The sequence below is a fragment of the Solanum verrucosum genome, unplaced genomic scaffold (genome assembly GCF_900185275.1).
Source record: "Solanum verrucosum unplaced genomic scaffold, falcon-dt-bn FXZP01000103.1, whole genome shotgun sequence".
Lineage (NCBI taxonomy): Eukaryota > Viridiplantae > Streptophyta > Magnoliopsida > Solanales > Solanaceae > Solanum > Solanum verrucosum.
In genome coordinates this window covers 6,421,150-6,704,723 of record NW_026020048.1, presented here as the reverse complement: position 1 = coordinate 6,704,723, position 283,574 = coordinate 6,421,150, and the positions used below count along the sequence as shown (strand labels likewise).

General features: G+C 32.8%; 35 protein-coding genes, 1 long non-coding RNA gene, 3 other non-coding genes and 1 pseudogene across 42 annotated transcripts; 26 read left to right on the top strand and 14 right to left on the bottom strand.

Moving 5' to 3' along the window:
• The first annotated feature begins 12,555 nt into the window (after positions 1–12,555).
• Positions 12,556–13,374, top strand: LOC125822225 (uncharacterized). Its single transcript, XM_049501605.1, has one exon. It carries the CDS (start codon positions 12,609–12,611, stop codon positions 13,356–13,358), a length of 750 nt encoding a protein of 249 aa, XP_049357562.1. The 5' UTR covers positions 12,556–12,608; the 3' UTR covers positions 13,359–13,374.
• A 6,418-nt stretch (positions 13,375–19,792) lies between these two features.
• On the bottom strand, positions 19,793–22,018 carry LOC125822608 (probable methyltransferase TCM_000336). The gene is made up of 4 exons (XM_049502023.1): positions 21,854–22,018; positions 21,254–21,670; positions 20,682–20,954; positions 19,793–20,221 (listed from the first exon to the last, which is right to left on the bottom strand). Exons 1-4 carry the CDS (start codon positions 21,926–21,928, stop codon positions 19,889–19,891), a joined length of 1,098 nt encoding a protein of 365 aa, XP_049357980.1. The 5' UTR covers positions 21,929–22,018; the 3' UTR covers positions 19,793–19,888.
• Positions 22,019–25,955: 3,937 nt separating this feature from the next.
• LOC125821941 (heavy metal-associated isoprenylated plant protein 43-like) lies at positions 25,956–27,486 on the top strand. Its single transcript, XM_049501294.1, has 2 exons — positions 25,956–26,059; positions 27,155–27,486. The coding sequence occupies exons 1-2, from the start codon at positions 25,975–25,977 to the stop codon at positions 27,484–27,486; spliced, it is 417 nt and encodes a 138-aa protein (XP_049357251.1). The 5' UTR covers positions 25,956–25,974.
• A 256-nt stretch (positions 27,487–27,742) lies between these two features.
• On the bottom strand, positions 27,743–30,641 carry LOC125822083 (abscisic acid 8'-hydroxylase 3-like). The gene is made up of 9 exons (XM_049501449.1): positions 30,400–30,641; positions 29,739–30,063; positions 29,361–29,510; positions 28,966–29,217; positions 28,613–28,699; positions 28,396–28,474; positions 28,157–28,263; positions 27,963–28,081; positions 27,743–27,883 (listed from the first exon to the last, which is right to left on the bottom strand). Exons 1-9 carry the CDS (start codon positions 30,636–30,638, stop codon positions 27,781–27,783), a joined length of 1,461 nt encoding a protein of 486 aa, XP_049357406.1. The 5' UTR covers positions 30,639–30,641; the 3' UTR covers positions 27,743–27,780.
• A 1,597-nt stretch (positions 30,642–32,238) lies between these two features.
• Positions 32,239–36,551, top strand: LOC125822485 (proteasome subunit beta type-1). Its single transcript, XM_049501885.1, has 7 exons — positions 32,239–32,387; positions 32,477–32,584; positions 33,647–33,728; positions 35,212–35,341; positions 35,429–35,571; positions 35,690–35,776; positions 36,368–36,551. The coding sequence occupies exons 1-7, from the start codon at positions 32,341–32,343 to the stop codon at positions 36,440–36,442; spliced, it is 672 nt and encodes a 223-aa protein (XP_049357842.1). The 5' UTR covers positions 32,239–32,340; the 3' UTR covers positions 36,443–36,551.
• A 3,851-nt stretch (positions 36,552–40,402) lies between these two features.
• Positions 40,403–41,953, top strand: LOC125822484 (AAA-ATPase At5g17760-like). Its single transcript, XM_049501884.1, has 2 exons — positions 40,403–41,398; positions 41,504–41,953. Exons 1-2 carry the CDS (start codon positions 40,403–40,405, stop codon positions 41,951–41,953), a joined length of 1,446 nt encoding a protein of 481 aa, XP_049357841.1.
• Positions 41,954–54,786: 12,833 nt separating this feature from the next.
• Positions 54,787–56,682, top strand: LOC125822494 (AAA-ATPase At2g18193-like). Its single transcript, XM_049501895.1, has 2 exons — positions 54,787–55,776; positions 55,885–56,682. Exons 1-2 carry the CDS (start codon positions 54,787–54,789, stop codon positions 56,437–56,439), a joined length of 1,545 nt encoding a protein of 514 aa, XP_049357852.1. The 3' UTR covers positions 56,440–56,682.
• Positions 56,683–57,274: 592 nt separating this feature from the next.
• Positions 57,275–61,139, top strand: LOC125822125 (disease resistance RPP13-like protein 4). Its single transcript, XM_049501496.1, has 2 exons — positions 57,275–57,458; positions 58,307–61,139. Exon 2 carries the CDS (start codon positions 58,355–58,357, stop codon positions 60,899–60,901), a length of 2,547 nt encoding a protein of 848 aa, XP_049357453.1. The 5' UTR covers positions 57,275–57,458; positions 58,307–58,354; the 3' UTR covers positions 60,902–61,139.
• A 531-nt stretch (positions 61,140–61,670) lies between these two features.
• Positions 61,671–64,192, bottom strand: LOC125822295 (transcription factor bHLH110-like). Its single transcript, XM_049501683.1, has 7 exons — positions 64,062–64,192; positions 63,231–63,777; positions 62,963–63,112; positions 62,711–62,776; positions 62,491–62,556; positions 62,319–62,378; positions 61,671–61,787 (listed from the first exon to the last, which is right to left on the bottom strand). Exons 1-7 carry the CDS (start codon positions 64,169–64,171, stop codon positions 61,692–61,694), a joined length of 1,095 nt encoding a protein of 364 aa, XP_049357640.1. The 5' UTR covers positions 64,172–64,192; the 3' UTR covers positions 61,671–61,691.
• Positions 64,193–67,063: 2,871 nt separating this feature from the next.
• Positions 67,064–67,135, top strand: TRNAH-GUG (transfer RNA histidin (anticodon GUG)). Its single transcript has one exon. It is a non-coding gene; the product is annotated as a tRNA-His (tRNA).
• A 6,699-nt stretch (positions 67,136–73,834) lies between these two features.
• On the top strand, positions 73,835–77,604 carry LOC125822276 (mitogen-activated protein kinase 7-like). Of its 2 annotated transcripts, none has more exons than XM_049501664.1 (3): positions 73,835–73,864; positions 74,610–75,036; positions 76,367–77,604. In XM_049501664.1, exons 2-3 carry the CDS (start codon positions 74,614–74,616, stop codon positions 77,054–77,056), a joined length of 1,113 nt encoding a protein of 370 aa, XP_049357621.1. In that variant the 5' UTR covers positions 73,835–73,864; positions 74,610–74,613; the 3' UTR covers positions 77,057–77,604. The 2 variants fall into 2 exon arrangements, with proteins under 2 accessions (XP_049357621.1, XP_049357620.1); XM_049501663.1 differs by lacking the exon at positions 73,835–73,864 and adding an exon at positions 73,963–74,424.
• Positions 77,605–78,535: 931 nt separating this feature from the next.
• On the top strand, positions 78,536–78,607 carry TRNAD-GUC (transfer RNA aspartic acid (anticodon GUC)). Its single transcript has one exon. It is a non-coding gene; the product is annotated as a tRNA-Asp (tRNA).
• A 2,182-nt stretch (positions 78,608–80,789) lies between these two features.
• LOC125822158 (bZIP transcription factor 11-like) lies at positions 80,790–81,729 on the top strand. The gene has a single exon (XM_049501537.1). It carries the CDS (start codon positions 81,140–81,142, stop codon positions 81,572–81,574), a length of 435 nt encoding a protein of 144 aa, XP_049357494.1. The 5' UTR covers positions 80,790–81,139; the 3' UTR covers positions 81,575–81,729.
• A 5,133-nt stretch (positions 81,730–86,862) lies between these two features.
• LOC125822373 (abscisic acid and environmental stress-inducible protein TAS14-like) lies at positions 86,863–87,860 on the top strand. The gene is made up of 2 exons (XM_049501768.1): positions 86,863–87,175; positions 87,338–87,860. The coding sequence occupies exons 1-2, from the start codon at positions 86,900–86,902 to the stop codon at positions 87,533–87,535; spliced, it is 474 nt and encodes a 157-aa protein (XP_049357725.1). The 5' UTR covers positions 86,863–86,899; the 3' UTR covers positions 87,536–87,860.
• A 4,018-nt stretch (positions 87,861–91,878) lies between these two features.
• LOC125822233 (late embryogenesis abundant protein-like) lies at positions 91,879–92,651 on the top strand. Its single transcript, XM_049501614.1, has 2 exons — positions 91,879–92,166; positions 92,261–92,651. The coding sequence occupies exons 1-2, from the start codon at positions 91,909–91,911 to the stop codon at positions 92,474–92,476; spliced, it is 474 nt and encodes a 157-aa protein (XP_049357571.1). The 5' UTR covers positions 91,879–91,908; the 3' UTR covers positions 92,477–92,651.
• A 1,397-nt stretch (positions 92,652–94,048) lies between these two features.
• On the bottom strand, positions 94,049–96,023 carry LOC125822657 (pentatricopeptide repeat-containing protein At5g44230). Its single transcript, XM_049502085.1, has one exon. The coding sequence runs from the start codon at positions 96,013–96,015 to the stop codon at positions 94,051–94,053; it is 1,965 nt and encodes a 654-aa protein (XP_049358042.1). The 5' UTR covers positions 96,016–96,023; the 3' UTR covers positions 94,049–94,050.
• Positions 96,024–96,554: 531 nt separating this feature from the next.
• LOC125822324 (uncharacterized) lies at positions 96,555–102,810 on the bottom strand. The gene is made up of 7 exons (XM_049501719.1): positions 102,126–102,810; positions 100,177–100,319; positions 99,668–99,939; positions 98,123–98,277; positions 97,387–97,649; positions 97,198–97,260; positions 96,555–97,059 (listed from the first exon to the last, which is right to left on the bottom strand). The coding sequence occupies exons 1-7, from the start codon at positions 102,403–102,405 to the stop codon at positions 96,802–96,804; spliced, it is 1,434 nt and encodes a 477-aa protein (XP_049357676.1). The 5' UTR covers positions 102,406–102,810; the 3' UTR covers positions 96,555–96,801.
• Positions 100,445–100,527, bottom strand: LOC125823013 (U6atac minor spliceosomal RNA; annotated as a pseudogene).
• A 4,120-nt stretch (positions 102,811–106,930) lies between the features above and the next one.
• LOC125822387 (uncharacterized) lies at positions 106,931–117,396 on the top strand. 2 transcript variants are annotated; one of them, XM_049501781.1, is made up of 18 exons: positions 106,931–107,172; positions 107,294–107,381; positions 107,488–107,579; positions 107,912–107,956; positions 108,046–108,099; positions 109,567–109,641; positions 110,402–110,467; positions 110,665–110,707; positions 111,959–112,004; positions 113,621–113,714; positions 113,803–113,855; positions 114,894–114,978; positions 115,084–115,186; positions 115,301–115,393; positions 116,150–116,216; positions 116,453–116,519; positions 116,639–116,692; positions 116,914–117,396. In XM_049501781.1, exons 2-18 carry the CDS (start codon positions 107,315–107,317, stop codon positions 117,049–117,051), a joined length of 1,242 nt encoding a protein of 413 aa, XP_049357738.1. In that variant the 5' UTR covers positions 106,931–107,172; positions 107,294–107,314; the 3' UTR covers positions 117,052–117,396. The 2 variants fall into 2 exon arrangements, with proteins under 2 accessions (XP_049357738.1, XP_049357739.1); XM_049501782.1 differs by having other exon boundaries at positions 107,291–107,381.
• A 5,549-nt stretch (positions 117,397–122,945) lies between these two features.
• LOC125822000 (peroxidase 72-like) lies at positions 122,946–124,443 on the top strand. Its single transcript, XM_049501374.1, has 4 exons — positions 122,946–123,173; positions 123,333–123,524; positions 123,620–123,785; positions 123,874–124,443. The coding sequence occupies exons 1-4, from the start codon at positions 122,949–122,951 to the stop codon at positions 124,287–124,289; spliced, it is 999 nt and encodes a 332-aa protein (XP_049357331.1). The 5' UTR covers positions 122,946–122,948; the 3' UTR covers positions 124,290–124,443.
• A 1,355-nt stretch (positions 124,444–125,798) lies between these two features.
• On the bottom strand, positions 125,799–126,431 carry LOC125821940 (secreted RxLR effector protein 161-like). The gene has a single exon (XM_049501293.1). It carries the CDS (start codon positions 126,429–126,431, stop codon positions 125,799–125,801), a length of 633 nt encoding a protein of 210 aa, XP_049357250.1.
• Positions 126,432–132,911: 6,480 nt separating this feature from the next.
• On the top strand, positions 132,912–134,653 carry LOC125822001 (peroxidase 72-like). The gene is made up of 4 exons (XM_049501375.1): positions 132,912–133,187; positions 133,494–133,685; positions 133,773–133,938; positions 134,065–134,653. The coding sequence occupies exons 1-4, from the start codon at positions 132,963–132,965 to the stop codon at positions 134,478–134,480; spliced, it is 999 nt and encodes a 332-aa protein (XP_049357332.1). The 5' UTR covers positions 132,912–132,962; the 3' UTR covers positions 134,481–134,653.
• A 2,755-nt stretch (positions 134,654–137,408) lies between these two features.
• LOC125821997 (peroxidase 72-like) lies at positions 137,409–139,018 on the top strand. The gene is made up of 4 exons (XM_049501371.1): positions 137,409–137,762; positions 137,922–138,113; positions 138,209–138,374; positions 138,463–139,018. Exons 1-4 carry the CDS (start codon positions 137,538–137,540, stop codon positions 138,876–138,878), a joined length of 999 nt encoding a protein of 332 aa, XP_049357328.1. The 5' UTR covers positions 137,409–137,537; the 3' UTR covers positions 138,879–139,018.
• An 8,179-nt stretch (positions 139,019–147,197) lies between these two features.
• Positions 147,198–148,913, top strand: LOC125821999 (peroxidase 49-like). Its single transcript, XM_049501373.1, has 4 exons — positions 147,198–147,479; positions 147,786–147,977; positions 148,065–148,230; positions 148,325–148,913. Exons 1-4 carry the CDS (start codon positions 147,255–147,257, stop codon positions 148,738–148,740), a joined length of 999 nt encoding a protein of 332 aa, XP_049357330.1. The 5' UTR covers positions 147,198–147,254; the 3' UTR covers positions 148,741–148,913.
• Positions 148,914–151,778: 2,865 nt separating this feature from the next.
• On the top strand, positions 151,779–153,549 carry LOC125821998 (peroxidase 49-like). Its single transcript, XM_049501372.1, has 4 exons — positions 151,779–152,073; positions 152,360–152,551; positions 152,640–152,805; positions 152,900–153,549. The coding sequence occupies exons 1-4, from the start codon at positions 151,849–151,851 to the stop codon at positions 153,313–153,315; spliced, it is 999 nt and encodes a 332-aa protein (XP_049357329.1). The 5' UTR covers positions 151,779–151,848; the 3' UTR covers positions 153,316–153,549.
• Positions 153,550–154,636: 1,087 nt separating this feature from the next.
• On the top strand, positions 154,637–161,449 carry LOC125822013 (folate transporter 1, chloroplastic-like). 2 transcript variants are annotated; one of them, XM_049501390.1, is made up of 11 exons: positions 154,637–154,912; positions 155,008–155,084; positions 156,081–156,157; positions 156,906–156,996; positions 157,612–157,702; positions 157,999–158,072; positions 158,278–158,388; positions 159,849–159,920; positions 160,397–160,417; positions 160,547–160,614; positions 161,051–161,449. In XM_049501390.1, exons 1-11 carry the CDS (start codon positions 154,786–154,788, stop codon positions 161,181–161,183), a joined length of 942 nt encoding a protein of 313 aa, XP_049357347.1. In that variant the 5' UTR covers positions 154,637–154,785; the 3' UTR covers positions 161,184–161,449. The 2 variants fall into 2 exon arrangements, with proteins under 2 accessions (XP_049357347.1, XP_049357346.1); XM_049501389.1 differs by having other exon boundaries at positions 158,275–158,388.
• A 1,085-nt stretch (positions 161,450–162,534) lies between these two features.
• LOC125822442 (probable ubiquitin-conjugating enzyme E2 18) lies at positions 162,535–168,534 on the bottom strand. The gene is made up of 6 exons (XM_049501839.1): positions 168,376–168,534; positions 168,105–168,208; positions 167,764–167,866; positions 167,415–167,478; positions 163,097–163,185; positions 162,535–162,900 (listed from the first exon to the last, which is right to left on the bottom strand). Exons 1-6 carry the CDS (start codon positions 168,403–168,405, stop codon positions 162,805–162,807), a joined length of 486 nt encoding a protein of 161 aa, XP_049357796.1. The 5' UTR covers positions 168,406–168,534; the 3' UTR covers positions 162,535–162,804.
• LOC125822443 (uncharacterized) lies at positions 163,983–165,224 on the bottom strand. The gene is made up of 2 exons (XR_007442647.1): positions 164,935–165,224; positions 163,983–164,884 (listed from the first exon to the last, which is right to left on the bottom strand). It is a non-coding gene; the product is annotated as an uncharacterized LOC125822443 (long non-coding RNA).
• A 2,881-nt stretch (positions 168,535–171,415) lies between the features above and the next one.
• On the top strand, positions 171,416–175,801 carry LOC125822224 (CDK5RAP1-like protein). Its single transcript, XM_049501604.1, is given in 4 exon segments — positions 171,416–171,846; positions 173,680–174,737; positions 175,135–175,431; positions 175,434–175,801. Coding segments are annotated over 4 exon segments (1,878 nt in total). The 5' UTR covers positions 171,416–171,532; the 3' UTR covers positions 175,643–175,801.
• A 2,674-nt stretch (positions 175,802–178,475) lies between these two features.
• Positions 178,476–184,905, top strand: LOC125822121 (3-epi-6-deoxocathasterone 23-monooxygenase CYP90C1). Its single transcript, XM_049501493.1, has 9 exons — positions 178,476–178,791; positions 181,110–181,440; positions 181,839–181,988; positions 182,108–182,377; positions 183,519–183,608; positions 183,842–183,920; positions 184,097–184,203; positions 184,279–184,406; positions 184,611–184,905. The coding sequence occupies exons 1-9, from the start codon at positions 178,547–178,549 to the stop codon at positions 184,726–184,728; spliced, it is 1,518 nt and encodes a 505-aa protein (XP_049357450.1). The 5' UTR covers positions 178,476–178,546; the 3' UTR covers positions 184,729–184,905.
• A 784-nt stretch (positions 184,906–185,689) lies between these two features.
• TRNAK-CUU (transfer RNA lysine (anticodon CUU)) lies at positions 185,690–185,762 on the top strand. Its single transcript has one exon. It is a non-coding gene; the product is annotated as a tRNA-Lys (tRNA).
• Positions 185,763–186,883: 1,121 nt separating this feature from the next.
• Positions 186,884–188,537, bottom strand: LOC125822238 (ribosomal RNA small subunit methyltransferase, mitochondrial). Its single transcript, XM_049501619.1, has 2 exons — positions 188,131–188,537; positions 186,884–187,675 (listed from the first exon to the last, which is right to left on the bottom strand). Exons 1-2 carry the CDS (start codon positions 188,533–188,535, stop codon positions 186,914–186,916), a joined length of 1,167 nt encoding a protein of 388 aa, XP_049357576.1. The 5' UTR covers positions 188,536–188,537; the 3' UTR covers positions 186,884–186,913.
• Positions 188,538–200,541: 12,004 nt separating this feature from the next.
• LOC125821926 (beta-galactosidase 3) lies at positions 200,542–207,059 on the top strand. The gene is made up of 19 exons (XM_049501280.1): positions 200,542–201,055; positions 201,146–201,241; positions 201,343–201,455; positions 201,539–201,605; positions 201,718–201,810; positions 201,938–202,081; positions 202,434–202,522; positions 202,607–202,712; positions 202,832–202,919; positions 203,209–203,327; positions 203,414–203,578; positions 203,726–203,904; positions 204,296–204,405; positions 204,497–204,606; positions 205,295–205,405; positions 205,491–205,604; positions 205,677–205,879; positions 205,993–206,329; positions 206,451–207,059. The coding sequence occupies exons 1-19, from the start codon at positions 200,885–200,887 to the stop codon at positions 206,571–206,573; spliced, it is 2,538 nt and encodes an 845-aa protein (XP_049357237.1). The 5' UTR covers positions 200,542–200,884; the 3' UTR covers positions 206,574–207,059.
• Positions 207,060–207,765: 706 nt separating this feature from the next.
• On the bottom strand, positions 207,766–209,278 carry LOC125822014 (thioredoxin H-type 2). Its single transcript, XM_049501391.1, has 3 exons — positions 209,082–209,278; positions 208,083–208,205; positions 207,766–207,939 (listed from the first exon to the last, which is right to left on the bottom strand). The coding sequence occupies exons 1-3, from the start codon at positions 209,166–209,168 to the stop codon at positions 207,793–207,795; spliced, it is 357 nt and encodes a 118-aa protein (XP_049357348.1). The 5' UTR covers positions 209,169–209,278; the 3' UTR covers positions 207,766–207,792.
• Positions 209,279–212,025: 2,747 nt separating this feature from the next.
• LOC125822097 (protein MICRORCHIDIA 2-like) lies at positions 212,026–227,130 on the top strand. Its single transcript, XM_049501464.1, has 18 exons — positions 212,026–212,403; positions 212,490–212,564; positions 213,091–213,125; positions 215,288–215,366; positions 215,462–215,551; positions 215,740–215,815; positions 217,971–218,049; positions 218,169–218,297; positions 219,533–219,631; positions 221,363–221,470; positions 221,561–221,710; positions 221,983–222,072; positions 222,408–222,459; positions 222,535–222,646; positions 223,653–223,905; positions 224,104–224,192; positions 226,545–226,587; positions 226,692–227,130. The coding sequence occupies exons 1-18, from the start codon at positions 212,145–212,147 to the stop codon at positions 226,806–226,808; spliced, it is 1,935 nt and encodes a 644-aa protein (XP_049357421.1). The 5' UTR covers positions 212,026–212,144; the 3' UTR covers positions 226,809–227,130.
• A 1,442-nt stretch (positions 227,131–228,572) lies between these two features.
• LOC125821993 (uncharacterized) lies at positions 228,573–236,484 on the top strand. Its single transcript, XM_049501367.1, has 13 exons — positions 228,573–228,850; positions 229,001–229,159; positions 229,656–229,907; positions 230,011–230,130; positions 230,369–230,449; positions 231,936–232,031; positions 232,517–232,612; positions 232,818–232,871; positions 232,964–233,167; positions 233,751–233,876; positions 234,205–234,270; positions 235,131–235,430; positions 235,630–236,484. Exons 1-13 carry the CDS (start codon positions 228,788–228,790, stop codon positions 236,104–236,106), a joined length of 2,094 nt encoding a protein of 697 aa, XP_049357324.1. The 5' UTR covers positions 228,573–228,787; the 3' UTR covers positions 236,107–236,484.
• An 8,723-nt stretch (positions 236,485–245,207) lies between these two features.
• Positions 245,208–247,071, bottom strand: LOC125822163 (protein EXPRESSION OF TERPENOIDS 1-like). The gene is made up of 2 exons (XM_049501543.1): positions 246,238–247,071; positions 245,208–245,731 (listed from the first exon to the last, which is right to left on the bottom strand). Exons 1-2 carry the CDS (start codon positions 246,905–246,907, stop codon positions 245,343–245,345), a joined length of 1,059 nt encoding a protein of 352 aa, XP_049357500.1. The 5' UTR covers positions 246,908–247,071; the 3' UTR covers positions 245,208–245,342.
• Positions 247,072–272,677: 25,606 nt separating this feature from the next.
• Positions 272,678–276,258, top strand: LOC125822386 (probable methyltransferase PMT27). Its single transcript, XM_049501780.1, has 8 exons — positions 272,678–274,003; positions 274,089–274,238; positions 274,390–274,660; positions 274,776–274,886; positions 274,978–275,152; positions 275,315–275,587; positions 275,667–275,861; positions 275,952–276,258. Exons 1-8 carry the CDS (start codon positions 272,735–272,737, stop codon positions 276,166–276,168), a joined length of 2,661 nt encoding a protein of 886 aa, XP_049357737.1. The 5' UTR covers positions 272,678–272,734; the 3' UTR covers positions 276,169–276,258.
• Positions 276,259–277,128: 870 nt separating this feature from the next.
• Positions 277,129–279,828, bottom strand: LOC125822385 (glutaredoxin-C3-like). Its single transcript, XM_049501779.1, has 4 exons — positions 279,326–279,828; positions 277,808–277,881; positions 277,486–277,584; positions 277,129–277,370 (listed from the first exon to the last, which is right to left on the bottom strand). The coding sequence occupies exons 1-4, from the start codon at positions 279,772–279,774 to the stop codon at positions 277,315–277,317; spliced, it is 678 nt and encodes a 225-aa protein (XP_049357736.1). The 5' UTR covers positions 279,775–279,828; the 3' UTR covers positions 277,129–277,314.
• Positions 279,829–282,741: 2,913 nt separating this feature from the next.
• Positions 282,742–283,339, bottom strand: LOC125822228 (uncharacterized). Its single transcript, XM_049501608.1, has one exon. It carries the CDS (start codon positions 283,314–283,316, stop codon positions 282,846–282,848), a length of 471 nt encoding a protein of 156 aa, XP_049357565.1. The 5' UTR covers positions 283,317–283,339; the 3' UTR covers positions 282,742–282,845.
• Positions 283,340–283,574: the final 235 nt, after the last annotated feature.

The following is a 283,574-nucleotide window of genomic DNA, read 5'->3' as shown; positions in this document are numbered from 1 at the left end:
TAACTCAACGGATATTTTGTTTAATTTCTGTTAATTAATTAATTTAAGAAAAATGCTAACATTGAAAATTGAGCAACTTTCACATATAGCAAACATAAAAATCAGATTTGTATGTTATAATTATAGCTTGCATAATTGCACTCCATAGCAAATTTTATGTTTGCTATGGAGCTTTTGATTTGTATAATTCGCTAGATACATTTAATTTTATACAAATTGTTCAGTTTTGTATAAACTCATTTATACATTGTAATTTGTATAATAAGATTTGTATTTGTATAATAATAAGTGTATAGGACGAAAATATATGTATTTGTATTTGTATATACACTTTTCTCTCGTTTTATACAAACACAAACGCATTTTATACATTTTATACCGAAATATATAAAATGGCTAATTGTATATTGAATCTGATGACAAAAAAAGGGGATGTTTGCTGCGAATTACAAATAAAATAAACTATGGCTATAGCATTTATTTGTAATTAATAATTTGATATTTCATACAATTTTCCCGTGAAAAATTAGTTCTAATAGACTTTACTGAACGCAAATTTGGGCCAAGATTATTTAGATTGGTGTATGGACTTTTTAAGGCTTTACGTCCAACTCAGGTTTATAGGCTTCCAAACTATAGCCCTTCTAACGGGCTTCACAGATGTGCAGGCCCAATACGGTCTCTGCATCTTCAATATTGGGCCTAAACGAAAGAAAAACTTCTTTTTTGAAAAAAAAAAATAAAAAAAATTATCACTGACGAAATGCAGGGCAGAGCGAAGCAACGAGAGTTGAAAACAGTAAATCATGCTATATGGGGAAAGACATGACGGGTAAAAGTTTTACTGCACCAAAGTTAATAAATTATTATTTTTAATAACACAAAACTCGTCCAACTTTACATAAGTATACTAAAAAATGTCTCATTTGTTTTCATCCAGTAATATTTTGATACGAAAAATAATTGAACGACTCTAACAATATATACAAGCAACTTTCAGTAAATTTTGTTGCTACTTGAAATAGTTTAGTAACTATAGTACAATAAAGTAAAAGTTCAATCCATGATTGTATCCCCAAAACACTATATTTCAAGACAAGAAAAATAGAAATAGCTACTATATTTCGTTCCGTCCCATATATAAAATACTTTTTAGTACTTTCTTTATTTGAATTCTAAACATGTCATGTGAAGAATTGAAGTTAAAAAATTATCCAAATTAATAATAATTTATTTAAATAGATTAATAAAAAAAATATAGTAATACAAAGAAGTGGGGGATTAAGTGAGTAGTGACATACACGAGTTCGACGCGGAAACGACGGCATATTCGCATGCAAAATATCTTAATCTACTACATATACAATCACCATAGAACAAGTTTGATGCTTGATTCTCTTTGAGTTGATGGAACAAAATTTCGAATACACAAATATAACAATTTAAAATAAATGGTGACACACACGCAAATCAGTTCCATATTCTCCTTTTATTAATTAGCTAGAAAACTCGACAACACCACACATGCATGCATGCAATGACAAAATTCAAAAGCATAAAACAATTGTCTCAGCATCGCGATTCCACTACTAAAGAGTTTAAATTCTATACACTAATCGATAACCACTAAATATATTCATGAAGTCAAATCACTAATAATTCATACTTTTTAGTGATAAATACTTTTAGTTAGTAATGTAAAAAATGGTATATAATCCTAGCTAGACTATTACACAAAAACAATTTTATATATGGATATAAGATAAATCCATAAATAAAGTTGGATATAAGTCATTTCGAATTAAAAAAAGAAAGCAAAGGGGAGGTTGTCGTATTTAATCTTTTTGAAGGGATGAGTTCGACCGCATAAGTTGTCTCATAAAAGAAGCAAAATAAGATATAGTATTGTGGGTTTATCTGAAAGATGACTAGCCTAATTGACCTTTACAAATATTCTTCAACCTCTTTACACGCAAGCTGCTTCTATTGTGGATTCTTATAAGTTATATTCTTCTACTATATATATATAATTATCTAAAATACAAATTCAAATTCTCTTGGGAAATTATATGTTGAAAATCAGTTGCCTTTTGTCAATTTTCATCAGAACCATAAGCTTTCACTGGCAGCAGATTCTCCACCACGAGGGTAACAGCCACTTTTTAGGATAATCTTGTTAAGGACATGGAGCCCATATTTTTCAACATATCCGATACTCTTTAACTAATAATTTTCTTTATTTCTTGCAACCTCTCTTTTTTGGGACATGACTATAATTAAGTTGGATATTTTAACTATTATTAAGTCTCTAAAGTCGCAAAACTAATTTCTCCTGGTCAAGATTAAATATATATAAGTTAATCAGATATTTAATCAATAAGTTATGTTTTTGAAGATTCCCACATCAGTTGGTAAAAATATGACCTTTTGTTTTATGATTTGGTTTAATTAGAATCGAGTAAAAAAACACTATGATAGGAAGCGCTTCAAATGGTTTTTAGATGAAGCAAATCCAAATCAATTAAACTTCAATATCGATTCCCAACACGGGGTAGAAGACAAAAAAAAAAAAAAAAAGTATAGAATATTACTAATCCAAATCAGAAATCACTCATTAATTACTAAGTTGATTAAGTGAAAATTACTTATAATGGTCCCATGAAAAAGTTTTCAGGTGGTGTGACATGATTTTTGTTAGTCCATTTATTTTTAGAAAAAGTTACATACACTTCTAAATTTAAATATAATTAACTTTACGTACACTTCTTCTATTTCACCCTTAACATGAAATGTACTTTATATATATCCATACAGAAGTTATGTCATGTTAAAACAATATCACGTAGCAGCTAGGTAGCTAGAGCTTTGAGTTGAAAATTTGCAAACGTTTCTGAGGTACAAATGTAACACAATCGTCGAGACCATGAACAGTACGCATTATTTCCCTTTTGATTCATCGAAGAAAAAACATGGTAAACAGAGTTATTGCAGAAAATTGTGCAAGTAACAGTAGATAGAAGCCAGATCTTCAAAACAGCCTTTGTTGTTTTATTTCATTTTCATTTTTGTCATGTATCCGATCAGTGGCAGAGCTAGAATTTTTAATAAAGGGTTCAAAATCTGAGAAGTAAACACATGAACTAGTGGAAAGGGGTTCGACATCTATTATACATACCTAAAAAAATAATTTAACATTGAATAAATAGTAATATTTTCCGCCGAGGGGGTTCTGATGCCTCCACCCCCTGTATCCGATACAGCTACACGATAGAAAAAAGGAGGGTATATAAACAGTGTCGTTGAAGAAAATTGTGAAGATCGTGTCAGTAATGTTAGTAAATTTAGTTTTGGTTTATTTTTTTACGAATCATTTGGATTTATATGCCAATAAAATATATAGATAGTTATATAAGTACGATGTATTTATTCTATACTATTACATTATCCTTCGATTAGGATGGTTGTGAATTTGTGATAGTGACTGAAATTTCAAGGCATTCACTAATACACAAGGTTTGTATTTAATAATACTAGTAGAGCAATTTAGTGCCCTGCGCCAGGTTTGGATTGAATATTTTTTAGATATTAAAATTAATTTTATGAGTAAGTAATTGTCTGTTTGCGTATGGGATAATTAATTTATTCGGTAAAAGTGTTTGTAATCGTTTTAATCGAAATGTGAAAAGTTATTGGCAAGAAAATTACACTTGCCAACTATTATATCATTTTCAGTGCCTGCTATTACTACTGCAACTATTATATTAACGGGGCGAATTGAGGAGTGTTCACTCAAGACCCTCAATAAAAATTACACTATATATAAGATATGTTTTTTTGTGTTTAGTGTATGTAAATAAATATTGAATTCCTTAAACATGGTGTAGAGGTTAGGCCACTGATTATATAATCAGACTCTTAAGGTGGGGTCTCATCTATTTGTCAAGTAATTTATTCTAGCTTTGCCTCAAAGAGTTACGTATTAAAAAAAAAATATAAGTGGTCTCTGAATTCTTGCATAAATATCTTTGAAACACGAAATGAGTGAAGCAAGCACATGTTGAGAACAATTATATTTGACTACTTTAGCGCATTGTTGGTGAGAGGGGAGGAAAGAAGAGAGTAGAATATGGGAGAAATTAAACAATCAACAAAAATGTTTTAATTTCTTTTCCTTTTACATGAAAATAAGGCGAAGGGAAAAATATATTTACCTGCATTGTAGGTCTAAAAATAAGAATACAAACAATATACTTCACGCTCAAAGAACATATGCCCTCAATTGTGGCCATTGTAAAAAAATTCCACGTTCAATTTTTCGTCCTTTGTTTTACTATATTTTTTTTTTAAGTAGGAGTAGCATCTACCAACCATGTTGTTCCACCTTCTTTGCTACTCCGTGATAGCAAGCTACTTGGGATTAGACCAACCAAAAATACAAAGACATTGATTCCAAGTGCAGGACGAAAACGACAGGTTAAAAAAACTACTTCTATGGTGGATAGAGTTACCTATGTATATATTATTGGTGGGAGGTTACAGGTATTTCACGAAATTAATCGAGGTAAGCGAATGAACACACGGTTCATATGAGTGATTTATGATTCAGATCAATATTCAATAAGATTCTCTTTCTTACTTTTGATATCCCGCAAGAACTTATTTCAACGATAATCTAGTTTTAAAAATGAAATTTTTTCAAATCATATTAAAGAGTCCATAGATGCTTGTGGTTAGGGGTATACAAAATCGAATCAAAAATCGAACCAAACTGTTGGGCTATTGCCCGTGTTCCAGCCAAAGGCCCATGGCCTAATCCTACTTGAAAAAGGATTGGAATTATTCTCTTTATTTGATTTCCAATTCTATTAGGAAAAGGATTGGAATAGTAATCCTACTTGGAGTTGGTTTTGGCTTTGTAAGGAAAAGCACAACTCTATAAATAGAGGATGGTCTTGAGAGAATAATAGAGATTGCTCATTAATATTGTCTTTGAAAGACATTAGGACATAAGAGAGGTTTTTGAGAAAGCTTTCAACAAGAGATAAGAGAGAAGAAAAAAGGTTCTTTTGCTGCAGTCTTTTATTCCGACCAGCAACCTTCAGATCGTGTTTTCCGATTAACTAACCGTTGGATCGGGCTGAAATTTGTACTGAGTGTTCCTGACATCTTGGTGGTTGATTTGAACGGTGGAGATCGGATTCGGAAGTCAGCAAGATCCTGTTTTAGGTCCCGAACAGCAGCTGGGTTTGGGTGGTGTTTCTTTCTATTTATCTTTTGTTAGTGTAGCTATTGTTTGTTCTCTTTTGGCACTTGTTGTGTAGCCATTAGAAGAATAATTGTAACTCTCTTATTGTTATAGTGAAGCAATTCGGATCTTGTCGATCCCGTGGTGGTTACCTTCGTTTTGAAGGATTTTTCCACGTTAAACTTGGTGTTCTTTATTTTAGATTTTCGTTTTCATCTTTTACGTCATAACACAAACTGCAAATCGAGTCAAATAAAAAAAAAACTGACTAATGGTTTGGTTTGACTTGGTTTGGTATTGAAAAAAAAAAACCCAACTATATTTGGGTTGATTTGGTTTTAACTAAAAAAAAAACAACCCGAAACCAAACCAACCTGACATTATATATATAATTTTAAAATTTTTATTTTATACATAAAAATATTTACTTTGATATAAATTTTAAATATTTCTTATACTTTTTCATAGTTTTTATCTTTTAATATGTTATTTCAAGTTTGAAACTTAGAATTCTAAATGGTCCAATAAAGATTATAGTCCACAGATCTTGGTAATTATAATAAAGCTTAAATCAAAATCAAATTAATACTAATGCAAAAAGAAAATCAATTCAACACTAAGAATGACAATAATATTGAATATTTGTTCTTTAGTTTTACATTAGTTTAAACAATTAAAATACATAATCTAACTTTAATTTCCTTTAATATCTAGTCATATAACTAATACTTATTAAACTTATTTTAGCATGATTTAGTACTTTTAAATTATGATCATTTTCATTATGACTTGTTAATTTGCAATATTTGTTTTATGCGATTTCATTATTATTCTTACTATTATTATTATTATTTTTGGATATTTTAGTGTCATTAATCGTATCATATTTTTTTTTATTTTTTTTTAAGAAACACCTTAAATAGTTATATTTTGGTAGGATTAAAGAAATATTTGAAGTACAAGTAAATTATATGTTTATATGAATATTGAATACTTTACCGAAAAAATCCGGGAAAACCCGAGGTTGCAAAACCCGAGTTTTATTGATTTGGTTTGGTTTATAAATTTAAAAACTTAATTTGATATTTGAAAAACTCAAACCAACTCGGCCATGTACACCCTAACTTGGGGTGGAACTTTTCACAGCAACCTTATGTATCCCATGTAGTTATCAGACATTAATTAATTTTAACCATAAGCGAATAAAGGTAAGTAGAATAAGTTGAAAAATATAAAAGGATAATGTTACGAGACGACATGCAATTTAAGATATAGTAATATCTCTATCAAAGTTGTAAAGCGTGCATGAGACATACTAAATATTCTCCATCTTTCAATTTATGTCATTCATTTTAACCAATTACATTATCTCAGTAATAGAAAAAAAGTTTTAAATCAACCAATAGAATATAAATATTTGTGTTGCTATAAATTATTTCATTTAAGATAAATTAAAAATTAAATTTTTTTTCACTAACCAAAAGAATAAAAAAATACACCACATAAATCGGAATAAATTATAGAGTATATCCTTTTAGACCTGTGAATGGGGCAAATCAAAACGCACCTACGAGGCTTAGCCTAAAAGGTTGAGTGTTCAGAAATAAGGAGCATTGCATGGTGTGGAATTAGATTCGAGACAAGTCCCATTCCATTATTGCTTTTGTAAACATGGATAAAGAGTCACATACAGGGAATGGTAGTGTAGTAAACAGGACAGAAAAAAAAAGGCCAAACCCATCGATAGCTTCCTAAATTTGGTATAAAATTTCACTTAGACACCTCAACTAGCTAATGTTCATTTTAGACACCTCAGATAGGATATCTCACTGTGTCATTTTGAAATAGTTAGTTTTTTGAAAGTAAAATTATTTATTTGTTTGATTTTTGAAATTCAAAGCATTTCATATTACTAATTGAAACATAGAAAATACGAGGTGGACTGGTCAAATGGGCTATAGAATTGAGAATTAGATTCATGGATGGGAAAGTGATGGACGTACCAGTTAACGCGAAAATGGTGCTGCCATTTTGCCGTACGCCTCCTTCCTCCCTATCTAGTCTCTTCGCCTTGCACTTAATGGTGGTCCCATTTTCCCAACTCCTACATTTTGCCTCTTTTGAAAAATCATGAGACATTGAAGTAATTAAATTCCTAGTTTGGACGGGGTGGTTATCTACATTATGGTTCGGGATTGAACCCTTTCAATGTTTTCTGAATCTAGTATGTCGCATAAAGCTTAACTAATGCGGTTTATCTTTTCTGTGTGATTTGCAATCTATTACAGAATGAAATATTTTCCCAATGTTCACCTGAAGGTAAATATTATAGCAATTGCTAGTTATCCGCAATTCCTAAATTTACCCTTTTAGGCCTATTTTATGTGGTAAAACAAAAAAAAGTTATACTAGTGAATAGATTATTTTTTCATCAATCATTTGATTCTTTCATAGAGTAAGTTTTTTACCCTTTTAAGAGTCTAAGTTTAATATACCGAAGAGTAGGGGTGTACAAACTCGAATCAAACCGCAAATTGAGTCAAGTCGGAAAAAAAAATTCGACTAATAGTTTAGTTTGATTTGGTTTGGTATTGGAAAAAAAACCTGACTATACTTAGGTTGGTTTGATTTTAACTAAAAAAAGTCAACCTGAGACCAAACCAATCCGATATTATAAATATAAACATAAAAGAATTTACTTTGATGTAATTTCTAAATTTTACTTGTACGTTTTCATAATTGTTATCTTTTAACATATTTTTAAAAGTTTTTTTGAGACTTAAAAATTTGAATGGTACAATAAATGTTATAGTTCATTGATATTAGTAACTCTAATAAGCTCAATTCGAATCAAATCAATACTAATACTAACAGAATAAATTAATTCAACACTAAGAATGACAATAATGTTGAATATTTGTTCTTTAATGTTTAATCATGTAATTAATACTTATTAGACTTATTTTAGCATGATTAATACTTTTAAATTATGATTATTTTCATTATGACTTATCAATTTGCAATATTTATTTTATATGATTTCATTATTATTTTTATTAAATATTTTAGTTTCATCACTCATCTCATATTTTGTGTTATTTTCTTAAAAAACACCGTAGATAGTTGTATTTGGTTAGACTAAAGAAATATTTGAAGTACAAGTTAATTATATGTTTGTATGAATAACCGGAAAAATCCAAAAACCCAAAGAAAAAAAAATTCAAGGTTTATTAGTTTGGTTTGATTTAAAAAATCAAAAATTCAACACAAATAATTTGGTTTGGTATTTGAAAAATTCGAACCAATCCGAGGTTGAAAAACTCGAAAACCCCCCGAATTTTATTAGTTTGATTTGGTTTATAAATTTAATTTTTTTATACAAATAATTTGATTTAATATTTGAAAAATTCAAACTAACCCGGTCATGTACACCCTACCGAAGAGGTTCCCCTCATGTAATCAATCTCTAAGTTGGGTTTAATGTCATATACTTTATCTCCTAAAAAATCCAATGGACTAGATTGGTTTTAAATTAAATAACATAGGAGTATTTGCTAATTTGAAAGTAATAAATAAAATAAAGAGAAGAGCGCAATAATGTAGTAAGTCAAAGATGGTCATATGTGTCATAAATAGAGACTTGTCTTTTAATTAATAAAATGTCACTGTTACATGTACCCTCCCGAGGTTCCCATCAGAATCTGGTTAGGTTTCTTTCTTCAGTATCTAACCTCTGTAAAAAAAATATTTTAAAAAAATGATGTACCTAACTTATAAAAATAGTAAAAAAACATTGAATTGTAGTAAGATTAGGTGAAACAAGATTTAGCCATGAGACATAAACCTATAAAGTTCAAATCATGGCAAAGTTTTATTGCTTTCTTCCATATCGTCCTTCAATATAAACACCAAAACAGGAAAGTGGAGGTTAGGGAACAATTGCCAAAATAGATTTTCCATAAAATAAATTAAATTATTGCAGATTTAAACTATAAAACAGAGTACAAGAATTGCAATAATGCAACCCGACCATATATATAACAAGGGAATTCGGAAAAAAAAATACTAGTTAAATTTTAGCTATTTGTTGTTAGATGTAAATTTAACTAGTTAAAAGAGGATGAGGTAAATTTAAATGAGCAACTTTCACATATAACAAACATAAAAATCATATTTGTATGTTATAATTATAGTTTGCATAATTGTACTTCATAGCAAATTTTATATTTGCTACGGAGCTTTTGATTTGTATAATTCGCTAGATCTATACTTCCAATTTTATACAAATTGTTCTGTTTTATATAAATTCATTTATATATTGTAATTTGTATAATAAGATCTGTATTTATATAATTATAAATGTATAGGACGAAAATATATGTATTTATATATACACTTTTCTCTCGCTTTATACAAACATAAACACATTTTATACATTTGTATACCAAAAATGGCTAATTGTATATCGAACCAGATGACAAAAAAATTGAATGTTTGCTGCGAATAATAAAATAAACTATGGTTATAACATTTAATTTGAATTAATAATTTTCTATTTCATTCAATTTTCCCAATTTAAAATCACATGAAGTAAGTGATCTTAAAAGTCCTATTATCTTTTTGAACTGTATCATCTTCAATTACCATACATGATACAATCATCATTATTTATCAAATGTCTGTAAGATGTTTTAATTTTAATAAAAACATAACGAGGCCTAATTAATTTATGACCATCCTCCTATCAACACGAGGAGTCGGGGATAATAGAAACTTGTATCTATCTAGTCTAGTCAAAGAATTAAAAGTTACAGTTTAGATTCTCTTTTTTTTTTGTTTTTAATCTTTGTTTTGATTTGAAACGTTGACCAGATGAAATTCAGTACGCCACAACTTGTAGAGAACACAATAGCAAATTGTCTAATTTCTATGACTATCTTTAAACGAGTAAATGATCAAATGATCTTTTATGTATGGATAATGCTTATTTTAGTCTTTAATATATTTCATTTTATTGAAATGGTCCTTAATATATATTAAAAAGTGTTTAATTTGGTGCTTTATTTTAACTATAGCAGATTTTTAAAAAATACAAGTGTTGAATTTGACTGTGGATCCATATGACTAATAAATTTCATCATTATTGTCTTCTTTATTAACGCCAAAGAAAATTCAATGAAATCTAACATTATTGTCTCTACTTTCTCTAGTAAAATTTACTATTTTCTCTTGCTTAAAATAGAAATTGGGATTAGGTCAATGGAATAATATTTTAACAAGGAAAAAATAGTATATTTTGTTGGAGAAAGTAGAGAAAATGGGGTTAGAATTTATGTAATTCTTTCTTTGGATAGCATAAAGAAGACAACAATAGTAAATTTTGTTATCAACATAGGGTCAATAGTTAAATTGAACACTTTTTAAATTTATAAATTTTTTAGGTTTAGGGCAAAAGACCAAAATGAACACTTTTTGTTTTTGGTTAAGGACCATTTCAATTAAGTGATATATATTAAGGACCATAATAAACTCTTTTGTCAAACATTAAGGACTATTTTAATCAAATGAAATATATTAAAGATCAAAATAAAGTATTACTCATACATTAGAGACCATTTTAGTCATCTTCTCATCTTTAAACACGCAACTTTTAGAGTTTTTTTTTATATTAGAACAAAATAATACTAATAAACATAACAGAAGTAAGTATAATAATTCAACAAATTTAACGAGCTGGAAGCGTCTGAAGAATCAGTGATTGTTTTCTTCAATTTTGCAGTCTAGAAATCAATACTTAATTGACTAATTTTAAACAAAAAGATGAATCTATTCCTATTAGATCCAGAGTAAAACTCAAAGATACTCCCCAGTATTTCAAAGATACCGCTTATATTTTAATGGTGCATATATATTAATTTATATATAATTCGATCTCTCTATAATATTCATCTTCTATGATAATATTTTACCACAACAGTTAAGTTTTATTTGGAATAGATTTTCTCTTAATATAAGTTCAAATTATTCAACCAAATATTATGTAAAACAACTATAACATATAACAACATATTTGACATAGAGAAAATTGATTAAGTGACATATTAAAATTTAAAGAGTACTTATTATTTGATATAATTTCATAAGTGGGAGGTAGTTATTATACAAGGGATCTAATTATTTAATTTCATAATATACGTTACAGTTGTACTATATTTTTGAAGAATTTTCACAATATATGGGGTTTGATATTTTAAACAGAAGGGGTGCATTCGAAACTTACTCAATATTATAAGGGTGTGGCAAGTAATTTATCATGTTTTTCCAAGTATAGCAAAAAGCGGGAACCTAAGCTGTTAAATTGGAAGTTGTGATTATAGTAGTTAAAAATCAAAATCATTAGCTCCCTTTTCAATTTATGTGAAATAGTTTAATTGTAGGAAGTGTAAGAAAAAAAAAAAAAAAATTTGTTATTAAAAATAAATTATAAATATTTATGTGATTCTAAATCATTTTAAAATAAAATGAATATTTTAGAATTAAATTATTTCTATTAAATCTAAAAATATATCAAAATTTTCAGAACAGACTAAAAATAATTGAGTCATATAAATTGAATCAAAGAGTATAAATTTTCACCTTTTTTTTTAAATATTTGTGAGAGAATAGAAATAAGAAAGAAAGCTTTTTACGAGATTTGAACATAAGTGAAATTGAAACTATATTTTTTATCATTGTTAAGGAAGAAATCATGAATAAGTGATTAAACAAGTTTTTTTTCTAAACACGATCATAAAAATAATCTCTTATTATAATTTATAAATTATTATTTTAAAAAAAACACTTTTTCGATGGCATAAAAGATGAAAGACATAAAATTTTAAAAAGATTTATACAAAACTACTAAATCAAATCTTTATTGGAACCTAAAATTAAAATAGATTTATACAAAACTACAAAATCAAATCTTTATTGGAACCTCTGTTAGAACTCTTTGAATATCAACTTATGAGTCTTCTGTCAAATATTTTTTTATTTTATTATTGACCAAACACAACAGAAATTTTTTCTTTTTTCAATTATTCGCCGTCTGATTAAAACATACTAAATAGCTTTTGCAAAATCGTATTGTTTATTCCACGCAACAATATTAATACTCTATAAAATGGCAGGACCTATTCATTTAAAACGCTTCTATTGCTTCCAATAAATCTAAATTCCTCACTCCTTTTCTCTTCTCTCAGTAAATAATAGTAAGTAATAAGCAAAACCGTCACTACATATCTACTCAAATTTCCTTTAGATTTTTCTGTGAAAAAACAACTTTTTCAATCGATCAGCATAGCTTGTTTTCATTGCTCTACAAATGGATGCTTTCGATTTCGGTACTGAAAAAATGGAAAACAGAGTAATTCTGATATTCCACAGTTTCAAAAGCGTTGCCAAGCTTTTTCGAATTGTTGAGCTTTGCGTTGGAGTTTTTGTGCTCTTATGGAGTTCTACTCGGTTACCTTTTGTCGTCAAAATATCCGGCGAGTATTTCCGGCAACTTATCTCCATAATACTTAGCCCTCTCTTCATTTTCCTTATTAGCAACATCATCGTTCTCACTCTCTTCTTCAAATCTGGCCGATTCAACGGCGATTCATCAACGATCTCAAATAACACCGAAACTGAACTCTACGATTCATTCATCGAAAAGGAAGAATGCTCCGGGAATTTCACCGCCGGAAACTCCTCTTCCGCACCGGCATGTGAACAAACTGTCTACCAAGACAAACAGACTATACTTGAAGTGAATGCTCAGACGATCTCGGAATCAGACGGTTCCGAAGAAACAGAGACGGAAACTGAAAAGGATTTTTATTCTCAAATTCCACGGAGAACTAAATCGGCGAAGTTTGAAAGGGGAAGTAACAAGGAAATATACGGTAAGCTTCGTAGATCGGAGACAGAGATGTACCGGAAAATCGATAATTCCGTTGATCCATCGGAAACGGTTTATCCAGTGGATGAATTAAGCAATGAGGAGTTTCAGAAAGCCATTGAGGATTTCATTGCTAGGCAAATCAAATTTCATCAGGAAGAGAAGTTGGCTATTGTTCTTCATAGCTAAACTTAATAAAGTGTATTTCTTACTCAATATTTACTGTATTGCCCATTAAAAGATAAAAATAAATTAGATAACATAAAATTAGGGGTTAATGTACAGATCAGTTAATGAATAATAGGAAGGAGGCGTAAATCTGATGTGGAAAATAGGGGGAGAGCTCGTAGTTAATCTGAGCCGTTGATCTTTGCAGCGGATAAGAAGATTCAGTAATTCCATGAATGCGTTGCGCTCGCTGTTTTACAAGAGTACTTGAGCTATGATTGTTAGGCTCAGAAAGCTAAAAGTGTGGTTTGGTTTTCTATCTTTGTATAAAATTAATTAATCAAGATGGAAAAAGGGAGAGAATGTATTCTAAAATTCCCACTTATGTTATTCTTCGTCTACTATATTTTAATTTTTTTCTTTTCAGGTAATATTCCTCAAGAAAAAAATAATCGGAACTATTTTAATGTAAATCTATGTGTAATAAACAATCGTGAGTCTTATGTTCGATATCAGAAAAGATACTTGAACATACTTGATCTAAAAAGATAAACTAATTAACTAAGCATGCAAGTTTAGTGAAGTTGCAGATTTGTAAAAGATAATTAAAAATGTCCCTTTTCACTCTTTATTCTTTAGCTTACACATATCAATAAATATGAGATGGTCATTATAAATATATAAAAACTTGAAAAATTAAGCAAATACAAATGATGTTCCTTTGCTTCGACGAGATGGGTTGATCAAGTGGCAAGCACTCTATACCTCTTGTTTTAAGATTGTGATCCTTAAACAAGTTATGCATGGATATTTTGTATTGCTGAATAGACCACCCATGCTACATAGATTAGGCATATAAACAAATTTGAGTCACTAAAAAAGCAAAAAATAGTAACTCATGAATAGGGGTATATAATGTCTCTTAATCTCTTGATTAATTAATTGTAGCACCATATATAAGTTGCTATAACGCCTCTATGGAACAGGTATTAACATGAAATAATAATATCATGAGACCAAGAAGTGAATGGTCATTCACGTGAAAAGTTGGGCATGCCAAAATATTTGGAGAGGCACAATGCAAGTTGATCTCTCTTCAAACTGGTCTGAATAATTATTAGTATTACTATTACCTGCTATTTAGGATAAATAAGGGATTAATGAAAAGATTTTGACTAGAAATGATGTGGGTTCATTTTGGAACTTTGAAAAGACTAATTATGGATCATATATGAAACAAAAAGCCCAGACACTAAATCATAGGCAAGGGACTTAACCATCATTAGGTTAGCAAATATTGTACTACTAATTAGGAGTCCCTTTTCACCGCCATCATTAATATCCATTTCCCCCCAAAAAAACAATGATGAAGGTCTAGTAATTGATGACATAGAATTTACAATTTCGTGTGAAATTGAGTTATAAATCTTTTGTTTTAAAAAATAAGAACAATTGGTGAAATTAATATGTTTTAAGAAGAAAGATTGAAATATCAAACTCATACCTAGTTGATCCTAAACCGATTCTCTCCTATTCATTTTACTTGTCAATTTTTCTTTTACAATCTCTTTTGACAAAAATTCTAAATAAAAATTTCGATTAGTTTACTTTTATTTATTTATTTTAATTATGTCTTGCTTTTGCTATATTAATTAATCTCTTCCACATTAGTCTGAGTAACAATAAAATATAAAGAATCCAATCTCCATTCTTTTTTGTTTTAATTAAATGACAAGTATTCTGAAATAGCTATTTTTAATAAATATGACAAGTAAAAAAAAGAAAAAGAGTTATTTTTACCCTATAAAGATTCATCATTGCTAAATTTCTTTCACAAATAATTTATTATTTTTGCAATCATTTAGGTAATCAAATTTGGCTACTAATACCGAATTTTCAGCCCATAGACTACCCCCACTTTAAGATGGCTGTGCTTTGAACTTTTTGGTAAAGAGAATTTCCAATGTATTAATTAAAATTTAAAAATAAAAAGAAATAAAGGAAATGAAGAAGAAGAAGAAGCTTTTAGATTATTCTAGTGTGAAAAAAGGTACAAAGCAGTATTTAGTGATCCACGCGTTAATATAATCTTTTTCACTTTAATTATCTCCGTAATCTCTGTTCCAAAAGAGCCACTTTTACACATTTTTTTAGTACAATTAGTGATTAAAGAATCTTTAATTACCGACACATTTGGATTTCTTCTGCTCAGACTTTGTTATAAAAAATGGGAATTAAATCTCTGTTTTTCCTAATTGTTTTGGGAGACAACATGATTACAATTTCCACCAAAAATTGCATGTGTGGAATTTCTTTTGTAGTAGTTATAAGATGGATATCTCGTTGGTTAACTGAAAGAGTGATATATATATATATACACTTTATTAATATTTGTTAATTGCAAATGGGTAATATAATGATACTGTCTTTGTGGTCGTATGCCAAACACATTAAAGTCCTATTCTTTCAAGTTTGCCCATTTTTTCTCTTTTCATTCTTTTTAAATCCATGTGCTTTGGAGGGAAAAGAGAAAGTATACATACTTATATCTATGTTCTTTAATTTGTAGGGAAAATATGAAGTGTATATATATATATATTGATGGCCAAAAGGGTGCAAAGAGATATTGCCACTAGCTGTTTTTTTAACTTGAAGATTGAGTTGTCTATTCAATTGTGATCTTTAGAAATTGAAGTTAAGTTTGAATATACATTTACTTTGATTTTTTTTTTTGAAGTTTTGTGAAAAAAAGTTTCAAAGATCTGGTTTTAAAAACTTGAAAATATTTGAATATTGAAGTATAAATATGAAAGGTGTAAATCTTTCTAGACTTTTTAGGAATTAGGAGATGCATGTGTTTCGGGACTTTGGGTATTCTTTGGTAAATCTTAGTAGGCATTTGGCCATGCGATACCATATCACGATATGGTGTCGTGAGATGGAATCAGCGTTTGGACATGCGATTTTACGCTGATTCCATCTCATGATTCCATATCATGAGAGGTGATACCATATTCTCCAAAAACCATGATATGGAATCACCATGTGATTCCATATCATGATTTAAGATATTTTAATACAATAATTGATTCATGAGTTTGTATTTTGTTAAAACAACCCCACATTAATTTATATCTACTAACCATTTGTTTCATATGTAAATAAAATTTATAATCACATCATTACTTTTTAAAATTTGTTATTCTCACCAATATAAAATTTATTATTACTTTAAATTTGGTGAATATAAATGATAAAGTAGAAATTCATTTGGTGAATATAAATGAGAACGAAGGGAGAAATACTTTTTTGATTTTTCATAATAAAAAAAAACGTCTTAATCTTATGACTAAGCATAATATTGATAAAAGACAATTTTCATTGGTGGTGCCGCACTTTCTTAAATCTTAGTATTTGCAAAATGTTCGTTCACATGACTGAAGGATATCAAGTCCAATTGATTGAGGACTTGGGAAAATTTGATCAATTAGTTATTAATATTTAGTCAAGTGGACTAGTTATAATTTTTTTGATTAAATTTTATTAGAAGTGTTTTTGACTCAAACTTGTGGTAACTTTTTAAAATTTCGTTATTCAATAATATTTAACTATTGATTTTTCTTGTAAATAGTTAGAAGTTAGTGATGTTTGTTAATTTTTATCCTAGTGCATTTAACTTCTAAGTTAATATTTACTCACTAATGTATGTTTTTTTTCTACTTTATAGGTTATTTGTAAGAGTAGTTGAGAGATATGAGCATATCAAGTACAATTTATGTTCAATTTTTTAAATTAAATTAAAGTTAGATGAAACAATTATTTAACTGAAGAACAAATAACTTTGTAATAATTTATTATGCGATTTTATAATTTTTGTTTATTTGATAAGATTGAATAAACAATTGGGGCTATTTTAATAGTTTTACAACTTATGGGATTTTTATGTTTATGAGAAAATATACAACACAAAAATTTCATATCGCATGTCCAAACAAACCTTCAATTTCATCTCATAATTCCATATCATGATACCATATCATGATTCCATATCATGATACTATATCGCATGGCCAAACGGTCCCTTAATATACCTGTAAAATTCGAAATTTCAAATATTATTTGTATAGTCGATTTGACTTATCAGTTATTTTTTAACTTAAAAGTATGAATGTTAATTAGGGATTTGGCTCCTCTCTATTTCTCTTTTCTCCATTTTTCCCAAGTTCCTATTTAGATTAGTGACACATGACATAAGTTAAATTGAATGGCTAAGATTTAATTCCCGAAGTAAATTTCTAACCATGATTTAAATAATAAATATATTATATATTTAATTTTAAAAATTACTATAACCCCACAATCTTAGCAACCTATTATCTTCTTCATAAATTTAGGGGAAAAAGAGTTTTCTTCCTATTTTTTCAAAGGCAGGATGTTACTTTTTTTTTCTTTTTAAGTTATCTTTTTATTGCATTTTTTCCTTGAATTTTTCTTTTTAACCATTAGCTATTGAAGTTTCTTATTTTTCCTAATTTATTTCCCCTGTTTTTTTCTATAATCGGTAACATCTTCTTCTTTTTTTAAAAAAAATATATAAGCTTAAAAGTTTTTCTTCTTATTGAGTTATCGATTTAAGTTATATTCTTAACGGTTGAATCGATAATTTAGTAGTAATTTATTTAATTACAATTCTACCTTTAGTTGACTAGTTAGCTTAGGCTTCGGTTCATTTCTCAATTCTGATTTCTCGTAGAGAAAGTTTCAAACAAGATTATGATAAAAAGATTATTTAAAAGAAGATTAAAAAAAGATTCTACCAAAAAAAATTTGGAAGAAAACTTTTTTTCCTATATTTATGGACAAGATAATATGTTGCTAAGATTGTGAGATTATAATAATTTTTAATAGTAAATATATATTGTATTTATTAGTTAAATCATGGTTAGAGATTTACTTTGGGAAATTAAATCTTAGCCATTTATTTTAACTTATGTTATGTGTCACTAATCCAAATAGGAACTTGGAGAAATAGAGAGAAGAAAAATGGAGAGAAGCCGGATCCGAATGTTGATACATTCATACTTTTTGATTTAATAAATCCATCGAGTAACTAATTTCTCAGATGCCTATTCGCAGTTCGCACCATCTTGCCAAATCTATGTAAGATCAATACTTTTTCACTTTTCTACCTTCTCGATACTATATAACAATTTCTTTTAACCTACCTTTTGGGAATTTCTACTTTTGAAAATATTCTTACTGGATTCTGTTAATTTTTTTGTTAGAGGAGAGTCTATTTAAAAAGCCCGATTCTAACCTCATAAAAATAATCTTTCTGGATAATTTTCACATGAGTGGACACAGTGTGAATTGAAGTAATATGCATTAACAGGTTAAATTATAATATTAATGTGATACAGCGTGTTAATTACTATTGTTATAAATTAATGTTCAACATAAGTAATCCAAGTGAAAAATTTTATTCTATTTTTGTTAGTAAGTAAAACTTGAGTTCCTACATGAAAGTAATAAATATATTTTTAATATTTAGATCCGATCAGTTTGCATTTGGTTGGGTTCATAATATGTGGGCTGACTTGTTTAATCCTGAAACCTAACAATTTTTCATGATCGTGGTACTTCACAATAAACCAAAGACCACCAATTATAACCCACAAAATAATACAATAGCTAACTTTATTTATCTATTAAAATTCTAAGTAGTATTTCAAAATAAACACTCTGTACTTTTCTTGGGCTTTAGCCTGTGTTGACAATTGGGCTGCAGGGGAGCCCAGCAGGCTATTTTTGAAAAAATCGGTTATCAGATTAACCGAAAAGTTCTGCTACTGCTGTTATGTTGAATGATACTACTTGTCCTTCCATTAAAACACTACTACCAAGATTTCACTTCATTTTCGATGGGCAATTTTGGTACTGGAAATTGCAAAATTCCATAGATAGCTTGCCCACGCGCTACGGAATTGGCCTCATGATAGATGTGGTGTATGGTAATGGGAGGATGATCCGTTGTCGCGACTGTGGATAATAGAGCAGCTAATTAATACCAATGAATTTCGATTCTAAGTACAATTAACAACGGATAGAGATTCGTAGTGAAAGCCAATTTCAATTCCTTATATGTGATATAACTAGCGACTATGTGAACTACGTACCCTAATAACTTGGCCTTGTAACTAATAGGACTGTGTGTATCAAATGCCTACTACTATCATAAATGATTAATATTGTGATCACAAAACCTTAAAAGATATAATTGGTTCATGGAGAAATTCACTATAAGTCCTCTAATATTGTTAATCTTAATTAGTATTTTTTAACACATTATATTAAACTTGGTAGTTTAAGATCTACAATAATTTTAGATTACCCAATCTTTTAAACATACACTACTAATAATAAAATACGGATCAACTTTCTTTGTGCACTTGATCGGAGGGTAAATCAATTAATTGCAGAGATATACTAGCTAGATGTACAAATTAAACAATTATCACAACGATTTAGCTAGATCATATACACATATTTTATTATGGTTTTCGAAGAACGAGAAGGAAAGTGATAGGCCTAATTTCCTCTTTGGCCATTTCTTCATCCACTAACCTACCATATTCCTTAAACAACCCTTCTATAATATTTTCTCCAAAATGGTGAGCCAACATTGATTCTTGTATTGATCTAACTGTCATAGCCACCATTGTCCCATAGCTAATGCCTTTTCCAATTGTTTTCTCTATTTCAAACATTTCAAGCCTCTCCACTTCAAAACACCCGTTTTCCCTTGCTACCTCTTCTATTTCTTCCTTGCAAGGTGCATAAAAGTGTACTTCGTAAGAATCAAGCTTTTCCTTTTCCACTTCTCCCTGCAACAATAATGAAAAATTAATACAATCTTCCTAAAAAGCTAGTATTGATGACTATGAAATTTGTTGCTAATCAGTTTCTAAAGAGGTCTTCTGTTGTTTAATAAGATTACTAGACTTTTTTCATTCTTTCACACCTCACGCCCATGACTTGAACATGAAATGGATTTTGCTATGATATCATATAAATTAGGGCATGAGCCTAATTCACACCTAAAAAAGATCAAAAAGAGGAGTATTGCTCAAAGCCTAATGTGGAACTTTTTCCATTCCTGAACTAACTTAAATTTTACTCGTCACACTATAAGTGCTCGATCGACATTAAAGTGAGCGACGCATAATGTGTATTACTATTTAATAAGATTAAGTATGTGCATTTAAATTTATTGGCATATCCGGTTAATTCTTCATTTATCAAAACTTTAATACTATAAATTAATTACTAATGAGTGAGGATTACCTTGCTAATTAAATTTGTTAACGCCTGATAGAGGATTTTCCAGAAGAAAGCATTTCCTCTGTCAACATGATTAAAACCTTGTCTTCCTAATAAAATCAGAACCATCTTTCCTCCACTAACCAGCTCATCCGACCGTGATTGGAGAAACAATGACAAGTCTTCCTTAAACTGATCAAAGTAAACTTTCGAAACCTCACAAGGACTATTTTCAGATATGTATATGCTATTTTTGTTCAAGGAATTCCCCTGTTCATCGTACAGTCCTCGTGGAACCTAATTAACACAAAAAATATGTAACTGAATAAGCATAAAGAAATAGTTATATATATATTCATTTAATTACAGTAATTGCTAACCTAGAATAATACTTAGTATGTTGAGTTACCTTGTAATAATTGTTTTGGTTTAAGTTACTTCGAATAGACATATTTGTTCGTGAAAGAATAAGAATGACCAATTTCTTTGCATAAAGTGATTATATATGATGAATGATCTTGTCCCCAAATAATATTTATTTTAGGAAAGTCATTTTCAATGTATAATATTGAAATTGAAGAGAGTAATATAATTACCTTAGAAAGCCAGTGCAAACTATAAGAGGAATAGATAAAGTGCAAGCAATGATCTGGAAAAAGTCTTCCATAAAATGAGCCTGGATAAGCAGCCACATATATATTTGAATTAGTTCCTTTATTTTCATGACCACTTCCATCTTTCTGCTTTAACCATTGATGAAATTCTGGCAAGGCCTGGAATATTGCGTTGAAGTCGTTAGTGGGAAGGTCGTTTAGAAACACTCGAAACTCCGGTGTTGATTGCTTCAGCTTATTGCTGCTGATTTTATCCAGGATGTCTTTAATGTTTGACAAAGTATTAGGTCCTGAGGAACAACCTAAGTCAGCTATGCCTATGCTTTTAGGCTTTGTTGCTAAATAAACTTCTTCCACTGTCTCTAGAGTTATATGCTTCACCATTTCAGATGCCTTCTTCTGCATTTCATGTGATAAGTCCATATGAAAATATTTAATTTACAATACTAGTAAGACGCGTGTCACGCCATAACAATTCATTTACAGTATATTGGACCAGAGTAAGTAATATATGACATTTTTATTTATTATTATGTGAATGTATTGTGTGGGATGAGTAAAGGAAAGAAAAAAGAGAGAGACCTGAAGTGAAGAATTCCTGGAATAGCTAGTTTCTCCAACTCCTCCTGTCATGTGGAAGACTTTCTCAACATCCATGGTGATGATGATTGATGAGTTTAATTTCTTCAAGCTTTGCACTCAATTGTGTGTTTGCCATCCCTTTTAAAGGAGAATAAAGGGGTTTTCACTTATTTTGGTGTCATCTCATTATCTCAAGTCTTATCAAAAGTAATTGTCAAAATTATTATCTTGAGTGGGAAAAAAAACTATTCCTATCTATCACTTTTTCCTGTATCATAAATTTCAAAAGCTTTTTTTTTTTTTGTGTTACTAAAATTTTTGTGTTAAATCAAATACTGTTATGTAAATTATCAAAATTTGAGACGGAGGGAGTACTTAAAATTAGTAATAATTTTTTCTTTCTTGGAAAACTTTTGAATGACATACCCATGAGCAACGAGATTACTAAGAGGGTATTCGTCTACTCTTAAGCTAAAATCAATCAAACATTACAATTTGACATTCAGCCAATAAATATGTTCTATTTGATCAAAATATCTACAGTATTATTTTATCCTGGCTATTTTTAATATGTCTATAAAAAACTGCTGACTCTCTCCCTATTCTATTCAACCATAGTCAATCTTTTTCATTATATTATATGAGTTGATATTTTCATTGTAAGGAATTGAAGAGACTAACACTTGATATTTTTTAATTACTTTTAATCAGTTGAAGCCAGATAAATTCTAAATACATTTCAACAATTAAAATTTTAGTATTATTCGATCGCATTGATAAGGCTTAAATTTTTAACAACAGAATTCAGCGAAAGCTCACCGAAACCCTTAAAATTGAAGTGCATTTCTTTTCCCATTAGACTATTTTATGTGTTGCGCTGTTGTTACATCACATTTTTTTACCATTATCAAAGAATGTGATGTAGTGAAGTGGATGAAATTACTCTTTCTTTTATCAGAGATCTCGAGTTCGAGTTTTGAATATGAAAAAAATTCCAGAAGTGTTTTTCCCTAAATAAACCTTATGCGGCGCAAATCCAAAATAGTCGAGATCCAATGCAGGTACCTGACAACAGATGAAAAAACAAAAAAAAAAATACTTCCTCTATTCCAATTTTTGTAACACATTTCGGATTTCAGAATTCAAATAATTTTATCTTTGACCGTAATTTTTTTATATATCTTTTAAATATTTTAAATTTTGAAAGTATCACTTTTTCCTTTATTACATCATATCCAAAACACTTGTCAGAAGGGGTTACAAATTCGAATTCCAAGTACTCTATGAAGGACCAATCAGGATTAAAGCCTTTTTTGTCGCACTTCACTTTTCATATGGATGAATTGAGGACCACGAATTACATCATTGGCGCTGGCCAAACGAATCGTCTGTTTTTTTCTTTAAATAATATAATAATGAAAATAGGCTAAGGGAAAGAGAAATGGAGAACGTAATTGGAAAATAAAATTTAAATAACTAACCAATTATGCTTTTAAGATTTTTTTTAGGTACTCAAATTATTTTGTGTTTCTTTGCGTGAAGTAACCAAATACAGATCATAATCGAACTGTCTACCACTTTGCCATATATACTCTCTTCCCCTCCCCCCTATCTTTAGGTTCCAGTTCCACTAAGTACTCTTTTGGCTCGTATTGCATGAACAAACTTAGTTTCAAGTTCAATCACTACTTTTGCTTTTTTGCCAGTTCACTACTCATCTAATGATGCGACAAAAGAAAAAGAAAAGTAATACTTTTCCGTTCATTTTTATTTGTTTACTTTAGACTTGGCATGTTTCTTTCTTTAGATAATAATGAGTAATATGAGTATTTCACTAAAATACTCATATTAATTCATATATGATATTACTCTTCGAAAAATAAAATTTTAATATTGTAGACAAGTAAACATCACTTGTTAAGAGGAAGGAACCTCACTTGTTAACCCCAAAAATGATGTATCGATAAACATGTCTTAATTAGTGCAAGATTAAGCAAGCAATCATTCATCATTGATGTGGCCCGACCCTTGCCTTATTTGCGCATATATATGTCCTTGTGTTTTGACTCCGAGCAAATTAAATGGGCAATAAAGCCTAGTGTTGTGGCTGTCAAGTGGGTTTCTCATCATGCTGCGCGCTTTATAGTGTTTTCTGTCCTGGACATTTGATTAGACACTCAACTCACCACAAACTCTTATTTTGCTTGTCAATGTATTTAGTGGAGGGGTAGTAAACTAAACAATGTTCTACCAAGTTCAGCAATCCCTGGGTGTCTACACGTGTCATTTGAGGGATTATAAATAACAAAAAAATTGCATCTTTGAATTGGGGTGGGGGTGATAGAGATTCTAATATTGCTTCTGGCCTTTTTGCTAGGCTCATTAATTAATTATCTTTGATAAAAAGATAATCGTAATTAGAGATGTCTTTTTTTTTTTTTGTTATCTACAAGCACGCACTTGATAATGCGGTGGCTATGATTAGTCCTAATTCAGGTGCAGAGTACTATGTCCTTTCTGTAGCAATTGATGTGAATGGAAGGACAAAATTAGTGAAGTTTGAGAAATTGTTATTTGAGTTGTGAGTTATGGACAAACCAATTAAGTAGTACCCCGTCCCTTCTTATATTTTTATTTGTTCAGTATTGACTTGACACCCTTTTAAAAAAGTAATAAATAAAATGATAATTTTATATAACCCTTTCATTATAATAAATCCAATAAATTATCTCTTGTTTTTCTTAATTGAACGTGTAAAAATGAATAGCTATTTTTTTCAAGTATATAAACAAATAAAGTGATGGCGTAGTGATTAGTAAAAGAATTTTTAGACCGCACAAAGAGGAAGGATGAAATTAAATAACCTAATACATAGAAGTGATCCACCAAAGAGCTACGAAAAGAGAGTGTTTCATTTTATTTATTTTTTAATCAGGCCTTGGAGGGAATGCCCGGCCCCCTTCCTTTTCAGGCTTTTGCTTATCCCCACATAATGCTTGAGCAATCATGTTGTTTGTTTCTTGCCATAGAATGCGCTTGAGCCGTCCGTGCCACCCATTCTACGTACTACTATTAAAACAACGAGTTGTGATTGGGGTGTGGACCAATTAGAATGAGGTTTATGAGGATGCAATGTGCATGGCTCTTTACAATCAAACTCAAACGCATGTGGGCGGCAAGTTAATATGATATCTACCACGCTAAGATTGTCCATTTTCAGAAATTCCACAAAGTGGATTTGGAAGGGTACGGTGTATATGCAGATCTTACCATTACTTTCACGAGGTAGAGAAGTTGTTTTTTCCGAAAGACCTCATCTATCACTTCACATAATTTATTATTTAAATCAGTCTATATATATTCGTAGCTACCCGGCCTGGGTTCACAGTTTCACAAGATGTTGGTATTATTCATACTATAGAGGAGACCTCTATCAGACTATCACTCAGTGTCTATACCAACAGTATCTCCTCAAATTGTGGCCCAAGTGAAGTACTCACTCACAATTCACAACGGATGAACTGACCTTGATGGTGAAATATGTAGGAGAAAATGTTTTGGGAGTATTAAAGTTGCACTATACTCGAATAGTTAGTAATTTGAACTCTATCTCGTATTACCGTGTGAATTTGAGGATTTTAATTTTTTGCCGTAAGCTTGGTCATCTTAATTCTTTAGTTTTTCTCACTTTTCATTTTCCTCCGCCCAAAAAATGTAACAAATAGTTTTGATTGTTGAGTTCAACATATGACGACACTTGACTAATTGGATTCGAGCTAGTGTTACATAGATGATATAACATTCGAGAAGAAATTAACATCTAGTCAATATATAAAGAGGGGGCGGGGGTGTAGAAAAAATCAAACGTTGAAAATAATTAAAATAATAGCATTGTTTTCTAAGACGGAAAATGACAATTGGAATTTGGAAGGAAGCATTTATTGGAGAACAAAATCAGGAGAGGCAGGTGAACAACCAAAAGCATTTATTGGAGAACATAAATGAGAAGACAATTGAGTTTTAGTGCTTTCTTTGAAGTTACATAAATCATTGTCGAGTTTTTTTTTTCTATTTAGAGATATATTCTGAAATAGATAAAAAGAAAATAGACCTTCTTGCTGATGGTGCAAAAGACTGTATTGAAGGTTGATGTTTCTTGTGATAAATGCAAGAGGAAGATCCTCAAAGCTGTTTCAGGTCTGCCAGGTACTACAACTTTCTTTGTTTTTTTTTTCCTTTCAAAAATTGGGGTAGGGAAAGGAGAAATAGGGAAAGTGCTACAATGTGGAAATCAAACCCTCATCAATAAGGTACGAGTTAAAATAGCCAACCAACCAGTTGAGCTACTGAGATTCCCTGCAACTTTGTTTTGTAATCAGGATTGCTATTCAAAAAATCTATACTAACTAATTAAAGTATGTTCTTCCATATGTCTATGTGTGTAGTATATGAATAGTTTGTTAGAGTGTGTAAAAGTCTCACATTGGTTGAAGACGGATGGTCTTTTTATATGGACTAGGACAATCCTCCACTCATGAGCCAGTTTTTGGGTTGAGTTAGACTCATGTGTCATATCTTTACATACCTCATAGGTATCATTGAGTATAATCTTCTTTGGTTCAGGAATAGAATTTGATATAACATCATTGTTGTCCAAAATTGTTACTAATTTACACTGCTGTTACCTAAGATATGGAAACTACTAAGCATAGCCGCTAAATCACATTTTAGTTAGGTATTTAGATATGCAATAACACTTTTTTAGCTCGAAAGAAAGTTATGATGATCTGTTTTGGTTTCTTATCTAGTTCATGGTATTCATTTTGAAACTTGATTAATTTGGATTCGTATTAGAAAGTTTTATTTTTGGGTAACACACTCACTACTAAAAACAAGTTCATTCTAGCTAGTGATTGAATCTAAAACTTATGATTAAAAAAAAGTACTAATTACACTACAACCTTGTGTGGTAACCGTGCCAATAGGCAAAGCCTAAGACGAGTGCCGGTCATTAGGGTAAATCTAATGACTTAGATGTCTACATCAGATCCAATACTCTTTCTGAGTTTCCTATTGATTTCATCTTACATGTCAGTGTTATTATTTTGGGGAATCCAACAAATTTTTATTTGATTAGAATTTTCAAACATTTTTATAGTATTCGTTACTACAAAATTAGGATTTAAAGCTATTTATGACAAGATTAATTTAAATTTAACCAATTCTCATCCTACTCCTCCTTGGTTATAAATTGAAAACGTGTAATTCATGAAACTGAAACTCTAAAATTTGATATTGAAGGTGTGGAAAAAATAGAAATTGATGGAGCAAAGGGGACTTTAAGCGTAACGGGGAACGCTGACCCATACGAGGTCATTGTAAGATCAAGGAAAGCTGGGAAATTTGCGGAGGTGATCAGTATTGGGCCTCCACCAGCTCCTCCAAAACCAGATGGACCGAAAAAACCCGAACAAAAAGGGCCCAAACCCGAACCCGACCCCCAGACCATGGCCCATATGTTTGGGCCTCCCCCTCCGTTAGTGCCCTCAGTCTGTCCTTGCTGTCAGAGATCACCACATGTCGTTCACGTGACACGTAGGGAAGAACCCACCCCACAATGCTCGATTTTGTAAGTGCGCAATTTCGATAAGGACCAATCAAGTTCGAATACTGATAGGGGCGGATCCATAGTATCAGTTAAAAATTCATGATTACTTTTTGCATTTATTCAAATTTTCCAATTCATTGTAGCTGTCATGCAGGACGAATACTTTTTATTTTCCCTTTCATATTCATACTTTAGAATTATCAACTAGGAAAAGTTGGATTACATCATCCATTCCTATCAATTACTATGACCCATTGTTCCACAATAAAATTTGTAACTTGTTATCTATCTTCTTAACGGGCCCATTTGGAGAAGTTTGCTATTCATCCTGCAAGGCTGTCAAAGTTATTGGACACCCACTTCTTAATCTGGGAATATGGGCTTTTCTTTCCAAGCTGCGATCTGGATCGTCAACTGTCCATCTATATAATAATCGTGATAGTAAATGTAAGTTAATTATCAAAGGAAAATTTGATAAATTACAATTAAGGATTTACTTACTTGTATCCAGTTGTTAATCTGTGCAAAAACACCAACATGGTCACTTTTGCCATGTTAATTCCCAAGCAAGTACGGGGTCCTGATCCAAAAGGAATGTAGCTATATGGTTTTTGAATTTCCTGAATATGAGAAAAATATGCATGGTTAAATAGTAATGTTCATAACATTTCCAAGCAATAGAACTTAATTAGTACATCGAATCTTGAAGGATTGAACTGCATAGGGTCTTTGTATAATGTTGGATCGTAGTGTATGCACGTTGCATCTATGTTCACATGCCATCCTTTCTTTATTTCAAAACCTGTCACGAGCATACAGAAAAAAATAGTTGTCAGATGATTCTTATTCCTGTGGAATTACAACCAACTAACAGAGGAATTGCAGTGTCACAAACTTTTCCACATATGGAGTAATGTGCGAAGAATAAACTTGCCTTCAATACTACAGTCATTAAGTGCAACCCGAGGGAACCATAGCAAGACATTCGACATCCTCAACGTCTCTTTCACAACCTAAATATAGAGGAAATAGAGTTACATCTTATCTGATTCTGGTGCAGATATAATATGGTGAAAAACACCGAATAATTTTGCTGTAGTAAGAGTTAAATAAATCAAGAAGAACGACTATAAGATGTAGTTTCTACAAACCTTTGACGCATAGGACATGATATTGAGATCATCCATAGTTAGTAAGGCTCCATTAGGCTTGCTTCTGAGTATTGAAAGCTGTTCTTCCTGTATTAAACTATTTGTCATACACCTGACTACATGTTTGTGTTTTATATGAATAAAATTTCTTGAGATATCAGTTTCCATACTCACACATGTAAGCCAAAGTTGGGTGAAAAAAATGTGCATAATGTCACCAGTTACATGTTATAGGCTAATAGAAAAATTATGCTTTTGAAATGCCACAAGTAGGATATATATTTAATCATTTTGTCAGCATAAAAGTGCATAATGTAACAGAATGTCTTTGTGATATATATATGGATACTCACTCTGAGCCTGTTCTGGGCTCCTCTGTGCTCATCCAAAAACTTGACACTCCACATCATTGCAGCAGCAGTTGTTGTCTGCCCTGCAATTATCAGCGTTAACAAATTATCCATGATCTCTTCATCATCAAGCTTTTGATTAGCTGGACATGAATCCTTCTCCAACATGGACTGCAGGAAGTCTTCATAATATTCCTTCCCATTGCGCCGAGCTGTTATCATTCCCTTAAAGGTCTCCATTACCCTCCCACGTGCCTGTACGGAATCTGAGGATGAGCATAATCTAATAGTAGTACAGATTAATTTCTCTTATATTAAGCGAAAAATCTTAGTTATCTAATGATCTGTTTACTCAAGTCAAATTTTGTTCACATGTCGCAAGTCATCAAGAACCCTACCTTGATGCCTTTAAAATATCTGGTGCCCGGAATCATGACTGGAAAGGACAGCATGGCATCAGAAATAGCAGTGCAGTCTTTTTCAATTTGTTCTAGCAGAGAAGAATCTTTGATGCTCATCAGCATATCGCACATTGCATCGAATGTTATCTGCAGCAAAATTTCACGTGGTCAGCATACGTACACTCACTGCAGCAGCACACAGCGGTACTATTTCTTTTGATACATCTTTTTTGTATCAAAAGGCCCAGGCCAATGCACTAAATCTTGTTCAAAACAAATCAAAAAAGATCAGGAAGGGACTAAATTTGTTCCAAGCCATAATGACCCTTGTGTTAGTACTAAAACTAGTGGAGTAATAGATTATAGACAAGTTACCTTCATGTTGAAGTCAAGCACAGTGAAACTCTTCCCTTCCTTTTGTACTTTCTTCAATCTTTCATATAGCATTTTATCAAATCTCTGGACAAACTTAGACAGTGAATTCATAGAGAAAGGATCAGATAGGAGGCGCCTAATCCTTTTGTGACTTTCTTCAGGAACACATAACAAACTTTTCTTTCCCACAGCATCTGCCATCGATTTCACGTAGCCCTTGTTGAATAGAGCAAAATCATTAGTAAAAATTGCTTTCGCACCCTCAACACTTGGAACAAACACATGTATCTTCCCGAAAATTCTGGTTTTGAACCATTTTCCATGCCTGTGTGTTAAACAACAATCAATCTACCAGAATTTGCTATATACACTATAGCTGATATGCTGGAGGAACAAATGAGGAGGGATTTTTATCATAAAATAGGAACTTATTATGCTGATTTATAAACATTTGGGAAAATATTGAATAGAAAGTCCATAGAATAGAATGCCTATGGACTTTCTCTGTTTTTTGTCATAGGAACAGTTGACCTAGTGTCTGTCATCTCAATATAAAATTAAAGCTAGTATATATATAGTAATCTCAATATAGAAAAAGCAAATTGCTGGATTTGATATTGCATTAAAACTTCATGGATTTAAAACAAAAAGAGTTTCTTACCATTCGCGTCGAAGTCTAACAAATTCATAACAACCTTTGACACTGTTGGTTGCTGATAGAAGTGCAAAGGTTTCGCCCACGAAAGGTATTCCCAAACTCCCAGGTATGCAGTTTTTTGCATTTTTAGCTCCCTTTGACAAGTAAAGTGCAGTAATACTTATGACAAGTATTGAAACCAGAAGAATATCATAGTATTTGCTTAGTAGGAGAAGAATGTCTTCCATTGACATGGTAAGCATATTCTGATTCGATTTTAATGTCAACTTGAAAGGATAAACTATCACTAATATATAGTAATGCACTCACTTTATAAGGCATAATTAAAAATGCATTAGGTAGAGATTAGAAAATTCAAATGTAAGTATAGGACAATATGCCATAAGCCTGGATCTTTTGTCTTCACTTGCTTTGCACAATGGATACGGATCTATCTTTTAAGATACTACTTAAAATAAAAGAACAGGCTGACAAATATATGTAAGTTGCTTTCAATTACTTTTCTTTGTGCTGATTGAGACTTTTGATATACTCCATCCATTTCAAAATAAGTGTCATCTCAGAAATTCATGATAAAAATTAGAATATATTTTCAAATATATCCTTATACTCTAATCTTCATAATAGTTTTTAATTGTCAAAAGACGTTTATTAAATCAGGATAGTTTAGTAAACTACACATTGTATTTATCGGTTTTTTTTTTAGTGAATGTGGGAGTACCTAGGTAAGATGCTAAATGTGATCTCCTTGCCGGCATGGTCTATTATTATTAGTGACCACATAAAAGATGATATTGACAGCTAATCATGAAAATTTGTGAACAATAATCAAACATATACGAGGTAGTAAGTGCAATCTTCAAAAAAGAAAAATCATAACATAAGCAAACTTCTTGGCCTTGGATGCTTTTTATTGCTTGAAATGGATAAACTGATAGTGGTCATTTGGCCATGTTTTAATATAAAAAAAAATAATTAAAAATAGATTTTATTTTCACACTGAAAAATGATACTATTTAAAAAGAAACTCAACTTCAATTTATTTTTTTTAAAAATATCATGGTCAATCGCCTCCTATATGTATCTAAGAGTGATTTGGTATGTTAATATGATTGAGACATTTTATTCAAAGAACTTAGATGAAATATAGGAAAAGTGATTTGGTAGGTACAGATTAGTTGATAAAATTGGACATCTCCATTCTCCAATTGATATCCCTTGGCATGCTCGAAAGGAGGGGCAGATTCTTGGCATGTGACAAATGAGATCGTGCACTTATTTCGGCTGTGGTCTAATGGACGTATGCTTATCCAGTTATCGGAATACTCTCTTTTCTTTTGTCAAAACTAGAGTTACCCCATTTTTTTAGAACTTCCCAACTTCTAACTTGTAATATTATTTTTTAGAATTTTGTACAATAGCCGAGGGTTTTTGAAAATAGTCTTTCTATAGTAGTAAGACATAAGGCTTGAGGTCTGCGTACACTACCTTTTCTAAGTCTACTTTGTGAGATTTCAGTGGATGTGTTATAGTTATTGATATAATATTAGACTTTGAAAAGCTTATTTGAGGAGTATTTAAATTGAAATGATGATTTTTTCTGATAAGACTTTAATTTTTCTTTTTCAAGTGAAATATGGCACACACGCACACACACAAAAAAAATATCTTTCTATATTAGTTAGTAGTTTTTTTAAAGTTTTGTAAAATAAGTTGGGCAGGGACCAATAAACCCATTTTTAAGTGGACCGCGAAGACTGCATAGACAAAAATATTGGGCCTAATGAGGAAGCAGTCGGGGGCCTTTTAATACTAAGCCCATCTACCGCTCAGAGTCAGATGACTTGCTGAAGACGAATCATCAGTCCTTCCCTCTTTCTTCAAATTGAATCTTCTTCTGCAACCCTAGATCGATATCCCTTTCTCTCTACCCATCAAATCACCATGACGAAGCAGCAAGCTAACTGGTCTCCTTATGACAACAATGGCGGGTAATGTTTCATAAATATTTACTTTTTTTTGCTTTCTTTCTTTCATTTTCAATGTCGGTGCTTATGTCCCTCCCGTTTCGACTTTGCAGAACCTGCGTGGCAGTAGCTGGAGCAGATTACTGTGTAATTGCAGCAGATACTCGCATGTCCACTGGCTACAACATTCTTACTCGCGATTACTCCAAGATCATTAAACTGTATGTTCCTTTTATTTGTTTCAAATAACTTGTTTTCTGTGCCATTTAGCTGGTTAATACTATGAAGTACGCTAATAACATCTTATACATAGATCTATATATTTGATGGATAAAGCTCTATGCATTGCAATCACTTTTTCGGTACAAAGTTAAAATTTCCCTTCTATACTGCACAAAGTAAAATTTATCCCATGCATAATGATTCGTAAGAGTAGTGTACTATGCAATTGGAGTGGCAGGGGTGGGAAAATTATTCAAACCGCCACTAGCCTTGCGGGATTTCTTGGTTATAAAAGAATATTGTTATCCAATTATTGTTTTCATATCAAGTGGATGAACTGACCTATTAGTACTTAATTTTAAAGACGCAGACTAACATAGAACCATCACAATTCAAGCATAATTATTGACTCAACATATTAAAAAGAGAAGAAGAGAACTAAATCTCATTGAGCTGCCGCCAGGAAATCAATGAAGAGAGAGGCTAGGCCAAGGGGTGGGAGTGGAGAGCAGGTTTGGAGGAGGAAAAAGAGGGAGCAGTCAAAGATCAGAATGCAAACCTAGGGTTTCATTTCTCTGTTTGGATGAATCACGAATGGAACTACTTTCAGTGCTGTTTTTGTTGTTTGCTTGACGAGGCACAGTCAGTAATTAAAAAGAAAATTTAGCCAAGAGGCAATATCAAGTTCCTCACGGCTCGTAATTGCATAAAATGTGTTTAACCTTTACTAAATAGACTCTGTATTTGCTAACTATAACTTTCCCATGCATATAGAAATTCTATTTGTGAAGCGGTTTTAAAACCAACTTGCCTTTAACTGCCTCTGCCTGGGAGGATGAGAGCATAGCAAGGTTTGCACTTCCAGGATTAACAATGAACCCACATATTATTATCTCCTTTAGTCCTCGTATACATTGTAGCATGAGAGAATGAATGAGATGGGTATGCATACCTGTAATCTTCACCTTCCGTCATGATACTAATTGGTTTCTCTTCTTTTATCTTTACCCAAACCTTTTCCTAATATATCAGTTTTGCATGTTAACTGTCTGATTATGTAGAGCGGATAAATGTGTGATGGCATCGTCAGGATTTCAGGCTGACGTGAGAGCTTTGCAAAAGGTTTTGGCATCAAGACATCTGGTAAAAATGCTAAAAGTTTTTGTTAATCCTTTATCTCTTCAGACAGTTTGGTATGGAGCATGTAGGATGTTTTTGTATCTTCGTTCAGTGTGCTTCACCTGTTTGTGCAATATGAACCTATTAGCTCGTTGAGAACCAAAATTTTGATTGTTAGCTTGCATTATGTGCGTGACTTTATGGAGAAAACTGAGTGTGCATTATGTGATAGAGAGACAGAACAGTGACCATGATCTGATCTATGAGCTTTAAAATTATTTAGCCAGAGGATATGATTATGGGCAGGATTGGGGTGGGGATGGGGGTTTCTAGGTGTTATAATTAATACATAAACTAGGTTCGTTTTCTTTTCTTCCAATTGAAGGGGTGCCTTGGAGTAACTGGTAAAGTTGCTGCAATGTGACCAGGAGTCACGCGTTCAAGCCTTGGAAATGGCCTCCGGCAGAAATGCAAGGTAAGGCTGCCTACAATAGGCCCTCGTGGTCGGGCTCTTCGCCAGACCCTACGCATAACGGGAGCAGCTTCAGTGCACTGGGTCCCCCGACTTCCCTTTTTTTCTTTTCTTCCAATTATGCATGACATGATCAGAACCTAGTTTTTGGTACATGCCTTGTGCGTGTCCCTTAATGATGAGTATAAATAGTCTAAAAAGTCACATAAATATTAGTTAAAAATATGTTTGAGTTGTAAAATAAAATTAAAGAAAAACAATTCAAGCCCCTGAAAATAGTTAAAGTCAGTGATATTTAAACTAAACTCAATATCAAGGAAGAAATTGTACCTCAAAAGGGTACACAAATGCTTACTGAGTCATTCACATATTGTTGAATTTTACTACGACGTATGAATGTCGCTTCTCCTCTTCACCCTCGAGAAAGCATGATCGCTCGTTTTGTATCACTTAGTCGCGTTAATCAACACAGATACACTGTCAATAACACTTGAAATCTTAGGTTCTTTTTTCAATAATCGAGAAATCTGTTGTTCTTTTGGCTTCAAAACTCAGTGGAAATGGTCTCACCCATCTATACTATATTCTAGGGCTCAATAGATGTTGGCAATTTAAAGCGGGCAGGGAAAAGTGTAAAACATGTATCATAAGCTCATTTTCACTTAAATGTACATCATATTTATTTGAAATAGTTCTTGCAATAAAAACTACAAATAGAGGAACTTCTCCTGACATTCTTGGGATATGGCATTAACTATTAAGGTACAACTGTTGCTTCCAAATCTAATTTCCATTCTTCTTGTTCCGTTGTATTTTCATTTCTTAAGAAACTAAATATTGATTTTCACCTTACATGTTATCTACTTCTGAAATAGTATGTTTATAGTATCCCTAATGGGACTAAAATATAGGATGATATCTGAAATGGTAATCTGTAATTCTTTTATCATGGATCATGTGCTGTCTAGAGTTTAGCATTTACATTCTTCTGAGATATTGGATAAGGATCTTTTAATGTTTATTATTTTGCAATAGATCTACCAGCACCAGCACAATAAGCAAATGAGCTGTCCAGCTATGGGCCAGCTTCTTTCGAACACACTATACTACAAACGTTTCTTCCCCTACTATTCGTTCAATGTTCTAGGTGGCCTTGACAATGAAGGTAATGGGTTAGCTATTGTCTAAAGTTATTTATTTGTAGTCTTTTCTGGTAAAGAAGCTTAAACAATTTAATCCATAAAATTTGTAGGGAAGGGGTGTGTCTTCACCTATGATGCTGTGGGATCATATGAGAGGGTTGGCTACAGCTCTCAAGGTTCTGGTTCAACTCTGATCATGCCTTTCTTGGACAACCAACTGAAGTCTCCTAGCCCTCTGTTGCTGCCTGCTGTGGTTTGCTCCATATTTTATCTGTTCAAATTTTCTCATATAGTCGAAGCATTTGAAATTGACCTAAAAATGAGGAGAAAAATATAGCCATTTGCTAACGGAGTTCCCATGACCTCTGCAGGATGCTGTTACTCCACTTTCTGAATCAGAAGCCATTGATTTAGTTAAGACATGCTTTGCTTCAGCAACAGAAAGGGATATATACACCGTAAGTCATTTGTATGATATCTTTTAGGCGATCTGTTTTAGAATTCAAACTCTTTGGCTTCTTGGACTTCGGTTTATCAAGCGCCAGAAAATTTCCAATTTCCTTCCCCTTTTTCTCTTATGATATACTTTTGCACGGACTCTTCCAAATCCCTGCCGCACCCGTGTCGACATGACATGGGTGCGGGATCCACAACAGATTTGATCAACTTACCTTGGGAACTTTGATCTCATTCTATGATCGAGAAGTATAGATTGATTGATATTTGTTTTTGATTTTTGGGTTTGTCACTTGTATGCCTTTATTTTACAGAGGTAAGAATAAAATGTTGGTGTTTATAAACAATGAAAATTTTACGAGGTTTAGTTCAGCAATTTCAACTAATCTGAATATATACTTTATATGTCGTAATATACATTTATTGGTTGTATCCACCACCTGTATCTGCACTTGGATCCATAATTCTGAATCCTAAAATTTATGTGATGAAGAATTGGACCTTTAGATCCACACCCGAGTCTGGGCATCATAGAGAAATAAATTCTTTCACTATCAGCCTGTATTTCTGAATGTTTTGCTTTCTTATTGCAGGGTGACAAACTGGAGATAGTTGTATTAAATGCTGATGGCATTCGTAGAGAAGAAATGGAACTGAGGAAAGACTGATTTCTTGTGTTTCTTATCAGATTATGAATGAATGTAATGAGATTAATTTACATTATGATAAGATTGGGAGTTAAACTAATTTGGTTTGAAAAAGGAGGTGTAAGTGGCTTTAGAGGGGTTATTGGGATTCATTGTCAGCTCCAGACTGTGGAGTGTCCTTGAGAATCTCTCTGTAGGGCTTTCTTCCAATGTGGATTTTATGTACTATTTGTTAAGCTTTGATCAAAAAGGAAACCTTTTGGTTCAAATTGGTGCGTTTAGTGGACAGCTTTCGAATCAAAACTGTGCTTATGTTCCTTTCTTTAAATTATGTAATGTTCTGAATGAAACCAGTAGCTTCTGACATTTGGCCAATGTCTCTTTCAAAATGATGATATCTCTGCAAGTGTATTGAAACGAGTAGAAGGACACAATCGAGTAAATCACATGCTTTAGGGGCTGATTGGTTGGGACAATCTTTCTCTTCTGTCCACTTGTCTTGGCTGGAAGAAAAAGTTGTACTTGATACTACTTTTTTCTTTTAAATGGAGTAAATTATTAATGTCCTTTCTTCAGATTAAACTAAAGTTATTGCCTCAGCAGCACTGAGAAAACTATAGTTTGGCCTTACATAATACTATTTCAGTATTTGCAAGTATCGGGTTAGCCACGTTAGGTGGAGTTTCCTTTAAGAACACATCTTATTTTATGCGTCATTTTTTCCTTTTTAAATCATTTATAAAAGATTGACACCTTCCTATAATGATTTTCAATCACACAAATATCTACTTTTCCATTTTCTCTCCCCTATTTCATCCACTTTAATATTAGTAATGCTGGCTAAGCGTAGACTTGTCATGCAACCACAAGGGAATATTTAAATATAACTTTTTAACTTTTATATAATTTATTTACTACTATTCTAACTTTAATACCTTTTTTTTCCAATTTGAGTCAAATATTATCCATAAAATGGAGGTTTTCTTGTAAAAGTAACCTTTCTACTGATGGCATAGTTTTGGCATATTGCATCTTGGTGATGTTGAAATTACACTTGTAGAAAAGATAGGTGACATGGAATTAGGCTTTGATTGCGACCTACATACATAATAAATCACAGTAATAGGCACTATGAAAGGCCAACGACTATCCTCATAAAAGCATTAAGCAGTGTAATTCTACACTTTGATGGAAAAAAATTGTAGTCGTATAACCTCATTTTTCCCGTCATACTATTGTATTGGCCCTAGATGCCATTATTTAAATCACCATTCGGATTTCTGTTTGTCGCCATTTGAACCACTTAAGGTTCCTTTTATACTCCCTCCGTCCCTATTTAGTTGTCCACTTTAGAAATGACACATATATTAAGGCAATAATGATTATCATAGTGAAGTTACAATTTTGCCCTTATTAATTATGATTTCAAAATAAATTTATTCAAGATAACTAATCAATGTTGAGGGAAATTTAAATTTTCAAAAAGTTTAAATGAGGGTATAATAGGAATTTTTTTTCTGTCCTCTCTTGATTTGTCAAAATGGACAAGTAAATAGGGACATCTAAAAGAGGAAATATGGACAAGTAAATAGGGACGGAGGGAGTAGAAACTTTAAGCTCATACATATCTATATGAGTTATAATAAAATGAAGTGAGGAGACATTTCTCATTGGGAAGCAACGCTACTTATCTCCTTTCCTTTCTTTTTTTTTAACTAAAAACTTATGAAAATATTTCTTTCCTCATTAATTATTGGGATTTAGTATATGATTGTATCTCTTTCTATTATTGCCACTTATTTTATTTCCTTAAAGGTATGTCTTCATTCTATCAATTACTATTTATGCTTTTCCATTTTTATTTTTTTTAATCTTTTCTCTATTTTCCGAAACTGCATACGACAAATAAATGAATTAACCACACATTTTCATCCCTTTATGATCACCGAACTTTTCAAGTTGTAAATGGAAACGAATAATTTACTTTCAGATTCACGCAAAAAAAACTTATAAAGAATCAAATTTACAAAGCTTATTTTTTCCCCTTAAAGAGTTGAAACTTTTATAAATTTGATATTTCCTTTTTGTTCTCAATGATTAATTGATTAATTCAATTAAGTGGATCTTCATTTTGATTCTCACCACGCTGCTCATAAAAGTTCCAATTTTCAGCTTTTATTACGTATGATCAATACTTACTTTAAGACATTCATTACAAACTATCACAACAATATAAACTTAGAGCTGTAGAAAAAAGATTCTCTTAAAAAAAAACTACCTATTACTTTCTTATCAATCCTGTTTTTCATTTTTTTTTTATGTCAGGTAATTAATTCTTTGAATTCCTTATTTTTATTTTCTTTTATTTTTGAAATATTTATATAATATTATATTGTTACTTGCGATATATGTTGGTGATTTTTTGCAAATTGAAAATAGGTGAATGAAATTATAAGTGGATGTAAATTTCCCCTATTTTGTTTGGTAAGTTATTAATGAGTTATTTTTGATGGATTGATACGATTTTTTTAAATGTATGTTACTATTTTCTTAGTTTCTTCTAATGTTCATAAACTTTCTTGAATTATTTTAGCAGGTACTATAGATTATTTGATGTTAATTGTTTTCTCTATATTTTTATAATAATATGTTTTCTCATTCCTCTATCTTATATTACTATAGTTGTTCGCGGTTAAAGCTAAATATAAATCAGTAATAATAAATGAATACGTTATTTTACAATAAGTTTTACCAATTAATATTACATGTTCTCAATTAAAGTAATAAGTATATAATAAAAATTAAGCTGTCGAGAGATGAATTGAAAGTTGAAAATTCAGTTGTTTTTTTAATTCTTTCTTTCTAACGAGTATGTTTTATTTTCTTCCCTTATTATTTTCGTAGTAATCATTGTCGAATACTTTTTAATGAATTATTTTTTTAAAAAAATAAAAATTTAAGTATAGCTCTTGAAAGTTGGAAATATACATCGATATATACTAATATATTAATAAACAAAGAAAAATTATATTTAAATTTTAAATACAAATCAAATTATCAATATAAAGATATAAACTTCTTTTTTAAAAGTTCATGATTCTTTTGAAGTAAATTATAGTTCCACTAATATAGATTATCATTTATTATATATATAATTCATAAATGAACCTTTTTCAATAGTTTGATCACATATTTGAGCATTTTTCTTAGTTTTAATATTCTAACTAATTCATCACTATTAAAATAAAAAACTTTTTCAATGGTGTATGCAATATACTTAATAGGACAAGTGTCGATCTAGTACACTATAAAGTACTTCAATTAAATATATTCAACGACACTAGGACAAGTGTTGGCCTGTCAGTCTATTACTCCCTCAGTCCCATTTGATCGGGCAACATTTGATCGGATACGGAGTTTAAGAAATAAATGAAGACTTTGAAATATTTATGAAATTGCCTTTTAAAAAGTAGACTCACTTTTCTCTATCCTCATAAATGTATTGGAGTATTATTTTAAGATTAAGTGGGACCAATAAAGGTAAAAGAGAAATTGTATCTTTAAATACTTACCATATAAGGAAATATGACATTCTTTGTGGAACTGACCAAAAAAGAAATGGTGCCACATAATAAAATGGGACGGAGGGAGTACCTTTTTTTTTTACCCTTTGAGTTTTGCTTATATTAAAGTTTTTCGTTTTTTTCATGTAAGTTTTACTGTCCTTTCCATTTACAACTTGACCTTTAGCATTATCTAAATTCTAATTTAAGTTGGTTTGGGAAACTAGTCTTTTGGCTTGTTTTTCAAAATTTATGATTTTTTTTTTTTTCTCAAAAGCCACACCAAGTTTGTAAAGGGATTTTGAATCCTTATTTTTGTAGGAATCGGAATTAAAAGAAAAAATTACAACTAGTATATTAATAGCAGCAGGGGTTGCAAAGTTATCTGCTTAATATTTTGTTTGTTGAAATAAAAGATATGATGAGTCTCTCAAGTCTGCCTTCAGCGGCTACAATGTTCCAGGCGTATGCCTCAGTATCTACTGCAATTACAATGTTTAAGACAATGATCCATCAACTCATCCCTCAGCAAGTTCAGTTGTATATCGAAACCAAAATCCGTAGCTATTTTCGCCCAAATTCATCAAATGTAACTCTGGTTATCGAAGAAAGAGATGGCATGGGCATCAACGATGTCTTCACTTGTGCTGAGATCTATTTGTCTGCACGATTCAGCCCCGAATTTCAACGTTTCAAAATTACCAAACGACCCAAAGACACAGGTGTCAATGTTAAATTTGGGAATTGTGGGAAAATTACTGATTCCTTTGAAGAGATTGAATTGGTTTGGAAGTTTGTTAATGAAGCTCAAAAGTCGATTTTGAGATTTCAAGCTGATAATGAAGGTGATTTTTCTGAGAAACGTTCTTTTGAGCTCAGCTTTAGCAAAGAACACAAGGACAGGATATTGAATTGTTACATCCCTTTTGTACTCAACACAGCCAAAACCATGCGCGATGAGAAAAAAATTATTCAATTGCATTCTCTATCTAGTAATTGTTACAGTTCTATAAATTGGGATTCGGTGAACCTTGAGCACCCTTCAACTTTTGAGACATTAGCTTTAGAACCCGCACTCAAAAAAACCATAATACAGGACCTTGATAGGTTTTTAAGGAGGAAGGAGTTTTACAGGAGAGTTGGAAAAGCTTGGAAAAGGGGATACTTATTGTATGGACCACCAGGGACTGGGAAATCAAGTTTGATTGCTGCAATTGCTAATTATTTGAAATTCGACATATATGATTTGGAATTCTCAAATATAAAGCGGGATGCTGACTTGAGAAGGCTCTTACTCAGCACCAAGAATAGATCAATACTTGTCATTGAAGATATTGACTGCAGTGTTACCATGCCTGAAAGAAGTGAAACTCGCACAAATTACAATGGACGTTCACGGGATCGGGATCAAGAGGTACGTGCCCCTTTTCACCATAAAATTTTTGAGCGAGCAAACTTGATATATATATATATATATATATATATTCAATCCATAATGTCTCACTTTTATTTTGTGCAGATTACACTTGGTGGCTTATTAAACTTCATAGACGGGCTATGGTCGAGTTGTGGTGATGAAAGGATTGTTATATTTACCACAAATAACAAAGAGAAGCTCGATCCAGCTCTATTGCGACCTGGACGAATGGACATGCATATTCACATGTCTTACTTAACCAGTGAAAGCTTTACAGTGTTGGCAAATAATTATCTGGAAATAAGCGATCCTCTTTACAACAATTTTAAAGAAGCACAAGAATTGATTGAAGGGGCACAAGTCAGTCCGGCAGAAGTTGCTGAGCAATTTATGAAGAGTGAAGATCCTCATGTTTGCCTTGAAAGTCTTGTCAAGTTTCTCAAGCGAAAAAGGATTACTAATATTGAGGAGCCCAATACTACTCATGATGACAAACAACTTCAATTAAAGAGGATCAAAGCTTTGACTATTCATAATTCACTTCACTCCTAAAGAAGAAAAGCTTTGTGCACTAATTTAACTTGTACTAGAGAGTTTTTAGTTACACAACTTTTTTCATTATTCTTCAAGAATTTTCATGTTGTTTGTTTTGAATTTTTAGCTTTATTAGATGTTCTTTTCTACACGAATATTACCACATGGTTTTATATGATGCATTAATCCTTCTTCAAAATATTTTGGGTTGATTGATATTTCAACTATCTCAATTTATGTGGCACAAATGAAATTTTGAGCATCAATCAAGTTATTTTTTACTAGATTTTTTTTATATGCCTTTTAAATATTTTAAGTTTTAAATTATTTAGTACGTTTTACATAGTTATCAAAAATATTAAAATTTAGAAATTTGAATCTCAGAGTAAGAAATAGTATTATTTATGAACTTCATATTATGTCACTGAAGTAATGTATGGACCTTTAATTGAGTGGCAAAAGCACCATTTTTGGTAGAAAAGTGCTCTCGATTAATTTTTTTGAATGAATAATAAAAAAAAAATCTGCAACAATGTTAGACTCTAATGAACACTTGTCGTTATATTGTTTTTTCAGTGCGTGTGTTAATATTTTTTTTATTTTAAAATAAGTTGATCTTTTTTTATTTTTTAATTAAAAGGTATTAAAGTTAAAAGGGTAAAAATGTTCAAAAAGGTAAAATGACATAGTGTGAAATATGTTATTTTACCATTCTGGCCAAAAGGATTTTTCCTAATTAATATAAGAAATAGTGCTTTCGGGTGTGTTTGGCAGGAAGGAAAATGTTTTCCTAGAAAATATTTTTTCGGAAAACAAGTAAATTTTTGACTTATTTTCTCATGTTTGGTTGGTGAGTAGAAAATATTTTCCGGAAAAGATTTTTTAGTGTTTGAAGTTAAAAATATTTTTAAAAAACAAGCTTTAATTTTTTTATTTTTTATTTTTTTGGGGTGGGGGGGTGGGGGGGTTTGAGGGTAGGGACAAAAAAAATTGTAATTTGAAGTTGGAAGAGAGTTTTGGAAAATGTTTTCCTTAATTTTGAAGGGAAGTCATTTTCCTTAAATTTGAGGAAAATGGGTTAATTTGGAAAACATTTTCCAAATCATTTAACCCAACCAAACATGGGAAAATTGGAAAATGTTTCCGTCATACCAAACACTCCCTTTATGTTCTTTGTTTTCCAAATAAATTGTCCTTTAAAATAGCAGGAGATTCTTTTTCTAACAAATTTGGAACAAACAAATTATCTTATTCATGATTTTATATTTTTCAAGTACTTTTCCTAGAAGATTTAAAAAGCTTTCTACAAAATATATTGTAACTGATACTCTACAGTCGTGATTTGTTCTTAAATTCATGTGTTTCAGCTATATTTCATATTTAGATACACATAATTAAATGTATATGATTATTATGTATTCGAGATACATGTTTTTGGACATAACATATGCAATTGATACTTGATACATCAAATCAATACTAGATACATATAAAAGGTACATGAAATTAATATTAGATATATATAAATAGATACATAAAATTAATACTAGATACGTATAACAAATACATGAAATTAATGCTAGATATTTCTATGATACATATGAATGTACTTGTACACTCATGTATCTAAGTATTTAGTTTGCTGGATACATCATATATTGATAATAGATACATCAAATTAATGAATTTATTATTTTAAGAGTAATAATTTGAAATTAATCAAATTACATTACCAAAATATACAAAATATACATGTTTTTATCATAATTAAGAAAATTTTCCACATATATTCTATCTTTATTAGATATTCTTTTGAACAATAATTATTACTACAACTGTTTGGAGATTGTGATCTTTGCTTTGCAGAAAAGTTCACATGTGTTTTTATGTTATTTTCATTCATTAGGTAAGAAATCGTCAGCTCATGTGCTTTGTTTTCCAAAGAAATGACTAACATGTAAAATAGCAGGAAATTCATTTTCTCATAAAGTATGGAACAAACAAACTGAACTCTTTCAAAGCTACTTAGACGTTTTCATATTTTAAAGGACCTTTTAACATTGTGAATATGGGAGGCTGGTCAGAGATATTGGCGAAGCTAGAAATTTATGAAGGGTGTCCAAATATATTATAAATATTTTTTTTCGATGAATGGATGCATTGAAAGAATTAAAATTGAACTACGCAATATTAATATTACCGTTTTTTACGAATAAATGTTCTAAAATTTTAAAAATCAAACTGCATAATATTTAGCTTTAATCTTTGTGTTTAATTTAATATAAAGTGAATGAACAAAGCAAAAAGAAAAAGGAAGGGGGGGGGGGGGGGGGGGGGGGGGGTTAAGCTTAAAATGAAATTATTTTTACGTTTCAAACATTCTCTAATCTATGGTGATGACAACAATAACGAGACAGGAATAATAAGCAAAATCAAACGAGATGTTCTTTTGTTCGCTTTTAGCAGCTTTATAGAAATAGTTTAGAATTTGTTTATTAACTTTAAATTAAATAATTACATTCAAGTTTTATTTCAAATTTTAATGAAAAAAAATAAAAAGTCAAATTCATTGAAAATTCAATTAGGATTGTTCTATTAAAAATGATTATAAAATGCAGCAGGGGATTCGAACCCACGCCTACAGTGTGAGCATGAGAGGCTCACATTGCTAGGCCGGAGCATCTTGATGTGTTCAAGAGGTTAATGGTATAATTTTCCGGCGAAGAGTGTCCAATTGGACAATGGACACCCTCAGGACACTGTAGCTTCGCCACTGGTGAGAGAGAAACAAATGCCAGATTAGATATACATAAAATTGGAAGGTGATACTCAACAAAAGGAAATACTTCAACATGAGTTATTGTACAGTGCTTTAAATTGCTCTACACTTAGGGTGTGTTTGGTATGGAGGAAAACATTATGTTTTCCAATTTTCTCATGTTTGGTTGGCTTAAATGATTGGAAAATGTTTTCCAAATTAACTCATTATCCTCCAATTTAAAGAAAATGACTTTCCTTCCAAAATTAAGAAAAACATTTCCCAAAACTCTACTTCATCATTCAATTTTTTTCTTACCCTACCCATATCCCGTACCCGACCCTCTCCATTCAAAAAAAAATTAAAATTTTAAATTTTCTTATTTTTTAAATTTCAAATACTCCATATACTTATCCCTACCACCAAACCAGCCCCCCCTTAACAAACAAATAAAAAAATGTTTCAAATTTTAAGATTTTTTTTACCTCACCCAACTCCTACCACCCCTACTCCCTACCCCCCAACCCAAGCCACTCCCCTCCCGCACCACCCCCGTCAATTTATTTTAAAAAAACAAATTATTTTTGCGTAATATTTAAAATTTAAAATAAATCATTTTTTACGTCACTCTACCCCTACCCCTCCCCCCTTAGGCCACCCCCACCCCTACCCCCCACCCAGGCCATCCCCATCAATTTTTATTTTTATTTTTAAAATCGTGTTTGAAAAATATATTATACTTAAATTTTTTTCATTTTTACGTCACCCTACCCCAATCCCCCACCCCCCCAAAGACCATTCCCGTCAAAAAAATTTTTTAACAAAACATTGTTTTTAGGAAATATTTCAATTTTTAATTTTTTTAATTTTTTACGCCAATCCCACCCCTACTCCCTACTACTCCCCTCCGCGTCATCCCATCAAATTATTATTATTTTTTTAAATGTTTTTGAAATACATTTCAAAATTTTAAAAATTTCATTTTTATGCCACCCCTACCCCCAACCCTCGTGACCCCGTCAATTTTTTTAAAAAAAAAATTTTAAAAAATTGATTTTGAAAAAAAAATTCCCGGGTCAGGTCCTTGGTCAAATCTCAAGTCAAATTTTGGAACGGTCATTGGGGTCTTGTCCTAGTTTGAGTGTCGGGGTCGGGTCCTATATCAATTATCGGAATTGATTTTCAGATCAGAAATTATATTCTATCTGAAAATTATTTTTCATTCATCAATCAATCATTAAAAAATATTTTCCACCCACTAACTAAAATGAGCAAATAAGTTAGAAATCTACTTGTTTTTCAAGAAAACATTTTCCTTCATACCAAACACACCCTTATTCTTAATTAGATGTTTCGAATGTGAGCCTGAATTAATAAGGAAAAAATCTTATTGAGAGTACCACCAAATAGACTCTGCAATGCGTTATATGAATTTAGTTGAAGCTTTAATATGGGTTTGTTACCTTCCTCCGCCCGAAAAAAAATATGAAAATACACCACGTGAAGGATTCCTCTGCATGATGCCCAAATTAGAGGTACATTGCCACTTTCTCATCATACGACACTTAAAACTTCAACCACACTTAAAACATGCAATGCCAGCAAGTTAGCCATAACCTGTGAGTTCTGAAATTTTGAACCAAATTGACAAACCTCTGATATTAAGTACGTCCCTACGGCCTTTTGACTAAGTTTCTATACATTTTCTAAATTATTTTTAATACTTCGATAATCTCTTAGTATATTTTATTTAGTCACACAAAAGTATAATATGTTCTAGTTGATCATTTGGATACATAATAAAATAAAATGTTCATATTAAATGTTTTCGGTTAAAATTTAATACTACAATAGTCCCAAGTATTTTTGTTAGAATAATATAAAGAGAGATTCTTAATAAATGAAGGATATGTAATTTTTGTTTTTCGTTTAAATTTCCTGTGACTAGAATTTTAACATATATTCCCGTTAACCAAGGAAAGTTGCTTTCTTGCGGTCTAGCTATTTTGATTGTGATTCCAAAATGTTTAAACCGTTTCACATTATTTACTTCTTATACAAAACTTAATATTTCCCTTTTGCTTATTTAGAAAAATTGGAGAAATTTATTACATTTTCTCCATAAAATAATAGTAATAATAAAGCTTAGCTTAGAGTTATAAAACATCAATAAATAGTTTAATTTTGTAAGATACAACCATGATAAAAACTTGCTTAAGAATCATGTTAAAGTCGACTTGGGTCAAGTATAATAAAATAAATTAGTAACATTTTAGAAAGTTAAAATACAACTAATTATTTTACTTTTTAATCCTTGTTCAATAGATGTGGTGAAAAGTAAATAGTACCAAACTGAAATTAAAAATTTAATAAAAACTATTATTTAAAATTATATTTTAATTACTAATATCTATCTATATATAATAGGAGAAGAAAAAGTGTCACGTGTCAGCACCACAAAAACAATTTTTAAAATAATAAAAAATTATTAATTACATATAATAGGGTTAAATAATAAATTTTTTTAAAAATAGTTTCTGAATTTGTTATGTTTGCCTTTAATTGATTCTTTTACCGTTTCAAAAAAAAAATGTGATATTTTATAATCATAGATAGTTATCTATTTAATTGAATTTTTAAATACGTTTTCTATATTATATTATTAAAAGAAATCAGCCATCAGCAAAAAACACATATGGTATATATAATGACAATAATAATAATAATAATAATAATAAGAATAATAATAATATTAATAATAATAATAATAATAATAGTAATAGTAATAATAATATATATATATTCTATATATATATATATATAAAAAGTAGATTTTTTAAATAGTTAAAATTAATCACATGTTATAGGATTACATATAAATTTCTAATTTATTTTAAATATAATTTTAAATTTTGAATATGTAAATTGTAACGTGTGTGTGCTTCCAATTTTTTTTGGAAAAATATTTTTAACCATCTTTCCACAACCTTCTTATTTAATAATAATAATATAACCAACTGTAGATACCAATAATAATAAAATCATTTTAATCTTTATTTTTTCTTATAAAATAAGAATTATTAATTACATGTAATTATATCAAATATTAAATTACAATTTAAAATACAAGATAGAATTTAAAGCAGTTTCAAATTTAATGTGACCGTTTTTAAAAACCATATAAAAAAAAACAAAATATATCTATAAAACCTACTAAGCCCACGTTAAACTTTTTTAAATAAAGGATAATAAAAAATATTTAATAAAATAAATTAAAATCTACACACAAAAAAACGTGAAAATAAAAAAATAAAGTAACTAAAAAACATGGTTTGTTCAAATATGTAACCACTTCTTACTTTTGAATTCCTATAAAAAAGGCAACCACCTACCCATTTATCCATTGATTCCTTCATTCTATAAATATGTTATTTTTTTTCAAGAATTTTTTTTATTGATTTTGCTAGAATTTTCTTTGACCCACGTTTTGTTGATTGGTGGAAGTCAAATTTTATTTGCTCTGAATATTTTCATTCAGTAAGTTTTTAAATTTTGTGTTGGTATGTTTTCAATAAATATTAAATTGTATATTTTTATTGATTCTATATTGATCTTTTAATGTGTTAATATTTTTTTCCTTTTGAGTTAATCAACGTGATTCTCTAAATCGCTATTTATCCTCTTTACTCAAACTGTATCTTAAGGCATTTTTAGTACATCGAGTTTTTATTGCTTAAGAATTTTTTTTTGAAAGAAACCTATAATCTATAATAATTATAATTATTATAATTATTATTATTATCTATCTATATATATTAGGAGAAGTAAAAAGTGTCACATGTCAGCACCACATAATTTCTCAAATTTCTATACTATTAAAATTAATTATATGTAGTTAATTTAAATAATCTATTACAATTAAAAAATAAATTATTTTTTTTTAGCAATTTTAAAAATTAACGTGATATATTTCATAATAGTATAAACGTTATATAATTTTAAAGCATTATTTAACAGACATGCAAAATTGTAAAAATAATTTCAATTTACCCTGAATAATATCAATTGAAAATAAAATATTATATAAATATTTTAAAAACTTTACAGAAGATTTATTATAGAAACTTCTACCGTTTATATTATTATTTTCAATCTTATAAAAAATAAACTACCAAGTACTATTCAAATTTAAATCGGATGTTTTTAAAATGCCCAACATATTATATCAAACTGTACGTGCATTTCGGGTGAAAATTTTATTTATATGAAATCACATTTTAAAAAATAAATAGCATAAGAAAAGGATAAAAATAGGTAAAAACAACACCTAAAAATTAATTAATCAAAACTAACTTAAATTTCTCGCCGCGTGAAATCTCCAGTCCCCATTTTTCTCAAGCATTATCATACAAAGAGAAAATATAATGTTTTTTTAAGGAGAAAATTTATTAAAATTAGATTTAAAAAATTTTGTTAAAGAGAAAGTTCAATCTCAAAGCTATCCACAACCAACGGCTTTTTACTACACTTATCCATAACCTAAGTAAATATTTAAAAGAGTTTCCTGCATAGATTTTAAATTACTTAATAAATGCATAAAATAGAAAACAGTTTGAAAACTGTTCATTAACCAATCACTACTAACATCGTGCTATTTCCAGAATAAACAAATTTATAATTAATTCTATGCATGATTAAAAATATAATTAATGTCTTAAAACCTGTATCTAAAATTAACACGAAAAAAAATCACCATTTAAATAATTTCATGTTTCTTTTTTCCTAAAATGAGTCACTATTTTTTAATTTAAATTTTTAAAACTTCATGTATTGAAATAAAAAAAAAATATATTAAATAAAGAAAACATTATTTAAGAAAAAAAGTAAAATCACAAAGATTATATGTGGGTGGTTAATTTTAAAAATACGGATCATATAAATACAATTTTGAAATTTGATTTGAGATTGACGAAAGGATTAGATGAGGCCTAACATTTGGATGACTTTTCAGAAACTCTATCCACTTTTTGAATTTGGATAGCTTCCCACATCTGATTCATATATAACTACATATTCACGTTTTCCTTTTGCTTTTCGAAAAATTCAAAGTAGGAGCAATTTCTTTTCATAGTTCTAAAAAATTTAATATAATTCAGTTTTCTTTCGCTCTTCTTTTCTCATTTAAAAAAAACAATTATTATTATTACGATTATGATCTGCTTAAAAATTCAAATATAAGACCAAATATATTAATATTCAATAAAAAATGGACTTGCTATTTCACAGTTTTCTTATTCATCTTGCAATGTTTGTTTTACAAATTTGATGTTCGTATTTAATTTCGAGTTCCAGTATATGTTACTTTTTTTATGTATTACTTTATTAATAGTCACGATCATATTTGAAAACATAGGGGAGAATACTTATAATTTTTGTTATAATATAATTATTATTTTTGTCAAATATTTGTTTATACATAGAAATGATTTTTCAGTTTTTGTATATATAACTGTAGGCTTTCTAATAATTAATTAACATTATTTTAGAAAATTTAACTTTGTAAACTATTTGTAGTTGATAAAATTCCTCCTTATTGTTTTATGAGGAGAAAACGAGGATTGTGTTTGAAAGAAAATGCGAGTGATGTTCAGTTGGAGACGAGACACGAAAAAAATATATAAAGTGATTAATTTTGTGCTCTTACTGGTGTTGTTTTTTTCATATCTATTACTTTACTAAAATTCACGGTCATCTGTGAAACACAACTATAAAGATTATTTTTTTTTACAAGTTAAATGTATTGCCTCAATGTTCTAGAGATTTTATTTATTGAATACCCTTTTATATTTTATCATTGTCTTTTTTCTCTCAAAGATTAAATAAAATTTATTTTTTTCGTACAATTTATTTAAAAATTATTAACTTCTTGAATTGTTTCATATTATTTAATATATTATCTGCAAATAAAATAAATTATTCTCAATTTAAAGAATAAATTTATAGATTAACATGATGGAATACTTTCAATGTGATACTTTTAATGGACAAAATATTATGATTTTAAGCTACGTTATAAGGTCACTAATTGATATTAAATAATAAAATATATTAATTTAAATTCATACATAGCTAATATCATTAATTAAAACTAAAATTAAATATATCATATTGAAAACAAAGATATAAATAGTTCAAAATCATGATTAGAATTTAGGTAAAACAGTAAAACACTACATAAATAAATAAATAAAAAGTATTATAGTAAACAAATGTCGACAAGAGAATAACAGGGATTGTGTGAACACATTTATGATTTTAATTAATTTGAAAAATAAATAAATAAGAGAATTCTTAAAATTATTAACAAATTTAAATAATGAACTAAGTTTATACTGATTTGTTTTTATAAAATATTTTATTAAATACATATCGGTGTGCTAAATATTTAACAATCTCTCATGTGAACTTTATAATATCATCGTATAATAAGTTAAATCTTGATATTAATCAAAAAGCAAGTAGTTATGATTAAATTTATCAACGGACCGTGCAACACGTGGGTACGTAAACTAGTTTTTAATAATATTATAAAAATATGAATAAGTAAAATGGATCGAATGAAATTTATATGACTTACTTTCGTTTTTAGTCAATCTAAAAAAGAATGAGATATTTCTATATTAAGTACTTCCTTTGTCCACTTTTATTTGTTATGTTGCGCTTTTCGAAAGTCAATTTGACTAATTTTCAAAGTTAAATTAGATTACATTAATTCAATATTTTAAACAAAAAAATAGATACTCAAAAACTATACGAAAAGTACTATAAATTTCAATATTTTGCATATCAATATGATGAAAAAATACGTCGTAAAATGTTAGTCAAAGTTTTTATAGTTTGACTCTAAAAAAAGAAACTATGATAATTAAAAGTGAACGGAGGTAGTAACAATTTAACTTTAAAATACTTACCTCCGTCTACTTTTAATTGTCATAAGAAAAATCTTAAATTTCGTGTCGAATCAAACAAACTCATATAAAATGGGATGGGACTGATGGAGTAATACTAAGTGAAATTTGGTGCAACTTTAGGAGAGTTTGGCCTAAATACTTATTATCGAAGTAATGAAACTTCTTCATTAATCATATGATTAGTCAAATACACCACGTGAAGGATTCCTCTGCGTGATGCCCAAGTAGAGCTATATTCCATTATAGACGTCCTCATTTCTTATCTTACAACTCGTCATTACAAGCACTCACAATATGACACGTCATCAAGTTAAGCACAACTTATGAGTTGTACACAACATTTGCACCAATTTGACCAATGCAACTTTAAGAGATCCGGCTCCTCTCCATTTTTCTTCCCTTTATTTTTTCTAAATTCTTGCTTAAATGTGAGACACATGACATAGGTAGAAATTAATGGTTAAGATTTAATTAAATTAAAATAAGATTCTAATTATGATTTAGATAATTAATATTTCATAAGGAAAATGATAATACCACAATCATAACAATATATTATCTTGTCCATAAATATATTATTAAAAAAATTCTCTTTTTTCTAATCTTTTTCTTACTATTATTCTTTGATTTTTTATTTTTTTTAAAAAACTCTTACTTGTATTATCTTCTGTTTTTGTCCATAAATATATTATAAAATAATTTCTCTTTTTTCTAATTTTTTTTTCATTGCGATTATTTTTGCTATTAATTATATGTAAACTAATTTTAAAGAGAAAGTTCAAAGTTGCTAACTAAGACTAACTTAATTTTAAAAAAACAAACAGAAGATAAATACTCGTAGGAAAAAAAATTTAGAAAAGAAAAAAGTTTTTATAATATATTTATGGACAAGATATTATATTGTTATGACTTATAATTATGATATTATTATTTTTCTTATGAAATATTAATTATCTAAATCATAATTAGAATCTTATTTTAATCAATTAAATCTTAGCCATTAATTTTTATCTATACCATGTGTCTCACATCCAAGCAATAACTTGGGGAAAATGGAGAGAAGGGAAATGGAGAGGAGCCTGATCCAACTTTAAGGTTTTGTGGAGGTGAAATAATTATACAAAGGGATTTTATAATTTATTCAAAAACTTCTTAGGTATAAAAATAGTTTCAAACAAAAATACATTAATTAAAAATAAATTTATAAAGAAATATTGTATATTTTCTATTTTTAAATATAAAATACCTTTCTTTTCATTTAAAATATCAAAATTTTATTTGCTACAAAATACAAAAAAGAAGAAGAATTTAAACACATTTCATAGGGCTCCACGTTCTCCAACCCCACTCTATTTTACTCTCCATTCTCTATATTTGGAGAGTAAAATAGAGAATTGGGTCTCCAACCACTCTAAAAAGCTCTCTATTCTCTATTTATAGAGAGGTGAATAGTAGTTCTCGGAGAACGGCTATTCACCTCTCAATTTCACTTTTTCATTATTTTAATAATATTTCTATTATTTATACCTAACACATTATTTTTCATATAAGGCTATTAAATAAATTTCTAATATTCGTAATTCTTTTTAAATATAGTACAATATTTTTAAAAAAATATTATTTAATATATACTACTTTCATCCCGAATTAACAATATTTTAAATATATTTTTTTCAATTTTCGTCACTTTAAGAGATAATTTGATATTATTATTGATTTTCACTATGAAGAATGCACAAAATTTAAATGATAAAATGAAAATTATAATTAAAAAATACAATACATGACATAATAATTTAAATACAAGATAACAATACAATACATAACATAATGATTTTTAAAATCACAACAATAATTTAGTAATCCGGTAGATCATTTTCAGTTTTAACAATATTCGAAAAAAAGATATTGTATGATCTAGAGAATTGTTGTATTTGTTATTGTGATTGTGCTTGTTGATTTTTTTTTTTCAATTTTTCGTAGTTGTTCTTTAAAATTTACAATAAAATATAATTTTATATTAAATAAAAAAATAAAAAATAATAATTTAATATTACATGAAAATTATATAGGGCGATTATTTTGAAAAAAGAAAGAACGGATTTATATTATGAAATAAGAAAATGAAATAGAAATGAAATAATAATATAATATTAAGGAGAGAAAAGAAGATTATCTTTTAAAGAGTAAAATAGAGAATTGGGTTGAAGTTAGTTATCTGAAAAATAGATAACTCTATATTTGAAGAGTAAAATAGAGTGTAGGGTTGGAGATGCCCTTAGCACTTGTAGTTTGAACATTTCATAACATTTTTACGTCGAAAACAATCAAACAAACATTCAAAGTTAGATTTTTTCAAATATTAAACAATGTCATAAGCTTTTAAGATTTTAAATTATTTTTTGATTTGGTAAAATATATAAATGTGATTAGCTTATTCAAGCCATCACTAAAGGATGTGATGCTTGGTTTGGGTTCTTTTTCCCTTAATCAATTATCTTGATTTTGTGTCGTGGTATAATTTTATATTTTATAAGAAATATTTTCTTTAAATGGGTCCTATGTAACAATTCTCCGAATTAGTCAATTCCAGCATAGATATCAGATACTCTAGATTAAGGAACAACAAATGTGAAAACCCAAAGAAGAAATTTAATTAATACTTCCTCCATTTCATATTAATTGAATTGTTGAGATATTTTTCATTTTTCAAATTAACTTAATTGTTCAATTTTTAAGACTATGTTTAGAATGTTCTTTCAATTTTACCCTTCATTAGTTAGTATTGAATTTAGTTATTAATTAATGTTTGGTTATTTTAATCATAGATTTGACTATAATCTTTTTCTCTTATTGAAGGGTGCAACAATTTAATTAACTTGAAATGTAAGGAGTAAATAATAATATTCCAGCTAACATCTACCCATATATTCGTGGCGACCAAGTTTGCTCGTTCATCGCCCAATTTAGTTGTTGAAATCCTCAAGCTTCCCGCGTATAAATAGTCTCCACCTATCCCTGTCCTTCAAAATCATCCTGTCCATAATCCATCGGCGACCGGATTTCACTGTATTCCGGCAACCCAATTAACATTTCAATTCCCCTAATAAAAAACGCCGAAAATGTACGACGTCTCAAAAATGCAGAACACAGCATCAACTTTATTCTCGGCGTACGCTTCTCTTGCGGCGTCGATGATGCTTGTTCGCACGATGGCTAACGATCTCATCCCAAAATCACTCCTGACATATATCCAATCAGCTATCAGTTATCTCTTCACTCCACTTTCTACCCAACTCACCATCATCGTCGATGAACAGTGTGGAATGACCCGAAATCAAGTTTATGAGGCCGCCGAAATTTACCTCCGTACCAAGATCGGTCCAAACGCCGACAAAGTCCGGGCCCACAAAACCCCTAAACAGAAAAACATCAACGTGAGCATAGAGAAGGATGAGGAGATCACTGATGTATACGGCGTCGTACAGATGAAATGGAGATTGGTTTCTGTTGAGCCTCAAGAAAGACATGGGTTTACCCCAGAAAAAAGATTTTTTGAGCTGAGTTTTAATAAGAAGTTTAAAGAAAGTGTTTTGAATGAGTATTTACCCTTTGTGTTGACAAAGGCTAAAGAAATTCAAGATAATGATAGGGCTGTGAAATTATATACAAGGGATTGTCCTTGTGGTAGTGATGATGATGGGTATGGGTATGGAGGTGGGGGTGGTGGGGTTTGGGGTTCCATAAATTTGGATCATCCTGCAACTTTTGATACTTTGGCTATGGAACCTGAAATGAAGAAGATGATAATTGAGGATCTTGATAGATTTGTAAAAAGGAGGGATTTTTACAAGAAAGTTGGTAAGGCTTGGAAAAGAGGGTATCTTTTGTATGGACCTCCTGGAACAGGGAAATCTAGCTTGATTGCTGCCATGGCCAATTACTTGAAGTTCGATATATATGATTTGGAACTCACCAGTTTGTATTCTAATTCGGAATTGAGAAGAATTTTGATTTCCACTTCGAATCGATCCATTATTGTGATTGAAGATATTGATTGTAGTGTGGAAATGCACGATCGAAATCTTGGGCATCAACCCACTGACACTAAGGTTTGACTTTATTCCTCTTCTGTTAGTTTTTTTTTTTTTTTTTTAAAAATGTTTAATGCTTTAATATTGAGTCAAAATCTCATTGTTATTTTTGTGTTTCTTGTGCAGATAACGTTATCGGGTTTGTTGAACTTCATTGATGGATTGTGGTCCAATTGTGGGGATGAAAGAATTATTGTATTTACAACCAACCATAAGGAGAAGTTGGACCCTGCTCTGTTGAGACCTGGTCGAATGGATATGCATATTCATATGTCCTATTGTACTAATCAGAGTTTCAAGATTCTGGCTTTTAACTACTTGGGTGTATCTGATCATAGACTATTCGGGGAGATTGAAGGCCTAATCAAGAATGTAGAGGTTACCCCTGCAGAAGTTGCAGAGGAACTGATGAGAAGTGAGGATGCTGAGGTTGTCCTTGAGGGAGTGCTTAATTTACTCAAGCGAAAAGCGGCTGAAGCCAATGAAATCAAGGAGGAGAAGAGTCCTAGCACACCAGAAGACAATGACAAGGACGATATTGAGGATGAAAAGGTTGATGGAGGTGAGATTCAAGAAGCTAAAAGACTGAGAACTGAAGTGTTGGTACATACTTTGAGAAACCAAAGGAGAGGAAGAATGAGAATAGGAAGACCGAATAGAGGACGAGGGGCGCGTTGGTAAGGGTAAAGGAAGATGGGCAAATGTAGGTATTATACTAGTGCAATTTCCCGATGCTTAATGTGTAAACGTATGCACTTTTCACTTGTTTTTTTGATCAAATATATAAGTGCACGGTAACGAGTAAAGAAATTTCTTAACTTTCGAGATCAGGGCAATTGGCAATGCAGATGTTTATTGTAACAAGTTCTCAGGAACTTGTCATGGTTCTAATGTTATCTTAGTACAGTATTACTAGCATTTTTCGAATCAATTGTAGTAGTCACTGCAGTAACGACTCTTAAAACATGGTCAATTTACTACTGCTGAGAAATGTAGTAATCCAGTAACTCTTAACCAAGACTATAATTTCAGTCCTCCAACTACCAAAATTCAGCTGCTTTCTTTGTCTCTTTTCACATTGGAGTATTGGACTAAAGATATTTTAAGAGAAAGGTTAACAGTTTCATTCTTGCTTCTTCTTTTTAAAATTATGTACTTGTCTAGATATGGTTAAGAATGAGTAATTAGAAAATTAAAAAAGATATGAGAAACAAAATACTAGTAATAAAAAAATCTTGTCAAACTAAAAGAGCTTATAAGATGAAATATTTGATTTTGAACCCATAAGATTTTTTGGCATTTAGTAAATACATAAATAAATCAAAAGTGCTTACTATAAGTTAATTAATGTAGGTGTTTAGCCACTAATATCGAATTCTATAATTAAATATGCGATTCATAAATATTACTCCAATATTGACTACTCTATGTCAATTGAAATTAGTATTTTAAAAAATCGAAAATTTTCAATATCCTATCACACTTACAATGTCGACCCGTTGGTGAGAGGACCCATTTGACTTGGAATGATTCTTGGAACCGTGTTGGCCCCCGTTTCACTCAATTTCTCATCTTCTTCCTTTACTCATTTTTCAGTCTCTCTGTTAATTTCCTCCTTTTCTTCCTCCTTTTAACACTGCAACTTTGAAAAGTTGAATTTCTCAAGCTCACAACTGTGGCAGCATCTTCCTCTTTCACAAGTAAGCGTCTCAATTTTCTTACCAGTCCTTTTTTCCTGAACAATTAATTTGGTCTTCTATTCTTGTTAACGTAGATTATCATCGAAAATTTGACTCTAAAAATTACTCGTTCTTAGGTGTTTTTTTTAGTATAGAACAGCATCAAGATTCGGTTGACTTGATTGGCAGAATTATAGTACATATATAGATTATGATTCGGTGAATAATAGTATATGGGTTGTTATGTGATAACCCATGGAGTAGTTTTTACTAAAAGATTGGGGATTAGAGTCCAAGTCTAAGAATAAGTTGTAGTATTAAATTTGTGTCTCCTTCATTACTAAAACAAGGCTGCTTACTTAAAAGGGTAATTTTTAGCACCATTTTAGGTTCTTTTATTCAGGTATTGCTAGTAGTACATTTATTTTTTCTTCATATACTATCCCAGATATTAAAAAAAAAACTAGATCCGGGTTATATATATTGTTAATGTGGAAAATAAATTGAACCAGAAATTGTATTACTAGTTCAATCTTGGGATTATATTATTCTTACAAGGTAAAACTAATAAGGCGTAAGTGTGTGTCAAGAAGATATCATAGTCCTTGACAGACTTAGATGTTTCGTTTTGTTGGAGGTAACACTTGATTGCAAAACAATATTCATGTTCACTACAACTACAACATATCCAGTGTAGTCCCACAAGTGGTGTCCAGGGAGGGTAGGATGTAGGCGGACATTATCACCACATTTGTGGGGTAGAGAGGCTTTTTGCTGTTTATGAAACTGGCAATGTGAAATCAACAGTATATCCTTGAGTTCCTCCGCACTTGCCCCCTAGCAATAATTTGTTTCTTTGGTTTTATCAGGTGAGCCAATTTCATTGGGCCGCATTTCAGAAATTTGAAGCAGAAGAAATGGTGGATGCAGTGGTAACTGTATTCTTGGAGAAACTTCTAAATGTTCTCACTGAGGAAAGCAGATTTCTAAGTCAACACAGACAACAGTTTGAAAAACTGAAGAATGAACTGTTATTCATGCAAAGCTTTCTCAAGGATGCAGAGAGGCTCAAGAGGAAACACACCACTCTTAAAACGGTCATGGCCTGTTTGAGAGACTTAATCTTTGAAGCTGAAGAGATACTGGAGGACTGCCAGAATCAATCAGCAGATAGTGATGGGTCTAATAGATTCTCAACGCGCTTACATCCCAAAAGGCTATCTCATCGCCATCAAACTGGGAAGCGACTTGCTGAAATCAATGACAAGATCTCGGAAATAAAGCAAAACATTTCGACATACCTTAAGGTGCCACTTATGAATGAAGGAAGTATGGAGGCACACGATAATCTAATGACAAGATGGACTTCTCCCCTTTATGACCACACTCAGGTAGTTGGTTTGGAAGGTGACACAGAGAAGATAAAGGATTGGCTATTTGAAGCAAGTGATGGTTTACTTGCCATTGCATTTGTGGGTATGGGAGGGCTCGGGAAAACCACTCTTGCTCAGAAAGTCTTCAATGAAAGAAGCATGGAGAATCACTTTGAGAGGAGAATTTGGGTGTCTGTTTCTCAAACATTTACTGAGGAACAAGTCATGAGAAGCATATTAAAGAGTTTGGGAGATGCATGCATTGGTGACGACCAGAGTGAATTGTTAAGAAAAATAAACCAGTACCTTTTAGGAAAGAGGTTTTTGATTGTCATGGATGATGTTTGGAGCTTGGACAATGCTTGGTGGCAGAAAATCTATTCTGGACTACCCAAAGGTAATGGGAGCAGTGTTATTGTAACTACGAGAAATGAGTTAGTCGCTCGCAAGATGGGAGTCACAGAAGCAAGGACACACTGGCCAAAGTTCCTCAATGAGCACTACAGTTGGTTACTGTTCCGGAAGATTGCATTTGCAGCAACTGCAGGTGAATGCAATTTTCCTGAATTGGAGGATGTGGGAAAGGAGATTGTGGAAAAATGCAAGGGTCTTCCATTAGCAATCAAAGCAGTAGGAGGAGTGATGCTTTGTAAACGACCTTACTATCATGAATGGATGCGTATTGCAAATCATTTCCGCGATGAATTGAAAGAAAATGATGACTCAGTGATGGCTTCATTACAGTTGAGCTATGATGAACTCCCTCCATACTTAAAATCCTGTTTCCTTTGTTTTTCACTCTTTCCTGAGGATTGTGTCATACTTAAAGACCAGCTGATCCGTTGGTGGATCGGAGAAAGTTTCATCCCTCTGAGAAGTGGTAGGTTATCAACTGAAGTTGGAGAAGATTGTTTCTCGCAACTATCCAATCGATGTTTGATAGAAGTTGTTGATAAGGCTTACAATGGTGTGATCCATACTTGCAAAATGCATGATATGGTTCGTGATTTGGTGATCAAAATTGCGGACGATGATTCATTTTCCACCCCATCTGATGTAAATTGTCGGCATTTGGGTATTAATAGTGCGATGAATGGGAAGCAACTACTGAGCAATCGAAAATTACGAGCACTGCTGACAACCACCAAGAGTGGTGAAGTAAACAAAATCTCTTCTGATATTGCCAAGAAGTTCTGCAATAGTCGACATCTTCAGGTACTGGATCTGTCGAAATCAATTTTCAATGTGCCTCTTTCAAGTTTGCTGGAAGGCATTGGATCTGCCAAACAGCTTACTTATCTCAGTCTAAGCAATACACACCCGTTGATTGGTGTTCCAGATTCCATATCCAATCTTGAAAAATTACAGATTTTGGACTTCAGCTATTGCCAGAATATGAAAATGCTCCCCTCTTGCGTTTTAACATTTGTGGAACTAGCTGTTTTAGATTTGAACCACTGTGGGTCACTTGAGTACCTGCCAAAAGGATTGAGTAGGCTTTCCAATCTTCAAGTACTGCTTGGATTTAAGCCTGCAAAATTAAGCCAGCCTGGAGGTTGTCGTATTTCTGAACTCAGAAGCCTTACTCGACTGAGAAGGCTCAGTTTAAGACTAACTCAGGATGAGGAGATTGGCGATGATGAGGGGAACGCACTCATAGGTCTCCAAGAACTTCAATTTTTGACAATAAGTTGCTTTGACAGTCAAGATGATGGACTAGTCACAAAACTTGGTAAACTTTATCCCCCTCGACAACTCCATGAGCTGATTCTCAAATTCTATCCAGGTAAAATAAGTCCTGAATGGCTTAACCCCACATCTCTCCCCATGTTGCGATATATGTCAATCATTTCAGGTGATATGAAAGAAATGCACGAGAACTTCTGGGGTGATCGCAGTACTGTTTGGAAAATTGAGGGGTTAATGTTGGAAGCTTTAACTGATTTGAGATTGGAGTGGTCAGCAGTGAATCGAGTGATGCCTTCGTTAAGAATACTCAAGGCTAGCTGGTGCCCCGAGTTAGAGGTATTTCCAATTGAAGATGCAGGATTCAGAGGGGGGTTATGGAAAAAGGAAGAACATAGGTGCTGACAAGAGACACTTCAACTCAATAATTACATCCTGTTTTATATCTTGTTTCCATTCTTTTGTGGATCTTAATACTTCGTATAAATATCTTGAGTTCATGATTATTTTTTTTCCTCCAGCTGTAAAAGTTTAATTATTTATCCAGAGATTGAAACATAAGCTTCTTGGATTTTTTTCCTGTCAATGCAATGACAGATCATTATTGTATAATCTCATACAAGTAATAACATTTTTCCACTTAGATTTCGTTCACTCTATTCCCGTCCTAAAGTTTTGGAAATTACAATAATAATACAAGAGTGTTTATTTCTCAGTACCCAGATTTTTCTACATTTCAGTTATTCCCTCCGTCCAGCTAATTTATGTGATGCTAGGTCTAAAATCCTCTTTGACAATTCGTATAGCTATGAATCATTTCATTAAGGATAGAAACGAAATTTTAAAGTCAAATTATTTCTAATTATAAAAGGATAGACGTTCTTTTTTGGACAGAATAAAATAGAAAGTGTGCTACATAAATTGGAACAGGCCGATGAAGAGAGTACAAAATAGAGCGGAGTGATAAGTACCTCCTCCAAATCTTAATTTAATAAAGAGCACAATGGACAACGCTCAGTATAGGGAAAACGCTATTAATCTCTAAGCGATTATTAATAGATATAGTATGTCGCGATAAACATTATCTGCATGACTTTAATTTGGGCATGAAAAGTCACAGTAACTGTACAATTTATCCTACCCACCATATGCTTCCACGAAAGTTATAATTAATGGAGTAGTTGTCCAACGTTTCTCAATCACAGGACGGAGAGATGTAAGAAGAAAAAGATGTTGGCACAAGACATAATCCTCTACTCTCTAGATCTAGCACTGCCTGTATGCTCGAATCCTGTTACACCAAACACCAAATGAAAATTTGCTTTCAGAAAATTATTCAACTATACAGTTGCTATGTAATTTAATGCACTAACATGTATAATTATTTATACAATTAAGTCACTCAGTTATAACGCTACTCCCTCTATCCCAAAATACATGTCAGGTTTCGTCCATTTAAAGTTATAATTATACAGTTTTGTTACCCTAGTTATGAAAAACAGAAGATTCAGAGAAAATTACAGCCCAATACCTTTGGATCATTTAGTTTACAAAATATATCCATAGTGTATACTTCGTACTAATATACATATACTATTCATATATGGACATATATCTATCTATATATATAATCAACAATACTTATACGCACCATATATACTTCAGTACTCATGTTTAGTAAACTAGATGGCCGGATAGTATATATTGGTAAATATACCTAATATTTAATACAAGGGAAGTATGCAATATATATAGCTCAAAACATGAGGTCCGGTCTTTGAAATTATTCCTGTATATTTTAACACATTAATTTCTCACTTACCTTTAGATTTATGTGATGGAGCTTCCTTTCAGTTGATTTCGTATAAGGCATGCTCAATGTCTGCATAATTATAAGGGATTTTTTTATATGAATTATCCTTTTCCAGGAAAACGAACATCAAGATGAATTCAATAGGAAATTAATAAAGCAGAATGAGTATGTTACCACTTACAAGTATTTGGTCCTGAAGGAACTGAATATAGCCAATGGCTTCTGTTAATACTGATGCAGTATCAGTCTGCATATATCGATCATTGTGAGAGAAAAGAAAGAAAAAATCAGCAAGGTACAAACATTAAAATAATACAACTGTTACTCTCCTTCAGCCAGTTTTTGCGTTTTAGTGGATATATTCTGATGATATGTACTATTTAATATAATGGAGTATATACCTTGCCGAAAGGTGCCACTAATCTGTGTAGAGCTGAAATCCTGTCTCCTAGTTTTTCCTTTCTAACCTGCTTCAAAACAACATCTAATTTATCTCGAGATCATGCAACTAACAACTTCCAACTTTTTAAATGAGACGGTTACACACTTCAACATATATCTATAACGACTTTGATAAGAATTTTTTGATTGTTATGTGGGAATTTTAATTATATATATAACTTCAATTTCTTTCCTCTAAATTCCTTTTTCACCTTAAGCATTAATGTGCTTGGAGATTGCGATGTAACTCGAGGCTTCTTTGATGCTTCTTGACATGGAGTAGCTTCATCTTCAGCAGAATAATTACATCTCTTTGCTTTTGAAGAGACTCCAATATTGTTCTTCCTAACATTTGATGTGATCTGGTGAAAGCAATTTAATTAATTAAGACCATTATATATTAGTGAAGGTAAATAATTAGCAGCAAAGTTACTGGAGAAATTGAAGTAAGAAAAAAGAATTAAGCAAGAAGGTCCTTACTTTGTTGGATGATGGAGTATGGGCTAATTGTTGTAGAAAACCCGAAGACATCCTGTCTGTAGAGAAGCAATTAGTATTACTATCATGGCCACTCATATTGTTCTTGAAAGTTAGTCCATTAAATGCTAACTTCAATCCCTGGAAATCTGAATTTTCCATATTATGAGTAGTTGAGAAATTTGCACCTAAACCGGAAAAAGCAATGCTAGTTTTATTAGCATTGTTCATGAACGAATCTTCGGACAGAAGATTCTCGTTCAGATCAAAAGCATGTTGTTGTTCGTTTTCAAAGTAACTTTCTTTGAACATGTTGTTACTGATCAAACCATTCATATCTTTCATTTTGAGGAAATAATCATTGGATATTATGTAGCCACTGGCCTTGTTATTTTTATCATCCAGCTGATCGTTGGATGATTCATGATGTCCGTCGTGGTGGAACATTGAGGTGTTCATTAATGGAGATGTATCGATGCCTCTTTTCCACATGAGCTCTTCTGACTGGATCCTTTTCATGTGTCCTAGCTTGTAGTAATATTCTTCTTCCCTGGAGTAATATTACAGATGAGACCAATAAACCCTAAAATTCAGGACCTCTAGAGTCCACTTCTTACGAGTGAAAGGCAACAAAAATAGTGAAGACTACTACCATTAAAGCAGTTCAAGTAAAACTTGTTACATGTGAATTATTTGACTTGCCTCCTGTAGGAATTGAACCTACAAATTATTCTGAGTAACCAAAATCTTTCGTTCATTGATTAATCAATAAGACTTGATCATACTCAAAGCAAAGAAGATGGAAAGACACATATTAATAAATTAACAACTTACGAGGTGATGCTCGAGTTCCAATCATGTATAGTTGAAACTCCAGAACTGAAAAAGGGATATCCAGCAAGCTGTTGAAGTTGATGATGATTATAAAGATTCGTAGAATCCATGGCCAAATCTAGAATATGATTCAATTAAGGGAAAGACAAAAAAAAAGTTGTTGAATGACTAGGTTTAATTTAGTTTTTTCTCAAGGCTAGTATAAACTTTGTAGAACGTATATTTGCACGCATGGTCGGTTTAGTTAGGAAGAGAGAGATTTGAAGGGAATTACATAATAAACACAAGAGAGACAAAGGAATAGAAGAGAATTAATGTGCACTGAGATGAGTGTATGTCCCTATTCATTTTTGCTAGCAGGCTATTCAATGATGGCAATCTCAGAAAACATGTGCAATTATAAGTTTAGAAGCTAAGCAAACTAACCTTTATATATATGGTGGAAAGTGATGTAAATATGATGTACATATATATACTCCATTTATATATATATATATATATATATATATATAGACATATTCCTTGTCCAAAAATTAAACGAAAAAAGGATCAAAACTGCCCTTAAATTATACGAAATTGAACAAAAATATCTTTGATTAACTAAGATATGTTCCTCTTTTTTTTTGTTTTCTCTAAGGAAAAGTTTTATAACAATCCCAACATTAAATGTTTGGAAAATGAATTTTCAGCATAACTCAAATCCAGAAGATATATAGCTCATAAGGATACCATGTTAAGAAAATAATTTTATGGGTTTAACTCAATTCAAATAAAGTGATGATTGTCCAATATAATTTAAGTAGATGAAAACCACTTCTAAGTACTCCATCTAATGAATTGAGTTTGAATGATGCATGTATTGATATGTAGTCGTCCTAATTATAATTATGTCACTAGAAAATTGTTACGGCTACCAATATTAATTAACAGTACTAGTTTATGCTTGCATATTATTGCAGTAATTAATTGCTTAGTTTTTTTTGGTTGTAATTGCTTAAAAATTAAGCAATGATAGTGTGCCTAGTTAAACTAGTACTGGATCAAGTCGTATTCCCCACATTTCATATAGATGGCAAATGTCTTTATTCGAAGTTAATGTATCCTTTTTCCTATCCACTCTCTATAATCTTAATGGCATGACATATTTTTTTACTCAATAACGGATAGGTTTGATGAAGTTTAGTAACAATGCAAGAATTTTTTTTGTCATTTTGTCTTTCGAACGGAAATCTGTATGTCTTCGTTTCTCGTAGTTCAATCGATCTCATACTGTTTTATTCGAGCTTGTTTTTCACATATAGGGCTTCTTAATTGTAATTTCTAAATACGAAGTCAACCTATGCTTCAACTTATTGAATTTTTTTTTTTAAAAAAAGAAAAACTTCTAGGAAAGGTGTTCTGCCGACCTAAAAGTTTGTTTCATGTTACACGAACATATGTACCAAGCCATTTTGATGGCATGATTCCTTGTCTAAACACATGTTTTATTGATAACACGTTACTAAACTGAAACAAACTCTTAAATAGTTTATGGATTTGAATCGATTAATAGACCCTTTATAGTGACATATAAGGTCTATTCATTAAAGTTGGAAATGATTAAAACCAACAAAAGGTGCATATCTCCCTAACGAAGATGGGAAAGAAGAGCAATATCATAACTATTGATTTGGCGGTACTTATCCCATTTTTCTTCAAGACATGAAACAAACATTAACTCACAATTAATCGAGGTTTCTATTGTATTTTAGATGGTGTATCTATCGAGGGCGTGAAATAAGAATTGATTTCACAATTCCATCAATAATATATAGTCCACCCCATCTACCCGGACTTTTTGATAGTTATATCTTATATGTATATGCATAGCAAGAAATTTATGATAGGATTATTTTAGGGAAAAAGTAAGGTATTATTGAAGGCGTGTTAACATAAAGAGCCAGAGTCCAAAATCAAGTACCCACCAAAGGCAAACGTTAGATAAAAAGGTATAGCGAATAATCAATTAACTAAATATGAAATTATGGCCCATTTTTTGTCCTCTATATTTTGGCTTCTTCTCAATTGGCCTCATTGTTGAACAACCCCCGGCCCTCTACTTTTTAAAAGTATTTTAAGAGATAAAAATAGGTGTATATTCAAATTAAGAAAAAGTACAAATTAAATCAAACACAATAAGGTGGATAGAATTATTGATTCAGATAGATATCCCGCATATTGTGCTGAAAAATTCTAGTGTAAACTAAAATAAATAGAATCAAGAAACATGTTCATGAGTTATTTGATGAAGTTCATAATATATTATAGCCCCACAACTTTCTAGCGGAAATACATAATGTACATGCTCCTAATTCCTATATTATAGAATCCAAAGAAAATATTCCTGCGATCGATAATGCAATATAGAATATATATATATATGTTTAAGCATCCAATCATATGAGGCATTGGGAATGACCAAGAATCTTTTCTACTTTTTTTAATCTTTTGTGAAAAGTTTATGCTTTGCTAAATAAGAAAGAAATCCCAGTAATATAGATATATAGTATATATTATATATAGTGTGTTCTAAATTCCCTTGGGGTTGTAGAGAAGAAATGGAATCCTAGTTGGACGCACTATGATTATTATTTTATTTAAATACAAAAAGGAGTAATATATTCAACAATCATTGGAGTGCTTGAATAATGCAAATACTGTAGCTATTACAATCATTATCCATTCACTTTTGTCACCCACGTCTAGTACTAGCAAATGTTTCAGAGCTACATCTCTTTAATTTTCATTTTCAGCTTCTTCTCATCAAACATAATAATGTCCTCGAATTTCTAATTTATTTAAACTTGTCTTAATCCTATAAGTAACTAATATATTTTTCTTACTTTATATGTTCCAAGTTGTAGAACTAATTTAAATGGTTTATTACGATATTCATTGTTTATTAAGTGACTGAATTTTTCGGATATTAAATTATAAATTAAATTCAGATTCATTATCACTAAGTGGCTGTAGTTTAGTGGTAAGAATTCCACGTTGTGGCCGTGGAGACCTGGGCTCGAATCCCAGCAGCCACAATCTCGATTTTTTTTTATCAATTAGTCACTTTTTCACTATTTATGATTTATAAGATATTAAATCCTCATAAAACCTTTTTATTATTTTCGACATGAAATTTACGTTCTAATTATTTTTTCAAGTCAAGTGTCATGGAAACAATATTACCATTTCATCCATTTTTACTTTTTTAAAAGGATTCTATATAATCGAGAATTTCTTGTTGTATTTGGGTCAAATTTGTTGAAAATGGTACTCCAATAATGAATTCATTAACAATTACAACTTGTTGATTACTTACAAATTTATTCAAAGATCAGACCGTCACGAGTATGAATTACTTGATCTCCTTATATAATCTTGAATAAATCCTTCCTTTGAACTAACTTAACTTTTGGATTGAGTTAGGCCCGAAGTTTATTTCTATATCAGATTAGTGTAGATATCCATTAAGCAGTGGTTGGCTGGTCTCTATGCTATCTCAATCTCAATAATAAAGAGTAATAGGCCGGCATCTAATTGAATAAGAAATTAGCTTAGTGTCAGTTGAACTACATTTTCCGTGGGAAAGTCATATAATAGCATTTTACCAAAATTGAATGAAGAATTAATTGTCCTACTTTTCTACATCTAGTTGTAAGGTAGAAATACACAATTGAGTAGAGTTACGTTACACATACTTTTCACTAGACCTACTTAATTCCTACTATATACGTTGTCATTTTTTTATTGGTCGAATAGATCATCAAAATCTCCATGAACTCGACGAGTTTTATTCAGTGCACACCTAAACTTTACATTGGTCTAATTACACCTCTTGAAAAGGTAATTAGATTAAAGTAAAATTTAGGTGTGCACCGAGTAAAACTTATCAAGACCAGATTTTTTTGTTTATATTATTTATACATTCATTATTTATTACAAAGTTGAATTGAAAGCTCAAAACAAATTACAGCAGTCCTAATCTTATCTCTGTTAAATGAATTTAGGCTGATTTTCTGGACTAGTTTTAATATTGGTTCGATTGTAGTCATTAGTCAACTCATGATGGAAAGCTATCAGCTGCCCAAAAAGAAAATCAATTTGCAAAATAAAATGAACCAACTCACACCAATATATTGATGATTATATATATTAATGAACTATACTCCAAATTAACTGCTGAAGTACCGCTAGAAATTTTAATCATGTGTCTCACGTAACCAATACTGGTACTAAAGTGAAGGAGTTCAAAAATTAGAACTAACTAATTAAGATGACTTACTTTTTATTTCTCTTCTTATAAAAACGATTTGAGTAAAATATAAAAGGATGGTTTTAGAGATTTCCTTATATTTTTTGCTTCGTAACTAATCTTTCTTGTGACTTATATTTACTACGCTTGTACTTTTCCATTTGATGAATAATAACATGATCCATCTTTGATAACACTAACACATGTATGTTATGTGGTTGTGAAAACAAAGATTACGTAAGATGTATATCTGTCCAATTAAGATATCAATAATGACTTTTAGATTAATTGTGAAAAGTCACAATTTTAATTTCTTGGTGAAGTTACAAACTACATGTGACTACTGTTTAATTAGATCTAATTGACAAGTTTCCATTTTGGGTGATGCTTCTTGAGACTTTTATGTACATTATATGACTACTCCTCTCATGTAAATAATTCCACTGAAATCTACAAAACAATTGATTATTCACACAAACTACTCAAGTGTTCAATCCTCACAAAAATGAAAAATATGATGGTCTACCTTACCTAACTATATGCCCTACACACTAGGGAATAGATACAGTGCCTTTTAAATCAACTTTAAAATAAAAATATCACATTTCTATGTTAAAATCAATTTTTAGTTTTAATATTCATATTTTGTCTTTAATAACATTATCTGATAGAAATGATATATTATGTTTAAAATTATAAAATCCATTTTTTATATTTAAAATTATAAAATTAAATTTTATTCTATATTTTACGTAAATATTCGACCAAATAAAAATACATAAAATGTGACAGAGTAAGTATAATATAATAACAAATAAACAAATGAGTTGGAGGCCACAGTAGGGACTGCAAGTAGAAGGCATCGGCCGCCTAAGGGCTAGTTGGATCACCAACATTGTGATGCAATGATTTAGATATTTCATTTTTAATTAAAGATTTCAAATTTGAGTTTCAAAATTAAAAAAGTACTCTATTATTTTAAAAGTGCTGCCTCTTAAATTGAGCATTATAATACCAAAATCTGAATTAATTATATTTAAATATAAATATCAAATATCAAAAAAAAAAAATTAAGCTGAACCCGCTTCCCCGAAACAAGGGTTGGTTGGGTCATATCGACGTAGAATGGCCCATTGCTTAAGGCACCGCTATTAGCACATTCTCCCATTATGGAATGTCTCCCCACTTTTTATTCAAACATCCACATTTATTTTCCACAAACCAAACGTTTTATTCAATTAAAGTTGGCATTTTCCGGCCAAAAGCATATCCTTCATTTCTTCAACAGTATGATAATTGATACTCTTTCCTTTCTTTTTTATATAATATGTCATCTTTACTATAAATAATTAGTTCATAATACTTGTCATTTTATAAAATTAATGTATAAATTATAATATTCTTTCTATTTTACCCTTGTGAGTTATTAGTCTTGAAAATATATATTTGACCAACATAGAAAAACTAAGTGAAAATTCATACTCTTTGGTCAAATTAAATAATCAAAATAAATGAATTCATATTCATTGATTGAAAAGTTGACCTTAAAAAATTAAATAAGGGTAGAATAATAAACTTACTTAATTTTCTAATGCACATGAAATCAAAATGGTGACATATAAATAGGAACGGAGGAAGTACTCCCTTGGTTCACTTTTATTCGTTAAATATTTCTTAATTTAATTTTTAGTTATTATTTTCAATAAATTAAGATTTTTTTTCCTTTTCAATTTATTTATACTGAGTTAATGTCTTTGGAAAATATAGTGAGTAAATAATTGATATCCTATCAATTAATATGGATAAAATAATAAACTGACTATATTAATTATTATTATTATTATTTTAATAAGTGTGAAGTTAAAATTTAAGAAGTAAATTCGAAAAAAAGTAGAAATAATAACTAACAGAAAGATTGACATTTCTCATTAGACTCCACGTAGATTTAGAGTTGCTTAACGGCTTAAAAGTCTCACCTAACTGATTTTATCCAAATTAAATAATGTAATAGTAAATAATGCAAATTAAACTTTAAAATTTCACAACACCGACTATTTAAATTATAATTGTAAATTTATCCAATAATGCACCCGTCCATCTAATCGTGTTTTATGTAGCAATATATTCAACCGAATATAAAGTTTTAAAATATTAAAATTGATTTGTTTAATATTAGTGATACTGAAACACAATATCAAAGACAATATTGATAAGTTAGTTAATGAAGAGAATATTACTACATCATAATTTAAAATCCAATAGTATATTAAAAATATATATATTAAAGTTTGACATTAATTATTATATAATATTAATGATAGTAAAACATATTAAAATACTTTAAAGAAGTAAATCTGAGAGAGCAATTACCGCATCAACAAATAAAATTTCAATATTATTATTTACTAGGAAATTTGGCCGCGCTTCGCGCAGTTATGAAATATGTAAGTTTATTTTAAAAAATAATTATGACACAAAAATAAAAAAATCAATTATAGAAATAAGAAAAATGATAAAATCACAATACAAAATTTTTTGTAGAATTAGAGCTTAAGTGAAATACATTTTTATTATCAAATGTTTTTCAAAAATAAAAGACTGATTTATTAAGATAAAAATTCATATATTATGATGTTAATACATAAAATTCGGATAAACTTATTTAAGGACTTGATTTTTTTTTCTTATTTTTGTCAAATGATAAATTTACTATCTGATGAATCTTCCTTTAGTTCGAAAAAATAAATGATGAACCTAAAAATAGGAGAAAATAGAAATAAATATTTCTATTTTATTTCTTCTTCGATATTTAATCCTTTCTTTGTCCTTGTTTTTTCTCTTATTATCATCATTTAAATAATTATCATTCTTTATTTTTCATTATCATCTAAATAAATCTCTATTGCTAATTTTTCGTAGATATCTTATATTATTATGGTGATTCATTAGAAGTAGAAGAAATGAACAAATTTAAATGGTTCTTCACCATAAGAAATATCTAATAATTTCGTATTTCAAAACTTAATATGTATTTTTTTGAGCCATGAGTAATTAAATTAAAACGTCTATTAGCATAGTTAGTTGTGTTCTAATAAAGTTACAAATAACTAATTTGAGCCTAAATAAAAATGTAATTTAGTAAAATTTAAAAATTTATAAGAACCTAAAATTTTAAAAATATATAGAGAGAGAGAGAACATATGAAAAAGTAAGTAAAAAGAGAAAAATAACAACACAATTTTGTCAAGTCCTTAATCACAAAAAAAAAAGATGATTAAAAATCATATAATCAATGCAATTATTTTTGAGTTTTTATTAGGCACCCCTTCTATCCATATCCAAGAGCCTTTTCATGGAGTCAAACTAAAGTATAACTCTGATACTATAACAATAATATAGAATATCACTAGTTCAAATATGGAATAAAAATAATAATCTTGAGTAAGAATCTAATGAAAAAAAAATTCAATTTATATAGACAAAATTGAAGAAATTAATATAATAAGGTATCTTAAATTTTGAAATTAAATAGTTGGAGGTTATGAATATAAAAATTTAAAGAAAAAGAGTTAATAATATTAGTTAAAGTAAAAGTTCAATTAGGTATAAGTTATGGAGATAAGAATTTTAAAATAAATAAAAGAAGGAAAAAATAAAATAATGAAGACCAGAAAAAACTCATGAACTATTCAACATTTGTTGGGTGTTTAAGTTTTATTAGGAAAGCAAGCAAATCAACTTCTTCTCTTTTTGTACTACTCCAATGTGTTTAACAAAAGTGAAAGAGGAAAAAAAATACAATAAAAAAATTAGACAAATATCTTGAAATATTAAAATAGTAAATATTGAGACTTTTAATTTTTTGTAACAAAGAATAATAATGAGTGTAAATAATTTTTCTGACATTTAAGTATAACAATAAATAGAGGAGTAGTAATTGATATATTTATTTTTTGTACAATAATAAGTAAATAAGAAAATATGAAAAATTGTGGAAAAAAAGATAAATAGAATCTTTGGCCAAATAGAGGTGCAACTTCATTTCTCTATGAGATTTTTAAGTACAACAATATGTAATAGCTATAAGAAATGTATCATAGATAATATACTTTCAAGCATGGAAAAATTTTAGAATATTGAAATCAAAACAATACATTAATGAATCTTTAAATAATTGGAAGCATTCAAACTTTATACTAATATGATCGTCTATCTTGATGAATCTTTCATTTTGATGATCTTGTACTAAATTAATGTGAACATCTCTTTATAATGAATCTTTGAAGAATATATCTTTGATCTTCATCAAAGTAAAGAACACATCATGTCACTATCTTTTCTATGATTTCTTATGAAAAAGATGAAGAATAATTTTTATTTTTTTAAAAGAGAAAAAAAAAACGACACTATTAGAAAGAAATAATGAGAAAAAAACTACACTAATAGAAAGAAAGAATGAGAAAAAAAACTACAATAATGGAAAGAAAGAATGAGAAAAATGAAAAATGAATATTCAACCTCTCCATGGATGATTGTAATTTATAGATTTGATAATCCACAAGAATAAGTTGAAGAGACATTTATTTAAGTAGAGAATATGAATAGATGGAGGTTTTTTGTAACTCAATAGATTAAATTAGAATAGTAAATATGATTGTTTTTTTTATTTAATAAATAAAATATTTAATGAAAAGAATTAAGAAAAAAAATCTTAAAAAAGGAGAAAAAAGAATGGAGGTCATAGAGAGGTGTCACATCACCTTGTCTATGTTTCTCTTTTATATTATATATAGATTAGTATCCTTCTATTTTAAAAAAATTATGTACTATATCGGTTTACTTTTACTTGTTCCTTGATGAAAAAATAATTTTTCATTTTTTGTAAAAAAAAAAAGTATTATTATTTTTTGGAATTTTTACACAAATCTCATATGATAAGAACTAATTATATGTAAAAAAAAAAGTATTATTATTTGTAATTTTTTAATTTTTTTTTTGTATATTTAGATAATTTTTCCATTTTTTTTTTTTTTATGTTTTACCGAGCATCTACTGTTTATTCCTCAAATCACCTTTTTAGACCTAAAACATCAATAAGCAAGGCAAGTTTAATAAAATAATGTCAATTACTCCTTCGTTTCATATTTAATGATCACTTTTCGTTTTATACGTTATTTAAGAAATCATAGATAAGAAGATAATTTTATTAATTTAGCTCTTAAAAACTTTTTGAGAATTTTACAAATAAATATGAACACTTTAAAAAAGAACTAATTATAAGAATAATATAAAAAATTGTAATTAATATTTTCTTGATTTAATAAGGTGAATAGCTAAGATAAAATAACTACTTTTATTACTATAATTTTCAACTAATATGAGATTGGTGGAGTATTATTTTGTAAACCAAATTCGACTGGGACAAGTAAAAGTGAGGAGAAAGTAATAGAAAAGTTGTTATAAAGGAAATAAACATGTTGGTCACTCTTGACCAAGAAAATCGTGTTAAGTAGAGGTGAGGGATGACGAAATAATGAAACCTATTCTTGAAAATTAAATAACAGTAAAATTAATTTGTCGATAAGTATTAAATTATACTAAGTATTGTGCATGAATCTGAACTAGTAGTTTATAGATATACGGTAGCTGTCGTGTTCTTGAGATAATCGTCCTTCCCTCAAATACCCCTTTTATTGTCCTTTCTGTTTTGTTTTTCTTTCTATTTTAATATCGCTTTGAGTTCACGCTTACCAATTACTTATAATCAATTACAGATGTGAAGAACTATATGGAATTCCTAAATTCTTGCTTAATTTTGATTGCGTGAACCCCATGTTTGGTTTCTTGATACAAAATTCGAAGCAACTTTTGTTATGTATTTCTCTACTTTGAGTGAAATTTGTTGAGGAATTTATGATACTTTCGGTTTACTTATGCTTTTACACTGAGAAAGTTGTTCTGAATTTGGTGCAAGATTGAAGGTAAAGAAAAGGGGAAATTTCTGAATTTAATAAGTTATAGTGAAAAAAAAAAGAACAAGCGGATCAGAAGAAGATCGAATCAACACAAAACAAAGTATATATTCTCTTCTTCCCCTTTTTCTGCTTATTAGTATACTGTTTTTATTCTTTGCTTTCTAAGTTATGAGTGCAAAACATGTTGCTTTATTGAAGTTAGGATTATATAATTCTGGATATTGAAAATTTGGGGTATTGAGAAATTGAATCTTTTTTTTTTTTTGGTTATATGCAAAATAACAGAGAAATGGCAACTCAAGTGGAGGCTCCGAATGGAATTAGGTCACGAGGGAAGCATTATTACACAATGTGGCAAACTGTATTTGAAGTGGATACGAAATACGTGCCGATCAAACCTATTGGGAGAGGAGCTTATGGTGTGGTTTGTTCCTCAGTGAATAGGGAGACAAATGAAAAAGTTGCTATCAAGAAAATTAATAACGTGTTTTCGAATAGAATTGATGCGCTCAGAACTCTAAGAGAATTGAAGTTATTGCGGCATATAAGGCATGAGAATGTGATTGCTTTGAAGGATGTGATGATGCCTATTCATAGAAATAGTTTCAAGGATATCTATTTGGTTTATGAGTTGATGGATACGGATCTTAATCATATCATTAAGTCGCCGCAGCCTTTATCTGATGATCATTGCAAGTATTTTCTTTTTCAGGTATTGGCTAGCTTGTGAACCCATTTCTGTTTGCTGTCCTTATTGCTCTTAATACACATAATGCATTTATGCTTTTCTAATTCTATCTTAATGGTTAGTTTTTGAGCACTTGATTGAGTTTTATCTTCTCGATGTTTAGCTGTCGGTTGCATTCAGGATTCTCAGTTTTATCTGATATCTAGATGGAGAAATGAAGAGAAGAAGAGAGGTAGAAGAAAAAACTACTTTCCTAAGCAAAAAGTTTACCCTTTTTGACAATTTTACTTGTAGCAAGCAGACCAAAGAGTAAAATTATATCAAATTGCTAAAATTGAACTAGCTATATCATTCTCTTTTTGGCTACCTTTTGTTATCAACTGTCAAGTAACTCGTATGTTCACCTCTATCTTGTTTTAGTGTGTTTCTCTTCATGAAACGTATAGTTCAAATAAGCTTGACCCGTTTGACATGTAACGGACATCATCAAGTGGCAATTACGGAGGTTGCTGGTTGAAAAATTGATGTAGTTTCTACTTGTTCTGCAATTTTTACTGTATACTGTATTAAAAAATTACTGTACACAAGCTGTTGGTAGAATTAAATGGTGCTCCAGTTGAAACCTTTCCACAGATTTTTTCCCTCATTTGGGTCCTTAGATTAATGGAGTATACTGGAAAGATTATAATATAAACGTTTTATCAGAAACATTCATGTAGTGCATTGTGTAGTAACCAAAGAAGTCTTATAGATGTTAACTTATGAGAAAACTATTCTCCTTCTGCACTAGTCTTGTAGAACTTTCAGAAGTTGTGAGAGAATTCATAAAACTTGGATTGCTAAGCTGGAAAGTACCCCAAAGGAGTTCTAATTTCCTGGTACAAGAAGAAAATCTAGGAAGACAAATAGTGTTGGAACTACGGCGTTTATTGTGATTTTTTCTGCTAAATGAACCTTGCTTTAATGCTAGATTGTTCTTGGGTGTGTTATCTTTTGAAGTTCACTTAATCTTGATTGTGCATCATACATCACAGCTATAGAATGGAACAGTTCCACTTTCCACAAAAGGAAGTTGGTAAATAATTGAATAGTATTGAAGGTAATAGAAATTGATTGAAAAATTCCTTTCTTAATCTGAGATACTTAACGACCATTTTCCCCTGCACCAGCTGATTTGCGTATACTATAATCTTTTAGAGACATTACTTTTTTCTTGCCAGCATTAATCATCAGTATATCAGAAGTCTGTTTCTACATTAAGCAAGCTTGATATCATTACTGCACCTCTTGATCTCCATCGTTCTAATGTGTTCTTTCTAACCAACCACTTTTCATGTGATGTGTACTTGTGTAGCTCCTTCGTGGCTTGAAATATCTCCATTCAGCTAATATTCTTCACCGGGACTTGAAACCTGGGAATCTCCTTGTGAACGCCAACTGTGAGTTAAAGATTTGTGACTTTGGACTGGCTAGGACTAGCAGAGACAATGGGCAGTTCATGACTGAATATGTTGTAACTCGTTGGTATCGTGCGCCTGAGCTACTTCTTTGCTGTGACAATTATGGAACATCCATTGATGTCTGGTCTGTTGGATGCATCTTTGCAGAAATTCTTGGCCGGAAGCCTCTATTCCCAGGAACTGAGTGCCTCAATCAGCTTAAACTTATTCTCAATATCCTTGGTAGCCAGCCTGAAGCTGATCTTCATTTCATTGATAACCCAAGGGCTAAAGGATTCATCCGATCTCTTCCTTTTACCCGAGGAGCTCACTTTTCTTCTCTTTTCCCTCATGCTGATCCTTTAGCAATAGACTTACTGCAGCGAATGCTCATTTTTGATCCCTCAAAGAGAATAACAGTTACAGAAGCTCTCTATCACCCTTACCTATCAAGTCTTTTTGATCCAACGTGCAATCTTCCCGCTCAATTTCCTCTTAATCTGAATATTGATGAGAATATGGCAGAACCATTGATTCGGGAGATGATGCTGAGAGAAATCTTTCATTACCATCCTGAAGCAGCTTATATCAACACATTTTACTAGTTTCCGTCTATGTAGTAGTACTATATTACTTCCGATTGGGACACAAGAAGAAGACCTAAGCAAAGAAAGGTAAGTGGGATTTTTTGCTCTGTACTACGATAAAAATACACAGTTAAGATGTTGTGGTCACTTGTGAGACATTTGGAGCAGGGAGGTGATCAATCTGAGGATAACTTAAGGTTATAATTGGAGACTTCATTTCATCTTCTTTACTTTTAGATTATTAGCGAGAGTAAGTTGTCTCCGTATGACCTATAGGTCACAGATTTGAGTTATGAAATCAAATTATTGATGCTTGTGTCAGGGTAAGCTACCTACCGGCTGCATCACACCCCCCTTATCCTGTCCCGGAATGCATACTTGGTACACCGAGCTTCCTTTTTTCTTGTACTTTTTAGATTGTTACTCCTTCGTATGAAATATTTTTGGTGTGTATTGAGCTGAGGACCGAATAAGGCAATCTATTTAGCCTGTCCATATGGACCCTTGGACTAGACTTCTTGTAAGCTGTACATAATTTATGGGCTAAGCTTCCCATTTTCCTTCCAGCTTGAGTGTTATTGGCTTCATTGATCCTTTTCTTAGTGCTATTCAATGGTATATGCAGCTAGTGGACTGCCATTATAACTTGGAGAATATCGGTAAGAATTTTATACTATAAATATTACTTAGAAGATAACATGTAACTGACCATAAAAATTGATATTGGTAGCATGAAAAGTAAGCTAATTTACCTGTTATAATGGGTTAAGAATTAAGATATACTATCAAAAAGAATTTACAGTCAATGTATAAAAGTTGTATCTTCGAACAAATATAAGTACGACTCTCTCTTTAGATGCTCATTAACATTCAGAATTACTAAAGCGAGCTGATAAGACTATATGCTTAATATGAAAGTTACGAGTCTCATGTATTAGAAGTTAAAATGATCACGAAATCTAAAAATCAGTTGCTCTAATTGATTTTATTATAAGATTTGTTAGCATTTGTTCTAATCTCCATTCATAAAGTTACATTAAGAAGGCTCTTTTTTCCCTTTTCTTAACTAAAATTTAAAAAAAAACTAAAAAAATAGCCCAAGACTTTCCTTTAAGGTTGATACAAGTTTTGTTAACCAAATATATTAATTGGGCTGACATAGCCAGACCAGTTAGCCTCTCTGGGCCATATGCAAATAGAGTTTGACAAATCTTCTACAATAAAGACTAGTCACCTGTGGCCCACTTGCAGAGTAGCCTGGAACAACAACAATAACATATTCCATACGTGGGGTACAATATATGCAAACCTTACAATTACCCTGTGGAGGTAGAAAGTTGGTTTCCGAAAAACAAGAGTAAGCAGGAAATATGTGACAATTATTTGAAATGTCCAACTTCCCACCAGTAGAGTAGGTGGTGATTAGTGCTGAATTGTGCACTCGAAAAGTCTGCAAAACTAAATAAATATGTTCAGCTACACTAGCATTTCAACCAAGTCGTTGTAGTATAGTGGTAAGTATTCCCGCCTGTCACGCGGGTGACCCGGGTTCGATCCCCGGCAGCGGCGTTCTGTTTTTTCTTTTCTTTTTGCTCCTTACCTAATTTTATTGGTAATTAGGGTGAAATTTCATTTCAACCAACAGTTAAAATAGTAAAGCGGTATATTTGCATCTTCTTTCTTGTCTTGTACTTTGATGTAACAAATGGTTTACATACCAAATAAAGGAAGAGAAATATTTACAATCCAAATAGTCAATATCACGTTATATGCTTATAGTGGAAATATGCAAAATTAAGAAATTTCAAGTTGTTGACTAGCTGGTAACGTCATAAAAAAGTAACTCTAAGTACTGAAAAGTCTTTAGTTAATCTTTATAATGAATGGACATGAGAGAAACTATACATGTAGAAATAGCTAGCTCTAAGCGTGTTTAATTGAGTAAGTAAAGAGAGGATTATATTAATCAATTAATTAGACGATCGAACACCTTGATTAACGAATATGCTTATTGTGATACTTTAGTTGTGGAGACTGACACAAATTAAAAATAAGATATGTACACAAAGGAAAACAGAAGGGAAGAAAATGATAGGTCACCAAACCTTTATTGTTTTGTGGTGGTGCACTAGTTGAACACTTTTCTTCCACCTAAGTTCAATTTATATGCTATATAAGGCAGTATATTATGCCTCTTATACATGAATCTCCAATCTCCAAAATAGTTAAGTCATATACTATTTTAGTTTATAATTGGCTACAAAGAAACTATTCAAATAAGGCTGCCAAGAAATTGTCAAAAGTTTAGGTTCATTCAGGTTCTGAATATTATGATACAAATATCTACTCCAATGAATCAGTACATTCTGTTAAGACACAAGAGCACCTAATTCCTGACGAGCAATTTAAATTACTATAGTCAAATGCTAGAGACTAGAGAGTGAATTGTTAACAAGGATAACTTATTCTAGATCTCAAGTCTAAACCAATGTCGAACATATTGGGTAATCTCAACATCCTGTCTATGGAAAGGTCCATGAGGGGTTGGATGGCTCGGGCGGAGTCATAATTGAACATTATGCTTGCTTATTGGATTTAGTTAAGAAATAAAGTTGCACATTTACTATCAGCTACAACTTTTGGCATGATAGTAAGCATTTTATCCTAACAAGTGATATTACATGCCCAAGACCGTGCACTAAGACTAAGACTGTTAACACAATAAATTTTGAAACTAACTCAACTTAAAAACTATAGTTCAAAGATAATTTCATTCTTAAACAATGGTGGAACACTTGAACATAACCATTTCGAATATAAAACTAAGACATGTTATTACATAGTACATATATACTTTATTTAGTTGCATGTCGTATTTGTCGAGTGCCTTGGCCAACACTCTCTGACTAAATAAACACTACAAAATTCGATAAAATGAAGAAGTCGGTGGGTTTTTGAGATGCAGATGCATGCGTGTTGAATCTTGACATATATATATATAAAGAGTACCTCTTCGCCATTCTTAAGGGGTCTGATATTATCGTACGGCAACGAAAATTTGTCGGTGACCTTAATTCTCTTTAATGTACTTAATTCATCTACATATATATTTTAAGCTCAACTTTTTGAAATGGTACGTGAGGTAAATTCTGAAGTGAGATTTTTCACTTTTCTTAAACAAGAGAACTCGAGTGCATAATAAAATATGTTTAGTACATAGTAAATTATTTTGTACATTACACACTTAACCCCATGTGCAATAGAATCTTCCAAATAGTAAAACCAAGTGGTTATGTAATATGTATGTATTCAAGTTTCTCTCACACCTACCTTAATAAAATAAAAGATTAACCAATAGGAAGCCACTCTTTTTCAACGCTTTACGTAATAAGTTTAGAAGTTGTTTGGCGTGAGGCATAATGTATAATAATTTTGGGATAAAATATAGAATTATTTTATCTTGTATTTGGTTGGAACTATTAGACATTTATTGAATTATTTATTTTATCAGTTATATTATAGTGATTGATTATATAACTTATTCCATATTAATTAATCATGAGATAACTTGTTTCCAAACAAACTAAATTTTATATTTGATTGATGGTCGCATTACTTTATTTCAATGACCATCAACATAGTCTATAAAATGAATCTTCATTACTATCAAAAGCCCCTTCCTCCTCCTCTTCTTCTTCAATATATGTTAGAGAAAAAAAACTTCTCTGCTCGTATAATATTTCTATCTCTGTTCTTCTCTCATACTCTGTTTTCAAAAAATTCAAAAATATTTATCTTTCTCTTCCTATTTCATTCATATATTTTGATGCATAACTATAGAGCCTTGATTTTTGATGTACTTTAAGATTCATGACTCCAGTAATCAGTGAAGTTCTTCTTTCTGGTTTTACAATTAACTCAACGCTTCGTCGTGGAACTCACTTAGTCCAATCCTTCTCTGTTGTCTTCCTCTACTGGTTCTACGTGTTCTCATGAAAATACTCTGTTTTCTCCTCGCTAACAAAAGTTAAACTTCTTGATTCTAATTTAGTTATTATTACTGATATTTATTTAGTTATAACGCGTTAAATTACTAGTATTATGGCTTCTCCTAGTGGAAATTCTTCATCAGGGTCAGAGGATCTGCAACAACTAATGGATCAAAGGAAACGTAAAAGAATGATATCGAACAGGGAATCAGCAAGAAGATCAAGAATGAAGAAGCAGACGCATTTGAATGAATTAATGGCTCAAGTGAATCAACTGAAGGAACAAAATAACCAAATTGTGAGTAACATAAATATGGTGAGTCAGGTTTATTTGAATGTGGAGGCAGAGAACTCTGTTCTCAGAGCACAAATGGCAGAGTTGAGTAATAGGCTACAGTCTTTAAATGAGATCATAAATTGCATCAACTCAGCAAATTCAACAATTGATGAAACAGAGATTAATTGTGAAGATGATTTCTTGAATCCTTGGAATTTGCTACATGTGAATCAGCCAATTATGGCTTCTGCTGATGCTTTCATGTACTGATTTAGTATCATTTTGGTCATTGAAAAGTCGATTTTTAAAAAAAAGACAATGTTGTTGTTGGGATTCTTGGATTGGTTCTAGATGAAGGCGTTTTGGTTAGGTTCACTAATAATAATTGGATTTGATAAAATAGTTGATGGCGCCTTCTCGATTTGTAAGAGCTTTGACTGTTACTCTATTGTATTGTAGCTTATGTTTTCGAATATGACATTTGGATAAATTGTATCAATTTTTTTCATTGTTACCTCAGTTTTCACAATTTGAAGTATAAATCTGTAATATTAAAAGGAAAAAAAAAAGTTATAAGATAGAATTATTATTTTAAAAAAAAAGGTAAAGTACAAAATACAATAACATAATCAGTAATTCTAATGAAATTTGGAGACAGTAAGATAGAGAAGTTTTTTCTGATAGACCTTTGAATAAGATAAAATATATCAAAGCAGTTTGAAAAGAGAAATACATAAATGAAAGTAATAATAACAACAAAATAATACGAAATATAGGGCTGTACACAATATAATGAAGAAAAATTATAACGAAACAAAATAATACAATAGTCAAACACAAATAAAAAGATAATAATCAGAATCGAAAAAACAAAATTCATTGATACTATAAAGTAAAATTTCACTAACAGTTTAACAAATATGTATTTAAAGTAACAGTAGAAAACCATCCAATATTACTAGATTAATTATTAAGTTTAATTATTGTTAGAGATTAATTATGAAGTGGCTAGTCTCTCTTGTTATTTTATTTTGGACAAATTACTTAACTACACTCCTTTACTTACCTTAATATCCATTTATCCCTACTTATTTCAAAAAATTCAAAAATCCCTTATTTACATATGTATCCCGCATGTATCCCGTGCACAACACTATGTATCCCGCTATGTGGAATGTATCAAACGCTATGTATCTCGTGTACAACGCTATGTATCCCGCTATGTAGAATGTATCAAACTTAATGTATCCCGTGCACAACGCTATGTATCCCGCTATATGGAATGTATCAAACCTAATGTATCCCGTGCACAACGCTATGTATCCCGCAAACATCATTTTTAAGGGATTTTTAGTAAATAAAAAACTAGAAGGGATAGAATGTTATTCAGTATTTATAATATGTGGTTCCTATAATTTATACTTTAATTTTATTAAAGATAATTCCATCGTTGGCTTGTGTGTAACACACTTCTATGCTCTTTGTTTTAAGTTAATCTCTCTTTTTATTTTTTTGTTTAATTACTTTTAGTGAGGAAATAATGAAAGGACCATGAGAACCAAACACAAATTCTCATAAGTGTGCGATAACTTCTATTTATTTATTTTCAACTTTTCGGCTTGTAGAGTATATTAGCAATATTTTTTTCCTTTAATTATATTTTCTAGTGAATGCTTTAAGATCAATTTTAGTTCCACTTTATGGCAAAGTAGTGACATAAGTTTATTTAACATATAATATAATCACTTGTTAATTTTTGCTCAATCGATCTTTAGACTTTGATAAATGGAAAATATATGTTATAGATGAATTTTCTGGTGGAGGTTTGTTATCATTTATCTAATCTAATAAAGGTTAGGCCGGACGTGCTGGAAAATAAAATATCTATAAATGGAAATATATATCAGGCTTGAATTATTGGGGAAGAAAAATACAATATATGAATATGATTAAGATAATACAACAAACTAAACCTAACTATGCCTAATAATTGTCTAGAAAATTACTTAAATCTGCGTCACTATAGCATAATCATATTTTCTATTTTTTCTCGTTTTGGCGCTTTCTCTATGATTGGATAAATGCATTGTGTTCAAACAATTTGCAAATTCTGGATCAGATTATTAAAACTTAAAAGGATGTCATGCTGTTTGCATACTTTAGTTCCTTCATATCGAATTTATTAAATTTGGTCTAAAAAGTAGTAAGTGGTTGAAATGAAAAAGAGAAACCAAATTGTTCCTCATTTGTAGATTTAAAAATTTCAGCTACTAACAAAATCGACTATACAATGTATAAAACTTCATTAATCTAATTTCATTGAGAGATTTTAACTAAAAAGTGAGTTTAATGGGTAATGAAAGCACCACAGACATACATCTGACCTAATTTGTACAATTAAAAAAAGTTTCTTGAGTTCTTGTAAAGGGTAGCCCTACATCTAAGCACTTCAAACATACTTATTTTACTTAAAATATTTTTTTTAATTTAAATAAAGGGCTATTGGAAACACACGTTCAAGAAGGTTTTGTCTACTGAAAAATAGGAGAAGAAGGTTTTGTCTACTTCAATAGAGATTAATAAGTGATATCTAAGTTATTGTAAATACATGTTTTACGCCTTCAAAAAGTAAATATAGTTAAATTTTCATAACTATTTGCTTTTCTGATTCACCCTTAAATATTTGCACGATGTTCTCGAGTAGGTTCAAGATTTTTGTTGAACTTTAACTTCGTTTATTTTTGTAAATTTTGAAGGAATATTGTAATTTAATTCAACTTATACAATTTTTAACGAACAAAGTTACTTGATAGTATTGATTTTCTTCTGTTGCAACACTTTCCTTGTGCCGTGTGTTCTTTCTGATTGGCATACCATAATCACAAAAGGAGGATTAACTGTAATGCTTTACATTGAAAAGGGGATTTCCATAATTAAGTTCACCATGGAGAAAGAAACTTGTTATAATTAGGTGAATTATAATACTAGCATTTGATTATTAATTTGCAAGTAGACTCTTTTATCAACAAATCATTAACCGTTCATTACCTTCCCAAATTAATTAGTTGCTCACACCAATTTCCATGTGATTGTTATGCATATGTAAGCAATCACGAGTACCTTCTTTAATTTTATTTTAAACTTTAAACAAACAAATTAACACTTAAACAAATTAGGATAGTCGTTTTTTGCGGAATAATAATACTGACAAAAGAAACAATGCAGATGGTAGTCCACTAGAATTTTCTCAAGAGTATAATTAAGCAATTGTACATGTCAAGTTTTTTTTTTTCCATTTGTTTATTCTTAATCTGATTGTCTTACACCCCTCAAAGTATAATTAGTGATTCCTAATCAAAATTAACTAAAGATCCATATCTGTCGGTGACGTGAGCTAGTCTTTTTCCAGAATAAAGTAAAAGAGCACCGATTTCAAAATTCAGACCAATTAAGGGCCGTTCATTTAATTAACTAGATAATTAATTAATTAATTTGTAAGAGAAGTGGCATGTAACGTGTACAGCCTGTCGATGGAGACTAATGGCCTCCCAAATCAAAAGTCATAACATCCAGTTAGTCCGTACTTAAGTGATTCTGGTACTTTGATTTGGTTTAATTAATTAGGTATTGCTGTCTCACTCTTTTTTTCCCTACAATTATAAGCATGTGATTAGCAATACAAGCATATCTTGGAGCATAATCTGCATAAAAATTAGGGTAAACTACTTTATTCCTTTAAAATCTGATTGCATGTTAGGTTAGACCATGATATTTACCAGTATTAAGTCATGAACACACTAGTATTAGATCATGTGGACAGCCATATATACCACATGCTTTTACTGGACATAAATGTCAAATAGTACGTTTGAGTTATTTGAAAATTAGTTTTAGATGTTGGGCTTGATAAAATTGTTTAAACTGATATACTAAAAATAAACCCTCTTCAAAACCAAAAAAAAAAATTATACTAATAAACAATGACAACGCTAGACATTTTCTACACAGCAGGATAGCACACGTGAATGAGAAATGCAAAAAAAATTGACGATGAATTTGTATGGGATCGTCTAAGAGCATATATTATGATGTATGGTAACATGTTTCATCAAAATCTCTAAGAACTGAACCGCAATCATCTTTCACAAATAAATATAGGTATTCGTCCCATTACTGGTAATTGTATCTTTTATTATATATATGCATGGAGGAGGTCCTTCTCATGGTGAATTTACTCTAGTAAGTTCTTCTATCAGACCCATATATGGTATTTGTGGCTTGTTTCCATCACTGAATAGGACATCTTTTTATGGTGAAAATAAGCAAAGGTTAGTTAGTGCCAACTGCCAAGACAAGGTGGAAAATTTGGTGGAATTAATTAAGGCTTGCGGGAACTGCATGTACGTCCAAACAGGCCTCGAAAAAAAGGTTATTATGTCTTGCTTTCCTTTTCCACTCAAATGTCAAATGTATGGTATGGCATCTATTGTGCTTAGCCCTTATTCCCTTACCTAGTCATGAAAATGTCCAATTCATTGGGCTCTTAAAAGTCCATTGGGCCGGAGACCCATTTCCCTAGATAGTGTATTAGTAACGACGTGATACTGGAGTAAATGTTGGGTCATCCAATAAGAAATACTGTCAAGCCCAAAATGGCTCAAATAAAGAAGGAATGAGAGTTTAAGTACAATATATATTAGAAAATATGTATATTTGAGACTTGGAGAAATAATAATATATTGTTACAATAAGTTAATTAAATTTTATATATTGATAGTTTAAATTTTGTCACATTATCATAAACTTTGTATATGATATACATGGATTCAATTCCGACTCTCCTCTTCCCTTCCACTAATGTAATAAAAAAATAAATAGGAATTAAATCACACAAAACAAAATGACAGTACGGAAGATGAACTCATATTTGTTAGTATCTGATCTGATAACATTCATGTGCCGGGTTTGCATATTTTATCCAGCAAATCATCCAAAAACTGTACATTCTTATCGTTATGGGCGGCCCAAAGGAAAATGAAGGTTATCCTTATACATTACTGGAATTATGAGTCATAGTTTTGTTGCCTCTCTTACTATGCCACGTTTACGGCTATTATAGACTGCAAAGAGTGTTGAAATGTCGGTACGTACAAAAATGAATTTTCCCGATCTTCCCTTCCTTGGATGTAGCGCCTAATTTGCGAAGTGTCCTCCTAATTATTTATTAATTTTACTTTCTTCAGTTATAAAATCTTTATGACCAGTCAATATATTACACTTGGCTTCCAGTCTATGCTCTTAAATGTCACTCAGTCCAGTTCCGTAAGTTTCAATGTTTGGGTTTTAGTTAAATATCTCCTTATCCATTCTTTATTTATGCCGACACTCTCACACTTGTCTCCAACTTTCTGCTGCCACGATCCCGCTAAATACTCAACTCCATTACTCGCTTAACACCTGTTGTGCCTCCAATTAGCCTTTACTACTTTTACTTTCCCTATATAAATCCCTACTCCCTGAACCTCAATTCCATAACAAAAACCATACCTGCAATAGTAAAAAAATCAAACAAGTGTTTTTTAATTTTGATCAAAGATGGCACAATACGGCAACCAAGACCAAATGCGCAAGACTGATGAATATGAAAACCATGTCCAAGAAACTGCAGGAGCCTATGGAACTCATCAAGATACCGGTATGGGAGGCATGCAGGCTGGTACTGGTGGTATGATGGGGGGCATGGGTACTGGTGGAGAATATGGAACTCAAGGTACCGGTACCGGTATGGGTATGGGTACTGGTGGAACTCAAGGCATGGCCCATCACCATGAGGGGCAACAGCAGCTTCGTCGATCCGACAGCTCTAGCTCGGTAAGTTTCGTTAATCCAGTATTTGCATTGAACACATATTTTAAAATATAAACGAGTGATCATATTACAAGTAGTCGTAAAACTTAATATTATATGAAATTAAACATATTTCATGACATTCTAATTATGGCATGTGATATATTCTTTTAAAATTATCATCAGTCGGAGGATGATGGAGAAGGTGGGAGGAGAAAGAAGGGGATGAAGGAGAAGATAATGGAGAAGATGCCAGGAGGAGGACATGGCAAGCAGGAAGGTGAGTATGGCGCTCAACATGGACAAACAACAGGTTATGGTACTACTCAAGAGAAGAAAGGAATGATGGACAAAATCAAGGACAAGATCCCTGGGATGCATTGAGAATACACCTTTGTTTTCATTTCCATCTTATAAATCATGAATAAGTATTAGTGCTTGATTTTATTTCATGCACTAATTAGTAGTAATCGTCATGTGAGTTATCTAATTACGTACGTTGTGTGTTTAAAGTCGTGTAAGGGCAGTGTGCTCACGCTATATATATGTGTGTATTGGCGGCCATGCCCTGCCCCTTCTGTATTTTTAAAGAAGAATATTGCTTCTATATGCTTGGAAAGCAATGATCGATGTCCATATGCATCATGTTAATGTGTGCATGTGATGTCCTGTACGTGTTTAATAATATGATAATGTAGTTTGAGTTTAAGTTGTGTTATACATATACATTTCTTTTGAGTTCAAGTTTCATGCTTTAATTAATTAAGAGAGTTGAAAATACGGTATAGAAAATGATTTCTTTATCATCACATACAAATCAAAGAAGTAGAGCATTTTGCTGCTATAGCAAATAATTTCTAAAATTGTTCCTCCCGAGGGCTCTGTTTATTTAGACCTTGGGCTACCAATCCTTATTATTGGACATGGTTCATGACGGATCCGGCTCCTCTCTATTTCCTTTCTCTTCATTTTGCTCAAGTTCTTGTTTGGATGTGAGACACATGGTATAAGTAAAAATTAATAGTTAAGATTTAATGGATTGAAATAAGATTCTAATTATGATTTAGATAATTAATATTTCATAAAAAAAATAGCAATGCCATAATCATAATTCATAAGTCATAACACTATAATATCTTATCCATAAATATATTATAAAAAACTTTTCTCTTTTCTAATTTTTTTTTTCTGCGAGTATTTATCTTCTGTTTTTTTTTAAAAAAAAAAATGAGTTAAGTCTTAGATAGCAACTTTGAACTTTCTCTTTAAAATTAGTTTATCACATATAATTAATAGCAAAAATACTCGGAGGGAATCTTTTTTAGAAAAAGAGAAATTATTTTAGAATATATTTATGGACAAAAATAGAAGATAATACTGGTAAGAAAAAAATTAGAAAAAGAGAATTTTTTTTAATAATATATTTATGAAAAAGATAATATATTGTTATGATTGTGGTATTGTTATTTTTCTTATGAAATATTAATTATCTAAATCATAATTAGAATCTTATTTTAATTTTAATTCAATTACAGTAAATCTTAACCATTAATTTTTATTTATGCCACGTGTCTCACATCCAAGCAAGAACTTGGGAAAAATGGAGAGAAGGGAAATGGAAAGGAGCCGGATCCGTCCATAACCCCTAATCTGTAATTTTTATTTTTATTTGTTTAGTATTAATTTAGCACACATGTTTAAAAACAATAAATAGAATGAAAATTCTATTATATTACTCTATAAATATAACCAATTGAATGTTTTGAAAAATGATTATAGATAATAATAATAAGGACAAATCATCTCTTAATTTGTGAAATCAGGCAAGTAAAATTAGACATTTATTTGAATAAATGCGAACAATTAAAATTAAAAGTAGACAGATTGAGAATATGTTCATGCATCAAAAGGTCAAAAGGTGGAAGGATTTTTAACTCCTAATCCTTAAAAAGATCAACTTTAAGGAAGATAATTATTTTGGTGGTAACAGTACGGGACAGTTATTTTTCAGTCCTATAATTATAAAAAAAAAATTCATTACCATGGAGTTTCATGCTTCACTATGTGAAATTTCAAATTAGGCCCCATCAACTGAAGAATGGAGAAGGCAATTTTGTCATTGATAGACTTGGCCAAACTGCAAAATAAAAAAGGATCAAAACATTGGAAGACCTCTGGATCAGCCCCATTTCGGTATTGGGAAAATTAGTAAACTAGTCAAACTTTCTAACATAATTATTAAAAACATTTACACTTTAAAATAATTATTGAAAATGTCAATATGTCAATATTTTAGCAAATAAAATGTATCCTAATATAATTGATTTTCTTTCCTTTTATTTCTCAAATCAATCCCCACATTCAACTAATTTTACTCCCCTATACGTGAAAAAGAAGAAAAAAAACTCCCATTACCCACTTTCCCCTCTTTCTAGGTTTTTACCCCAAATTCTTCCTTTCTCTCTAGAGTTTTTCACCATCGTTCTCTCCTTTTCTTGTGAAAATTACCTTTTCTACTTTCCTCCAATTTGTTCAAGAAATCTCACAATTCCTTCAAAATATTTTTCACCCACGAATAAAGGTAAATACATTGTCACCAAGTATATTTTGATTTCCAAAATTGAGTGCCGAAGAATTCGAAAAATTTGTTGAAGACCAAGTTGAGGAAGAACAATTTCCTATTAGTTTGTTTTGTATTTATAGTTTTTTTTAGAATTTTGTATCCTTTCTCAATTAATATTCAAATATGTATATGCTATTAATATTTGTATTCATTCAAAATCTCATGTTGCATAGTTTATGAATCTTGTATTTGTTCCTAAATTGAATTTATCACAAAGGTATGTCAACTAGATATGTATTTTATTTATAAGAAGAACAACTTCCTATTGGTTTGTTTATATAAATTTTTTAAAGAATTTTGTATCCTTTCTCAATTTGTATTCAAAATCGTATGTAAATTATTAATATTTGTATTCATTCAAAAATCATGTTGCATAGGTTATAAATATGGTATTGTTCCTAATTTGTATTCATTCTAAAGGTATGTCAACTAGTTATGTATTTTATTTAAAAATGATTGCAACAAATATTCACTTATTCCTTTTCAGTTTTATATTTCATTCTCACTTTTTCATCATACAGTTTTTTGTATTTTATATATTATTATACAAAATACTACATAAAAACTAGAATGAATACAAACACAAATAAAATACATATTGGAATGAATACGACTTAAGAAAGGATACAAGATTTTGAAGGAAAAAAAAATACACAGTGAAAAAATACATGAATACAAATACGTTTTTCAAAGAACTATAGATTCATTTGGCATAACTACTGGAATGAATACAAATTAATAAAAAAAAACAAGTTTCATTATACAAAATACAACGTGAAAACTATAATGAGTACAAATAATATACATATTGGAATGAATACGATTTTAAAAAGGTTACAAAATTCTGGAAAACAAAAATACATTGTGAAAAAGGCACACATTTGAGTTTTCTTTAAAAATGTAACTGATGAGAAAATTAAGTGATATTTTATTATTTTTTTTGAAATATTCTCCCTTAATTTTCTTCCTTATGTTATTAAATAATTGTATTCTTTCAAATTAAAAAAATTAAGAAATACATAAATCAGTATATAACAAACTAAAATATTGACACTTTTAATAAATATTGAAAATATGGCTAAAGGATCCTATTAAATGCTAAAATATTGACATTTTGAAAATTTTCCCATTGGTATTATCACGGGACCCAAAATTTCAAGAGTATTTAAAGCCCAAGTCCAGCAAGCCTAATAACCCTTTGAAGATCGTTGATCTCATTTAGGCCCTGTAAATGCAAGACTCACATTCCTAACATTTTCGTCCAATGGGCTACATTCTCACTCGAGAGAGCATTTCTACCTCTCCTAGAACTAGAACCTAGTGGACCATAGCTTCTCATATTTGTAAGTAAAAATTGAAACTAACAGTTCTTAATAAGCTTCTTATGAACTTGATAAATAAGCATATGCCTCCCTATGACTATTAGTTAGCTTCCATCAACCTGTTTATTGGTCAGTACGGCCTCCTCCAAAATTTGGATTCTTAAAAGTTAGACGTGATACCATAAGTTTTATTAATTCTCTGCGCAAAATTATTTAAATTTGCATGTATGAGCTTTATATAGGTATTATTTGGTGAGCTTTGCTGAAATTTATTTGGTAAGTCAGGTCTTAATGATAGCAAATAAGATGCTCCACTGATCACAATCAGTGGCGAACACATGATTTTTTTCCAGGCGATCTCTTATTAGGCGAATCTGGGGCACCTAACCACTAGGCCATTCATCCTTTTGGTATTTTTACCTTTTATTTTTGTTTAAATCCTCCAGACTGGTAAACATATAAGACATGATTTTATACCGCAGTTTCCGATCGAGTAACTTCGAAATTAAGTCTCTTAGCTTCCAGTAGCAGAATTTGACCGCAAATGCCGAATCTTATCTCAACGCCGACAGAGGAAAAAACGTGTCAGTCTGTGATGTTGCCACATTCATGCCGACTGTTTAATTCACGCAACACCTGTGATGCTCTGGTGCCATGCATGCACCTCCACTTCTTCCACACCCTTATCTTTTATTTTGTTTTTCCATCCCTATATCTATCCCGTTTTCGCACTCGAATTTTATAATATTTACACTTTATCGAATACTCTCAACAGAATTAGATACAATTGTGTATAAAAAAAAAACATAATCATGGCGCACTATGAGAACCAATATAGTGCAGGGCAGGCTCTGCAGACGGACGAATACGGCAACCCAGTCCGCCAAACTGACGAGTATGGCAACCCAATCCAGCAGACTGGAGGGACCATGGGAGGATATGGAACCACCGGTACCGGCTATGGAACTCAGGCTGGACACACCACTGGCGTACTTGGTGGGGATCAACGCCAGCATGGTACTCTCGGTGGCATGCTTCACCGTTCTGGCAGCTCTAGTTCCAGCAGCTCTGTAAGTTAATTATCTTTTGTTTCGACTAACCTCTTCTTAATCTGTATGTCGCTCACTCTTAATAATGTTTAACGTGTGTGTTTTGCTTTTGAAGTCTGAGGATGATGGACACGGCGGTAGAAGGAAGAAGAAAGGGATAAAGGACAAGGTTAAGGAGAAATTGCCAGGAGGTCACAGAGACGACCTAGCACATTCAACTGCAACAACTACCACTACTGGTTATGGTATGGAAGGCACTCATGAGAAGAAGGGAATTATGGAGAAGATTAAGGACAAGCTTCCAGGCCATCATGGCCCTGGACACCACTAGGAATTAAAGCTGTGGCTGAAAGAATAAATCCTTTTAAATATACACATGTAAAATGTTTGGTTAAATACTTGTGTTAGTAGTTGTTTCTGTTTGTCCTTGCTGTGTCTTGAAGCGTGGCCTTTTATGTGAATAATAAAGTCACGCTAGCCTCTTTTAAGTGCTAGTGGAAGCATAATCACACATGTAACAAGTCTTTTAAGTATGTTGAATCATGTACCTCATCATAAATTAATAATAATGCGTTGTGAATGTATCTAAGTTCATATGGCACCAACTGCTTTCTTTCCTGGGAATTCGACTTAAAATCAATGACGGTTGGATATGTGGATGATGAATGGTTTTTAACAATGACCAAATAGATAACATGAGACCGTAATGGAATGATTATTAGTATTCATCCTCTTTATTTATTAATCCGTGATGCAACTAATTGCGGGGTTAAAACTAGGTGAGGAACATGTGAGAACCAATACTCGGTACTGTTATAACGATGCCTTTCTTAAAAAATAAAATTAAACTACTCCTGGGAAGTATAAAGATTACAAGGGCGAGAATTGGAATCACCAAAGTGAAAGTAATAAATTCTATGCTCGGCCTCGTAAGTACGAAATTGCAATAAATTCTAGCCTATTCACAGATGCCTGAACTCGTTTTATAACGATCTCAAAATGCCCCTCTGCTTCCTGCGTTGTGTCATGCCTCTAGCCTTCGCTGGTTTCTACTAATAGCATATACTCTGCTGCTAGTTAACGTAGTTTTCCTTCATATTGAAGCCCACATGGCATCAAATTTGATTCATGCGTGCATCCACATATTCCAATTTCAATATCTATCTGATCTTAGCCTGTGCGACAGTCAGCGTTGGTCAACCAAACGGGATGGAGAATTAAACATGAGTAATCCTGAAAGTTGATGGAACATTTCATCTGCCACACAAACTGATTTTGAAATAAAGATTTCAGTCCAATAGTTACTGGATTCTTATCTCTTCTGAACCCACACAGGGTACCAACTTCAGAATTGTGCCTTTTTCAGTCTTTTGCTGCAACAAGCTTCCTGCTGAACTTTGGCCAACAAGTTGTAGTAAGCAAAATGCCTGTAATGTGCCAGATCTTGCCAGATTATATGATATCTCCCTGTTTAGAACCCAAAGATGCCTTGAGAAACACATACTAAGCAGCTTATCTGAAACATGTAAAATCATAACATTCAAAGTCACTTGAACTATGAAAAAGGGAATGAGTATCGACTGTCGTTAAAAGCTTTGCAAGAATGCCTGAAGGCTAGTAAAAACTGTATCAGGTGATCGTGCAATTTTGAACTGTCACTGAATGTTGAAAATTATTTATATGCAGTATAATTACATGTTATATAACTTGGCACCTGATATTATACACAATTCTGGAACTCAGATCTTCCCTTGAATGAATTAATCATATCCTTCAGTTGAACAAGAAGTCCAATTCCTCACAATTGTGTGGCACTTGTGACCGAGTAATGGCCATTTCCAAAGAAAAAGGATTCTTTAAACTAACATAGACTGGGACTTGAGAGATCTCAAGTAGTTCTATTAATTACCAAAAGTTACCACAAGAGCATACACCATTATGGAAATGGTGAAATCTCTTGTTATCCCTTACAATAATCTCCCTGCCAGTGATTTGAGATGCACCGCACATGAATGAGTGGCAATCTTCACAGATTCTTAGATTTTTCATGATCCTGATGGTAGACCCAGCAGAATCAGTGATGAGCAGCCCATATGCCAAAGCCAGCTTCTCACTATGTGTGAGAAGTATTCGCCTTTTATGTTCTTCATTCAGATCATAAGGCACAGAGCTTAAGTTTGGCTCGTAGCCATGTGACTTAAGCCGACCAATAAGGTCCTCAAGTGCTTCCTTAATCTCTTTCGAGTTTGGGTGGGTCATATCACCAGCATAGAACTCATGAATCACTCCCTCTGTGCCTTCAATCCAGCTGCGTGAAGGGTCCTTTCTCAGCAGTTTTTGTTTTATTGATTTCCTTACCCCTAAAACATCTTCCCACCTTCCAGCTGAAGCATATGTATTGGCAAGCAAGACATAGTTACCAATGCTATCAGGTTCAAGCTCAAATAAACGGTTGGCAGCAACTTCTGCAATATCAGGATTACCATGAATCCGACAAGCTCCTAGCAGGGCTCCCCAGACACCACTATTAGGCTCCATAGGCATAGCTTTGATAAGCTCAAGAGCCTCTTCTAGTTGCCCAGCCCTGCCAAGGAGATCAATCATGCAAGCATAGTGTTCTACTGATGGTTCAACACCATAATGTTTCTCCATTATATCAAACAGGTGTCGACCCCGTTCTACCAAACCTGCATGAGTACAAGCCATAAGAACACCAATGAATGTCACCTTATTAGGCTCTACGTCAGTTTTCACCATTTCTTCGAATAAATCTAGTGCAGCATTCGCGCATCCATGCATTGCAAAACCCATAATCATCGAACTATATGAGAACACATTCTTTTCCTTCATCTTCACAAAAACCTTGTATGCTTCCTCCACATTCCCACACTTGGAGTACATATCAATCAATGCAGAACCCACCATAACATGATTGGCAGGTCCAAAACCATATCCCTCAGCCATATCACAAACCCAATTTGCATACTTAGCAGCCCCTAACTGTGCACAAGCTGAAATAACCCCAACTAATGTCAACTCATCAGTCTCAATACCTTCAGACTGCATTCTATGGAAGAACGCCAATGCCTCCCTTGGTTTAGCATTCTGTGCAAAACCTGACACCATAGCCGTCCATGCAACCAAATCTTTCACAGGCAATCTCTCAAACAGCTCAGCAGCTGCCGCCATATCTCCAGACTTTGAATATGCAACAATTAACGAAGTCCACGAAATCACATCCCTCTCAGACATTTCATCGAACACCTTTCGACCACAATCCAACCAGCCACATTTTACATACATATCAATCAAAATATTATGAACAAACAAATCTTTACAGAACCCACCAAGCTTTATGTTCTGACAATGGATCTGCTTACCTAAATTCAACTCAAGCCCATCGCTAGAACCCTTGAGCAAAGCCGTCAAAGTAAAAGAAACAGGCGATATACTTTCCCCTCTCATAGCATTATACAAACACACTGCCTCTTTCAATGGTCCTTGAATTGAATAACCGCGAATTAACGCGGTCCATAGAAAAGGGTTGCGGTATTCCACTTGATGAAACACAAGACGGGGATATGGGTCCATTGGGACATTGATTTTTGTGAGCATACGGAGTAGCTTTGCGAGAACATAGCAACATTGGTCAAGACCTCTGCGAATAACGTGAGCATGTACTTGTTTGATCTGATTTAGGCTGCTACAGTTGTCAAGAAGTGAGACTAGATGAGATTCCAAGAGTTTTGTCTCTTGAAGCCGGGAAAATGGAACGAAGGGCTGCAAAGCTTCTGAGTTTCCGAGCTCGTAGCTTTTGGATATTGGAATAGGGTTCCTTGATGCGATCAGCTTCCGAGCAAGTGAAACCATTACATGCAAAGCTACTAAGGTCTTCAGTTGAAACAAAATGAAACCAGAAGGACTATGGAGAGCTAACTTCTCTTATATATCATGGTTCCAATAATCTAAATTTTTAACAGTTGTGGGAGTTGCAGGAACATAGAGATGTTAGATTGATCAACTAATACGATTTTTTATTTTTTTTATTGATCAACTAACATGAAGTTGGCTTGTGTCCATAATTTAGCTCATTTCAGCTCAAATAATTTTTGAATGGTCAAGCCTTTCACCAAATTTGCAACATTTTTGGTCATAGATGGTCGACCGATGTAATTACTTGAGATGCGTCCAAAATGACTCAAACATCAATTTTGAAGTACGTTTTTGTGTGTGCTAGTTGCTGATGGAAGAGATACTTTAGGCTTTCTCGACCCAAAAAGGAAACCCCCACTTTCTACTTGCAAGAAATACAGGTCAAACACAATGATGCAAAGGCCTTTAGCCACACGTCCATAAAATCATACTACATGTCTAGCTACTAACCGGCTAAAACCAAAAAGAAAAACTGCAAAATTATGGTGAATGATTAGCAGCATAAGTCCTTCATACACCACATTGACAACATCAAGGATGAAAAAATCGTTTCTTTTTTACATTTGGAAAGTATATAAGCGGACATTGAACTGTTTCCCTATGGTACTTCATTTCCAGTTGTTGACCACCTATTCATAGCTTATAAATTTCCACGTCACATCTACAAATGCAGCTCCAACTGACAACAGAGGCTGAACGCTAACCACCAACAGTGATAAATTATCATGTCCTTTGGTGTTCCATTGCTTTTTGCAACACGTCCTTTAGAACTCCTGCAATTCTTTCTTCCATGTGACGCTCCAGAAAAGTCTCTTTCACCTTCTCATACCCTTTTTTACCCATTGTAAGCCTCCTCTCAACGTGAGTGGCTAATCTAACAATGTTTTTTGCAAGAGGCATTATCCCTTCTTTCCCCACAGGATGTAGAAGACCAGTTGTTCCATTTGTTACAATTTCTTGGGTGCCACCAGCTGCAGTTCCCTGAAATGGAAAGGAAAGAAGATGAGATGGTAAGCTTTTCCAATCCAATGAAATATTTAAGATTATAAAAAGGAACTGCTGCCTGTAAAAGATAAACTATATAACAAGACAAGATGGAGGAAGAAAAATGGCAATTACCAACACAGGCAGCTGAAACGCCATCGCCTCAATAGTAATCCTACCAAAGCATTCACCTCGTGCCTACATCATTAACATAGAAGGGTGGAAATATATGGAGTTAGTTATTACCGCATTAGTAAAATTATCATACTTAAGTGAGAAAAGAAGAACAAAAAGTGACCTAGCATTCACCCCATGCCTACAAACCTGAGAATTCTGAACCAGAACATCAACTGCAGCAAGATATGGGGCTACCGTCAGTGTCTTATTGACAAAATGAACATAATTCTGGATCTTCTTTGATATAACGAAGTTCCTAAGCTCTGTCTCGAATTTGCTATGACTAGTCATGTCACTCCCTACAACAACAGCATGAATTGATGGCAATTGTAACTTCCGTTCTTGAATAATCTGCAAGCTCTCATAAAACGACCGTAAAAATAAGTCTTGACCCTTCCCACGAGTAACACCTGCAATATTGCAACTCCAGGTCATAGTGTAGTTAAAAAAAGGACCATTAGCGAGATTTGCTACCAAAATTTCAAATCCAAGTTGCACAGTAGTTTAAAAAAACTCTGTAACAGCATGATGATGAATACGAGTGAATCATAGTGATTGGATAAATTTAGAAAATAAATCAAGAGCAATCCACCCAAACAGGTATTCATGAAAGCAACGTTTATTGCAAGTTCAGGTCATAGTGTAGTTAAAAAAAGGACCTTTAGCGAGTTATGCTACCAAAATTTCAAATCCAAGTTGCACGGTAGTTAAAAAAAAAAATCTGCACATCATGATGTGAATACGAGTGAATCATAGTGATCGGATAAATTTAGAAAATAAATCAAGAGCAATCCACCCAAACAGGTATTCAAGAAAGCAACTTTTATCAGATCTGAAGCATGATAGACTGTAATGCATAATAGTATTACAGGAAAAGGCTTACTATTTATGAGGGAAAACATTATATCTTCGTTTCGAACTCCAAGAGATTCACGGACATGCTCCCTCAAAATCCTTTTTGCCACACTATCTTCAGCAATTTCCATTAGCTCATTGCTGTTGCCAAGATGAACAACATGGGTTTTGGGCATTTTGATCCTACAAAATATAAATAACAGTTAAGAAAGGTTTTACAATGCCTACAGACAATAGAAGGAATAATGAAGAATAAGCAATGTAATACATGGTAGATCTGGACATAACTGGGAAGTTCATCCAGGAGCTATCTTTCTTGGTTCAACCAAAGTTTGAGCATTCAGACCCAAGTATTAGAAACAACATTTACATCATATTCCCTTACCCAAGGAGAAATAAAGTCAGCCAAATATTAAGTCAAATAAATTCAACTAAATTTTATGCCTCAAAATAGATTGAGACACCCTTTGAGCTTAAATTACCTCAGCATTTAAAATTTTCAGAGAAACATACCAAATAATCACCATAATTAGGATCAGGGTACTTTCAGTATATGTTACACTACAATTTCTGTTAGCATTTTCTACTTCCCATGATAATACAAGTACTCATCTATGTAACACACTACAAACCAAATTAGTTGTCCTGGAGTGATGCTTTTTCACTTCCTGATTCCAACATAATCTCATTAGGAAAGATATCGATAAAGACATCAATGACAGATAAGAAACCCAAAGGTGAAAGGTTAACTAAAATGAGAAGCAATCTGATCTAAACATGCATAGTAGAAGATTTACCTTTATCAGTTGGATTTGTATGATGTACAAACTAACCTATCTCAGAGAGAAGGGTGGGAGAGGAAGAAGTAGAAAGAGAGTGAGAATAGGTTACAGCCTGTTCATTTACCAACTTTTTATGTGCTGAGAATTCAATTTCCATAACAAAAATGCTGCAGGTAAAATGTTGGGTCGATAGATGAAGGCCATTTTTAATTTTGTTATATGACATAATTCAATGAGATTATTTGTCTCCTTTGATAATACAGCTACTAAACTTTGAATAGCTACAGCAACTAGGAAGCTAAATCTTGCATACCCCATCTTGTCTCATTTTTTAAAAAGGGAGGAGAAGTAGATCTATCTGCAAGAATGTGCACACACACTTTAACTTATATCCTGCATAAGTCTTATGTCGTTCAATTTATGTATTAACATCCTTTTTCCTCCCCCTATCATATCTTATGGTGATTGTACAAGTCAACAGGAAAGAAAAGAAAAACTAGATGTATGCCAAAGGGAAATGAAGGCAGCTTGAGAGAGTAAACTGACATTCTAAGACAAACGATTTCATTTACTCAACTGAAATGATCAAAAACAAAAAGAAAAAAAAAAGATTTCATCTACTCAATTTATCATGTAAATTCATATTAGTGTGTATTAACAGAACTATCTGGCCTCACAACCAAATGATGTTCAAGCTATGGTTTATATCTAAAGATGCATGACCTCAAAAGACCACTAGAAGTAGATCCCTTGCCAACTTAGTAGCAACATCACAGAACTTCTAAACGTACCTTAGCCGTTCCTGTGTCCTATTCTTCCAGTATTCAGCTGTTACATGTGAATCAATCATTGCACCAGCAACATATGGAAGGTGCTTCACATAATCTAGACTGAAGTAATGACCGCGCATTTCATGGATCCACCACAAAACTTTGGGAAGGACTTGAGGAACATGTTCCTTAAGAACAGCATCAAACCATTTCCCAGCAACGGCAGTGTTTAAAACAACCAAGTCAGCTTTCAAAGCAGTATCTATTGCCTCCTGGCCCTTAGCAGAGACAACCTGAAAGCACACACGCACTCATAAGCACAACCATTCAAATCTTACTACTAAACTATAAGTTTCAGAATGTAGAGGTATAAATTCCAAGATCTCAGTGCAAATATGCCAGCTATTAATTGCCTAAGGCTGCTGGAGCAGAATGCCCGCGGAAAATACTTCTATTAGTAGAAAGATGAGATTGTGCAAATATGGAAAGGTATAAAAACTCAAACTGGAAGAAATATTGCTAAGTACAACCTGAACTCCTCGGTGTAACATTTTGTGCTCCAAACTGTATACGATGTTGTTCGTTTCAGATGGCCTTTGATTTGTGATCCAACAGACTTCAGCACCAACACCTCTCAACAAAAATGCCAGCTCCATCAACAACAGAGGTCCACCTATATGAAAAGAAAGAACAATCAGAGTGATTAAAAGTATTTGTTCCCATGATATGGCCCATCCTTTTTTTCATAAATCAAAGTACTCATTGACACTCAACCAAGATGGTGTTATAATTACAAAAACAAAATAGTAAACAGGTAAAGTCCGAAGGTTGCTCCCATCCCATCAGGAAAGATGCCAACCATCTCTCCTTTCTATGGACACAATTACAAAGGAGGTAATGATTCAAGCATTCTTTAAGCATCCAAAAGTCCTAAGTTCCTAACCAACAGCATGTTGAAGTTTCTTCCTTCCATCATAAATATAAAATAGACAGAAATGAACTCCTAATCAATGTATTTCAGACTCTTCAGAAGTTCTTTCTTTCACTTCTCTCGTAATTATCTAAAATATGTAAAAGGGCCCCATTCTCCATACTCTCTTTCTCCTAGCTCCCAAACCATTTATTTTCCAGCACTGAACTCAGGTTTCAAGTGTAAAGAGAACCACTAATAGGGTTTTTTTCTGATAAGAAAAAAAACAAATTAACAGAGTTCTAGAATATATGCAACAAAATGAAATGGTGCATCATATCAAAGGCAAACTTCACAGGTAACATGCTATATTTGCTGGGTCTCATTTCCATTATAAAAAAGATGCAGACTAAATTACTGAAATAATAAAGTTGTAATATAAGCGGTTCACCATTTGGCGGAAATGTGAGATCAAGTTATACAAGATCAAATTAAAATTAATTAAAACACAATGTACATCGATAAACTGTTGTTAGCACCAAGAAGGGCATTATCAACAGAGCATCAGGGAGCACAGTTTGCAATATGAGTTAACTGTTCATCGGTCAGAAAAGATTACACCCATTTTCAACATTTTAGCAATCAGGACAAGGATCAGCCGAAGAGGTTCTAGCAAAAGCTCAAATGTACTGGTTGAAAACTCTTGCTTATTTTACTCGACCAATATTGAAATATTGCCAGCTATAGAAGAGTGGAAAACTGGCTAGCTTAAGAATCCAAATTTACAGATCAACACTGCAACTTGCTCAAAATAAAACTATAGGATAACTCCGAAGATCCCACTATAGAACAAATTTATTTTGTCAAACTTCTATTAATTTTATACCGTCTTCTAAAGATACATGATAGCAACAAACGGATGTAGATCAAAAGAATGAAGAGCAGCAAGATAGGAGGACCCAGGAATTTCTCAATCTATTATAGATCTCAGGTAATCAACTGCCCCATAACATTTCCAGTTAATTTAAACTTCTACCGAAGTGGTACGGAAAGAGGATACATAAATGGCAGCACTAATTAGGGATGACATAAACATCCAGACCACCATTTTTCTTTTTGATAATTGTGGTGTCTAGGCCCGCTTGCGCACACCTCGACTAATTCCACAGGATGCCTGGTAACTTTGTCCATCAAGGCTAGAACAAATGGGAAATCACCTAGTGTTTTTGTCTCTGCTAGGAATTGAACCAACTTCTATTACAGCACCAAACTGAATGAGTGAATTGTCTAATAAAATGGTGTATCCAACCTTTGAGACACATAGAAAAATAAGAGGTTTTCACGTCACACTAAACAAAAAAAGGTGGCACACACACAACAACAGGATCGACAGTAAAACACTAGTGATTCACTAAAACAGCTAAATAGCACTCTTCAGTCCAGCTAGAGTAGCAACATTTCACTCTACAATGCTCCATAAGCAATGTTGAGGAACCGAACTCAACATAGTAGACTATATGTAGGTAAAAAAGGCAAAATTTAGACAAATCAAAATAAGTTTAAAGGTACCAGAAAGGGAAAGCTCATGGGAGACAAGAAGCACAAGCCTAGACTTCATGAAACTGAGTGGGTTCTGAGTGACAGCTACCCCAATCGGTTTAGCTGATTCCGGAGAAGAGTTATACCGCTTCTGATTAGTCGTATATAAGCGGCAATCACAGGAGGACTCAAGGCTAGCTCTGACGATAAAAGCAATGGCAGTGGTAACTGAAACCATCACAAGAAGCGCTACAACAGTCAGCCAGCGTTTCCGAAACAGAGCCATAGCCACAGAAGAATGCTTCGCCATGTCCAACGCTAGGGTTTGTGAGAGTGTAAAACTGGATCTGTGTCACCTTTCTCTGCATTTTAGAGTTGGGGTTTTTGATCCGGACTGGTAATTGGCATACATTTGGCTTTTAAATTGACACTTGGAGATAAACAGTTCGTCTTTATTTTTTAGATTGAAATATCTGGCGCTGTTGGAGTGGCGAAGATCTACTGCGCCGGATTCGACAACTGCCGCGGAGACTGACTTGAAGCGTTTTGGATTTGATGACTACGCTTCAATATTAATGGCAAATTGGCAATGGCGATGTTGTCAGTTCAGCCTCGAGAGAAAAATTGTCAATGCTTTTGTAGTCTAGTTAGTTTACTGGATTGTTCAGTTCAATTTGCTGCTAAGTTTTTCCAACCTTGGGAAATGTGGTACGTGTCTGGGAAATATTGCCTATTGTACAGGTATTTACACTTTCACCCCTCTAAATCGTGCTGAATTTTATTTTTTCTTTCATTTCCAACACAACTATTTTATTCTAAATTTTCTATATTTGAAGAGTAAAATAGAGAATGAGCTTTGTATCCAACCATATCCTCTATTTCACTCTCCTAATAGAGAGTTTTCTATTTTTTTCAAACAATCAACTCTAGCTCAATTTTCTATTTTATTCTCTAAAAAAAAAATCTTTTTTTTGAATATTATATTATTATTTTTATTTCATTCTTATTTTCTTATTTCGTAACATAGTTGTCTTTCTTTCTTTCAATAACCACTTTACACAATATCGCGAAGTGGCGACCAAGCACTCCCGCCCCCAAAAGCGGAGACCGAAGAACCGCCAGGTTGTCGAGGACACGTCTGAAGAGGAGGCGGGCGCCCTCTAAGTTGACCACCTCCCCCCATTATTGTTAACGCAATATTTCCCATCACACGGCTCACCAACTTGATCTAGCCCAGTGAACCGGGCGGGGCACTCGAAGGAGCTTGTTCCGGTTCCGGATACGAGAATAATACCAACTGGAGAATCTCCTTCAGGTGCAAAGCGTAAGTCCTTTCACTAAGCGCTTCTCCCATTGGGGAGGAGGAGATTTATCATCAATATGATGATTGGAATGGAAACCACGAAGCCCAGCGGAAGCGACTTCCTCCAGCGCCCTCACCTGATCGCTGGGGCACGAGTGCCCTTACTAGTTTTGGGGCTTTGGTTGGCAAAAGCGGTTTTCGCCCTCTAGCCATCAGTTGCGCGTAGCATTTCGCTAAGAACCAAGACTCACGATCTACTAAGCTTTATATTGATTCAAAGCCAATCGTGACTGACAGGAATGTTACGGGATTTTTGATTGGCGGAGACTATATGGCTCTCAATATGGTAGGCGGCATCCCCTCTTAGTTTTGAGTAGGGGAGTCTTCGCTTTTTTTTACAGGATTTGGATCAACGGGGTAAAGATTCCAGTGTTTACCAAGGAACTTGCTTTGCTTTTTTGCTTTAAAGACCTAATGCACCTTTCTTTTATCAAATCTCAGGGACATGGTCTAATCATGAGGGTAGTATTTTATCATGGTGTCGGATCCTAAGTTTTTATGGATTCCTTCTTTGTTACCGGGGTCGACCCCTAAGCCATAATGTCTCAAAATGAGGAGCTGAAAGCCACCTACTTCTAAAGATAGATAGAAAGGGTTGGAGACTGACGAATCTTTTGCTTCTCGTGTGGTGTCGAACAATGGTGCTTGCGTTGCGGGAGATGCCCTCCCGTAGGGTCCGGCCTGCTTCCCGCCCGAAAGAACCGCTCACTAGCTAGCCGGACGTCTCAAAAACCCAATTATCGTATTTAAGAAAAAGAGGTCTATAAAAGTCACCTATTGGATTTCTTACTCCAGAAAAAATAGACTAATCAACAATAATGCGCACACATGAAAAGGCTTACCCCGCAGGCTGACTCTTCCAATCCAACTCTATCGAAAGAGAGAAGATTTCGTCCACCAAGCGGGACAGAGTGCGACCCCTAAGCAATTGGGGGTTCTCGCTCATCTCCCGGGAGAACACAGGGTCAAGCCAAGCCCTGACCCGCATAAATGGAATTCATATCTCCTTCGTCTGGTCGTGTCTCCGAGGGACAGTTGAACTAGCGACTCATAAATGCTGCCGGGTTGGACGAGCCAATAACTCGAAGGCGTTCGGTCCACTTACCAAACTAGGTAAGCTAGTCATATAGCTTGCTTAGCACAAAGTTTAGCCTCTTATAGTATAACATTCTTCTTATGGTCAGGGGTAGCGAGACCTGAAAGAAGCGTTAAAGAATCGAAGGGAAAAAAGAACAAGAAGTGCAGCTATCTCCGCCTCACAGCATCAGTTTACCGCACAATATTTTCGGTTCACTTCGTCACACTCTCGATAGCTTCCGTCTGGGTATGCGACCTTGGATTGCTGTTGCATATTCAGCAACCAACTAAATCTATACTTTTTCACTACTCGTACTTGAAAGTTTAGTACTATTATTGTTTTATAATTTTCATTTCATATGTAAAAAAAAAGTCTTTTTTTATTTAATTTATAATTTTATTTTATTCTAAATTTCTAAATAACATAAATTGCAAATAAATATTATATAATATACAAATTAGTGGATATAAATTGCAATGAAAATTGTTGTTATTAATTTATTATGTTATGTATTATTTTGTATCTCGTATTTAAATTATTATGTTATGTATTGTATTTTAAAATTAAAATTTTCATCTTATCATTTTAATTTTGTGCATTCATCATAGTGACAATTAATAATAATATCAAATTATATTAGAGTGACGAAAATTAAAATATTATCAATTCGGAATGAAAATAGTATATATTAAATAATATACTTTTTAAAAATATTATAGTACATCTAAAAAGAATTGTGTATATTAAATATTTAATTAATGGTCTTATATGAAAAATAATGTGTTAATTATAAAATAATATAAATAATAATAAAATAATCAAAAAGTAAAATAGAGAGTCACACTCTCTTGTATTTTGCTTTTTCATTATTTTATTATTATTTATATTATTTTGTAATTAACATATTATTTTTCATATAAGGCTATGAATTAAATCTCTAATATTCGTAACTCTTTTAAATGTAATATAATATTTTTTAAAATACATATTTTTTAATATATACTACTTTCATTCCGAATTAATAATATTTCAATTTTTTAATTTTTTTTGTCAATTTAATATAATTTGATTTTATTATTAATTTTCACTATAAAGAATACACAATTTTAAATGGTTTACAATTATTCAAACTATTCGTAATCCACGTTCTCAAAAGAAGAAATATTTCGCAATGAAATAAGAATTAATCTACTTAAATGATTTCTAAATTATAATATTATTTTCAAAATAATCAAAGAATTAATAATTGAAAAAATAAGTAGGCATTTGACCAAAGAAGTAAAATATTTTTCACTTTATTTTATTTTATTTTTTGACGGTGAAGTTTTGTTTGGTTATAGTTTTTGCGAGAATATTTGAAATATTATTTATGTTTAAATGTACTTTTACTATAAAAAAAAATGTATATGTAGCTACCCTATAGTGAGGTTGGACACCTTCGTCGAAAAATAATATCGTATATATAAGTCAAATGATACACGAAGTGATAAAATGACATATTTTGGACATCCTTGACAGAATAGAGTGTTGTAGTTTAGTGGTTTTAGATACCTTGAAAAAGCCCTAAGTGTTTATGTGTTCGAATTTCTCTAGTAACAATTTTTTTGGACACCCTTAGTGAAACTCCTGATTCTGCCACTATATAAAATATGATTTATATCTCATGAAGTTTATAAACTATTAAAATTGCCTAATTTGGCTAATTCACTCACTTACACAAATAAATGGATAATGCAATATCTTTTGCGAGAAAATATGCACTAAAAAGAAAGGTACAAAAAGAATATCATGTTCCCATAAAATCAAAGTACATAGATCACGTACTAACATCGCATACACAAATAAATGTTATCAACTTAAATGTGCTAAAGTACTACGATAATAAAAATGAGATCTTATATAATAATAATTAATATCAATTTTGTATTGCTTCTCGAAATTGTTTGAGTCATAAATCAAAAATGATCTCAAATTGCATTTTCCTCGCGCGAAACAATTATGAAACAGAATAATAGAAAATCAGTTCAACCAACAAGTTGCTACGATATAGTTGATATAAAAATAGAATTATTTTTGTGATGAATAAAATTTAGTGCTAATTTTTTTTAAAAATAATTCTAAAAGTGAAAAGTAAGTTAAAAAATAAATTATAAGTTATTTTTAAATATTGGATTTGATTTTTCGTTATCATATACTGATTTCATAAAGTGATTTTTTTTTTTAAAAAAGGGAATAATTTTCATGGTAATATAGTACTAATACCATTGTAGTAATTTCTTCCCACCGGCAGATTTATTTTACTTAAAAATAAAATAAAATAAAAAAGGCGTTTGCTAGATTAAACAATTTAGCGAAGTGACTTTCCAAATCACATTGTCCTAAAAAAAAAAAACAAAAAACTTCCAAATCACATCAAAAGACAGGTGCAAACAATAAGGGAACTGGGGAGGACTCAATTGAAAGTTTTGGACGAAGAAATGTTATAGAGCAATTCATCGGAATCTGTACAGCGACGAGTGCTTACAACGCCGGTGGATATTTTCTGGTGGTTTCCTTATCTCCGTTTTCGCGTACAGGCATTGCTAATTCGGCTACTCGTGTTCCACTTCCATAGAAAGCAAGCTTCTACTGGCAAGGTATGAACTCCTAACTATATACATAGCAATAAACCTAGCTATAATCACAATCACTTGTAATTTCTGCTGATTAATTAGTCGTTACAGTGTTGTGATAAAATACAATAAACTGTATTAGCAGGACCGCCGTGTATTCGGCGAGATGAGGAGCCTAAAAAAATGCTCTGGTGAAGATGTGGCGTATCATTTGCTAATCACAGTAGTAGCAGGTGATATATTAGTATACGAGGAAGCATCCTCTGGAATTACTTTATGTTTTTATACTGACGAATTTGGAACTTTTTAATCTAATTCTATCCTTTCATATTCTCTCAGCTGTATTGTTGCAAGCAATCGGAGCTTTTTCAGTTGCCACACCAAATACTGGTTGCTATGCTCTGGACAACTCCAGCCACATTCATGATTTTGTATCCTTTGAAACTCTTGCTTGTCGAATCATTAAGAAGGGGCACAAAATTGCAAAATTGACTATTTTCAGTGTGAAAGTCTAAGTTCACCTTATAATGTTACTTACCATGAGCCATATTTCAGTCTGCTCGAAGTTTGCAATTTTCTTATATTTCTTATTCTGAGAAATGGAATCTCCTTTAATAAATCACCATGATGGTGCCACAATACTTGCAAACTTATTATACGTTGTATTTTTTATCAGTCTCGATATCTGAATGCTTAAAACTGGTCATATTATTGGAGGTACATGCTGATCAATAGAGTTGATGTTTCTTAACCTGTGTTCCAGAGTAGTTGGGTTGGACAACCATTTGAGTATGAGGGGAAGGGGAAGGTGATGTCTGATTTGATATATGAGCTACTATGTCCACCAATAGTTTTGGTTATGTGCAAAATGTAATGCTCGTGAGTTGTGTAATGTAGGATGCTGACTTGGTGGTTCGATTTTGCAAAGATGTTGAGTCTAGATCGCAAGCGGTAATGCATTTAATGAAATTCTCATTCATTTATTCATTTATATATAACTAGCAGCTTATTTGCCCTTCCATTTTTCTCTCTCTTTTTGATGAAAAATGTTCTCTCTGACTCTTACAAACTTCTTATCTAGTAATCCGCAACTAGCTTCTTCCCTGCTTGTCATCTTTGCATCCCTAACCTGATGCATAAAAGACATCCTTCAGGAACTCATAGGTAATTAGATTTATAGCTATTGAGCATGCTAGTTGGTACTGATAATGGCATTTGTAATATCTAGTCACTTTAAAGAAAAATAAAGAGCAACAAAATTAAGTATGTTGGCTCTATACTCCACATATTTGTTTGAGCTTACTTTTGCATTTGCAATATACATGGTCATTTAAAATGCAGACTCATAGTGGGAATCTCAAAAGTGATCTGAGGATTGCATTCTGCTGGCAATAGACAGGGTTTAGTATTTTTTTTTTTGTTTTTTGATAAATGGTATGGTTTAGGAGTACATATATGTCACACTTAATGAATGAAAAATGCTAAATTAAGTTTACATAAACTCTAGTTTAGGAAGGTAAAGGTTTGAAGCCAGTTTCTGGAAGGTATGGAATAGGTTATTAAATGTTGAAATGACTGAGCTGCCTTGCCTTAAAAATTATATTGGTTAGAAAGATGACATTCTTATATATGTATATTTAGGTTTGCAAAATGTACCTTCATGTGTAGTCCTAATTCTTCTTTATGGGCTATGCATGTAGGAATATCTTATTGACAGACGGTAGGGAGACTCAAGCCTCTTTACCTGCTTTATGATATTGAATTAAGTGAACCACCTTATTCAAAAGTTTAACATGTTAGAGACGAGATACTTCTATTTATATATGACCTAATGAATAAAATAGACTCCAACTTCCACACTTTTTGCGAGTCGGTCCCCCCTACTTAGAATTGTCCAATTTTACCACATCTACTTGTTGAAACCCCACAAAATAAACACCTCTGACACCTGACTATGCTTATGCGGCATCAAAGTGGCTGACCAGGCTTAAGGGGTGTGTGAAACACTCATTTAAGTAGCATGGACGTGGTGGAGACTTGTGATGTTTATTCCGAATGATGAGAAGCCTTGTTTTCTTCCTAGTTTCCTCCGTGTGTCTTTCTTTCGATTTTTCTTCCACTTACTTTTATCCATGGTTGTGATGAATATTTTCTTAAGCTGGCACCTCTGAAGTGCCCAAGAGTAGAAATTAACTGCCTATTAAGAAATTGATGAACAAAGAAAAACTGGATTTGCTTGCGAGTGCCAAGTGGAAGTGGGGAAAATAATTCTTTCTTTTTACATCTGTTAGCGGAACTTCTAGATTGTTAGAAAGACCGAGCTGTTATACTAAGAAAATGTCTACTTAATTGAAATGTCCATAATATACTCTTGTAATTCTGATTCCTTATGCAATAAAGAGCGACCTTGAACTGCAGGGATATGTGGACTATGGCAGATTTGATAAACTCAACTATTTTCGTGCTGGGTCAGGACATGTCAGCTTTGTTCAGGTGAGCTTTTGAACTATTGGTGCATTTTAATCTTATACTGGAGAAACTTAAAGATTCATGCATGTTTCTGCAAGAGAGTGATACCTGTTAGTGCAATAGGGAAGTAAAAGATATTCTCTTTGTTCTCTTGACTGGCTCTTCCCCCCTCCTCCAATGGATTCAGACAGGCTTAAATGGACAAACATGGACAATGAGGTTCATATAACAACTCCACTTGCTTGGAATTGAGGCGTAGTTGTTGTTCTCTTGGCTGGCTGCATTATGTAGCCAACAGTAATTGACATAGGCTACACTACAGCGATGTGTGGCATGTGTTCTTCTCTTTTGCTATGTGATATTTGAAACCTCATGAAGCAAAGACACTGTAGTGATTCATGTAGATGGTTGTTTCTTGGTTCGCGGCAGCTGTTTACTACATAAACTGGAAATGACACTTACTAAGATGAGCTGAGGAAAGATCGATTCACTTAAGGGAAAAATTAATGGGAGGTTATATGGAGGGATTGTTTACTGACTTGTTAGCTGTAGGTTATTTGTAGAGTTAGTGAACATGTTTATACATACTAGTAATTGGTAGAAGCAAGCACTTTTAACTTGGATAGCTTTGCACTTCAATTTGTGAAGTATGTGCCTCAAGTCGCGTCAATCTGCTCCTCAGATGCACCAATTCCTTGCTTCATATTGTTGTGTACCCTACTTTTTAATTCCAATCTCATCTGCAAAGCTAATATTAATTTGCATTGTTTCTATTGTCCCCTAGGAATATTTCAATGGGGACCTGATGAATTGTGAGCAGAGTTATGATAAGATGGGCCGAACAGCTAAGGTTTGAATGATCTCTCTCGCTTACTATAAATATGAAACATTTTCTACTTTGTATTTTCAAGAAATCAAATTATAGATCCTCTGAAAAGATAGAAGTGTTGTACTGGGCCCTGTACAATTATCACATTTCAATATTTGGTTTCCATATATTGAACTCCAACACAGTTAGATTGAATCTCTCACTTTCTGGATTAATAGGTTAATATCATATGTGGAAACTGTCCTCATGGACAATGCAAAGGTATGTAAACCTTTCATTTGACTAGTAAGACAACTTGTTAATTTCAGCTTTATGAAATAGCCTCACTAAACTACATATTTTCCAAGTTAGTGTCTTTGATTTATCTCTAATATACCTCTGAACCACTCAACCGTTTCTGAATATTTAGATCTAAGATGGCATTATAGAAATGAAGCCTGGGGGTATTCATCAAACAAAATAAAAAGAACAAACATGAAGCCTGGGGTCAGCCAAGAGAAGCATAATTTTGGTATCACATATTAATGCACAAAATTTGCTAGCCGAAAAGATTGCTCAAAGTATTGCGAGTGTTATGAACAACCTTGGACAATTTCATTTTTGGTGGCTCATATATGTGTGACTTATCCAGTGAATGTCCAGTGTCTATTGCAGTTACTAGTGTGATCATTATTAGCTGTTGACCGATTTGTATTTCCTAAATACCCATTTTAGATTTTCCCATGGCTCTTCATGTGGGGGAAATTTTTCATGTTCCTCCTGTTGACAGTGTGAGGTGGTTCATGGAATTGAGTCATGAGGTTGATCTACACGTAACAAGTGCTAATTGGAGAATCTACCAGAGTTATGTTGGTTATTGAGGTGTCCAGGATGGGTTATCGGGGTATGCAAGAACAAAGCCAATCACCCTTGTAACTGAGTACATAACTCATTGAGGTGGACACACTGAATTGGTGAAGAGGCAAATGTCTTATCCTTGGTGCATTGGTACATTGTGTTCATATAGACAATGTCATTTTGTGGTTCCTGAATCAGGCAAGGACCAGCATACTGTTAAATTTGGTTTCAATTCCGGGGATGTGATAAAGCAGTAGGTCTTTTCTTGCTTAATAGTATGAGGGTTGCTAGTAGTGCTCGGGTCTGAAGTTCATCTTTAAATCTGAAGTGCATTATTGGACTAAATTTGTCAGTCACGTATCTTTCTCCCTGGTTTCTGTGTCTTCTGTACCTCACTACTAAACTTTGAAAGCTAATTTTTTTGAATGGAAATTTATTCTGGCGGCATAGGTAGCGATTTTACTGCAATTTAATGTATTAACTGAACTACTTCGCAGAAAAGGGTGAAGTGTTACAAGATGCTGGGTCCTTAAATCTTTTAAAAATTTGACTCAGGAATCCACTATCACCTCTTTGTTCAACAATGATGTGGGATTTGGAATTGTGGGCGGGAGTCTGTTATTGAATGCATCATTGTCTGTCATGCTAACTTTTTAGTGAAATTCAATTCCTCAGGTGGACTTGGATGCATCTGCAATGTTGAATATGAGTCTGCTTGTAGGTATTTTCCCCATCATTCAGCTGATATGCAATATGTTTTCACCACCCACCCAAAAAAAAAAGAAAAAAAAAAGAGAGAGAAACTGCATCTGAGGTGAGGTCTGAAAGATTGGAAAGTTATACTCTCTTCATTCCTTTGTATAACTGTATTTTACTGCCCTCATAGTTTTGAATATTAATGTGACATACATTACATTAGTGATATTGGAAAAAATATTAAAGTAATTATTGAAAAGTTAAACCCTGTTTGGATTGGCCTATTTTAAGTACTGTTAAGCACTTTTTTAGTGTTTGGGTAAATTAAAAAAATGCTAATAAGCACTTGATTTTATGCTAAAATGATAAAAATAAGTCAAAAGCCAATCCAAACAAGCTCTTAGTTTGATAGAGAAATCATTACCATAAAGTTTAAAATTTGATAAATTCATTCTTGAAAGTTGAGGAATTATATCTTGGAACATTTCAAAATGGAATGAGTGCCATATAAAATCAAACAGATGGAGTATATATTTGAAGTTGGGGGTACATTCCCTTTCCAGGCCCTTGCAAACAGAACTACTTAAGATTAACACTATTATCATGTTTTTTTCAGAATGGTAACAATATATCATCAGCATTAAGGGAATGATAGCCACCCTATTTACAATTTCAAAACAGGAGTGTTGTTTCTATTATCATGTTTCCTTTAAGCTGAATTACTCCCTCCGTCCAACAATAGTTGTCCACTATACTATTTTGGGATGTCCAACAATACTTGTCCACTTTATGAAATCAATGGATAATTTTGCACTTAGTTCCTAATTTACCCTTTATCATTAATTATAGTCATTTCCCTATTACACTTTTCATGTCATTACAATTACCCTTCTATTTATAGTTTCTTAAGAAGTGTGCAAAGTCAATAGTGAACAACTATTGTTGGACAGAGGCATGTGCTCCCACTTCCCATGCAACTGGGAGTGGGGTGAGCATGAAGTGGGTTCACAACTCTTATGGGTTGCTGTAATTGGGTAGTGTATTTCTCGGAGGATGGCATATTTTCTTGTCCAAGTTGCTCCAATGTACTTTTGGCAGTTCTTAATACGTCTCTTCAATATTTTGTTATAAAAAGTTTGTAACTCGAAGTATATTTCATTCTGTTTGTAAATCCTTATGTTTTGTTCTAATAGAAGACATAATTCATATTAATAAAATTGACTTAAGTGTATTGTGACTAAGACTAAGGGATTTCTTCTTGTAAAAGTTACTCTACTTTAATAACCTCTTGAGCTTTACTGCAATTTGTATGATCAAGTTAAGAGAACATCTCTTGCAATGCTCCATATATTTGCAGCCCAACCTACCCATTTACTCATTGTCATTAAATTTCATTAAGCTCATATTATGAAGTTTAGAATTATTTCTCTGATGTCTTTAAACCATGTATTCGTGACATGATATGAGGGCAAAGTTGACCAGTGAGGGTAATTGAAAAGGTTTGATTATTGGGGAAGAGTTACATAAAATAATGTTGATTCCATGATGACATCACTAAATGTAGGGGTTTTAAAAATGCATGATTTCTGAACTTCAATTTCGAACTTGTCTAGCTGTATGTCTAATATGACTTTTGGACAGAACTGTCGTCGAACTTGCCGTTCCATGTGAGAAACCAGGTCTGCGGGTCTTTGAAGGTTTCACTGTTGGTTTTCATCCACGGTCATGGGAAATTGTAAGGGAAACATTTCTTCTTTCACACAGTACCTTCAAACTGTCACACGTGGCTTATGGTCTGGAGGCCCTTGCTTGTGAATTCACAGGTTTACAATGGCTTGACTCAATTGGGCTATGAAAAAGCTCACAGGGAATTCAGGTAATGAGAATTATCTCATTACTTATAAGTATCTTATATATACATACATATATATATATATATATATATACACACACACACACACACACACACACTTTCTTTAACTAGAATCCTGCCTTCATTTATTCATTATTTGCTGAATAGTAACTGCTCAATTTGTCAGATTGGACCCCATTTTTATTCTTTTATTACTTAAAATTCAAAAAGTTAGGTTATCTTTGGATTTGGGTCCACTTTATGTTAACAACTGTAATTTCTTAACTATACGCTTAAACTCCATGTGTATTCAAGCTAAGACAATCAAAAGGAGACACTGATATTATTACTATTGTTGTTGCTTCTGTTTATTTGTTTTTAAAGAATTTTTTCTTTGTACTTATCTTGATCTTGTGCTGCTTAAATCTTCAAATAAATCAATTGTATCTTTATTTTTCTAGTCTGACACTCCACCTAGGTAGGGTTATATGGTTACTCCTGCATTTTATCTAGGAATGTGTTTTATTCTTGAGGTTGATTCTGTAACAGGATAGATCCTGCCAGACATAAGATGTTGAATTGGATAGAAATGCTGGCTGAAATGAAAGGCATACACACATATGCTGATGTTATCAACCCCCCACCCCCCACCCCCCAAAAAAAAAAGGGGGGGGGGAAATTGAAACAAAGAAATCTGGTTTTAGGTGGCCATATTTTGTCACGTGTCCAAATCTGCTTTCCTTTAATTTGATGTTTGGGTTCTCTTTGCTGTAAAATATCATTTGCCTCTTCATGATTCCACAGAGATGCTTTGCATTTATTTAGGAATGTCCTTTGGTTCAGGTGCCAAGCAATACCCTGGAGAGGACTGATCGTCATCCTAGTCTTTTTGTTGGTCAACTTTGCCAACAGTTTACCACTGCCTGTTTTATACTTGTCCTGTTCTTGCAGGATGGAGACATCCCATGTTTTATCATAAGCCGCGTAGCTACAGCAGTTGTTATCATATCAGTCTAAAATGCATGAAATTATTTCAATTGATTCTTCATTGTTCTCTTGTAGCTTCAACACTGCACAAACTCGTGTAGCCCTTTATATGACCGCGATTGCTTCGGTTTCAGGTTCTGTGCAGAAACCATTAGTAAAGGTGCTTAAACTTTTTATCATGCATTTTATTATTTTTGTGCTTGAATGTTATTCACTTGGAAATCACTGATTTCCTCTTTAATGCCCCTCTCCATATACATGTTAGGTTTCTCCGGAGCTAGGATTAAAGGTCACATTATCTGGTTCAGCAGCAACTGGGGGATCACCAACAACTTTGTCACCAACATCATTACTGATTGACTGGAGATGTATAATGACTTGACAATTCTGCTTATAAGACTGTTTTGGGAGATATTTCTTGTTTCTCTATTATATTATCTTTTGGCGCAACTTTGTTCCTCAATTGCTGATTGTATTTTCAGGTGATGTTGCTCGTGATAACCCTTATGAAGTTGAGGTCACCATTCCTATAGAAAACTATGACCCTGTTCAGTTCACCCTCACAAAGATGTGTGGTAAGTGCAATCTGGCCTTTATTCAACTTCACTTGTATGTGTGCCAGTTATACTCCTTCCGTTTCATTTTATGTGTTTTAGTATGATTTTTGGAATATGAAGAAGACTTTTGAATCAACGGTCTTAATTAAAGTTGTATATAACATACCAAAAATATCCTTTGAATCTTGTGGTGTTAAAGATGTCTTGTCATTCCTACAACGGAATGTCATTAGGGGTAAAATGAGGATGTTGGAATTAAAAAATCAAGTAAATATAGAAATTAGAAAGAGACATTCTTCTGAAGCAGACTTAAAAGGAAAGTAGGATACATACATTGAAATGGAGAGAGTATACACTTCTCATTGATGAGCATACATTATGCTCATAGAGCAAGGCATGTTTGAGTCTTTTGACAATGTGTGTCTATGATATCAATCAACTAGCAAGCAAAGCAAAAGCTTTAAAACAAAAGGGAAAAAATAATGTGGTTTAGCCTCATAGCTAACCATCTACAGCCCTCCCCTGTCCTTATCCACCTTTTCCGCCATATGAGAATCTATTGGTAGAGATATTTTACTGTGCCGGGGGGGGGGAGGGGGGGGAGGAGGACACCTTAGTAGTGTGTTTCAGCGGAGTGAATATCTGGTGTTAGGGATGGTTTTGTGCAATATGAATTACGTAGTTCTAGCAATGCTATGTCTTTTTTACCTGGTGCACTACTATTCTGAGTGTTTGTTCCATTTAAATCATGATAATGGAATGAAATTTCTGCAGAATATCAGCAAAGCGATGGTGGAGGTGCTACAGGAGGATGGGCCATATTTGGAGTATTATCGTGCATGTACGTCATGTTCCTTTTCAGCCTTTTATTTTCACGTTGAAATGTCTGAGTGAGTTCTTGTGGATTTTATGCAGCTTTACATCATATGTTTTGCTGCAGCATAACTGGTTATTTTGCTTAGGAAGTTGTTGATTCTGTAGTTGAAATTTATATTTTTAGTAGTGTTTGTATATTCAGATGCTGCTCTTGGTCATCTTGTGTAGCATCATATAAATATGACATATTGTGTGGAACAGAGTATTAGTTGCCTCAACACTATTCTGCTGTGGAGGGTTCATTTACAAGACACGAGTGTATAATCAGGTAGGCTTACTATTCATGCTTTTTGCTGTATGCTATCCTTTCTCTTTTTGTCCAGCTCTGTTTTCAATTGTATTATTCTTTTGCAACATTTACTAATTCATTAAATCTCATTTTTACAGCGTGGGCTTGATGCATTGCCTGGAATGACACTTTTATCTGCATGTTTGGAAACTGTAAGTCTACCTACTTGGAAGTTTTAACTTCTTGGGATGGTGTGGAAGGCTTTGGGTGAGCTATCACTGCATTGCCAAAATCATGGGAGCCGAGGGGTATATGCTAAGGGGAAATGTTATTTTGAGCATGCTGTGAAAATCATGGGAGCCGAACTGGTTTAATGTGCTGATTTGATCTCTTTAGCACGTTCTAACACTGCACTTTTGGAACTGAAAAATAGGTAAGCGGGGTAGGCCATGGCTATTCACGACCAGAAGATGTCAATAATCCATTTGCAAATCAAGCTTCATGGGAGCGTCAACCTGCTTCTACTCAAGCAACAGGGAGAACTAGTGAAGTTAGGTACGGATCAATCTGAGTCCTGTTTGTTTCTAAATGGAAGAGCTTTTCCACGTCCCAGGTCTAGTGTACCAGGTTATAAAAATGTGCACAAGACGATCTGTCCTTGGAAGCAGCTGATATTTGGTGCTCTGCTTCTGCATACAAAACGTTGCTTAAGCCTTCTCATTTTTGTGGCGGTAAAGATTGAGAAACCATGATTTTTTTTGTAAACTCTGATAGATCAGCAATTTTGGTATTAATTCCCATCCGTGAAGCATAATGTACAATTTAAGATACTTGGAAATGCTGGCCGAGTGGCCGTCATGCTACCTGTAACAGCTTTTATTTTAAGCTGCCAACAGATTCCTCTCTGTACGTATAGAGAGGAACTTGAAATTTTAATGATTACTTTGTTAGTGGTGGTGCTCACGCAGATTATTAGGCGGGAATGCTGTGAACTTGAAAGATTATGATTAATTGGTATGGTACTATGCATACATACTTATGAAACACTTGCTGCTTTTTGACACTCTTGTTGAGTTGACAAGATTAATGACAATAATGTTTCGCATCCAAGAGCTTAACACGAGAGTCAGATTCCTGTGACACCACCTCAAGTCAATCGTCTGCTTTATCTTTTTAAGTAAAAATAAGCATACCATCAAAGTTGTCAATAGACGATATTGCTTATTCTAGACTTCTAGTATGTTGCTGCGTCTTTTCACATCCGGATAAGTCTCAACATTTACCAAACCACCATAACAAATATCTAATTTAGTGAGTCGAATATAATTAAAAATAACATTCTATGGGGTTGTTTGGTAGAGGGTGCATTAACTCTGTGTATGAGTAATACCTTGTTCGATACATTTTTTCATTACACCATTGTGTATTAAGGTGTGTATTAATAATATCATGAATTTCTAGATATTAGTAATGCAAGAGGTTTTAATGCACACATTAACATGGTTAATTAAAGACCCCATTGCTCCTAAGTTATTATTTTTTACAGCTTTTCCATCATAATTGTGAATGGTATCTTTGTAAATAAATATTTTTATATATGTAATATATGCTATTCTAAATACACCAAATCAAACAATGCATACGAAATAATTTATGTTTAATTAATGCAAGCATTAATAATACATTTTATTTAGCATTATTCTTATATGCTATAACAAACGAACCCTAAAAGAGGTGGAACTCCCCATTCCCTCTGATGCGTGCGGAGAATCAAGACTCCCAAGTTCAATTTTTGGGTTTTCTAAAGCTTATTCACCTTGCTTTAAGCTGCTTTAGGAAGGTCTTACTTGCAACTATGTCAAAAGAGAATATAATACAGTTCGTTAATTGAGACAGCCAATCTGCTTGAACCCCTTTGTCCTCAATGTGTTAAAGAACAAATTTGGCATAAAAATTATTCTGTATATGTTTGAAAAAGTAGAGGAGCAGTTCTCCTAACATTTTTATTTTTAATCATTTCATTAGACCAATCAGATTTTACCTAATATTCGCTTTATCCAGTTATTGGTCACCTTCCTTACTTCTGTAATGCATGAGAGCAAACAGAGACCAAGTTACCCTAGTCCTCAGTACTACTATATTTTAATAAACGGCGATTTTCCATTTATATTTTTCTAAGAAATTGTCAATAGCGTAGCTTAAATTTAGTACATAACAAAAAAATAAAAAAAAATTCTTTGTTTGACCATCTTGATTAATATTTAGGTGAATGCAATAAAATTTAGCTGAAAAAGTTGACTATATCATCTAGTAAATAGTATTCAAAATAAGTAAATTACATACGTTAGGTAAATCTAATATAAAATTATACTAATGCAATTCAAAACTTCCTCGTGAAATTGCGAAGAGGAAAAATGTAATGACCCGAAAGGTCATTTTGGTAATTTTTCGTGGAAATGACTATTTTGCCCTTTCGGTAGTTGCCCCGAGTCCCATGTTTTGTGGTTGTAAAGTTGGTTTGAGGAAAAGTTGGTAAAAAGTTGAGTTTTTGAGAAGTTGGGTTTTTATGAGTTAAAGTTGGTTAAAAAGTGCTTTTTCGAGTCATTTGGAGTTTCGGGACTCGGATCGGATTTCCGTCGATTCCGACAGTTTTAGAATGTCGAAACGGGTCTGTGTGAAGTTACGGAGTCGAATTTGGAGTTGAAACGAAGAATTGAGGTCCTAAGTTGCTAAAGTTGTGAAATTTTGATAAAGAGTTGACTTTGGTCAACATATGAGGTTCCGAGGCTCAGATTGAAATTCCGAGAGTACCGTTGGTTTCGGGAGGCGATTCTAAGTCTAAAATGAGTCTTGGTTGAATTTTTAGACGCTCCGTTTGAGTTTCGAATTTTTTGGCGTTAAACTAGTTTCTTGGCATTTTATTGAATTTCGGGGCAAGGAGTCCTCGAATTCAAATTCCGACGGTTCCATTGAGTCCGGAACGTCGAAGTTAGTGGGGGTACATATTTAGTTTGTGTGCACGAGATTCCGAACGAATCCCGAGGGTCCAACGGGGACTTAAACTTTGGTGTTATTGTTGTTTCAGCTGCTGTGTTTTTTTTAAGCTGCAACAGCAGTCTTTTTTTCTTATTTTTAAAGCCAAAAACAGTAGCCAATTCCCCCAACTTGAAAAATACCCATTTCTCCATTTTTAGACTTTGAGAGCTCGAAAATAAGTGATTTCAAGTGGGTTTTCGCAAGGAATTCATTGGGTAAGTTATTTCCAACTTATATCTTTGATTTCCATCGATTATTTATGGATTTTAACATCAAAATTTGAGATCTCAACTGAAAAATTTGGGGTTTTTTGCCTAATCCGAATTTAATAGAAAATTTGAGTTTGTGAACTCATTTCAACTCCTTTTTCGAAACGGTTTTCACTATTGGATTCTAAATTTCTTGGGGAACATTTTTCACTAAAAATTTCCAGATTTCGAGAATATTTTTGGAACGAGATTTTTTTGACCATTTTACCCTTTTCTCCAAATTTCACAATATTGGTGTTGTTAGATTCGTATTGATTGTGAGATTCCATTTATGAATAGATTGTGGTGATTTGGAGCGTGCTCGGAAGGGTAAAACTCAAATTTGAGTTACTAGTTGAAGTGTTTTGAGGCAAGTGACTTCTAAACTTTGTTAAACTCTTAGACTACACATGACTACTTTCCTAATTGTGTTGGGGAGTAATGGGGATTGAGGATGAGTTTTATTTGTTGATTGAAATTGTTGTAATTGAAAGATGGGGAATAAAACGAGCTAAATGTGTTATATGTGACTTGAATTTGTTGAATAAGTCATGTGATAACTGATATTGAGGGGATAGAAGAGCATGAATAGGCTATGATTGATACAAACATTGATGTTGAGACAGATGATGTGTAATACTATGATGTGGTCGTGATATGATTGTGATTGAGACAGATTATGTGTAATACTATGATGTGGTCGTGATATGATTGTGATTGAGACAGACGATGTGTAATGCTATGATGTGGTCGTGATATGATTGTGATTGAGACAGACGATGTGTAATACTATGATGTGGTCGTGATATGGTTGTGATTGAAACAGATGATGTGTAATACTATGATGTGATCGTGAAATGATTGTGATTGATGACATGTACATATTCATTATTCATCCCATGTGTGAACTATCTGTTGCATGAGTTCTGAGACACTGATATGAGGATGGATGGATATGAGACACGGTTGAGACTAGCTCCGGCTAGAGATATATGAGATGGACTAGCTCCGGCTAGCGATTTGGATGCCGATGGGATCTGGTTCCGGCGGTGATACATGGTCCATGTGTGGCCCCCATGGGTTCTGATTTGAGTATTCAGCGCGGTCTGATTACGTCAACAGATGTGTATCTTAGGACAGACATGCATCACGACTACATGACATCATTATTGCATTTGCATCGCATTTGACTTCATCTTTGTCTGTGGTATGTGGATTTTTCCTATTTCCCCCTCTTCATGTGATATATGATCTATTTGCTCTTACATGAGGATATGAGATTGATGTTGAGACACTGTTGGATATATCTGTTGATTATAAATTGTGTAGTATAAGTTGTTGGTTCGCTGTTAGAATGAAGTTTCGGTGGTTCGGTTGGGATTGAAAGGAGTTGTTTGTAGCTGCTAGTTTAGCTTAGTTTAGTGTTACTTGCGAGTACCTGTTGCTTTTGGTACTCACCCTTGCCTCTACACAATTGTGTAGGTTGACAGCTCTATCAGATCCGACTTATTACTCATCTTCAGATTAGAGCTTCCAGACTTACTTGAGAGGTAGCGGTTCATTCCAGACGTGCCCTCAAGTTATCTATATTTATTGTTCTGTTCTATTCTAGAACTTTACTATGAGACTTGTATATTTTATTCAGATTCTGTATTAGAGGTTTGTACATGTGACAACCAAATTCTGGGGTTATGTTGAGTTCATTTAAAGACTTCCGCTTATCTTTCTTTCTTATTCTTGTTTTATAAATTCTGTATCGTCAGGTTTTTGGGTGTTAGGCTTCCGTGTCCGGTGGGGTTTGGGCACGTGCCATCACATCCGGTTTTGGGGTGTGACAAAAAACAAAAAGGTATCTTCATGAGATCATACATGTTTAATATATAAAACCAAAAAGAAAAGAAGAGGAATTAAGAAATGGCGTGTGTAAATAGGACCTGGAGCAATTGAAGTCAAATAATAATATTGTGGAGGTCCTCTTTTGTCAACAAAGCAGGTGGATTCTGTCCCACTTTTATCAACTCTTTTTGTTATATAGCCATGTTTATCATCTTTGCATCCCTTGAACCCAAAGCAATCAATTAAGCTGTGTGTGGGGTTGACTAGATCAAGTCATTATTTAGCGCTTAAATAATTTTATAACTTAAATTTCTCTAAAACTTTTCTCGATGGCATGACTGAAACAATTAAATAAAAAATCTGGATTTTGGGTAGGAGAGGAGTAAGCCAATTCATGTATATTAAATATATATTATTGATTTACAGAAGAACCTTGAATATTTTCTCCTAAAATTCATTTGATTAACAAACCTTGATTATTTTATTCACTTAAAGTTTGGATATCAACTACTCTCTATACCATATTAGTTGATCATTTTTCATTTTGTACGGTGCTTAAGAAATTATAAATAAGAAGATAATTTACTAAATCACCCTTAATTAAACAACTTTGTGACAATTTTACAAACAAATACGAACACATTCAAAAAGATTTAATTGCAAGGGTAATATAGAAAAAAATTGATTAATACTTTCTTGATTTAGTAAGGTGGACAACTAATATTAGTGTAATGATCAATTAATATGAGACAGAGGGAGTATTTCTCTATCACTTTTAACATATCAAGAAAAAACAATTTATTTTTTCATGTTTTGCCCTTAATAGTAATGACTTATTCCTCAAATAATTTATTTCAAGATTCAACACTAAACATCAATTCATATGGATGATATGCTAATATAGTCATATCAATTATTGTTTGTTAAGAAGTGTGCAAAGTTTAAAGTGGACAAGTAAAAGTGAATGGAGAAAGTAATTTACAATGTTAAAAAATATTGCCAAGTCAACAATTAGTAAGATAAGTAGTCATAATCAACTTCATGTCATGCATTACAATTGAATTGATGTTGCAACATTTACAGTAGCTGGTGAAGGTGTTTTTACTATCATGGACCAGATCAATCATCATACTTGTTAAAACACAAGTTTGCATCAATTGGTAAATAATGCAGAAATTAATATACTTATCCCAACTAAAAAGTTACCAACTCCATTTATTTCCGACTCTTCTTCCATTGAACACACTATATATACTAGTGAAACTCCATTCAATTTCATCACAGCAAGCTAGCCTTCTTCAATATTTTATCTTGTTTCTACAACAAGTCCTTAGAACTTAAGTTCAAAATGGCTCAGTCTACGAGCTTCTTCGTTCTCGTAGCTCTTCTTGCTTTTGCACCAATTTGTTTCTCTTTTAAGAGTGACAATGATAACCTATACCCGCAATACTATTATAAATCATGCCCACAAGCACAAGAAATTGTCAAGTCTGTTGTTGCCAAGGCTGTTGCCAAAGAAGCCCGAATGGCTGCTTCGTTGCTGAGGCTCCATTTTCATGACTGCTTTGTCAAGGTAAAACATCTCTCTGTTACTAAATATTTGTCACTTTGTATTATAACAATGCACACTAGTACACAACTGAAAATTACTTTTGCTATGAACAAAATATAGAGATATGTGCCATAAAAAGTTGATAGGCTAGCTAATCATTTTTCTTACTATGCTTTGTAGGGGTGTGATGCGTCTTTGCTTCTGGACAGCAGGGGAAGCATAGTAACTGAAAAGAGATCAAACCCCAACAGGAACTCAGCTCGTGGATTTGATGTCATTGATGATATTAAATCTGCACTGGAGAAAGAATGCCCACAAACTGTCTCTTGTGCTGATATCTTGGCACTTGCTGCAAGGGACTCCACTGTTTTGGTAAGTAGTGATGAGTGTCGCATAAATTAAAGTTGATCACTCATACTACTTCTCTTGGAGGGGCGAAACAGAGCTAATTTTATTTTGTTTTTTAGGCTGGTGGACCCAACTGGGAGGTTCCATTGGGAAGAAGAGACTCCAGAAGTGCCAGTTTAAGTGGTTCCAACAATGATATTCCTGCTCCAAACAACACATTTAACACCATTCTCACTAAATTCAAGAGACAAGGGCTTGATGTTGTTGACCTTGTCGCGTTATCTGGTAAAAGCTAGTCCCTTTAATTTCTTTGTTACTACATAGTTATTCACATGTTTGAAATCTTAGTTAACATCGATGTATTATTATGCAGGGAGCCACACAATTGGAAATTCAAGATGTGTCAGCTTCAGGCAAAGGCTCTACAACCAGTCAGGAAACAGTAAACCAGACACTACTCTGGATGAATCATATGCTGCCCAATTGCGCAATAGATGCCCAAAATCTGGTGGTGACCAAAACTTATTCTTCTTGGACTTTGTTTCCCCAACAAAATTTGATAACAGCTACTTCAAGCTCTTGTTGGCTTCAAAGGGTCTGTTGAACTCTGATCAAGTTCTTACTACTAAGAGTGAAGAATCATTAGCCTTGGTGAAGCAATATGCAGAGAACAATGCACTTTTCTTCGACCACTTCGCCAAGTCTATGGTTAAGATGGGAAACATTTCTCCTTTGACAGGTTCCAGTGGAGAAATCAGGAAGACATGCAGGAAGATCAACTCGTCTTAAGTTGTTTCGTTATGTATCTTTCCATTAATAATCTTCTTTATTGTTGTTTTGTTATCTATCTTTCCCCTGTTCTTTTTACATTCTTCATTTTTCGTCCTTGAGATCACATCGCTTGTTCCATCTGTTTTTAATAAAGAATCTATATTCTATACCATTGTGGATCTTATTTTTAGTAGCTTTCACACTTCATTTTAACACTTCATGACAAAGTAAATTAACTGAAACCAAGAAAAGAAGCTACACATATTACATAGAATATTATGCAATATAGTACAATAATTCAATACCTTCAGATCAAATTACATTAAATATTATACTATTGATTAAGAGAATATTCGCTCTCGGATTTTCAACTAATCATATCATATCATATTATCTAATTCATTCTCTCAATCAATATTTTCTCAACTAAATATGTCAGTTAATATCTCGAAAAGGATTTATTAAGTAAAGTCATTGAACTTTGTTTTGTATCAATAAAATTACTTAGCTTAAGTTTTATATCAATAAAATCACTTAACTAAATTTATCATTAAAAAATTGATATAACAAATTAAATTATTTTTTATACCATGTAAATATGAAATTCATAAATAAATAAAATTAAAGAGAACTCATAAAAAAAATTACGGAAAACTTAATTAGGGAAAACCATATTATGGTATTAGCAAGAATCATGTACCGGTTTAAAGATGATGTATGTACATAAACATAAACAGGTGGTATATATTTGTGTGATGCATGCGAAGAAAATAAACTTACAAATGTTTAAGCACTGCGAATATAACTTAAATGGTGGTCCCAAAACCGGGTATCTCTGCACTTGGGGCGCCTGCAAATACTTGATAAAAGACATAGACAGTTCGTTGATCATCCTATACCGCATTAAATAATTATCCTCATGCGACTAAAATCAGTTTTTTCCAAGCATAAATCTTATTCTGTTCATGTTTGAAAATAGTGGCGAAGCAGTTCTCCTAACCTTTTTTACCTGAATATATTTTTGTCCATTCATTGGACCAAATTTGGATTCACCTAATATTCACATTCACTTATCCATTTGTAGGTTAGCTTGCTGTGCTTATGTAACGCATGAGAACATACATACAACAAATTATACTAATCATAGGCACATATCATTTTAGTCTAATTGTTTGACATAATAATTTTTTTTGGCCTATTTAGACCATATGTTTAAGATTTCCAACTTTGATATGTTTTACTACAAGCTAACTGATAACTCCATGAATGGAGATTAAGACTTGGAGAATTTACAAAGCATTTGAAAGAAGAAGAAGGAAGAAGATTGTATTAATGTCTTGATGCAGTGAATCTGTACATACATGCTTTTATATACTACCCACACTATGAATGAATACAAAATATCTCTAACAAACTTTGTAACTAACTATTGCCATGTCATCAGCTAGTAACTAACTTTTGGAAGCTTCTAACTAACATAACCATAAGCTTTGTTATTTCTGCATTTGCTAACACTCCCCCTCAAGCTTATGGTTGAAATATATTTTTCATTCCAAGATTGCTTAGTAATAGATGGTGTTGTCCTTGTCCAAGACTCTTTATGCGTAGATCAGCGAGTTGATGCTTGGTGTTAATATATTCTGTCTCCAGTATTCCTTGACAAATTCTTTCTCTTACAAAGTGACAGTCTATGTCTATGTGTTTTGTACGCTCATGAAAGATAGGATTAGCTGCTATTTGTATTGCTGCTTTGCTATCACATACCATTTTTACTGGTACTGTTATATTGACTCCTAACTCTTTGTATAAGCCTATCAACCAGGTTATTTTAGCTGCATATGTGGCCATGCTCCTGAATTCTGCCTCAGCTGAACTTCTTGACACAGTCCCGTGCTTCTTAGACTTCCATGATATTAATCCTCCTTCAAACTTCACTAAAAACCCTGTAACTGATTTTCTTGTTTCAAGACATGCCCCCCAGTCAGAGTCACAATAAGCTATTAGCTGTGTAGTTTGTTCTGCTGGCATTAGTAATCCTAGACCAGGTGTTTCTTTGATGTATTTTACTGCTCTTAATGCTGCCTCCATATGTGACTCCTTAGGACAATGCATGAACTGGCTAAGAACTTGTGCAGTAAAAGCAAGATCAGGCCTAGTCATAGTCAGATAGAGAAGCTTTCCTACCAACTTTTGATACATTGCAAGATAGAGGCTTGAAATCTTAAAGCTCTGGCCATATCAAGAATGGTTCTGTGCTTTCTTTCAGCAACCCCATTTTGCTGTGGGGTATACACACAAGTAATCTGATGTAGAATGCCCATGTTACTCAATAGAGTTTGAAACTCGGTGCTGAGGAACTCACAACCATTATCAGACCTGAATGTTTTAACATTTGTGGAAAATAAGTTTTGAACTCTTGTAAGAAAATGTTGTATAACAACTATGGAATCAGTTTTTGAAGCAATCAAAAATACCTACTTATATCTGTTGAAGTCATCTACAATTGTAACAAAATACTTATTTCCATTGTGAGTAGGAACTTTATAAGGTCCCCACAGATCACAATGATTCAATTCAAATACAACAGTAGTGTTATGAACACTTAAAGAGAATGAAAGTTTAGATTGTTTAGCTACAGGGCACACAGTGCAATGAGAATAATCTGTGAAGTTTAGGGATTTGAGAGACTCATGCCTCCTTATTACATCAATATGAGCATGTCTTAATCTCTTATGCCAAACATCACTAGAAACAGATTGATCAGATACATGAGACACACTAGTAGTGTGAACTAACTTCTGTGAACTAGACCTGTGACTTGATTCTTCATGAATGATGTAGAGTCCATGCTCTTCTTTACCAATCCCCTTCACCTGACCAGTGGAGAGGTCCTGGAAAATGCAAAAATCAGGAAAGAATGCTATCATACAGTGTAATTCTTTGGTGAGTTTTGAAACTGACAACAAGTTGCACTTGAACTCAGGGATAAAGAGAACATTAGATATGGAATTGTTTGTGAAGACATAAGACCTTCCAACATGAGATACTGATACATCTTTTCCATTTGGTAGGTGTACTCTATTATCTGTATGAGAAAGTGTCTTCTTTGCTTTATCAACAAGGTCCATGTTAGATGTAATATGATGAGAGGCTCATGTATCAATAATCCATTTACTGCTATAACTACTACTACAAGATAAAGTTGTAAGAGAGCTACATGTATTTGCAACAGTGGCAATGTTTGCAGAAGACTCTCCTACCTTGTCTCCTCCAGACTTTGTGAGTAGGTGTAATATCTGTTGATATTGATCTTAAGTGAAGAATGCACCACTAGTTGATCCTGCACCAACTCCTGATTGACATGAGTCATTTCCACACTCTTCTGAAATAGTAGCTTGATTAGCATACACATTTGGCTTCCTTTTAGATTTGAAATCTGCAGGATATCCAACAATCTTATAGCATTGTTCCCTAGAACGTCCTTTGCACCCACAATGCTCACACACAAGCAATGACTTCCTGGCTTTGTAGCTTCCTCCAGAAGTACTAGCACCACTGCTATATCCACTACCAGATCCTCCTGAGTATGAACCACATGCTCCACTTGGAAATGAGTTTTTAGATGTACCTGCTCCACCACTGTAGGTGTTGCTTCTATGAGTATGAGTATACATTGTTGTTCCTTCTATCATTCCTGATGTAATGACCCGGAAAATGATAGAGTGAAACTAGAACCTCACATGTGAGTTTGGAGTCGAGAACTTAATGAAATGATAATATTTGAATTTGACCCAAAAAGTTCTTAAAAATGTGCTTCGGAAGTTACCGGAAACTTGTTTAGCTGTATATAAAAAGATCCGTTTCGTTTTTCGAAAATCCGACTTCATATTCTTGTTTAGGGGGTCAAATTGAGTGGAAAATGGGTCTAACCCAAATTTTAGAGCAACCATATCAAAATCCGAAATTTCCAAGTGAAGCCTTTTTCGAGGGTCTACTTTGGAGGGTCATATCTCCTAGCACACAAATTATTTGGGTGGACAATAATATATCCATGGAAAGCCCTTTGAGTTAGCTACCTAACGCACTTCGTTTCATCTCATTCGGAGTTCGGATGAAGAAGTTATGCCTATTTTCGTAAAATCTGTTCGGCAGGAAAAGACAATTTCCAGTAGGCGTGGTTACTGTTCACCCGCCTCATTTTTTTTCTAAGTGTTGGACCATTCTTCCAAAGGACATATATTATTTCCTAGATACCATTAGTTCAATTCCCATCCCTAAAACATTTCCCTCTCTACAATCCTCCATTAAGAAGAAGAAGAAGTGGGAGTTAGGGCTTTGGATTCAAGGCTTTCTTCATCAAATTTCGTGGGAGATCATAGCAAAGGTATGGTGACCCTTGATCCTTGATTATCTTTCCTTCAAGGAGTCCATTAAAAAGGGTTTCAAAAGTCTTCAAAGAACAAAACTTCTATTTTTCATTCTAGGTATGGGTTCATGGGTAAAATGTTTTCAAAGTCATTATATTGGTGAATTGAAGTTGTATTTATGATTTTAAGATGATTTTATATGAAACTTCTTCAAGAACCCATGTTTTCATTAAAAGCCTCGAATTTGCTTATGAAGTGGGTTTAATGCCTATGATTTAATGTTGATGAAATTGTGTTTAGATCGGATTGTATTGTTGATTTATATGGTTTTGTATATCTATTTATGATGAATTGTTGGTATATGGATGAATTGAGGATTGTGGCCTTATGGGCAAATTATGGGTGAATCACCTTGTGGTGATAGAATTGTTGGGAATTGAGTAATGGTTATTATGGCTTTGGAGGATGGTAAGTTGGCTTAATCTCATATTATGGATAAAAAATTGTTCTTGCTTGGTTTGATTCACTTATGGTGGAGGTGTTTAATTATGGAATGTATTGTGACCATGGCCTTAAAGGCATAGTATGAGAAATTGGAGTGTTATCATGACATTATATGAATGAGAATTCAATGAAGATAATGTGATCATGTTATGAACGTAAATGTGTTGCTATTGAAAGATTATTTCTCAATTTGACACTCATGAATGTTGATGATAGAATATGAAGGATTCTTCAATATAAAGTATACCTTGAATTGGTAGGGCTTATGCATCATTTTCTTGTACAAATGATTATATTATTGATTGTTGAATCCTCGGATCGGTAGGCTAGTGGCACCCTTCCACACGAGCTTATAATGAACCTTGGAATCGGTAGGCCTATGGCACCTTTCCATGAAGGTTAATGATGAGACTTGAACCGGTAGGCCCATGGCACCCTTTCAAGAGGAGTTAATGAGCTTTCCTAAATGAACCTTGAAACGGTAGGCTTAAAGCACCCTTTCACGTGTTAATAAATGTAATTTGGAGTTGGTAGGCCAATGGCACCTCTCATATGTGATAATGTCAAGGTAACGAACTATTCTATGGGAATGTTGGCTAAGCACCGAGTGGATTTGGTTAGATGGAAACTCCCCCAATAGTTAGGCATGAGTTTCAATGATCGTCTACCTTATCCCATAAACTATGTGCCCGCATATGTAGCTAGTGGATCCATTAAGCTATATACCGGTCTTCCTTAGGCAAGTAGACCACCTCTTTACGGTGTGGGGACTTATGACACCGGATTCCATGACAAGCTCTCATGGTCTATGTCGGTTAAACGCTTACTTCCCATCATGCGAGATTTCATTATGGTTTCTTGATAGGTTCTACAAAGTGTAGGTAGTAGTATGGGATGCTACCTATACATTGCACGAGTAGGCTTGGAGAAGGTCATAGTGAGTTTCTCTAAATCCTAATGTATGTGATACAATTGTGGCCTAAATGAGGTTATTAAAGAATGTTGACTCTCAAATGCTTAATATGAGATGCATGCTATACTTGGGTTATATTACGAGTTATTTTCCCTTGTCATGTCTTAAGTGATGATATACCTCTTATGTATGAATATTGTGCAAAGGTGAAAGAAAGGAATGATAAGTTACCTTAAGTGACCTTAATGTGGTGCCTTAGTATGGATGGTGGTATGGGACGTCATCCATACATTGCACGAGGTATAGCATAAGGGTTTCTTGAGGTGAAGGTCCGAGGTAAAGGTTTTTATGTTGAAATTGTTTAAAAGTAATATTATGACTTACTTGATGTTTATGCTTGTATTGTATGTCTTTTATGCAACGATTCATGGTACTTCAAACAGTGGCATAATGCATGGTTTCTAACCAAAATGTCCCTTTTAAAGCATGTCTTGCATGGTCATCATACTTAGTACATTTTGTGTACTAACCCATATTCTTCATATTTTTACTATAAGTGTAGGTTCCGACAAGTGATCCCTCCTAGCTAGTTTGAAGTGTTGGATTGCTTTCCTCCAAGACTTGGTATGTCCTCATGGATTCGAAGATAAGACTTTTAAGTTCTTTTGTTCATGTAATAGACTTAATAGACTTCTTTTGATTGTAAAGGGCCGTGTCCCTACTTATGTTTTATGACTGTGTCTAAGATGGCCATGTGAGACTTAGACTTCCGCTGTGTGTTTTTAAAGTTGTTTTAATGAAGTTTAAATGTGTGGATGTAAATAAGTTTTTTATTTTTATTCCGCACTATTTTCATTATTGAATGCAATGAATGACTATGTGGCTCGTATAAGACCCCTTCGGGGTCGAATACGCCATGTTACGACTAGGGGTACTCTCAGGTCGTGACACCTGAGCTATTAGAAGCAGAACTAGCTAGATTTCTCTGACTTTCTTGGTTAATAATAAGGGCATAAGCCTTGTTAAGTGTTGGCATTGGACTCATCATGAGAATCTGGCTTCTAGGAGTTGAGTAGGACTCATTTAGTCCCATAAGGAACTGTAAGAGCCTTTGATAGTCACAGTGTTCACCAAATTTCTTCGACTCTGGACAGGGACAACTACAACAAGGCATAAGAGCATCGTATTCGTCTCACAGATCTCTTAGCCTAGAATGATAGTCAGCAACAGACATAGTTCCCTGCACCAGTGTGTGAATCTCTCTATGCAAATGAAAAATCCTAGATCCATTTACTGTATCAAACCTCTCTCTCAGATCTAGCCACACTTTTCGTGCATCTGAAGCATACACTACAGAACTTAGGAGTCCTGGTCGTACAACATTCATAATCCAGCTTAATAATACAGCATTACACTTTTCCCACTGATCAAACAAAATTGGTTCAAACATGGACTTAGGAAATCGTCCATCTACAAAGCCTAGCTTGTTTTTCCCTACCAATCCAATCCTAAAAGACCTACTCCACAAAGCATAGTTTTCTGAACCAGTTAACTGCAGAGAGATCAGAGAACTACCTGGAGTATCAGTGTGTTGAAGAAATAACGGATGATTGTGATCAATTACTGGAAATACAGCTTGAGTTGAAGTTCCATTTCCAGTGCTTGTCTCCTTAGATGCACTTCCATTCGCCATTGTTGTTGAGCTTTACTTTTGATGCTTCCTTTCAATTCACCTTTGAATCAGTGGTGAATCTGAGCACCTTTTGCTTAGCTACTTGTTGTTTAACCCTTCACGATCGAGGGCTCTGATATCATGATAACTCCATGAATGGAGATTAAGACTTGGAGAATTTACAGAGCATTTGAAAGAAGAAGAATGAAGAAGATTGTATTAATGTCTTGATGCAGTGAATCTGTACATACATGCTTTTATATACTACCCTCACCATGAATGAATACAAAATATCTCTAACAAACTTTGTAACTAACTATTGCCATGTCATCAGCTAGTAACTAACTTTTGGAAGCTTCTAACTAACATAACCATAAGCTTTGTTATTTCTGCATTTGCTAACACTAACTGTTTCGCAATACTTTTCTAATAACATGGAGTAATCAAAGACAAATAATGTTGAGGCTCTGTTTGTCAAGAAAGCAGGTGCCCTTCTATGTATTATTATATTATATGAACTTTTTTGTTACTTCATACATTTCATGCCTTGAGCAATTAAGCCGTGTGGGGCTGACCAGATCAAGTCATTCTCTCATGCTTAATTTTTTAGTATTACTGGTAAAGATTTTCCTCTATAGCATGATAGCTGAGTACAATTTATTAAGTTTGATATTGGTTAGGGGAGGACTATAGGACGATTGATGCGTATATTATATGCAAATCGATTGACAAATAGATGAACTTTGACATTGTCTCCCAATATATATTTGTTTAAGAAGCCTTGATTCTTTTCACTTTTATTTTCTTTGGATTTTTTCTTCAGAAGTGGACCTCAACAACTTTACCGAGGCTCGAAAATAACTAAGTCAACAAGTAGTTAGTAATGTGTAAGATAAACCTCCTGTCCTGCATAATAATTGAGTTAATGTTGGAAAATTTACGTAGCTGGTGAAAGTCTTTTGTCTATTATGGACCAAATCAATTACTACTATCATTTACATGTCGAACATAAGTCTTGTTGGATTGGCAAATTAAAATCCTACATAATTGTATTTTATCCCAACTAAAAGGCTACCAACTCCATTTATTTATTTGTCCATTGTAACACTTCTTTCACTAAACACACTATATAAACCCGTGAACTCTGTCTCAATTTCATCACAGCAAAAGCTAGCCAGTCTTCCTCAGTATTAATCAAAATAAGTTTCTTCTAAATCTAAGTCCTTAACTTCAAGATGGCTCAGTCCATGAGCTTCTTCATTTTCATTGCTCTGCTTGCTTTTGCACCAATTTGTTTCTCTTTTAAGAGTAACAATGATAACCTATACCCGCAATACTATTATAAATCATGCCCACAAGCGCTAGAAATTGTCAAGTCTGTAGTTGCCAAGGCTGTTGCCAAAGAAGCCCGAATGGCTGCTTCTCTGTTGAGGCTCCATTTCCACGACTGTTTTGTCAAGGTAAAACATATATATGTATAAGTTGTTGAATGTCAGTCATTGACTATACCGTGTTGAATGTACATGTAATATAAGTTGTGTCATGACAATATCTACATAGCAGAAAGTAATTACAAGTTGGAAACACTCTGAACAGGAAGTGCACTAGCATGCAAAAATACACTTGCTAAAATTTGCTTTTGCACTGAGAGTATACACGAAATATAGCCTTTTTTACTGTTGGCTTTTGCAGTTTTGAACTTCTTAACTATAGCCTATCAGGATGTGTAAACTGATGGCTAGCTATTGTTTCACTATGTGATGTAGGGATGTGATGCATCTTTGCTTCTGGATAGTAGCAATGGTATTGTGACAGAAAAAGGATCAAACCCCAACAAGAATTCCGCTCGTGGATTCGAAGTCCTTGACGAGATTAAATCTGCACTGGAGAAGGAATGTCCTCAAACTGTTTCTTGCGCTGATATCTTGGCACTTGCTGCAAGGGATTCTACTGTATTGGTAAGTACTGCCACGGCATATATATATTGATCAGAGTACCTCTTTAAGAATAAATAGAACATGAGCTTACTTTTTTCGTTCATACAGGCTGGTGGACCCAACTGGGAGGTTCCGTTGGGAAGAAGAGACTCCAGAAGCGCCAGTCTAAGTGGCTCCAACAACAATATTCCTGCTCCAACCAACACATTTGATTCCATTCTCTCAAAATTCAAGAGACAAGGACTTGATCTTGTTGACCTTGTAGCTTTGTCCGGTAAGTGTTACTCTCTTTTTTTTTTTTTTCTTTTTGGATTGCTCTTTCCTTGACATTTGCTTAATTTTTAGCCAGACTAGTTATCAGACGTGAAATCATAGTTAACACCGATAAATTGTGATGCAGGGAGCCACACAATTGGAAATTCAAGATGTACCAGCTTCAGACAAAGGCTCTACAACCAGTCAGGAAATAATAAACCAGATTCAACTCTGGATCAATTTTATGCTTCCCAATTGCGCAATAGATGCCCAAAATCTGGTGGTGACCAAAACTTATTCTTCTTGGACTTTGTTTCCCCAACAAAATTTGATAACAGTTACTTCAAGCTCTTGTTGGCTTCAAAGGGTCTGCTGAACTCTGACCAAGTTCTTACCACTAAGAGTGAAGAATCATTAGCCTTGGTGAAGCAATATGCAGAGAACAATGCACTTTTCTTCGACCACTTCGCCAAGTCTATGGTTAAGATGGGAAACATTTCTCCCTTGACAGGTTCCAGTGGGGAAATCAGGAAGACTTGCAGGAAGATCAACTCGTCTTAAGAGAGCACATCAACTTTCATTTGCAGAAACTGATTCAATAATTGTTATGTATCTTTCCATTGTTCCTTTTGTATTCTTCTAGCTTCTTTCATTTTTCGTCCTTGAGATCACATCACTTGTACCATCTGTTGTTTATCATGAATATATACTATTCGTGGATCTTATTTTTAGCAGCTTTCACACTTCATTTTATGACGGGACAAAGTGAATTAATTGAAACCAAGAACAGAAGCTCCAGATATTTTTGTACTTAATCAGTAGGCAAACATAAGTTGGTATAGAGATGAAGTCAAAAGCATACGATAACACAGGAACTATATATAGTAATATTCTACTACCTTCAGACCAAATTAGAGAAAATATTATACTATTAACAAGCCTCTTAATTATAGTTAAAAAGAACAAATCAAGAAAACACTCACTAACTTTGGTAAGAAAATTTTCATCTACAACTAATTTTGACTCCTTATTTATATCATCAACTTAATAATATTTTCTGATTTCTCGTTGATATAATTTTAATCTTATGTAAAAATTTAATCATTTAAAATAAGAATATCCTTAATAAAAAAAATTACATAGAAGATACAAAATACACAAAAATTACTCGAGATAATCTCTAAAAAATTAAAATTAAAAAAACATTTTAGATCATATTTTCTTAATTAATGTTAACATATACCATTATATATTTTTTAATTGAAATCTTGTAAACTACCTTTGACAGAAAAAAAAAATCTAAGTATTTTTATTTAGTAAAAAGAGAAGTATTTGGCAAATAAATTATACCAAAAATGAAAAGAAAATGGAGTAAAGAAGATATTGTAAAATATTTTAGAATAATTTCTGTTTTTTTTAAAATAAAGTTCGTCTCCTCTTTTTTTTCTTAATTATTTCGCGGTCGGTTATAAAAAATAATTAAAAAAATGAAGGATATTCTTAATTATGCTTTTATTAGTAAATGTCTTTATCTATGATTGACTTGAACATATTCATACTTGGCTCTTGATTCTCTAACACGTATCACTCCCTGTGGGATTCGACCCCAACTAACTTAGTTGGGTTATATTACTGACTAATGATCGTTGGCACTTAGAATTGAAAAAAGTGTCCTGATACGTGAAATCAACTCCCAAGTTCAATTTTTGGGTTTTCTAAAGTTTATTCACCTTGCTTTAAGTTGCTTTAGGAAGGTCTTACTTGCAACTATGTCAAAAGAGAATATATAATACAGTTCGTTATTTGAGACAGCCATCTGCTTGAACCCCTTTGTCCTCAATGTGTTAAAGAACAAATTTGGCATAAAAATTATGTTTGAAAAAGTAGAGGAGCAGTTCTCCTAACATTTTTATTTTTAATCATTTCATTAGACCAATCAGATTCACGTAATATTCGCTTTATCCAGTTGTTGGTCACCTTCCTCACTTCTGTAATGCATGAGAGCAGACATAGACCAAGTTACCCTAGTCCTCAGTACTACTATATTTTAATAAACGCCTATTTCTATTTTTCTAAGATATTGTCAATAACGTAGCTTAAAGTACATAACAAAAAATAAAAAAATTCTCTTTGTTTGACCATCTTGATTAAGATTTAGGTGAATGCAATATAATTTAGCTGAAAAAGTTGACTATGTCATCTAGTAAATAGTATTCAAAATAAGTAAATTATATACGTTGGTAAATCTAATATAAAATTATACTAATGGAATTCAAAACTTCCTCATGAAATTGAGAAGAGGAAAAACAAAAAGGTATCTTCATGAGATCATACATGTTTAATATATAAAACCAAAAAGAAAAGAAGAGGAATTAAGAAATGGCGTGTGTAAATAGGACCTGGAGCAATTGAAGTCAAATAATAATATTGTGGAGGTCCTCTTTTGTCAACAAAGCAGGTGGATTCTGTCCCACTTTTATCAACTCTTTTTGTTATATAGCCATGTTTATCATCTTTGCATCCCTTGAATCCAAAGCAATCAATTAAGCTGTGTGTGGGGTTGACTAGATCAAGTCATTATTTAGCGCTTAAATAATTTTATAACTTAAATTTCTCTAAAACTTTTCTCGATGGCATGACTGAAACAATTAAATAAAAAATCTGGATTTTGGGTAGGAGAGGACTAAGCCAATTCATGTATATTAAATATATATTATTGATTTACAGAAGAACCTTGAATATTTTCTCCTAAAAATCATTTGATTAACAAACCTTGATTATTTTATTCGCTTAAAGTTTGGATATCAACTACTCTCTATACCATATTAGTTGATCATTTTTCATTTTGTACGGTGCTTAAGAAATCATAAATAAGAAGATAATTTACTAAATCACCCTTAATTAAACAACTTTGTTTAATTGCAAGGGTAATATAGAAAAAAAATTGATTAATACTTTCTTGATTTAATAAGGTGGACAACTAATATGGAATAACTATTTTTAGTGTAATGATCAATTAATACGAGACAGATAGAGAAATCACTTTAAATATATCAAGAAAAGACAATTTATTTTTTCATGTTTTGCCCTTAATAGTAATGACTTATTCCTCAAATTTTTTTTTTTCAACATTCAACACTAAACATCAATTAATATGGATGATATGATAATATAGTCATATCAATTGTTGTTTGTTAAGAAGCGTGCAAAGTTCAAAGTGGACAAATAAAAATGAATAGAAAGAGTAATTTACAATGTTAAAAATATTGCCAAGTCAACAATTAGTAAAATAAGTAGTCATGATCAACTTCATGTCATGCATTACAATTGAATTGATGTTGCAACATTTACAGTAGCTGGTGAAGGTGTTTTTACTATCATGGACCAGATCAATCATCATACTTGTTAAAACACAAGTTTGCATCAATTGGTAAATAATGCAGAAATTAATATACTTATCCCAACTAAAAAGTTACCAACTCCATTTATTTCCGACTCTTCTTCCATTGAACACACTATATATACTAGTGAAACTCCATTCAATTTCATCACAGCAAGCTAGCCTTCTTCAATATTTTATCTTCTTTCTACAACAAGTCCTTAGAACTTAAGTTCAAGATGGCTCAGTCTACGAGCTTCTTCGTTCTCGTAGCTCTTCTTGCTTTTGCACCAATTTGTTTCTCTTTTAAGAGTGACAATGATAACCTATACCCGCAATACTATTATAAATCATGCCCACAAGCACAAGAAATTGTCAAGTCTGTTGTTGCCAAGGCTGTTGCCAAAGAAGCCCGAATGGCTGCTTCGTTGCTGAGGCTCCATTTTCATGACTGCTTTGTCAAGGTAAAACATCTCTCTGTTACTAAATATTTGTCACTTTGTATTATAACAATGCACACTAGTACACAACTGAAAATTACTTTTGCTATGAACAAAATATAGAGATATGTGCCATAAAAAGTTGATAGGCTAGCTAATCATTTTTCTTACTATGCTTTGTAGGGGTGTGACGCGTCTTTGCTTCTGGACAGCAGGGGAAGCATAGTAACTGAAAAGAGATCAAACCCCAACAGGAACTCAGCTCGTGGATTTGATGTCATTGATGATATTAAATCTGCACTGGAGAAAGAATGCCCACAAACTGTCTCTTGTGCTGATATCTTGGCACTTGCTGCAAGGGACTCCACTGTTTTGGTAAGTAGTGATGAGTGTCGCATAAATTAAAGTTGATCACTCATACTACTTCTCTTGGAGGGGCGAAACAGAGCTAATATTTTATTTTTTTTTAGGCTGGTGGACCCAACTGGGAGGTTCCATTGGGAAGAAGAGACTCCAGAAGTGCCAGTTTAAGTGGTTCCAACAATGACATTCCTGCTCCAAACAACACATTTAACACCATTCTCACTAAATTTAAGAGGCAGGGGCTTGATGTTGTTGACCTTGTCGCCTTATCTGGTAAAAACTAGTCCCTTTAACTTCTTTGTTACTACATAGTTATTCACATGTTTTAAATCTTAGTTAACATCGATGTATTATTATGCAGGGAGCCACACAATTGGAAATTCAAGATGTGTCAGCTTCAGGCAAAGGCTCTACAACCAGTCAGGAAACAGTAAACCAGACACTACTCTGGATGAATCATATGCTGCCCAATTGCGCAATAGATGCCCAAAATCTGGTGGTGACCAAAACTTATTCTTCTTGGACTTTGTTTCCCCAACAAAATTTGATAACAGCTACTTCAAGCTCTTGTTGGCTTCAAAGGGTCTGTTGAACTCTGATCAAGTTCTTACTACTAAGAGTGAAGAATCATTAGCTTTGGTGAAGCAATATGCAGAGAACAATGCACTTTTCTTCGACCACTTCGTCAAGTCTATGGTTAAGATGGGAAACATTTCTCCCTTGACAGGTTCCAGTGGAGAAATCAGGAAGACATGCAGGAAGATCAACTCGTCTTAAGTTGTTTTGTTATGTATCTTGCCATTAATAATCTTCTTTATTGTTGTTTTGTTATATATGTATCTTCCATTCTTCTTTTTTCGTCCTTGAAATCACTTCGCTTGTGCAATCTGTTTTTAATAATGAATCTATACCATTGTGGATCTTATTTTTAGTAGCTTTCGCACTTCATTTTAACACTTGACAAACTAAATTTATTCAAACCAACAAAAGAAGCACAGATGTTACCTAAAATATTATGCTATATAGTACAATAATTTAATACCTTCACACCAAATTACATAAAATATTATACTATCGATTAAGAGAATATTCGCTCTGGGATTTTCAACTAATCAAATCATAGCATATCATTAATCATATGATCTAATTCATTCTCTCAATCAATATTTTCTGAACTAACTATGCCCGTTAATATCTGAAAAGTTATTCAACTTTGAGAAATTTATCTAATAAAGTCATTCAACTTTATTTTGTATCAATAAAATCACAACTTAGTCCTATATATCAATAAAATCACTCAACCAAATTTATCATTAAAAGAATTAATATAACAAAATAAATTATTTTTATACCATATAAATATGAACTTCATAAATTAATAAAAATTAAAAGAACTCATAATTTTTTTTTACGGAAACCTAATTAGTTAAAACCATATTTGGTATGACAAGAGGGAGTTGATTTGATGGTAATCATCCTTTGCTTCCAACCTTAAGGTTGTGAGTTCGAGTCATCAAATGACCAAAAAGAGGAAACCTACTGGGATTAATAAAATAAAATGACAAAAGCTTGATATATATAGTTAACACCATGATATAGTTTTCACTAATTAAGTTTATTTGAAAAAATTATTTTGATGAGTTTTTTTTTAAAAAAATTTATTTATTTATGGAGTTCATATTTACATGACATAAAAAATAATTTATTTTGCTATATCAATTTTTTTAATGATAAATTTGATTGAATAATTTTATTGATATAAAGTTCTAAATTGAATGATTTTATTGATACAAAACAAAGTTTAATAACTTTATTTGATAATTCTCAAAATTAACGGACCTTTATAGATTACTCCTAATATTGACGAAACCAGCAGTATAAGCTGGAACGCAATTACCATCCTCCATTAATGGAGGTTGAGCTCTCACCAACAATCAGAGAGGAAAGAAAAGATATTATTGAGAATGAAAAACTTGCTTTAATCAATACAATGTATGTGTGTATATATACACACTGATAGAAGTCTAACAATCCTAACAAACTCAACTGACTGAAATTACAAACTTGTAAATTCCTAACTAACTAACTAACTAACTATGTGAATGAACAGTGCACTGTCAACTAACTAATAACTAAGCTAAGCTAATCTTATCACCCCCCTCAAGTTGGAGGTGAATTACTTACAGACAACTTGCTCAATAAATTAGTATGTTTGACTCCAGTTAAGGCTTTAGTGAAAACATCAGCCAATTGTGAATCTGTGGGAATGTATTGAAGTGTGATTAATCCTTGCTGCAGCTTGGTTCTGACAAAATGACAATCCACCTCTATATGTTTAGTTCTCTCATGAAAAACTGGGTTCTTAGCAATGTGCACTGCTGCTTGACTATCACAAAACACTTGTATAGGTAAGGAACAGTTCACTGAAAGCTCAGCAAATAACCTCTCCAGCCATACTATTTCACCCACTACTTGTCTCACAGCTCTGTACTCTGCTTCTGCTGATGATAGTGACACTGTGGGTTGTTTCTTAGACTTCCAACTAATGGGGCTATCACCCATGAGAACCAAATAGCCACTCATAGACTTCCTTGAATCAGGACAAGAGGCCCAATCTGAGTCACAATAAGCACTGATGGTGAGGTCAGAGTTGTTAGAGATGAAAACTCCTAAAGTAGGGTCCTGTTGTAGATATCTGAGCACATGATAGGCTGCCTTCATATGAGGCTCTCTAGGAGATTGCATGAATTGACTAAGGTGCTGGACACTATATGCTATGTCCATCCTTGTGTTGGTAAGAAAATTGAGCTTGCCTACTAGCTTTCTGTAGTGAGTAGGATCTGACAAAAGTGTGTCTTCTGTGAGCTTCAGTTTTTCAGTGGAGTCCAATGGTGAGGTGGTGGACTTATAATGCAGAGAATCAAACTCCTTCAAGAGATCAAGAGTGAATTTTCTCTGTGAGATTAGAATACCATCCTTTCTGTACAATATTTCCAAACCAAGGAAGTAATGCAGTCTTCCTAAGTCTTTTATTCTGAACTGTTCATGTAGGAAAGCTTTCAAAGAATCAATCTTCTTTAAGTCAGTACCAGTTAGGATAATATCATCAACATATACAGCCACAAACACCAGCGAGCTTCCATTCCTCTTATAAAATAGGGAATAATCACTGTCTGAATGAGTGTAACCCTTTGAGCAGAGACTATTGGCCAGCTTGTCATACCATTGTCTGCTGGCTTGTTTTAAACCATATAATGACTTCTTTAATTTGCAAACTATGTCACTACTGTCCACTGCCAGGCCTGGTGGTAATGTCATGTATACTTCCTCATTCAAATCACCATGGAGGAAGGCATTATTGACATCCAATTGGTACATGTTCCAACCCTTCTTAACTGCCAAAGAAATCAGAGTCCTGACTGTGGTCATCTTTACCACAGGTGAGAATGTTTCATTGTAGTCTATTCCAGCTTGTTGAGTGTACCCCTTCACCACTAGCCTAGCCTTGAACCTTTCTATGCTACCATCTGCCTTGTGTTTAATCTTATACACCCATTTACACCCAATAACATTCTTTCCTTTAGGCAATTTAACTAGATCCCAAGTATCATTTGCATACAAGGCATCAAATTCTTGTATCATTGCTACTTGCCAAGCAGGATTCAAAATTGCCTCTTCATAAGATGAAGGTTCAATATCATGTGAAACATTATGAATTAACTGCTGACTATCAGGATATAATGTAGTGAAACAGACATGAGCAGGGTGAGATATGAACGATGTGAGTGAGTGTTGAAGATTAGAAACATCAGTTATGGGTGGAGAAGGATGTAGGTTGGGTAATGAGTAGGTGTAATCTTTCAAGTAGCTTGGGGGGTGAAGAGACCTAGTTGTTCTTCTAGGTGCAAAAAGAGCATCACCAAGGGCAGATACATTTGGTCCAGCAGGAGGTATAAGGGTTGTAGGTTCAGTGACAGGTGCATTTTCAGGTATGGGAACAGGATCACTAGTGACTTCAACCAATGTGTGAGAATTCAACATTTCATCATCAACAAAGTTATTTGTTTTACTAGACATGTAAGACAACTTATCAGAATGATGTACAAGGAACTGTAAGACAGAATTAAAACTGGAACCAACAGGAGAAATGACAAAAGGAAAAATAGTTTCATGGAAAAGGACATCTCTGGACACATGAATTCTCTTGGTGGCCAAATTTAGGACCTTGTAACCTTTTGTATTAAAAGGGTATCCAATGAAAATGTGGGGTGTTGTTCTTGGTTCAAATTTGTCCTTATGGGTTTTTAAGGTAGTTGGGAAACAAAGGCATCCAAAACTTTTAAGGTGAGAATAGGTTGGTTTCTTATGATATAACAGTTCATATGGGGATTTGTTTTGTAGGAGCTTTGTAGGCAATCTGTTGATCAAATAGGTGGCAGTTAGGACACATTCCCCCCAATATCTCATGGGCATTTTTGACTGAAACAGAAGTGCCCTTGCTGTCTCAAGAAGGTACTTATGTTTCCTTTCCACCACCCCATTTTGTTGTGGTGTGTAGGGACATGATTTTTGATGTATTATGCCTTTTTCTTGAAAGAAACAGGTTGCCTCAGTGCTTGAGAATTCCAGGCCATTATCAGATCTGATGGTTTTCAATTTGGTATGAAATTGGTTTTCTATGAGGGATATGAAGGCTTTTATAGTATGGAGTGCATTGCTCTTGCACCTAAGAAGTTGTGTCCAGGTTGATCTACTGTAATCATCCATCATGGTTAAGAAGTAGTGATAGCCATCATGTGTTAGTACATGGTATGGAACCCATAGGTCAATGTGAAGCAACTCAAATATTGAATTAGTTGCTGTTATACTTTCTGGGAATGGCATTCTAGTTTGTCTGGCCATAGGACATATTGTACAAATAAAAGGTTGTTTGTTGGAAAATTTTAAAGGAATGGTAGATATGTTCCTCATCTTTACAAAAGGCACATGGCCTAATCTAGCATGCCATAAGAATTCAGTGTCATTACTATGAGTAGGATTAATATCAAGAAAAGAATTAACAGCTGAACATGAAACATGATCAATAGAACAAGCTTCTTTATTGATGTCATGAGAGTATCTTACATTTGGTGATGAAGCTGTACATTCACTTCTAACTGAACCTTTCTTACAGTAGTTAAAAAGAGAAACAGGTTGACATCTTTCAGGAGGAACAACATTACCATTTGTAGGTGGATAACTGTGACACTTTGGACAGAAAAAATACAAACCATTCCTTGCCTTACCAAGTGCCAGAGGGCTCTTCAGAGAAGGGCCCTGCAGTAAGCAAGAAAAATTATTAAAGCTAACTATTCCTTTGAGTTGAACAGCTAAGCAATGAACTGATATTAAATTGAACTTGAAGCTAGGTATAAACAATACTTTGTACAGAGTCAGTGTTGAATTCAAACAAACATCACCAATTTCAGTCACTTTAACTTTGTATCCATTAGGTAAGGTGATTAAGAAAGGATAAGGTAGTGTTCTAAGGTTTGTGAGATTGTCTTTTGTGTAGGTCATGTGGTGAGATGCGCCTGAATCGATGATCCAAGAGCCAGCAGTCAATCTATCACATTTACATGATAAATCACCTATCTTAGTAATAGAAGAATAGCAAGCAAGTATACCTGCTAGGTTTGCAGCTCCACTTGACATATTTCCTGAGCAATCAGCTCCATTTCCAACCTGCAGGGTCCCAAGTAGGTTGAGTAGCTGTTCATACTGGCCTTTGGACAGATTCAATGGCACTTGCCTTCCCTGCTCAGAATTTTCCTCACATTGACTTCCATCATCCTCAGAAGTATGCACATTTGCTGCAGATCCTGTACCTCTTCCTCTTGGGGTTCTTGTGTTGGCTGGATAACCATGGAGCTTATAGCACCTGTCTCTGGTGTGCCCAGTGCGTTTGCAGTATTCACAGAACAGATTTGATCTGTTGCCAGTGCTAGAATTTCCCCTAAAAGTGTTGGTGTTGGAACTGCCTGCACCTCTTCCTGTACCTCCTCTATAAGAACTGTAGTTTGTATTAAAACCTTTGGGACCTGCATTGTGTTGAGGTGACACAGAAGCATTCAGTGAGGTGGATTCCAAAGCCATGTGACTGAGGGGCTTCATTTCCCTCTGCCTTTCCTCTTGTGACAAAATAGCAAAAGCTTGAGCCATAGTAGGCAAATTGGACATCATGAGAATGTTCCCTCGTACAGCAGTGTACATCTCATTTAGGCCCATCAAAAAATGTATAAGTCTTCTATCCTGCTCAGCCTTATGCATTTTGGTTTTCCCCCCACAAATGCACACACAACTACACTGGGAATTAACATCAATGGTATTCATTTCCTCCCACAATTTCTTCATCTTAGTATAGTAACCAGTGACATCCAGAGTGCCCTGCACCAGGTCATTTATTTCCTTCTGCAGTTGATAGAGTTTGCAGCCATTAGTCTGGTCATATCTATCCTCCAATTCCTCCCAAAGCTCCTTGGCATTGTTAACGTATTGCAAGCTATCTCGCAGATCTGGAGAGAGAGAATTTAGGATCCAAGAGGTCACCATATCATCACACTTTTCCCACTGCATGAAGGTTGGATCTGCAGGATTTGGTTTCACAATTTTGCCATTGATGAATCCAGTTTTACTTTTAACAGATAAGGCTCTAAGAACTGCTCGTCTCCATGATCTGTAGCTAGTTCCATCAAAAACAGCAGGAAGTAAAGTAGAACCTGCATTTTCTGAGGGATGCAGATAGAAGGGACTATTGAAATCTAATCGAGTTGAAGTGTTGGTGGCAGTCGCGTCAACTGGAGCATCACCCATGGAAGAAGATGAAGATGATTGTGAAGAAGAATGTGATTACAGTAGAATTGTGAAAGTGAACTCACAGTGAGCTAATTCGAATATAGAATTGTGAAAGTGAACTCACAGTGAGCTAATTCGAATCAAAACAGAGGACCGATAGTGAGATCGTCCAGAGAAAGAAACAGGAAGAAGAAAAACTCACAATGAGCAAACTCAAATCAAAAACAGAAGAACGATAGTAAGATCGTTCATAGAAAAATAGGAAGAAGAAAATGATAACGAAAATAAGGGCAAATCAACCTCAATTCAGTACTCATGACGAGAGAGAGAAGCTGGAATCTCCTAGCTCTGATACCATGACGAAACCAGCAGTATAAGCTGGAACGCAATTACCATCCTCCATTAATGGAGGTTGAGCTCTCACCAACAATCAGAGAGGAAAGAAAAGATATTATTGAGAATGAAAAACTTGCTTTAATCAATACAATGTATGTGTGTATATATACACACTGATAGAAGTCTAACAATCCTAACAAACTCAACTGACTGAAATTACAAACTTGTAAATTCCTAACTAACTAACTAACTAACTATGTGAATGAACAGTGCACTGTCAACTAACTAATAACTAAGCTAAGCTAATCTTATCAAATATGCTCAAGGTTTAAAACTTGTGCTGCAACTCAATATGACGTTTCTTGCCTTACCACATACTCTTTTATTCAAATGGACATTTACTTTGGTTACTTTTTTTTTTTTTGATAAATACATGTCAATCAACCCAAATATTTGTGTCTTGATTTGGAGCCGCACGCGATATTTTATTTTGTTTGGTTGGATGTGCAAATTATAAAGGCCGACATTAGTAGTTGAAAAGAAAAAGAAGTTAATTAAAATATGCAATAATACTTTTAATGGTGTGAGGTATTTCATGTGTTTATGTTTTCATAATACAATAATAAAAGATATTATAAATTTACACGGAAGTGAAATTAAATGCTTAATGATTTGTGACTTGATCGAGTTGCAATAGAAATACACGTATATAAACAGCCTGTTTATTATGTATCGGTTTAAAGATGATGTATGTACATAAACATAAACGGGTGGTATATATCTGTGTGATGCATGCGAAGAAAATAAACTTGCAAATGTTTAAGCATTGCGGATATAACTTAAATGGTGGTCCCAAAACCGGGTATCTCTGCACTTGGGGCGCCTGTAAATATTTGATAAAAGACATAAACAGTTCGTTGATTAATTCTCCCATGCGACTAAAATCAGTTTTTTCCAAGCATAAATCTTATTCTGTTCATGTTTGAAAATAGTGGCGGAGCAGTTCTCCTAATCCTTTTAACCTGTATATATTTTTGTCCATTCATTCGACCAAATTAATTGGATTCACCTAATATTCACATTCACTTATCCATTTGTAGGTTAGCTTGCTGTGCTTATGTAACGCATGAGAACATACCTACAACAAATTATACTAGTCATAGGCTCATAGCATTTTAGTCTAATTGTTTGACATAATAATTGGTTGAGGCTCTGTTTGTCAAGAAAGCAGGTTCCCTTCTATGTATTATTATTATTATTATTACATTATATGAACTATTTTGTTACTTTATACATTTCATGCCTAGAGTAATTAAGGCGTGTGGGGCTGACCAGATCAAGTCATTCTCTCATGCTTAATATTTTAGTATTACTAGTAAAGATTTTCCTCTAGCTGAGTACAATTTATTAAGTTTGATATTGGTAAGGGGAGAACTATAGGACGATTGATGCGTATATTATATTCAAATTGATTGACAAATAGATGAACTTTGACAATTGTCTCCCAATAATTATTTGTTTAAGAAGCCTTGATTCGTTTCACTTTTATTTCCTTTGGATTTATTCTTCAGAAGTGGACCTCATCAACTTTACGGAGGCTCGAAAATAACAAAGTCAACAAGTAGTTAGTAATGTGTAAGATAAACCTCCTGTCCTGCATAACAATTGAGTTAATGTTGGAAAATTTACGTAGCTGGTGGAAGTCTTTTGTCTATTATGGACCAAATCAATTACTACTATCATTTACATGTCGAACATAAGTCTTGTTGGATTGGCAAATTAAAATCCTACATAATTGTATTTTATCCCAACTAAAAGGCTACCAACTCCATTTATTTATTTGTCCATTGTAACACTTCTTTCACTGAACACACTATATAAACTCGTGAACTCTGTCTCAATTTCATCACAGCAAAAGCTAGCCAGCATTCCTCAGTATTAATCAAAATAAGTTTCTTCTAAATCTAAGTCCTTAACTTCAAGATGGCTCGGTCCATGAGCTTCTTCATTTTCATTGCTCTGCTTGCTTTTTCACCAATTTGTTTCTCCTTTAAGAGTAACAATGATAACCTATACCCGCAATACTATTATAAATCATGCCCACAAGCGCTAGAAATTGTCAAGTCTGTAGTTGCCAAGGCTGTTGCCAAAGAAGCCCGAATGGCTGCTTCTCTGTTGAGGCTCCATTTCCACGACTGTTTTGTCAAGGTAAAACATATATATGTATAAGTTGTTGAATGTCAGTCATTGACTATACCGTGTTGAATGTACATGTAATATAAGTTGTGTCATGACAATATCTACATAGCAGAAAGTAATTACAAGTTGGAAACACTCTGAACAGGAAGTGCACTAGCATGCAAAAATACACTTGCTAAAATTTGCTTTTGCACTGAGAGTATACACGAAATATAGCCTTTTTTACTGTTGGCTTTTGCAGTTTTGAACTTCTTAACTATAGCCTATCAGGATGTGTAAACTGATGGCTAGCAATTGTTTCACTATGTGATGTAGGGATGTGATGCATCTTTGCTTCTGGATAGTAGCAATGGTATTGTGACAGAAAAAGGATCAAATCCCAACAAGAATTCAGCTCGTGGATTCGAAGTCCTTGACGAGATTAAATCTGCACTGGAGAAGGAATGTCCTCAAACTGTTTCTTGCGCTGATATCTTGGCACTTGCTGCAAGGGATTCTACTGTATTGGTAAGTACTGCCACGGCATATATAGTGTGATCAGAGTACCTCCTTAAGAATAAATAAAACACGAGCTTACTTTTTTCGTTCATACAGTCCGGTGGACCGAACTGGGAGGTTCCACTGGGAAGAAGAGACTCCAGAAGCGCCAGTCTAAGTGGCTCCAACAACAATATTCCTGCTCCAAACAACACATTTGATTCCATTCTCTCAAAGTTCAAGAGACAAGGACTTGATCTTGTTGACCTTGTAGCTTTGTCTGGTAAATGTTACTCTCTCCTTGACATTGCTTAATTTTTAGCCAGACTAGTTATCAGACGTGAAATCATAGTTAACACCGATAAATTGTGATGCAGGGAGCCACACAATTGGAAATTCAAGATGTACCAGCTTCAGACAAAGGCTCTACAACCAGTCAGGAAATAATAAACCAGACTCAACTCTGGATCAATCTTATGCTGCCCAATTGCGCAATAGATGCCCAAAATCTGGTGGTGACCAAAACTTATTCTTCTTGGACTTTGTTTCCCCAACAAAATTTGATAACAGTTACTTCAAGCTCTTGTTGGCTTCAAAGGGTCTGCTGAATTCTGACCAAGTTCTTACTACTAAGAGTGAAGAATCATTAGCCTTGGTGAAGCAATATGCAGAGAACAATGCACTTTTCTTCGACCACTTCGCCAAGTCTATGGTAAAGATGGGAAACATTTCTCCCTTGACAGGTTCCAGTGGGGAAATCAGGAAGACTTGCAGGAAGATCAACTCGTCTTAAGAGAGCACATCAACTTTCATTTGCAGAAACTGATTCAATAATTATTATGTATCTTTCCATTGTTCCTTTTGTATTCTTCTAGCTTCTTTCATTTTTCGTCCTTGAGATCACATCACTTGTACCATCTGTTGTTTATCATGAATCTATACTATTCGTGGATCTTATTTTTAGCAGCTTTCACACTTCATTTTATGACAGGACAAAGTGAATTAATTGAAACCAAGAACAGAAGTTACATATATTTTTATACTTGATCAGTAGTCAAACATAAGTTGGTATAGAGATGAAGTCAAAAGCATACGATAACACATGAACTATATAGTAATATTCTAATACCTTCAGACCAAATTAGAGAAAATATTATACTATTAACAAGCCTCTTAATCATAATTAAAGAACAAATCAAGAAAACACTCACTAACTTTGGTAAGAAAATTTTCATCTTCCACTAATTTTGACTCCTTATTATATCAGCATTTAATTATATTTTCTGATTTCTCGTTGATATAATTTTAATCTTATTTAAAAATTTAATCAATTGAAATAAGAATATCCTTAATAAAAAAAATACATACAAGATACAAAATACACAAAAATAACTCGAGACAAGCTCTGAAAATTTAGTATTAAAAAAACATTTTAGATCATATTTTCTAAATTAATGTTAACATATACCTTTATATTTTTTTAATTCAAATCTTGTAAACTACCTTTGACAGAAAAAAAAAATCTAAGTATTTTTTATTTAGTAAAGAGAGAAGTCTTTGGCAAATAATTATACCAAAAATGAAAAGAAAATGGAGAGGAAAAAAGATATTATATAATAGTAATTGAAAAATATTTTAGAATAATTTCTGTTTTTAAAAAAATAAAGTTGGTCTCCTCTTTTTTTCTTAATTATTTTGCTTCATTTTTTGGTCAGTTATAAAAAAGAATTAAAAAAAAACGAAGGATATTCTTAACTTTAGATTAGGAAAATGATATTAATGCAGAGGTAGGACATATATCATAAAAATAATGATATTAGAGAGGAGTCAAAATTAGTGAAAGATGATATTTTTCTTACTAAAGTTAGTGAGTTATTTTCCTAATTTATCTTCTAACTATAGTTAAGAGGCTGTAAAACTAATTTAATCTAAACCTTTAAATTATAAATATGACAAGTGTCACTTATCTAAATATGCACTTGAGGAAATGCACAGAAGATGTAATAGAGATGAGTCAAATCTCATTCAAACACCTTGATTTTTTTTTTAAATGTTTTTTTCTCAAAATAAGTATTTTTACCTCTTATCAGTAATGTCAAATAGGCTTTAAATAGAGCGACACGGGCTGTGGCCAGCCTGGACTAGCTTAGGACTATTGTTGTAGTTGTAAAAGGCCATTTGATCTTTATGACAATCTTAATTACTTGGAGTGGAGATTAGCAGTCCAGGCTTGGAGCTCAGACACAGTTTGATGCCTATAAGTCCCAATTCATTTAAAACATGATAGTAGAATTAGAACTACTGCTCAATACCCTAATTAAGTTGGAAATATATATGCCTGCAAATATTTGATATAGCCAATCATCAGTAACATTAATTAATTCTCCTGATGCGACTAAAAACTGTTTTTTCAAAGCATAAATCTTATTCCGTTCATGTTTGAAAATAGTAGCAGAGCAGTTCTCCTAACCCTTTTTACCTGAATATTTTTTTGCCCATTCATTGGACCAAAATTGGATACACCTAATATTCACATTCACTAATTATCCATTTGTAGGTTAGCTTGCTGTGCATATGTAACGCATGAGAACATACATACAACAAATTATACTAGTCATAGCATTTGTCTTGTTTGACATGATAAATTTTTTTAAGTCTTGTTTAGACTATATATTTAAGATTTCCAACTTTGATATGTTTTACAAGCTAACTCTTTCGCAATACATAGAGGAAAAGTTGAATATTTCATATATAAAGCAGGTGTGATTCGAATTACATATATCATAAATTTATTTCCATAAATTGAATATAGCTATTTAAGTACCTGAGTAATTAATGAATTGAAAAGTTAAACAAAATTTTCCTAGAATTGAAAAGAGGATAATAATAATAAAGGAAAACAATGATCAGATACATACTTTTCTGGTTCGAGCCCCAGCAGGGCCACTGGAGGCATTACAAACCGGCCGCGTCTCCAGGGCCCCGTGGAACTAACCGTGGTGGACCCGCCTTGAAACAGCGGGACCCGGTGGGTACAGCTAGTCGGGTTCGCAAAGCGACGCCCGGAAACCACGGTAAAAAAAAAAAAAAAAAAAGATACATACTTTTCTAATAACATGGAGTAATCAAAGACAAATAATGTTGAGTCTCTGTTTGTCAAGAAAGCAGGTGCCCTTCTATGTATTAAAATATTATATAAACTCTTTTGTTACTTTATATATATTTTTTGCCTTGAGCAATTAAGGCGTGCAGGGCTGACCAGATCAGGTCATTCTCTCATGCTTAATTTTTAAATATTTCTGTTAAAGATTTTCCTCTGTAGCATAATAGCTGAATATAATTTATTAAGTTTGTTATTGGTAAGGGAGGACTATAGGACGATTGATGCATATATTATATTCAAATTGATTGACTATTAGATGAACTTCGACAATTGTCTCCCAAGAATTATTTGTTTAAGAAGCCTTGATTCTTTTCACTTTTATTTCCGACCTCATCAACTTTACAAGGCTCGAAAATAACTAAGTCAACAAGTAGTTAGTAAAGTGTAAGATAAAGAGTCGTAACCAACAATCCTGTCCTGCATAACAATTGAGTTAATGTTGGAAAATTTACGTAGCAGGTGAAAGTCTTTCGTCTATTATGGACCAAATCAATTATCATTTACATGTAGAACATAAGTCTTGTTGGATTGGCAAATTAAAATCATACATAATTGTATTTTATCCCAACTAAAAGGCTACCAACTCCATTTATTTACTTGTTCATTGTGACACTTCTTTCACTGAACACACTATATAAACTTGTGAACTTCATATCAAATTCATCACAGCAAAAGCTAGCGTTCCTCAGCATTAATCAAATTAAATTTCTTCTAAATCTAAGTCCTTGTAACTTCAAGATGGCTCGGTCCATGAGCTTCTTCATTTTCATTACTCTGCTTTCTTTTGCACCAATTTGTTTCTCTTTTAAGAGTAACAATGATAACCTATACCCGCAATACTATTATAAATCATGCCCACAAGCGCTAGAAATTGTCAAGTCTGTAGTTGCCAAGGCTGTTGCCAAAGAAGCCCGAATGGCTGCTTCTCTGTTGAGGCTCCATTTCCACGACTGTTTTGTCAAGGTAAAACATATAGATTTCATCTGACTAAACATTCATGACACTTAAGTATTATAACTCTGAGTCCATTGACTATACCGTGTTGAATGTACAAGTTGGAAATAGTCTGAATAGGAAGTGCAATAGCATACTAGCATGCAAAAATATACTCGCTAAAAGTTGCTTTTGCACTGAGAGTATACACAAAATATAGCCTCTTTTTTCTTTTTATGTGGCTTTGAACTTCTTAATTATAGTGTATCAGGAAGTGAAAACTGATGGCTAGTTATTGCTTCACTATGTGATGTAGGGATGTGATGCATCTTTGCTTCTGGATAGTAGCAATGGTATTGTGACAGAAAAAGGATCAAACCCCAACAAGAATTCAGCTCGTGGATTCGAAGTCCTTGACGAGATTAAATCTGCACTGGAGAAGGAATGTCCTCAAACTGTTTCTTGCGCTGATATCTTGGCACTTGCTGCAAGGGATTCAACTGTATTGGTAAGTACTGCCACGGCATATATAGTGTGATCAGAGTACGTCCTTAAGAATAAATAAAACACGAGCTTACTTTTTTTCGTTCATACAGGCTGGTGGACCGAACTGGGAGGTTCCATTGGGAAGAAGAGACTCCAGAAGCGCCAGTCTAAGTGGCTCCAACAACAATATTCCTGCTCCAAACAACACATTTGATTCCATTCTCTCAAAATTCAAGAGACAAGGACTTGATCTTGTTGACCTTGTAGCTTTGTCTGGTAAATGTTACTCTCTCCTTGACATTGCTTAATCTATTGTCAGACTAGTTATCACATGTGAAATCATTGTTAACACCAATAAATTGTGATGCAGGAAGTCACACCATTGGAAATTCAAGATGTACCAGCTTTAGACAAAGGCTCTACAACCAGTCAGGAAACAATAAACCAGACTCAACTCTGGATCAATCTTATGCTGCTCAATTGCGCAATAGGTGTCCAAAATCTGGTGGTGACCAGAACTTATTCTTCTTGGACTTTGTTTCCCCCACAAAATTTGACAACAGCTACTTCAAGCTCTTGTTGGCTTCAAAGGGCCTGCTGAACTCTGATCAAGTTCTTACTACTAAGAGTCAAGCATCATTAGCCTTGGTGAAGCAATATGCAGAAGACAATGCACTTTTCTTCGACCACTTCGCCAAGTCTATGGTTAAGATGGGGAACATTTCTCCTTTGACAGGTTCCAGTGGGGAAATCAGGAAGACTTGCAGGAAGATCAACTCATCTTAAAAGAGCACAACTTGTTATCTTGGAGAGAACATTACCTCAATGATTGTGCCTGTATTGTCAATTTGTTATGTATTTTTTACTTTTGTTCTTTTTCCAACAATCTTCTAGCTTTTTTTTTTTCATCTTTGAGGATTTCACTGCTGGTGTCCATCCTTAAAGACCACCTTTTGAGTTGCTTTATTGTATTTTTGTGTAATAAACATGAATCCATGGGTTCATAGACATTGTCTTAAACACTTAGCCCTTTGTTTGAAATTGTCAACCATAATCCTGCAACCCTTGCAAATCTTACTTCTTAGCAGTTAGCACCTTCAATTAACATTGGACCAAGCCAGTAGAAGCTACAAATATTTATACTCATTAATTAAAATCAGTGAAAAACATAACTAGGGGTAGACCTCAAGTTAAAGAAAATAGTTAGGCATAAAAGCACATCTAAACTATAGACTACAAAAACTAAGTTAAATATAACCATATACATACACAGGCCTATACTAAACTAGAAAAAAGGTCTTAGTATCTGAAAGAAACAAGAATTTAGAAATTTTGTGTATTCATTTTCATCTGCAGAATACAATTCGTTCCTATATTTATACACAACTAAAGAAAAGAATAGAACCTTCTATTGTAACTACCATTCCAGCTGTACAATCTTAATTGGCTTATCTATAACAAATTTTATTCCCTCTCTATGTATATACATTTCAGCTATATCTATATGTAAAATCTTTATTTGTTGGGCCTTTTATCCGAATTGGGCTTCTGGCTGGCCCAGTGCAGAAGTAGCTCTTTAGCCCAGATAACATAACCCTTTTATCATCTTCAGACCAGATAAAAGGGTTAGTTTTCTTCGATGAAACCAAAGCCAATCATGAAGACCTTGTTTGTTGTGTCTGTTTTCTTCTTTCCTTTGATGGTATATCTTTTACGTCAAATATTTCATTCACTCGTACATCATTTGTAATTCCAACAGTATCTTACTATTTCATTTCACTCTTTCAGATTCAAATCTATCGGATCTTATAGTCTTTTTTAAGTCTTTTGTCCTTCTACTTGCACTATTATTGGAGTAAAAATTACATTAAAATATTATCAAGAAAAATTGGATCCAAAGCACTATATGTTACAATATACATTTTGTATTTTTTTAACAATACATAAATTGACATTTTAATATGTCCGGAGAAAAATATTTACAAACCTTGACTTTACAAACATAAATTGGCATTTAAATTTATCCAAAAAAATTATTTATATGTCTTGAGTTTATTCGAAAAAAATAATTATACACCTAACACAAATTGACATTTAAATTGGCTGTTTCAAATTTTCCACAATTCCTGAGCAGGCGCAAGCTGCGGACATGTCGGGCGTTCACCAGCAGGTCAATACGACACCGCTTCGTTTGCGTAGGAAGGTCCCTCTCATTAAAGTAAACGGCGAAAAGGAAAGCCAACGGTAGACGGAGCCATGAAAAAAAGGGCAGCTTTGCCGTCGGCAGACTGGCAATGGGAAAATGCCGTCGCCGGCGCCGCCGCGGGCCTCGCCACTGTCACTTTCTCTCATCCACTTGACGTTGTTCGTACCAGGTTCCAAGGTAAGTGTTAGTTATTCTTTCCCACTATTGCAAATGAAGGATCTCGTGTTGTTTCCTTTCCTTGGAGCTTGATTTGTTGTAAATGTTAATCGCAGTTTACGATGGAAGAATTTCCAATGTCCCCGCCTACAGGAACACACCTCACGCTTTATATGCCATTGCTCGAAGTGAGGTTTGTTTTTCTAAATGTTTCCAATTTCTGCAAATATTTAAGCTTATCTACATATGCATTGCTACTATTCCAAAACTCACCTTCTAATTCATGATTCGATAATGAAGTTGCTTTTCAATTCGTATAGTTAGTAGCTCTGGTGAAAGACAAATCATTTACTAATATGTTAAGGATGCGTGTTTTATGAACTTTTGAGTTTCTGAAATATGTAATATCAGCTTCAGGAAAAATGCATAAGCAACAATGTTTAACAAGATATGGTCCATCCTCTATCAGGGAAGGGCACATGGTTTGATGTTGAGGGGATGTCCTGACCTTGGTGTATCTAAATGGCTTATTTGCTGTAAATACTCTTCTAAGGATATATGTGGCCATGTTCCCCCTGGACTAGGTACAATGGATACCTATGGAGTTTTATGGTTATTTTGTGAATTCCCCACATTATGATATCCAATCCACGGTAACAGTATCCATTTTCTCCCTCGGGAATCTTCTTGGAACAATTGAGAGGAAGTGTATCCTAGTAGAGTTTGTATATGGCTACTACTCCAACAGGAAAGATAGGTTATTTGATTTCTTACAAGTATGGTTAGGTCCTTTATTTGAATGTCAAGAGTGGAGTGAGATGTCAGTTATCTATCGCAGTGGTGCTTGCACCAGCTTTCTATCACAGTGGTGCTTGCACCAGCTTTCTATCACAGTGGTGCATGACCTGCTTGGACACACCGGTTTTACTCCAGATCTTGACCGAGTGCTTTCTTGTTCCATTTACCTGTTTTCACAGGTAGAGTTGATTCAGTCAGCTTCATAACATAGTCATAGCAAGAAACTCCCTCACACTTAGTCAATCACAATCAAACATCCCACTGACATATGTTTTTGAAGATGAAGCTCCTTTCCTTGCTGCAGACTGTTGAATGCTTACCTTATTGCTCATATATGACTTCATATTTCCACTGCATTGACCGATTAGTTATCATACTGTCTTTGCATCAGGGTTTTAGAGGACTTTATGCGGGTTTTTACCCTGCTGTTCTTGGGTCAACTATTTCATGGGGTTTATATTTTTTCTTGTAAGTAACATCTTTTCCTTTTGTTGATAAAGTTGTTATAAGTAACATATTCTGTTTCCAGAAGGCTGCTCTCGGTGTGTCCCTTTCTTTTTCTCTCTTACGAAGATTTTGCTCTATGCAACTTGTGTCTATGAGTATGTGAAACAGGATTTAGACTCGTTCAATACCTGATGGGGTTTCCCCTTTTAAGTTTTGGCGTATTTTATTATATTTGTTTGGGTTACCTTTGTAAGGCAATAAAAAGGAGACAACAACATGTCAACATCGAAATATAGCGAAAGAACAAATCTTGATTGATAGAGCTTCTTATTATACGTATGAAATCCATTGCACTTAGAAATGATACTACATCGGAAGATCCCATTAGGTCTTTCAATCAGTTGATTGATTGTTTCACTTGGATCTTGTATAGTCAATTTTAATGATTGACAAGCTGTTAGTATTATTCTGTTAACATAATCCATTTACCTATCAATTAAAAGAAAAATAATTTTCTTGACACACTATTTACTTTTCTGTTTTTTATACTGAATTTATGGGTGCTTAATATTAACATCTACATCCAGAACATGTTAGTTAAGAGGCAACAGTCATTATTTCTTACATGGGATTGCTTGTAAGAGACAATGTTCTCTTTGTAGGAAGCAGTCAACATATTAGGTTGCTTTCTCTTTGATTACTTATATTTCTAGGCTTGAGACACTTCTTTCTCTAACTCATACATCTTTTTGGAATCTTCCTTCTGTAGCTATAGCAAGGCCAAGCAAAGGTATCTGAGGAACAGGGAGGAACTGAGCCCAGGACTTCACCTTGCTTCAGCTGCTGAAGCAGGGGCGCTGGTCAGTAGTCAAATTTCTGATGCTTTAATGAAAGAACAATGTGTAGTTCTTGTATTCATATGTTCATATTCAATTGACTAGTTTTTGACAGGAGTGCCAAAGACAGATAGTTAGATGCTGTGATTCTTTATTTGCTCTAGGGGTGCAATTGTAATTGTCTTGTTGGTGATGAATCCCTTACTTTTACTGCTGTTAGAACTAAGTGTTAACAATATAAAATCCTTTTTCCTGAAAGAAAGGCAAGGTCGAATAATGAACCTATTCTTTTAGACTTCAACACACACACAAAAAAAGTGGTGGGGGTGGGGGTTATTGATTCCCATTGATCATTGGCAAACCACAAATGTGTGTGCTTAGGTGTTAGTTAAATACAGGAACTGGAGAATCTTATAGACAAACAAATTTGATTGTGTTGATCTTTTTGTGGACAACCTTTATCCCCCACTATTTCAGTTTTGATGACAAGAGATTGATGACTTATTCGGTTTACCACTGACATGAAAATCTTTCGGTATACAAAATATGTGTGGCTTGCTTACTTCAGTAGCTTTAATCACAAACCTCAAATATTGCAGACTATGCCATATCTTAAAAGGTGTGTTTGTCGGAATTCAGGTCTGTTTTTGTACCAACCCTCTTTGGCTTGTGAAAACAAGATTGCAACTTCAGACTCCTAATCAGATTCGTCCATACACCGGGTTTCATGGTCCGTTTCACTCTCGTATTAACTTGTCAATTTTCATTGTGTATTTATCTAACTTTGAGCACTATAGGACCATTTCTTTCCATCGTAATGTTACATAAGAATTCTACCTTTATTTCTGCAGTTTTGAGTTTCTTTAGTTTTGTATCCTCCTTTTGTTTACTGAGGTTCTATTACAACTTCTGCTCTCTTTTGTATGTGCATGCACATTTGGATTTGGTTATCCGATTGGCCTCTTTTGTATTTACTATCCTACTTATTAACTTCACATGAACTTTGTTGTTTATGGATTGATTCAGATGCTTTAAGAACCATAATCAAAGAAGAAGGATGGAGGGCACTTTACAAGGGACTTATGCCAGGCCTATTTATGGTTAGAATTACATTTTCTTCAATTCTTCCACATAATTTTGTTCTGTAAATGGATGTGTTCTTATCTTGATGTAAATTTTTGAAGTTAACCCTCATAGTTTATTTTACTTTTTGGATAGATTATCTAAACAATATACAGCCACTTTAATGCTGTCATGTAACCCTTCATTGGTGAAATGCACTGATCTGTTGTTTTGCTTCAGCAGGTTACACATGGTGCTATTCAGTTCACGGCATATGAGGAATTTCGCAAATTTCTTGTTAGCTCGAAAGCTCAGGAAAATGAGAACACACTCGCCACAGCTGCTGACTTGTTGGTGAGGCTCTAAAAGCAATGTCTGTTGCATTTTTTGGATGTAATTCAACGCAATAGCTGTTTTTATGTTTGGATGACCAGCAAAACTAATCCCTGCATGTATAGTAGATAATTGGAATTCAGATGTGGTTAGCAGGATAAGAACCAAGTACAGATTGGGCAGGATTTTTTTAGTTAATGGGCAAATGGCCCAGATGAGAATACATTGTCCAACTCTTAGGGTATGTTTGGTATGGAGGAAAATATTTTCCAATTCCCATTTTTGGTTGGTCAAATATTTTCTCTTGGAAAACAAGTTCTTTAGAATGAGGAAAATGACTTCCTTCATCAAAGAAGGGAAAACAAGTTACATAAGTGACACTGCAAGTTCATTATGTCTTCCCCATCCACCCAACACCCCCACCCCCCTCCCCCTCCCCTTGACCATCCCAAGCCCCACCACCCCAAAGCCCCATTCCCACCCCATAGTGTTCTGCTAGATAACATATAAATACTCTTGAGATAATATTTTTTTGCTTGCCTACCAAATATTAGAAAATAAGTAAGAAATCCACATGGAAAGCATTTTCCTCCATACCGAACACACCCTTAGTATTGCACTTCCCTTTCCTCGTTATTTCATCATGGTACTTGTGCAGATACATCCTGTCCACCAAGGCTAGGACAAATGGGAAGAATCATTTAGTGTTTTTTTTTGTCGCCACTGAGTTTTGAAACTGGGTTCTCAACCACTTCATTGACCATTAGCCCACACCCTTGGGTGCAAATATTACTTCTATTTTCATGTATACGGATTATCCAAAGGAACATTAGATTTCTTTTCAGTCCCTTATTTACTGCATCAGAGTGTCACTAGCCTGCTCAACCCCTTCCCCTCCCCATTAGAAACGTAATATATATAAAAAGAAAAAAGAAAAAGAGATAAGCTCCAGCTTCTAGAAGAAAAGCAAAATGGAATATTTCTCTTTGATAAGCATATCAGAGTGAAGAATGCTTGAATTATTTTCTGAACTGACTGGAAGAAAAGCAAAATGGAATATTTCTCTTTGATAAGCATATCAGAGTGAAGAATGCTTGAATTATTTTCTGAACTGACTATGTGGTCCTTGTTATTGTTTTATGTGGTGAGAGATGATTTATTTTGAACCAGTGAACTGCAACTCATTGATCAATTAATGGAAACCTATTTGCTGCTAAGTGGTGATCTACTGTATCTTCTTTTTTGTCTGAAAAGCAAAAGAATTGGTTGTACGATGTCTGGAGGTTGATTATTGCTCAAGAGCAACTATCAGATGTCAATGATATTGTGATCACTGTAATGATTAGTTCTTTCATATGGAATACTCTGTTGTAGAAAATTGACCATTTCAGTTCCCAATAAGAGAGAACTTGTTAACTTCTCTAAGCCTTGAAGTGATATTGGTAAACACCTCAGTATTTGCTCTTATATTTCTTTCACAGGATTCAGTTGACTATGCAACACTAGGGGCTTCTTCCAAGCTGGCAGCCATTCTTACAACATACCCATTTCAGGTATATTAGGGGTGTCACACCCACACCCAAAAAAAAATTCAAAAATTTTTTGCCCCCACCCCTCCTAATTTTTTATTTTTTATTTTCAAAAACAAACAGTGCAATTAGAAATTTTTATTATAAGTGAGCGATATATGGGTATATATGGATTCTCATGTTTACCCATTTTGTCCATATTTGTATGAGCTTAAATAGGTTGAAATCCATATTTATCCATTTACGAAAATATGAGTGATCCATTTAATTTAATATGGAAAAAATGGATTCATTTCACTTATATGGGCTGAAATTGCCATCCCTAGGGTGTGATAAGTTTGTTCATTTCTCCATTCTTGGGAATATGGGTTCGGGGACAGAAGGTTTTGAGAGCATTATGGAGCACCCGTCTAAATGCCTATTTGTTCTAACAATCTTTTACCCTGTGCCCCCCTCACTTTTCTCTTTAACTAATAATGTATTAAATGAAACCTTTTCAGGTTGTGCGATCTCGATTGCAGGTAACTGCTTTTCATATTACTGCTTTATGGACACTTGATACAACAACTCTTCCCAGTAGACAGGCATCTAGTGGCTCTTGATTCAGTTTTTCTATAGAGTAGTTAAAGATCTATCTTCTCTTTGAACAGCAACGACCAAGTACAACTGGAGTTCCAAGGTACATTGATAGCTGGCATGTTGTGAAGGAAACTGCAAGGTCAGGATGAAATTCAGACTTATTTACAGCTGATGCACTTGATTAATTGTACACGAATATCAAGCATTGAGTTTGTTATATATTGGAATGTTTTCAGAATCTAAATACAATTTCATCTAATGCTCTTAACGGTGGCTTTCAGTATCAGGGAATCAAACTGAGAATAAACAAAAGTTGAAGAAATTCAAAATCCCTTTGATTTAATTTTTCTACTCTGACTGTATAATTCTTTTTTAAACCATTAACTTTAGAAAAAGGTTTTCAGTCTTAATCCTAAATTTCTTCCGTCCTGACTCTTCCTCTCATTTAATACATACAATAGAAGTCATCATAATCGTAAAAGAAGAGAAGAAAGTAGAACCCCCCCGCCCCCCTCCCCTCTTATTGGTAAAATTATCTCTTAATTTTCTATCTTTCTTTTTGTTTATGCTTACAGGTTTGAGGGCGTACGAGGCTTCTATAGAGGTATCACTCCAAACATGCTGAAAAATGTCCCTGCAGCTTCAGTTACCTTCATTGTCTATGAAAACGTCCTAAACCTGCTAAAAATGTCTAGAAGAGAATATTAGTTCTTCTACATCTTTTTTGCCCCCACTTCTACTGTAGCACTAGGACTCTATACTAGTGAAACAATATCTGGAAAAAGAATACTCACAGATTTGACAGAAGTACAAATAGAATCATGATGCTGCTTAAGAGTATGTATAAAGTGTACAATATCTCTAGACTTTGTAATTTATCAGATAAGAAATAACTTTTCGAGTCCTTGTTCAAGTACTCACGAAGCTGCTTTTGTAGCAACAATATTTGATGGAAGCCATTCTTTGACATCTAATAATACTGTATGTGAACCTTGTTAGTTAAATGCATGTTCATCGTTGTTGGCAAAAACACTAGGTGATTTCTTCCCATTTGTCCAAGTCTTGACGGGTGGAGTTTCCTGGTACTTGTGTTGGTGGAAAGTAGCAGGTACCCCATGGAAGAAAGTCTTAGTTGCATTTGTACATGCTACCAACTTCCTTTGAGGGGAAAAGAGTGTTGAGGAATGAACAGAGGGAATAATTTCAGTCCAGCTTCGGAACTACATTTACCAGTTCTCAAATGTTTATGTTCTTGGATTCTGACTAAAGTAACTGTAGTATTATGTTGGAATAGACAGGTGCGCATGTTTTAGCAACTTTGACAAATTAATGTTCAGACTTAAGATGACACGTTTTATCATTTAAAATGTGGCAAAAGCATAGACATCAAACTACCCTATCAACAAAAAGAAGAAACCAAACGAACCTATCAAACAAAATGAAGAGATATCAAACTAATCATGTAATTTGCTTAGAGATAAGAATTGTGTCTTTGCAAGTACAAGTAAGAAGAAGACCAAACAATTCTGATGAGTTTCTGCGGAAATACTCATAGCATGATTGCATATTAGGATATGACAATAACAAATCCTAAAACTGAATCGACCTCAACAATTAACAATAGTAGTACATATCTGCATATGTGCAAATATGCATACGTACAACAGTTCTTTTTTTTCTTTCTGGCCTTCTGAAAATGACAGTACCTGGATCAGCTTATGCAAACCTTGACTATTTCACCGAGTACTTGCTTACCTCTGACTAGCATAACTCTGCCTACCAAGACTTGGGGAATGAGAAGAAATCACCTAGTGTTTCTTGTCTCTATTGACATTTGAACCCTAATTTCCAATGATTTTTACAACCCCCCACCCCCCACACACACACTTTCATCGACCAGTAGACCACACTATTCGGTGCACATAAGCATAGCTATCTAATTGCAGAAAGCACCAACAAGAAGGAGCAGAAAGTCCAAAAAGCTACACACATCCTATCATTTTCCTGATGTTACTCATCAGGCTAAGGAAAAGAAGTCACCAACAAGAACAATGCAAAGTAAATACAAACTCGTCATTTAGACGCCAGAAGAAAACTCTTCATGAGCTATCAATTAGGTTGTTGTGTATTTTCATAAGAGTACATAATGTTGCACAAGAAGCTCAAAAGGAAAATCATCTCCATTTACAAATATTGGACAGTAAAGGCCAACTTGCTGCACATTATGCGCTAGCAGTGGCCATGCATATGTAGAATTGTTTTTCCATTAGCATTTGATGTAAAATAAGCCAAAGCAACAATGTTGCCTTTAGGGTCAGAAGGACACCCTTCACACCTTATCATCATGGAACCACCACCTGGTTTCCTTGGGAGATCTGCCATTTCTGCAGTTCTTCACATAGCGGTCATTATCTTCAGGGCGTTGCTGCATAAGTGATGGGAACCAATAAGAACTAAAAACTAAAATAAAGCATGAGAAGCTTGGCAGAACAATGTGCTGTGTTACATATTTAAACAGACAAGGAAGAAATAGGTTCGTATTTGGAATAGAAGTTCTTTTCTAATGGTGGATCTCATAAAAGCAACTCAAATTAACATTAGTATGAATACAGGAAATGCACCTTCACGGTTGAACTTGACAACATGGAGAGAATGCTGATGCATACAGAACTGACTGTCATGGCAGGAGACCATGAATCATAGAGAATATCTGCAAGACATGAAGAAGCTGTTGTCAACTGCTGGTTCTAATGATACATGTCCAATTTCTATAAGATGTTGAAAAATCTTTCATGAGATGGAAGCTTAGCACTAGCAGACCAATTAGCAAACTGCGCATGAACCTTTAAGTTTTCACTTCACCCACACAAAAACAAAATATGGTATGAAACGTTTATGCTTTCACTTTCACCCACAGAATAAACAAAAATCTGCTATATAACTGCATAATAGGAGAAACTAAAGATGGTATTTCAAAGTTTTCCTCTTCTCCAAAGGTCACTAGTTAAGATGTTAAGTAATATTATTTCTGCAAACCCACATGACACGAAGAAACTACAGAAGAGGGAAAAAAGTGAAGAAGATGGCATTCGAAAGCTTCCCTCTTCAGCACCATCCTAATCCAGAGGTCACTCAAGGATGAGGTTATGTGAATATGATTTCTACAAACCTGCCCAATGTATCTGAAAAACCTTTCAGTTTGAATAGGGCAATACATGATGAGACAATGAGATCATAGGCCATGTCAAAACAAGAGAATTCTGATTCACTATTATTTGTTAACATAAATACAGCTTTAACTTGGAGGTAAATAAGAGTAGGTAGGTGAATGGTATTCTAATAGATATTGAAGTTTATTTGGTACAAAATTCAGTTTCAGGAAATGAACTTTTGTTTTAGTCAATGGTTAAGTTAACATATGCACAAGGAAGTTCCAACAAAATGACTAAATCATGATGAAACATAAGTTAAATTAACAGATGAACATAAGTTTTTTTTTTTGAAGAAGAAGAAGAATAGATGAACATAAGTTATTCTCATGATGATTCAGTTCCAACAAAATGAAACGTTCACCTAATGACCAATTCTTTCTTCTCCTAGTAGGAACTGATTTTGTATAATTGGACTTCACAAAGAAACTGAGTGCAGATTGCCACTATTGACACAAGCAAACTCTTTGTTTCCACTGATTCACTGAAGTCAAACAAATAGGCATGGATATGGGTATTTTCATACCTCTAACAAATTACCAGATACCATAAAAGAATTGATAACGGATAATACTAGCAAGCCTAGTACTCATACTGAAGTAACATAGCATATGTCATGAAGGTTAAATCTCTAATGCCAGGCTTTATATACTTTGTAAGTCTAGATTCAATGTGTGCGCATTAATGTCCGTAACCCTCCAAAAACATGTTCTCCTAGGGTACAAGGATCATTTAGTTGAGACAAGAATAGCATCTCCTCTATTGTATACCATACAATTTTCACACATTGTAACAACAGTCATTATGCTAAAGATAAGACTATTTTGACAGATTTTAGTAACATAGACTTCACAAACTGATACGGGACAGTAACTTACTTAAATTACGATTTCAAGCAAGAAATTGATGGCAAAAATATCCACCAGAAAAGGGAAAACATAGCAGATAACAACTCAATGATCTCCATCAGTCCAGACATGGTATGCAATATTCAAAGTCAAACAGTCAACTTTCAGCTTCTCAAAACTTATTCTAATCATTGTTTGTCCATTAAAGGATAGCTAGCAAACATTGCCACTCGTTGATACACTAGTTCAATCTATTGAGCCGAATTTAAGCACAACATTGACACCTTTTGATTTGTCTAATGACGAAATTGTTCACATCTGAATTCTAAATGTTAATTGGCAATATCTATTTCTGCTAATTACCGAAGCTAAACTACTCATTCACTTGGCACACAACTCCACCTAAGAGAAAGGAAGGGAATTGGTGGAAGTCATGATTTTGAAGGTAAGTACAAAGTATGTAACTTTGATCCAAATGAAAATGAACTGGTGCATAATGAACCATTATAGAAAGAGCCAATAAAGAAATATTTTATGTGGTATCATAGTGAATAGCCCAACTTTTAAGTTAATACGGCTCTTACGCAATTAGGCAAGTAAGAAGAAGATTTACCACAATTATGTCACACAAAAGTAGAAACTGGGGGCATATCAATGTAAAAGAGACACTTATTTTTTGGCGGATAAAGGGATTGCTGCTTCTGTAGAACATTGCTTTTTATAATAAGACTAAGGAAAATTCAAATTTACTTCAGAATAAAGTAATATGACTTTTCTGTTTTACTTATGTGAATCACGACAATAGAATGGACCCAAAAACAGACAAAATGAAGAGACAATGCTAATTCTACTCATGCAATGTGTAAGAATCAGCATGCGGTCGGTCTAGTTCTATTCTGAGCTATTTTGGTTAAGATTGTTTGTTTACAATCTGTAGATAGGAAAACAAATCATCGTCCAGTTTGGCTTTTCTGATTTTCTCTTTTCGATTTGGGCCTCTTATGGGTATCTAATTTGTTTCTTTTTGGCTTCTTATCTGTCATCGTCCTAAATTTTGTCCTTGCACACTCCCATGTGTAGTGATCGTTCACATCAACCTCCAATTACACAAGTGGATTGTTGACTAGGAGAAGTTTAATGTTTCTAGGCTCTATCCCCAGTAAGGTACATGAATATGAAAATCTTATTAAGATATTAATGTGTTGTCTCTATCGGGATCATGAGATTAGGATAGGGTAATATCAAGGAGCAATTTGTTAATGTTCAAATGTTCTGTACCCATCAAAGAAAAGGGTTCAATTACTTACTCACATCTTCTTCTTCTTTTTTTACCCCTTCCACCCTTGTTGCTCCCTTGGTGACTCGAATCCACAACCTCAGTGTTGGAGGTGGAACGTGGTTGGTTACCATGCGAGCAACCCATGTTGTCCTTATTCATATCTTTTTCGATAAGTAATCGTGATTTTACTTGAGCAAGTACCAAGAAGGTAGTGCAAAAGAATAGCTACTCATTTCTTTTTTAACTTAAAACACACAGACCTCCTACTAAAAAAAAAAAAAAAAAACAGACTCATGTGAGTAGCCAACTTTTACTTTTCAAGTGATCTTAGTAAATTTCAGACGATACCTCAACTTTTTTTTTTTTTGTTTATACTGATAATCTATACAGGAAGCCTCAGTTTCACAAATGTTTCAAAAATTAGAATGTGGCAATTGTTATCTTTGGCAGTGATAGAGCCATTAAAGAAGGAGATCTTGTCAAGTGTTGGGAGCCTAGGATACTTAATAAAATGAAGCTTTAGCCACATCTTGTTGGTGACTCAAGCCACAAGGACAGTGATTAGAATCATGTGGGCAGCCAGCTTCCACCTCCATCAAGTAATCCTAGATAAATTTCCATATTATATCTCAAAAATTATGATTTTTCAATGTAGAGTGATTTTTTCTTTCTTTCAGAAAATCGAAAATGAACCAAAAAATTGGATTTTCATAAACGAACTCTGAAAATAAGAATGTAAATGTTGGTCGAGGTGCGCAAGCTAGCCCGGATACCACAGTTATCAAAAAGAAATACTAACAATAAGAATGTACACATTGTCTTTGGTAGTGATACTGCTCTTAAAGAAGGAGATTTTTGCACTTAAACAATAGCACAACCTTCGATTAGAAAGAAGGAAAAGAAAAAAGAGTTCCTTCCAGAAAGAGCATCACAGTCAAAAGCATTTACTACACCCTCAATCCAATGAAAAGGCATAAGTTTTTTTTATAAGTAGTACGAACCCCTTTCTCTTTGCTTATGCAATTTCAGAATTGTATGCTCAGCCTATTCAGTGCCAAATTGGAACTGTTCAAAGGAAGTGCAAGAGTCTTCACCGTGACCTAGGTGATGGTGGTTTGACCAAGTTTAAATTATCATTCTACTAAGACTGTTAAAAAAATTCAGTTAAAACCGCATAATGCACATTACCTTGGCAAAGAGAGTTTTACATAAGAAAAAGATTTCTTATTTGTTATCCGTGTTGACTATTGCTCCCTCAGAAGGTATGTATAATAAAAAAGAATTGGACTTGAATCAAGATCAGTCAATAAAAATAAAATACATCGAGACCATGCAACAATGTCATTGACATTAGCCAGCAATCTACTGTTGACACCAATTCTTTGAAAAAAACTGGTTAAAAGTCATAAAAGCACTTTGAGCACCATTATACCAAGCATATAATCTTTAACAGAAACAAGTATGCACCACAAATCATTTACCACATGACCATGCATAGAAAATCGAACATTTGAACAACATACAAACAACATATAGTGACCAAATTAATAAGTGCCTCGTGGTAGTAAGAGAATGGAAGATATTTGATTACATATATAACTACCTAAGCAAATGTGCCCGTTGCTATAGATATGAGGGTGTAACGGAGCCGGTGGCACAAAAATCACCTGCATCAATATGGTAGTCAGCAAAAATAAGTAGGGTATGAGTGTCAATTGCAATCTTTAAAAGAAACAACAATCCCTAGACCCCCATAAGAGAATAACATCAATCAGTATCAACCATCACAAAGACGAAGGAGTGTTAGCATAGTGGAGGGCCCTACCATATCCAACTATGAGGTTGGTTATTCAAGTCACCAGGAGAGTGAAGTGAAAAAAAAAATGGGTAGGGAGATTTGGAGTTTGGGAGCTAGGGTTACCATATAAAAAAAGGCACAAAACTTTACCCACCTGCGGAGCTTCCATGGGATAATGTTCTGGAAAATCAACTTGAAGATTATAGGTTTCATCCGCATAGAGAGTTCCAGGAGCCCCATTCACTTCAATTACCCACCTTTTCACCAAAGAACCACATCAATCAAAATCACCAAAGAACCACATCAATCAAAAGTTAATGCAACTATATAAATACCCTCTATTCCAAAGAAAGCAAAAAATCAACCAAGAATCTTTAGTGAATTATTGTACCCCAGATCATAAATTCCAGTAGGCTAAAAAGGGTAACCAAGAAATTCACTGAAAACCCTAGAAAAAAATTAAAGAAAACCCAATTAAACAAGAAAGAGTGAGACCTTTGAAGATTATCAGTAACTTTATGTTTGAAACCAGCAGGGGGATTGACTTGCCACTCCGCCAACTCTTTCTGGAGTCGATTGCATGCTATCTTGCTTAATGTCTGATCAAGAATCCAACGAAAACAGTAAAACCCATATCGGAATTACCAGAGAGAAGGGGCCAAATTAGAGGTAAAATTAAGACAGAAAGGAGGAGAAAAAAAAGAAGATAAAAAGTAAAAAAAAAAAAACAAGAAAGGGAAAGAAGATGAAGATGAAGAAGAAGAACCTTGCGAGAAGAGGCGGAGGAGGCGGACATGGCTGACAGCAGCGTCAACGACGACGACGACGATATCGATGAGAACTATACACACAGATGACAGCAGAGAAGAAAAGAAAAGGCTTGGAAAATCATGTATTCATTGGCCACGCTTCCATTTTTGTTTTTCTGTATTTATATTTATTAGTTTCCACCTTTTACTTCCGTTATTTTGTTGTTTTTTTTTTTTGGTACATTTTATTTCCTTTATTTAGTGGAGTAGCTAACAACTTTTTTTTAGTGTTTTTTTGGTGTGATTTTATGTTTAATAAATAATAAAAAAATACAAACAAATAAGCAGTATTAATTTATAAGACAAAACCGTCTAAGTACACTGTATTGCTCTGTGTCTTTGTTTTTAGTGGAAGAAAAACATTGTTCTTTTCCTCTCATTTTGTTTACCGGAACTAATCAACAATGGTAAAAGTAATTAACATCGAACAATGTCAACAAGTCTTATATATGTAGCACGAATTTAAATTAATCCAAACGAATATCACATAGTGGAGAAAAATAAAAAGGAAATTTTTAAAAAAATATTTGTGTTCAATTTATTTATCTTTCTTTTTTCTTTAGTTCAATTGAAAAATAGTTTTTTTTTCTTTCTTTAATAACTTGTTATTTTAACTTAGCCCATAATATGTTTAGAAATACAAAATTAAATAATATTTTAACTTTCGACGTGTCTTTAATAATTATAAAATTTTAAAAGATTGTTTACTCTATCGATATCACGTCAATTGAAATCAATAAATTAAAATAGAGGGAGAATCATTCAATGAAATTAGAAAGTAGAATATAGTAGAGAATATGTTCTGCTCTGCTTCATGTGGATAAAGATTGTCTACTTGCCAATTGGAATAGGCATTAGGTGTAAGGAGTTGGTATCAGTTTTTATAAAACTAGTAGTATATATCTTCTGAATTATGGAGATTTTATAGTTCTGTAAATTGACATTTAGTATAGTATTTTTAATTGTTTGTGATGAGAGAAGCGAATTGTAAAGAGGAGGTGTATGAATGCATTTATAAGAGTATTTTTAGGCTAAATTATTGATGATAAGAATATTTATTTTTTAGATCAAACTATTAGACATTAGTTGAGAATATTTTTAATTATTTTCCAAATATAAAAATGAGCTATTTAAGGGAAGTGAACTGCAAAGTATCAAAGCCATGCCATTTATTCAAATTCCTTCTCAATTAGCTCACAAAAGCATGAGCGTGATCCAAGGAAAGGTCTTTTAGCACTTCATTAGGAAGTAAGGAATCTGGACTAATACACACTAATTTCTCTAAGTGTTCATATAATATTCGTACGCCAAACATGGAATCCAATTACTTACTTGTAATTAAAGTTTTTTTTAATCTTTTATTACTTATATTGAAGTACGATTAATTCAAATTCATGTTACGTATGATTCATTAAGGAAAAGTGTGTCCTAGCAAAAGTTTTTCTATGTCAAGGCTTAAAATCAAGACTTTTGATTGATTAAAAAGCAACATCATCTACGATAACCACATCCTTTGATGGTTACTTGTGATTAAAGTTACTTATCCTAGTTTTCATTTTCCTAACTAATATGAAGTGGTTCAGAGATATTAAAACTCACACTAATTTTTAAATATCGTATTAGAAAAATTAGATTAATTTGAGAGACTCGTATACATTATTTTGCTACATACATTTCATGTTTAAGGTAAATGTTTATAACCATTGAATATTTATACTCTACCAATTATCTTAATCTCAATTAACATTAGAGTAAGAGGGTGTTGGATTGACTTAGAAGTTGGCCAAACCTTCTTTTAAGTCAATTTTTGTCTTTTGAAAGTGTTTGACAAATATAAAAAAAAAACTTAAAAAAAATAAAAAATAACTTAAAATAAGTTATAAAGTTTTTGACAAGGTAAAAAAATGACTTAAAAGAAGTGAAAAACCAAAAGTAGGTTTCCCCCAACTTTTTATTTTTTTACTTAAAAGTTATTGAAGTTTGACTTTTATTTTTTACTTAAAAGCTAATTTTTTTTTAAGTCAATCCAAACGGGCTCTAAAAGAATCTATATCACTTAGATCTTATTTGTCATTGCTGCTAAAAACTTACATATTATTTATCTAAAAGCACTTTTTTAAAAATGGGTTTTTAGAAAAATGCTTTTGAAAAATAATAATATGTGTTTGAGTAAGTCATTTGAAAAATTCTTCTGATAAGCAAATTATAATCCTTTTAAAAAGCGTTTTTGAGAGTCAGATTACAAAAAAGGCTAAGTATAAACGTAATTTTAATATTAAGATTAATTTATTGAGAGAAACTATTTTAAATATCTACTACAAAAATTTGAATTTTAATTAGAATGCATGTACTAAATTTTTCAATCAATATTATACATAAATAAATTAATTAAATATTAATATATAAACATAAAATAAAAAAAATTATTTATATTAAAAAATATTTTTTATATAAAAATAAAAAATAAAATTGTTGAATGAAACTTAACCAAACTTATAAGATATGCTTATTAATTAATAAGATATATATATATATATTTTAGTCTTTAAACAAATAATTTTCTACCTGCTTCTATTTTTTTGGTAAGAAGCAGGAAATTTTAATTTATTCTCAACAACATAAAAAATGTTTCTACTTCAGTTTGAAAGCACTTTTAAAGATTCGTCAAACACTTAATTTTTTTTTAAAGTGTTTTGTTATTAAAAAAGAAAAAACACTTTTAACCTCAAAACAATAATATCAAACATGCTCTTAAATCATAATTAATTAAAAACATATATATAAGACATACGTTTCTTGTATTTATTTATTAATTAGTTAGAAGTAAACACTCGATACATATATTTTTTTAATGTCTTGCTCATTCTAATAGCCAAATATACCATGGCATCAAATAAAAAAGAGAATATGGTAAGACAAAATAAAAATTAAGTAACTTATTTTGATTTAAATTAATTTGTAAATTCAATAATACCAAAACCGGATATCTCACGAAATAGTAGTAGGACCGGTTTATTTTTTGCCCTTCCAGAGCCGCCGAAGCCAGCTCGCCGGTTTGGTTGTGGCCATTCGTAGCCCTATCCATATTCCATAGTCTGCAAACACAAACCAAAAATGGCGTCTTCTCTATCTTCTCTATCAACCATGTTGAGCCAACCTCACTGTGCCGTGCGCATCAAATTCCCTAAACAATATTCGGTCAGATTCCTTTCTTCGAAGCTTCTAGAAGTTCAATCAACCTCCTGCCGCCTACGCCGCCGCACGTCAGTTTCTCTTCGGAGGAGTTCTACATTCTCTATCAAGATATCCAGGAATTTCTCGCAGTGTCACTCACGCACTTCTTTAACCAGCAAGGACCAAATTCCAACCCTCCGCGACTTCATACCCAAAGCTACTCAGACTGTTCCTGCTTCCGATGTTCAGCAGGAGTAAGTTTCTTTGCTTTCCTTTCTCTCATTTGACACCTTTTTTTGTGATCAACGTGCTTACCATTCCATGTTGGCTAGAGAAACAGTTTAAAATGGTTTTAGGTGATGTAATTGTAGTGAATGGTGTTGACATTCAGCTCTAGCACCACTCCTCCGGTTAATCTATAGATATAATCAAACAATTTCTTCAAAGAAGTTATGTAATTTAACGCTAAGTTATTAAGAGAAGTACTTGGCACCCTCTGGGTCAAAATCTTGGATTTGCTTCTCATTTTCATTATTAGATCAAAGTACAAACCTTATGTCGCATTGCAAGTTTATTTTTGGATTGCAGACATATTAAGATCATGTCTGAGTAGAAAGTCAATCCATTTAATAAGCATGGTCTTTTTAACATTTCACATTGTCAGAAATGGTCCATTACTTCCACTAAGTTGTTAAAATCAGACATGAGTTTTGTTGTTGCCAACCCTGTAAAACTTTGGAGCTTTAATTTTGTTGTTGTCAACCATTGTTTCCATAATAGTTCAGTGTTCTTGGGGAGCAAATTGGCGTGATCTCAACTTGCCAGATACAAGTTATTGACTACCCATGGTAACTTAATAGCTCTAGGATTGATAGTTCACTACTTCACTACAATGTGAGTGGCATGCTTTAAGCACCTTAATGTTCTGAGGGCCAAAGGGCTTAGATGATTCCCCTCTGCATCATTTGGAAGGAATAAGCTCCCTGAGATGCTTGAAATTGCAGGACTTTCTCTTTTTTTGTAATCTGATATTAATGAATTACCTTACCTGCTAAAAACAATAGAAGAGCGGGGGAGGGGTGCATGTTTGGTCCGATTGAACTGTTGAGTTTGTTTGATTGGAGGAAGGAGAGGCAAAGATAACGAAGAGAAATTTGTCTAATTAACTATGCTCCAGTGAAGCATTAATGATTTACTTCCCATAATTGATATCCTTATTCCTTTCCGTTCAATGTTGGAAGGATTTGAAAGGCACTATAGGAGGTATGCAAAAACTCCAATTTATTCCTTGTTGGCCAATGCAAATATATCTCTAACCTTACTTCCATTCATCTGACTTCTCCCCTTTTCCTTGAACCAAACTCCACATTACATGGAACTACATGCCTCTACTTCACCCTAGCTTCCAAGTTGTTCCTAGCACAGAGGGTAGCAGGTTTTTTCAGGTGTCTGAGTATTTATCATCCTAATTGAACTAATGAGGTTGCCTTTGAGATGTTAGACTCAACCTTATTCGGGTTAAAACCTGAAGTCAGATCGTTTGCTATCCCCTGCTTGTAGAAAAAAAAATCCATCTGAAAAGTACCATATGTCCTTAAGATGAACCTTTTCTGCCTTTGTTACAGTGATCTTGATCCATTGGCTGCATTAAGGAGAGGCAACAGTGGCACTACTCTTGTCTAGGAACTCACAAGTACCTGTGAGGTTCTTAACTACAATAATTGTGTGTCGTATTTTGGTCAATTATTGTCAATACACATTTGACATTCTGGAAGTCAGCCAGTATGTATGATAATTCTTCTTTATCATCTTGCCCTTAATACCAATATAGATTTTCATCCTAATGTACATATTATCCATCAAAGTCCACAGTTCCTAGTGCAAATTGAAACTATCATTGAAGTAGTGATGAAAGCTGTGAATAGGAATAGAAAAAGGAAAAAAAGAGGGGCATGGAAAAATTATAAGACGATCTCCTTCTCAAGTTTATTATGCCATCATACTAAAAACTTGAGGTCATCAGTGCGAGCAATTTTTTTATTAGTATACTTAGTTTTCTCAGAGAATTGGGTGTTCTTTTGCTGTAGGCCCGTGATGATATCGGATGTTACGCCTAGAGGACGCATCTATCATGAAACTTATGGATGTCAAATGAATGTCAATGATATGGAGATTGTTTTATCCATCATGAAAAATGCTGGATACACTGAAAGTGTGGAAGTCCCAGAAAATGCTGAGATAATATTTATAAATACTTGTGCTATAAGGGACAATGCAGAACTTAAGGTTTGGCAGAGGCTCAATTATTTTTGGTTTCTTAAGAGGCAATGGAAGAGCAATGTTGCCTCTGGAAGGTCACAGTCTGCACATCCCCCCAAAGTAGTTGTGCTGGGGTGTATGGCTGAGAGGTTGAAGGACAAAATATTGGATGCAGATAAGATGGTTGACGTAGTTTGTGGACCTGATGCTTATCGAGACTTGCCACGCCTGTTGGAAGAAGTGGACTATGGTCAAAAAGGTATCAATACTCTACTTTCACTTGAAGAAACTTACGCAGATATTAATCCAGTTCGCATCTCCAAAAATTCTATATCTGCATTTGTATCTGTGATGAGGGGTTGCAATAATATGTGTTCATTCTGCATTGTCCCCTTCACTAGAGGGAGAGAACGGTCTCGCCCAGTGGAATCAATCGTGAAAGAGGTCGCTGAACTTTGGAAAGAGGGAGTCAAAGAGGTTACGCTTCTCGGCCAAAATGTAAATAGCTATAATGATACATCTGGAGTTGAAAATCCGGATGAACCAGCAGTCAGTTGGGAACTTAGTGATGGATTCTCCAGCATGTGTAAAGTAAAACATGTGGGTCTACGGTTTGCTGATCTCCTAGATAGACTTGCCATGGAATTTCCTGAAATGCGGTTCAGATACACTTCCCCACATCCTAAAGATTTTCCAGATGATTTGTTGTACGTAATGCGGGACAGGTACAATATCTGCAAAAGCATTCATCTGCCAGCACAGTCAGGCAGCAGTGCAGTGCTTGAAAGAATGCGTCGCGGATACACTCGCGAAGTATATTTAGATCTTGTGAAGAAGATAAGGGATATAATACCGGATATGGGCATAAGCAGCGACTTCATATGTGGTAAGATCGCATTCCATTGTGTTTTCTTAACTACAGGGACCTCACTTAAGGCAGACCACACATGCTACAGTATTCTATAATCAGACATGGTCTGTTGCTTAGGATTTTGGGAAATATTTTTATTTTCTTTTCTAATTATTTTATGATACTTGTTTTATTTACTCTTTTTTCAAGAATAAGAGTTGAATATACAAAGAGTTGCTACAGTATTTTATATTTACATAAGACGAGCTGACTACTTCTGCTTCCTGACTTCTCGGATTGAGAAATTGATCTAGGAGTTCTTGAATTATTCTAATGTCATAAGAGGACAAACTGTTCATAGTTAATAGGCAGATATACATGGGAGCTATACAATATCACTTATTTAGCTTTTAATTCTTTTGACACGTTTCAGGTTTCTGTGGAGAAACGGAAGAGGATCATGAAGACACACTAAGCCTTGTAAAGACTGTTTGTTATGATATGGCATACATGTTTGCTTACAGCATGAGAGAGAAAACACATGCGCACAGAAAATATGTTGATGATGTTCCTGAAGATGTGAAGCAGAGGAGGCTCACAGAACTAATAGAAGCTTTTCGTGGGAGTACAGGTCAGTGCTATGACGCTAAAATTGGCACAATCCAACTTGTGCTAGTTGAAGGGCCAAATAAGAGAGCCCCCGACACAGAGTTAATTGGTAAGAGCGATAGAGCCATAGGGTATCATTTACGAACCTGCCTATCCCTGATAAGGTTGATAATAATGGAAAGCGCAATCCAAAGGTTGGTGATTATGTTGAAGTACACATAACAAAATCCACAAGGGCATCACTGTTTGGAGAAGCACTTGCAATAACCAAATTAAGCTCATTTTATAACACTTTACATGAAGAAGCTGTTGCCTTTGCCAGCAGAACTTAAGCTATTATTAAAGCTTTTGTACTACAGTTTGCTCTTCCTTGTTGCCTTTCTTTTGAAATCACAGAGTATTGTCAATAGTTGTAGCATTCTTGGTAGCTTAAAGATCTTTTGCTTCCATACTGGAGTTTTATATCTGGCTGTTTCAGATAGCGCAGAGATCAGTCATTTTTGAGCTGGTTAATTTTCAGGATCCAATTCAGACAAGAAGTCTGCTTAATAATATTTGAAAATCTGTTGCTATTCACTAGTTTGGAGGGAATTCCGGAAATTTAGATCTCGATAGTAGATATGGTAACCTTATCAACTGTTTTCACATGTTGAAACTTTGTCTGGCCATTATCAGTTCCTTACATATTCATCAAACTGAACTATATTCAAATGTTGCATACAAAGCCTTTGTGTCCCCTCCCCACCTAAATTGATAACCAGGTGTATTTACATCATACGAGTAAAATATAGCTCTGTCGACAGAAGATGGAGACACTTACATGTACTAGCCTACAACTGAATGTTATCAGTTGGTAATGATCAATAATGTTTAGGTTAGGTTTGCAGCATGCATCCATGGAGTGGGGTTATCCTTCCTCACCTATACTTTATGTCTAAAATCAGTTTTTCCAAGCGTGAATTCAAACTCCAAAGGTGATATCAGACACTGTAAGGTGCTGCTGGATGCTTCTCATTAATAAAACACCAAGAAGAGGAAATCTAATTATATATTATATACTTGAGGAGTGAAAAAAAAAGAAGTTTATAGTTTTATATTGTTATATATGCCCTATTTTATTATGTATCAAATAAAAAAAGTTGGAGCGCACGGGAGATAGCATCTAGTTAAACAGATATTTGTTGGACTCAAAAAAATAGTAATGAGGTGAGATATAATTTTGGGATCATCATTTTCCTCTCCGCTTCCAACTCCCAACTTGTACATGCTACTAGCACAAGTATGGTCCGTGGGATTATTTAGATTGTTTGACTAGAAATTTAGAATTTAAATTTTGGAAATGAATTATACTGATAAAAAAATATTTTTTCATCTGATTTTGAATTTTAATTATAGAAATGAATGTGTTACGATAGAAAATGTTTTATTCAACCTATATCTGATTCATTCAAATTATAATGTTTTTCTTTAAAATTTCAAGTACTTATAATAATAACATTTATTTTAAATCGCTCATGAGAACTTGCCATAGTTTTTCGTAATCTCCCTTGAATACTCAATTGGGGTGTAATATACCGTGTATAGAAATTTGGAAGAAAAAAAGATTACTTTCTCATAAATTATAATTATGACATGTGATAGCATTTGACCAAATTCTACTTTTTACCATTAAAAAGCAAATGATGATTTGACTCATTAGATCCACATATCCCTGGATTTTGGCAACCCAATTTGGGTTATTTGGCAGAGGAAATATTTAAATAAATAATAGAGTATATTATTAATATTAAAATTATTTTTGATTCTTAATTCTACTTTTTACCATTTAAAAGCAATGATGATTTGACTCATTAGATCCACATATCCCTGGATTTTGGCAACCCAATTTGGGTTATTTGGCAGAGGAAATATGAATAGTCTTAAATAAATAATAGAGTATATTAGTAATATTAAAATTATTTTTGATTCTTGTTAAGTTTAGCGTGCTGAGATTCATGTATTTATTATTTTTTAATATTTTTTATCAAACGATCTTTAAATAATAATTGTATCCGGGATCACCTTTATTATATGCAAAAACCTTCATAATTAAGGTATGTTGGGTGGAGAAGGAATAATTAGGCGCAATATCATATGCCATGATGTACTATTGAAGTAATTAACAATAAAAAGCTGGTAAAAACAACTGTTGAATAACATGTGAAAATGTTGAGAACTTTATATATTAAAAAAAAAAAGCATTCTAGTCCGATTGCAGTATTAATAATCTGATTTTGTAATTAAAAATAATATTTCACAATATTGAGGCAACAACTCGTTCAAGACTAGTAAATAAACAACTATAATTGGACATTTTTCATATGTTTTGGACTTTGGTAAGGCTCTAATTTGACTGGATCTAAATATTAATATTAAAAACCTGATTAGGAAAAAATATTATGAGCATTTAAAATTCAGAAAGTACTAAATATCAGTCTGAATCAACAGATCAATAATATTAACAAAATCTGATCAGCAAAGGGAACAAATTAATATATCAAGCAAGCGTAAAAAAAATTCCCTTTTATTTTTTCCCCTCGACATTGAAATTATGTATCTTTATATTTTTTTTTTCCATACAAATATCATCTATCCATTACAATTTATGTAAAAAAAATTTATTTAATAATTTTCACTTCCGTTAAAATTTAAAATTAGTTTTTCCGCTTCAGTAAATATTAGACCATCGAAGTTGACACGGAAAAGAAAATTGAAAAAAAGAAAAATATTGAAAATATTTCTAAATTTAGCATAAATTATTAATATTGTTCTCAAATTATTGATAGCGTTAAAAATACCCCTCTATTAGACTAACTAAATTTATACACTTTCGATTTGTGATATTATATAGCAAGTGATTTCATTTTCTTATAGGAATATGTGACTCTTAATAAAAATTGAAAAAAATATTAATAATTCAAAAATAAAACTAATAATTTACTGAATCTTTTTTTAAAAATATAGATAAAGATGTATAAAATTTAGTAATTTAGTTGTCGTTAGTGTAAGTATGGAAAAGCAGGGGACTGAGACAAAAAGAATAGAGCAAATACAATTATGATTATTTATGGTAAATTACTTCAGTCTCATCTCCTCTCTTTAAAAATAAAACCCCACCACCTCTCTTTCTCTCTCTTCTCTCTTCTCTCTTCTCTCTTCTCTCTGTGTATATATATATATATATATGTGAAGCAGAAATGTTTTGTATTGTTGTGAAAATGGAAGAGAAAGCAGAAAATTGGATTTGGATATGTATGGGAACAGGGGTAGCAGTTTTGTGGTTGATTTATAAGATGAGAAAAAAGCAAAATGAAGAGAAAGAAAGAGCAAGTGGAGTTCCAAGAGGAAATTCTGGTTGGCCTCTTTTAGGAGAAACGCTCGATTTCATTGCTTCTGGATGCTCTTCTCGTCCTGTCACTTTCATGGAAAAACGAAAGTCCCTGTAAGTAACCACACCTTTTTCTCTTCAACATTCGAATGACTTCTAAGATCAAACTGTTTTTAGTATACCACTCCATCCTTCCTAAAATAACTTATTTCCTATCTCTTAAAGAAAAATATTCTCTCCATTTCAATTTAATTTAGCCGAGATTCAGTTTTTTTTTTAATCTTGATCATAAATTAAAATTACGTTTAATATATCAAAATTTTATAACTTTAAACATGTTGTTTATTATTAAAAAAAAAGAGGGATCATTCTTTTTGACAACGCTAAAAAGGGAAGTAGAAAGTAGGTAATTTTTTTAAAAGAGCAGAAAGTAATAAAATATTATTTATTAATAGTAATTAAATATTACTTCCTACTATATCTTATCTTGATTTTCTTAATTTTTCAAATAACCTTTTTTTTTTTTCCTTTTTGGAAGTGAGGGAGTATTCTTTAAAGGAATTTTCTTCTCTTAAATACGGGTCATGGCGTGGTCACGCACGTGAGCCTCAATCAGTTGACTCCGTTCAGCTGCACAGCATTTTGATTAAAATATTATTCCATCAATTTTTATTTATTTATTTGTTATTAAATTTTATATTTTTAAATATGTTACTTACATAAAAAAAAAAAGAAGTTAGAATTAAAGAGTAATACTTTCTTACCAAAATGAATTAAATTTAAGGAATACGACTAGTATAGTGAGCTGTCTTTTTAATTTTCTATAATTAAAAAAATAAAATGTAGAATTGGAGAAGTAATAGTAGTAAGTAATAATACTCCTAAGTCCTAATCTCCCGTTATTGACCGAAGCAAGAGCCCATTTGGATTGACTTAAAAAAATTACTTTTAAGTTAAAAATACTAACAAGTTAAATTGAAATTATTTTTAAGTTAAAAAATAAAAAGTAGAGCGAGATCTACTTTTGGACCAACAAATGGGTGAAATATTTTCTAACTTATTTTAAGTCATTTTTTGACTTATTTTAAGTTGTTTTTATATCAGCCAAACAGTTTCAGAAGTAAAAAATTGACTTAAAATAGGTTTGAGTAACTTTTAAGCCAATCCAAACAACCTCTAAGAATATTACTTCCTCGTTCCGTTAATATTTAATTTGATGTATCTATTATGAAAATAATTATTGATATACATATTTTATCAAAGTGTTCATAAATAATATTTAGTATTAAATTTTGAAAATAAATATTTAATGTGAGAAGTTAAATATAAAAAAGGTATTTTTTTTTTTATGTCACAAGTGATAAATAAAAAGTGAACGGCGTAAGTATTTAAATGAGTAAATATTGTCATGGGATGATGATGATATCATTTCCATTTTAAAGTGTTCTCCTTTACATAATTTTGTTGAAACTGTAATCATTTTTTCTTTCTTCTTCAATATTTGTTATTATGGACACTTGCTAATAATACATACAATTCCAAAATTTGTCGGCCCTCAATTATAATTACGTGTCCGCTATGCTTTCATATGTTGACCATAGACATATGGAGCATGTGTTTTCTAAAATACTTATAAATTAGGAGCTCAAGTTCATAATCTTTGACAATTATACCGAGTTTAGCATTGATGCATTCAATTTACTTAATAGTACAATAATTACATATAACTCCTTATCACAAATTAAAATTTACAATAATATTGGTAATTGTTTTTTTTACACATTCATTATAATGTTAGACTTTCGCGTTGTTAGTTGTATTTCTAAGATAACTTATAATATAAAGCAACCAAGGAAGATCAATTTTTGCAGGAAGAAACATACCCTCTCTGGCTCGTTCAATTTATATGACATCATTTAATTTAACACAATTTTTATTTTTATTTTTAAAAAACTTTTAAAATCTATGATCTTAGATATTTACATGCTTATAAAATCATTCGACAAAAAGAAAAGAAATTATTTTATAAATTGAAATCATGGAGTATCATTTTATTGAAGAATCGTTATTGATACCGCTCTTTTAACCAATGGTATCATGTCATATGACTTGGCAAAAATCATGAAAAAAGATTTGGCAATCAATTTTGAATAGCCATTTTGCAAAAAGCTGTTACATCTCTCTTTTACAGTTAATGTACCCTTCTTCCACTCTAGCTAGTACCTAGGAACTCAATTGCAGGACCTAATCAACCCTCCTCATTAAAATTCACTGACCCCTTTTTCCCCTACTTTATTTGCACATATATTTTGATAATCGTGGCATGGTTTATCGTAAATAATTTTTCTATTATATTGAATACGTTGTTATTGTTGTTAATTTGCATATATACATAATAATGCAACTATTTTTGGTGTCTTTAATTCTTTAAGGTACGGGAATGTGTTCAAAAGTAATATACTAGGAAAAGGAATAATAGTATCAACAGATGCAGAGGTGAACAAAGTGGTTCTACAGAACAATGGAGATGTATTTATACCATGTTATCCAAAATCAATAACAGAATTATTTGGGAAGAATTCGATATTGCAAATGAATGGTCCAGTTCATAAAAGACTACACGGACTGATCGGGAGTTTCTTAAAATCGCCGCAACTCAAGGCTCGTATTACACGAGACATCGATGCCTCCGTCCGCCATTTCTTGTCAACATGGCTGGAAAAACAACACAGCATCGTCTATGTACAAGATGAAGCCAAAAAGGTCTATCTCTAAATTCTTTGCTGCATTTATATTATGTCTGATCGTACCAGTACCCCATGACTACCACTTGTAGTATATAAATATAATATCATTTGAGCCCACTCCGCTCAATGTCACGTCGTATGGGCACCATCGTTCAACTGAATTTGATTATTTTAAGCGAATCATTTTGAATAGGATGCACGCAACTCATTTTGAATTCAAATATAATAGTATTTCATTCTTTATCAATCTCTTATAGTATGTAATGATAATAATAAATCAAAATATTGTCTATTAGCTAGTAAATATATCCAGTATAGTTTCATGAGTTTGAAAAGTGTAAGAGTATTTGCAGACATTACTTTTTAATTTATAGGTCCATTTTTTGTAACATCTCCTGTTGTTGGGTATTGAAGATTTCATTTGAAGTATTAGTCAAGCTGATACTAAGCGTGGACCCTGGAGAAGAATTGAACTTGCTCAAGAAAGAATTTGAAGAACTCACCAAAGGCTTGATTTGTTTGCCCATTAAGCTTCCCGGAACCACTCTCTACAAATCTTTAAAGGTAATTTTGAATTTAAGTTGTATACACTGACTGACAGAGATAGTTAGTCTATATAACTTAAATTTGTAACTTGTATGTATGTATGTGTGAGTTGTAGTAACAGTAGTATTTTTATTTAGGCGAAAGAAAGGTTAACAAGAATGGTAGGGAAGATGGTAGAGGAGAGAAAATTGAGCATGGAGAAAAAAGAAGAAAAGGGGTTGTTCCCAAATGATGCAATTGACGTGCTCTTAGGGAATGCTAATGGGGCAAAGCAACCACTGCCGTATGATTTCATCAGTGCCAACTTGATAGAGATGATGATCCCTGGAGAAGAGACCGTACCAACGGCGATCACCTTAGCTGTCAAATTTCTGAGTGACAACCCCCTCGCTCTAGCTCGCTTGCAGGTATGATAATCGCTAGAATTTTAACTTATATGTACCGACTGTAAAAAAAATCCTGAAAATAAAACAACATACAGCTATAAATAGTTATCCATAATAAACCAAAGTGACTGTTTTGGATAATAATAAATGGACGGATAGGCTTTGCTTGGGCTAAAATATGAAGGGTTGGGAGGGATGATTGCTTGCCCCCACGTGTGGATGGTGGGGAATTATATGTCATTTTAACTTTTATTTAATTTTTCTTTTGACCTTTTCTACCAAGTCATTTTCAAAACTGGGACACAACTTTTTAAAATAAGTAATTTTTTTAAAAAATAAAGTAGGGAAGACTATGTTTTTTAGCCGTACGATAATTGATTTACCGGCTGTCAGTTGTGGACCAAAAAATAGTGCGTGCCCGGTGCCCCTATACTCTTATACTCCCTCCGTCCCTTTTTAGTTGTCCACTTTAGAAATGACACACAGATTAAGGCAACAATGATTAGCACAGTGAAGTTACAATTTTACCCTTATGACAACTTTTCACTTCAAAATTACAACCACTTATTTGAATTCAAGTGAAATAAATTGGAGGGAAACAACATACACTTTTACAATTTTCAAGAAGTGTAAATAAGGGTATAATAGGAAAAAAATTGTTGTCCTTTCTTGATTTGTCAAAATGGACAACTAAATAGGGACAACTAAAAAAGGAAATATGGACAAGTAAATAGGGACGGAGGGAGTATGAAATAGCTACAGTTTTTTATACTGCTCAATTCTTCAAAAAAATCTACTACTAATAAATATGAGTAGCTTATTAAACTAGACTAGAAGACCTTATATTTATTATTTTTCATAATGACATGAAATAAGCTAATACACACTTACTTGGGAAGAAAAGGAATATTTTTCTATATACTTACTGATTAGAGTGACAATTAGTTTGGGTAGGATATAGGTTGTAAAAAATATTACAATACAAAGTAGTGCTACTCTGGACCAATTCCAACAATATCGAGATTAGAATGAAATTTTAGTTAGATCGCGGCTGCTTTTCCAGGGATTATTCTCAATTATTGGAGAAGACAAAAGTTGAGGCATAGCTCTATACATTACTCTCCTTTTAATTTTCTTATCAGAAATTTGTTGTTTCCTGCAGGAGGAGAATTTGGAATTGAGGCAGCAGAAGATAAGCTGCTGTGAGGATTATAGTTGGACAGATTATTTGTCAATGCCCTTCACTCAGAATGTTAGTTTCCATTTTTATGATATAAAAAGAAATTGTCATTCTTTTTCTGTCTAGTGTTGCACTATATACATGTAGGTTCTTTTATAAATGTACTCACAGTGCCAAAAATAATACTTCTAGTAATATTTAATTCTGTCTTTTTAAAAAAATTATATAAACAGGTTGAAAATTCGATCAAATTTTTGAAATTCATAATAAAGAATAGATTAAGATCAGTTGTTATGGAATGACAGGTTATCAGTGAAACGTTGAGATTGGCAAATATCATTAATGCAGTTTGGAGAAAATCTCTCAAAGATGTCAAAATTAAAGGTGTGTATTTCATTTCTTTATGATCCAGCATTTTCCCTTCTCTGTGTAGACCTCCTAAATTAACTAGTGTACCTGCTTCATTACGCGTTACAAATAATAGTTTAATTTTAGTGCGGTAAATTAAAAAGTTGAGTGACCATCCATTAAACTAATATATTGTGGCGTTGCGAATACAGGGCATTTGATACCAAAAGGATGGTGTGTTTTGGCATCCTTCACTTCAGTTCACATGGATGAAGAAAATTATGAAAATCCATACAATTTTGATCCCTCCAGATGGGAGGTCAGCTTTTAATTCCTTGTATACAATTAAAAACACTGATAATTAAAATTCTAACTAATTGTTTTGGCTTGGCAGAAAGTTGGAGTTGCTGTGACCAGCAATACATTTACACCCTTTGGTGGAGGACAGAGGCTATGTCCTGGTTTAGAACTTTCAAGGCTTGAAATCTCCATTTTCCTCCACCATCTTGTCACCACCTACCGGTAAAAATGCGATCTCCAATATATTTCTTGTAGCTTGAGATTGAGACGTAGTTATTGCAATATATAAAATAAAATAAAAAAGTGGGAATAGTACTGTTTTGTTATTTTGTTACCAAGTAGCTAAGGACCAAAGATAGTGGTGTAAGAAAATAATACAAGAGTAATAATTAATGAGCAATCACTTTCTATTGTGTTGATGAACAGATGGGTGGCAGAGAAGGATGAGATTGTCTATTTTCCAACAGTGAAGATGAAGAACAAACTGCCTATCAACATCATGCCCCTTCAGCAAAGCCCACTAATTCAAACCAAACAAAACTAACTTTGTTCTTTATTATTTCCATCCTTAATTTCTCCAACATGTTGCTGTCTCTCTACAAAATTTTTTTTTTATGTAACCAACATTTTTTATTATCTCAACCAAATATACATCTCTATGTTTAAGGTAGCAAACTAAATACAAGGTTTATATTTTTTTTAAAAATAGATTAATATTTAGCTCAATTTAAATAGCTTGGGATTGAGACGGCAATATGTCCATTTCATTATTATAGTCGTAGTGTATGAGGAATATATGGTAGTGGAAAACTCAATTTAAAATCTTGATCCTTATCATCAATTTTTGGAAGATTTGTATGTCGTTTTGTTCCAAATAAAAAAAAAGAAACAATCTGCGTTGGCTGTAAACTAGATATGCAGAATGAAGTTGAAAGGTGGGTAGTGGGTCCTCTGCCACACGTGCGTCACTTGCCTAACAAATAATTTGGTTGGTAAATCAGACAAAAAGTACAGAATTTATAAAAGATATTGTCAATAATTTAAAGGAACTCTCATATCACAATGATAGCTGGCATGATTGTATTTAGTGCACCAACCGAAGTTCACTGCTACTTAATTACGTGCTTTTTGTCGGCCTTATCTTTGCTCAACAACACATATATGAGTTGCAATGTGAATCAAGTAATGATTTCTATGTCTATCATAAAATATTAAAATTACTCAGAGATTTTCAACTTTTTGCTTCTTTGATAGCAAGTGTATAATGTGTTAGGGTTGTTGCCTGTAGATGGAGAATGCTTATCATATGAGCACCCTCTGGTTGACTCTTGTTCCGATGGTGTTCGACATGTTATCTGCTTACACCAAAGTATTGAGAAACTGCTATAAAATTAGCTAGAAACTGGTCAAGCAGCCTTAAACGTGCCCAAAACTTGATCAAACAGTGCCAAAAACCATCTATTAAAAGTCAATGATATAGTAATTAATTGTTGCTAACAACATCTGCCCGTCTAGCTCAGTTGGTAGAGCGCAAGGCTCTTAACCTTGTGGTCGTGGGTTCGAGCCCCACGGTGGGCGTACTTCTTTTTAATTTATTTTTTTACTTAGGTTTTTTCTTTTTTTGATAAAAACAATACATTTGAATAGCATGTAGAAAACATATTGTTATAGAAAGGGAGTAATGTTTCTTGAATAGCTACTAGGGATAGGCATAAATACCGGAAAACCAAAAAACCGAACCGAACTATTTCGGTTCTTCGGTGTCGGTTTTTTATTTTCGGAACTTCGGTTCGGAGTTCGGTGTAAGGGTCCCAAAACTACGGTGCACCGAAGAATCGAAGTTTTATTAAATAAATTTAAAAATATTTAAATTATATTACTTAATAATACTTATATATTTTGACTCAAAATATTTACCTGGCCCATTTCAATTTTTAAATGACAAGTTTAATGCTAGGGCTCTAAAGAGTAGCTGGTATCTTTTACGATTCTTAGGTTTAAAATAATCAATATTGAGCAATATTAACTCAAAATTTAAAAAGATCAAGAAAAGAAGACAGTTACATAGGATAGCCAAAAACCAATATTCCAGCATGAAGGTAGACTTGGGGGTTTTAAGCTGGTTCTTTCCACGCGAAGCTTCTTTCTAGCCCTTCCCTTGCTGGTGACTGTCCGTTAAGCTGTAAACTATTGAATTGCAAAATCTTATGAAAGGCTCAGGGTGAAGTTTGCCAAATACCAGCCCGAGCACTGGAAGAGGAGGCCAACAAGGTGCTAGCAAACGAATGAATACTCTTAGGCCTGAAAGAAGGATTTTGGAAACGAGTCCAATAAACTGTCTCAAGGCTCCAAAACTCATTTCCCTAATGCACAACTCAAAATTGGGCTCCAGTGGAGTCAATCCATCTGCTAAATAAGATTAAACAACAACACCTTGTGAGGTTCCATTTGGCATTCCACCAATCGAATTTAATTGAAGGAAACATAAAGTTTGTGCCCAGAATCCAGTAGTCATGATATGACTAAGAGGCACAGACCAATCAATCACCTTCAAAGTATGAACCTTCTGAGGGTGAAGTGCCGTGTCCTGCAAAATTCTTGCAAAAAATTGATAATCTGCGCCTATGGCTAGATCAATGAAGTTGGTTAAATTTCCATTTATGAAAATGAGGTAAGAAACCATGCTGCATGAGTGCATGTATTTACACAAGCATAGGTGCATTAAGGCTCTATAATGGACCAAATGCAGAAGCAAGTTCGGCATCACTTTCATCCTTGAGATTTACTTGACCATGAAAACGTATCCTAGCTCGATTGAATAAAGAAAGCAAGTCCAGTAGCTCCTTGTGGGAGAGCTTTGAAGGCCTCTTATCTTCAAATCCACCGGATCTTAAAATGTCATTGATTATCTCTCTAAACAAATTTAGGTCCTTCCTCATAACGGGAGAGAAATTAACATTGTCTTCATTGCTCAGCCCGTCTTCATCTTCGGTATCATTAACATGATAATCACTGTACAATGTATTATTCTCTTCATCTCCTTTGGTTTCTTGCAGCTTCATTAACTCCATCAACATTCTTTTCTGCTTAAAGATTGCACCCAATGTTTTATTTTTCTTGGTGAAGCAAGTTCTCGTAAACGCACACCATTCTTCATAGTCAACCTCTGGAATTTCAGTTTTAGGATATATCATCACAACAGAAGAATCAACCTTTGGACATGGCAAAAAGTCCTTCTTGCTCACATTCATGACAAACTCTACGTCAGCCACCAGCTTCACGTTCACAGCTAATCTATTAAACTCTGAATCCCCTGGATTTGCCAATAGCCTCCTAGCAAATTCTTTCTGCAACAATAGTGTCCCACTCCTGTATGAGTTCTTTCCGTAAACTAATTTAGCAACCAGAGGCGAGGAAATTCCATAAGGGATGTTGGCAACCATAAGATCAAACTGTGGAAACTCAGTCTTTAAAGCATCTTGGCATATAACCTGCAAAACCAAAATGACAACTACTCAATTGAGCTAAGTATGAAGTCCTACACATGTCAGACTCAACGTAACTGCACTAAGCAGTCCTTTGGTTCTATGACAAGTTATACCAGGATTATAATGTAAGTTTTGTTATACAGTGTAATAATCATACACGGATAGTCACAATAGAGAATGCAACAATGCCCATACCAAAATCAAGAACTTCCTTAATCCTTGTATTACTAATACACCTAGTCCTGTATCATTCAATCGGCATTTTAATCTTATGGATTCGGGATTCTACTCCTTCTAAGTTACTGACTCCACCCGGTAAATTATGTTAGTATTAGTTTATACCTAGTTTTAACAGGAAACAACACATTAAAATTATAATGCAGAATTTTATAGCAAGAATATTTTTTCAACAAGGCATGAGGCATTTCGTCGAACAATATGCAAGCATATAAACTTACAGTTAAACGGTCTTGAAGTCCTCGTTCAGAGACGCGCTTGTGAAGAATCTCTACCATACGTTTGTCAATTTCAATGGCTATGACTTTTTGGGCGACTTCTAGAAGCTTCAGGGTGAGATTCCCGGTGCCTGGTCCAATTTCTAGAACGGTATCAGTTGGAAGTATGTTGGATTTTTGGACAATGGAATTAAGGACTCGAGGATTCATGAGAAGATGTTGACCTCTACTCTTAAGCAAATAAATTTGTGCTTCTTCATTTTCAGTTTTTCTTCGGACTTTGTTATATTCTTCATCTTCATCTTTGACATTGTTGAAACGGCGAGTCGACTTCGTACGAAAACTTCGCCGGAGAAAATGTTGGCTAATGATTAGTTTGCTCGACAAAATTTTGATACGATCAAGCATTTTGAAAATTTCAGTTGAAGAGATTTCTCAATTTCAGCGGGGGATTTCATCAGCTTCAAGTTCCAGCAGCGAAAATTTAATTTAATTTGTTTTGTTGGAAAAAAAATGGTAGGGTGGGTCCCAGTTCAGTTCATGGATCTGGGCCAAGCCCAAAATGAAGGACCCAAAAGTACTAATTACTTCTCTGGGCCTTGGCCCGTCTACTATGGAAAGAAAGGTCCAAATAAACATCTTTGGAACATTATGCAACACTCCTACTCATATGGAAAGAATAGCTTATAATTATGTCATATTTGAATGTAAATACATACCATAATGTTTTACTCTTTTAATTGTGTACTTGCTTATAGTTATGATGATAATGATATGAGGAAGCAAGAATGATCATGTTGAAGATGTAAAAAAGTAGAATCAACAAAAGCAATTCAATGTAGTTGTTTCTAAGGGAATGTGATGCAGGCAATCTACCTTGATACAGTTATTAATGATTGATTCTACGGTTCGAACTTCTAACCTATACGTCACACAAGAACAATTTAAAATTGGGATATAAGAACTTTAATGTAATGATTCTATTTGATTACCTTCTAATTAAAACCTGATAAACAATGCATGGATGGACATAATTATATTTATTATTCCTCAAGACCAGTCTAATATACAACAATTATTTTGATCGAATCCATACCGGCCAGTGCTAGTGGTACTAATTAGAGTGTCACAAATTGAAACCTTCCAATTATGGCTTTTAATTATGACTACACAAACAAGTCACATCATTATGTCATACGTTATTGTATATATTTAGAGGAAAAAAACATCCCTTAAATCACTTTTTTGTGAACTCAACTACTAATAATGTTCGTCACGTTTTTCTCTGGGTAATATTCTTTCAAGAGTGTTTTGCTACAATACTAAATAATTTGTAAATGTCGAGTCTTCTGCATATAATTTCCTCTTTTTGCAAATTAAGACTTTTTTTTTAAATCTTTTTTGTTTTCTTTTCTGAAATAAAGAATTGAGATTGAGGAGGATTTTTCGGCTATCTATAGAAGATGAGACTTCGTAATTCCCATAGATCTGCAATTATATATGGCAGATTAATTTTATAGAAAATGATGTTGACGACTCCATCTATTCATTTTACGCCCCTACACTATAAATAGATTTTTCTTTTTATTTATTCGTTTTAGCAAATCAAAATTGTTCTATTGTTTTTTTCTCATTCTATCCTTGGTATTTATTATTACATAAAATGGTATAGTAAAAGTTTGAATTTCAAAATATCAGTAGTAAAGTTTTCTTAAGGAATTTATGTCAAATCAACATAGATGACCGTAAATTTAGGACGGTTCATGGTTATGGTTAAAAACTAATCCGAATCAAATCAATATTTGGTTAGGTTTGGTTTTGAATTTTGAAAAATCGATACTATTTGGTTTGGTTTTAATTTTACTAAAAAATAACCAAACCGAATCGATAAATTATATATAAATTTTATAATGAATAAAATATAAATATTTTGTTAAATTTTAAGTAACTTAAGTCTTTAACTTTACCAATTTCTCAAGCCCAACACTTAAATTTTAACCCATCTATTACAATCATAAGTCCAAGTCCATCAAGATTCATTACTAATTTAGTCTTTACCTACCATACCTTTCATAAGATAGTTACACCTTCTCTTAATTGAATCACTTTGTTCGTGTAATGATAACTTGGTATTGTTTAATTGCTTAATTGAACCAACAATAGTTTTTCAGTGGATTGTTCATGTACTAGGTGTTTGTGTTTATCAAGATACGTATGTCCTCAAAAATTTATTATATTCAAACTGAAAAAATCAGAAAAACTAAACCAAACGGACGGTTATTTTTTCGTTTGATTTGGTTTGGTTTTAGATATTTAAAAAATCGACTAAGTTGGTTTGATTTTGGTTTTAACCAATAACCAATTCAAACCGAACTACGAACACCCTAGATGACATAATATATAATATATATAGGGGGGAGTATACAGGAATGTGTTTAAGGGAACGTTGAGATCTGAGAAACCCATGGGATGTTTCAATTAATTAACGCAATCTTGGAATGTGTATCCTCTTAAGATCGAGCAACACAACTTTTTTGAGGGTGTACTAATAATACGCAAATCATATTTGTACTATCACAGATTTTAAATGCAACTTGGGACATATTCAGAAATTAGGTATACATCGTTGCACCATTTTTAAGTGTGTGTTTGATTAGATAATTACTTGATCGAAGTGAAACAATAGTATCACACCCTCCAATTTTTAACAGGTAAAAATTAATGATCAAAGTTGTAACGTGACTACGTACACAAATCACACAAGGACGAAAAACTTAGATATGTGAGGCCAAAAGAGAAAAAGAAACAAATCAAATCATGTGGCAAATGTCCCTATCATCAATAAAGGACAGAAGTTGGACATAATCAAGAATTATTTCTCGACAACAAGTCCTTCAATTGTAAGGTATATAATACCTAAATTGACAAAATATTTTATTATAATCAGATTTTTGGTACCGAGAGAGTCACGTTAAAAACACACAAAAATTACTTGGACATATCGTACTGGAGTATAATATTTATATATATATATATATATATATATATATATATATGAATATTGCCTCTATTAATTCTTAAAGAAGAAGCAAAGAGGATAGGACCAATCACTTTTGTGATTTATTTCTGAGGGAAAAAGAAAGTCCCCATAACTCTTTCGTACTGGAGAAGGTACCCATACTTGATATTTTGTGTCTCCATGCTATGCTGGTCCCATTCTTTACTATTGCCAAATTAATTGCTAGTTTCATCAACTCTCTTTCCAGAGCAGGGGGCATTTGTTTCGATCACTTAATAATTCTACAAGAAAATATTCCTCCATCGATCATCATTCATCATAGAAATAAAAGATGAATTCATAATCAGAACCAGTGACAAAGCTAGAATTTTTTTACAAGGTGACTTTCAAGAAAATGCAAGATTGTCACACTTAATTACTATGTAAATTAAACCTCCAATTAGTAGAAATCTTTGAGTCACTTTTACCGCTACATTATTAAAGTGTAAAAATTCATTTCAACCGTATCATATAGCTTTGTCCCTACGGTTTAGTATAGTTTCAAGTATAATTATTAAAAACTGGGTGAAATATGTAAATTCCTATAGTTAAATTAGTAAAGTAGCATTAGGTGTGGCAAAAACTAGTCAGAAAGTATGTACTATGAGAGTTATGGTAGAGGACTAAAGAGGAAGCTGAGGAGAAAAAAGAAAAGTGAAAAGTGAAAGAAAAACTAAAGACATGGGGAAAGAAGATTATGCTAGTGACAAAAAGGCTGAAACAACCAAGGCCCAAATTTAGGAGATTGACAGTAGCAATCACATGCAAAAGAGTAATTGCAAGCACAAATCTCTTACGTAATTAAAGAATCGTGAATATGAAGGAACAATCTTGTGTAGGGGACTAGGGGCGTGCAAAGTCCTAATCAATGGCAACTGAGTCAAAATTTTCACTAAGAAATTTAAAATATAAAAAATTAAGTACATGAAGAAATTAAAAGAGATTCAATATTTATTATATATATTAATAATATTAACTATGTATATATAATATAATTTTTCATTGAAGGAAATTCAGATGAAGCCACTCAACCTTACCTGACTCGGTCCCAGTCCCTATGTTGGTTGGTTGGAATGTACCACCCTCATGGAGAGTCAAAATCATAATTTGCATCATGCATGTGTTTATGTTACTTAACAGTTAACAACAATAAACTTTGGTCCTTAAATAAGTAGTACTAATTAACTAATTTACTATTAGATAGATAATTAAACATGTAGTATATATATATAAATGTGGTTTACATCAGCAACACTGATATAAATTGAAGTAATTATCAAAATAAGTGATCATGGAGGTGTTTGGGTAAGTTTAAAAACTGATCAAAGTAATTGGTTTACAAACACTTTTTAGTTTATTTGCGCTTAATTAGTAAACAATCAAAAGTTGTAGATCACATAAATATTTAACTTATAAAGTCAGTTTGACGCTTATTGATTACTTATTTAATTTACCTAGTATGTGTAAAAACCAAACAATGTTAAATCTGCTTACGGTTTTACATCAGACTCACTACATCAAAAATGATTTTTAGCGGCAATTAATTAGCAATTGCCGCTAAATATGTATTTTTAGCGGCAATTAGCACTCTTTGTATATGTCCCTAAAGGATTTAGCGACATTGGATCTAATGACACTTAACTAATGCCGGTAAAGACTTTAACACGTGTCTATTTATTGCCACTAAAAGTTATTTTTGTTGTAGTCACTAAAAGTTACCAAAATAAGTGACTAAGACAATTAGTTTATCATTAAAAAAAGGTAGGTATTTTACTAGGTAATGATTATTTTTAAACACAAAAAGTATAATAACCAAATTAAACAATGAGTTTGGTCGATAAAAACAACAACCAAGTAAAAAATGAGCAAACCATATTAAAAGTTCAAATCAAACATATCATAAACACTTAATTAAATCAAAATATGTTCTCGTGATGTTTATGTAATTAGTGGCACATTCGTATGTTATTAATCAGGGGGATAACAATCATTTCTATACAATAAGCATTAGTAGTAATAACAATCCAAATATACTGTCTTATGTTATCTGAGGTTAAATCATCAACTTTCAAATCCTAGATTCTAGAATCCCTTAAAATATAAAATCTGAGCAACGTTCAACCGATGAATGCGGGAGGTGGACAACACCAATCATGAATTAAAGAAATTATAAATCATTGAAGATGTCAAAACCTACTACTATTAATCAACCGTTAGATAATCAATAAAAACAGAACCGTTGAAATGTCACAACTAGCAATTAACTCCTCTTGTTTCTTGTTTTACCGTTAAAACATAATAACGCTTTGCACCATGGTCTAAAACTAATAATTCAGACATGGTGATTTTGTAATTTGTAGATTAAATAAAGACATAATGATTAATGAACAAGGAAATTATGTTATTAGTCCTACTCCTACCGAAAGGAAGTAATCACGTCACTAATTCCGGCAAATAATTATGCATGTTTATTATCCGTTAATGCTTATCCTTTTGAGCTGAAAAGAAAATCCTAATCATAATTATAAGTAGCAATTAGAAAGCATAAAAAAAGGTACAACTACTTTTTCTTTTACTCATTTAATTTAAACTAAATAAAGAGCAACCCGAGCAGAAGTCAAAGGGTACCAAATCTAACCACGTTGCCCTTCACAAAGATTATAAGATTACCTTTAATTTCATTTGCAAAACCACGAGTGTCCGACCAATGTTTTAATTAACGTATAATCCTTAATTAATTGCAGCATTCACATATCAAATGATTATTATTTTTTATCCTCAATAATATTTTTAAACATACCTCTCCGATCCAAATTATGAATTTTTTTTTAGTACTAATAGGTTTGGAGTTGTATGAAGAAAAGGGTAAAAAATCGACCATTAAATTTTTTAAAAAAAATTAAGCATCAGTTAAATAGGGTCACATAAAATTAAACGGAGAAAGTATTACTTATATCTAAGGCTTAAAAATAAAATGGTACCACTTTTGTCTACTTTTATTTGTTATGTTGCGTTTTTTGAAAGTCAATTTAACTAATTTTCAAAGCTAAATTAAATTATATTAATTTGATATTTTAATGAAAAAAATAATTAAATATTCAAAAACTATACGAAAAATACTATAAATTGTACTTTTTTGCATATCAATATGATGAAAAATAATATTATAAAATGTTAATCAAAGTTCTTATAGTTTGATTTTAAAAAAGAAAATTATGACAATTAAAAGTGAATGGGATGTAATAGATCGGTGAAAAAGGAAAAAGAAGATTTCAAAAGAGGGTAAAAAGTGGTCTTATAATCGATACTTACTTGGAAGGAATATTGTTGTTGATACTTGCAAAAAAAGGGAAAAAGATGCATTCCAATTAACGGTTCTTCAACCCACCGACGCTAACAGAAAAGAGGCTTTCTTGAGACAGAAAAGTTGGGTAGCGGTAATTAAATGAGAAGGAGGGGTCACGGCGTTAATGATTATTGGCGCCAATTATGACTGCCACGTGCCACTTGTTTTTATAAGTGGACCCCCACTCAACAACCTACCGTATTATTTTTCCCTTTTTTTTTAGGCTGGTAGACTTTTATCACCAATCACGCTTTCAGAACTTTAACATCAAAATGATGTATATAACACATAGTAGTATGTTCTTTTATATAATTACTTCAATTTATTACTACTATTTATTCCTTTGTCTCAATTTATGTGACACATTTTGGATTTTGAGATTCAAATAAGTTCGTATTTAATCGTAAATTTTTTCTATATCTTTTAAATATTTTGAATTATCAATTATTGAGACTTATAGTACTTTTTATGTAGTTTAAAGATATATAAATTTCATTTTAAAAAAATTGAAAATTTTATGAGCAAATTCTCGGTCAAACTTAAATTGTTTGACTCTCGAAAAGCGAAATGTGTCACATAAATTAGGACAGAGGGAGTAATTATTTTCATACAAATACATAATCTTATCTAATTCTAATACTTTTTAATTTAATATAGGAGACGGGATAATATGTTTAAAATAATAAATTTAACTTGTGTATGATAAACTTTTTTTAAAACTGTTAACAAAATACTTATGGTGTCGAAGTAGTGTATATACTGATTTTAATTTGCAATGATACAACAAGGGAAGATCTGTCTGCTGCAGCAAAAAATACAACCTCAAACAAAATAAAAGAAACACAATGAGTATTCATTCAATTGCCAAATCGACAAAGACTGACCAACCATTCATTTTCGTCCACGCTTAATTACTCGCTTTTTTGTAGTTTGTTTTTTAAAATGACATATTGAATTTTATTTATTCTAATAATTATTGTATCTTCATTTATTAATATAGAAAATGGTCATCGAGGACCAATCAGTACTTAAAAAGATGAATGATCTCTTTTTCTTTTAGGTGTAATTTAAAATAGAGTATTCCTGAGCAGATCCAACTAAGTTAATTATCGTTTTTACCCCTGGTGTTTTGTTGAAGTAGGGAACAGTTTTTTATCACAGGATAGGACCTATTTACATAGTATTTATTTCTTTATTACTGCAAACCTGAAATAAATTAGTAGGAGTATGATCATTTGCAAATTAAAACTTAAATTATGACCCTTTGGATGGTCCCGAGAGTTAGTTATGCCAGAGCTTTACGGGATTTATGATGTTTGATGACTTATTAGTTACTATTACTATTAGGTCGCTAACAAGATCCCCAAATGACCGTCTAAATTTATTTAATAAGAAAAAAATGATTTTCTATGATCACTTACAATAAAGAGAAAACAGAAAGAACAATACATTTGTTCCAAATTAGATAGTCTCTAACATTGATTTTAATTCACAAAAAAATAAATGTGTTTTAAATTGTATAAACTCTATCTTTCTTTGATTCACGCAATACAAATTTCACACTAATTATTTAATTTATGCATTTCAAACTCGATCTTTCTTCTCAGGGTAAGAGAAAATCTTATGATGACATGGACTCGGTCATTCGGACTTACAATTTTTTTTCCATTTAACCATAGTAAAATTGTAAATATCTTAACAATAGTAGTTAAGTAAATACTATAATTGAGGAAATGATCTCCTATGATTAACCACAAAGCATGATATAATTAGGTAAATCCCATGCTTAATCGCTCAGAAAATCCGTGTCATTTGCTCAGCCACATTCATCCCACTGATTCTGGACCAGATTCTTTCTTTCACTTCCTTTATAAATTATAACTAATTAACAATTATTGAATTTTTTGTTCCAACTTAACATAAAATGTGAACGAACTCTATAAGAATATCTAAAAATGAGCTTTTAGCAACTAGTGGACTACTAATGAAACTAGTTTAATGTTAATTAATTGACAAGTTTAGTGTTAAGCAAAGAAGCATTAGCGAGACAGAATCTGCAATCTGCCCGTTCATCACGCCGTCGAAAGCTTAAAAGGCGTAATGGAAAAGTTAACAAAAGCAACAAAAAGGCTTACTACTACTATTATTTTGACTCCCAAAAGACTGCATCAACCCCACTTAGGATCCAATGTTTATTAATTTAATTTACAATTTGCGCTCTAAACCAGACAATTAGTAGTTAAACAAAAAAGAAAAGAATTGGCCCCTCCCTGTTAATCAATTCAATTTGACTTCCTTCTTTTGACCTAAGGACAGATTTAAAAATCCCCTTTTTTGTCTGAAACAATTATAAGTCATGTATAGATTTCTTGTAACAACTAATAAGTTGTAACTTCACTCTAATCTTACTTATCTTTTTAGATTGACCATACTTGAAGTCTCTTAATTAGGGACATGCTTAAGGTTAACTTGACAAGGAAAACTTCAACTTGCAAGGTTACTTAATTAATCCCTCTCCAATATTTAATAATTTCATGAGCGTTTAAATAGACTAATATACAACTCCTAACAACATTTGATCTGTTTCGTAATTAAGTTTTAATGTTAACTAGTTGGTGTCGCATATATAAATTAATTTTTTTAACTTCACAATATGTCTAAATGTGAGATCTATTTATTGACCTGGACTAGACTATCATAAAATGCAAGATTATCCAAATTCAACCCAAGTTCTACTAATTTGACATCCTTAAAGTAACTTTGACTTTCCTAGGCATACAAAAATAAATAAATTCTAATGCAATTAAACCCATAAACTTTGACTATCTACTTGTTTGTTTTTTGAACTCCAATATAACATGAAGTGATATGTTAGGCCAGAATATGATAAATAGGGATACTCTCCTTATTGCAAAAAGAGCTACCCATTTAAATATAATAATGTTATCACAACTTACAATTATGATTGGAAAAGTATTATAGCATGAAATCGTTGCGAAATTTCATGCTATGTTTTGGGTAATGGAGAATATTAAATATTTGTAGATATATTCATTTTCATGTTAAAGTTTCGGTATATAAACATAAATTTTTGCTCCACTGTATATGCTAAAGCAAATTTAAAACTAGAATATTGAAGTTGAACCATATATATATAGTGTTGCTATTACTTTTGACTGACACATATTACCTTAGTTCTCTTCTCGTGGGGACCTCTTTTTAATTATTTCCTCCGTTTCAAATTGAGTGACATGTTTTGATTTAATATGAAATTTAAGAAAATAAAAAAAATAGTCTAAAATCAAAGGTCTCAAATGTATCAAAAAATCTTTTAATCTTGTAGTTTTAAACGTGTCACGTAGAAAGTTAAAATTTAGAAGTTGCTAAAAAGAAAAGGGTCTTTTTTTAAAAAAATTAACTAAAAAAGATCAAACAAATTGAAACGGGGAAGTACTGTTAACATAGAAAGTTTTTTTTTTTTTTTTTTGAGAAAAAAAGGAACAAAAACAAGAAGGAAACTTTAATTAGTGGAATATGTTTTCAATTTCCAACTACTTGCTGCACCATTTTATATTAATAAATTTGGCATTTTCTTGTTGAATGTTAGACATGTGTTATAGAGAATAGAGATTAAACCAAAAATAGTAGGCAAGTTTGACACTCAATGAGTATATATATGTAAGCTTAGCTGGGGGTTGTGGGCAAACGCCATGGCACTAGAAAATGACATAATTTTGGGAGACACTGTACTGCATCGATATATCAAAATTGAAATATATATAGTGGCCTAGCTGTAACACTACTATATATCCATCCCTGCAATTAATTTGCTGTGGATTATTGTCAAGTAAAAAAAGATCTTTACACTTTCTGAAATGAAAATGACTGACCAAAAATGCTTTGGCTCTAATGTGACACAGGCAAACTTCAATTCACACGTACTAGTTTGCTTCAATATATATGGTTGTGGTGTGTCACAAAACATTTTTGTGAATGAATTCTAGTACTTCCTCTCTTATAGGAATTTGGTACATTTATTATTCACTCAAAAAATAAATAAATTACCGACACATATGACATAACATATGTTGTTGAATAACAACCATTTATCTCTAGTTAATAATTACTATTTCAGATTTATTTTATTTGATTCAGTTTCACTTGATATTTCTTTTAAAAGATATTATTTGCGGTTTCTTTTATTAGAAAGGGATAGCTTAATGCATAAAGCATTCCGTTAGTTTTTGTTATTATTAATTATGCTTTGAAAATTTGAATTATTGTTATGTACTTCCTCCGTTAATTTTTACTTTGCAAAAAATATACTCTTATTTAAATTAAAAGAATTAAGTAAAATGGAATGGAGAGAGTGACATTTTACCTAATTAACATTGCTAAGTGATTAGAGAAATGCAGTTCCTCCGATTCTTGTTATTAATTGGACACTTTAGCCAGAATAATTTAGTCAAAAAATTATATTATTATTATTATTTTAGTAAACCATATGAAAGCATTCAAAGAGTTATCTAAAAGTGTACCATTGGTATAATCAAATGAATTTCTTAGTGGATGTGCCAAACATTAAACAACATATTAAAAGACTCCAAGGGAGTATTATCTATTTAATTAATAAAATAAATACCTTTTTAAAATATATATATATTTAAAATTATCAATTTACCAAACAACTAGCTAAGCTAGTAACCCCGGTATAATTTGGAATCATGTGAATTGAATGATCAGTTTGGAAAGTGACATTAATTCATGATTTCTAAATATCTTAAGATTGGACACTTGACCATCAAATTCTTGTATTGTATGTACTATTACTAATTGTTCTGTCGGTGAGCTGAGCTCTTCAAAACTCAACAACCAATTTCTGTATAATAATAATACTAATAGGTACTACGTACACAAAGTATGCGAAAGCTTTCACGTTTATTTAACTCTACTACTCTTAACATATTTGTCGTTTTTTCCCCACATTTTATGTGTGTTTTGTTTCTGGTTAGACACATAAATACTCTGTTTATGAACTATTGAATTTTGAGTTTTTTTTTTGTTTTCTCACTCGATGTTTGTATAGTAGCTCTTTAATAAAAGTGACTTTACACCTAGTAGAATTCAAATTTGAGACTGATTAAAAATGAAATAGTACTTACCACTCTATTAAAACTTTTGTTATAAATTTTGAGGTCGAGTTATATACATAGTTAGCATATTTAGAAGAAAAAGAAGAGGAAACTTCCACGTTAATTAGTTTGACGAGAAAAATAAAAAGGAACCAATCGATACTTTCACGAGACTTGTTCAGAAGTTAAAATTTTCAAATCATTTAAAATACTCTCCTCAGATCAGATTAAGAATCAAAGATTTCATTTTTAATTAAATGAGACCCGAAAATATATATTCGTGTGTCAGCTCGGTGGATCTAAAATCTATAAATCCAGGTGTACAATTTTGACCATCAGCACTCAGCAGTGACAGATAGGAAAACAGGTCAAAAATAAAAATAAAATTGTACTGTAACAAATAAGTAAAATACAACTCCATATCTGCAAAACATTAAAAAAAAAAGGCTTAACAAAGATTATGAAAGTAAAATATAGCCATAAGTTTCCCACTAATTAATTAATGACCCCGCTAAACCTGCACTCATTTCATTAATGCGCCAAAATCACTCTCTCCCTCCATTCTAAACCTTACACTTTATTTTCAACCAATTAAAAATGAAAAAAGAGAGCAGTGGGAAAAGTTTCTTAGATTTACACATGATATTCTTATTTCCTTTTTTCTGTTTGTCAGCTTCTTTTACTACTCCATGTGCTTTATTAAGTACTGAATGTTCTCTTCGTATTTAAAATCATGAGATTAAATGATATTTTAATATTATTAAAATTAGATAAATAAATTAAAACGAAAGAATAACTAATTAAATATTTTTATTGCTTTTTTGAGTGTTGAGCTCAGAGTCACGCACTGATGACTTTCTCTCTTTCCCTTTTTTATTTTTCTTGGCTATAGTGAAATTAAAGCTGTACATTACAACTCTCTCTAATATATAAACTTGTATTTCCATCACTTCCAAGACTTGCACATTAGAGTTTTGAGGTGGAGGAAGAGGCAATTACTTGGACACAAGCACTGTGGTTGCTCTTCAAAGCAAAAGTGGACTAACTTGCTGTGCACCCACATTGCAATTAAGCTTACCCTCCATAAGTTTTTCACTTTTTAAAAGCTTTTTGTTCCAAGATTCTTGATCTTGCTTCAAATTTTCCTCCACCCAGAAAGAAAAGTTGTGCTCTTGGATGTGTTTGTAAGATAAAAAAAAAGCAAAAAAGGGAGGTGGAATCATGGAGGTTAACTCAGTTCAGAAGTGGGTTCTGCTATGGTGTATAGTGTTGTTTATTAGCTCTGGGTTGGTTCACTGTGATGTTACCTATGATAGGAAAGCCATTGTGATTAATGGGCAAAGAAGATTACTTTTCTCTGGTTCTATACATTACCCTAGAAGTACCCCTGAGGTACTCCAATTCTTTCCCATTTATGCTCTCTTTTTTTCTTTTTACTGTGTAAATGTTTATGAAGTGAGCTTTAAAAATGTGGTTTTGTAGATGTGGGAAGATCTGATAAACAAGGCAAAAGAAGGAGGTTTGGATGTGGTTGAGACCTATGTCTTTTGGAATGTTCATGAGCCTTCTCCTGGCAATGTACTTCATTTCTCTCTTATTTCTGTACAATTAGCTTGTTTTCACTCATGTTTTGTGCTCAAAGATTGAATCTTTTTTCATGTTTTGTGTGGGCTTTTCAGTACAACTTTGAAGGAAGATATGACCTGGTGAGGTTTGTTAAAACAATTCAGAAAGCAGGCCTCTATGCTCATCTTCGAATTGGCCCTTATGTTTGTGCAGAGTGGAATTTTGGGTATATTTCTTTTTTACCTCTTCACTAGATCTATAAAACATGTTCATACCAAGAGGTACTAATTTTTACTGTCAATTCCACAGAGGGTTTCCAGTATGGCTGAAGTATGTACCTGGCATTAGCTTCAGAGCTGATAATGAACCTTTCAAGGTCTCAGCCTTCTCCTGAGAAAAATTGAAAAAAGAAATTCACCATTTGAAGAAGATTATCATTTTAAATGGTGGATAGTTAATGAAATTTTAATTGTTTTATGGATTGACAGAATGCAATGAAAGGGTATGCTGAGAAAATTGTTAACTTGATGAAGAGTCATAATCTTTTCGAGTCTCAGGGTGGTCCAATCATACTCTCACAGGTTGTTTATCTTTCAGGATTTTTTATTCCAATTAGTTCATTATACAATTCTTGTGTTTGCTGAAGCCAAATTCCACTAAAACTAGTTCAATTCTCATGTAACCTTTCTGTCTGATCTGCTACTGCAGATTGAGAATGAGTATGGGCCTCAAGCCAAGGTACTTGGAGCACCGGGACATCAGTATGCAACATGGGCTGCAAATATGGCAGTTGGATTGGACACAGGCGTCCCATGGGTGATGTGCAAGGAAGAAGATGCACCAGATCCTGTGGTAAGCAAACTTAGTTGTTAGAGCTTCCCATACTCCATTTGGCATTGTTCTGTAGCATTTTCTAGTTTAGTATAACTTACATACACCTATCAATTTAGATGACAATTTTCCAGTTCATGCTTGCTATAAAAGTTGCCTGTAATTAGCTTTTAAATGACCTGATTTTACACTACAAGTGCATATCAGTTAACCTCCTCCTACAATGAGCCAAACAGTTCTGCTCCTATTGATCCTCTCCAATTTCGCTTCAGTTCCTAATAAAAATCCAAAAATTATACAATTGATTAGCTCTCAAGGCTCTTAAAATAGTTCTATAACTTCTTAAACAACTTTTTCTTACTGTTGATAACAGATCAACACATGCAATGGTTTCTACTGTGATAATTTCTTCCCAAACAAACCATACAAACCTGCAATTTGGACTGAAGCTTGGAGTGGATGGTATGTATTATTGTCTCTTCCTTTTAACTTTTGATTATGTTAGAAGTCAGGTCATTTTTGACTTGTTTTCTCAATAAATTTAAGGTTCTCGGAATTTGGAGGCCCCCTTCATCAGAGGCCAGTTCAGGATTTGGCATTTGCTGTTGCCCAATTTATACAAAGAGGAGGATCTTTTGTTAACTATTACATGGTTAGTTCCATTTCACTACTTCGGCAAACACCTGATGTAGAAAAATCATAGTACTTTATAAATCAAAAGCATGCATGAAGTCCCATATAGTAACAACATTTCCTCTCTTTGCCTAACAGTACCATGGGGGCACGAACTTTGGACGCACCGCGGGGGGGCCATTCATCACTACTAGCTATGACTATGATGCTCCAATTGATGAGTATGGTGAGTGTAGAGCTGTTGTTTCTCTTTTCTTATCTCTTCTCTTTTAAATTTAAACTCACAGGTCTTAGAGTATTATTTAAGGAGTTGTGATGGTCTTTGAAATTGTGGAATGGTTCAGTGAGACCATGTTTCCTTCACTGATATTTGTTCTATAAGGATTTCTCAAAGTTTCCTTGTCTAATTTATGTGCGCTTAAAAAACTTTATAGCATAAAAATTTGCGTATGTCATTATTCAGTTCCGCTTAACCAAAAGAGAGAAGTCCTTTAAACTCCCCTTCCATTCGACAGGTCTGATCAGACAGCCAAAATATGGTCATCTCAAGGAGCTTCATAGAGCTGTCAAGATGTGTGAGAAATCCATAGTTTCCGCAGATCCAGCTATCACATCCTTGGGAAACCTTCAACAAGTATATAAATATGCATAAGCATCTGTAATCTTGTCACCATGGTTCATTATTATTTGTCTCTCATTGAATATTCTCTGTTGCTGTAGGCATATGTATACTCTTCAGAGACAGGGGGGTGTGCAGCTTTCTTATCAAACAATGACTGGAAATCTGCTGCTAGAGTAATGTTCAATAACATGCACTATAATTTGCCTCCTTGGTCCATTAGCATCCTTCCTGATTGCAGAAATGTAGTCTTCAACACGGCCAAAGTATGTAATACACCTGTGTGGGAACTTCTGTACATTCAATAGTACTCATGAGCTGCTTTAGCATCTTCCGAAAGATATAGTTTATTTATGCTACTCGCTAACAACTCTGAAAGCAAGGATTTAACAGCTTTTGAATTCCATATGTAGGTTGGAGTTCAAACATCAAAGATGGAAATGCTACCGACTAACTCAGAGATGCTATCTTGGGAGACTTACAGTGAAGATATATCTGCATTAGATGACAGCTCATCAATTAGGTCATTTGGTCTCTTGGAGCAAATAAATGTAACCAGAGATACAAGTGATTATTTGTGGTACATAACCAGGTGAGTTTGGTTTGGTATCTGACTATTAAACCTGTTTCCTCGATTTGCTTCTCACGAGGAATTGGATTGTTTGCCAGTGCAAATGTTTTCTTGCTTATCTCTTTTTACTGCAAGACGTGTCTGAAGAGAAGGGGAGAATGGGAAGGGGGTTACGGGTGGAGGGTGGATGTCTTGAAGTACCTCCATTACAGAGAATAATGTGTTCTGATCTTCTAGGAAATTAAGTAAATGTTCCACTCACTCGAGGAGCATTTCTAGATGAATTGTCACTTTCGGTTCTCATATTACTCATCCTTGGGACCTCTCCTACTTCTTTGCATTCAACACTTGTGACCTGAAAGCTGAAATTTTAGCTTTATGTGACTTGTATGATGTTTTCTTCTGTGTACAGTGTTGATATTGGTTCAACTGAGTCCTTCTTGCATGGTGGAGAGCTCCCTACTCTTATAGTTGAGACAACAGGCCATGCTATGCATGTGTTTATTAATGGTCAGCTCTCAGGTAATGCAGTCAATGATACTTCATCAAAAGTTATCTATGATGTATGCTTAAACTTGGCTAATTTCGATGAATGCTCCTACACATGTTATAGGTTCTGCATTTGGGACGAGGAAGAATAGGAGATTTGTATTTAAAGGAAAAGTCAATCTTCGTGCCGGCTCAAACAGAATTGCACTGCTTAGCGTGGCTGTCGGACTGCCGGTTAGTTAAATTCTCACCTTCGGTCTTCCAAATAGCATGCATACTTGAGATCAATTCAAGTTCGAATAACTCATGAAGAAAATAAAATAAGTTTCTCCGGTTTAATAGCTTCAAATAAAGTCAACAATAAGTGTTGAGCATCACTAACATATATCAGAATCATTAATCAGCTGTAGTATCACCGATTACTATGCTAGTGAAAAAAACAAAATGCTGGTACCAGGAAGTGAAGAAAAAGAATAATTCTGAGGGGTTAAAGTGTTGCATAGCTTAAAACTATTGAACATGGGTTAATGGCTACTTTCGGCAGAGTTAATGATAATTTGTAGACAATGTTTTCCCTTTTTTCCGCTGGGATTGGCAAAGCTTGAAACTTAAGCGCACAAGAAAATACGGCCTCACGTTGCTTACCTTGCAGTGTAAGAAGGCCATTGTGCATTCTTTGATTACTATATACCCGTGTGAGAGGAAGATAATGTAAATTCTTCTTTCCCAGCAGTAAAGGGATAGGAAAAAGTTTATCAGAAAAGAAGGGATAGGAAACCAGCTCATCAGTGCAACTAGCTATTATCATCATGATCACTGATATGTTGAAGCAACACTTTGTAGCCTATTTACAGTCCTGAGATCATTTATACATTTTTTTAATGTACTCTAGATTCTTAATATTTCTGTTTGTTTTCTGAAGAACATTGGTGGACATTTTGAAACATGGAGCACTGGAGTACTAGGTCCTGTTGCAATTCAAGGACTTGACCAGGGAAAATGGGACTTGTCCTGGGCAAAGTGGACATATCAGGTGCGCTAACTTATAGCACTATTGTTCAATCAATCATCAATTATTTCAACTGCAACCTTTTATACTGATATGGACTTACTAACAGGTTGGGCTTAAAGGGGAGGCCATGAATCTTGTTTCGACAAATGGTATTTCTGCTGTTGACTGGATGCAAGGTTCATTAATTGCACAGAAACAACAACCCTTAACATGGCATAAGGTATGAAATTAGGAGTTAAGTTCCAAAGATGCAAGTGATGGTAGTCATATCTTACAACTCATCATATTGCAGGCTTACTTCAATACGCCCGAAGGAGATGAGCCATTGGCTTTGGACATGAGCAGTATGGGTAAAGGTCAAGTATGGATTAATGGTCAGAGTATTGGTAGATATTGGACTGCCTATGCTACTGGAGATTGCAATGGTTGCCAATATTCTGGAACTTTTCGGCCTCCAAAATGTCAACTGGGATGTGGGGAACCAACTCAAAAATGGTAAGCCACTTCTTCCCAGCTATACACTGCTTCCTGACAATTTCACTCAACACCATAAATAACTGGAAACTGGAGGTCCTTGTACTGGCAACTTAAAGATTTTATTTTTTCAGGTACCATGTTCCTCGGTCTTGGTTAAAACCCACTCAAAATCTATTGGTACTTTTTGAAGAACTTGGTGGAGATCCCACAAGAATTTCTCTCGTGAAGAGATCAGTCACTAACGTATGTTCCAATGTTGCTGAATATCATCCAAACATTAAGAACTGGCAAATTGAGAACTATGGCAAAACCGAAGAGTTTCACCTACCTAAAGTTCGCATTCACTGTGCTCCTGGTCAATCTATTTCCTCCATTAAATTTGCAAGCTTCGGAACTCCTCTTGGAACCTGTGGGAGCTTCAAGCAAGGAACTTGCCATGCTCCTGACTCACACGCCGTTGTAGAAAAGGTACCCTTCTGTTTTGCTTACAGTGTTAAAGGGACAAGAATAGATTGTTTACTTTTGTTCAACCACTCTCTAGGCAGTCTAATCTCCTTTGACTCACATTTTGTTCTTGCAACTTTGCCAGAAATGTCTAGGACGCCAATCATGTGCTGTGACAATATCAAATAGCAACTTTGGAGAAGATCCCTGCCCCAACGTACTGAAGCGGTTGTCTGTAGAAGCACATTGTACGCCTACTCAGAATTGAAGAGTAAAAAAGAAAAAAAGTTGTTCAAATGTTGCATAACTTAGTGTACACCCATGAGGAAAAGGCTAGTGAGGTAAGAATAAACTGTGAAGCAAAGGAAATAGGAGGTAGTAGTTTGGTTGATGAATGTTGTCAAGGAAAATTCCTGATACGCGTTCATTAGGTAGTAATCTTAATTTTGGGGTACTGGAGGGGGGACTCTGTGAAGATAGCATATTTATACATGAGTTTGTTTGTAGATCATTGGGAGTTCCAAAATGCAACTCCCATCTTAGAGTGCAGTCTGGCCCTTTTCTGCTTTTAAATTGGAAAAGTGGACCAGATAAGGTCGTTTATGTACTGTTTAGTCAGTGTGATAGCTTGTCTTCCTGGGAAAATCAAACCCCTTAGGTTCATGTTAGGAACGGATCCTAATATGACCCTTTATAATCGTCTGTGTTGTGCAGTTGGCAGAAAGAATTCAATGGAAAAGTGTATTTGCATCCATATTGTCTTTCATTTACATGTAATTATCCCCCCATATGAAACGAGTATGAGAATTACGCCTAAACAGAAGTACATGGGACTCACTAGAGCATTCTCTTATAAGGTACCATAGTTCCGTTTTGAGTTCACACCCTGCATCCATTTCTTATGGTCCTATTGCTGATGTTGTTACCCTATGCTTGGATTATTCAATTCTTCTTACAACAAACTGAACGGAAGTTTCTGTAACTGAGAATGCAGTTCAAATTTTGGTTTCCATTACCCATCAATCTTGAGCTGTTAGTTACTCTATGCTAGTTGATGTCTTTCTTCATAGCACAACTCCCCAGGATATATTCAATCCTAGAAATTATAGCTACATCGAATGTACTATTTTGAAGACTGAAGTCGACTTATTAGGTTACACATCTGTCACTCGAGGCAAGTGGGTCACCATGGCAGAGTCTATTCAAGTTCATTAATTCGATTTGATAAAACTACACTACACTATAACACGGACAGCATAAATAATTCAAATGACATAACACCCATTGAAATAACTAATGAACACGTTTATCATTCAACGCAAGAAATCGCTTTTTTGATTAGATACGGAATAGTTCGAACTGCAGAATAATATTTGACTTAATAGTAAGAACTTGCAATATCCAACGGAAATTAAATTAATTCTTGCTCATATTAAGATAGATGCCACTCAACCAAGTGCAATATAATATGGATTAAAACATATTAATTAGGCTGATGAAGTACTACTGATGTGCTTGGCAATGGTCTGCTGCAGCTCCTCTTTTTTGGCTCCTACCACCTTATCAACGATCTTCCCCTCCTTGATGAACATGAAGGTTGGCATCGCCTCCACGGCCCAATCAGTAGCTACAGACTGCGACAAGTAAATAAGACATCATCAGTACTTATAACAGATCATTCGTACCAAGAAATTTAATCCTGACATGTTGGATCATTTATTGTTAGGTAACATTAATGGAGTTTCGGTTAATTAAATGTTTGGCTCAATAATTTCACCTTCAATTCATCCACATCCACCTTCAGGAAGGTAACAGTGGGTATCTTCTTGGCCAACTCTGCAAGGAATGGAGCAATGAACTTGCAGGGACCACACCAGGAAGCAGTAAAGTCCACAACTATCTGCAACATAATAGTAAATATGAGAAAAATATAGTAGTAGAAGAGGGGTATGTGTAGTAAAGATATCAAAAAAGAAAAAAACATGTCACCAACCAACCTTAAAACAGTTGAGAGACATAAATGACACAACTTGCTTATATGAACGATGAAGTGAACTGTGATTTACTGAAGGTGATTGATAAATTGTTAGTAGTATTACTAGCACGAAACTAGACACGATCAATCAATCCATGAATATGAAGAGGGATATGATGCCTAAATCAATCACCCAAACGATAATCATACGAATCATACACAAGTACCGAACAAGAGTTAAGAACATCAAGATTTTAAAAAGTATGAAGATAGTGATCTGGTAGAAAGAAGTCATTTATTTATTAGGTAAAATCTCTAATTTCGAAAAAATAAACATATGTTGTCATCCTAGAACGACCTCGATGTGAAACACGGATGAGCCTAAACAACATAAAGGTTTATCCCTTTTTTATTATGGGTGCAGAGATAGAATATTGTCTACATTGTAGAGAAAATAAATAAATTGGGAAACGATGTCAAGATTTTAATCCTCATAAATCATAATGGAGACCATCAAATCGAACAAGAAACTAAAATGTGAAAAAAAAAAATGATTTTCTAATTTCAAAACGAAACAGAACGATGTGCAATTGGTTTATATAATCATATAAAACACAGAACCCAATTTTCTTTTTAACAGTTTCCAATTCCCGATCTCGACAAACCCACGCCTAATCAAGATTCGATCCGTAATAACATAAAGCAAGAAATCCAACGATGAACGAAGAAAATAATTAATCATACAAGAAAAAAAAACACAAAATCAAGACAAAACAACAAAAGAGAAAAGACAAGTGTTACCAGTTTTTTGTTATCAATTCCCTTTTGGAGATGTTGGTTCCATTCATCAACGCTGTGGACGCCAAAGACTTGTCCCTCCTCTGCCATTTCTCTGAGTTGTTCTTTTTTCTATGGGCTTCGCAAAAATTAGCTTACCAAACAAGAAAGCTCTGCGCATTTGGATCGGCTCTCTCCGTCTTATATAGGCATTAGCTTAGGATGGAAGCAAGAAGATTCTACATTTACATATATGCCCCTACTCGCTTTTTTCCCCCTAGGCCCATGGAATACGTGGACGGAAACAAACAAAAATTTCACTTTAATTTTTTCTTTTTGAGATCTTTGATTTCATAACATAACTTTCTTATTTTTTTTAGAACTAACGTTAATTTTTTTTTATCATTAAAAGCTTAAGCAAATCACGGTGATTTCATATATTATAATTACCTTATTTATTTTAACTTACTATAATAAAATTAGTTTAGATGATTATTATACAGATTGGGTAAAATTATAATATAATATTTGGGGTATAAGTTTAGTGACATAATTTATTTTATTATTTGATAGATATGAACCGAGGATTCATATTTAAGTCATTTTCAACTATCTCGACAAATAATCAAGAAAAAATTAGGTTGTTCTCATTTCGTTCGCCGCTATTTTGAAAAAAAAAAATTGCTTTATTTTCTAGGCTGCTAAGATGTTTTAGTTTGTCAGGTTATCTCTTGTCTGTCCATGAATTCAATAGCAATTCGAATGGTAGCCCTATTCAAGAATTTTCAGATCTAAGTTTATTTTAACTCTCCAAAGTATTTGAGAGATTGACAATGATATTACACATCATATTGGAATGGGATATGTGAAATGAAAGTTGCACTTCATTATCTTTGTGTGATAAGAACATATCACAGAAGACTTAAAGTAAGTTTTCTAAAGTAGTTATTAGACTTTATAAAACTGTAAGGTCATTGCTAAACTTTAAGTTTCATATGTGTGTAAGCAAGTCAAGTTGACATTTCTGATATTTGCTGATGATCTTATGGTATTTTCTAAAGGGGAAGTTGAGTCAGTGACCAAAATGTTGAAGCACACACATTTTAGTCAGGTCATATTACCGGCTTAGAGGCAAACATGGAGAAGTCCCACATTTTTATAATAAAGGTAATTGAGGAGACTAAAGAAAGAATACTCAATAGGATTGAATTTACACTTATCTCATTTCAATCAGATACCTGGGATTACCTCTGTTAACTATGAAGTGGTCGAAGATGAAATGCCATCAATTGATTGCCAAAATAACCCAACAACTGTCACTTATTCGAAGAAGTTATCATACACATGAAGATTACAAGTGATAACATCAGTCCTATTTTCGTTACATAGCGTTTTTGGAGATTTGTCTTTGTACTACCCCAAAATGTTGTTTAAGAGGTGAATAAAATTTGCAAAAACTACTTATGAGGCAATTCTAAAGATAAACAATGAACACCTTGGGTGCTTAGGAGAAGGTTTGCATGCCTAAAAAGTACATGGGGCTCAACATTAAAGTTTGCCATGACTGAAACGTTGCTTTGGTGCGAAAGTTGTTATGGCAATTAATTAAGAAAAAAGAATCTTTGTGGGTCAAGCGTGTACATATCATCTATATGAAATCAAATGATAATAGTTGATCTTATATTGCCCCTCCAGATTGATACTGGAGGAAACTAAATAACTTGAAGAATGAAATGAACCATTAATATACCCAAGATAGATATAATCTAACGGCTGGGGAAGATACTTCATTACCATAAGTTACATCACCATCATTGTGCCACAAAGACTTTCGAAAACTGCTTCACTAATATGAAATACTATAACACAATCAAGACACAAGTTTATATTGTGGTTAGCTACACTCGGCAAACTCCTTACTAAGGAGAGGTTAATGAAGATGCACATCAAGGTGGAAAATGAAGGGTGTTGTCTTTGTGACACACATAGGGTTAAGTCAACATTCCATTTATTGATCAATGTGTAGAAACGCAGAAAGTCAAAAAGCAATCATGCAATGGACTCACCCACATACATATACAAACAATTGAAATTAATTAGGTACTACTGAAATCAACAAGAAGCATTGGAGTAAAACAAACAAAGAAATATTTGATGCTCTATGGGGGCAATGGTATATCATACTTGAAGAGCGGGAACTGAAATATATACAAAGGAGTAAATGTATAAAAAGAGCAAGTTATAACATAGATCAAACGTGAATTCATAGACACGATAGGTAGATTATAAGGAAATTTTTTTATATTAATGTAGGAGATTTATTCAAACTTTAACTGGCAACTAGCTATGAGAAGAAGTGGATAGACTAGGTGCTATGTGTTGTTAGGTGATTAAAGTTATAATTCTCGTTTGTTATCAATGATAATGTTCATAGTTGTTACAAAAAAGTAATTATTAGACTTAGAAGTAAGTTTTCAAAAATTCTTAATTAGTTAAGTAATTTTAGAGAAAAATGTTGTGTTTAAATGAATAAACATCTCAAAAAATATTTGATAATAAATTACTATGTTTAAGATCTTTTAAAAAAAAAGAAAGCCATATGAGTATCAAATTGTGAAAGAGAAAATCCTAATAAATTCATTTTATAATTAGTATTATTTAGAAAAAGAATATTTTTTATATTTCTATCAAAAGACTTTAATTAGATTTTATACTTTTATCAAGTTAAAATTTTAGGATGAAGAATAAAATCATACATACAAAGATTTAAGAGTTTTAATAACTAGAAATATGTTTTTTTTTAAAAAAAAAAGAGAGAGAGAGATGGGTTGTATCTAAATTTAACACAAATATACTAAACTAAATTAAATTTAATAAGAGATACTGCTGGATAAATATAAATTTCAATAAAGAATTGACATTATAAAAAGGAGAAAGAGATTTTAGTATTCCAAAAAGCCTGGCTAGACAGAAATTAGACAGTAGTCTTGTAAACCCTCAAGATTCAAGAAACCTCTCAGTGATCAGTGCCAACCGGTACTTCTTGTGAAACGGATCACTAATTTCTTCTCATCTAATTCTTTCTTAATGCCGCCTAAGGTAGAGAAGCTTCCAATGGGTGTCGTCGAACTCGATAGTAGCGACGACGAGGGCACCGGCGTTCCCGTCGTCGGAATGACAAAACCAGAAATTAATCACGGTGGTAACTCACTGAGTAAATCACCGGTAATAGAAAATCCCAACGCCGTTGTACCACCGGATTCTAATTACAGGCCACTGGATTCTCGAAGTTTCTGGAAAGCTGGCAATTTTGAAGTTGGTCGTATCAAATCAACTGCTATACACGGTTCATCTCTCATATTTGTTTTCGCAATTCAGAATTTAATTTTACTTGCAACATGGTTAAGAGTTACGTTGGTTGGTTACCTGTAGGTGAATTGGAACATGCGCGTGTTCATCCCAAATTTCTGCATTCCAATGCTACTTCTCATAAATGGGCGTTTGGAGGTAAATTTTATGGTTGAGTAGGGTTTATCAGGTTAAGGTCAATCGCTTTTTGTTGTATTTGTTGCAAGGTTCTATTCATGTTACTTCCAATGCTGTCTTTTGTTGGTTGTACTTATTTTATAATCAGAACTATTTTCTATCTATCTTAATGAGATTGTTTAAGAAAACCTCTTCTATATATCTTAATGAGATTGTTTAAGAAAACCTCTTCTATCTATCTTAATGAGATTGTTAAAGAAAACCTGCATGACACTTATTGTAAGCCGAAGCAAGTGCCTTTACTTAAGAACATAGAAACTAACCCGAGGATTCTTTCGATGTTGTCTAAAAATTATTGTGTGCTGTACATTTACATGTGGCACTTTGATCTACTATATTATTTTTGGTTGATAGAAGAGCATAGTGCCAATCTTATAAGTCGTAGTCTTATGGTGATGGGAGATAGTTAATTAATAAGTACATATCCGTGTGAATCCATTCTGCTCTTACTATTGCATGACCACTGATATTTTAAATGTCATTGCAGCAATAGCTGAGCTTTTGGATAATGCTGTTGATGAGGTATATTTTACTGTAATGTTGATTATTCTGTTATATTATGTTTTACGAGGTGGAAATAGAAGTTCAGTATTTCATGTATAATGTATCGATTCTACTTGAAATCTGGTATCTGTTGAATTACAGCTTGTCACCCATATGTCTTTGAGAGTTCTGCTATATTTTGTTGTCCAACACTGTCTTCTTGATAGTTTGAAAGTAATGCAATAGAAGAACTTTTGCAGGACGAACAAAGCTCAATGATTCAGTTAAAGCACATTTTCTTCTTGGTGTATTTTGGAGCAAACATAAATTACCCCTTTTAAAGATAGTTGGACGGTTCCTTGAGTTTACTTAACCATATAGTGTCCTTGATATGGGGATGTATACTGGGTTTCCCCTGTTTGCCAATAGCATCCTCATAAAAAAAGTTAGTTGTGATACTACCTAGGATTTAGTCATATTTGGATTGGCATTTGGTGAGAAAATAGCTTTTAATTGTTCTTACGGACATTATATTTTTTATTTGATTGGTCTTAAAGAGATGTTCACAGTTGGATTGGTGGAAATCACTACTTGTAAGAGAACCATTCTCTTTATATTTCTATTATTATTGTCATTTGACTTCCTGTTGTCTAAGTGGACCGTGGCCCTCGGATGTTGTTGTGGATACATTTCTTTTGTTACTTTTCAGAGATTAAAAATCCCGCAGAGGTTTTGCAATTAGAGTATGGTTCCTGTGTCTATGTTTCTTTGCAGAGATAGACATATGAGGTATCACAATCATATTTTCAGCCAAGAGCTTGTTGGTCTCCATAGGGAAGTTTGATTGGGTTTTGTAAATTTTGTTACTAACAACTTTCTAATTTACCATGGCATCAAGTAATTAGAACAAGAAGGGTACAGGTTTACCCTTCTTCCTCTCCCCCTTGTTGTCTATTAAGTAGGAAATGGAAGATCCGTTTTGGTTAGAATTTTAGGTCAGATGCCGGTTTGTTTTGGATACCTTCACAACTTTATTGACTTTCTAACCTTCAGTGTGTTTCATTTCCTCCTTTGCCATTATGATAGAAATTCAATTTTTTAGAGACTTAAATGTCTTAACAATAATTCTCACTAACCTTTGGTTTCTTCAATTATACTTTCTAATTCTCAAGGTCATTGCGTTTGGCTCCCAACGTTTTGGTAATTGCAGTTGTAAATATTTTTTTCTCTCATTCTTTTTTGTTCTAGCAAGGTCAGAATAAATTTAATTGGTATTTGGATGGATAAGGTTTCACTCACAATAAGTGCATTCTCTTTGATTGTTGTTTCGAACACAACATCATCAAGTTGAGAGTGCCTTATTGGTGTCTAATGTGCCAGAGAGTACTGAGGCACATTTTTTTTTGACAAGGAAGAGCTGTGAGACACATTCTATATGTACTGTATTACTGTTTTGCAACAAAGTAGGGACTGCAATTGTTATTATTCTAAGGAATCACTTGCTATTCCCTCTTCAATTTATACTTTTTGGTCTTGAAGCGGGCCTTGAATTTATGGTTTATCTGAGTAAAGAAAAGCACTACAACATTCTTATGTTGATTTTTTTTAATAAATATGAGTGTAACTATCCTCCATTCTTCTAGACTAGAGATCTCTTCAATTTTTTTCTTCACAAGTTCTCCTCTTATTTTAGACCTACAATAGAAATTGTTATGTTGGTTCTACCTAAATTGCTTGTTGATTGAATTTAGGGTATAAATGCCTAGATCTCTTGATGTGTTTTCTTCTTCATTATGACATGCAGACAACTTAGCTGATAAATTGTGCTCTTTCAACCTGAACCCATCACATCTTTCTATATATAGTTCTCTGGGGAAGTTTCCTTTTACTTATACTTATATGCTGACAAACTCATATCATCTCATTGAAGCCAGCCCATCCATCCTTCCTTCAACATTGAAGGTCTTATGATTTATATGGATGAAATCTTTCTCCCCCATGCCTTCTTGTAAAAAGAAAAATCTGTCTCTGCTGCTTGCACTGGTAGATTCTGTGCTTTCACTTTCATGTAATATCTTGTTAAGAAATTTAGATATTGTGAATAAAAATCAAGATTTTATGTTGAAACTAATCTCTCTTGCACTTACATAAGTTTTCTTTTGTCTAATGGCAATTTTTCTCTGTCCATATCTGCATGCTAGATAAGTAGTGGTGCAACATTCGTGAAAGTTGACAGAATCTCTAACCCAAGGGACAACTCTCCTGCATTGCTCTTCCAGGGTGTGGTATTGCTGTTACTTAACCTTCATCACTATAATACTATACTGTTTACCTTGTTACAATTGCCGTAACATGTACTATATCATATTGAGCAGATGATGGGGGTGGTATGGATCCAGACCGCCTTCGCAAATGCATGAGCCTGGGTTATTCTTCAAAAACATCAAACTCAACAATTGGACAATGTAAGCATCTTCCTAGAGTTACAAATAATTGGGTCTGGTGTACTAATTTGTGTTACTGCCATAATCATTTTTTTGCACTCATTGCTGTTTGGGTTAGGTTTTGAGGCATTTTATGCTACTTGACTTTTCCTTTTGATGAATAAGCTACTTGAATATTTTTTAAAGCTATTTTTTTACCTGGATTTTAGATGGTAATGGATTCAAGACGAGTACCATGCGGTTAGGCGCTGATGTAATTGTCTTCAGCCGTTCATCTCGTTCAGGGTATCTTCTCTTCCCACCTCTCTGTCTACATATATATATCTATCAATCTATCTTGAGAATAGGGCCAAGGTCACGTACATCCTTACTCCACTTGTTGGATTACACTGGGTATATTGTTGTTGTATATATAGCATCTTTAACATACCAATGACAAGACCTTAGATAGGAGGTTATGAAGGTCGCATATTAGTGTAGATGGTTAATAGGTAGTTGAGTGTTGTCTCGCTTTCCCCCGGAATAGCGTGGTGATAGTTTGGTATACTCTACCAGTTTCCTGTTCATACCAGTTAGTAGTAGCATCTTTCTCGTAGTTGTCTGTCCTATGATTTTTGATGCTACTTGTTATTTCCTGTACTTCAGTTATCACATTATTTGGTTATTTTTATTACTCCTTGTTTTCTGAATACTATGTTATGCTTTCCTTATTATTTGCTATGTCCTCTTTACTTCTGTATTTTCCTTTTTTAACTGCTTTTATGTGCGTTACTCGTGCTGAGAGTCTTTTGGGATCAACCGCTCTACATCTACGAGGTAGGGATAAGGTTTGTGTACACTTTACCCTTCCTAGACCCTACTTATGAGATTACATTGGGTATGTTGTTGTTGTTGTGTTATATATATATATATATATATTAGTTATGGAACCTTAGGTCCTTCAAGAAATCACAATTGGTTTCTTTATGAGTTGTTTTGTGAATTACCAACTCTAAAGGTTTATATTATTTCCCTTGAAGAAAACATAGCTTATTATATAATTTAATTACAAACAAAATCCCCCGTAACGAACACCAAACCACTCACCTTTCAAACTCTTATATTAGTAAACATGTAAACCGAACTAAGATATTTGAGGCAAAGGAAGTGACGTCTCTTATGACTTTGGTGGTTAAAATGCCAGTTTTCCTTAGAACAACATTTGTAATATCTCTGATGACAGGGTGCCTTCCAATTTCCAAAGAGAACTATGTTCTTGTGTAGTTTCTCTATTTACTGGTATACTTCTTGTTTACGTGATGGATTGGGGGTGGGGGTGGGGGGTGTTCCCCCAACATCAATACACTGCTTACTTTATTGAAAAAAGTACAACGTCTCAGATATCATTGCAAAATACCTAATTTCATATACAAAAGAGTTATCTTTGGTATTTCTTTTTTATGCTTGATTTGTTGAAAACTGAAAATAAGATTATTTTCATTTTTAGCTATCTGTTAATACTTTCATTATTATATGTCAGATATAAAACTAGTGATGTCAATTATAACCTGGATCTTACAAGTACCGAATTGACACATTAGGTATTTACTATAGCTTCTTTAAGCTGTGCACATCAGTTGGAAGAAGAGTGCACGTTCTATTTAATCGGTATTGCACAAGTTGTTTCTTGCTAGCCCATCGGTCTTGTGTTTTTCTTGGCACTCTTTGTTTTTAGAGTATATTGGTTATGTGCAGTGAAGTATATCGTTTGAACTCTGAAAATCACATTTGTCAAAGCACTATTCAGGTTATCAAGTGCTTCACATTCGGGAACAAGGCCTCTTTTTACAACTTTCTCATGACTGTCAAGTTTGTCAATAGTTCATTTCCTTCTTTCGTTTTATTTCAGTGTACTTCTTTCAAACAAAAATCTGTGACTACTTTTATTTTTAGAAGCGCTTTAACAAGCTTATCATTATCATTATTCTCTTGGATAATAGTGGTGCTCGGGGGAATTTGTGCACACCTTGACTAATCCACTGGGTATTTGCTTTTGTTAACCAGTACAACTATTGAGTAACTCTGCCCATCAAAACTAAGGCAAATAAGAATTCACCTAGGTGTTGGTTCTGTTGGGATTTGAACCTTGGTTTTCAAGATGGTTACTCCAATTTTTTGATCGCTAGGCAACTCTAGAGTGGAACAGGCTTATATTTGAACAGATATTAATTCTTGTATAGAATGAATCCGAATGAGTTGGAGAAAAATAAAAGAGGAAGGAGCGACCCAGAAGTTTATTAACGGGGGTTTGTTTGCAATGTGCTGCTTGATATGTAACAACATGCTATTTCTGAAGTAAACTGCTCACTGGTGTGACCAAACAATTAGTTATGTTGCTAGAATTGATGTTGTGCTTGAGAATATTATGAATTTTGATATTTTCTGCACTTTTATGGTCTAGCCGAGCAACTCAAAGTGTTGGGCTTCTGTCCTATACATTTCTTCGGAGAACAGGGCAAGATGATGTGATTGTTCCAATGGTAAAAAGTCTTTACATTCTGTTGAAAATTGTAATATTTGGCACTTGAAGTGTGTAATCTATTTCTAAACATGAACATCTATTCTCAGTTTTTCTTTTTTTAATTGAAAATGAATGCAGATTGATTATGATATCTCCGACCATTGGGCTGAAGCAATAGTATATGGCTCTCAAGATGATTGGTCAACTAACTTGAAAACAATCCTAGAGTGGTCCCCTTTTGCAACAAAGATGGATCTTCTGCAACAGGTTGGTTGGATAATTGGTACATATACTTTAAAGTCACATTTTTATATCATAAATTTATTTTGTATGAATTGTCGTTTCTAGAAAGTTACTTTTATTGATTAATTCTTTGTTGCAGACTCTGAGCTTTGATGTGTTATCTGAGTTTCTTGTTTTTGTTATGAGATCATGCTATGGTTATAATATAACAAGCAAATATTAAAATATCCATGTATATTAACTCATGAAGCATACCAAGCTCAAATCTGCTAAACTTTGAGCGAACATGTACTTCCTCTATCTCAAATTTGGTATGCACATGTTTGAGATGACATGGTTTTAAAGTTAGAGTTGACAAATTGTATGTTGCTTCCTGTTAAATTGGGTACATGTGTAGCCTACTAGTTACTTCAGGATTTTTAAGGATGGAGGAGAAAAGAGTTGAACAGAAAATTGTAAAATGGAGCACATTTAACTTTCATCATTATGTAAAGCATATTAAAATTTCACTTCCAATTGGAGCTGAGATAACTTTCTAGATTATGCAATAAGTATTCAACTTTTATTCTAGGCCACCTTTCTTTGTTTAGGAAACAACCTCTCTAGCCATCAAAGGTAGGGATAAGGTTTGTGTACAGCCCGCCCTCCCAGACGCCACTTGTGGGAACACACTGGGTATGTTGTTGGGCTATATTGTGGACATTTGGCAAGGTGGTACTATCTACATATTTAGTATGTTAGGCATATCAAAAATATGACAAGTGATTTTGCAATTAGGAAAAAGATAACAAGTATCATCAGTGTTCTCTTCACAGAAGGGACACCTGCTACATAATTGCATTCGTCTTCTCTGAATAGCTGATCAAGTGAGGCATGCTTCCTTAAACACAAGCCACGAAAAACAAGAAACCTTCAAGTGGTGCTTTGTTGTGCAAAATTTTCTTCCAAGGTCAACGGTCGGTGTCGGAAGAAGTCAGTGACATTTAGCAAGAATTAACAAAGAATATTTCACCTGTATCATACCTTCATATAATAGAATCATCCTTGGGTTGATCCAGGATGATGGTGCTAAGGGACTGTAATGTAAAACAAAATCTTGCTGTTTCCCAATCATTTAAATTCTTTCTTAGAAATAGATTCCATCTTTGGGCATCAGAAGAATCAGCTATAGATTAGATTCCACCTGCAATTATTGTTACCAGAATTATATTTATTTGTTATTACTGAATGCTCCATCTTTTCTCTTATATGTTCTCCAGTTTGATGATATAAAATCACATGGAACTAAGATTATTGTCTTCAACCTATGGCTAAACGATGAAGGCATTTATGAACTGAACTTTGATGACGATGATGAGGTATGCCTATTTCTTGAAAACATTTGGCTCAACTTTCAGACTCCTGTGAAGCACAAACCTTAGGTTAGTTTGTCTATAGCTGCCCTTAAGGCTTGTTTGGTACAAGGAATAACTAATCCCAGGATTAATTTCAGGATGAGTTTTTCCCATATTTGGTTGGGAAAAATAGCGGGATAATTTATCCCGGGATTGTAGTTTTTTTTTTGTTTCCCATTGAGGGTGGGATAGCAATCCTAGGATAACTTGTTCCCTAACCAAACGAGCCCTTAATCCTGATATTGGAGAAGAAGGTGATAAGAAGGTTTCGATAAACAAATGGTTTTTGATGATCCTGTCCATGTCAAATGCTCTTATAATGGAGGAAACTCATTGTTCTTTTTGTTTGTTTGCTTGAAGAAGGTAATAGTTTCATATATAAAATGGTAACAGTAAGCTGCACAAATTGTGAAGTAACCCCTTAAATTTACAAGACTATAAAAATGAAAAGGATGTAGCATACACAGATTCTAATGTAATCTAAGAGATCATAAATAGACTCTACATCTTCTATATTTCATGTTTACACCAAAAGTAGTACAAAATCCATAATTTCCTTCATATGATAAACAACTAAATGTCATCTCCATTGGGGTATAATTTTACTTCATTCCTCTAACCTTAGGATCGTTGGTAGGGGTATTAGAAGAAATAGCCCATGTATTATGTATGGTATTATAGGATGTATTACTAATACCTTCCATTTGGAGGTATTAGTAATACATAGGATTTAATATCATGGGTAAGTTTATGTAAAGACAAAAATATCCCTCTAATCATTTTAATTATTTTGTTTATTTTTTTGATTTATGTTATATATTTGTACTAGTTAATTCATTTAAATAAATTAGCTTACAAATTATTTAGATAGTGTTGTTGTTACTAAATAAATTTAATACAAATCAATACAATTTTTGAAATGTGAGTTGTTTAATATTTTACTAATTAGAAAGGCAAATATATCATCACATAACGTTTGTGATATTAATTGAATGTATTATTTGTTGATATATATATATATATATATGTGGTTTTCTAATTATTTGTATTTTGAACAATTTATAAAATTTCATACATATTAAAAGTACAACTTGCAATTTTTATGTGTAAATGTAGATTTATTCAATTTTACTATAGTTTACCGTCTTTTCGATTTTAAAAGTAGATGGTATATCTTTTTTAAATTGAAAATTGACATTTCGTGAGTGATCAATTTATTAAGATGACAATTATTTATCCTCAAATAATTCAAGTGAAAATATAGCAAACATGACAACAAAATTGTTCTTCCTCTATAGCTAGTTAGAAGGCCATAGAAAAATAATAAAATAATATTGTCTTATAGTTATCTACCTTGATCCAATTACATAATAATTCAATGGTCTAATTGGAAAGAAACTTTTTATTGAGTTTTAATCCAAACACAATGTTAGGTGGGAAACAATAAACCAAACACTTGATAAAAATAAATCCCGCATTACTAATCCCTGCATTACTAATCCATGCGTTATTAATCTTTGTACCAAACGACCCCTTAAAGATAATTCCTCTTATATTACTGTTTGGTATTGTGTTATATTTTTGGAATCACAGGTTATGCTCTCAATGCTCTGTGAACATTTCCTCCTTTTTCTGCTTCATCCTTCTCTTGCTTATTTAAAGAATGTCTTATTCTTTCTTTTGTTGGTCATGTAGGACATAACGTTGAGAGATGAAGCTAATCTTGGAAATACATCAAAAACAAACAAGAGAGGGCGTGAACTGCAATCCCATATTTCCTACCGCTTTCGATACTCTCTAAGAGTAACCACTTATTTTTTACTTAATTTCTATAATCATCCCTGCCGATTATTTTGCTAATGTATTCTAATGCTTCCTTATATCTCATATCAGGCATACGCATCCATATTATACCTCAAAAAATTTACAAATTTCAGTATCATACTAAGAGGGAAGCCTGTTGAGCAGTATAGTATTCTTGATGAGTTGAAGCTCTCAAAAGTAATCACTTACAGGCCACAACTTGCCGGAACATCAAAGGAGGTACATAATGATATGGGTTCTTGATTTTCCTGCTTAGAGGGCTGTATGTTCAAATTAAACTAGAAGTCCAACTTTAGATTGTAAACTGTCTATTGATTCAAATGTTCACAATGAGAACAAAACCGCGGTTTTACCATCATAGTATTAATAAGTTCTCCTCATATATGATTTTCTGTGTGTGGGTACTTACTAATTGCAAATCGGTGGTTGGGCTAGTGGCTATATTTGCTTATCATCTAAATTTGTGGATTCAAACAGCTTTTCTGCTGCAGATCTTGGTTGAAACAAGTCTTGGCTTCGTCAAGGATACTCCATCATCAGTTTGTGGATTCAATGTTTACCACAAAAATCGCCTCATCAGGGTATGCGATGTTGTGACTGGAGAAAAATGTTATATGCAATATTTTCTTGTTCATCTTAGCTGAAGATGTTAACAAAAAGCTTATCTGATTAGGCCTGGTTTAATCCCTCCCCCCTCCCAACAGAAAAGACAGAAAAAGAAAAGAGGACAAACATTTGAATAGGACCTTGAACCTCTGACTTAAGTTTGGGATTTATGCGGGCATGTAGGGGCATCCAAACATTGCAGTTGGCCTGAACTGAGAATCTTGCTGGACTAGAGATTACTTAATAAAAAAAAATTTCTAAGTAACTTGAAATTGCCAATTGCTGATTATGTTCTTCTGGGTTTTCTTAGCCATTCTGGAAAGTTACTGCAGATGGTTCTTCCAAAGGAAATGGTGTTGTTGGTATGTATTTTAAGTATTCAGACCCACTTTTACCATATGGTATGACGATGATGTACTCAATTGCTCTTGACTCAGGTGTTCTGGAAGCAAATTTCATAGAACCTGCACATGACAAGCAAGATTTTGAACGATCTTCTCTGTTTTTCAAGTTGGAGACTAAACTAAAGCAAATGGTGATGGATTACTGGTATGTTCTGTGCTGTAATTTCAGATATTTAACGGAGTTCATCATCTTTTTGTTTGTTTAGTTATGTAAGTTTGTAGGTCATATGTTCAATTCCTTTTTGATTAAACAGAACCGATGCCGCAGTTAAATCTTCATTCAAAACCCTTTGTGGTGGTGGGGGGGGGGTGTTTCATTTGGTAGAGTGCATTTTCATTTGTTTAGAAATTATGCAATGCATGTTGTTTTTAATACACCAAACTAAACACTGCATAAGAAATAATCTCAGCATCTACCTAACGACCCCTTAAGACCCCCCCCCCCCCCCCCCCCCCCCTTTTTTTTTTTTTCTTTTTTCCCTGGATGAAATGGATGTTGTGGAATAGAGGCTCTGCTTGTACCTTGTTTGCATTTTAAGTCTTTAGTACAACATAAATCCACTAAGCTTTAACAGGTCAATATAATTTCTAATACAGTGCATAACTGCATATATATATATATACTGCAAAATGTGAAATAGCGAATACTGAAACATGTATTTGACCTCACTTCTGACTTCAGATGGTTCTGATTCATTTTATTGGCTAATATCCAATAGGCTCATGCTGAGAATTTTAAAAAGTAAAACTAATGGAGATCTAGTAATGCTTAGAATTCATTCATAGTCAAATCCTGCTTGAAGTCATGAGGGCTTAAAGTGCATGTGGCCAGTCATGATTGTCATTGCTCCCATCCAAGATTAAGGCCTCTCCCACTCTTGCTTACTGAGAACAAAATTTAAATTTCCATCAGATGAACAGTGGGTGGGCTGGGGGATGTGGAGTTTATACTTAATTTTTCTAGCTTCTGGTAGCCTTAGCTGTACTTTTCTACTCCTCTCCGTCTCCACCTACCTATTAGGCTACTACACCTCTGAAATTTACTTCCCAAATTGCTATGTTTCATCACGGTATTCTGTTACTGTTAGCCATTAAAATAGTGGTACTTCTCAACTTGTGATATAGGCATGTTTCTTGTGATCGTAATACAGGAAAGGTCATTGTCACTTGATAGGATTGAAGCCTCTTGAACCGCATTTGCAAAACCTTTTGAGAGAATCTTTTGTTCCACCTCAAGTTCAAGTGGCTAATGCTCAAACACCGTCGCCAACAAACTTTCAAACAGTTACAGATCTTGCAGCTCATCCCAGGCCACATTTTCGTTCTGCACAGAGTGGCAACAGTGGAAGAGCCAACTGCAACATGGAATTGCCAGCTGTACAGCCTATGACAGGGAATGCAATTGTAGGACCTGGTTCTTTCTTTTCTCGGTGTTTGTTTGATTCACTTTTTTGTTTATGGTGCTTTTACATAGTTGAGAAGTTAATGATACTATATTCATGTTCCTAATGATATTAAATGTCTAATGAATTAGTGTCAATTTATTAGAGTACATACATAAATGGCGTTGACTTATTCATCTCTTTGTTGGTATATCTGCAGGGGTCTGTTAAAAAAGATGCACAAATATCCAGTTCAAGTTGCATGTCAATTGATCAGATTTGTGAAGAAAATATCCAACTCTTTAGGAGGTACATGTTTTTTAAAGCTCTCTTTAAGATACAGCCGCACGACATACATTTTGCCTTGCATGATTGATCAATCATGATGGATTTATACACTTGAGAGTCATTTGAGAGGTGGGACTGTATCCCCTTAGATTGGATTGTTAATAACGGGAATATATTCATCCATTTTGTATATCAATTAGGGACTTTGTAGGCCAAATTGAAATATCTGTCCTACATATGCTATGCTGGAACTCGCAGATAAAATCTTAGTACAAAAATGACCTTTAGACAATATTGAGCAATTTCACAGATTTGTTACCCAAAGGTTACTGCAACAACATACCTAGTGTAATCCCACAAGTGGGTCTGAAGAGGGTAGAGTGTACGCAGGACTTGCCTCTACTTCCACGAGGTTGTTTTTGGAAGACCCTCGGCTCAAGTAATGCATATTAAAGCAATATGAAAAAGAACGTACAGAAGTAAAGAAGACGTAAGAAATAATAGAGAAAACATTATCTAACATGTAGAAGAAAAGAACAGTAATAACAACAAAATAATGTGATACTCGAAGCACAAGAAACAATAGGTAGTAGTAGAAAAGAAACTACGGGTATAGTGCTAATACTACTTATATGAAAGGAGAAACATGTACTGGTTTACCAAACTACCAACATGCCTATCTGGAAAACGAGACAATGCTTCACTACCTACTAACATTCTATCCTAACTCTCCTATCTAAGGTCTTTTCCTCAGTAAACTGAAGATGCACTATGTCTTGTCTAATCACCTCTTCCCAATACTTCTCCCGTCTAACTCTTAACTCTCAAACCTACCAGTGCCAACCTCTCACACCTCCTCATGGGGCATCTGTACATTTTTTCTTCACATGCCCGAATCATCTCAACCTCGCTTCTTCATTTTGTCCATGGAGGGCACTCCCACCTTGTCCTGGATATCTTCATTCCTAATCTTATATCTCCTAGAATGCTCACATATCCATCTCACTGTCATGATTTCCGCCACTCTTATCTTCTGAACATGAGAGTTCTTAACTAGCCAATACTCCACCTTGTACAACATAGTATGCCTAACTACTACTTTGTTGAACTTACATTTAAGTTTTAGTGGTACATTCTTGTCACACAGGACTCCGGAGACGAGCCTCCATTTGTCCACCCTGCGCCTATACGATGTGAGACATTATCGTCGATCTCCCATTTCCTTGATTAAAGACCCAGATACTTGAAGCTCTCTCTCTTTTGCTACCTAGGACTCTCCTAAGTATGCATTGTAATTGTTGTCGTGTTCTCTGTGGCTTGTTTGCTCTTGTTGTGTTACTAATCTTTTATTTTTCTTTTTAAGAATTACATTCTTCTGTTGTGTCGTCTTCTTCTTTTTGTTAGTCCTTTTGGGCTTGTCTTCTAGTTATCTCGTCTACTCATTCTTGCGGTCGACATGTCAAAACCCAAAAACTGTAAGGTGTGACCTGGGTTGACTTACCAGGCGAGCCCTGCACCTGATGCTAAGACAAAGTAAACAATTATAACCACTAAATATAACATAACAGAATATGAACTATCTTTATCCCTCTCAGCCAGTATTGTCAAACCTGGTCAGAGAACACATTGCAGGAGCTGCACATGGTTAGATGTAATGCAAAAAATCGAAATTTTTTTCTCCTTCATTAGAATTGAAGAGAAGCCTTCGACGTGCTGAGTGGCAGAAAAATCAATGGTTGTAGCGGCACAAAGTGTCTTTTCTAGCAATCAATGAAGCCGGAATGGGTCGTGGAAGACTTAAGTTGAATCCCAATAGAGGCAGAAAATGGCAGGTGATTCTTCTCTTATGTCTTAAGCCTTGGTGGACAGTTACCCGCACTTGTGTTGGTATAAGGAAGCAGGTCACCGTTGAATTAGTTGAGGTGCACGTATGGTGGCCTGGACACCACATCTATTTTTTTAAAAAGTGTTGCAGTGTACAACTGAATTTCAGGGGAAAAGATTCTACAGAATTCATGCCACTGTTTCCTCTTGAGTTTGTTGATCAATGGATGAGTGACAACCACCACATGCTACTTCTTGTGGGATGGGCCTTCCAATATGAGTACATGATTAATGTTTTTAGCCTTCTCTTGAATTTGGTTTTGCACTAAAATTTGCCTTGGGAGATTAAACGATATAAACTTCTCAGCCTTTATCTCTCTTACATCTCTTATATTAGCCTAAAATTTCAGGCAGCCTCGATGCAGTGTCTGGACTAATCCTTGTTTCCAGTTTCCTTCTCTATTTTGTATCTTCCAGCTTTTGGCCTCCTTTAGCAACTAAAACTGATTGGCTCTGCAGTTGGTAACATTTTGAATCTTTGTTCCACAGGTGTGAATCATTCATCCAGAGAGAAACTGAGTTGAAACGTACGGTATGTAGCACTTCCATGAGGAGCATGTGTTTGATACTTTTAACTTTTCTTTTAAGTTATGCTTTTGAAATTATGCGTTCTTATATCTGACATAATTGACACAGATAGAGGAGCTGGAGAAAGAGTTAGAGGATACTAAAAAGAAATCTTCCGAGCTTTCTTTGCGTCTGGAAAGTCAGAAAAAGCTTAAACTTTTGAAACAACTTGGACAGAAAGCATAGCAAAGGATCTTATCCTCTTGTGAATTGTATGCATTCAGCTGGACCTTGACGAATTGATAACCATAGGCCTCTCAATGCCTCTTCCAGGAAATCCTCAATTTCATCTCTTGGTTTCCTTCCTCCCTTCTTTTGTTGAATTTTATACATGGGGTTTTACTTAACTTATCCCGCATTCCCTTTTGAATTTTACACAGCAAATTCTATAGGCTCACAAGTCCCCTGAATTATTGTACTATTTAGTTTCATTTGTATGATGATTTCAGTTTATGCTGCCCTACCCTCACCCCCTGAAAAAGGATGAAGTAATTAGCATCAACACAAGCGCATTAGATTGGTTTGTGTTTCTTAAATTACACATTTTTTTCATTTAAAGGAAAACTGAAAAACCTTCTCCCCTCTAAGCTAGGTTCATTAAAAAAAGAAAAGAAAAAGAATAATCCTTTTCTTGATGAATAAAGTTCTACGCTTTGGAGCATGTGAAGTAAAGGTGGAAGAGAATGCTTCTCAGGTCAGCAAGTTCTTTTGTATTGGTGACTATAGCACGCTGGTACAGAGTCATTCTGATCCAATAACCTTTGTTAGTTTCGTTTTGTTTGCTAGCTTAGCAGCATGTCCCGTACCTTCCATTCCCCCCTCATTTACCAAGATTTGTTGTATGACAAGCTTTTCCAAAACTGCGACAACAAATCTCCAGTTGTTCTCTTCCACGAGTTTGCAATTAGGGTGATCTTTTTTCTACACAGAATGGTTTAACAACTGACCTCCAGACGTGATTCTCTTCTGTGCTTGCTAAAGCTACGTTTTCCATGTGCTTAGATTTCTTGTACTAACATTATATTCCACTGGGAACTTTCCGTATCTTGTCATTCCTTGTGCAACTAGTTTATTGATATTCTTGCACACATCTGAAGTTGGGTATGCTTAGGCATGGTAGCTTTACCATTGTATTGATTCAGATTGTGTCCAAGGCACGTCTCCAGATTATCGAAAAATCCCTAATTCTTATTACGTTGTCCTGTAGAGTGATAAACCAAGTACCTGATAGCTGCATTGGGCTAACGGTCAGTCTTGGAGAAATGTCCAGGACAGGAACAAATAATAGGATATACTATGATATGCCGATGATGCATAGCTCTGCCGTGTTTGGTTGTTTTTGACAGGAGAAGTTGCTGATAATCCTTTTATGGTTCTCCCATCATTTTTATTTTCTACTAACAACCATCCTTTAGAAAACTCGTTACATAGTTTGTCCTCCTCTTCAATTGGTACTCTATCCCCTTCCTTGAGCAAATGATGATAAAGGGAAAGATGTAAAACAAGTGAGCCAGATCGAATGAATGTTTTGTACTAATATAAGAAAATATGTTCTAACAATTGATACATGGTGAATTATGAGACACTTTCCTTGATAGCAACCACTATTCTTCACCATACTTATTCATACCCAATTATCTTATACACTAATACCATCTCCATCCAAGAAACAACAGGAACTTCTTTCAATTGACACAATAAAAAAAAACCTATTCAAGTTTAAACATCATCAACAACAATATAATCTCACAATGGAGTATGGAAAGATAAGATATACGGCATGTTAAACTTACCCTTGCCTTTGCCTTTTGTGGGAATAAATAGAGAAACTGTTTTTCATGGGTCCTCCATTCAAAAATGTTGCAAGTAGAGAAGAATTATATGCACAAAACAGTCAAATTGGAAAGAGTATTTGGGTATTCTTTTGGAAGAAGAGTGACACAAATAGAAAATTTGTGTGATAGTTATAGCAATTTATTACAAGATTTGTAAGATGGTAAGATCATAACTTCTCAACCCAGTTTTACTGGGCCAGAATGTAGAAGCGGGTTGACCCGGGAAAAAAAATCAAGCCGTAGTCAAACGTTGCAACTCAGTTCTTCATTGAAGTTAAGAAGGGTAGAACACTTTCCTCCTGTGAGTCGCTGATCAGCAAGAAGAAGAAGATGAGGAAACGCGATTTAGCTATTCTGATGCTATCTGCTTTCGCTATTTTCTTCTCTCTTCAGGTAAAAGTCATTTCTCTATTCAACCCCATTTTCATACTGCTAGAAAAATCTCCGATCTTCAAAAACCCTAGCGTCTTTGATATCACTTTCCCTAATTGAAAAAAATCATACTTTAAACTGATTTCATTGTCTATTGGCGGTTAATTCCAGCACGAAGGTGACTTATCGTTCAAGGAGGCATGGTATCATCTTTTCGAAGAGTATCCCATCAAATACGAGGCTGAGCGTCTTCCTCCCCCAATTGTTGCCGATCTCAACGGTGATGGAAAGAAAGAGGTCCTTGTCGCCACTCATGATGCCAAAATTCAGGTAATTTTCTATATTACAATCCCATTGGAGCAGATACGGATCAAGAATTTACTGTCAGTGGGTGGGTTCCGACTGGTGCATTTACATACCTGTATATAATACGTAGACAATTTGGTTTGGTTAATTAGATAGAAAGGGCTGAACTGAAACCTACTATGCTTTGTGGCTACCTACTTTTCCACTTAAATGATGTAGAAGAGTACTGCTGACATTTGAATAGAAGGAACTAGGAGAGTAGAGGTTCTTGTACTCTGACCCACGGGGAAAATCTGCGACTGCACTGATGAATTAGTCTTAATCTGCCCTTGCATTAGGTCTTTGATTTATTCTTTGTGCCTGGACCGTATGCTAGACTTAACAATTACTGAGCAGCATTTTTTGGCGTGGAGTAGACTTCTTAATCAATTTTTGGATGGAGCTTAATCTAATTTTTTTGCTGAAAAGTTTCTTGTCTGTCGTTTGGTTTCTTATCATATGGCATATGGGTATTGGCTAGGTTTTGGAACCACATTCTAGGCGTGTTGATGAAGGTTTCAGTGAAGCACGTTTGCTCGCGGAGGTGTCCCTCTTGCCTGACAAAATTCGTATTGTCTCAGGAAGACGAGCGGTGGCGATGGCCACTGGTGTGATAGATAGGAACTATAATCTCAGGGAGCCTCGGAAACAGGTCCTAGTTGTTGTTACCTCAGGTTGGTCTGTGATGTGTTTCGATCACAATCTCAAAAAGCTATGGGAGGTCAACTTGCAGGTGCTTTTATGCATGTAGATTCTCACATTTTGACTTACAGTGACCTCTGATATACTTTGTGATAAGATGATGTTCATTCGTTCTTCCTGGTTAATTCATTCAGGAAGATTTTCCACATAATGCTCATCACAGGGAGATAGCAATTTCCATAAGTAATTATACTGTAAAGCACGGAGATTCAGGCTTGGTGATTGTTGGCGGACGGATGGAAATGCAGCCTCATGTATGTAATTAGCCTATATGTTTTCTAGAAGTGATCAACCCTGTAAGAATGTAATTTTGAATACAACTTAAGGTAGTATTTACAAAGAAAAAATCTCAGAAGGAAATACAGCTTTATATGATTCAATGACACATGTAGCATTCGTTAGCTAGTCTCTTACCCCTTCTGTAGTTTTTCTTTGAGTAAGTAAAACATCTGGAGCTAAATTTCTCTTAAGTTACATCCTTTCCCTTTTCAGATGCATATTGATCCATTTGAAGAGATTGAAATGGCTGAGAAAAGTGCAGAGCAGCATAGAAGAAGTGCTGCTGAGAAGGAGGTAAACATTCATGCCGTTTTCTATACACATTTCTTCGTGTTCGTCTTACAGTCACTATTATGTATAGCCATGCTTTATTTTTGGTTCCCAAATCATCACAGAAACATAATATCATTGTATCAATCATGTTGTTATTTGGAAAAGAAAGAAATAGAATACGGAATATGTGCTCTTCGCTTGCATATTAAGGTCGAGAAGAGATGTAAAATAAAAACTTAAGTGTCGTGGCTTTCACTCAAGGAGTCTGACTTGAAAATGACTTATATCAGTTCTTGTCGTCTAAGCCTGTAAAATGACTATCCCTTTCGTATTTCCGATTTCGCCCTTTCAAATTTCTGGTCTGATCAAATAAGAAAAGTAGTTATCTCTCTTTGTCAAATTAAATATCACAGAGAATTATTGTAGATACTTTCACTAGTCCACATAACCCTGCTTCTCATTGAAATACTAATAGCTCTCTCCATGTGCAAAAAGTCTGAGCTTGGACCTTATTCTTCGCCACTTCTTATGATTTTGTATTAAGGTCCTTGGTGAATTGTTTTTTTAAAAAAAAAAAAAACTGGTAACTTTGTATTCCTCAGCATTAAGGGTATGTTCGCCACCTCCAAATATTTACATTTACTGAAAGTAATTACAGAAGTCATATAAAGTCCACTAACTGAACTTCCTCTTCTATATATTGCTCTTTACACCAAAAACATAAAGAAGTGATAAGCTTCTACTTGATCTTTCGTATTTTACATTCTTTGCCTTCAAAAATTCTTTCATTTCTTTTCTTCCAAATGTTCCACCAAATGCAGGCAGGTATTATTTCGGCCATATCCTTTGACTCTTGCTTTCTTCCCTTCTAATCCAACAACTTAGAAGGTCTCCAGTATGTTCTGGCAAAGATCAGTTCACCTTAGCCATATTGATAAATTATGCCCACACTCATGTTGTCACTCTACAATGAAATAAAGTGATTGTTTGTCTCTAAGGCCTCCTTACATAATGAGCACCTTGAAGCAATGCAAATTCCCCTTTTTTGTAATGCCTCATGAGTCAGACGGGCTCTCCTGGGTCCTGGCTACTAGCCAGGTGAAGCACTTCACCTTTGTTGGTACCACACTCTTCCAAATAGATTTCCAGGGTCCTTGGTGAAGTACTTATAAACATGCGATTTTTAAGATGATAGTGCTCATGAATTGTGATTCACATGTGTTAGTGTACCTCCATATAATGAAGGAGAATGGAGAAATTACAATCAATATGCCTGTTATTCCCTATTTTTGTGTGTAGAGTTTTTGTTTGTTGGAGGAGGGAATGCTGAAAATGAAGTGTCAGTTCCTTTGTGAGAGGTTGTTTATATTCAGTTTTATTGTTATCTTCTTTTCATGAATTTTATTGTTTCTTTATATATATATATACACACACACTTATGGTAACAAGGTATTCCTAGGCATCCTTTTTATGTAGTTCTAAAATTTGACATACTTGTTTAACCCAGGCATCTGAGAATTCAGGAGTTGTGGATTTACGCCATTTTGCCCTTTATGCACTTGCTGGTCGGACCGGCCAACTACGTTGGAGCAGGAAGATAGAGGTTTCCCACTAACTCTCCGTCCCATAATAGGAGCCTTTTCTGTTTCATGTTATGTTTTTTTTCCGAAGGAATAAAGATCATTTTAGTAGTGTCCCTTATTTTCCTTTTGTGATTTGTTGTTTTCCGTTAGTTCTAGAATACCTTTCAGGTCTGATATTTGGTTAAGTGTGTATATCCTAGAGTTATCTGTACCATAGTCCAATGTCATAGTTTGTAATTGCATCATTGCTGGTCTGCTATTTGTTGAAAAAGGGCACCATTGAGTTAATGTCAATTTGGAATTGAATATCTTGTCAGAGCTAGCTAGATTGTTTGCGAAAATCTTACACATGCTGATACAACTTGAATTTACTGGGTTTTTTTTTAGCTTAGAGTTTGTGATGTGAACTTGGTCAGTTTGGGTATGACTAAACTTGAGAGAAGATTTTGAGATATTTAATCTATTAATGATCTTCCATTTCCTTTTTTTCCTCCTGATATTGCAGAATATTCAATCGCCATCTTCTGATGAATCTCTTTTGATTCCACAACATAATTACAAACTTGATGCTCATGCTTTGAACAGTCGTCATCCTGGGGAGGTATGGCAACATACTAGCGCGATTTTGAATGCCTTAATTGCCTAACAATGTGAAGCCAGTTTCTATAGAAAGTTCAGAACTTAGAACTTTCAAGGACCAACAAATGTTATCCTTCCCTACTATTTCTGCTTGCTTGTTGAACAATGTTTTATTCAACTCAAAACATATTCATCTCTAAGCTAACTTGAATTGTTTGCAATACTAGTTCGAATGTCGGGAATTTAGAGAATCTATTCTTGGAGTTATGCCACATAACTGGGTGAGTATGTCATCTTATTATTCCATTCTGCTAGTCATTGCGACGTATGTTGGTCGTTCTGTTAATTAATATGGCATGTTCTTTTGGACCAGGATCGGCGAGAAGACACCAGATTAAAGTTGGCACACTTCAGGCGACACAAAAGGAAGGCGGTTAAGAAAGTACCTGGGAAGTCCATTACTTACCCTTTCCAGAAGCCTGAGGAAAAGCATCCTCCTGGGAAGGACACTACCAAAAGAATCTCAAATGCTATAGGAAAGGCAGTAAATTATGCAAAATCGGCAAAACCCAAAAAGGTGATGGTTTACTGTTATTTTAGTTCTCTTCGCTCTCACCTTTTTTCTCGAGAATGTCTTGTATTGTATGTCGCTTTTGGCATGTAGAGATAGTCAGTAGAGGTGAGATTATAGAAAAACTGGATTAAGCACTTCTAGGCCAGGTAGTGGTTGCTAAAGATTGAGCGAGAGAGCTCTAAAATCTGGAAAGGAAATTCTGAAACAAAACTGTGTTTCTACTGGCCCTCTAAAATTGTAACCTACTTTCCTTGTATGCTTCTATTATTATGATAAAATGATTGTGGTTCAGAAATGAACAATTAAATCCGGATCTTCATCTCCATTTAGACTGTAACATCTTTTCCTAGGTTATACAATATTGCTCACTAAAACAGTGCCTGTTTTGTGAAGAAACTGTATTTCTATGGAACCATCTAATGGAGCAACTGTTTCTAGCTGGCAATTGATTAGAAGTTAGAATCATTCATAGATAATAAGCTAAACTTAATTGGGTAAAATTGAGAATATTTTGACTATACTGCGTTCCTCAATACATATCAGCACTCGATCACATTATCCATTCTCAGCTTTTTCTTTGGTGCAGCCTTCGCCCTATATACCTACTATTACCAATTATACCCAGCTTTGGTGGGTCCCTAATGTTGTCGTGGCTCATGAGAAGGAAGGGATTGAAGCTGTTCATATAGCAACAGGACGTACTGTGTGCAAGGTATGAACTGCGGCACATCACATATCTGACGTCGTGTACTATGGTGATTCAAGTATTGCTGTGTATATGTACAACATTCTGGTTGATAAAAGTTCTTGATTGCATTGTCTGAGTAAACGGGATCTCGAATAGTAGCTGTCTAATAATTGCTAAGCATACTGCAATATCTTATTTTTCCATAGAATATGCAAAATATCATGAACACCTAGAAAAGATTTTTACACTTTCTTATACCAGAAGATTCTTTACGAGGGAACTCAAGATCCTTTTCACCCTCCATCTTCTTGTCTATTAGCTCATGTCTAATGTGAAGTCATGATTTCACCAGCTTCACCTCCTAGAAGGCGGGCTTCATGCAGATATTAATGGCGATGGAGTGTTGGACCATGTCCAGGTAACATACAACTTTTGATGTATCACGTTCTTCTTTCTCCATTTCCAATTGAAATGATTGTTTCAATTCAAGGTGTGAAATATGGTCATGTTTGTCAAGCATTTTCTTGAAGTTACTTTCTTCTTTTTCAGATTGAAATGAACTATATTGTCCGAGTATCAATTATCAAATTTGGGCTTTAATATAGAGTACTGGATAATCTCTATTAGCTTTGGTATAAGAGCCTTTGCTTAAATGTGAATAAACATGGAATCATGGATAATGAATCTTAGAATAAAGTAGCAAATAGATGGTCCATCAACAGGAAAAACATGTGAAATGCTAGATAAAAACATGCGTAAGATGGATGAAGTTACAAAAAATCTTGGGGACCCCAAATAACAACATAAAATTGCACTCGGGAATTAAGCTTTATAGCACAGAGGTTTATAGAGGAAGAGTATAAAATATGCGTCGAGGATGAGATAATTTTGGAGAACACTCTTTTCCTCTTGAACTTATCAGCCTTTATGAATGATGTGTATATATTATGCTTGATCGCAAAAAAGAATAAAAATGAGTGAACGATACATATATGAGGATATTGGATGTTAAAACTGAAAGTGAAAAGTATGAATCAATATTAGGAGAGAAACCAATCTTTCCCATATTTCAGAGACCAAAGAACTAGCAGACTAGAATGCAATATAAAGTATTTTGACTCTACATAAATGTTGAAGGGAAAAAATTGGTGGCTCAGTAGAACTGTTATTCTAATAAATCAATCAGCATTCTAATACGAGCACTTTTTTTACATGAACAAGCATGTTGGTCTAAAGGCAAAAACATGTCCTTTCTTTTCTAATTTTGCTCTTTTGCAGGTTGTGGGGGCCAATGGTGCTGAACAGACTGTTGTTAGTGGATCAATGGAGGTGCTGCGTCCCTGTTGGGCTGTTGCCACCTCTGGTGTTCCAGTGCGAGAACAGCTTTTCAATGCTTCTATTTGTCGTCATTCTCCTTTTAACTTATTCCAGGCTGGTGAATTCTCCAGAGGATTTGGTCACACTTTTGATGCAAGTTCACTGGAGGTAGCAACGCCTATCCTCATCCCCAGAAATGATGGCCATCGACATCGTAAGGGAAGCCATGGAGATGTTGTATTCTTGACAAATCGTGGCGAGGTATTCTCTTAACTTAGGAACAAGAGTTTAGTTTTAACTTTTAACAGTAACACACAATTGTTTCTTCAGAGTGAGTAGTTTGAATCCTGAAAAAATGAGTTCTCATGCCATGGACATGCTTAATTTCTTGTCTTCTCTAGATGTTTGGGCATTCATTTATATACAATAATTGACTGCTGATTACTTGTACTCTTTTCAGGTAACATCGTATTCACCGGGCTTGCATGGACATGGTGCTCTGTGGAATTGGCAGGTATTGACGGGTGCCACATGGTCAAACCTTCAATCGCCAGCGGGGATGATGGAAGCTGGTAAAGTAGTCCCAACCCTGAAGGCATTTTCTCTACGGGTGCATGACAGTCAAGAATTGATCCTTGCAGCAGGAGACCAAGAAGCTGTAATATTATCTCCTGGAGGGAGTGTGTTGACTACTATTGACCTCCCTGCACCTCCCACTCATGCTTTGGTGTCCGAAGACTTCTCAAATGATGGATTAACTGATCTTATCCTTGTCACATCAAGTGGAGTTTATGGTTTCGTTCAAACTAGGCAACCTGGTGCACTCTTCTTTAGCACACTGGTTGGCTGCCTTATAATTGTAATGGGAGTGCTCTTTGTCTCACAGTATCTAAATTCTACAAAGGGAAAACCTAGAGCATCTTCTGGTCAGTGGTGACGAGTGAGACATGCTGAGAGTTTTATAGGGTGGCGTAAGCTATGAGATCCCTGACTTCATGCAGAAAACGAACAACCGCAATGGGATTTCAGCCATACGCATTGAGGAAGGGCTTCGGTTCGGCTGAAGGGACTGCTTGCAGAGAAAAAGATTGGAACACTGTAAACTTTTAGAGAGCTCTTTTTGTTCTTAGTCCTTATTCTCCTATAGGTTTGAGTTGTATATTACTGCAACACTTGTTACGTATAAACTATGCCTATTTGGGGTTAGACTAAGGTAACTTTTTCTGTCAACATTTCATCCTTGATGTCGTTTTTCACTTATCTCCAAATGTTACAAGGACGATTCTCTGGGTGCACTATATACATCTTGCTCAAATATATGCATTTTTGTACTCATCTACTGTTTCATAGCTACATCTTCCCCGTGTCTAGGTTGATTGGTAGCAATATAAAACGAAATGTTGTCTGTAAACAGACTCCAGTGTGGCATGCATTATTAATTTCTGTCCAATCTAAAAGGAAAGACGATTCAATTCTTTTCTGATTAAATATTTCAAAACATATATTGTTCTCTCGAGAAAATGTCATAAATAGTCCTTTAACTATAGGAGTAGGTCTAAAATGGTCCCTTGGCTATACTTTTGTCGGGTTTAGTCCTTCAACTATTTAAAAATTTATCTATCGATTTTAGATCTACTTCTGTAGTTACAAGAAAAAAAATTATGGCCCGCAGGAATCGTTCTGTGCTTGTGTAGTTGCCCTAGATAAGTGTTAGAACAGAGTTAACACCTTGGAAGGTTAGAACTTTGGTATATTTTGTTCTATCTCATCAATTTCGCAACAATTGTAATGTTACAGTACTAATTAAACAAAAAATAATTTTATAAAGAATAAACCATATTTTCCATAAACTCCCTCCACATTTCACAAAGACCTACCTTGCTTAAAACAATACACATTAGATTATCTTGGTGTAGACGTTAGACAATATTTACAACAAGGCCTACCTTAAAATTCCATGTCAAACTAGATTCGTCTACCTGGTCGAGCTCGTCGCACCGGGCTTGCCTACCTCTCTTATGTGGTTTGCGAGCTATTGCATAGGAACGGGATTTTACCCTGTGCGCATCCCAAAGGATAGCGACTGCGGGTTTTCCTTTTATAAATTAAAAAAAAAAAAAAAAAACTAGATTCATTTTCTTGCTACTGACATTTATATACAGTTAAACGTCCTTCTATAATAATGTCGATTGTCAAAAAGTTTACCAAGAGATTTCTTTTGTTTGATGTGCTTTATATAACCATTATTAGCTAAAATAAAGAAAAAAAATAAACTGATGGAGAATAAGTGCAACTCTCTTTACTAAAATCATCACAAGAGGAGTTTCTTTTTGTGCTTTCCATTATTCGTAGTCAGTAGACATTTTATTTCTATGGCCAGAGAAAACAAAAAGAATTATCGACCTCGAACCTATTCTTTTTGTATCAGTTTTTCAAAGAACCGTTCACTTTGACTTTTCTAGTGAGCAATTAATCTGGCCTTTGAAAAAGGAATAACACAATTTTACCCCAAAAAAAAAATGAAAAGAGAAAATGCATACTACTTGTAGATATGCTTATCTATTACTTGGTGACAAATTAACGGATAAATGGATCTGAATGAGTTAATATGAGATGAATCAAATTAATAAAATATTGCGTATTACTTTTATCTCGTCTAAAGTTATTTGAGATGAAATAAGGTAGTTTAAGATGAGCTAAATAATAAGTCATAGCCTAATCCGTCCCACTCTTATCAATTTTTGATTTTTTTTAAAAAATTGTTTACGATTCGTCTATTATTACCAACAACAATGTCTTTCTTGAACAAATATATTTCTATGGAAAAATAGAACGTCTGGTAGAAGTCTTTGCTAAGGATTTTGTGGTTACCCAATACTCCAATAGTTATGTACGCAAAACTTACCTCTTATCTTACAAAGGTAGAAAAGTAGTTTCAACATATCCTTATCCAAATGAACAACAAAATTTGTTTGATTACCAAAATTAACTAATTCGTTGTATTTTAAAAAAAAGTTATATGGGTTAACACATCACAAATGAGTTTTTTTATTTAAATATTTTAATAGTTATATGGATTAAATTGCATACTGAACGAGTTAATAATATGCCTAAACTTAAACAAATAAAATATGTCATACTTTCTTGAGCTAATTTTATCGTCTAATTTAGTGAAATTAATCCAAACACCTTCAAAGGAGTATATATGTATATAGGGTCATGTGAGTTCACTGTACATTTCTAGTCTGATACACCCTACTATTACCCCTTTTTTTTATATAACCCTATCTGCCAGTACAAGGTATCGACTAGCAACATGTATTACAACCATTGGATCTAAAAATTGATATAAATATATAACTGTGTATTTTTGGAACTTTGTTCATATATAAACATCGTTATTATTACAAACCCTTCACATTCTCGTACATATGATTCCACAAGAGTATATATAAATTTGACCCCACCACAAAAAAAAGAAAATATGGGTCCTCCATGAAATCATCTTATGCTTCATCAAAGAATATTTGTAAAAAGAAAAACACACAATGGAATTTTCAGTTCTGGCTAAGCTGCTGCATGTTCTTTTATTTCCTTTTGAAGACTACACATTTATTTGCATACTCTTTTTTAAAAAAATTAAAATTTAATTTTGGCAGCATCTTCTAATCCAAATAACAATCATTCTTGTACTCAAGTGTTGAGAAACTTTAGGTTGACCCTATGGAATGGTGCTAGCTAGGGGACCACTCCATTATCTTGCATTGGGTTTAGAGATGATTCCTATATATATGTATATTTATTTATTTTCTTTATAAAGAAATGACATTAATTAACCTAGTAATCCTGCTTAGTGATTAAAAAAAAAAAAAAAATAACCCACCCTAAAAGGAAAAGATGCTACTCCTATAATCCTTAATAAGAAATGCTAGTACAGTATATAGATATATAATCCACCTCTTAACACTACAAAACCCTAATTACACCCCTTTCATTAACTTGACTTGTTTTTCAATATCCATTATCATACTAAAATTCATTGCAATCTTAGGCATATATAATTCAACTCCAAAGGCTAACCGATTTGTCCAAGTCATATTAAAGAGACCACTCTTTTCTTTTTAATTCGATGTGGAACTTTTCATCACTCCACCTCACATTCAAAACTAAATTAAACATCTTCTCTGCTATTATGTAAAGAAATAAATCTTGAGCCTAACTTAATTTCAAAAGGCTAACTCATAAAACAAAGATTGTTCAAATCATATTAACAAGATCATTAATTCCTTTTTCATCCGATGTGGAACTCTTCAACACATAATTAATGTGAAAATTTGTAATATGGTGTGAGACTGTCAAAACGATTAATCGGTTGCTAGAAAATATTAGAACTATTGAACGATGGATCCAAACTAGTTAGAAAACTATTTCTAGTTAAAGCATTATTAGCTCTTTCCAAATTTATGTGTTCCTTTAGGACCATTGCAATTACATTGAGGAATATTGGAAAATAAATAAAGGAACATACGTCATATAGAGTGTGAGCAAGTAGGCCATCACTCTAAAAGTTGAAGTGTCAGTCAAGTTGACCTAATCCAAACAAATAAATAGTGGCAGACTATTAAGCCAAATTGGCATCTTCTAATTCAATGGAAACTTTCTACTCTTCTCAAACATCTATTTTAACGAGAGGAATTAAGTTATATATGATTTAATATAACTAGTTAAATCATAATAATTTCCTACTCCTAAAACGAAATATGAAAAATGTGGGGAAAAAAATTGTGAGTACAAGTACTCTACATGTAATTCCTTTCTAAGTTAAAAATTAGTCCGTGTCTTCTTCTAACTTTGTACACTATTAGTGATTGAATAGACATGATAAGGGTCAAGTTTAACGTCTACACCAAGGCTCACAACTTAATGGAGATGAGTTTAAACGAGAATTATAAGGACTAATTAGTGATTGAGGTAAAGACCTAATATTAAAAGTGATTGAAATTCTCTCAAAATATGACTTTATTAAGCAGACGCATCTTTAGATAGTCAATTTAAACAAAAAAAAAATAGGCATATTTTAAAATTCAAAAAACTAAAAGAACTATAGTCATATGGAATGCATGCTTTAATAATTCAATTGTCTGGCATGTTAACGACAAACAACGGTCTACAACAAATTTCCAACATTGTCTAGAGCAAGTAAAAGTATTTGTTACTATTATTTTTTTCAAATTATCAAGTACTGAAAGTATTTTTTTAATTATTTCGTACAAATGATGAAGTAATTATCATAAATTTAGGGAAGAAAAAATGTTGAAAGGGAAATTACAGTACATGAGAAAAAACCTGCTTTTGTTTTTGTTGCTCGAGGATTTCTTGAATCTGAGGAAAGTGAAAATCTTTCTTTTTTTGTTGGAACCATGAATTCTATTTTTTTATTGTCCAGGAATATATGATCGAATCTAATTGTTCAAAATTCACAGAGAAAGTAAATATGCAAACAATAATAGTAAGTTGCCAGCATTGGGAATGGGAAAATAGTTGCTCATATCATCTTTCGGCAACCATAATTTAAAACATGACCATTCATACTATATGTTCCCCATGTATTTTTTTGTTCATACATACTAGGTAATATGCTTTTTGTTCCATAGAGGCGGAATCAAAATTTAAATTTTATAATTTTAATATTTATTTATGTTCAATGAATTTCTTAAGATAAATATAGTGTTTGAACTAAAGATACTAAATTCAATTGAATTTGTGATCTATAATCTAGCGCCGCTCCTATTACTTCACCTTCATTCTATGCATGTTCTTTCATTTTGGCATTTATAAACGTCAGTAACCGTGGATATTTATCGTTCATTTCATAGTGATTTGACAAGTTTTCAAATACCTACTGTCAAAACGACTACCTACGAAAGCTTAGACAAATTTAAAAAAAATCACTAAATTTTTCTGTCTATTAGAATTTCCAAGGTTTAAAAATTCACATTATTGAATATTAATTCACCCTTTAGTGCTAACTAATATGAGTTTACTAAAATTAGAGAATACTACACTTGAGTAACATCACGCTGAAATTTTAATTAATTTTTTTTTAAAAAAAGGTTTAAACGGTATTGAGTTACTCCACCAATTACCTTGAAATTTATGCTCAGATTCTTTCATGTCATATCCACTAAACTTGTTTATCAATTGAACCCACATCAAGCTACTAATAGTACTCGAGGCACCATAGCCAAACCTTTCTTTTTCTAGTTGGATCTCCCAAGTTATTAAAATGCTCCAAATTCGACTTAAGCATCTAAATCTGGGTCAATACCTATACTTTCTTCATATCCTACCGATTTGAGCTTCTCTAACTTTCAAATCAATCCATTGAGCTACTAATATTTCTCCACGCTCACTGTTAGTCAGATGAGCTAGTCTCTTTCCCCTCTCTCTCTATATATATACACACTCCAAAGTTACTCCTATTGAGCTTTCTCTTTCCCTCTACTTCAGAAGAGAAAAAAAATTTCACATAAACACCCTATAACAGGTTGTTTGAACACATGTGATAAAGGAAAGTTGCACCTATTTGGCGTTAGTTGTGTAAGAATTAACCAAGGAGATTGAAATGGTACCATCAATTGAATTAAGCGTAGCGTAGGTTAAGATTATATGTGGAACATACGACAAGTAACGTTTCACTTTTTCTTTGAAATCATATGGAAAAAATGAAAATGAGTGGGAAATGCGCAGTATAACAAATTAATATGCGAAGTAGCATAGCTCTAGAATGAATTCATGAGTTACTATCTAAACTCTCACGGAAGGTTCGATTCTCAACCTTGTAATTATCTCCCTCATTTCCTTTTCCCCTCCCCACTATGTAAACTTAAAAAAAAATCAATTTAGAAAATGCTATCTACAAGCACATGCAATCAAATTCCTAAGTTGAAATAATGAGCACTAACATGAGACAGTTCATGTGGACTATGGTCCAAAAAAAATGTACTCGAACAAAAAGGAATAGCCCTTAGGTTGAATAATGGTTTCTTATATCTAGACCAGACAAGGCCAGTGCTGGACCAAACCAGGGAATTTCATTAAACATAAAATGAAAAAATATTCATTGCACTTTTAACCTTGGTCTAAATAAATTTTAAAAAGAAGAAAAGAATTCCATTACAATCTATGTTGCTTGGACTTTTCAAAAATAATTATCAGATTCGCTGTATTTTTAAGAATCCAACACGAGTGCAGCATCAAAAGCGAAGAATCCGTGACAACATTAACAATACAACTAATGGATCCCCAATGGGTTTATTATAATATATATATATATATATATATATATATATATATATATATATATATATATATAAACACATAAACAACAGTTTTACGTACACAATACAAGTTGATATAGATCATCAACCTTTTTACTAAAGTTCCTACGTCAAACAGGGAGTTTTAAGAGCATTCATATATACCATTATGAATTTATGATACAGCACATAGTAGAACTGGACCATAATTCATAAATACAAGTAATTATATATTTAACTCATGTTGTCTCCTTCAATTGCAAAATGCATACTCATTTATTTAAAAATTCAAACAATAGCAATTAATGACCAATTAATATTTGTCATCATAACAAGAAAATGGATAGAGAGGTAATCTCTGATAGACCTCCGACTAACATTTTTTAATCTTCTTAATTTATGAGATATTTTCACAGAAAAATAGAAGGATTATATAATTAGCACATTTTCTTCATTATATAAAAGCAATAGTGACAAAAAGAGAAGGAGAAAGTGACAATATATATATATATATATATATATATATATATATTACCTGTACAGAAATAAGACGTAATATAATTAAACATTTGCTGTATCCTTTGAAGTCTTGGGACATATACATTTTTTTCACACTTGTACGTCTTTTCTTATCTAAAAAAACGAAAATACTGCTCATCTTTTTGTTTTTCTGTTCTAGTAACTTCTCCTTAAATTGCTTCTAATTAATGTTCGAACCATTAAATAAACCTATCAACTAATTAAAACCAACGGAAAATTAACTTTTCCAGCTAAGAATACGGTTATTTTCGCTCATAGAGACAAGGTCATTAAAATAAGGTGGTTACTAAATCAATGTGTATGTGCATATATTATTGTTGTTTTAATATTTCTCTGTCCAAATTTATATGACACATCAAATTTAGTTAGATAATACTACAATTAGTTGGAATTAGGACTATTCTCTAACCCAAGTGAAAGGTTTTAGCTTCATTAACTATATTAAAGACATAATTTACTAATAATGCTTAGGATAATCAAAATCTCAACTGAGAAGAATGTAGCTATAATATTCACTTACCAAACTTACGTGAAAGTACTTGCTCCTTTTCATTCTGTTCTTTCTATAAAAAAAAAAATGATACTCCTCTATCTCAGTTAATGTGATATTTTTCACTTCTTGAGATTTAAATTATGGGAAGTTTAACCAATAATATTCAAAAATGTATTATTTTTATCCTGGTCACATGTGAAAAATTGCAACTTGAAGTACTTCTCATATAATTTTTTAATATTTAAATTACAATTTTATTTTAAAATATTGAATTGATGTACTCCAATTTAAATTCAAATTTAACTTTAAATTCCTTATTTTATCTTTACTGACATATATTTATAGGCACATCAATGCCACAACTAAAGACAATAATTCTAAGTTTTGTTTTTTCTTAAACTTCATGCCTGATCAAACAAACTCATCGAGTAACATAACAAATAATTGGAAGAATTGGCAAAGATGCAACAGAAGAGATAGTAGAAATCTGGAAAATGACAGACTGAGAGGAACAAAAGAGGCCTTTCAATGTAATTCAGATCAGATAGTAACAGGCAACAGCAGGTCAGAAAATTTGCAACCAAAGGGAATCTATTGAATTTATCTGTTGCACACAGTTTACAACAGAAGTAAACATTGACAATGAAAACAGTAAAAACCTTGATGTATATATATTGTGTACGTAAATGCTCTTTAAATTCTTTTTTTTTCTCTCTCTCTTTACTTTATGCCACTTAATTAATTTTAACTTAATGCGTCTGCCAATGCATTTAAACCAAGCCTGAACCAATCAAAAGCAGCAATCCATATCTTACATGCAAATCAAATCTCTTAGATACTCAAAAGCTAATTCAAGATACAACGGACATAACATAGCAACAAGCCAACAACACATAAAATTCTCTTCTTTCCACAGAGTTTTAACACAGTACGTACTGTAAGTCTAACAAAATTTACTTTGTCACCTTTTTTTTTAAATTCAAGATTCACATGTCAATTATATGCAGGCTTTATAGTTAGCATAAATAGGTAACCTATAAACTAATAAATGAGTAATTAATACGTAAAAATAACATGATAGTGTATATGAATATGTTAAACTCTTTACCATACACATATGAAGAGAAGGTAGAAAATGTAGATTAATTAACCAAGGAAGAAATACCTCCTTGAGTGTCAGTCACTACATCGCAAAGGGTTGAGTGTGATGGATAAGATCTCATCACCCTTAGCTAATGAGGTTTCAATTTCATGAGTTGTAAATAGAAAAATGCTTTTCTGTTCAAAGAATCGTATGTGTTGCAAACTTTGCTTAGTCGAGTCCATAAGTTGATACTACAATTACTATAAAAATTAGTATCATGAAAGATGGCAGGCAATACTACACGTTTGTGGAGAAGAAAAAGGTGTTATATTCAAAACACAACTTAGTTCTTTGATCATGAGAGGAACTTTGAAAACATGTCATTTGAAATTTACAATTTCCGAAATTGACCAAGTGAAAGTCAAACGAGAAAATAGTCTGGAAAGAATTAGTTGTAACAGCTATAGCATAAAACAAAAGGACAAAAATCAAACATTACAGCTCAAAGGGAGAGAGAGACCTTATAAGAAATTCCATGAGAATTAATGGAAATAATCCAATTATGATTGAAATTAGAACTTGAAAACTCCCCCTCCATTCTTTCAATTTGCTTCTATTCCAACCCCACCCCTAGAATTTTTCAGCCTTAACGACTACTTACTAACATAACTGTATCTCATTACAGAGTAAAAAGTCAAATGTCAATTTTTTTCGGTGTAGAAGAATATTGAAGCTCATCAAGATCTTGGAGGTGGAAAGAATTGCGTACCAGCCATGAAAGTGTTGAGAGGAGCTGGATATAATGAAGGATCCAGATAAGGTGAGGCTTCGGGTGCTGCACCAGCACCGCCACCACCACTCGTAGCAGCTGACGTGGCGGTGCCGGCAGCACCAATAAGGTTATGTTGGTGACTAGCACTTCCGCCACCGGATGAGCTTTCACCAGCAGCCATGTACTGATTCTCCGGACCTTGATCATATAGAATTCCTTTAAACACGTGGCCACCAATGTTTACGGCTGTTTGATATGCGAATTGATCATCGGCATCGTCAACGGAGCTCATTCGAACGCAGTGAAATACGGCATTTGAAGTTACTTTTGCTGGAAAATTCCCCACTTCTAACCCTAACCACATCAAAAACAAATTGAAGTAAGTTTAATTGGTTCGAGAAGAATTTGCGTAAAATGAGGTAAAAAGAGAGGCATGTGGCTACACAGATATCAATAGCATAAAGAGAAGAGAGAGAGAATAGCGTCTTCTTTGTCAGGATTACCAAAACACAGTGATGAGAAGTTTGAAAGATGAGAAAAAGCAAAAGCTGTGGTTTTACTATTTAACTACAATGGAAGCTCGTTTTTGTCTTTTGTACCCAGATTCCTTTTGTGTCGAGAGTCTATCGCAAACAATCTCTGTCATGTACTCTCCCAGAATCCAGTCTTAAAATTATACTATTGGGTATGTTTGTTTGTTGTTGGGAACTCTTTTTTTTCTTCTTCATAGTTTTCATTATGATATTTTGTGAATTACTTTGTACGAATGTTAAGCTTTTAGTCCTTTATATGAAATTCTTGAGTGTATATATATAGATATTTCTGTGTATAAGGAATTAGGAAAGACAAAAAAAGTTTACCAGAAGTACTGGAAGGTAATATACGAGTGCATACAAGAGAGGAAGCACTTGGATCCTCTCTTTGCCTTTTGGGGTTATCTCTGTGCAGCTGCAGCGTTTGCTGCTGCTGCTGCTGCTGTTGTTGTTCTTCTTCTTCTTGCTGTTGCTGTAAAGTAGAAAGCTGTTGTTGCCTTTCTCTCCTTTTAGCGGCTGGAACCCAAGTGCTTCTCACATGGGTTTGGCACTGCAAGCCTCGGCTCTTGCAACAAGTCCTACATCTCATGTGGGTACAATCTTTCTTCGCTTGATTACCACAATCTTGGCAGCTAATTCCCCCTCCTCCACTCCTCATCATCACCAAACCCGATCCTCCTCCTCCCGAAGGAGGGTCGTGATCGGGCCGAGCCACAGTAGGATAACCGCTATGGCTCGGCCCGATACCTAATCCCACAGCCGTTGTAGGATAAAGATCTTGAAGCGGATTAATTGGATGGCGAATCTGAGGTTGGGAATTAGTGTTTTGCCATAACTCAAAACCTCTGTAGGTTGTGGGCAAATCTTGATGATGATCATTTCTGTACAAAAACCAATTACTTTCTGGAGCAATTACAGTAGGAGGATTATTGGTGGTCTCCTGCTGATCTTGGCTGGTACTTGCTGCTCCACCACCTAGTGAAAAGAAGCCAGCCATTTTGTTGCCTCCTTTAAGCCTTTTCCAAAATTCAATTGTGACTGACAATCCATAGCAGATCACGAACACTGGGTTTGATTATGACCCAAGAATGATATGGGTAGGTACCTCTCCCTTCACTTTTTTCTTGATTTGTGAGTATAATAAAAGAAAAGAATAAGTTTTTTTTTTAAAAAAAATAATACTTCAGTTATTGTCTGTACTATATAAGCGCGTGACAGTAAGAGGGCATTTGGCTAGATAAAAGTTGCAGCTTTTATGTTAAATTTTCTTGGACAGACAAAGTTGAGGAAGAGAGAAGACTTTTGTAGATAGAGATAAATCACAAAGAAAGAGATGGAAGAAGTAGTAGTCCTTTGATATTTGCTTTTTAGGCTTGTATTATGTGGCTTGTGTTTTGGGAGCATTAAAGAGGTAGACTTACAACTCTCTGCAACGCCGCCATGGCCAAAAAAGCAGCAAACGTCTCTCTCTCTCTCTCTGCTCTTTCTGTTCTGCAAAACACACACACACACTAATTTAAGTTTCTACATACACAGGGCCAGTGCCAGTACCATTCTCCCTCTATAAACAAACTCACACTTAAAATCGATCGGTGGTTGTAAAGTGTTTTTGTGCTTTTACTAAGCTAGTGTTCTTTCTCTCTCACAATTACTTACTTATCATCCTATGGTTCTAAGACAAATAAAATTCCAATCTGTCGGCTATTCTTTTGACACGCGTCGAACACTCAGCAGTTGCTTCCTTTGGCCTTTGTACCTCCAAAAACCTCCTGCTTTATGTCTCTATCCATTTAATTGTGCGTTAATGAATACAATAAGATAGTTTATCTTCTTGTTCCTTTCATTTTTTGTTTCCTAATTACCATGCAATTATGCCCTTAAATTTTAGATTAGCATATCACATACTTACTAGCTTCTCAAATATTTTTTACTGAAATTAGGATGCAAGTTTTAAAATGCTTTATTATTTTAAATATATTTCACTTTTTTTTGTTTTGTAAAACATGAAATATTCGTAAATTTGACATAAAATTATTATGAACTAGAAAATACAATATTCTTAAATTATAGCTTGATACTATTATTATACTTTAATAAAAACTAATATAATACAATTAATAGCTACTACAATTTTTCAAATGAAAATTATTTACGAAGATCTATAGGTACAAAAAAGTAAATAAATATAATGATATTAACTAATTATTTTTTAATATAATCATCCAACAAACAATCTCTTTACAATCAACATGCATTTCCAGATCAAATGACCGAAAAATGATACATGAAAATTAGTTGGGATAATAAATAAATGGTCTTCTAATTTTTATAAACTATAAAATTTGGGATAAATTTAAAAAGAAATCTAAGGATAGGCCCAAAAATAAGTGTTTAGACGAGCATTATATTATTTTATTTTTCCAGTATTGTAATATATATTCATTCCATCCCTGTATGTTTTTGGGTCCATTTGGTTCACAACTTCACATAGTAATAATACTGAGATTATTTTGTTATAAATTATTTATGTAAAAACTAACAATAACAGTTTTTTTATTAAGGTTACTAACAAAAAAATATTGCTATTCTAGAATGATTTCTCACACTTATAAAATTATGTCGGACATATTTTTATTTTTGTTGTCACTAATATTTAATTTTTATGTTCTCTTCTTAAAGAATTAATTTATTCCTGTTTCTATCTTTCGATCGGCCACATGCATTTCATTAATGTCATTAAACTTCTTTAAATTATATCGTTCTAAAAAATATAGGAAAAAGATATTTGTCTACTCTGTTTTAGGCTAGTCTTTTCCATCTTTTTTTTTCAGATTTCGATAACGATTCTTCATTTTTCGTTACAGCTCTTCTTCTGTTAGTTACATACTTCTACTTTTTCTTTTGGGAAAAAGACCAAATACACTCCTTAACTTTGTCATGAAGAGTTGATATTAACTTAATATATATCTTTACTGTTATATAAATGACTCACCTATACCCTTTTCTTCTAACGGAAGTGAAAAACTAAATTTTAATTTAATTTTTAATTATTTTAAAAAATATATATATAATCCCATATGGGTATATTTAATCCTCCTCAAACAAATTTTTTTAACTTTTTTTATTTCAATGACTAATTTAGATTTATTATTTTGATGATCAAATTTATTTATGTTTCACTAATATTCTTGTAAAATTTATTATAAATGACCTAAATTATTATTTTTTAAATACAAAAACTAAATTACAATATAGCTGAAAAAATAGTTTTAAATTATAATAGTCACAAAAAATAGTTTAATTTTTTTTCTTTACACTAAGGAATGAAAGAAAAAAAATAAAGTAAGAAACTCAAATAATGATAATCAAAGAAGTCAAAAAAATAATTTATGTATGAAAAAAGATTAAAGTATACCTTTTTGGTTTAAAAAAAAGATTAAAATATACCTTGAACTTTGCAAGAAGGATCTCATATACCTCTAAATGATTTTAAAATTGTCAAAAATATAAATTTAAAACTAATTTTTCATTTCCGTTAAATGAAGGGTATATGTTAGTTCATTTTGTAATGGTAGGGGTTTATGTGAACCACTTTCATAACGAGGAGCATATCAGCTCCAAATGGCAAGGTTAAGGGGTATATCATACGTTTTTTTCCCTTTTCTTTTTAACTTTCTGAAAGCTAAAATAATAAAATAGTTGAATTAAGGAGAATATGATTAGAGTCATAGTGCACAAAACATGGGAATATAATTTTATTTTATGTAACATATATATTGAACTAAAGTGAATGGGATAGTTTGTCCACTGGTAAAAAAATTGTTATAGCTTTATTTCACTAAAGCTTGAAACATTACAGTGGATATAAGTTTAGCTCATGCATATATGCTTCAGATCATTACTTTAAAAAAAAATTAGTTTTTTTCACTTAAAACAGGAAAAGATAATTAAAAAATTAACATAAGTCGCAAACATGTCTATTTGTAGTAATTACGACTAAGCAAACCTAAAATATGTAATGAATAAAACTTACTATCAAGTTTAGAGGGATCAAAAGGTATTTATGTCAATTTCAAATAAATTCTTTTGTTTAAATACATGACAGAAAAGAAAAAAAAAGTGAAATATGTCGGATCAGAAGTCCATGACTGGTAGGGATGGCAATTGGGCGGGGGCGGACGGCACGGATTTATCTTAATCCGCAAATTTTTTAATTTATTTCGCTTCGTTCCGCATAACATTTTTTTTTCATTTTCAACCCGTCCCACCCCCACCCGGATAGACCCGTCCCCATGAATTTGCCCGCATAATTTTTTCCTTATATATTTTTTCTAGTTAAATTTTATATTAAAAATAAGAGTCATAAAAATAAATTCATTTTTTCATTAAGTTTTATTAATTTAATAGATAATGACTTGAAAAAATATTTTTTTGATGTGAATTGGGAACACGTAATAAGTTGTATTATTTTTTGTTGAACCATTCTCATTTACTATCTTGAATATTTTAGTATCTTTAAACAAATTATTTTAATAAATAATGTTATATCACTCTTATAACCGCATTAATTTATAAAAAAACGCACTCCAACTCACCCCACATAACCTTAACCCCCCCCCCCCCGCGACCAGCCTCGAATATTCTTAAACTCACCCCACCCCATTGCCATCTCTAATGACCAGCGCTTATCACCAATTCCCTTCGTCTCATTTTCTTTTTATTACGTTTCAAAAAGGAAGTTACATTTTTATAATTAAAAATTAATCAAGTTTACAATTTTATTTTTATTCTTTCTCAAATAGAATGTCATTTTTTAGAAATTACAAATAACTTAACTTAAAAATATCTTTTACCCTTAATGATGACATTTATATTCAGGTAAATAGCTATAATTTGTTTTAAATCACTAATTTTTTTAACAAATTGTGTAAAGTAAAATGATATTCCCTCTATTTCATATTAACTGAATTTATGAGAAATGAACAATTATTTAGAAAAACATTTAATGTCATAATTTTAAAATCATACTTTCTACTTTTGTGAAATCATAAATATAACTTAGCAAATTGTGCAATTTATCTCTTAAAGGGTAGCAAACTTTATTAAAGAAAACTCAAATATATATATATAAAAAAAATTCAAATTCATCTTAGAACTTTGAATAAATCAATTATTTTAAACAATAAAAATAGCCCCAAAAATTCAATTAATATTAGCTATGTCCAACAATAGTTGTCCACTATTGACTTTGCACACTTGTTAAAAAACTATAAACAGAAGGTAATTTTACTATAATTAATACTCCCTCGGGGGACGGAGGGAGAGTAGTTAGCGCACCAATTATATTCATTTGTTTATCCAGGGCTCGAACTTGAGATCTCTAGTTAAGGATGAAGCAATTTTACCTCTACATCACAACCCATCTTGGTAAAAGAAGGACTTTATTATAATAATAACTAGATACACATGTTTTCGTTACCCTTTGGTACAAATTATTTTGTTTTGATACTTTGTTTTAGTAATTCTAGTATACTATAGTTCTTATTAAATTAAATCTATCACAAAATATTTTTGTCATAGAGTAGAACTTGTAATAATGTTCTCCACGTAATTAAACGGTCTAAAGGATTGCAAGAAATCTTTAAAAAGTCCAGAAACTTCGGAGAAGTAATCAAAAACGGATTTAATTATATTTTTTTATCACCAAAAACCATTTAAACCTATAGTTTTATTTGAGTTAGCAAACCTCCACTTAATTAACGCCTATATAATTTTTTGATTAATTGTGCATAGTATTAAAAATGCTGCAATAATGAGGAGTAAACAGTGTAGTATAGAGATGATTCCATCAATGTTTTTCTTTTCCCCCTATTTCCGGAGAAACTTTCAAATTTTAATAATTGTTGTTTTCACGAGTGACTTTGAGTGGACCATTTTTAATGTTGCACAAAGGAAAATGTATCAATTTTTACTAGTAAGTTATATTACTCCTTATCTTTTTTCTATGTACAATAATATTACTAGTAGTATTATAGATTGGGATTTTCCACGCTTTTGTAGTTTAAATAAGTCAACTGTAAAGGGTACACAAATATGTAGACGTCTATAAATTACACGAAATAGTATGAAGTAAATTTATCTACATAAGACATGAAATATTGTTCCACAAACTAATTAGTTAACTTTAAAGCAGCATGAAATTTGTTTTCTTTATTAGTTTTTTAATCCTAAATCCCCTTGTTTGTTGTTGGGAGGTAAGAATTATGTCTCGTAATTCAAATTTACAATAATGTACAAGGTAGGGGTCCAGACTAAACCCTTGGTCACAGTGGGAGGTGAAAGTACTAGTGGATGGATTATAATTTAGTTGAAAGGGATGGGGGTTGACTAGTACAGTGAGAGCATCTAATTTTTTTTAACAAGATACTATTCAAATTATGATAATTGTGAATCTATGATTAATAATATATGGAACTTTGCCCCCCACCTCTAATTTCCTTCGATTTAGATTCGCCTTTGGGAATAGAATGAATCGAATTAGACCCTCCGTAATCTCCTCCCCAGTCACTCTATTTTTTGTAAGATTGGAATAGTATCTAAAGATATTTGCATATTGCCAGTTGCACCTGCATTCGTAAGAAATTGTACTTGGAATCAAAATGATCTACTAATTATTATTTTTCATTGTAGTTTTAATCTTTTAAATTTATCAAAAATGAGAATTTTTTATTTTAGTTAAATATTTAACATATTTTGAGATATATTTTTTGTTTCTTTTCATCTATCTTTTTGTGTGATGTAGTTTTCGATATCGTTGAAATTTTATGTCTTTGTTTAAAATAAAAACAAGTTTAATTAAATCTAACCGCTAGAGTCTCGTTAAAATGCCAACCTTTAACAAACTTAAATTACCAAAAGTGTTAAAAGGAATATCATCAAGGGATATTTTTGTCATTTTTTCCTTATTAACCCCTTATTTTGATGTGGAGTATGAGAAATTGACATAGTACTATTTTATTTTATATTTTAGACATGGTAGTATTACTTTAGAGTGTGGTCAAAGTTCAAACCATCTAAAATTTAGAAACCCTATTAATTTTTAGAAATCATGTGTCATTACATAAATAATCTTTTAATTAATTATGTTTTCTTTATAACAAATTAATGATTTCATTGATCCGATCATTCGACTGATTTAGATTTGTGTTATATATGCATGATTCATAAAAGAAGAAAGCACTTTTAAGTAATAATTTTCTACTTATTTAAACTTAAACATGAATCTTTAATTAAAAATAAAACAATTCAATATATCGCACGTTCATTAGTACTAGTTATTATAATAAGTGATATTCCTTCATTTGACACTAATACGCTTTCTTCAATCCTTCCTTTATTCTCTTCTTATACTTGATGATGACTTAAATGGAACATCTCTATGTTGTGACCGATTGATGTCTTGCTTCCTCCAATGTCCATATATTCCTAGTTTTCTTTCTCAACGATACACTTTCCATAATCAATTTACGAATTATAGTCTATCATTTACTCTATTTGTTACAAATTGTCTGTTATGTTTTTTTTAAGGCATTGAAAAACACTTATTGATAGGGCTTAGACTATTTTTCCTTATTTATATTTCAAGGTATAATCTTTTTTTCTAATGAATATTTACTCTATTTATGTGTTATCACTCATCACCACATAGTTAAGATATTTATAGGCATAAAGAGAAATTACAAGTAAGGATAAAATGGGGATGAAACAAATAATATTGTCTTGAACTTCAAAAATAATAAATAATTTGAGATAATTATTTTTAAAATCACGACAGTTAATTTGAGCCAAATGGAGAGCTGACTTCAATTATTATGTTAAACGAAAATTTAATTGACTACCTTTTTGATCGAATGGTAATTAAATATGTCGTGTGAAGTAGAACTAAATATGGTATTTGTTTTTTAACAAGAAAAGAGTTTAGATCAGAAAAGAGAATTTGTTTAAAATGTCGATGTGACACCACGCAAGTCAAATCATAATTTCGGAATATTATCTAATGATTAAGGAAGACTCAAATAAAATACTAAGAACATTGTTTAAAATTGGTTACTTGGTGAGTAATATTTGTTTAACATCAGTATTCAGTCCTAATAAATATTCTTTTAGGGGTCGTTTGGTTTGAATATGAGTTATGATGGGATAAGTTATGTTGGGATAAGTTATGTTGGGATTAGTTATGATGGGATAAGTTGTCCTGGGATTATTTCTTATTGAGTGTTTGGTTTGTTATATTCAAAATAATATATATTGATAAATTTTAAGAACAAGTTGTTTGTTTACAAAATTACCCTTCACTTTATTTAAACTTTTTAAATTTTTCTTTGTGAGCTTTAGTTATTCATTTTTTAAAATAAAACTTTTATTTTTTTTAACTTAAATATTTTGTTTATGTATTCCCATGATAAGTACCATGTGTATTTAAAAATATAACTTTTTTCTTATTTAGCTTAAAAATAGAACTTTCCTCTTAAGTTTATTAAAGAGAAGAAAATTTATGAGAAATCAAAATAAAATAAACATAAGAATTAGTCAAATAAATTCATAAATAAAAATTATATTTATATAGTATAATTTTTTAATAGAAAAATATGTATAATTATCATAAAAATAAGGAGTAGTAAATATTATTATACATGGTATTAAAAAAAATGTAAATATACATAAATGTAAAAAATGATATATAAAAAGGATTTAAAGGGACATATTTGTCATTTACCTATTCTATCTCGGGATAAGTTATCCCGGGATTACTATACCACCCATGGGGAGGGATAACTTATCCCGGTACTAATTATTAATCCCGGGATAAGTTATCCCGGACTTGCCAACCAAACAACATAATTTTTTTTTTATCCCATCACTATTTCCTTATCCCATCACTATTATTTCTAATCCCTCACACCAAACGAGCCCTTATTGTATAATGGGTTTTTTTTTGTCACTTTAAAATGAGAGAAAAATACCATCTTTAGTAATTTAAAGTAGCTTATGAGTATTAAAATTTAATTTTTAAAAAGGTATATATATATATATATTTGATTTGGTTTAAATAACTGAGAAATTGATCTAGATGTCAGAGATAGAATTAAATTTAAAAAAAATTCTAATCACATAAACTTTTAAATATCAATATAATTCAATATGATATCAAAATAGATTAAGGTCCAAACTCCAAAATTTAAGTCCTAAAAAAAAAAGAACATCCAGGTGTTTGGCTTAAAATATTCATATTCAAAACAAATAAAAGATTTATACAGTTTTCAATTAAGTGTGGAAGCTTGGAATTAATTCATTCTTAATAGCCATGTGTAAGGTAGTAGTTAGTTGGTGCATAGGAGAGAATCTATATAGAAGTTGGGTCAGCTTTTGCCATGTGATTCTCAATCCAAAGGATTCTAAGGATATTTAATAATGAATATTAATTTAATTTTTTATAAAAATATAATAAAATACAATTTCAATTCTATAAATGTTAAATAAAATAAAATAAATATTTAGAATCATTGGCCAAATACGCCTCTTAAGACTGGATCCTAGGTTAAGATAAAATAATATTGTTAGTGCAACTAATTATTATTATATACCGAATAAGGATATGGTTCCATTTAATTAGTTGGGACAAATTGCGATACGTCTTTAAATAATTGATCATATGGAATATATTTTCATGCTTAGTGCCAACTTTGAATCCTTTTAAATGATTTTGGCCCCTTTATTTATTTCCAGTAGGTCATTGTTATTTCATTCAAGCTAGAGTATTATTGGTGATACCCTAAATATAAAACAAAATAGTAGCCTATGTAATAGATTGCTACTTAACATTATATATACGTTTAAATAGTTGGTGCCTCTGCAAATTAACTGTCAATAATTATACTAATATAATAAAGGGCCAATCCTAATTCCTAAACAATATCGAAAAGAATAAAAAAAAAAAAAAGATTGCAAAGGAAATGACAATGACTGTTTATTTGAACAAATACATTTTTTGTTTGTTTGTTTGTGTAAACGTTTTGTGTGTGTGTAATTAGTCTATTCTTGGGTTGATCGATGATAAATGACTAAACGTTTCGCAAAATATATAAGGAATTATTAATTATGAATTACTGTAAAATGAACGTGCTACTGATCTCTAATGATGGTGCCAAATGAGGAATTTTCATAAATAGAGCTATTAGCATCCGTTTTGGCAAAATATAACCAATTTTTTTTAAGGCATGACAAAATACGTTGTACCTGTGCGGCCGTGCCCATACAAAATCTTATTCTAACTTAAATCGTGTGGATAATGTATCCGATTGTAATTGTATGTGTGACAAACTGTTTTAAGTAAAAATTGGATGTACGCCAACTATATTTGTATGTAGGCGTAACCAGAAATTTTATAAAGGGGGTTCAAACTTTGAATAGTAATTTTTTTTTAAAACGATGATTTATAGAGATTTTATTTTTAATAATATTGTGATACAATTTTGGTAAATGTGCCTCCTATGTATACAGAAAGAAAACCTTATTCCCAAAGGAAAATGTATTAAAATTTAAGAAAATCTTATTCCACAAAGGAAAAAGGTATTAAAATATAAGAAAATCTTATTCCACAAGGAAAATGTATTAAAATATAAGGAAATCTTATTCCACAAGGAAAATGTATTAAAATATAAGGAAATCTTATTCCACAAGGAAAAGGTATTAAAATTTAAGGATTTTTTTCCAATTAAAACCTTATTCCAAAAGGAAAATGTATTAAAATTTAAGAAAAAGGTATTAAAATATAAGGAAATAATTCAATTTTAATTGAAAAAAATATCTTTATTGGAGGTGAGATTCGAACTTGGGTCACTAAAGGCAAACATAACACTATTTATCACTAAACTACTGAATATTTATGTTAAACTTGTGCATGTTTATTTACTTACAAACTTCAAGAAGACAAAATAATTACAGAAAAATAAAAACACTCATGCAAGGAATCAAATTGGGGTAGAGAGTGTGCTAGCGACAGCCCTAACCATCTCCACTACTGGTTACTTTGTTATTTCAGCATGTCCAAAATATCATATATACCAATATAAGTCAAAACTTTATGTGTATATATCGTATAATTTTTCGACGAAAGATGTTCAATTGGACACCCTGGGGACAAGGTGGCTCCACCCCTGTGTGTATGTATGTATTTTCAAAACATAAGTTATATGCATGTGTGTATATATATTTGAAGACATCAACTATAGTCTATATGTGTGGCCAACTGAATCCAACCTACGTGTTTTCAAATTGTACGTGCCCATCACTGGCTGGCTAACTGTATGTGATCGGAGGCTGTACGTTGTATTAATTCAGAATGCGACACTGAAAAGGTAAACGTAATAGCAGCCCCCACCATACTGTGTCACATCTCAAGACGATGGAGCTCAAAATTATATTTAAAGTCAGGTGAAATCAGATGACTTTGAATGAATATTTAATTCAAAACTTTGTTAGTACTGTTGACGATATTCATATTCATAATATGGAATACATTACCAATTTCTACATCACTAAGCAGGTGAATTCAATATTTAAAATTAGTATTTTATTCTTGTAAGTATACATTTTAAATTATTTTTTTATTATATTAAACCCACAAAATTCATTCTAGATTTGTCTCTGACCGCTGCGTATATGCAACTTGAACTTGGACACATCCTCCAATCCTCCACAGGCTGATTAGTCTTCCCTAAGACAATAGCCCTTTTTAGTCAGTAGCTGTCGAAACTTCTCAGAAAAACTGACTACATTAATTTTTCTTGCCAATAAAAAGTTTGAAAGCTATTGATCTCATTATAAGATTTTGAGAAACTTGTATGGTAAATAGTCAATGCAATAAAACGTCCTATCACAAACTTTTTTTTAATGTTGTTATCAAACTTTTTTAGATTTGTATAGTAACTATCCAACAAAGGTTATGATGGAGTGGTCAGTACTCCATTTTTAATCAGAAGTCTCAAATTCGAATCTCCTAAATACAGAGTCTTCTTTGTTAGGAAGCATTTTACCTCCCAATATGGGACTTCCCAACACGAATTCAGATTTAGTCGGGTTTCAAAGTGAGTACCAAATACCGGTGGAAACCACAAAAAAAAAAGTAACTAGAACCACAAAACTCTTGCTCGTTACTTTTGCTCTGCTTTCTCAATATTAGTCAATTAGAACCACAAATATGTGGTCCATTATTAATTAAATAAGTTGTTGACTTAAGAACACATCCAGGTGTGGAGATCAAAGGGTCAAAGTCCCTCAAATCTTCTTATTTAATTTTGTATCTATATATATAAACCCTAATAGATTGTCCATAAGTTATTTTGTGGACCTCTTTTTTGCCTTTATGCGCAAAAGTAACAATAGTGGTACACTAGATGAATTAAGCAAATGTTACGAGATGTCATACATATTATGTTGGTCAATTTTTTTTACTTATCGCTTAGCTCCTTATTTTTTTCCTAAATCTCTTCTTGTGTGATAGAGAAAGATAAAGAATATATAGGCTTTGTTTTCGATGAAATGCAATAGCTTTTTATAGATAATCATGGATATGCATATGCATATGTATCCTCCCTACGATCGAAACTATTAATTAGGTATGCTTGAATTAGTTGTCATGTATGTTACACTATATTAAAAATTATTTTTAACGGCAGCTTGTAATTAATTGTCTTTGTAAATGTCCTTAAAGCTTGTAGCAATATTGGACCAAATGATAATAAACTAATGCCGATAAGGACTTTAGTACTTTTTGTTAATAGATATATTTATTGTCATTAAAAGTTATTTTTATCGTAATATTAGTCAATAATACTAATTAGTAACCCAACTAATCAAACAAACACCATATTCGATCATACTTCGATGCATTCACGAACCATCACTTGGGACTCATCATTACCCAACATTAAAGAAAATGAATTTTTGAAAATAATAAATGTTGTACAATGTACAACCTTATTATATGTGTGGAATAAATAATATCAAAATATTTTTTTGACATGCTAGCGTAGAAAAGGTATGCTAGAATGATATCAAAATATGTCTAGTATTTCTCGAGCCGTGTGTATATTTGTTCCCTCTCGGGTTCACAACACCTCTTTCCCCCTGGTTGTTTCTCTTCCTTCCTTTTTCTTTTTAGGTCATTCCTTAATGCTCTTCGATTTTAAAATATTTGTCGTATTTTTTATTTACATATTTTTTTAAAAAATATTACTTAAAATGAATGTTTTATTACTTTATTTTTATTTAAGTATATCTTAAGAAATAATCTTTGTTCATTTAATATTTCATTCATTTATATTATAATTGAGGTGTTTATATTCTTCAAAAATAATTACTATCAAGAATAAAAAAAACTATCTTGCACTTCTATAACGACAAATATTTTGAGACACGTATTTTTTTAATAACTAAAGACGAACGTATTTTGAGGCCGAAAGATATACAATACTAATCCCTATTTTTCTTCATTCATCAAGAATTACTCAGTTAACTTTTCCCACTAATGTTTTTTAAGTATCTATTTAAAATCATATTTTTTGAGTAACTTTCACATATAGCAAACATAAAAATCATATTTGTATGTTATAGCTATAGTTTCCATAATTGAGCTCCATAGCAAATTTTATGTTCGCTATGAAACTTTTGATTTGTATAATTCTCTAAATACATCCAATTTTATATAAATTGTTCAGTTTTGTATAAATTCATTTATACATTATAAATTTATAATAAGATTTGTATTTGTATAATTATAAGTGTATATGATGAAAATATATGTATTTATATTTGTATATTCACTTTTCTCTCGCTTTATACAAACACATTTTATACAGAAATATATAAAATGGCTAATTGTATATCGAATCAGATGACAAAAAAATAGGATGTTTGCTGCGAATTACAAATAAAATAAATTGTGACAATAACATTTAATTTGAATTAATAGTTTGCTATTTCATACAATTTTCCCTATTTTATATACGTTAAACAAATATTAAGAAATTAATGTTGAATTCACACATATTTTAATTTTCTTGGTTGAATCTTGTCACACAACTTGAAACTAGTGAGAGAATATTGTTGCTATGAATATTGCTCCTAAGAATTACTGATTATTTTCATAAGCACTTCTGTAAAATCATTTTTAGAAAAGTATTTTTGTAAATAAATAATTTGTGTTTGGCTAATTCGTTTGATAAGTATTTTTTATAAGTAAATTGTAATTGACTAATTTTTTTTAAAAAAATCTTTTGAAACTCAAAATGCAATAAATGGCAAGTATTAATGTACTTTTACTATTAAAATTCTTTATAGAGAGAAACTAGTTTAAACATTTATTACAAAAAAATAAATTAATTTTTTATTTTTATTAAATTAAAATATTCATATTCAAATTTTCAATCAATATAATACATATTTTGGTGGGTTGAAATCTTTAATAGTTTCTTTTTCTAATCTTGCAACAATATTGTTGTCTTTTTTGTAATTTTGCAAAATAATACGCAAAATAATAAATACATAATAATACATAAGCGTAAAATAAAATATATAATTTGTTATATAAAAATAAAAAATAAAATTATTAAATTGAATTTACCCAAACATGTGAGATATGTTAATTAATTAATAAAGAGATATATTGATAAATATATATAAATCAAAGGGATATGTTAGTTTGAAAAAAATAATTATCTGCGCTTCTGCTTTCTATTAAGAATCAATTTTTTTTTTAGCTTTTTCCCAAAACAGAAAAACTGCTCCTACTTTTAATTTAAAAACAGTTTTATAGATTTTTCAAACACTAATAATATTTTTTTCTCAAAATAAATGTTTCTGAATTCGCAATAACAATGTCAAACAAGCTCGATTTCTCTCCCAAATAAGTAAGCGTCGGTGGCATATTCTGTTCCATTTTCTAAATATAGTACGCATAACAGAACGCGATAAGCCATTCACAAACGAACAGGCCAGATAAGACTTTGGGTGCCACATCTAGTAAATGGAAACACTATTAAAAAGTGATGACATATTAAAATTTTGAATATTAATTATAGGTACAACTTCGACATTTTATCATAACTCATTTTATTTATACAGTTCGAACTCAATTATTTGCTCCTCTTTTCTGAATATATGAATATGCTTATAAAGTTTAAACCCAAGCCAAACCTACTAACATCAGATGAACTCTAAAGTCCTTTAAATCCATCTACCACGTAGATAAGAGATAGAGGCGCATGGAATCACAAATTGAAATTTATGAATTTAAAATTTTAATTTTAAAAAAATTTAATAGTTTTTGCATAATCAGTGGCATAACCACAGCCATTCCAGGGTGTCTAATTGGACACACTTCGTTGGAAAATTACATAAAATTGTATGTAATGGCAAACTATTAATTTAAATTAAATGTTATAATAACTACAGTTTGATTTAATTGTTCCCCGTAGCAAACTGTTGTCAGTCGCCTCTCTCCCTTAAACTCTCGCTCGCCACTCTCTCCCCGCCTCTCTCGCTTTATACAAACAGAAATATATAAATTGCGTTTCTGTTTGTATAAAGCGAGAGAAAATTGTATATACACATGCAAAAACATATATCTTCGTCCTATACACTTAGAATTATACAATACAAATATTCCCCTGCCCAGTTTTCTTTTGCCTTTCTCTCTTTTTCGCTTTATACAAATACAGATTATACAAAATATAATGTATAATTTATGTTTGTATAAAGCGAGAGAGAGAGCGACATTTGATATACAAACGTTTTATTTCGATTCAATTGTATACAAATTCAAATTTTATACAGACATACAAACACATAAAATTGAATTGAGAGGATGCCAACGATTTATACCAACGAGAGGCTGACAACAATTTATACAAATGATTTGCCAGCGAAATTATACAAATCTGAAGAGGAGCCAGCGAATTATACAATTGTTTCTTTTGTATATATGTATAGAGAAATAGCCACTGCCTTTTGTATATATGTATAGCGAAATAGCATAGCAAAGTTTGCTATGGAGCGCAATTATGCAAGCTATATCTATAACATACAAATATGATTTTTGTGTTTGCTATATGTGAAAGTTGTTCTTTTATATATGTGTGAAATTCTACATTTAAAAGGATATATTTTTAAAGTTAGACACTCTTGACAAAAGCAGTGGGTAATGAGTGTCCATTCAAATAAAGGAGTTTTGGGTTTGAATCCCAAATAGCACAATACTTTTTTATTTTATTTTGACAGTCACACACTATTATTCTTGAATATCCTAAGTAAAATTTCTGACTCCTGCCACTATGCATAACTTATAAATTTATTAAAATAAATACAATATTTGAATCAAAATTATGATGAACCGATAATCTATACTCTAGCGCTCTGACACTTAATTAGAATGAAACAATTAGCCAAAATAATTGGTGTTGATGGAGGTGTACGTCGGTGTCGGTCACAAATAAGAGGACTTTGATATTGATTTGCATGTGAAAAGTTAAAAAAGTTTATTTAAGTAGGTGGTCTCCAAGCTAGCTAAAAGAAAAATGCATGCCCATTCATCAAATAAAAGGGGCTAAGGTTTCAAATCATAAAAAATTATGACCAACTCAATTAAAAAATTATACATAAAATAAATTCAATTGGGTATCATATCTAAGCTAAGGTATAATATCTAAGCTAAAGTCACATGCAAGGTTCAATAATGGACCCACTAAATCCTACTTTATTTTCTCAGATTTTAAGTCACTTAAATTATAATGTCTGCTTGCTGGCAAAAAGCAGTAAAACTACTACAGTATTGGAATTAATAATCATATAATATAATATATATATATATTCAAGTACGGTTAAGTAATAAAAGTAGCAGCCGCAGTTTTAATTCAATTTGGTACCATAGTATTTGGTACAAAATCCACGAACTTTTCTGCCATTTCATAGTTGATTCTTCACATCCTGGCTTATCAACTGTCCTACATAAATTCACATAGGCTATATTTTTCTGAAAAATAAATCTTAGATATTTATAAAGCACTATTAATCCTTTCACTTAATGATGTACAAGAAATCTTCAAATTAAATTTTCTCATTATAGAAAAGTGACATATTTTGGATAAATGAAAAGAAAATATCTGTCATATAAGTTACGTAAAACAATGGGAGTATTATATTGAAATGTCATTGCAGAAACATTAGGAAATGTTATATTTTTGAAGATCGTATAAGAAAATAACAATACACGTACATTATGCCTATCAATATAAGATACTTACTATTTCTCGCATGTCTAGAATTGATGATTCAAAAATGTAAATGAATTTAATACTAACAACTTGTTAGTAAAGTTTACTTTGGACCTAACTCAACTCTCATCCTATAAAATACTTAATTCACGAGTCGAAAATTGTCAAAATGATATTAGGAGACAACAACTCGTTCTTTGGACGTCAACTCAGAACTGCCTTCTTTCTACCCTTGTTTAATGATATTATGCTAAAGGCATGATACATGATAACATGACCTTTAACTTGGCATCAACTGACAACTATGACCTTTAACTTTGGGTGTGCATAAGTAGGCACTTAAACTTATATAAAATTGAACAAATAGACACATTCGTCCAACATGGCACCATACATGGCAAGTTTATGTCCTACGTGGCGTCCTACATGTATTATGCCATGTCGGACACGTGTGTCTACTTGTTTAATTTTAATACAAGTTTAAGTGACTATTTGTGCACATTCAAAGTTGGAGGGCATAGTTATCCGCTGAAACCAAGTTAAGGATCATCTTTATGTATTATTTCTTATACCTAATTTATGCAACACCTCTCATCTAAATGAAGTGCCTAACTAATTATATTAGGAAGAGATATGTTGTACACTGAATAATTAAAATTAGGAAGAGATATGTTGTACTACCGAATAATTAAAATTAGGCAAGGACCAAGAACGTATTATTGTTAATCAACTCTTAGCTATATTCGTAGGATATTAATCAATTAAAAAAAGCACATGTAACTTAATAGGATTTAGTTTCCAATTGCCAATGGGATAGTTGAGATTGTAATGAAATTTTCCCTAAAATGAATAATTTTAGTTATTCCAAAACTCATTGAATTGGGATTAAGAAAATCATCTGCAAGCATTCAACTACAACACCAACATATTTGATATAATTTTACAAGTGTAATCCAAAGAGGATAAAATATACACAGATCTTAATATGATATAATTTTACAAGTGGAATTCGAAGAGGATAAAATATACACAGATCTTACCTCTATTTTTATGGGATAGAAAGGTTATTTATGATTATAGACCCTCAACTTAGAAGATCGATATATAATCGAAGCAGAATTAAAAGAAAAATAATGATATCAAAATAGAAAGATAAACAAAATAAATAAAGCAACATGGAGTAGTAAAAATGAAGATTAAGATACTACACATATGCTAAATAATACTTTATCCCTCCCAATTTATGTGCATACATTTATTTTTGTTCATCTAAAAAAATGTCATATTTCTAATTAAAAGTAATTTTATTTAAAATTTTATTTATAATTTACAGTGACACAGATAGTCAAGAAGTATTTTAGCCCACAAATTTCAAAATTATTCCTTTTTTTCTTAAATATTTTATGAAATTAAACTGTATCACACAAAATGAGATACATAAAGTCTACTAAATAAGGAGAAGATGAGAAGAGGAGACTAACCCGGCCCCTGCCTCTCTCATATAAGAGTAGCACAACACTTAACTACTTACTATTCTATTTTAATCATTGATAAAGTTGGCCTAGTGTTCACATAACCTCACATATACAAATTGTCTTATGTTAGACTGGTCTTATTCTAGCAGTAACCATCCTACAAGGAGACCATATAGATATATACATACAACAAATAAATGATAATAATATTATTTAAAAAGAATCTCAATAATATTTTGGACAGGTCAAACAAGCTGTTGAAGTTTAATTAACCAAAATTTCGACCTATGTATTAAAAATGAAAGAAAATACAAATATGGAAAACCAAAACCGTATGCATATTCCTCAACCTAGAAACCAGAAAGCGATTAACCAAAAACAAAGGGCCTACCATATATACATTGTGTTATTTTAAAATTTTGTTTTTTATATACTAAAAGCATCCCTAGTATGAATGCAATATATAGCTTCTTATTTTCCTTCTCAGTCAAGCTTTCAAAAAAAATTCCTTAAATAGAGAAGAGGGATTTTATAAACATAATAAATATATTCATTTTTATTTTCTATTACTTGTGGCAGTGAGATATATTTTCTTTTATGATACTATATTGAATTTGTGTATCATCTCATCAAAATGTCTAAGTTGATAATTAGAGCAAAGACGTTTTTATTTATTTTAAGTATATTCTCAACTGTTGATATATGCATATATTTGAGTCAAGTTTTGAATGTTACTAACGTTAAATAAAGAAATAAATTGCTCGGTAATTTATCAACCTTTTAACTTTACTATGTCTTCAACTTTATATTCTACAAATCTTTCCTCCTAACATTGGCACAACTTACTACCAATTACTAATACATAAAATTGGACTAACAATATATCACTTTTAAGTCAACATTTCATTAATGAACATCGTGTCGTTATCAAAGCAATAGACTATTCAAAGGTTCTTATAATATTCTAATTTCAACACAATAATTCAGTACTTTGTTAATCATAACATGACTAGATACACTATATGAATTAGGACTAAATAAAGATTAATTAATTGATAGGTGAATGATTATATGCTATTGCATTATTTGTGAGAGTTTAGCCAATTTGAAAAATAATAAAAAGATTATACGAAGTGCTCCTAATGCAGTACGTGATGTTGACAAGTTGAAGTGCATAGTTGAGATGAAACTTATTGCAACTACGCTAATCGCAAATGGAGTGTTCAAGCACTGAGTTTATTTGAATGGAGTACTTTTGACGCAAGGAAAAAATTGTGTAGTTATCGATTAAAATTACAAATAGCATGTTTGAATGATTATAAAAACATACAATATGTTTGAACTTTTAGCTCATAAACTTGAAATCTTGTATTTAAGTACCGAACCAATTGAAATATACTGATGAAAGAGAGATAAGGGCGAGAGGGGGATTTAGTAATTTACTTATTACTTTCAGCATAATTCGGCTTCCATAATATAAGTAAATTACCATGGAAATTAGATAGTTGTGCAATAAAGGTGATGGTCCACCCAAACGAGTAACCCGGCCCAATTTTTCACTTTATTTTATGATTTTTAAAAAATTTAATGCCTTATCTATTACTAATTTATTTGTCTAGTTTAATCTTGACACGAGTTTTTAAACACTAAAAAAAAAATAATTGAATTTTGTGGTATTAAATAAAGGTAAGTGAAATGTATCAAAATGTCTTTTAATATTGTGGTTCTAAACATATCATGTAGAAAGTTAGAATTAACGAGCTATAAAAAATAATAATAATTTTGATAAAAGTAAAACAAACCAATTGAAACGATAATTTAGAAGGATCAAAAGCACACAGACTTTATACATTGCCTAACTTGACCCTTCATAACTATTTTTAAGGCAGTACTTAATTAAGTGCTTAATACATGGTAATTTTAGAACTTCCATCATATTTTTGTTTTTTTCTAAATATACAGAATACTATTTTGGGATCGCTTGGTTATCTCTATACAAATTTTTATATTAAATTTATCTCATATTTAATTAAAGATACTAGCTAAAAATCAATATTATTTTTATATGAAATAATTGTTATAAAGTATGAAGAAATTAGTGAGATCTTAATAAGTGTTGAGAAAACAAACCTTAGCACAAGTGGACATTTTGTTTTATACTGCACTTGTGTCTAACAATCGTCGATATCTTTTTTTCTAATTTTTTCAGACAAAAGTCAATAACCAAATGATTACTACTATGGTTTTATGTCTTTTATAAAAATATAAAGTGATAACTACTCATCCTATAGAAGAAATTATCAAATGGTAACACACTTTTCGTTTCTTTTTGAGCAATTGATTCACTTTTAATTTCTTTTTGTGACCCATTAAACTCCAATGGGACTTTATTTTTTTGGGATAAATGGGGTCAAGTTATAAGGAAAAAGCAGATTAATATGCTACTAAAATAACAAGTACGAAACCGGAGACAAAAATGTTTTCAACATAACTATGATGATGGCATTGACGTATTTTTTTAAAAAAAGGAATACAATTTGGAAGGTTCTAATCTTTATAGGATTTTAATTAAAGTTTTTTTTCTTTTTTTTTCATGCTTATACTTCTCTTTTTTTTTTTATTCTTAAGATGTTCTCACTTTCGGTCTCAAAGAAACACTTTTGAACACATTGGCCCATTACATTTATGTTTTGTCAAATTGCACTTTTGGAAGATAATTTCCAATTGTCTATTCGTAATCTTTCTATCTACATCAGACAACTGGCCATCACTTCGAGTGGAATTTTTTTTTTTCAAATTATAAAAAAACAAGAAAAAAAAAAGAATTTGAAGAAAACAAAAAATTGAGCCAACAAAAGGCGAATTTTTAGGGGATACTTCCAACATTTTGATGATTGTTGCCTTTTTAAAATAAAAATAAAATATAAGGACGAATCTTAGGATTTTAATATAATTTTGTAGTTGTGGTAATGTGGAGTACAACTGCTTACTTTTTATTATTATTATTGATAAGTTATGTTAGATCGATTTTGTAAAAAAAATTACGCTGATAATGTAGATAACCGTTGATAATATGTGAAACTAATAATATATAATTAATTTGTTACAACTAATTAACAATAGTGAGATTTTTTTACTGTATATGAATAGACCAATATCTCTCTATATAAAGTACTAGTGATTACATGAATTGGTATTAGTTCTTTGGATAGGGGTAACTCAATTAATGGATTTGCAAAATATATACACTTCGATCGTTTTAATTTATGTGTTATTTCTATTCTTTTAAGTTAGTCTAAAAATATGATAAGTATATATATTTCCTTTTTATTAATAATTTGAATTGAAACTATTTAAATTATTCCTAATGAGACAAATTCTAATTAATTTTTTTTAAAAAAGGTTTTATATTCAATCAAATAAATTCATATAAATTAAGGCGATAGAGTATATGAGGCAGGGGCGAAGCCACTGTGTTGATTACGGATTTGGATGAACCTAATCACTTTGATTCAATTTTGAAATTTATATTAAGAAAATATTATAAAATATGTAAAAATTACTCTCTCTGTCTCAATTTATGTGATACTTTTCATTTTTTGAGAGTCAAACAGTTTAAGTTTGATCGGAATTTTGCGCATGAAATTTTCAATTTTTTTGAAATTAAATTTATATATTTGTAAACTACGTAAAAAAATCTATGAAAATATTACGATCAAATATAGACTTGTTTGAATTTTGAAATCTAAAAAGTATCACATAAAATAGGATGAAGAAAATATTAATTTAAAATTTAATAACTTAAAAAATATATATTAATATTGTATATAAACTTCAAATTCTAGTTAGAGTCTGAATTACGAAGAAGGGAAACACGAGAAATGATTTGGGAAGCTAAGTTGGTTGGGATTTGGAGAACAGTTAGAAACAAAGATTGATTATGCTAAAACCTCAGCCACATATTAATATAATATATATGTGTTGACAAAAAGAACCGACCATACATTTGGATGAGAATCATCATATAAAAATCATACTAGTAGCTAATTAATCATCATCATCATATATCTGCAAAAATGGGAGTATATATTTATTGTGGATGTCCAAATCATATACTATATGTTAGTAATAATATAGTATACTTTTAATTAATTAAAGGGACCCATGAAAAAAATGTAACATTCGATCTGCTGTCACCTTCTTGTGCATGTGGCGGGGCCTCTCTATTTTATTTTGTTTTATAGACATTATTATTTGATTTTAATTTTACAAGCCAATCAAATAATACTAAATATTATAAATATATTAGGGTTTTTCTCATTTAGAAACTCACTCATTATTGTACTGCTAGTAAGCTGACAGTCTTCTTATTTTGGAATTATACTCACGTGAGAGCCCCCCTAACCTCAAAAAAAATTAAAATATATTGTACAACTTTTTATCATTTCCCACTTGTTAAACCAACCATATGTAATTAAACTTTATATTATTTTTTTAATATTAAGTAGTATTTATTATGGCTCTAATTTTTTGCTTACTTTATAAATGTCGTCGTCATGAGAGACAGTATGCATTACGAACGCACAACAAATTATTTTAATCTTCTTCTTTTTTCTATTCTCTCTGAACAATAATTAATAACAATAATAATCAAGCATGGGTTGGTTCAATAAAAGAACAATGTTTGTGTTTTTTTGTACTCATATTTATTTTTCTTAATTATGAATAAATAGTGAGAGACGTGTGGGTGAACACAAAATAATACTGCTTTTGTCCCCATTTAAAGTGATGTCCTTTTTTTTAAATATATCCGTCTAATAAAAATGTTAATTTTATAATTAGAAATAATTCTATTTTAAAATTCTCCTCTTATAACCCTTTTAGCACGTTTAGTACTATATAAGGGATAACTAATTATGAGCTTAATTTCATAACTAATTTTCCTCACATTTGGTTAGGATCAAATCAGCGGGATAACTTATCCCGAGATTACAGTGTTATTTTTATTCTTTATTGTGACCGGAATAACAGTCATGTGATACTAATCCAAAAATAGCTTGTTCCTCAACTATAATGAAAAAAAATTCATAACACAAATATCTAAGAATTGTCTCAAAGAGTTAAACTACTGCAATTTCAAAGATTTTTTATTTTTTTAATTAAATTTTACTAATTTATCAAGTAAAAAAATGTTAGATAAATTGAAGCGGAGCGAGTATATAAGTTAGTCCAGCTTCCTCCTTAAGATCGAATTAAGTGCATAAAAAAGTCGTAAAGAATTAGGCAACGAAGAGTACCAATTCATTAAAAAAGAACGAAGATCACTCTCTCTTTTTTTTTTTTTTCATTATGACATTACTTCTAAATTGACTTTGAAATAGGGATTTATTTATTTTTAGAAAAAAAGAAACATAATTGGAAGTACATACGTGTGTTATGAATTTCAGAGTAGAGATTCTTTGTGTGTTGCTTAGTTTGATGTTGAAACAAGTACAGAAGATTAGACTTATGGAGACAAAAATATATTTCAAGAATTACAGATTAGACACATTGGACTGTTGCTGGCTGGGACATGGCATGTTAAAAAGCATATTGGATTGACAGATGTGAAATATGGGTATGTACAAAGTTTCAATAGTCAGGCAAATGAAGACTTGAATTTTTTTCACGAGCATTTACCTCTAGCTAGCTAGCCTACATGAGTACTTAATTAAAGAGGCTTTGGCTGCCTAACTTCTTTTACGACTTTCAGACGCTGGAATACATAAATACTACTCCCTCCGTCTCTATTTACTTGTCCATATTTCTTTTTTTAGTTGTCCCTATTTAGTTGTCCATTTTGACAAATCAAGAAAGGACAACAAATTTTTTTCTATTATACCCTTATTTACACTTCTTGAAAATTGTAAAAGTGTATGTTGTTTCCCTCCAATTTATTTCACTTGAATTCAAATAAGTGGTTGTAATTTTGAAGTGAAAAGTTGTCATAAGGATAAAATTGTAACTTCATTGTGCTAATCATTGTTGCCTTAATCTGTGTGCCATTTCTAAAGTGGACAACTAAAAAGGGACGGAGGGAGTACCAATTATTGTAATTGATTGAGCATTTTTTATCATCGATTGAGGATTCGAATCATGCTAGGTAGTCAATGAAAACACTATTGATCCTCATGATTAAATGGGATAGAAAAAAAAAAGTTTTTATATTTTACTTATAGTTTATTCTAGATTATTATCGTTGATACTTATTAAATAGAATCATTTGCAATTACCTAATTAATCTTATTATGTAAATAATTTTGAGTTTAAGTTGCTATTTACTATATAAATAGGTCACTTAAGTAAATATCTTTGATAAAAGTATTAGTAACTAGTAACCTGATATAAATGACAAGTTATGTGTGTGTTATTATGAGATGTTAAATTATATATAAAAAAAATAGCATTAAAACCAGTAGATAATTGAGAATTTGATAATATTTCTGAATTATTATAAGATTTAGTGAAGGACACAGAAAGATCCAGCAGATGAGCGGAAGAGTTGGATCTGGCCCAGTCATTTCCATCACAACAAGTCAATAACATCCTTTTGTCTTACCATTTTTGGGCCCAATAACAGAGAGGGCCCTCTTTCACAATAACCAAAAACATAGGGCAAATTCATTAGCTCATCTTTTTTCTTTCATCATCTAATACTTTTTTGTTTCACATACCGTAATTATGAAAAATATAATTGTCCCAGGATCAACTCCCTTTAGCCAGAGGTATAACGTTTTTCTTTTTTTGAATTAAAGTTGTACGTACTATTGAGTAAATAATATATTTTTCTACATCATCAATGTAATTTTATTCGGTTATGATATGTTAGTATTACTTTATTTTTCAGGTTACTGCTGTCATGATAGATACGGAGAGACCGAGAGAGTGAAAATTTCGAGCGCAATTTAACCAGCTATAATAAATTATTCCGTCTTTTATCTGATGAGATTGCGTGTTATTCTTTATCAACTTCATCCGATAGTGTAAAAGAATATAAACACAACTTTTAAAATGTTTATACAATTATCTACTTTTTCGTTTGATAAAACATAAAATTCTTTTTGTTTTCATTTTAAATGAATAAGCTTCCTCTCGTGTCGTCATATGAAGCTAAACGAGCAGTACAAATTTTCAGAAAATTATACTCAATAATCTTAAAAATGAGTTGGTATTAAATTTGAGACTCCTACTTAAGGGGAAAAATTTTCAAGGTTACGAGTTAAAATTACTGCCCATAAAAGCAAATCAGAACAATATGTGGCAAAACTTATTAAACTTTGAAGAAGCTGAGATCATTCTTATATATCACCAAAAGATTTATGCGCTATCCTATTTTAATTTTTCCACGTTAATCCACTTCGAAATAACTTCATATATATGTATGTATATGTGAAATTCCCCATTGGCTTGTTTTGAGTCATTTGGACGGCAATCTTGGGCCATGCTAGATTTTCCATTTATAACTCATCAATTGTTTCACTTGTCATTCTGAGTATAACTCAAATTCAAATATCCCCTTATTTATCTTTCTCAAATAAAAAAATTCCCCAAACCCCGTTCAAGGAGTTAAATGAGGAATTCATATATTAAACAACCTAATAAAATCAATACAATTTTTTAAAAAAGTAACTAAAATATTTTTGTTTGACTGCTGCCAGCACCAAAGAAAATTATTCTGATTACTTATAAAAATTTGTTAAGTTGTTTAGTATTTATATTATGTTGGTTAAAAAAAGTTAAATGAGTGTAACATGTTGTTTCCTTTTCCTACTCTGTTGGATCATTGATAACAAACCAGGTTGGACTATTTCTCTCTTTGGCTTTCATCTCCCTCCACAAAACAAACTGAATCCTCTCATCTCATTTTTTTACACTTATTTCTTTTACCAACTTCAACATAAAGGCTAATGCAGAACCAAAAGTAGCTTAAGTTACAAACAAAAAAAAATATTGAATGTAAACGAAAAAATCAACAAAAATATGCCAACAACAAGAGCTCGTTTGGGCAGAAGACCATCCTCTTCTTCCTATTCATCAACTATTACTACTATAGTCTTTGTGTCATTATGTGTGTTGGGAGTATGGCTTCTCACCTCCACCTCTGTTGTTCCTCCCAAATCCACCACTCGGACGTCCACGACCGATTCAACCCCTTCTACTACTTCTTTTACATCCACAATTATGAATGCACACAAGACCATTTCTAACACTGTAAAACCAACTCCTGTTTTCAAAGACTCACAAGGAGACCTTCCTGATGATGCCCTTAAAACTGGTGACACTAACCGGCTTCAGGATACTAGCGAAATTGACAAGCTACAGACAGATGTCTCATCAGATATTACGAAGGATTCTGGAGGTGGAGGAGATGCTTTGAATGTGAATGTTGATCAATCATTGCAAGGTAATGAAAATGTAAAACCAGAGGAGGAGAAGAAAAATGTGAATCCAGTTGTGGCAGAGAACGCTCAGGGATTGCATGGAACCGAATCTGCTGACGAGCAAGAGAAGCAGAAACAATTGGAGACACAAACGTCTGAAGAAAGTTCCATCACTCACAAGCAAGAAGCTGAGCAAATAACTGCAGGAACAGGAAAGACAACAACCGGAAAAGAAAAGGCTGAAGAGGACGTTTCTTTAGATTCAGGAAATGATGCCCATGGAGTTGCAACAGATAACACGAAGAACATATTGTCAGATCACGAGCAACAAAAACGACTTGAGCAGCATCAACAACAAGAAGATGACCAAATGCAACAGAAACAGAAACCAGAAGAACATACTCAAGGGGTAACGAGTAAAGATCAAATCAAACATGAAGAAGCACCTTTAGTAAAAGATATTAAGATTCAAAATGATCACAAGGCTCCTGTAAACTTAACTAATAACACACCTGTTCTGAAGAATGAAAATCACAAGACCGAAATCATTGTACCAAAAGAGTCTAAAGAATCAAAGAAGGCCTGGTCGACACAAGCTGATCAGTCAGTGAACCAGAAAGAAAGACGAACAGTAGGTAAAAATAACCAAGACAGCAGCATCCCGGAACAGAATTGGCAGCTATGCAAGGTGGAAGCCCTTGCAGACTACATACCATGTTTAGACAACGAAGACGCAATAAAGAAGCTAAAAACCACAAAACATTATGAACATCGTGAAAGACATTGTCCTCAGGAACCTCCTACCTGTCTCGTCCCCTTGCCTCAGGGATACAAGACACCAATTGAGTGGCCTAAAAGCAGAGATAAGGTAGTTGTCTACTTAAACTACTTTGTTAGTACTTAATATGGATTGGGAGAATGTTTATCTTATGAGAATTTCTGCTTTTATCCAGATATGGTACCATAATGTGCCTCATACATTGTTAGCAGAGGTGAAGGGGCACCAAAACTGGGTGAAGGTTTCTGGTGAATTCCTTACTTTCCCAGGTGGAGGTACTCAGTTTATCCATGGAGCATTGCATTACCTGGATTTTGTACAAGAGGTATGTTATCCATCACCAACGACTACAAAAACAACATCATAGAATGATCAACCCGAAAAATACAAGAACATTTTAGAACTAATTACTATACTATATACTACATTAGACTATTCATTGCTGCTGCTGATTTATGTAAATCAACTGGTTGTAGGCAGTTCCAGAAATAGCATGGGGAAAGCGCACTAGAACAGTATTAGATGTTGGCTGTGGAGTCGCTAGTTTTGGTGGTTATCTTTTCGAGAGAGATGTTCTTGCAATGTCTTTCGCACCTAAAGATGAACATGAGGCACAAGTTCAATTCGCACTGGAAAGGGGAATACCTGCAATATCTGCTGTGATGGGTACTCAGAGATTGCCATTTCCAAGTGGAGTTTTTGACCTTGTGCATTGTGCACGCTGCAGAGTCCCTTGGCATGAGGAAGGTGTTTCCTAGAAATAATATATTTTAGAACTATTTAAACATTCAAGTCCTCATTTTGACTTTGCCTTTGAGTTGTGCATATGAATTCCTTAATAAAGTTTAAATTTGCAATGAAGGTGGTGCTCTTCTCCTGGAACTGAATCGTGTCCTTCGCCCCGGTGGTTACTTTGCCTGGTCTGCAACTCCCGTCTACCAAACTCTGGAAGAAGATGTCGAGATATGGAAGGGTAAGGCCTCATTTGTTTCTATCCTTTAATGCCATTAGAGTAAAATTGACACGTTTTTTTTCCTTCCCCTTCTTCGGTTATCTATTACCAGAAATGTCTAGCTTGACGGTGGCCATGTGCTGGGAGCTTATCACAATAAAAAAGGATAAACTAAACTCTGCTGGTGTTGCCATCTACCACAAATCAGACACAAATGAATGCTACGAACAAAGAAAACAAAACAAACCTCCAATGTGTAAACAAGATGATGATCCTAATGCTGCCTGGTAAGCTCATTGTTCTCTGGCAATTTTTTTGTTTACTCAGTGAAATCTGCCTGCCAATGCCATTTGCAACATCTACAAAGAATAACTGTAATTTCCACATATTTATTCGTTAGAAATACTTACCAACTTTTAATGAGATCGGAAATATTACACGTGTTTCAGGTATGTCCCCTTCAATTCATGTATGCATAGGGTGCCAAGTAAAGAAACGGAAAGAGGATATCAGTGGCCTGTAGAGTGGCCTGAGCGACTGCAGACACCTCCATACTGGCTAAACCGATCACAAGTTGGAATTTATGGAAAACCAGCACCAGATGACTTCGCAGCAGATTTAGAACATTGGAAACGTTTGGTAAGCAAGGTGTATATGAAAGGACTAGGAATTAGCTGGTCAAATGTGAGAAATGCCATGGACATGAGAGCAGTATATGGAGGGTGATTAACTTCTCTCTTGTACCTTTGCTTATGCACCAAAAAAGAATACTAACAAAAGGCTCCTCCTATTAATTAACAGGTTTGCTGCAGCACTTAGAGATCTCAAAATGTGGGTTGTGAATGTGGTGAATGTCAATGCACCAGATACACTTCCCATAATATATGAACGTGGTCTTTTTGGGATTTATCATGATTGGTGTGAATCATTTAGTACATACCCAAGGACGTACGATCTTCTACATGCTGATCATCTTTTCTCCCAGTTGAAGAAGAGGTATATAATACTACAGTAGTTTTGTTTACTTATGGAGTAGAACCATTGTAGTCAGTGGACTAACTAATGACTTTCATGTGGCATTTGTAGGTGCAAAATTGTTGCTGTAATGGCAGAGGTTGACAGAATAGTTAGACCTGGAGGTAAATTGATTGTCCGCGATGACTCTGCTACAACTAAGGAAGTAGAAAACTTACTCAAGTCTCTGCATTGGGAAATCCGGAAGACCATCTCCCAGAACCAAGTTGGAATACTAAGTGCACAGAAGACTTTCTGGCGGCCAAACGCTACTGCTGCACCTACATGACTACACACTCAACTCATCTAAATCTGTAGCAAGCAATTCTTACTTCGTAGCCTAAAGGTCTTCATGTACTGCTTTCAGCAGGCAAAGAAGCAGTTGTCGTAGCTCTTGTTATTTATTTTTCATTTCTAGTTTATTTTTTTATTTTTTTGATAGATAAAGAAGGCAAAGTGCTGCAGGGGTAAATGCCGTAGCTGTTGTTATTGATTAATTACACAATTACAATGGCAGAGATCTGAAGTTCACTATCTCCGTCTCTTCATCAAGCATGTCCCCCAGCCCTTTCATTTTTCTCTGTCTTCTTTGCCATTTTTACTTTTTTCTGCACGGATTGTTCGTATTTTTATTTTTCGACTCACGAACTTCATATTTGTCCAAGACAACTACTTGACAAAGATAGATTAAAAGACAGAACAAAAAATTCTATCATAAGGATAGATTAAAAATCTGACATATTTGAGTCAACTAGGCATGACACTTTCAGTCAATCCTAAGACTTAATCTACCCTAACCAAATCATTCTATTTACATGTGAATGGTTCTGCATCAGTGCAGAGCTCATGAAAAAATGGCACATGACGGTATTAATCAAATGCAACAGATTAGGTCAACTGGATATTTCGCTAAATGATTGAGTTATCAGGTCTCCTTATGTGCCATTCATGGCATCTCTTCATTCTTATTTCTCTATACACAATTTGGATCTACACAAGTTTTTCATCATGCCATTTGCTCAGAAGATCTATCCACCGGTTCTAGAATTTAGATGCGCACTTAAAATTGCATACCAAATTTTGAAATTTGAACATAACTGAAACAGGAGCAAAGTGTGTACTAAACAATTTCTCTAGTTCAACGCTTCTGTGTTATCCCATTCCATTTTACTTTGTTCATTTGTAAACAACCTATTAGCACTGCACGCTGAAAGTTATAGCAAATGAAGGTTATAAGCTCTGGAATGAAGTTCAGATCCCTTGTTTTTTGTCCAAATAGCATATTTTCAGCATAAGAAACAAACAAACAGCATATCAGCATACAAATATTTAGCTTACACCTGGACCTACCAAACTTAACTAAGCTATCCATGAGCGCATTGCAGCTTCAGAACTTCAGGAAAGATGCTTCAATCTCTTGACTTTCAGTACAACTTTACTCTTTCTTAAGAAGACTTTGCAAACGCCCACTCTCGACAGCATTTCGGAGATCTAATAAGATGCCAACACACAGATGAAAACAATTAAAAACAAGAAGAATCAAGTGTTACAAGCTGATAAATATTTCAGAGAACAGGAATCGGACAACTGAAATCGCAAAGCCTACCATCTGAACCACCAATATGCTTCCCATTCACAAACACTTGAGGGACTGTGCTGCGACCCACCAGATCTAGAAGGACATCTTGTATACGAGCGCCATCATCTGAACTAATATATCGTTAGTTTGAAACAATTCCATAAACTTCCATCACTACATGTCACAATCAATGTAGACTAAGTATAGCTCTTACGAGGAGGAAACACAGATAGGCAATGAAATAGTCAATGAAAATTGTATGTACCTCCATGAATAGTTTTCAAGTACTGTACTTTATTTTTATTTCTTGCTACAGGTATCAGGGGAGGGGGTATAGACAATAAATTACCTCTAAGATCAAGCTCCACCACAAATGGTTGTTCTTGAAGTTCATTAAAGATGCCTTTGGCACGCTTGCAGTACCTATTGTCGAAAGATAATACAATTTAAATGATAGCATGAGAAGGAACAAACTTCAAGACATTAACATGCACTTAAAGCTATTGTGATTCTCAGATGCAAGGTATTTTATGATGATTCTTCTTTTTTTATAACCGTGGTGTCCGAACCAGTTTGTGCGCACCAAGACTAATTCCATGGGATACCAACCAGGCTACCACCTCCCACCAACAACAAGTAGCAACCAATTTGCGTCCACCTCGACTAATTCCATGGGATACCTACCAGGCTGCCACCTACCACTAGCAACAAGTATCATGTAACTATGTCCACCAAGGCTAGAACAGATGGGAAGAAATCACCTAGTGTGTTTCTTTGCTAGGAATTGAACGAGACCTCATGGTACTCAATCCACATAATTGACCACTAAGCCACACCCTTGAGTGCTTCTTTCTTTTTATGGTCAAGATAAATGTGTGATCCAGCTGAGAATTAAATAAAAGGATGCATGGCATAAAAATCTGATGGTATACAGAGCACCGCCACATTCTATGATGCCTCAAATCCATTATCTTAAATCTTATTCATGGATATATATATATATATATATATTATATCTTAGCCTTACATAATGTTTATTCCAAGCAGCACAGAGAACATAAGAAATTAAATGCTCAGCTATTACATAGGTTGGTTTCTCAATAGCTTCCTCCTTTGCCAAAATGAAAGGTCTGGTTTTAAGACCCTTTGGACTCATAACTATTATCTAACGCAGATGGAAAATGATGTAAACTTCTAATTGTGGTGTGGGATCTTCATATATGCATACCAATTATTTTCAAATTTCGATAATGAAGAGGAATAAAAAGAACTTGATCTCTAGAAGATTTGTCTACGGCTACAAACACTTGATGTGATACCAAATTATAGTGGAAACGATATGGAATTGATCAATTAAAATAAAGAAAGCAATGTTATCAGTCATCCTCTTTAGGCAACAAATAGAAACATACATAATATCTCCTACTTGGAACCAAGATGAAACCAATGTTATCAGTCACCCTCAAGTAGAAAGCAAGCCACGGTGAATTCAAATGCAACCAAGGGGTTTAAACCTTCAATCCTCATAAAAGTTTCATTAAAATCATCTAATCTCCTGTAAATAACTAACAACTTACAATGAGATAATCCCATGTAAATGACTAAATTGGCCAAAGTCTAAATGTAGTAAATTAGGCTGGAGATAGAGAAACTAACCCCTAAAACTCTTAGTGATATTTCTAAAATTAACATGAAAGAAGATAAAACGCGGCAGAGAGAAAATCAGTACAGTTAACAAGCAAAGCAGAACAGAAACCCTAGAAAGCAAAGAAAAGATGAACTCTTTCCTCAGCAAGCTTTGCAATATGCTGCGAAAGTTCACAATTTTCTAATCAATCCTTAGTTTTGATCATACAGAGATACTTACGGACAATAGGATTTGGAAAAGATGGCGATCTTGTTAGAGTAGATGACATTTTGGACAAAAGCAGAAGGAGAACTAGAAGCTAGGGCTTCAGTTGGACCTTTCACTATCGCCATTACTCCAAATACAGTAAGCATCAGAAGAAGATTACGCTTGAAACAACCATTGACCTCCATTTTCTCCCTTTCTATTACACGAACAGTGGATCGCTCAAAAAACTGTTGAGTTTTGGACAAAAAGGAGAGAAACACGGGTTTTAATGTCTCGGCATAAACCCGAAGATTGATACTGCCAATTTTCTCTAGACGGTTACAAATTAACAGCGGAAATTTTGGAGAGATCACTGTTTTGGAAGAGGAGAACCGGAAACCGGATTTAGAAGAAAGATTGTAATATTGTCCAAAGCGACGGTTTCCTATTTTGGTTAAACGACCCGCCGGGTTGATCTGCATCGTCACGGAGGAGTTGACTACTATTTTCACCGTAGAATCGAAAGCGACACCACAAGATTAACCATTGGACTTTTTGGATATACAAATTACACATTTTATCGTAGAAACTTTTCTATTTAGAGTTAAAACTTTTCATTATATTGATATAAAAAAATAGTACAATTTATAGTTAGTATAATTAAATATCTATATTTTTTTTGTTTAAATTATCAAATTAATGTAATTTAGTTTAACTTTGAAAATTAATTAATTAGTTAAATTGGCTTTCAAAAAATAACAAATAAAAGTGGACGGAGAGTGATAATTATGTAGTATTAATGACTCATTATTTGAGTTATTTCCGATCTTCATATTTATTTTTTTATGATTGAACTTCTTGTTATACACGTAATATTTGCCTTGGCTTTTGTTATAAAACTGCATCAAATATAGGCATAATACATAAATATGATCTTTAACTTGGCGTCAACGGACAACTATGACCTTTAACTCTGGGTGTGCATAAATAGACACTTAAATTTGTATAAAATTGAACAACTAGACACATTCGTCCTACATGACACGTTACATGACAATTTTGTGTCTTATGTGTATTATGTCATGTAGGACACGTGTCTCTATGTGTTCAATTTTATACAAGTTTAAGTGTCTACTTGGGCACACTTAAAGTTGGAGGGCATAGTTGTCCGCTAAAGTAAAGTTAAGGATCATGTTTATGTATTATGACAATTTTAATCTTTGTTAAACAAGATCTCAAAATAATTTACAAGTTGCTTTCGTATTTTTGCGAGTTTTTGGCTAAAATTATCTCTGAAGTATGTCTTAAACTAAAGTACATCCTTATGTTATATAAGTGAACAAAAAATACCCTTGCACTATCTAAAAAGTTACAAAATTCATCCTTTTGTCTACTTTTTAAGAAACTCACGCCACCAACAAAAAAATGTGTCAAGTCGAATGAATATATGTACACGTGGTTAAGCTAGTCTAGTTGGGTGATTTTTCAAATTTTTAGAAATTGAAGGTTTAAATCATATTCAGAAAAAAAAAATTCAAATTCTAAATATTTTTTGTAAAAAGTATGGCCAAATACAACTCCAAATACAAAATTTTCAAATAGAGTAATTATTTTTTTATATTCATAACTAAACGTCTACGTATTTTCACTAAATTTCCAACATTTCTGTACATTGTATAAAATGTGAATTGCATTGTATATAACGTACATACATACTAAATATTTTATTAAGGGCTAACCCATCGGTGGCCACCTAAAGTTGACATCAATTTTCACTTGAACACCTTAACTAGGCTTTGTTCATTTTAGACACCTCATGTCATCCCCAATTGTGTCATTTTGACACTTTTTCGACAATCTGCCAAATTTGTAAGGTGTGTGTAACACACTCGCTGATGACATGTCAAAGTGACGAATTAAATAATGACACATGGCATATATAGAAAAAATAATTATAAATGATGAATCTTGAATAGGAAAAAAAAACTACCAATGCCTCATTGACATGTGTCATTTCTTTAACTAAATAATTAAAAAAAAACACTTTTAATAAAAAGAAAATTATACACACACCACCCCAAATTGTCTTCTCTACTACCCACCCCTACCTCAAACCACAACCCCTCTCTCTCACCCAGATTTTCTTCTCCACCCACCAGCCACCACCACCCCCGACCCTCCCTCACCCAAATGCGTCAAAAGAATAAGCTTTTTTTTGTTTGTTTTTGTCACTTTGTGAATATTGTGAGATAAAAACGTCTTTCTTCTAATAGATTAATGTTTGAATGCTTGATTTGGTGAATGTGGTAATGCATTTGCTTGACCTTTTTGGGGTTTTTTTTTTCTTTTTTTTTGGATTTCTGAGTCAATGCAAGTCAAAAATTGGGTCTTTGGTACATAAATATGGAGTCCCAAACTTTCTACTAAAAATTATATAGCTTATCTATTTGATTTGGACTTTTAATGTGATTATGATGTGAGAAGGCATACAAATGGATTGGAACGCTAAATTGTTTGTTGTGAATGTAGGATTTGATAATTGAAAATATGATTTCTTGCCATTTTTGAGTGTGTGTTTTTCTTCTAGAAATTTATGTTAATTTTCTCAAATTATTTTGAGGAGGAAGAAGGACAACAAAATAAGTGAAAGTACTTAAGCTTAAAATTTATGGGTGCTAGAATTCACTTTTTGTTTGTGGCATCGTCAAATTTATTTCACCGTGGAAAGAGTTTAAGCTTGGAAAATGGTAGCCAAAAAATGGGGAAGAAGAAGAAGAAAAAAGAGAGTAAAATTTGGTAAAATGAGGCTCTCACGCGCGTCTAGTGAGTGTATCACACTTGTTTGCCATCTCAGTAGAAAATGTCAAATTGACACAGCAAGACATGACATGAGGTGTCTAAAATGAACGAAGCTTAGTTAAGGTGTCTTAGTGAAAATTAGTGGCAACTTTAAGTGGCCACCGATGAATTTGACCTTTTATTAAGGAAAATCTCTAAATAGTAATTGGGCGTAATATTTTTAAAATGAACTTTTTTACATAATATTTCTAATGATGAGAACCTATTGTATAAATATTTCAAGACTTGTGTATTGTTGCAAGTCAATTTACTTGATGATACAAAAAATATATAAACTAACAACACACAAAATTTAATTTCTGAGAATGACAAATTCATTTCTTATCCATATATATATCCTTATTCATTTTAGATAACTTTGATCTTCTCATCATGGCAAAAACATGATTTTTTTTTTTTTATTGGTTCAATCAATTTTTTAACAAAAATAGACAGAAGGATGATTCTTGTTATTTTTTGAATAATATAAGAACTTTTTTTGCTCACTAAGATAGTATGCATTAGATTTGAGGGACATGATTTTAGCCAAAAACTCTATCTTTGCTTACATTATTTGCCAAAAATAACAACGAAGTTTACAAAGAATCGGTCTGCTCGTAAATCTGTCTTGAATAATTTAATCATGAATATAATATAACAAACAATAATTCATATGAACACAGATGAATATATGAATTCTAGATTCTAAATAAATCTAAGAAGGCTTAACATCTGGATTGCTCTGGTAAAGCTTATTGTATTCCTCGAGTTCTTCATAATACATGTCCCAGACGCATCTAACACATCCACTCCCGCAACAATCGTCCGGCAGCGGCTTCTCCGGCGGCGGCGGTATGGTAACCTTTGATTCTTCCTGTTTCTTCTCAGATTCCGTTTTGTTATTCTTCGTTGACTCTACGGTGATCTTGTTATCCATCGTTGACTCTACGGTGCTTTTGAGATTCGCTTCCTCGGCCATCGGACTTTTGAGTGCAGCGAAATTACGGCTTGATGGAAATCTAAGGTGATGAAATCGGATCAGATTGACAGTATGGATTCGTCCAAAAGTCAAATTTGTTATAGGCATGAGAAAAGCAGAGACGCGCTGGACATTTTCTGGTGGCCGGTGGCGAAGATTGGTCCTCAATGGCGTCGTTTTGGACAAGGAGAGGCCAGAAAGGGTCATTCCTCATATAACCAATCCGCGTGCACCGTTTGTGCCAGTCACGTGATGAATAATGTGTCTGATTTTTAATTATAGAAAAACAAAGGCAATTGTCTGGCTGCGGACAGCTCTTTTCGCCTCCAAGCCTTTTTCGTCAACTTGACAACTTTTCTTCTGTGCCAAATTGCACTAAATATTTTTATTTATTTTCCAAAAAAAGTATACTTCCCTATTTCAAATTATTTTTTGTATTTCTCTTTAAATTACTTTTCGTGTTTC

What these genes read in the sequence shown, in the direction of transcription:
- LOC125822225 (XM_049501605.1), top strand. Translation starts at nt 12,609, where the DNA reads ATGGATGCTTTCGATTTCGGTACTGAAAAAATGGAAAACAGAGTAATT.
- LOC125822608 (XM_049502023.1), bottom strand. Translation starts at nt 21,928, where the DNA reads ATGGATGTTGAGAAAGTCTTCCACATGACAGGAGGAGTTGGAGAAACT. An exon ending in GTTTGCACTGGCTTTCTAAG is followed by an intron (nt 20,955 to 21,253) that starts GTAATTATATTA and finishes TGTGTTAATTAG; the next exon opens with GTTCCACGAGGACTGTACGA. An exon ending in TAACAAATTTAATTAGCAAG is followed by an intron (nt 20,222 to 20,681) that starts GTAATCCTCACT and finishes TTATTGTTGCAG; the next exon opens with GGAGAAGTGGAAAAGGAAAA.
- LOC125821941 (XM_049501294.1), top strand. Translation starts at nt 25,975, where the DNA reads ATGGTGCAAAAGACTGTATTGAAGGTTGATGTTTCTTGTGATAAATGC. An exon ending in AGCTGTTTCAGGTCTGCCAG is followed by an intron (nt 26,060 to 27,154) that starts GTACTACAACTT and finishes TTGATATTGAAG; the next exon opens with GTGTGGAAAAAATAGAAATT.
- LOC125822083 (XM_049501449.1), bottom strand. Translation starts at nt 30,638, where the DNA reads ATGCTTACCATGTCAATGGAAGACATTCTTCTCCTACTAAGCAAATAC. An exon ending in TAATGACTGTAGTATTGAAG is followed by an intron (nt 28,264 to 28,395) that starts GCAAGTTTATTC and finishes TGCTCGTGACAG; the next exon opens with GTTTTGAAATAAAGAAAGGA. An exon ending in AGATTAACAACTGGATACAA is followed by an intron (nt 27,884 to 27,962) that starts GTAAGTAAATCC and finishes ATTATTATATAG; the next exon opens with ATGGACAGTTGACGATCCAG.
- LOC125822485 (XM_049501885.1), top strand. Translation starts at nt 32,341, where the DNA reads ATGACGAAGCAGCAAGCTAACTGGTCTCCTTATGACAACAATGGCGG. An exon ending in AGGTGGCCTTGACAATGAAG is followed by an intron (nt 35,342 to 35,428) that starts GTAATGGGTTAG and finishes TAAAATTTGTAG; the next exon opens with GGAAGGGGTGTGTCTTCACC. An exon ending in CTCTGTTGCTGCCTGCTGTG is followed by an intron (nt 35,572 to 35,689) that starts GTTTGCTCCATA and finishes TGACCTCTGCAG; the next exon opens with GATGCTGTTACTCCACTTTC.
- LOC125822484 (XM_049501884.1), top strand. Translation starts at nt 40,403, where the DNA reads ATGATGAGTCTCTCAAGTCTGCCTTCAGCGGCTACAATGTTCCAGGCG. An exon ending in CACGGGATCGGGATCAAGAG is followed by an intron (nt 41,399 to 41,503) that starts GTACGTGCCCCT and finishes TATTTTGTGCAG; the next exon opens with ATTACACTTGGTGGCTTATT.
- LOC125822494 (XM_049501895.1), top strand. Translation starts at nt 54,787, where the DNA reads ATGTACGACGTCTCAAAAATGCAGAACACAGCATCAACTTTATTCTCG. An exon ending in ATCAACCCACTGACACTAAG is followed by an intron (nt 55,777 to 55,884) that starts GTTTGACTTTAT and finishes TTTCTTGTGCAG; the next exon opens with ATAACGTTATCGGGTTTGTT.
- LOC125822125 (XM_049501496.1), top strand. Translation starts at nt 58,355, where the DNA reads ATGGTGGATGCAGTGGTAACTGTATTCTTGGAGAAACTTCTAAATGTT.
- LOC125822295 (XM_049501683.1), bottom strand. Translation starts at nt 64,171, where the DNA reads ATGGATTCTACGAATCTTTATAATCATCATCAACTTCAACAGCTTGCT. An exon ending in CAAGCACATTAATGCTTAAG is followed by an intron (nt 62,777 to 62,962) that starts GTGAAAAAGGAA and finishes GTTTTGAAGCAG; the next exon opens with GTTAGAAAGGAAAAACTAGG. An exon ending in TCCATCACATAAATCTAAAG is followed by an intron (nt 61,788 to 62,318) that starts GTAAGTGAGAAA and finishes TTGGTGTAACAG; the next exon opens with GATTCGAGCATACAGGCAGT.
- LOC125822276 (XM_049501664.1), top strand. Translation starts at nt 74,614, where the DNA reads ATGGCAACTCAAGTGGAGGCTCCGAATGGAATTAGGTCACGAGGGAAG. An exon ending in GCAAGTATTTTCTTTTTCAG is followed by an intron (nt 75,037 to 76,366) that starts GTATTGGCTAGC and finishes GTACTTGTGTAG; the next exon opens with CTCCTTCGTGGCTTGAAATA.
- LOC125822158 (XM_049501537.1), top strand. Translation starts at nt 81,140, where the DNA reads ATGGCTTCTCCTAGTGGAAATTCTTCATCAGGGTCAGAGGATCTGCAA.
- LOC125822373 (XM_049501768.1), top strand. Translation starts at nt 86,900, where the DNA reads ATGGCACAATACGGCAACCAAGACCAAATGCGCAAGACTGATGAATAT. An exon ending in GATCCGACAGCTCTAGCTCG is followed by an intron (nt 87,176 to 87,337) that starts GTAAGTTTCGTT and finishes AATTATCATCAG; the next exon opens with TCGGAGGATGATGGAGAAGG.
- LOC125822233 (XM_049501614.1), top strand. Translation starts at nt 91,909, where the DNA reads ATGGCGCACTATGAGAACCAATATAGTGCAGGGCAGGCTCTGCAGACG. An exon ending in GCTCTAGTTCCAGCAGCTCT is followed by an intron (nt 92,167 to 92,260) that starts GTAAGTTAATTA and finishes TTGCTTTTGAAG; the next exon opens with TCTGAGGATGATGGACACGG.
- LOC125822657 (XM_049502085.1), bottom strand. Translation starts at nt 96,015, where the DNA reads ATGGTTTCACTTGCTCGGAAGCTGATCGCATCAAGGAACCCTATTCCA.
- LOC125822324 (XM_049501719.1), bottom strand. Translation starts at nt 102,405, where the DNA reads ATGGCGAAGCATTCTTCTGTGGCTATGGCTCTGTTTCGGAAACGCTGG. An exon ending in CCATGAGCTTTCCCTTTCTG is followed by an intron (nt 100,320 to 102,125) that starts GTACCTTTAAAC and finishes CTTTTCATATAG; the next exon opens with GTGGACCTCTGTTGTTGATG. An exon ending in AGGACACAGGAACGGCTAAG is followed by an intron (nt 98,278 to 99,667) that starts GTACGTTTAGAA and finishes TATATTTTGTAG; the next exon opens with GATCAAAATGCCCAAAACCC.
- LOC125822387 (XM_049501781.1), top strand. Translation starts at nt 107,315, where the DNA reads ATGAGGAGCCTAAAAAAATGCTCTGGTGAAGATGTGGCGTATCATTTG. An exon ending in CCAGCCACATTCATGATTTT is followed by an intron (nt 107,580 to 107,911) that starts GTATCCTTTGAA and finishes CCTGTGTTCCAG; the next exon opens with AGTAGTTGGGTTGGACAACC. An exon ending in TTGAGTCTAGATCGCAAGCG is followed by an intron (nt 108,100 to 109,566) that starts GTAATGCATTTA and finishes CTTGAACTGCAG; the next exon opens with GGATATGTGGACTATGGCAG.
- LOC125822000 (XM_049501374.1), top strand. Translation starts at nt 122,949, where the DNA reads ATGGCTCAGTCTACGAGCTTCTTCGTTCTCGTAGCTCTTCTTGCTTTT. An exon ending in TTCATGACTGCTTTGTCAAG is followed by an intron (nt 123,174 to 123,332) that starts GTAAAACATCTC and finishes TATGCTTTGTAG; the next exon opens with GGGTGTGATGCGTCTTTGCT. An exon ending in TGACCTTGTCGCGTTATCTG is followed by an intron (nt 123,786 to 123,873) that starts GTAAAAGCTAGT and finishes ATTATTATGCAG; the next exon opens with GGAGCCACACAATTGGAAAT.
- LOC125821940 (XM_049501293.1), bottom strand. Translation starts at nt 126,431, where the DNA reads ATGACTAGGCCTGATCTTGCTTTTACTGCACAAGTTCTTAGCCAGTTC.
- LOC125822001 (XM_049501375.1), top strand. Translation starts at nt 132,963, where the DNA reads ATGGCTCAGTCCATGAGCTTCTTCATTTTCATTGCTCTGCTTGCTTTT. An exon ending in CAAGGGATTCTACTGTATTG is followed by an intron (nt 133,686 to 133,772) that starts GTAAGTACTGCC and finishes TCGTTCATACAG; the next exon opens with GCTGGTGGACCCAACTGGGA. An exon ending in TGACCTTGTAGCTTTGTCCG is followed by an intron (nt 133,939 to 134,064) that starts GTAAGTGTTACT and finishes ATTGTGATGCAG; the next exon opens with GGAGCCACACAATTGGAAAT.
- LOC125821997 (XM_049501371.1), top strand. Translation starts at nt 137,538, where the DNA reads ATGGCTCAGTCTACGAGCTTCTTCGTTCTCGTAGCTCTTCTTGCTTTT. An exon ending in TTCATGACTGCTTTGTCAAG is followed by an intron (nt 137,763 to 137,921) that starts GTAAAACATCTC and finishes TATGCTTTGTAG; the next exon opens with GGGTGTGACGCGTCTTTGCT. An exon ending in TGACCTTGTCGCCTTATCTG is followed by an intron (nt 138,375 to 138,462) that starts GTAAAAACTAGT and finishes ATTATTATGCAG; the next exon opens with GGAGCCACACAATTGGAAAT.
- LOC125821999 (XM_049501373.1), top strand. Translation starts at nt 147,255, where the DNA reads ATGGCTCGGTCCATGAGCTTCTTCATTTTCATTGCTCTGCTTGCTTTT. An exon ending in CAAGGGATTCTACTGTATTG is followed by an intron (nt 147,978 to 148,064) that starts GTAAGTACTGCC and finishes TCGTTCATACAG; the next exon opens with TCCGGTGGACCGAACTGGGA. An exon ending in TGACCTTGTAGCTTTGTCTG is followed by an intron (nt 148,231 to 148,324) that starts GTAAATGTTACT and finishes ATTGTGATGCAG; the next exon opens with GGAGCCACACAATTGGAAAT.
- LOC125821998 (XM_049501372.1), top strand. Translation starts at nt 151,849, where the DNA reads ATGGCTCGGTCCATGAGCTTCTTCATTTTCATTACTCTGCTTTCTTTT. An exon ending in TCCACGACTGTTTTGTCAAG is followed by an intron (nt 152,074 to 152,359) that starts GTAAAACATATA and finishes TATGTGATGTAG; the next exon opens with GGATGTGATGCATCTTTGCT. An exon ending in TGACCTTGTAGCTTTGTCTG is followed by an intron (nt 152,806 to 152,899) that starts GTAAATGTTACT and finishes ATTGTGATGCAG; the next exon opens with GAAGTCACACCATTGGAAAT.
- LOC125822013 (XM_049501389.1), top strand. Translation starts at nt 154,786, where the DNA reads ATGAAAAAAAGGGCAGCTTTGCCGTCGGCAGACTGGCAATGGGAAAAT. An exon ending in TCCATACACCGGGTTTCATG is followed by an intron (nt 157,703 to 157,998) that starts GTCCGTTTCACT and finishes GGATTGATTCAG; the next exon opens with ATGCTTTAAGAACCATAATC. An exon ending in GTTGTGAAGGAAACTGCAAG is followed by an intron (nt 160,615 to 161,050) that starts GTCAGGATGAAA and finishes TTATGCTTACAG; the next exon opens with GTTTGAGGGCGTACGAGGCT.
- LOC125822442 (XM_049501839.1), bottom strand. Translation starts at nt 168,405, where the DNA reads ATGTCCGCCTCCTCCGCCTCTTCTCGCAAG. An exon ending in CCTCCGCCTCTTCTCGCAAG is followed by an intron (nt 168,209 to 168,375) that starts GTTCTTCTTCTT and finishes ATTCTTGATCAG; the next exon opens with ACATTAAGCAAGATAGCATG. An exon ending in CAACGGGCACATTTGCTTAG is followed by an intron (nt 163,186 to 167,414) that starts GTAGTTATATAT and finishes CATGTCTTGCAG; the next exon opens with ATATTCTCTATGATTCATGG.
- LOC125822121 (XM_049501493.1), top strand. Translation starts at nt 178,547, where the DNA reads ATGTTTTGTATTGTTGTGAAAATGGAAGAGAAAGCAGAAAATTGGATT. An exon ending in CAATGCCCTTCACTCAGAAT is followed by an intron (nt 183,609 to 183,841) that starts GTTAGTTTCCAT and finishes ATGGAATGACAG; the next exon opens with GTTATCAGTGAAACGTTGAG. An exon ending in CATCTTGTCACCACCTACCG is followed by an intron (nt 184,407 to 184,610) that starts GTAAAAATGCGA and finishes GTTGATGAACAG; the next exon opens with ATGGGTGGCAGAGAAGGATG.
- LOC125822238 (XM_049501619.1), bottom strand. Translation starts at nt 188,535, where the DNA reads ATGCTTGATCGTATCAAAATTTTGTCGAGCAAACTAATCATTAGCCAA. An exon ending in GACTTCAAGACCGTTTAACT is followed by an intron (nt 187,676 to 188,130) that starts GTAAGTTTATAT and finishes TTGGTTTTGCAG; the next exon opens with GTTATATGCCAAGATGCTTT.
- LOC125821926 (XM_049501280.1), top strand. Translation starts at nt 200,885, where the DNA reads ATGGAGGTTAACTCAGTTCAGAAGTGGGTTCTGCTATGGTGTATAGTG. An exon ending in TGTGCAGAGTGGAATTTTGG is followed by an intron (nt 201,456 to 201,538) that starts GTATATTTCTTT and finishes TCAATTCCACAG; the next exon opens with AGGGTTTCCAGTATGGCTGA. An exon ending in GGGGAACCAACTCAAAAATG is followed by an intron (nt 205,880 to 205,992) that starts GTAAGCCACTTC and finishes TTATTTTTTCAG; the next exon opens with GTACCATGTTCCTCGGTCTT.
- LOC125822014 (XM_049501391.1), bottom strand. Translation starts at nt 209,168, where the DNA reads ATGGCAGAGGAGGGACAAGTCTTTGGCGTCCACAGCGTTGATGAATGG. An exon ending in GAATTGATAACAAAAAACTG is followed by an intron (nt 208,206 to 209,081) that starts GTAACACTTGTC and finishes ATTATGTTGCAG; the next exon opens with ATAGTTGTGGACTTTACTGC. An exon ending in TGGATGTGGATGAATTGAAG is followed by an intron (nt 207,940 to 208,082) that starts GTGAAATTATTG and finishes TACTTGTCGCAG; the next exon opens with TCTGTAGCTACTGATTGGGC.
- LOC125822097 (XM_049501464.1), top strand. Translation starts at nt 212,145, where the DNA reads ATGCCGCCTAAGGTAGAGAAGCTTCCAATGGGTGTCGTCGAACTCGAT. An exon ending in AAACTCAACAATTGGACAAT is followed by an intron (nt 215,552 to 215,739) that starts GTAAGCATCTTC and finishes CCTGGATTTTAG; the next exon opens with ATGGTAATGGATTCAAGACG. An exon ending in GCTTTCGATACTCTCTAAGA is followed by an intron (nt 221,471 to 221,560) that starts GTAACCACTTAT and finishes ATCTCATATCAG; the next exon opens with GCATACGCATCCATATTATA.
- LOC125821993 (XM_049501367.1), top strand. Translation starts at nt 228,788, where the DNA reads ATGAGGAAACGCGATTTAGCTATTCTGATGCTATCTGCTTTCGCTATT. An exon ending in GAGTTATGCCACATAACTGG is followed by an intron (nt 232,872 to 232,963) that starts GTGAGTATGTCA and finishes CTTTTGGACCAG; the next exon opens with GATCGGCGAGAAGACACCAG. An exon ending in AATCGGCAAAACCCAAAAAG is followed by an intron (nt 233,168 to 233,750) that starts GTGATGGTTTAC and finishes TCTTTGGTGCAG; the next exon opens with CCTTCGCCCTATATACCTAC.
- LOC125822163 (XM_049501543.1), bottom strand. Translation starts at nt 246,907, where the DNA reads ATGGCTGGCTTCTTTTCACTAGGTGGTGGAGCAGCAAGTACCAGCCAA. An exon ending in ATTACCTTCCAGTACTTCTG is followed by an intron (nt 245,732 to 246,237) that starts GTAAACTTTTTT and finishes TGATGTGGTTAG; the next exon opens with GGTTAGAAGTGGGGAATTTT.
- LOC125822386 (XM_049501780.1), top strand. Translation starts at nt 272,735, where the DNA reads ATGCCAACAACAAGAGCTCGTTTGGGCAGAAGACCATCCTCTTCTTCC. An exon ending in GATGATCCTAATGCTGCCTG is followed by an intron (nt 275,153 to 275,314) that starts GTAAGCTCATTG and finishes CACGTGTTTCAG; the next exon opens with GTATGTCCCCTTCAATTCAT. An exon ending in TTCTCCCAGTTGAAGAAGAG is followed by an intron (nt 275,862 to 275,951) that starts GTATATAATACT and finishes TGGCATTTGTAG; the next exon opens with GTGCAAAATTGTTGCTGTAA.
- LOC125822385 (XM_049501779.1), bottom strand. Translation starts at nt 279,774, where the DNA reads ATGCAGATCAACCCGGCGGGTCGTTTAACCAAAATAGGAAACCGTCGC. An exon ending in GGTGGAGCTTGATCTTAGAG is followed by an intron (nt 277,585 to 277,807) that starts GTAATTTATTGT and finishes ATATTAGTTCAG; the next exon opens with ATGATGGCGCTCGTATACAA. An exon ending in GCATATTGGTGGTTCAGATG is followed by an intron (nt 277,371 to 277,485) that starts GTAGGCTTTGCG and finishes GCATCTTATTAG; the next exon opens with ATCTCCGAAATGCTGTCGAG.
- LOC125822228 (XM_049501608.1), bottom strand. Translation starts at nt 283,316, where the DNA reads ATGACCCTTTCTGGCCTCTCCTTGTCCAAAACGACGCCATTGAGGACC.